At 43.1% G+C, this 233932-nt stretch overlaps 1 protein-coding gene and 3 non-coding genes across 15 annotated transcripts; all 4 read right to left on the bottom strand.

Moving 5' to 3' along the window:
- Window positions 1-11691: 11691 nt before the first annotated feature.
- PUM1 (pumilio RNA binding family member 1) lies at window positions 11692-149339 on the bottom strand. 12 transcript variants are annotated; one of them, XM_032389426.1, is made up of 22 exons: window positions 149067-149339; window positions 144374-144747; window positions 100162-100230; window positions 81193-81301; window positions 80041-80219; window positions 70892-71058; window positions 68588-68858; window positions 58307-58400; window positions 57003-57119; window positions 52683-52834; window positions 47897-48035; window positions 46225-46368; window positions 45012-45308; window positions 43692-43928; window positions 33738-34005; window positions 32051-32180; window positions 29117-29245; window positions 25664-25801; window positions 23320-23445; window positions 21789-21910; window positions 16758-16950; window positions 11692-13561 (listed from the first exon to the last, which is right to left on the bottom strand). In XM_032389426.1, exons 2-22 carry the CDS (start codon window positions 144734-144736, stop codon window positions 13430-13432), a joined length of 3576 nt encoding a protein of 1191 aa, XP_032245317.1. In that variant the 5' UTR covers window positions 144737-144747; window positions 149067-149339; the 3' UTR covers window positions 11692-13429. The 12 variants fall into 12 exon arrangements, with proteins under 12 accessions (XP_032245317.1, XP_032245354.1, XP_032245308.1 ...); XM_032389463.1 differs by having other exon boundaries at window positions 29111-29245; window positions 45012-45227; XM_032389417.1 differs by having other exon boundaries at window positions 29111-29245; window positions 81193-81298.
- Window positions 15841-15925, bottom strand: LOC116627022. The gene has a single exon (XR_004298395.1). It is a non-coding gene; the product is annotated as a small nucleolar RNA SNORD103/SNORD85 (small nucleolar RNA).
- LOC116627018 lies at window positions 28136-28220 on the bottom strand. The gene has a single exon (XR_004298393.1). It is a non-coding gene; the product is annotated as a small nucleolar RNA SNORD103/SNORD85 (small nucleolar RNA).
- On the bottom strand, window positions 47703-47780 carry LOC116627026. The gene has a single exon (XR_004298400.1). It is a non-coding gene; the product is annotated as a small nucleolar RNA SNORD103/SNORD85 (small nucleolar RNA).
- Window positions 149340-233932: the final 84593 nt, after the last annotated feature.

Raw genomic sequence — 233932 nt, 5'->3', positions numbered from 1 at the left:
CTTCCCACGCCGCAGCGCCCCCTCCCCGCCCCTTCCCCCCTCTCCGCGCCCCGGCCTTCGCCGGCCCCCCTGCAGTGGCTGCTGTGCGACCTGGGACCCGTGGGCTGCCTCTCTGAGCCTCGACCGCGAGGATGGGGATCCCGCAGGACGCTGCGCTCCTCTGAGGGCCGGCGGGAGCGCTGGAGGAAAAGGATCCCGCGTGGGAAGGCAGGAGGACCCGCCTGGCTCATTGGAGGGTCTGAGTAGATGGGTGACATTTGTGTGATCACTAGCAGCTTCCCCCTAAGGGTACCTTTCACGTGGCTCTTCCGGGACCCACCACCCCCCACCCCCAAGGCAGTGGACACAGTGGGCCAGAGGTCATCCAAGTCCAGGGGCTTTGGCATCTTCAGGACACCTCGGACCAAGCCTGGTCCTCTCTGGGCCTCCATGTCCCCTGCGCACCTGAGGGTTGCAGGCTTCTGCCCCTGTCACGGGATCTGCAGAGGAAAAGCTGGGCAGGCCTGCAGTGGGGCCATTCTCCCACCAGCTGGGCGGCCCCAGCTCTGACACTCCGAGAATGGAGACCCCTCCCCGCCTCCAGTGCAGCTGGCGTGAGAAGTGGTGTGCCCGGTGCTGGCCTGGCCTCTCTCTACTGCCTTCCCCCGCCGTCCAACATTCTCTGCGCTTTACTTTTTATTCAAGTCCCATCGCGAAGCACATGAGCTCCAGGAGGGCAGGGTGTGGGTCATCTGTTTCACCGCTGCGCCCCCCACACTAGCAGGGGCCCTGGCACATACTGGGAGCTCAAAATCAATTTATTTCAATGAATGTGTTTCCCATTCACCTGTGCTCACCTGGCCCCAGGTGTTGGGGGGGTGGGCAAGGTGAATATTGATTAAGCCCTCATCCCAGGCGGGCATGACCCCATGCGCTTTACGTGAGTTGTTTCATTTCACCCCACGAAGTAGGTGCTGTTAGTGCCCCCACTACCTAGATGGGAAACTGAGGCCCAGAGAGGGGAGGCCATTTGCTAATGATGGCAGGCTGGCAGTCTGCCCCTGTGTCTGGCACCCCGTCCCAGGCCTGCTATCAGGAAATAAGAACCAAATTGAGCTGAAACTGGGACAGTTCCCCCAAGGAAAAAGGGAACTGAAACCAGGACAAATGGAGCCAATAGGGAGAGGGCTGGGATTGGGCCCGGAGGAAAAGACTCTGGGGTGCCAGCCATGATTTGGGGTGTCAGGGGGACTGGGACTTGTCCTTCAGGGCCTGGTGAAAAGGTCCAGAAGACAAATCAGAAGATGCTCCCTTAGAGGGAGTGAGAGAGCCCAGTCCCTGAAGGGTACACAAGACCAGGCTAGCTGCCGTGTGGCAGAGGTCCTGGAAAGGAAGGGAGGGGAACCTTCCAACTCTGAGATGCAAAAATCCCTAGGAATTCTCAAGTCCCAGCCTCTGGGAATCATATTTCCGAAGTCTTGAAATTCTGGCCCACGGGCATCTTGGGGAGATGGGTCCAGAGGGGCTGACGGGGCCCAGGAGAGGGTTCCAGCTGAGACAGCACAGCTTGGAGGTGAAGCGCGCTGGCTCTGGGTTGGGCAGATCCCAGTTCTGCCAGTTAATGAGATGTGTGACACTGGAGGCTAGATCTGAGCCTTAGCTTCCCAGCTATGAGATGGAACTAATGACCACGCAGGGTTGGTGCACTCGTTCGTTCATTCTCCAAACCTCACTGGAGGGCCTCTGCGTGTCGGCGCAGTGCCAGGCACCAGGTCGTGCCCGCACGAGCTCTCCCCTGCCGTTGTACTTTGGGTTCAGCAAACCCAGTGGCTGGGATGGTGCTTATAAAGTAAGGCACCCGGTTAGAGGGCCAGTCACCTCCCAGAAGGGCTGCCACAGGCCAGGGAACAAACCGGTTCTGAGGAGCTTCCAAAGGACAGAGTTAGGGCCAGCAAGGCTAGGGTGAGAGTATGAGAAGCCAGTTTGGTGTAAGTTGGTGGGGGGTGGACTCACGAACAGCTGGAGCTGGCCACGCATGGCTACTCGGAGAGGTAGTGGATCCTGTGTCTTGGGAGGTATGCAAGGCTCTGAAAACTAGCTATCCGGGAGGCCACTGGGTCATCATGCACACGGTGGGCAGTGAGCATGGCTCATCTTCAGAGATTCCTGCCAGTTCTGAGACTTCTAGAAGCTGCAGCCCCTCTTCCAGGATCTCCGGGTGGTGGTGGGGGGGGTGGTCTTCAGGCTGGGCAGGCCAGGAGCGCCACCTGCTGCGCGTCGAAGGCGCTGGTGTCCGGCAGAAGTGAGCCAGGGTCTGGACCCCTGAGGGTCTCATCCTGCTCCTCACCCACCTGCTGGTGCTCTTCTCGGGGCTAACAGATGCTCCCCTTCATCGGCCCTCGTGCACGCAGGGCACCATACGATCACCTCCCCTGTGCCTACCTGTGCATTCCAGCTCCACCCCAGCGCCTGGGGTCTCCCTTCACCCGCCGTGACCCACGCAGGCATCTGGCCCACCGGGCCCCTCTGGGGAGCCTCGCTGACTTCCCTGGGCAGGGCTGGACAAGCCCCGTCTTTGCGCTCCCCACCTTGTTTTACTGGCTCCCCAGGAAGTGGGAGCACCTCGGTATCCCCAGTGGACAATGATCACAGAGCTCCAGCAGGGCTGAGTGCGGGCCCAGTGCTGCTCTGAGAAGTGCGCATGACATTATCCTCACAGAGAAGCTAGGAGACCTGCCCAAGGTCACACAGCTGGTGAATGAGAGCTGAGATCCTGACCCAGGCTCTTAACAATCACACTGTAAGGCCAAGTCCAGAGGTAGGTCAGGAAGCTTTGGGTGAATGAAAGAGTCAGTAAGGGGATTCCCACTGTCACGTGAACACAACCAACTCGCGGACATAGTGGGATGAGCCTGGATCCAGATCAGCCCCGGCAGGCACGCCTGACCTCCATACCTCACCACCGCATCCAGTCAGACGGTTCTCTGCCCTCAGCCTGGCCCCTGGGCTCCAAAAAGACAGCACAGGGGATGTGGGAGCCTCGGCCAACACCTTTGAGCTCAGTACCTGAGTCACCCTGTTGACAGTTGCATCTCCAAGCCTGGCATACAGTAGGTGCTCAATAATTGTTGCCTGACGCTACCCGCCCCCCAGAGGTTCGGCTCCACAGACTGGCTCATTGTCACCCATCATTGCCATGTAAGATGAGAACCAGGATCCACGGAGGGCTTCCTGCTCGCCAGGCACTGTTCTGAGCACCTGCTGGCAACGGTCTCCTTGGCTTGTCCCCACAGTCCTGTGATGTGGGGACAAGAAACACACTTGCCACCATGAGGACCAAAGAGCGAACACTTGGGAGCCCTTCCAACAAAGCCTGGCCCCCGGGGAGTATGATGCATGCATTTGATGTTCACGTTTTACACTTGGGGAGACGGGCTCTGAGAAGCTGGTGACAGGCCCCACGTGGCAGAAGCGGGCCTCCCGACAGCCCTCACAGTGCAGCCCCCCGTGGGCACAAGGCACTGCCCCTCCAGGCAGTCAGGGGCTGGGGGGAGAAGTCCCCGTGTCCCCCAGGCTGCCCTTCCTCCCCTGCTCTCCTGCACCTTCCTCACCACAACTTCCAGCCTTGGCTGGATTCAGGATGGAGGCCGGAGCCCGGGCTTGCTTCTGAGCAAGTCCTGAGGTGAGTGACCCCAAAATTCAGGAACTGAAACAGGATTCTAGCAAGAGCCCACAGAGAGAGCGTGGGACACTCACAGTCAGCTGCCCCAGCAAGTAAGAGGCCCACAGGGGTGAGCCTCAGCTTCTGCGGGAGTCCTCAGGTCTGGGAAGGGGCCAGAGCGAGTAGGTAGATGACTTGGCCTCCGTCCATGGGGGCCTTCATCTGGGGGGGGGGAGCCCCCACCCACCCAAGGGACCTGGCTGTGTGAGGGACAGGCCCATGCCATGAGCTTGCCCTGAGCCCCACGTGTGTGCTTAGGCAAGTCCTTTGAAGATGAGGAGTGGGTACACAAAAATAGACTCAAAATGGATGAAAGACCTAAATGTGAGACAGGAGTCCATCAAAATCCTAGAGGAGAACACACGCAGCAACCTCTTCGACCTCAGCCGCAGCAACTTCTTCCTAGAAACATCACCAAAGGCAAGGGAAGCAAGGGCAAAAATGAACTATTGGGACTTCATCAAGATAAAAAGCTTTTGCACAGCAAAAGAAACAGTCAACAAAACCAAAAGACAACCGACAGAATGGGAGAAGATATTTGCAAATGACGTATCAAATAAAGGGCTAGTATCCATAATCTATAAAGAACTTATCAAACTCAACACCCAAAGAACAAATGATCCAATCAAGAAATGGGCAGAAGACATGAACAGACATTTTTCCAAAGAAGACATCCAAATGGCCAACAGACACATGAAAAAGTGCTCAACATCACTCGGCATCAGGGAAATCCAAATCAAAACCTCAATGAGATACCACCTCACACCAGTCAGAATGGCTAAAATTAACAAGTCAGGAAACGACAGATGTTGGCGGGGATGCAGAGAAAGGGGAACCCTCCTACACTGTTGGTGGGAATGCAAGCTGGTGCAGCCACTCTGGAAAACGGTACGGAGGTTCCTCAAAAAGTTGAAAATAGAGATACCCTATGACCCAGCAATTGCACTACTGGGTATTTACCCCAAAGATACAAATGTAGGGATCCGAAGGGGTATGTGCACCCCAATGTTTATAGCAGCAATGTCCACAATAGCCAAACTATGGAAAGAGCCAAGATGTCCATCAACAGATGAATGGATAAAGAAGATGTGGTGTATATATACAATGGAATATTATGCAGCCATCAAAAGGAATGAGATCTTGCCATTTGCAACGACGTGGATGGAACTGGAGGGTATTATGCTGAGCGAAATAAGTCAATCAGAGAAAGACATGTATCATATGACCTCACTGATATGAGGAATTCTTAATCTCAGTAAAGAAACTGAGGGTTGCTGGAGTGGTGGGGGGTGGGAAGGGATGGGGTGGTGGGGTGATAGACATTGGGGAGGGTATGTGCTATGGTGAGCGCTGTGAATTGTGTAAGACTGATGAATCACAGACCTGTACCCCTGAAACAAATAATACACTTTGTGTTAGAAAAAAGAAGAAGATAGTAGGAAGGGAAAAATGAAGGGGGGGAAATCAGAGGGGGAGACGAACCATGAGAGACTATGGACTCTGAGAAACAAACTGAGGGTTCTAGAGGGGAGGAGGGTGGAGGGATGGGTTAGCCTAGTGATGGGTATTAAAGAGGGCACGTTCTGCATGGAGCACTGGGTGTTATGCACAAACAATGAATCATGGAACACTACATCAAAAACTAATGATATAATGTATGGTGATTCACATAACATAATAAAATAAAATTTAAAAAAAATAAAAAATAATTTTTTTAAAAAAAGGTGAGGGGTGGGTGACGCCCCCTGGGCACACAGCTGCCAGGAAGGGGGCAGGATTTGAACCCAGGCCTCTTCTAAGTCTGTGAGCTGGGGGTTCACAAACTGTGGAGTCCAGAGAGCTCCCTGAGGGCCCCTCAGGGCAGGTGTAGAGGAGCAGGGAGGAGTGAGGCAGATTTTGTTTGAGCTGAGTGACCGGGCTGGTCTTGCAGGCAAGGTGAGTGGAGGCCCAGAGACTCTGAGCAGAAACTCCTGTCTGGCCAGGTCTGGCCCAGGTGCCAGGCCAGCTGGTGGTGGCGGGGGTCAGGGGGTGCTGCCTGAGGGAAGAGGAGGGCTCTGGGACCTCAAGCTGGGTAGTGATATAGACAGGGGTGGGTCTCAGCTCTGTGGGCCTGAAGCTTACACAATTTGAGGGGACCACAAATACAAAATTAGGAACAAGGCTTTGGAAGGGGGCCATGCAGGCAAGGGGCCCTGAAGCTTCAGCTTCCTTAAGTTTACAACAACTTTGCCTCTAAGTTTTTGTGAGTGAGCAGGGCACTGGGCAAGGAAGCGATAACACCGCTCTACAGGGTTGGTTGCCACGGAAGCAATCTAGGAAGGCTTCACAGTGGTGGTGGTGGCAGCATTTCCCCTGATCTGTGGCAGGCAGGTCACACGAAGGCTGAGCCCTGCCCAGGAGGATGGCCTCTGAGGCCTTGAGCTCCAGCTCCAGGTGTGTGTGGATGAGGCCAAGAACATTCTAGGGGCTTGTTCACTGTAACCTAGAAAGAACAGAGCATGGGGCGGGGGGGTCGTGTTGCTCTCCCTACTGCACCCCCTTCCTCTGCCCATTTTATAAGTGAGAAAACTAAGGCCCAAAAAGAGGAAGTGACTGGCCCGGGGTCACAGAGTCAGTCTGTGCCAGAACCCCAGGCTGCTTCATTCCCTGCCCTGGGGGCTTTCTCTCACCCACTCCTTCCTCCTATTTGTGAAAACTCAGTGGGGTCAGACCTACTCTGCAACCAATGCCCTCATTCAAGCCCTTCCTTGCATGGGGTGGCCCACTCCTGCCAGGCCCAGGTCACAGGGCTAGGAAAGGGCTGCGGAGACAGGCCCAGGGGTGCATCTTCCCAGCAAGGGGAGGGAAGAGGACGGAGCTGCAGGGATGTGGAGGAAGGGGAGGGAGCGCGCGGGAGGGGCGGGAGGGGGAGGGCTCTGCCATTCCAGAAGCCATCCCACTAGCACACCCCCATTCTTGGGAACAAATTGCACATTTGGAGTCATTTTCCTGGAAGAAAAAAAAAAGCCTCTCTAAAAATATTTTTTCTTTCTCACCTCATCCTGGGGCTAGAGCAGCCCGGCTGGGTGACAGCCAAGGAAGGGGGTGCAGGAGAGTGACCTGGAGCGGGAGGGGGGCACGAGAAGGAGGACTGAGGGGGGCAAGGAGACCTCCCTCCCCCTGAGGCCATGGGATCTGAGCAAGCACCACTGTCACTGAGGTATTTGGTGGGTCTTGTGTTTCTCTGAGTGCTTTGAGGTTCACAGGGACTCCTTCCAAACCTCAGCCTCCAGTCCTGGAGCCCCTGCTCCCGGGCCAGGCGGGCACAGACTGGGAGCCAAGGGAGCTGGCGTCCCAGGGCGGGCGTGGGCAACGGACAAGCAACCACATTCACGTGGGACAGGTCCCTGCTCTGTCCCTCACCGCCTGTGTGGCCCCTCGCCCCGGGCCTCAGTCTCCTCACCCATACATGGATCAGGTCCCGGGGGGGTGGCCAGCTTCATTCCCAGCACCCCGCAGGTGGCCCCAGGACGGGCCTGGCAGAGGGCAGGAGCAGGGATGGACTCAGCAGCCCGGGTCAAATCCCGGGTCTGCCACCCCCTGCCCGGGGACCTCGGGCCACGTTCCCGCCATGGAAGTTAGAGTGAGTGACTGTCCCGCTCCAGGGTTTGAGGGAGGTGAACAGGGTAACGCAGGGCAGCGCCCCGCTCAGGGCCAGACCCACAGTCACCACCCGATTGGCCGCTGTTTTCCCGCCATTCCCTTTGTGGGGCGCTCCAGGCCTGAGGTCGGTGGGCTGGAGCGGGGCCTCCGCTGGGACTGAGAGACCGGGGCTGAGCCACCTCTGGAACGGGACAGCTGTGGCCTCCTGAGAACCCCTGGTCCAGCCCCACCGCAGAACGCGTCTGCACCCCGGCCTCCGCAAAGCGCCGGGAAGCTTCCCGGAGTCCTGGGGAGGGTGTGCAGGGGCCGGAGCCGGCTCTCAGAGGCCCGCACACATGGGGCAGCCTGTGCCCCCCGGGCCCTCTGATTTGCCAGGGACCGTCCTGCGCTACAGCAGTTTCGGGGGCTGTTGCCTATCGCTGCGTAACAAGTTACCCCGAAACACTGCAGCTTGAAACAGCGACCAGCCCTGACGGTCTCAGCCAGCTCCTGGGCGGCAGGAGTTCCGGAGCAGCCGAGCTGGGTGGGTCTGCCCTGGGCTCTCCCACGAGCCTGCAGTCCTGGAAGGCTCCGTGGGGGCTGGAGGCTCTGCCTGCAAGGTGGCAGGTGTGCCCCTCCCCACGGGGACCCCGCCATAGAGTGTCCTAGACAGCGAGCAAGCAATCCTCGAGAGAGAGCGCGCTGGCGCTGCAATGTCCTGTGTGACCTGGCCCGGAAGTCACACCCCAGGTCTCCACAATGTCCTCTCATGTCCCTGCGGCCCTATTCATCAGGGGGGAAAACACCAGGAGGCAGGGGCCCATTGCATGCGGGCTACTGAGCAGCGATAACTCGGTGCTTCTGCCTTCATGCTGGAAAGCGCCCCAGTTGGGAAGCTAAATTGAGTAGTCGCTCTAGTGAAGATTCCAAGGGCCCCAACATGGCAGGGAAAATCGGAGGCAATGATAATTAACAACAACTCCTACTTATGGCTTACTCTGTGCCCAGCCCTGTGCCGAGTGCCCAAAGGGAGGAATAAGATTCACAGAGGTTGCACGGGGCCAGTGGAGCTGGGATCATAAAAAGACAGAGGTTTTAGTTGTTTGAAAGTTTGGAGCAGAAGCCAGGGATGTGGCCCCATCAAGTGGCACCAGGGCCTCTGGTCATATTAACAGAGACATGGGGCTGCCCCCGTCAGCCCCACCCACCTGATCTCATACCATCCCCGTGAGGGTGGCAGGGCTGGGTTACCACTCCAGTGACAGTTGGCTCAGAGAAGTCAGTGATTTGGCAGAGGTAACCCAGTGAGTCAAAGGCAACGCTGGGGCCTGTGAGCGGGATTCACGTGACCATACCCTGCCATCCCAAGCCAGGGTGAGGTACTAGCCCTAAACCCAGGAGAAGCTGGGGACAGAGGGGAAGCTCCATCTTAGGGCAGATGCCGGACCTCCGGTCTCTGGGTGGGCCTCCACTCCTGAGCCCCTCAACCCAGGGGAAACCCTTCCCAGCCCTGACCTTGGAGGCGGGAGCCCTTTGGCCTCTAGAATGCTTTCTTTAGGTAGCAGCACCCTCTTGTGGCTACAGCTGGTAACTACATGAAGTCCCCAGCTTCCTCCCGCAAAATGCTTCCCTCTCCAGCGCCTCCCGCTTCTGAAACCCGACTCTGAGCGCGGGAAAGACAGAACACAGCTATTCCTGGGGCTAACGGAAGGTGGCAAGAGCAAGACGGCACGGATAGAGCCCTGGACTTGGGGTCGGGAAACTTCAGATAAAATCCTTACCTGGTTATTGACTCATTCGTTGTATGGCTGGGATCTCAAACTCCTCATCTGTATAATAGGCTGATAACGTCTACCCACCCTTAGCCCCCAAGGCTTTCATGAGGATCAAGGAATCACAAAAAGGGACGCGCTCTGTAAACCGTAAAGCACTGCGACCAGGTAAAAGACCATTATATAAACGGTGTTGGAGGGACTCCGGAAGGGAAACCCAAGAACGCAGCTATCTGGCTGGTGGCAGCCCGGGGTACCCCATCCTGGAGCAGAAGTGGTGGGCGGCCAAATGCGCAGGCGAACAGGAGCCCCGGAGAGAAACTCAATCCTGCAGAGGGAGGGGCCTGCCCCGGCCCCGCCCCCTCGTGATGCCGGAAAGACTTGCCTCAGATCCCAGACCTGTTCCCCTGCGGTGGGGCGACCCCATTCCTCACAGGACCGGGGTGAGGAACAGCTGGTTCACAGCAGGTGACTTTATACGTGACGGACAAGGGTGGTTGGCTTCACCAGCACCCGTGCGCAGACGCGGGATGAGTGAAGTCAAAGCTGAAACACGCCCTACCAGCCCTTCATTGCCCCGATGTGCCAGGCACGATGCTGAACTACATAATTTCACGTAATCCTCACAACCAACCTTTGATACAGAGCTTCTATTATTTCCCTCACTTTGCACAGATGGAAACTCGGCCTCAAGAGATGACACGCGGGACACCTGGGTGGCTCAGCCGTTAAGCATCTGCCTTCGGCTCAGGTCATGGTCCCAGGGTCCTGGGTTCGAGCCCCGCATCGGGCTCCCTGCTCCGCGGAAAGCCTGCTTCTCCCTCTGCCCCTGCTTGTGTTCCTTCTCTGTGTCTCTGTCAAAAAAATAAAATTTTGAAAAAAGAGAGAGAGATGACATGGGATAAAAGGGATTAAACCCCATGTTTGACCGTACCACCTCCCCAGGCCTCCAAGACACAGGCCTGAACACGGTGGTGGGGAGGGGGCTTCTCACGGTGCCAAGCTAGTACCTGGCTTGCTACCACGAAAAAGCACCAAGACAAAACATTTCACAAAATGCTAAGAGTAAAAGGAGAGAGAAGAGACACAGAGTGCGAACGTAAGTGGCCCGGGTGGAAAGGAAGAAAACCAACAAGTGAGCGAATGCCAGGTACGTGCCAGGCACGGGACACCCATCTAGCAACAGCTTGGGCTCACGCAGCGCCAGTGCTTCCGAGGGAAAGCAGGGCGCCAACAGCTCATGCCGCTCGCCCAAGGTCACCAAGGTGGCGGGTGGGCAAACGGCAGAGCGAGATCCGGGCCTCCTGCTTGGCCTGCTTCGCACGCCGCCCCTGCAAGTGGCTGGTAAACCCGCCACCACTTCCCAGCCATGACTTCCCAAGACATGAAGTGATATCCCCACCCATGTACGTATTAGCACCTTCAGTTTCCAGGGGGAAGTTTGGTTTAAGACGAAGTAACACCCCTAGGCCCAGTGAGTGGAGGGACCCGTATTTGAACCTGGTCCGATTCCAGAGCCATGACACTCAAGTGTCGCACAGGCAGTGACAGATGGCGATGCCCCTCTAGCTCTAGCGTGCAGTCTCTGGTGGGCCCATGAGGACTATCAGTGAGAGAAGCCTCGGGAAGGACCTGATTTCAGCTACTGCAGCACAATCATCGAAACCTGCCTTAGCTTAGCTTCCTTTCCCTCTCTTATCCCCAGGACCGCAGAGCCTGCTAGTGACAGTCCCTTACCTTCGGGAGGGGATCCGGCAAAGCTCCTTCTGCGACCGGCCTGGGGCTCCACTCGCAGACGTGAGGTAGCGCAGGCTCCCACCTGGCCTCCCTGGCTGAGCCTATCCCGTAGCTGCCAACACCGACCAGTCTTCGTGGGGCAAAGGTGGTCAAAGGATGAGCATTCCCAGACATAGGTGGCAGGCCCACCTCCGTGAGCTAGAGCCTCCTGTACTAAAAACTGGAAGGCGGCCCCAATCTGAGGGTGATGAGCAAGATGAGCAAGCTAGGCTCCTGGGCCAGCCTGGTTGGGCCGGACGAGGACAGCAGCAGCCCAAACTGAGGAAAGGGAGGGGGGCCTCGGGAGGGGAGGCTGAGACAGCCCAGACAGCAGTCCGAGATGCCTTAGGGGCCGCCCACCTCAGAAAAGGAGATGCCCCAGCACGTAACGGAGCTGGGAGACATCTGTAACCGACTGGATTCAAATCTAGACCCCAGGCTCACAATGCTGCAAAGGCAAGAGCAAATGAAGAGCATCAAACTGGGTCCCGCCGCAGGGCACTGGCTCTTTGAAGATGTTCCCTGTGACTGATGGGCAGACCCTGGGCCCAGGGAGGCAGATACTCTGACTTTTCAATAGAAGTTGGAAATCTGGACTAACAGTCTTGCTTTTGAAAGCACGACAAAGGCTAAAGCCAACATCTTTGGGTCAAAATGCACTCCAGAGCTATCAGTCTGCCACCCCAGCCATATTCCAATCCCACTCCCACCGTCCTGCAAACAGAAACCAAACAAGCAGGAAAAAAGGCATAAAGAAGGAATGGGCTGTCCTGGGGCACTAATGTTAAGGGGGAGAGGAGGCGTTAACACAGAAGCACAAACTCAGATTCCAAAGTTCTGTATTTTTCAAAATAAAGATCACACATTGTTTAGAGACAATCTACACAAGAGTTACAAAAAATAGTTGCCCAGGCATAAGCATACACAGGTTTGTTAATTATACACATATGGTTACAAGTGTGCTTGCAAAAAAGTTCATTGGAAATATACACAAGGCTCTGGAAATGTACACCGTGTAGTGTTACAATTCTATATTCAAACAAGGAAAATTGACAGTATGTTACATTCACTTACAAGTAGACAAAATGCAAAATACAGTTCATCTTCTGTACAAAAAGGAAGGGCAATTCACACTTTACAAGGTGAGGGGGCTCTGATTGTAAGGAAAGCTAGGGCGGGGCTGAACTTTGCACGTCCTTATGACTGTCACAAAATAAGCAAAACATTACTTTTTTAGGATTAAAAAAAAACACTAGTGTGAACTGAATCATCTTGAATAACATTTAGAAAGGATCTTGCTACTGTGGGACTAGGTGACAAATAAAACCAAGCTATTTTTTTCCTTTTTAAACATTTAACTAGGCTGTATAAAGAACATTTATTCCTTCAAAAGAAAAAAAATTTACTTCTGGTTGAAATTACAATTTACAATATACAACACTATATGCTACGACCATAAAAGGTGTGAATATACACTGAATGCACAGGGCTGGCTAATTCTCTTTTCTTACCAAAAAACGTGTTTATGTTGATTCAAACTTCTCCACATTTACATTACAGGTATACAAATGTACAATTGTACAATCCAAAGTATGTTCGACTACTAGGGTCCATTATAGATACAGATTAGACATCAAAACAAGAAAATACTACAAATTTGTATATATGCAAAGTCTACACCAAGTATACACTATATATTTATAGAAGCAAGACCAAAAGCAGAGTTGGATTTTTTTTTCTCATGCTAAATAATCAGATTTTGCCTTTCAATGTTAACAGACAAAAATCCAGTAGGCAGTAAACAAATACACCCGCCCGGCCTTGAAAGACAGCCTAGGAGCTCACATCTCCTCCTCCCAAAACAGACTACACATCTTCTTCAGCATAATAGTCTCCAAAAAAGGCAATTTTTCAAAGTTTCCTAAACTTAATGTCATAAACTGAAGCTTTTGCAATTCTAAAACAATTTTCATTTTATATATATATATGTATGTATATATATATATATATATATATATGTTTTATAAACAGTGTTAAATGCCAGTTTGGGTCATTTAACAAAATTCAAATTTCTCAGGTTTTTTTGTTTGTTTTTGTTTTTTACTAAAATGAGGAGGTGGGGAAGAGCTATTTGCAAAACTTGCCGGCAAGGCAAAATGGGTTAAAAACCTTTTTTTCTTTTTTTTTTTTTTTAAACTTTTTTTGTTAAACCAACCACCCTGAAAGTTTCCACACGTGTAATATAGATACAACATTGAACAAAATATGTGGCCTCCCATGTACATTGGTTACCTATGTACAAGTATCCTATACACCAGTAAAACAACAGGGCAATTAGTCAATTAAAAAAAATAATTAGTACATGTTATGCGTAATAAAATTAAACAAATTTACAAAGGCTTTTCCACTTGTGGATTTGATTCCTTTTTTTGGAGGAGCGGGTAATCCTGGAGCAACCATTTACCCATTTCAGCTTCTCTACTAGAACATTTCTGGTTGCTGGTTGGATTCGCCAGTGGGCCAGTGAGGTCAGTGGGAATGAGGGGACAGGGTGACTGCCTCAGATAATACCATTAGGGGGACCGCAGATGGGCCCTAAATCAACGCCATTCTTCATGTAGTACTTCTCCAGCTTGGCCAAAATGTGCTTGCCGTAGGTGTACTTGCGGAGAGTGGCGATGTGGGGCCGGATCTGGGGAGGAAGCACAGTGTGTGTTACTCTGGCCCGCGAGCCCACCGCTCCCAGGCCCCGCAGCGCGCACGCGAGTCCGCGAGGCAACACCTCCCCCGGGTTCTCGGTCAGAGAACAGTGACCGCGCTGAGCGCGCGAGGGACGAGCTCCTATTCTGAGCACGGGCACGAGGGCTCGGGAGGCGGCTGGCCACAGACCACTTCCGGGTCAGGACGCGGAACACGGGCGTCCTCACTGACAACCACACCGCCGCTGCATGGCACCCTCCGGGGCGAGCTTTCAGCCTCGCTGGCCCCCCTCGAGGCACCTCGGCTCCCCTCAGCAGTGCGGGGAGGGTTCTTTCTGGGCACCATGAGCCCTGAGCGCACCATGTGACCCTGTCGTCCAGTTCACAGAGGATCCCAGAAAACGACTGACAACAGTAAAAATGACTAGTGTGGGCGGGGTACTGTTCATTGAAGCCCCGCATGGCAGGTGTGATCGTCCCCATTTTACCGATGAGCCCCGAAGCACGGTGGCTAAGCAGCGCATCCAAGGCCAGACGGCTACTCGGGCGCGGGCGCAGGCGCCGGGTCCTGCAGCAAGGGCTCTGCTGCCCACCGCGCCCGCCTGTCCACTCACCCTCTGCACCCACGTCCGGCTCGTGTTCTGTTCTCCAGTCCCCAGACACGAGAGGTGCTTCCTCACTGGAGCCACCCTTTCTCTGCTGGGAGCTCATGGAGCTTTCCACGTGCCCTGGCTAGGGCGTGAAGCACGCCACCTCGACAATCCCTGGCTTAGCCGCCGACGGGTCCAACAGTGAAGGACCGTGCGTACCTGCTACCCCACCCTGACGTGCACTTGCACACTCACACCCACACCAGGGTACATGGACGCTCTCCACCTTGAGAGCTCCACGCAGGCCACTATTTTTGTCTGGTTGGCCAGGTCCTCAAAGCAAGGAAGGCTCGAGCAGCTCTAGAAACCACTGCTGCGCCACAGGACACAGACCCACAGCAGCTACTACGTTCTCACCTACGAGCCCGTGTGGGGAACCGTTAACAGCCCTGGGTTCAATTCTGAGCTGGGTGGCCCAGAGCACTCGCCTCAACAGCTCTGTAAAAAGAACATGCGATAATGCTACACTTTCATTTGGGTAGCAGTGAGGACGACAGACACGGCTGGTGTTTCTGGCATTAGAACGGGAGGTTCAGGACCCCCTGGGTTTTTGGTGGCTCGCCTTTTAGAAACATTAATGACATTCACATTCAATTCTTTCACCTCTCTGTCCCTGGGACTGGTGACTGCTAAGTCCAGCCGCTGAACTTGGATCCCTCTCCTTTCCCAGGCAAGAAACTAACGACCCTCATGCACAAGCACACACACTGTTGTTGAACTCCATTTTTTACTTGATTTGGTGGGAGGTGGAAAGGAATCAACCTGCTCCACGGTCTCCTCTTGCTGAAAAGGACACTGCCCAGCAGTGAAAGCTGGAAAACTCTCAGTTTTTTGGATCCGTGAGACTCTTCCTCTTTCCACTCCCTCTACCAGCCAACTGCCAAGCCCCATTCTGTCCACTTGTCTTCAATCCCAAAGCCATCACCACCTCTTGGCTTTAAAACCACCCATCCAGCCTCCTCACTGCCTCCTCTCCTGCTGCCTGGCCTCCTCTAAGTTACTCATCAGCCAGGAAAATCATGTGAAACGTAAATGTGACCTGGCACCACAGGCCTGCCCTACTGAATACGCCTGACTTTTTCAAATACACGGTCTTGTCTCCTGCTCCTAAGCCTTCATGCACCACGTTCCCTCTGCCTGGAAGGGTTCAGGGCTTTATTCAAATGTCACTCTCTGGGGGAGCCTTTTCTGTACCCCCACATTAGAAGAGAGCCTGACACATTCCCGCACAGCCCTCCCCCATATGTTCCCAGCACGACTGCAGCTACCCGTCAAGGTGCTGCCCTATTCACAGATACCGGAGCCCTGCTGAAAGGAGGGCTTGCTCTCCAGTCTTCCAGCTCTCCGGTTTCTCCAGCTTTCACTGCTGGGCTTGCTCTGAGGATGCACACGAGCATTTGACAAATGCAGGACTGAACGAATGGACAGGCTGAAAACTTCTATATGACTCCGACACGGCCTCGGCCTTCCGCAGCGTCCTGACCCGCGCATCCGCGAGCCTCACGGCTGGAAGGACTCTGGACTCCCCCAGCCTTCCACTGCCGCCGCCACCACCACTGCAGTGTTTCGCTGTGTCGTGCTGTGTTCCCAACTGGAGGCGGGGGTGAAGGAGGGGGCCCTCGTCTGGCTCAGAACTTGAGTCCGTAACAAAGATTCTCATTACCGAACTTTGTTCTCAGTGAGGGCAAGTGGCTCATCATCGCCAGACCGTGGCCAACCTCTCCCATGACAAGGGCCGAGGGAGCCCAGAGCCCAAAGGCTGGGGTTCAGGTCGAAGCAGCTGGGGCTTGCGGCCCTGCCCAGCACAAACACAGCTGCAGCGGGCCTGCCCGTGGGTGTGTCTTGCTTCCCGAGCCCAAGGAGGGGCTGCGTGGGGCTGGCTGGACCGGCTCTGCGACTGTTCCAGAAGCCATGGGCGGCTCTCGCTGTCAGCCCCACACACAGCACCTAACAGTTCAGATTTCTGTCCCTGTTCTCCTCACTCGTCCTCAGCCTGGACTTCCCTCCCGCAGAGCCTCCCGCGAAGCCGCGAGCACAGGGTCTCACGTGCTCACCAGCCCTTTCCACTGCTCTTCCCCCCCACCGGTGCTCTGTGGGCAGGGACCGATCTGCGTCGTGTCTGCACTGGTGCCTGGCACAGAGTGGGCACCAGGCCAGGCACCGGGCAGGCACTCTCTCAGTGAAAGTGGGGGGGGGGGGATGAATGAGAGGAAAGAGGAAAGGAAATAAGGCAAGCAGGCTGATTTGCGGGACTGAGAGCTGGCCTCCCAGGAGCGGAGAGGCAGAAGCCTGCCCTGAGGAGCACAGACGGAAATCCCCCACAAAGACCGGAGTTTAAGACTCTTTCACACCAGTGAGCTACTAAAACATGAAGACAACGGCCACTCTAGATAAAAGGAAACGAGCACAGCATGAGACCTAGTCCAGTGACAAACTCCACAAAAAGAAGCAAGCTGTCTACCTTCATTTGCATTTCAGAAATGTCAAGAACCTCAGGCCTTGCACCCTTTCTAAGTGAGATCTGCCCAACCTGGCCTACCTTATGCATGACGATCTTCCGCTGGGCTGGCTCTGCCACATCGATCATCTTCTGGACCACATAGTTGGCATACTGGTCCTTCATCATGGTGTATAAGGCACTGTGTGGACCGTCATTCATGGTGCATACCTCATCGATAAGCACAGCACGCTCCGTACGGGAGGCATGAGTGACACACTTCTCCACAACATTGCTGTAATGAGACAAATCCAGGGACAACTCTTAGAACAAAGACCTTGTTAGGCTGTGTTTGTTTGGTCTCTGTCCTGACTCACAGTCAGCAGCAAAAGAGAGCCTGACATTTTTGGAAGATCCATTCACCAACTGTCTGGCTCTATGAGTCTCCCCCTTTGCCATCTGTGGCTGCCAATGTGAACCGTGGCTGACACCAGGTCTCGGGGGGAGAGCAGGCCCAACCTTCTCACAGGTGAGGGTAACAAGCCCAGGTAAGCGAAGGGACTCACATATGAGGCTCACGTGACAGCTTAATAGCCGCCCTTGTTAATGATTATAATTTCAACACACAACCAAAATCCATGAATCGTCTCCTTTCTAAGTGTACGGAGGTCAGGAACAAGCCTTCCTTATGTCTCTATCTCTAGTGCCCACCACAAAGAGCGGCCCCCAGGAGAGGAGGCCGGGCACGCTCAGTCAAGGAGGGTGTAAGCAGGAACCACAGCACTCATTCAGCAGCCTGCTGCTGCCTCTTCAGAGTCTAAGAACAACAACAACCCTACGGGCCTGCCGGCATTTCTGAGCACTTCTCAAATACATCGCCTTGGGAAAGGAAGACAGGACTGTGGCTACACTAAATCCAGGGGGGCCAGAGAGGGCGATTTAATTACACACGGCTGTGCTAATGGGTCTTTACCATCTCGGGGTGATTAAGTCCGACACCACTATGCACCTGTGGCTCCGTGGGTATGAGGAGGTTGTGTGATGTCCAAGAATAATATGTATTCTCTGTATCGCTGGAGCTGGCAAGGAGGGCATCTGCTGGGTCGGTGTGCAGCTGAGGGCTTCGCAGAGAGTTTGTGACTGGGGGAAGAGCTGCTGTGGGCCACAGAACTCTCAGAGAGAAAAGGAACTTAAGAGTCCAGACCTAGCTAATGCAGGAAGCTCTTCTGTGACAGTCCTGAAAGATGGCCACTTAGCGTCTGCTTGGGAATTTCTCATCATCCGGAAATAATTACTTTCTAGGGCGACCTACCACATGGGCAAAGGGCTGTGAAACAGTCTTCTCTACATACTGAAGCAAAACATGCTCTCCCCTCAAATTTCACCCATTCGTCTTAATTTTGCCTTCAGGGACTGAAAAAGGACATGTATACCTATGTCAGGAGCACCTTTATGCAGGGACTCTTACTCCTTCCAGAGGCCAGCCCTCCGGATATCTGAATAGTCCAGGAACTATCACCAGAATAATTCCCTCCTCCACAAGTTCTTACACTGTAAGAGGATGCTGTTCCACAGAGCTCTCAGTATTAGCTCACTGTGCACACTGAGCTTTTATTTGGACAACATAATTCTCAGGGAGCCTGGGTGGCTCAGTTGGTTGGGCGTCCAGCTCTTGGTTTCAGCTCAGGTTGTGATCTTGGGGGTCGTGGGATCGGGCCCTGCGCTCGGCATGGAGTCTGCTTGGGATTCTCCCTCTCCCTCTGCTCCTCCCCATCCCAGTGCATGCATGCTTTCTCTTTCTCTCTCTCAAATAAATAAATAAATAAATAGGAAGGAAGGAAGGAAGGAAGGAAAAGAAAACAAAATTCTTAATAAAATTTTAAAAACTACCATCCTACCGGTCATTTCTTCAAACTTTAAGATACACAGTGTCTGGGGTGCCGGGGTGGCTCAGTCATTAAGCATCTGCCTTCGGCTCAGGTCATGATCCCAGGGTCCTGGAATCAAGCCCCACCTCGGGCTCCCTGCTCAGCAGGAAGCCTGCTTCTCCTTCTCCCACTCCCCCTGCTTGTGTTCCCTCTCTCACTGTCTCTCTGTCAAATAAATAAAATCTTAAAAAAAAAAAAAATACAGTGTCTGTCAAGTCTGGTGACCTAACCAATCAAGTCTAATTAAGACAACAGCCTCTCCCTTTGACACAGCATCGTAGAAAAACTTCTTTCCCCACCTTCCTTCTACAGCACTATCTAACTACTATACAGTACTGTTCTAGTGTGAGCTCAAAGTGTAGCACTGTGGAAGGGAATCTCCTAATAGCCATCGGCTTCTCCCTTATCAGAAAAGGGACTTAAGGTATTACTGATCCCGTTCAGAGAGGACAAAGCCTGTCATGATCTCCAAATGTTCAGGCAAAGAATTCATCAATTTTCAGGACTGCTTGGCTGGATTGTACCTTCATCCACTCCAGGCCTGCTTCCCCTAGAAACTAGTCAGGACTTCCTACTAAACTGGATTGGGGACAGGACACTCATTCTTCTGGGTACAGGACTCAATCCTCAACACTGACCTGTCTTCCAAGAAAGCAAGCAGGTAAATCAGCTACCACCATGGGATCCCACTTGGCCAAAGACTTCCACCTTAATACATGATCGAGAGTGTTGCAGTCTTTAAAGTTTATTCTAGGCATTCTGAAACTACAGTTCCCAGCCCATTTGTGGGTGGTGAGATCAACTTAGTAATTTGTGACCAGCTTTTTCTTTTAAAAAAAAAAAAAAAAATGAAACAGAACAGTAAGTATCAGAATTAATCATGGACAACACAGTTTCAGTTACACGTGTATGCATGTGTGTGTGTGTGCAAAGTCAATGAAACTTTTACTTTTTATTTTGGGTCACCATCAAAACTGTAAGTCACTAATCTATTTTATTTCTATTGATCTATGTCCAAATGTATCAGCTCTTTCCTGTGTTATCTCTAATCTGCTGTTGTTAAGGCCACACAGTGAATTCTATTTCAGAGGACTTATTTTTCTATTCTAGAATTTCCATTTTATTCTTTTTATAATAAAGCTTCTAATTCTCTACTAACATCTTTTCATTCATTACGATCATATCTTCCTTTACATCTTTGACTATAATTAAAATAGGTGCTTTATAATCATTCTCTGCTAACTCCAATATCAGGGAGGTCTGGAACTAGCTGGGGTTTTTTCTATTTTTTTCTTTTTTTTTTTTTTTTGACTATAGGCCATATTACATTTTCCTGCTTTCTAGACATAATGAATGATACACAATAGAAACTGAGTTCTGTTACATTCCCCCAAGGATATTACTTCCCCCACTCCTTTATTTAGTGCAAGTAACCTGGCTGAACTCAAAACTGCAAACCTCCCCTGCAAGAGGAATCTCAGTTCCTTCACCCTTAGCTGGGCTGCCTCAAGTTCGCCCTATGCAAATGTGGTTCAGGAGTCAAGCAGATTTTTGGGAAGTTTAAATGTGGGCCTCCGCGCCGCCCCCCTTCTCTTCCTTTCCAGGATTTCTGCCCTGTCGCTTTGTCACTCTCATTGACATGGCTGTCCCTAACTCTGCCTTCTGGGAACACTGGAGATTTTTTTATCCCAACTTTAGAAGCCCAGCATGGAGCAGAATGGGAACTGCCTACAGGCTAAAAGCCGATTAAAACTGGGAAGTTTCCTATCATTATAAAAAGTCATTAAGAGACTAGATCTTAATGGTGTTCTCAACACAAAAAAGAATAATGACATGATAAAGGTGTTAGCTAACGCTACTGTAGTCATCATACTGCAATATATAAATGTATCAAACCAACGTATTACACACGTCAAACCTACATAATGTCATTCGTCAATTATATCTCAATACAACTCAATACAAAAAGAAAAATCAAAAGGGGAGGCGGAGAGGGACAGGGAGATTTCCCCAGTGCAATTACCTCCTTCCAAGTATCAACAAGCCTCCCGTCCCCCAACCCCTTCTGGTATCTACCTACTCTTGGCCACTCTCTTAACGGCTTAATGCCTTCAGGAAGGTTTTTGGCATTTTATACACAATTTATAGTTGTTATCTGTGGGAGGATTAGGCCCAAAGTAGCTACTCAGTCATTACCAGACCACAAGTCTATTGTAATATTAATACTTATACCTAAGAATGAGATATTAAATACACTGAAAAAAAAAAAAGTAAACAGAGGACAGTGACCCAAGGAAGAATTCTAAGAGATTCTGCCCCTACTTCCCTGGTCCTGCCAAATGTCAAAAAAAAAGACAATACAAGGTCACAGAGACCCTGATGTGGTCAGCCTACTGAAACGCTGGATCTATGAGTTTTTATTTTATTTTTTTTAATTTATGGATCTATGGATTTATGGATCTATGAGTTTTTATTTTATTTATGGATCTATGAGTTATTATTATCTATATTTTTAATTCTTTTCTCTTTTCCATGCTGCAATGTTACAAAATTTCAAAACTTAGAGATGAACAATCAAGGCCATAGAGTCATACCTGCTTTGCAATCTATTCTAAAAAACAAAGAAAAATATTCCCAAAATACAAATTACTATATTGTGTGCTGTAGGGTACACATTCCACTTAGAAAGACCATACCGCTAATCCCTTGGAAAGGCCATCAATTTCTTCTCCAACCACTGCTAATAATCATAAGTCACCTAAAACATCTTTCCAAATCTGGAGATAACTAGCGCATTTTATTCTTGACCTGGCACAATACAAAGACTGGAAAAGAGACTCTAAGAATACTGTATACATAGAGATGGCATGCTAATTGTGGCACCAGAGAGGAAACTGAGTAAAGAACACCTCACAATTGCGAACCAGTAAGTGAATAAAATGTCCAGTTCACCAAAGTATAAGATTTAAGTTCTTCAGAAACATAATCCCCAGATTTCAAAGTGGGGAGTGAGGAGGCATTAAGGGACCTGCTTTATTTTATACTTTATAGTAGAACCATTTGACTTTTTAAGCTGTGCATACTTTGAGAAAAATAAACATTTAAAAAAAGAAGAGAATGAAAATTCTTTCTTTCTCTCTAGACTTGAAATACTATTTTATCATCTTTTCTGGAAAACGGAGTCCGTGTGATTCAAAGCACGCACCTTGCAAATTTGTGCTGACTCAATACAAGTACATTGCCTCGGATTTCTGCTACAATTTTACTTTTATCCTCAGGACGACCGTGCTCCAATACATGCTGGATTACATAATTTCCATATTGATCCTATTTGAGAAACAACAGAAATAAAATTTATGTAAAAATGAGTTCTGTGGATTACCTAAATCCTTATATCTAATCAACACCTACCTACCTTCCTATAGCACCACGATGGCTTACCTGAATACTAATGAACACTTAAGAATTTTAAAAATGGATAGGGAGTGATAATTTTTCCCTATGGTTACGAAAAAGGAACATATTACCAGATGATGGAATATTTCTCTCTATATTTATGCCCAAAGGTCTTTTTTGGGTTCTTCCTTCATAAGCTATGTCTAGACACAAAAGAGTAGGCCTCCTCTCGTTTAAAAACAACAACAACAAAGAAACAAAGAAAGGAAGGCGCAGGTGGGAATAAAGAGCTATTTTTCTGGGACACCTGGGTGGCTCAGTCGGTTAAGCGTCTGCCTTCGGCTCAGGTCATGATCCCAGGGTCCTGGGATCGAGCCCCGTGTCAGGCTCTCTGCTCAGTGGGGAGTCTGCTGCTCCCTCTGCCTCTGCCACTCCCCCTGCTTGTGCTCTCTCTCTCTCTCTGACAAATAAATAAAATCTTTAAAAAAAAAAAAAAAAAAAGAGCTATTTTTCTCTCAAACAGAAGTTTATCTCTAAGAAAAATGGGAAACACTGTTTATGTCCAACAAAACAGACAATACCTAATTAAATAACATCACAAGCATACAACAGATATATTCACTCATCTAAGGTTAAAGGTATTGGAGAGAATAAATGTGTACAAGGAGGCAAAAGTATTTATTTGTAAGATGGGAAAAATTAAGAATGTACAAATAATATTTTTAAAAACAAGTGCAAAGGCCAAATGTGTTTGCTTCTGGATGGTAGGATTATGGATGATTTCTTTTGTTGCTGCTTTCTGCACTTCCAATTTTTTTCTACAATGAGGATTTAATACACTTATAACCTCACACATCCCCCCAAAACAAACCACAAACTCCAACAAAAATGCTGCTTCAGTACAAAAATACTACACATAGGAAGTATTCTACTGGTTACTGTGATGGGGGAGAAATTTTTAGTGGCAGAAGCAAAAGAAAGTATCAAAGCTAAAAAGAAGTCACCTAATCCACTAAGTTCATTTGAAATGATGAAGTTGAGACCCAGAGAGATGAAGTGGCCCGCCTGAGGGGACGCGGCTGGCCAGGCTACCACAGAGGGACAGAAGGCTGGCAGGCAGCGCACTTCCCTCCAAGGCCGGGGCTCCCTTCATCACCCGTATTCAAAAAGCCCAAACCAGGATGGTAGAAACGAGAACTTGCCCCAAAGCTTCAGTGGGCATTTTAAACACATGAACACGAACTCTTCGGGAACGGATACCTGTGCTGAGAAAACACACAAGCTCTGGGCCTGCACGAGCCCACAGGTGTTTGCGGTTACTCTACTGGCAACTCCACTACCTGTACAAGCTGCTCTGTGTGCTGGTGAAGCTCCTCTAGGATAGGGAGTGTCTGGTCAGGGAGACAGTGCTCCAGGATCCTCTGAATCACTCGGCAGCCGTAAGGATGTGTGGACAAAGCAAAGACCTAGGGCAGACAACACAAACAACAAAGCCAAAAATGACAGTTGCCACTTTCCATGCCTCGGTGTCGCTCATACACATTATTCATCTTCCCAAAGACTCAGAGAGAGAGTGAGTAATGAGTATTCTCGGCATACGGAAGAGAACTCTGAAGCTCCCAGAAGTTTCTACAGTGTGCTTGCAGTCATACAGACAGGAACTGACAAAGCCAGGATATTATGTCCTAGTCTGACTCAAAAGCCCAAATTATAAATATGGCACATTTGAGTTCTCTCTACAAAGAACAAGGTGTGTATGTATGCGTATGTGTAAACCCGTTTCATAACTATACTAAGAATTTAGAGATGTACATAAATTCAGACCTGAAAAGGACTTTTCCAAGAAGCCTAGAACCGACAGAGAATTATTCGAGGTCATAAAAAACATAGTTTAGAGTCCACAGTGTCGAAGAACAGGGTTAAAAATAGAAAAAGAAATGGCTGGAATCAAATCCTAAATGCTTTCACCTAACCGTGCTGCAATCTTCTAAATTTAATTAGGGTGTTTTCCAGCAATAAGCAAGAAAAGCTTCCTCTTTTCTTGGGTCTGGAGAAGATAAGCACATGGGCTTCAGCTCTGGACCACCCAATCTCAGTTCTGGCCTTCCTAGCAAGAATGACATGGAGTAACCTGCACCTCAAGTCTGTTATTAAGAGTAATCACAGGGGGCACCTGGGTGGCTCATTCGGTTGAGCGTCCGACTCTTGGTTTCAGCTCAGGTCATGATCTCATAGGTCTGCTTGAAGACTGTCTCCCTCTGCCCCTCCCCCGTGCACTTACTCGCTCTCTCTCTCAAATAAATAAATAAATCTTTAAAAAAAGAATAATCACAGGAATAATAAGAACAGTAACAACAGCTCACACTTGCTAGATATTGACCAAGTGTCAGCACACTAAGTGCTTTTTATGTGGTTTTTAATGTGTAGCTGTATGTGTACAACAGTGTACTTCCACAGTATAAAGTACAGTTCTTCCCCATTTTATAAAAATGCTAAAAACTCGCAGTCTATAACGTATTAACTTATTTCACTCAATGTTATGTTTCAAGTATTTACTTATACTGTGGAGCTTCTGCTGGGCAAGTACCTGAGTTTGTTACTTTAATTTCTAACCCTCTGCTGACCGACATCTAGATTAGTTAGTCTTTCCTAGGAGAATAAGGCTGCTTTCAACATGTCGAAATATGTCTCCTAGTACCCACGTGTAGATGTTCCACCAGGTACACACCTAGGCTAGGAATGCTGGGTCACAGGAAATATAAATGTTAGACTTTGAAAGATGATGCAAAATGATTTTCCAAACGGCTGTGCTAATGTCTATTCCCACCAATAGTGACCGGATCCCACAATATTGCCAGGACACAGAGGCCGACCAGTGGGGAAACAGTGGTCTATAATCTGTGCCCTTATTCTGCATCTTCCTGATTACTAATGGAATTATTTTGTCTTATGTCTACTGGCAATTGGTGTTTCTTTTGTCTGTTAGTGCTTGTGGTCATTTTTGCACTAATTTGTACTCTACTTTTTGATTACAGGAGTTCTTTATATGTTCGTTATTAATTTTTGGTGATTTCGTCTTGAAAGTATTCTCTCCTCTTTGGCAGTTTAATCCTTTTACTTTCCTTGTTGTCTATTTTGATAAATGTAAGATCTTAAAGTAAACAGATCCACTTTTTTTTCATTAACTCAGAAAACCCAAACAACCCCCTAAGTTAACGCCTGCAATCTCCTCACTGCTTGCCATAATTGAGCAAACCCCAAAGCCTAAACAACTCTAAAATCCCATTTCAATCTAGGCTTAGCAGTACACGTGATTGCACCTAAAAATCTACTTGGTATCAAAAAAAAATTTCACAGACCCAAGAAGGAGGTGTGTGTTTTACTCTCTTTATTCCACATAGCTTAGGAGGGTGTGAGGATGATGTTTTAGGAAAGAGAAATTAATGATAATAGCTAATTAAGGGGGCAATTCTGGGAAAATGGTATAAGAAAATATCACCTCTGCTTGGAAGCTGGTGCTAAGAGCATAGAGGCTCTTACGACATACAGGTAGATAGGAGAAACTAGAAGCTATCTCTGGTGGTGTGGCCACGTGGGGACACCCCACAAATGCTACCCTGTTCTCTGCTCACGGTGGAAACACCCAAACACTTGTTTCCTTTGTTTCTTTCTTAAGTCACTTACCTGCCCCTTAAACGCATCAATGATAAACTGCAAAGACTGGGGCTGCACACACTCGATGCATTTCTGAACCACATGATTACCATTCTGGTCTTTCACACACTTCAGGACGTGGCCGTCTAGCTCCCGAACCATCTCGTTCTATTAGGAGACAAGGAAAGAAAGCACCACCAGAATCACAGCAAGCCAAACACCTGGAAAATGAACAGTCTCCTTACCCAACACAAAGCACAAGGCAGGGAATCTATGATGATGAAGTGGGAGCACACTGCCGTGGCACCGTGACAACAACACAGCAGCACCAAGTGAGGACTGCAGGGTTTCCATGGATTAGCAAATTTCCTGTAACAGCAACCCATCTTTAAAAAAAGTGCCCGGGGCACCTGGGTGGCTCAGTCGTTAAGCGTCCGCCTTCGGCTCAGGTCATGATCCCAGGGTCCTGGGATCGAGCCCCGCATCGGACTCCCTGCTCTGCGGGAAGCCCTCTTCTCCCTCTCCCACTGCCCCTGCTTGTGTTCCCTCTCTCGCTGTGTCTCTGTCAGAAAATAAATAAAATCTTAAAAAAAAAAAGTTCTCTAACTTACAAAAGACCTCAGATTTTTTAAAACTGCAGACATCTATAGAACCCTGTATGACATACACTGTCCTAGAGAATTTCACGTATAATCTATCATGTTCTAACATGACAACCCTGTAAGGTACATGTTATTAATAATGAGAAGAGTCAATCTACAGCTTACGATAGGCTAGGCATATCTGTAAGTGCTTAACATGTTATGACTCAGTGAATCCTCATAATAATCCTATGCACTGGACACTATTATAGATGAGGAAACCAAGGCACAGACAAATTATCTGACTTGCTAAAATCACAGACCTATACTGCCAAGATTCAAACCCAAGCAATCTGGTCCCTGTGTGGTAAAACAATGTGGGTCAGTAAAGCACCTGTCAGCCAGCTATATATTACCCTGCACACACCCTCCACCCACACGGATGAGGGAGACTGAGAGAGGGAGTAAGCAACCAACGGGATCAAGACTGTAGATGGCGACTGGCCCAGAATTCTACCCCAGGTCTGGAACTCCAGCGTGATCTTTCCCCAGGCCAGTGACAGCAAGGACAGCAGGAAGGGCTCAGGGAATACAGAAGGCCAGACACTGGAGTTGTGGGAGATTCAGAGTGTGAGCGAGTATGTGCACGCAGGGAGTGAGTGGAGGTGACAAGGGTACAGGAAGAGATGCTGAGATCCCTTCCTTAAAGCTGAATACCTGCACCAAGGCTGGGCCCTGGCACCTGCTGCCCAATCTCCTCGCTGTATCCAATCTCTGTCTATTTGTTCCCTTGTGCTGAGTATGTATTTATGGTGGAAACTACAAGCCACTCCATAATGGTGACGTTTATGAGAACAATGTCATAAATCTCTGAGATGTGGAATATGTCAAAGCAACTAAGAGATCATCCCATTAAAGAAATTCAAGATTACAATGCCAGGGACTAAACAAGCCAACGGCAACAGACTCAGGAAAGTTTCCTAAAGCAATTAATCAAATGTCAGGAAGAACATTTATTCTGGAAATATAATTATCGGAATGGTAAGTGGAGAATGATAGTATATATAAAGAGAAAGACTGGAACACTTTTAATCAAAATAAAGGGGAGGTGGCTTCCTTGCATATGTTCTGGAGCCCAAAGAGGTAAAAACTCCACTGGAGAGGAGTTAATTTCACCTAAAATAATAAACTTCCATCTAGAAAACAGTAAACTACCCACAAGAGGAAGAATCATACCAGGCCCAGAACAAGGTAGACAAAGAAACCAGACCAGAAAAGAACACACAGAAATATAGGATAGAAGAGCACACCGTGGGGGAGAGAGAAAGGAAGTGAAAACTACTACAGTGTAGCCATCCAATCAGAAAAGAGAAAACAGTAAAATCTGAAAAGATGGAGACTAAATCAACAATTTATCACAGTCATAAGAGGGCAAAGATTGAGAAACTGTAACATTCTTCCTGCTTTCTCTGAGCAAGTGAGCATTATAGTAAAAAAAAAAAAAAAAAAAAAAAAAAGGAGTAAGACACTTCCATGTTCAAAAGAAATGAGAAAATTTAAGAGGAAAAATTCAACCATGAAGTTTTCATCCATGAAAATTGCACGGAAAATTAAAACTGATAATGATCTGAACATTAGAAAAAAAAAAAAAGAGTAGCAGCTCTGCCCTGCTCCTAGCTCCTCACATACAACACCGCGTCATCACCGCCGCACCTGCAGTGCTGAGCGCTGCACGAACGCCACGGTCTCCGACACGGCCTCGGCCTTCCGCAGCGTCCTGACCCACGCATCCGCGAGCCTCACGGCTGGAAGGACTCTGGACTCCCCCAGCCTTCCACCGCCACCGCCACCACCACTGCAGTGTTTCGCTGTGTCGTGCTGTGTTCCCAACTGGAGGCGGGGGTGAAGGAGGGGGCCCTCGTCTGGCTCAGAACTTGAGTCCGTAACAAAGATTCTCATTACCGAACTTTGTTCTCAGTGAGGGCAAGTGGCTCATCATCGCCAGACCGTGGCCAACCTCTCCCATGACAAGGGCCGAGGGAGCCCAGAGCCCAAAGGCTGGGGTTCAGGTCAGAAGCAGCTGGGGCTCGCGGCCCTGCCCAGCACAAACACAGCTGCAGCGGGCCTGCCCGTGGGTGTGTCTTGCTTCCCGAGCCCAAGGAGGGGCTGCACGGGGTGGCTGGACCGGCTCTGCGACTGTTCCAGAAGCCATGGGCGGCTCTCGCTGTCAGCCCCACACACAGCACCTAACAGTTCAGATTTCTGTCCCTGTTCTCCTCACTCGTCCTCAGCCTGGACTTCCCTCCCGCAGAGCCTCCCGCGAAGCCGCGAGCACAGGGTCTCACGTGCTCACCAGCCCTTTCCACTGCTCTTCCCCCCCCCCCGGTGCTCTGTGGGCAGGGACCGATCTGCGTCGTGTCTGCGCTGGTGCCTGGCACAGAGTGGGCACCAGGCCAGGCACCAGGCAGGCACTCTCTCAGTGAAGGGTGGGGGAGGACGAATGAGTAAGGAAGAAGTGAAGGAAAATTGTAGGTGGGCTAGATCATCTAAGTTTGATTTGTTGGAGTGGTCAGTTCTAGCATTTTAACCTGCTTTAATTCTTGTCAAACAAAATACCCACCTGTAAAATTGCACCTACTAGACTGGTCAATGAGAGAAGTGTTTGAAACCAATGGCTTTAACATAAGACACCGGATCTATTGTAAATTTACACAATTAATTGCACAGTTCATGCTTGCCATGCACAGGAAGGCAGCCACAAGCACCAAAAAAAAAAAAAACAAAAACACACACACAACTGTACAAGAAAACTAAAGACTGACAAATTTACAGGGCTCACTACATGTACCATGGAGAAACATCGAACACCAAGAGAAAAGTTAAAGGGGAAACTTACAATTACCTGCTGGTCTGAGGGAATAAATTCAAGAGCTTTCTGGATAACACGGCAGCCATACATCTGCAGGGCCAATGACAGGACATGGCCTCGAATCCGTTCTGCCAAAGCCAGCTTCTGTTCAAGGCTGCCAAACTAGACATAATGTGTGGGTGAACACCATTACTTAGGTAGAAGGAAAGAAACCAGAGAAAGCAAAGCATCCATTATTCTGTATCAACCACTGGCATAACCTCTTTTAGCCCTGTCACCCTATGATTAATTAACTAAACTTTTTTGTTCAAAAACTCTTTGTTTTTTCAAGCCAAGAGTTCTCAGCCTCTGATTATGAGGAACCCATTTTAATGTTGAAAAACTTCTCACATACCCAACAGCAGCAGTTTCACTACTTATCTGCTAATTCCTCAAAGCTGCCATTAATTCACTAATACTATGAACCTATATTCCCATTAACTATAAGAGCATTTACATTTATTCTAAAAATAGTAATACATGTGGGAGACACTGTTTACTGGAACCTTAGGAAGTGTATGGGAAAGATTCAAGGACTTCCTAGAGCAAATCTATAGCGCTCAGGTATCTGAGGCCCATGGGTTAGAAAGTTCCTCTTTCATCCACATGAAATTAAACATATGGACATTCTGTTTTGAATTAGGGTTCTACATCACTCTAAGAACTGAAATTTTCTCTCTATATAGGGCAACAGAGTCCGGGGGGCCAAGTTAGCAGAATAATTTAGAGGTAAGGCTGCACAAATGTTAAAGCTCTTCCTAGAAGGATTTCCCATCCCTGGCTTTTTATTTTCATTTGAATGACATAATCATGAGACTGGAGGAGATTTTATATATAATCAGCTTCCCAAACCCACTCAGTTTCCACGCAAGGGAACTATGGACCAGGGATGCTGTGTGAGCCGGGGAAGTTCTCCAGCTTGTCCCCAGTCGTACAGCTATGACCCCTGCTCAGCCAGCCATCTCTGCCTGCACATGGACCTCTAGAGCTGGAGAGCCCTACATTCTTCTATCTGGAACAAGATGTGGTGAGAAGACATTCTAAAATCAAAAATATAAGTCATTTTATGTTGGTTTCTTATTTTTAATTGGGGATTTTTAATTTTAAGTGAAATTTAAGGGGAAGAAGCGTAGGATTAAAAGTCACTGGTTTGTTTTTGTTTTTTTTAAGATTTTTTAAATTTATTTGACGAGAGAGACACAGCGAGAGAGGGAACACAAGCAGGGGGAGTGAGAGAGGGAGAAGCAGGCTTCCCGCCGAGCAGAGAGCCCGATGCAGGACTCGATCCCAGGACCCTGGCATCATGACCTGAGCTGAAGGCAGACGCTCAACGACTGAACCACCCAGGCTCCCCTAAAAGTCACTGGTATTACTTTACCAATTCAATAGATGCATCTCAGAAACAAGAATCATCATAAATGGTTTTTCAGTTCTCTGAATTTTTAAAAACAGACCATATCTAGTACAGCACCCCCAGTTTTTGCTTATTCCCCAAACTGACTTTGACTGATAGTTGCCCCTCAAGTATTGGATCAATTTAAAAAGCACAAACATTCAAATTAAAGATACAATGGATTAACTCTAACCTTTCGCAAGGGCACATGGATTGTTTGCTACCAAATATTACAGTAATTTTACAGGGACCACAAAAAGGTTACTCTTTGTTACAAGAACCTAAAGTAATAGCAACAATTTTTACTGCTGTTAATACAGACCACAAAGATGACAGATGTGTTTATAAAACAAAGTTCCTTTAAAAGTCACTGCATTTTCATTTTGCTCAGAATTTAATCACAAAATCTCAGTAAATAAAAATGTTACAAATATGCTGGTTTCTTAGTGTATCACTAAGGAGTTAAGAGTCAAAGAAGTAGGGCACCTGGGTGGCTCAGATGGTTAAGCGTCTGCCTTTAGCTTAGGTCATGATCTCCAGGTTCTGGGATCAAGCCCCATACTGGGCTCCTTGCTCAGCAGGGAGCCCGCTTCTCCCTCTGCCTCTCCCCCTGCTTGTGCTCTGTCTCTCTCTCTCAAATCAATAAATAAAATCTTAAAAAAAAAAAAAGAGTCAAAGAAGTTCAGTCTTTGTGAGAAAAGGTAGGAATACAAAGGCTGTGAGTGAGCCTTTTCTATTTTTTAAATCTTCACACAAACTGAACAAAGTAAGATGTATAAACTGACAAATTTCTTCTGTCTGGAGCAGGTAATGTGCAGTCCCAGCATTTTCCCCTGTAACAGGTTCTTCATCTCAATGTCTCATTCCTTTCTGGATTTAGGACTTGGTTGGAATTGCTGATACCGGCCCACCAGGGTTACAACAGCATACCAAAAAATCCCTGCCTTTCCGACATTTTAGTTTAGTAGGGGAAACAGACATTAATCCAACAATCTCATTAATCCTTTCCAAAAGCAATGGTAACAAGAGTGGACGTTATTCATAATAACAGAAGTAAAAGAGGAAACCAAGGCTGAAGGATCACCTAAAAAGAAGCATTTAACAATCCTCATGACTGTAGTTCATGATGAAAAAGACTACAGTTGACATTCAAAGATAACTCTCCAGGAATCCTAAAAACCCATTTTTTAGAACACTTTATCGTGATCCTGCTAAAATTATCTTACGAGGATTATTTCCTCTAAAAATGACATGTTTAGTGAATCTATCATAACAATCAGAAATAATGTGCTGGATCCTAATGGGGACAGCGGTTCTCCAAACACATTCCTAAAATAGACTGGCACATCTGCTTGGGTATTTAAACGATATACTGCTGCTAATAACTTGGAGAAACATCTAAAAGCTCTTCAAAAAGACCACACACACTTCATTTTGAGGACTGGAATGAGATTGCCATTCTAAAAACAGCTAATGAAAATCAAAATGCTCCGGAGATTCTCTAACGTCAAAGAATAGAAAGAACAAAGGCTTACTTCAAAGAACTTCTGAATGACGTAATTTCCAAATACATCCACCATTAGCTGGTAAGCGGCCTGGAGGATTTCATTGAAGACAAGCTGGCGTTCAGCTGGTGTGGCTCGTTCCAGTTTCAGCTGAATGAATCTGAAGTACAAAGTAAAAATGGCAATCCTAGCATCTCAGGAAGACTTGGAAATCAATAAGGATTAGTTCAATTTATATAATGTATCCATTCTGAAATTGTGCGCATGTGCATGCACCCACATATATGGGCACACACACACACACACACATACACACACACACAAATAGCGTTATTTAAATGAGTTAGTCGAGCTCACTTCATTGAAATCTCTGAAAAGGAAAAAAATTATAGTGTGAAGTACCCCTAACTTCACTGAGCTTTTAAAAGTATATTTAAATTTTAGTATATTTCATTACAAACATACAAAACCGTATGTATGTGTGGGGATGAGGGGGAGACAAGCAGGGGGGCAGGGAAACGAGGGTGAAGGTAGGCATAACTCAGGGAGAACTCTACCTGATTTTCTCTTTTAGAAACCAGCCCTACATCAATGAACTCTGTGCTTACAGCCCTTCGCTGTCTCCTTTAGCTCATGGGCATATGAAGCAGTACTCATTCATGATATGGAAGAGCTGTGATTTATGACTGCAGGGTCTTCTGAAGTAGTACTCAAGTCTGCAATTTTCAGTTCAGGTAACTATATAAGAAAAAACATGCTGTCTCCCAATCTGGTCTATAGGATCCAAGTATGAGAAATCCTTGCCCAGTAGCAAGATGGCAAAACTGAAAGAGGAGATGGGTTCTTTAGAAGCTGTTTCAGTGGGCAGAGAGAGCAAGAAAGAGAAATGGAGACAAATAGGAAAGGATGGGTGATGTCACCATAATTAGGCTTTTTTCCCCCAGAACCAGGGTGGTCCCCTTCTGCGAAGGCCACTAAAACAGCCAAACGGGGAGGGATAAGCCAAAGCAGATTCTGTGTTTTAGAGCAGCCTCTTCTCTCTCACCTCTACGTAGACTCACTTCTACAGAGTGGAACGACACAGAAAAGTAGTGGAGCTATCTTATTCCTGAGCAAGCAGACACCCAAACTTACATGTGAATAATTTCTCTTTAACAGCAAGACTCTTGGGGTGCCTGGGTGGCTCAGTCAGTTGAGCATCTGCCTTCAGCTCAGGTCATGATCTCAGGGTCCTGGGATCGTGCTCCATGTTGGGCTCCCTGCTCAGCAGGGAGTCTACTTCTCCCTCTGCCCCTCCCCCCCACCCCACTTGTGCTCTCTCTCAAATAATAAAATCTTAAAAAAAAAAAAAAAAGAGCAAGACTCTTAATAGTGATTTAAGTAACAAAAGTGTACATACATCTTTGTGTTAGTGTTTCTGTTCCTTAAATTATAGACATTCTGTGAGGTTCCCATGAACTAGGAACACCACAATAAGATAAAAAGGTTTGTTTGAAACATGTGATCCAGATTACTAAAGGGCTCTTTTCAATCACCTGTGTATCTGATGACCCTCATATCCCCACATCCCTCTGAAATAAATAATAGGAAGCATACTAAGAGGCAAACTTTGTTTCAATTACTTCATGGCTATTTACTTAGTGTATACCTTATCTGAGGCATGGAATTTAAGGCATTAAGATTTCAGTTACCTTAAGTGCCAAAGCCAAGTCCTCACCTGGACCCATGCTGGTCTTGGGAAAACTCCATTATATGCCCAGCGATCTCCCGCAGTTGTAAATTGGGGTACCGGTTATTTCGGAAATCCTCCAGAAGCCTGCTCCTGCCAGAGGGCATGACATCAGACATTCCGTATCGCAACCGGGAGGAAGAAAACAGGGTGCTGCTGGGGCTGAAGAGGCTGGAGGCACTGCTCGCGCTGCGGTACTTGGCTTCAGCGCCTGGCGCAGCAGAGATGTATCTCCCACTGCCATTGGTGAGGCCTCCTGTTGGTTACAGAACAAGACAACTCAAGACTCATTCTTAAGGAATTCTGTTCAAGAGAGGGAAAAAGCATCTCACACATGAAAGCCTGCATCGTTTCTGATTTTGTTTCAATGCTATTGCTTTTGTGTTAAGATCTGATTCTATCAGTGCCACAGTTTTTATAAGGCCAACTCACCAAGACGGAAAGAAACTTCTGCACAAAGACTGAGAGGGGAAATGCTTGGACCCACTGATAGGGGACCGCTAGCAATAACGGAGCAATGGTTAACACAGCCCTTAGTAAGGAAAATGATGGGGAAAGTGCCTGCCCTGTGACCCAACATCTCAGCACCAGGAATCCGAAAACACACAATGCACAGAGACCGCAAGTCGTTTTCTGCTCTGAGCTCTGGGGAGATTCCTGCCATGAGTAGAATAATCCAATGCCCATCGGAAACCCTTCCTTAAAAAAGGAAAAAAAAAAAATCAAGAGTATCCAGATTGGTCTGTTTTATATAAAGAGCTTCCCAAAAAGCTTTGAAGGAATGGTTCTGCCACTAAACAGAAATCTGAAAAATCACTAAGGCACCCTAGGCTGAGGAAGAGACATAAGGAGTAGGAAAAAAGGACATATGCTTTGCAATGGAAGGTTTTCAAGATCTGCATCCGGAATGGGCAGCTCTTAACACCTTCTTTTGGGACAGAGCCTGAAATGATTGCAGTAGCAACAACTTTCATGCCACGGAGACTGATGACTGAATTGATGACAAGGGAATAATAATTGTGAATCTCTACACAGATAAAATAGAGGTAAGACCAAAAAGCTTATCAAAATGTAAAGCAGAGTAAAAACGTATCATGAGAATATATATTCAATATTCTTTCTTTTTTACAATGGTAGTTTTTTCTTAAGTTTACACTATAAAAAAAAACAAAACCCTTTCTGTGTGTTACTTTACCCCACTCCTTTTAAACAAAAAGGCAAAGTAGGTAAGAAAAACCAAAATAAACCACAAAGAGCACAGATGAACAACAACTCAGAATCCATGAGAAAAGTCACCCAGCATGAACTGTCCATTAACTTCATGAGAAGTAATGAATGTCTGCTCTGGAGTTTAATGGCAGCTACAAAAAGATACCCAGCTTGGATTTCTCCACAGAATTCTACGGCCCAGCTTCAAAGGTCTGGATCTCAATGAAAGTGATGGAACCAAAAGGAAATGGCTCAATGTTAACATTTGTGAAACATTTACTGAGCACTTGTCCTATGCCAGGCGCTATGCTAGAAGTATTCCATATACACTTTTACTGAATTCTCACTGGTATTTTGGAAAAGAAGTTTTAAATTACCATTTAAGTAACAGATAATTAAGGCCCAAAGAGGTGAAATGCTCACCCAAAGATACAAAACCCAAGATAACTGTGGCTAGAATCTGTGACACAACTCAACTCCAGAGTAAGTGCCTTTGCAACCAAATGAGACTCATTTTCAGACTCAGTTATATCAAGAAAGGGAGGAGGTTTATAAGAATAGAGAAGAGTAAGTAGCCATATGGCTGTTCTTTATTAAACCATTAGAAACAATTCTTTATTCCCTGGCCTGAGAAAGCAGAGAAATGGGCAAAGAGGTGAAAATCAAGTAAGTCAGCAGGTCCTGCAGAGTGTGGGAACAGCAAGGAACGTGCTTAAGAAGAAGGAATGGCACAAACACACACAGTTTTGAAAAGAAAGATATTTTAGGAATCTAGTCACTAATAAAGGCATTTAGGAAAAAGTAACAAATCAACGGAGAAACAGAACGAAACTCCTAAAAAAACCATCCTAATATGGATGACAAACATAAGGAAACCTGAACTGTAATTGACAAATTGCTTTATTAACTTAGAATGGGCAGCCCTGAGAGTTAAAACCCCCATATTGTGAGATTTACCTCCGAGATTGCAACCAGGTTCCACAATAAATACAAGAGAAAAATTTTCTCTGGCTTAAGTAAGGTGAAGGGAAAAGAAACCATTCTGAGACAGGCCAGAGCGCTCTGTTCTTCACCAAGTCTGCCCTCTGGGGAAACTAGTTAACCAGAGCACAACCTGCTGGGCTACCATCAGAGACCGACTGAGCTGGGGAAGGGAGATACACAACTCCAGCCTATTCAACCCATCCTGTCCCATCAAAAGGGGGAGGAAACAAATGAGAAGCCCTTGTGAAGCTGGAGGTCTGGAAGCACGGGCTCCCTAAAAGACCGAGCCCCAAAGATGGGACCACAGAGCACTGCCCCTCCCCGCACACCTCGCCAACACATGACTGAAAGCCTCTTTACAGCAGTTCTTTTTACCCGGCACATCACAGCTGGCTCTCACGAAACAATTACAAGGCACACCAACAGTCAGACAACACAATGTGAAGAGAAAGCAAGCATCGGAGACATACACGGCAGGGATATTCAAGTCATCAGACTGGGAACTGAACACAACTCTGGTGAATACGCTACAGGCTCTGACAGGAGAAAGGAGACAGCATCCAAGAACAGGTGGGCAATGTGAGCAGAGATGGAAGTCCTAAGAACTAAAAAGAAATGCCAGTGATAAAGACTTCTGTGACCAAAATGAAGAACTCTTTGATGGGCTTCTTAGTAAACAGGACTCACCTGAGGGAAGAATCCCTGGGCTAGAGGATGCATCAACAGAATCCCCAGAAACCAAAAAGGAAAAGAGAACAAAGACCAAGAAAAACAGAATCGAATACCCACGGGAAAAATCCTGCCTTCTTCACCTTTAAAGAAAAAACGGTCAAGGTCCCCAACATCTGACTCTATTTAACACAGGCAGAGGCAACACCGCTCACCAAAATGTTTACAGCAAGTTCTCCCCAGTCTACTCTCTAATACTAATACCACAGCCAGGTAGCCCTAAATTAAAATAAGCCCAAAATGAGTTGTCATCAGTGCATACTACTGAGTACAAAATAAGTTAATTTTCACATGGTTAATTTTACAGATGACAAGTCACTTTCAGAGAATCAGGTGAGCAATCACAAAATACTACATTACCTTTTAGAATGGAGAAGTAGGAAAGGCACACACATGACTAGTAAATAATCCAAAATTAGTACAAGTTACTGAACGATAAATTAGAAACATCTCTTGCAGTTCATGCAGGGGCAGAGAAAACCATTTTGTGTTTGAACTTTGCTTTTCTTAAAGGACTAAGTACATATAAGAACAGCAAGAATTAATTTCAAGAAGACAGGAATTCTATCATATAAAACTAAGTGCTTACATTTTTTTTGCCTTGGACAGATTATGAACTTTCAAGCTTATTTTTATTGTATTTCAACACTGTGGGAATTAACAAGCACAGTATACTTCTTCCAGGACACATGATAAGGCTGGTGGTTGTCAACCATGCACATTATATTACATCTGCTACTTCTTGATGCTTAGAGTTTAAAAATGGCACAATCTGGAGATTACGGAGAAAACCATAAGCATGAAGAAGCATTTCAGGAAATGGGGAGGAGATGGGTGTGGAATGGAGACATCTACAGGGAGGTAAGACACAAAACTATTAAGTAAGAATCAGACCTTTGGGAGACTCATCTCCACATCCCTTACTTTTTCTAGCTGAGGTAAGATGGAACTTATTAGAGACGAATGTTTTAGGTACAGGTGAGACCCTAAAGGCTTCACCTCACCTACAAATAAGCCACAAACGGGGACTGTAAGTCTAGTTGTTAATAATATTATCAATAGTAATATTAATAATTACAAAAGCAATACTTTTTAATTTAGAAGTGTAACACACACTTAAGACAAACTATTTTCAGCATCTGACTTGCTCGGGGTCATACAAAACTTATTTATATTACTAAACACACATATGCACATATGTACATTTATGTATGGGAGAGATGGAAGGGAGAGACTGAGAAGTGGGTGGGAGATTTTATTTCTTAAGACATTTCCACTCTAGGCCAACAAATGTGACAACTTAGAACAAATTCCTAGAAAGTCACAAATTACCAAAATTGACTCAAGAAGAAATGGAAAACCTGACCCCGTAAGATGTAAATAGAAATTGAGCTAGTAATTAAAAATCTTCCCATTAGTAAACACCCAGGCCAGAATAGTTTCACTGTTGAATTTTATCAAATTGTTTAAAGAAATAATACCAATACTCCACAAACTCTTCCAGAAAACAGAGAGGGGTGGTACATTTCCCAACCTATGCTATAAGGTCAATGTCACCATGATAACAAGTCAGACAAAGAAAGGAAAATGACAGAACCCTTCATGAATATAGATGCAAAACTCTTCAACAAAAATATTAACCGACTCCAACAGGACCAAGCAGAGTTTATCCCTGGAACGCAAGGGTGGATTAACAACCAAAAAATAATTAATGTTAACATACCATATTCACAGAATAAAAGATAAAAACCACACAATCATCAATAAACACATAAAAAGCACTGAACAAAATCCAAACCCCATTCATGGCAAAACTCTTAAACTTAGAATAGAAGCGAGCCTGATAAAGGGCATCTATGAAAAACCTACAATGATCATACTTTAAAAAAGTAAAAGAGTAATACTTTATCCTCAAGATCAGGAACAAGGCAAGGATGTGTGCTCTTGTCTATTGTATTTAACACTGTGCTGCAGCTTCTAGACAATTGACAAGAAAATGAAATAAAAGGCATCCAGATTGAAAAACGCTTTATTCACAAGTGACATGATCCTATATATAGAATATCCTGAGGAATCTACCCCTACCTATTGGGACTAATTAAGTAAGTATGGTGAATTTGCAGAATATAAGATCAATACACAAAAATCAACTGTATTTCTATAAGCAAGCAACAAACAATCCAAAACCAAACCAAGGATACAATTCCATTCATAACAGCGTAAGAAAAAGAAGACAGGTAGGAACAAATTTAACAAAAGGCGTGTAGGACCTGTACACCGAAAATTTAGATACTTTGCTGGGGAAAATGGTGCACGCTTAAAAAGATGAACTTCCACCTCAGGCAATAACACAAAATTAACTCAAAACGGATGATAAATTTAAATGTAAGAGTTAAAACAGTAAAATTTTTAGAACAAAACACATGGGAAAAATCTTTAAGAGCTTGAGCTGGGCAAAGATTTCTACACCAGAAAGCATGATACGCTGGACCTTATCAAAATTAAAAACTACTGCACTTCAAAAGATACTTTTAAAACATGAAAAGACGAGACGCCTGGGTAGCTCAGTCGGTTAAGCGTCTGCCTTTGGCTCAGGTCATGATCCCAGGGTCCTGGGATTGAGTCCCGTACTGGGCCCCTCACTCAGCGGGGAGCCTGCTTCTCTCACTGCCTGCCATTCCTCCTGCTTGTGCTCACGGGCACTCTCTCTCTCTCTCTCTCTGACAAATAAATAAATAAAAATCTAAAAAAAAAAAAAGATTGGTGTGGAGTATTAAAAAAAAAAGGAAGGAAGGAAGGAAGAAAAGACAAGCAAAAAACATGCAAAGCAGGTATCTAATGAAGGAGTTGTAGCCAGGAATATAAAAAGAACTCCTACAACTCAGTAATAAGACAAACAACCCAAATTTTAAAATGGGCAAAAAATATGAGCAGACATTTCACCAAAGATACATGAATAGTTAATAAGCACATGAAAACGATGGTCAACATCCTTAGTCATGAGGGAAATGGAAATTAAAACCACAATGACATACCATTTCAAGCCCGCTAGAACAGCTATATTAAATAAGGCAAGAACAACACTGGTAAAGATGCAGAGAAGTTAGAGCTCTCACTGCTGATGGGAATGTAAAATGGTGCACCAACTTGGAAAACACTTTGGCATTTTCTCAGTAAGTTTAACATAAAACTGAAACAAAATTCAGCAATTCTACTACTAGAGAAATAAAAAAATGTGCCCACAGTAACACTTGCAATGTTCATAGCAGCATGATTTCTAATAGCCAAAACCTATAACCAACAAAAATCTTCAACTGTGAATGGTTAGACAAAATGTGGTATGTCCATAAAGACGACGACAATTCAGCAAGAAAATGAAACAAACTACTGACACATATAAGATTATGAATGAAATCTCAAAAACGTGCAAATGTGGTGGGGGGTGGGGCTGGGGGGAGGGACACACCATGAGAAGGGAAAGAAGCCAAACGAAAGAGATCACATATTGTATGGTTCCATTTATATGAAATGTTCAGAAAAGGCAAATTTAAAAACAGAAAGTAGATCAGTGGCTGACTGGGGCTAAAGGTATGAATGCAGATTAATTGTAATTGGTCTTGAGAAATCTTACTGAAGGGATGAAAATATTCTAAAACTGATTTATGGTGATGGTTGTACAATTCAGAAAGTTACTAAAAATCACTGAACTGTAAGCCTGAAATGGGTAAATTTTATATGTAAAATATAACTCAATAAAGTTTTTCTTTAAAAAAAAAGAATTTTGGTCTTTAAACAACTGCTAATGGAAAAAACATTTAAGAGTCATAAGCAGGCACCAACAAGTGATTGTTGAATAAATAATGAGACACCAAAAAGTGTTGAATAAATAATAAGGGGAAAAAAAAACTAAGCTAACTAAGCAGGTCAGTGATCATTTGGAGAGTATCCTAACACATGTGTGACTTCGGGGAAGAAGTATGAAAATCGTATGATGGAGAAAAGATCCACACCGGTAAAACAAGAGAGATCTACAGGCTGGTATGTATGTTCAAATACCTGCTAGCTGTGTGGTATTACGAAAGGCACGAGACCATGCTGAGTTTAAGTTTCCCTGTAGAAGACAGTTACGAGAGAAGTGAACACAACGAATGCGCGCACAGCACGGCTCCCGGTCTGAGAACCAATGGCCAGGGTCAGCAGCACAGCACTATTAACAGCAGAAACCGTATCACGTGTGGCCCAATATATATCTGGCAAAGAAATGTTAAGTTTCCTGCACCAAAAATGGCTTCAGGACCTCTACATGAACCCTGTTAGAAACCAATTCCCATACCTATATTTTCTCTAGGTTAAGACTAAAGCACACAAGAACGCTTCTGTCAAGGAAACAGACTGAGCGAAGGCAAAGCTCTACTGATCAAGACACAGGGTTCCTGAGGAATGACATGTCTGACTCACACAGTACCCGCAGCCATGGAAGTCCCATGCAAACACAGGCAACTAAATTGCTTAAATGAGCTCAATTGTTTCTAAAAGAGAAGATACGTTAGAAAGAAAACCAGGCAGACAGCAAGAGTCATTAAATTGAGAAATCGCTTGCCCCAACAGTCATTTCCTCCTTCACAGGGGAAACAGGAATGAAGAAGGAAGTATACTTCATGACAATGTTGATCCACTGGGAAGAGGAAAGGTACCATGCATGCAAGTACTGATTCCAGCTCCATTTTCAAACCCCAAGAGCCACAGCATCTAGTTCAGGGGCTGACAAACTACAGCCCACAGGACAAATTTGGCCTACCACCTATTTTTGGAAATAAAGTTTGACTGCATGATAGCTACACGTCCATTTACATTTTGTCTGTGGCCGCTCCTGTACTTCACAGCAGAACTGAATACTTACTACAGAGACCATCTGACCTGCAAGCCTAAAATATTTACAACCTGGCTCTTGGACCACCACCACCCCACCCCTCACCCCCCACCCCCGCAAAAAAAAAGTTTGCAAGATTTAGTTGGCTTACTATGAATGTCAATATGAGCTGACATAGTTCAAATGTTTAAATCAAGGAATTAAAAGGGAAGACCTCTGGATTTGATAATGCACTGGTTTAAAAGATACCCTGGGCATATCACGCGACAGGACGTACAATGATGGTGTGGGCTTTGGAGCCAAACACATTTGATGCTAAATCTCTTCAGATAATGAGAAGACTTCGGCAAGGTATTTCAGGCAATTTCCTCACTCTTGTACCATGGGCAAAATACCTACACCTGCCAGAGTTATATGTACAGCACTCAAAACCATTAATAGTAGCAGATAATAACTACAATAAGTATTAGCTCCTTCCATCTACACACTAAACTGGGACTTTGATTTACCCCTTACAATTTGCATTAACCCTCAGTCTTTAAAGCCAAGCATTCTGTCACTAGGAAACACTGTTGTGCAATGTACCCCCCATTGCCTTATCCGTCCAACATGGATTTACCAATCTAGAATGGCGTGACAACTTCTCTAAAGTAACGTCCATATATAACCTGAGACAATGAGTTCCACAAGGACAGCTCTGACCGCGTGCGATTTCAGGATACACACACACTCACACAAATGTGTAGGTACATACACAGGTACGTATTTTTGCCTTAAAAACCACCTCTCCAACTCAGAGATAGCATTCTTGGTCCTAGAATAAGACCTCTACTATCCTATCCCCTTCAGGACTTCTTTGACTTTTATAAATCACTTCCCAGTCTTTGTCTTTCCAAATGAAAGCATACTATTCATGTTTAGTCCGTCCTCATCTTGGAGCCCATAAAGCCACTTATAATCTTGCTGGTTAAAAACTGAAAAGAGTCCATGTAAACTATGAGCTCTGGAAGATAACTGTGTGTCAATGTCGGTTCATCAACTGTAAAAGGTGCCGCTCCGGCTGGGGGTGTTGCTACTAGAAAAACCTGCTCATGTGAGGGCAGAGGGTACAGGAGTAATCTCTGTACTTTCCCCTCAAATTTGCTTTGAAGCTAAAACTGCTCTAAAAAAAAATAAGTAAACAGAGGATTAAAAATAAAAACCAAACATAATCTTCTGGGGAAAGTGGCCATACATGATGACTTTTCCTAGGACAGTTTAGGTCTGTCATCACAGAGTTCATTGTTAACAGCACTCCCATCTACTCTCAAATGTGTCCTACCGTGCACCGTAAGTTGTATGGTCACTCTACTTCAATGCCTCAACTCTCCTCATCTAAGAAATAAATCAGCACTTCAAAACGCAAACTCGGTAAGTATCTGAGGAAAGGAAGTATGCACCACCTTCCACCTCTTGAAGGACTTAGGAATTTGCCACCCGAAGTATTAATGTTAAGTTTCTTCTCATTCTTACAGCCTGCTGTTTACAATCCTCTTTTCCTTCCTCATTTTAGGATCTAGATGGTAACATTTTTAAATCCCCATACATAATAACAACCTAAACATAACAGTTGAGAAATACACATCTATACTCATTAGCATACTAGGTAGTTTATACCAAAAAAGAAAAAAAAATCAAGAATCTGGCAATTTTTTCAAATAAAACGTTTTATGTGGGAAAGTAAGATATTAGGCGTATATGGGGAGGGGGGGAGGGAGTCTGAAAAATAAGGCAAAATATTAATTGTGATATTTCGGTGGAGACACTAGATGAACACATTCTTTGTCTATGTCTCTGTGTTTTCCAGCTTTCCTGAAAATGAATCTGTACTGGATTTATAATGAAAGACTCCCACGTGTAGCCAAAGAACAAGATGTTCAGACTGAAGCTGAAGTGAATATATAGGGGATGCACCCAAACTTGAATAAATCCAAAACTGCTATGCTCTCTAGGTACAGCCTAAATAACATGAGGCACTTAAGGAAGGCACAGAACACCCAGGACACTCCTGGGATAAAGGGACTGTCCTTTGCTTACGCAAAGTACTTGTAATGTCATCAGTGGCAAGAGATTTCTAGAGTTCAAGGTGGTGTTAGAGTAATGGTTCTTACCCAGGTTTAAGCTTGAAGAGGATCCATGTGAAGAGAGGGAAGGAGGTGGTGTCTGTGAATGTCCTGGTCCCTGACTAGGGAGAGGCATGCCCACGGGTCCAGGAGAGGAGGAAAAGCTAAGGCCGTTATAAAAACTGTGTCCAATGGGGGTCAAGCTGCTCGATGTCCTCTTATAAAGGTCACTGCTGCCAGTCAGGGAGTCACGGCGGGAGCCACTGCCAGTGTTGGAGTTTGCAACTAAAATGGAATTAAAACAATGCAGATAAGAAAAGGCCTGTTCTTTGAAGAACAAGCCCAGTGACCTGTTCCTAACACTTTGATCCAGACTCCTTACCACCGCAAATTTGTCAGCAGAGACAGCCTAACTGTTCGTGTGGCAGTTCTAGGGGCAGGTAAAGTAATAAAGAGGACATGGCTCAGGTTAACATGAAGCTTTTGTTCAAACCATCACACGAATGCTAAATTTACCTTCCTTTGGTGTCACATATTATGGGGTGGGGATGGGGTAAAAAGCTCGGACGGCCACATAAGCTATGGAAAAGGTGAAAGAAAATGGGCTAGAAAGAATGCCTTTCATCAACCCAAAGGTTCTAGTAGAAAAATGGAATACAGAAAAAAGATTTGTAAATGGGGTATTTCCCCACTACACAAGACTTACATGTGAAAGCCTATCTTCTCAATGGGTTCAATCAAGAGTTATTGCTAGCTCCCAATTCCAATCTAAGATTCTCTCTCTCAAACATGCCCTTCTGTTCTGAGATCACATTGTTTTACAAACACTGCAATTATCCCACTGTTTTCCTAACTACTTTCCTGCTTTATCCTCCCATCGAAACATTAAAAATATCTTGGTCTAATGTCCTTCTTCCCACTTTTCCATAATATCCACCTTAATTCTTCTCAAAAGACTGGAGCAAACTCCTGACTCTGTAAGGCCTGCAGATTGAGGGGTACACTACCCTGTCGTCTTTGGTCAGTCCTCCTCCCTCAGTTTTTAACATTCACATTTCTACACTTCCCTCCAAGTTCTTCCCAATGCCTGCAAAAAACCTCCCCTGGTTTTCTGATCCCTGAAACAAATCAACTATGAGAGTATAAATAAGTAGCAATATGAGCATAAACCTGAAATCAGCCCCAACTGTAAAACTTGATTTTAACAGTCCGTCATCTCAAAGATATGTGGGACGGCCGAATTCCCACGGGGCTCGGTCCAGATCTGCCTGGGGTATCTGTCCAGGGTTCCATGCATCATCAGTGTTCCACAAAGATTGCAAAAACAACAAAAATTCAGTTTTAACAGCACTTAAGTCGGATTTCTACCTGCTGTTCCAAACCCTCCGAGGGCTGATCCCAGGGTGGCGCCGAGAGAACTGCTACTTCCGAATCCCAAGGATGTGTTGGCAGGCTGGGCAGAGCCCTGGGAGAAGAGGGAGCTGCTCTGTGAATTGCTGCTCAGAGAGTTGTTGCCATAGAAAGAGCTGGATGCCAGGCTGTTACTGGGCTGCTGCTGGGGCTGGGGCTGGGGCTGCTGGGTTCCTAAAGGGCGAAATGGTCCATTTGTTGTTCCAGCAAGACCACCGGCTGCTCCATTTGCTGAAGCTGCGGCCGCCGCAACAGCTACGAAGAAGAAAGCAAAGCATTGGGCTGGGAAAGGCGCTGGCCGCGTACCCCAGCCTCGGCGCTAGCCTTCCAGAAATGCTGTCACGCGCTCCTAGCTTCGCAAAGCAGACATGAGCTTTGTAAAGAACTACACGAATCTGCCTTTGAGCCCTCCATCTGAGGCTTCTATTTTCTACTTCTGCTTCCAATTTGAAGTCAAAATACCATGGAAGCCAAATTCACTATGGTGGTAGCTTTAAAGAGTCTGCAGTTTAAAATAGGTACAGATGTCAAATGTAGCCATTTTAAATACGACTACTTCCTAAAATCTCAAGTTCCACAAATATCAATGTTGAGGACTTTTCCAGAACCACTGTTGGCAATATACGCAAGCCCCTCGAATTCCTGAACATATTGCTCTCTTCTAGATGTTCCCACTATTGTTCTTAATTTATATTCCTAATATATATACACACATATAGAAAGCTTAAAATAAAAACCTATTCTGTCCCCCATCAAAATATATTGCTCTGCCCACTTCTCACTATCCCCTCCATCCCGCCCCCCTCCAAAAAACAAAAAACAACCACCCCCCCCCCAAAAAAAACCCACAAAAACAAATATTATCTTAAAATAATGTCAAGGATTTCTGTGAAATTAGCCTTGGACTTCTGCCAACGGTGCCATTTTGTGTGAGTAATCCAACTTCCTATGTTCACGGTGGAGCAGGTCCTTGCTGCTAACCAGCTGGTACATGGCTGTCAACAGAATCTATCGAGGTCACTTGCTGCTTCTGATTTTCTCTTTGAAATATTACAGGGCACAATTGCTATATTGAGAACTGTCAAATAAAGTACATTTCAACATATTGTAAGAACATCATCCATCGCCCCTTTTGGACTACTGACAGGAGTTCACGAAGACGGAAGCTCACCTGCTTGCGCGGCCGAGGAACTGATGATGACTGGGGCAGGAGCTACAAGCCGAACAGGAGCTCCCAGACCATTTCTCGCTCCTGCATTTACCACAAGGGCGCCCGTTTGGTCATAGTAAGCAGCAGGAGCCAAGACTGGGTAACCTGGGAATATTAAGCCACATACAAGTATATATGAAACTAACAGTGTTTCCTGGGTAGTTGCACATTGTCAAGTCACAGACTCTCAGCTGTGGGGACAGACAGACGTAGATGTCTCTCCTGGCTTCACCACCTAGATAGCTGTATGACCTTGTATCTCTGAGCATCCATTTCTTCAATGAGGATAATAATAATACCTGCCTCATAAAGTTCCTGTGACAATTAAAGGACGAATGTGACAGATCTAGCATGATATCTGGCACAATAGGGGGTAGTACTACTTACCATCCGCTAAGTGTTAGAAAGGGAACTCGGGGGGACACCTGGGTGGCTCAGTCGGTTAAGTGTCTGCCTTCGACTCAGGTCATGATCCCAAGGGTCCTGGGATCGAGCCCCACATCGGGCTCCTTGCTCAGTGGGGAGCCTGCTTCTCCCTCTGCCTCTGCCTGCCACTCCCCCTGCTTGTGCTTTCTCTCTCTCTCTCTCTCTCTGACAAATAAATAAATAAAATCTTTTAAAAAAATAAATAAAAGAAAGGGAACTCGGCAGGATAGTGAACACCCGTGCTCTTCAAAGTGCTAACCAAGGTTATCACCAGAAATCATACACTGACAATATTTTATGTTTTTTGACTAGAGAAGTAACGGAGGGTACAAATGATTACAACAATTACAGTACTTTCATACCTCACAACAGTGTAAGCACAAATATCCTGCAAGTTAGCAGGTAAAACCTAGACACACTTCAAATAATAGGATCTTCCACATCACCATATGAGATGGAATCTCCAAATCCTACTGAATAATAGGAGAAATTATAGGTGACTTCCCAATAAAACCTGAATGCTTAATAACTAATATAACAAATGATACATGTTAAAGTTACTCAGTGAATTCATAAATAGATCAATTAATTGGGCTACACTCCACGATCGGTAAGAACCCATACATTTATGCTGAGGTCTTACAAGGACCTGTTTCAAAGGAAGAAGCACAAATTACTTCCAACCCATGCAAAGAATAGGACCAGGTGACAGTGAGCCAAGAATAACATATATTCAAGATAAATATTAATCACGGGCAGGCAGCTATAAAGCACCTCTGCTGTTGGCTTGGGAGAAATCCTAGAAACGTGAGGGATCGCCCCATCAAGGAACACTAGGAACTTCCTAATAATACTGTTCAGAGACATCAGCATGAAGGCTAAGGCCCTGGAGTGATGCTAAAGTAGCCTGCCCACTCCTTTTATTATCCCTAATCCTAAGGGAGAGAACAGATCATCACAAAGGAATACAGCATACTCTAAGCAATGTGTGAGGAGATATATGTAAGACGAAGACTGGCTCAGAACAATTAGGTGCTCTCATCAGCGAACTACGGTCTAAGTGAGGGCAAGTGTATGTCATCTTTGCCAGTGCCCAAATAATGACGAGCCGACACAAGCTTAAAGCACTGCCTGTTCTCCTCTCAATCTCCCCCAACAAGCAGACTGTTTTTCCCTCCAAGTATTAGAAACAACAATGCAGCCTCACCTGGCATGCCTGCAGCCAGTCCTTGTCCAAAAGCAAGGGCAGAATTCACTGCTGCAGCTGCCACTAGTGGATCTGTTTGCTGTCCCTGCTGGTTCTGATTTGGGGTCAAAGGACGCTGGCTGGCTCCTCCACGGAGAACCTGGGAGACAGAAATAAGTCAACTACTTTCTTGTCACTGAAAATACCTAAGACCCACCGTGTGCTTAAGTTGGGCCAACTTTTAGAAACTGATAGTTATAACTGTTTTTCCTATAATGTTTTATATGACATTGCTGTTAGGATAAAAATTCAATTAGCAACATCTCATTTAGTGAAATCTCATTCTACCATTTTTAAACATTATTACACCTTTATAAGCAGCCAAAAGCATTAAAAAAAATGATGATTCATTAATCAAATACATAATGACTATCATCTGGCAGGTACGAGAGATAAAGCAATGAACTAGACAGAGCCCCTGCCCTCTTGAAGCTTTTATTCTAGTGAATGAGACAGACAATAAATGGCAACTCTATAAAATATCAGTGCTCTGACAAAAAGTGGGTGGAGGAGTCTGATGGAGTGGGGAGGGGAGTTCAGATAGGATGAACAAGGGTAATCTACCCACACAGATTAAAATATCTGTGTCTAAAGGGGGAAAAAAAAAACCACCAAAAGTCTGTATTTTCTTTATGGAATATAAGAGCACCTTCTCTACCTTATAACACTATTCCCATTCTACAAGGCCCAAATGGCCCCAAATGAGCTCCCCAGATTTGACTTAGGAGGCTTCTGACCTGTTTCTATTTCTCCTCTCATAAATTCCAAAATAGACCGCAATCTAAATGGAGATGAGTGTCAAGAACACTGCCTTTTTCAGTACAGAAGACCAGTTCTGTCACTGTGCTGAAGGATCCACTTTTTATGAATGAAACACGGTATCAAAATGGTGGTAATCATTCTTATTCTGAATGCTCTGAAGAATCTACTCCACATGATCTATATACTCCAGCAAGTAAAAATGCAAAACCCACAGACCAAGGCTAAAATTATAAAATGTGTTTTGCAGGTTTTCAAAGGCAAAGAAAGTTCTTATCAAATCACTTTCACTATCACTCTGCTTTTTATAAAAATTAGACATATGATCAGGAACCTGGGTACAGATTATTCTTGGTACCATTTGGTAAAAAATGTAAAAGAGAAACACCACTAACACTCAACTATTAAAGGAGCATAAGGGAAACACCACCATCCGTACTGGCAAAAAGAGTCGTGTAGACACTTGGTTGACTCCAAGTCTCTTATTTCCTTATCTGTAAAAGTAGTGAGAGTAATGGCTGATCTTGCAGATCTGTTGGGAATATGAGAATTAATGTCTGCAAGGCACAATACCTGGTACCCAGGAGACAATCAATAACCAAGAGCTAATTACTATCAAAATATTTGTTTGTGATCTAAAGAATCTAATGGACTTTAAAAGAGAAGGAGTGCTTCAATCCACATTGACAGAAGAGTCAAGGGAGGCTGCCCAGTTGAGTGTTTGCACCAAGACTTAGAAGATGCCTCACCAATGACCCAGAAGAGCTCTCACTCTAGGAATAAAGTAAACAGCGTGTACAGAGATACGGCAAATACTAACAGTTCAAGAACAACTAAAACATCAATGAAAGCATCATTTCCATAGGGTATTGTGAACCAGGTTTATGTATGGTTAGGAGTTGTGTAAAAGGTTGGGGGACAGGCGAAGGGACAAGGTGCCTGAAGAAAGAGGTAGTCCAGACTACTGGGCCCAGTTTTAATGAGAAGAGCAGCAGGTTTCCTTTTTGTCCACTGTCTAGAAATCTGTGTGGGACCCTGATGATTAATCAATGTTCTTAAGTCAGCTGCCAGTATTCATGTATTTTAATTTCATCAACAGCTATCAAGTCTGGATTTTATGGAAACAAATATGTACAATTTTACAAGTAACAGTTTAATATCGAATAAAATCAACAAAAACGACTGAAGATCGGTGTAAAACACTATTCTCAGAGTCTGCTTACTATCTACCTTTACAGTGCAAAAGCTGTTAAATTCAAATTTCTTTTCAAAGGTTACTGATTTACATACACAGCTTTTGAGATCTACCAATACTTAATATGCAAGTAGATGCTCAATGGGGAGATTTTAATTAATAATCATTCATCCTTCTATAGTTCACCATGCTCAGTAGAATTATCATCTACACAGTCTCCCCCAATCTAGAAAGTTCAGAAGCCATTCTAAACGCTTCTCTGTCAAAATGCCATATCTAACACCAAATCACCACCAAGTATGCCTACATGTGCTTGGCTTCAACCCAACACCCAAAGAGTTTTTCTTTAGCAAACATTTTGAAATAGAAAAGAACAAAATTTTTGTCAAATGTCAAAGGAACCTTCACAAAAAGGATGAAAAGGAATCAGAAGTAAGACGGAGTGCCTGGAACGTCACTGACTGTGCTCAAGGTTCCAGCAATTAGGTGTGGAACAGTTACCATGCCTAGAACGTAACAAATGTTCTGTTTTCTGAAAAAATGTCAAGGCCAAAAAGATCAAAAGCAAACTTTTTTTTAAAAAGGGCCTCTCATTTCAATGACTATGACAAAGGAGTTCACCAAGAAAATCATATTTTCCTAAAACAACTGAAACCAAAAACTGACAAAAACAACACTGGAACTAAAATATGGCTGCTTATTAAAAAGGAATGCCAGTAACCTTTTCTCAGTGGCATCTGTAATAGTGGATGACAGAAAACCCTGAAATGCAAAGGATTACAGTGCCCATTTTACAGCTAAGGATATAGCTTCTCTATATTCAGAGGTTCTCTATATTCTCTATATTCATGCAACACACCCCTAGGTGCAAAACCAGTCAGTAATAGAACAAAGACGAAATCTCCGGTTTTCTGTAACTCCAAACATCACCATATGGTCAGAAAATAACACAAGTTGTGAAATGACAGATTTGTGTTCAAATCTTAACAATTTAATATCTGTGTGACCCTGGGCACACAAATTCCATTTCCTCAATCTTATGAAGGCAAGTCATATAATTTATCAGAATTAGAAAATATAAAAGAAATTATAGGTAGAGCACTTAGCTTTAAACAAAAAGCTTTCGGGGCGCCTGGGTGGCTCAGACGGTTAAGCGTCTGCCTTCAGCTCAGGTCATCATGATCCCAGCGTCCTGGGATCGAGCCCCGCATCGGGCTCCCTGCTCAGCTGGAACCCTGCTTCTCCCTCTCCTACTCCCCCTGCTTGTGTTCCCTCTCTCTCTGTCAAATAAATAAAATTAAAAAAAAAAAAATCTTTATAACAAAAAGCTTTCAAGAAGAAGTATTTACTACTATTTTTCTTGTGCACTCTAGTAGAACTAATTTTAAAAACACAGCAATTACTTCTGTCTACCAAATCCATACTGGGCAGCCATTTAAACACAAAGATCATCACGCAACTAAATACTGACTATCCACAAAGAGTAAGCTTATTAAATATATTCACAAGGATCACCCATTATGTCAACAAATTATCTGCTAAATTCCCTTACATACCTGGGGGACAAGAGTTGTATCTACTGCAAAGAAAATCATGTATTAGCTTCCAAAAATTTATCTTACTATAAAATTACTGACCAAGGATAAATTGGCTAGAATTTCAAGACCTGTGTTTTTTCTATAATTTTGCAGAATCTAAAAAAATTAAACATACACTCTCTTAGTGGGACTAGTAAAAACCAAAGCGTTCTTGTTTGCATCACGTCACAAGTACATGGACGAGCATGGTGTCTTGCCTCTTTAATTTGACAATGTGTACCAAAGCCATTCATTTTATTTGCTTGAAAGACTCCACTTCTAGGAATTTATTCCATGGAAATAATCATACATTTATGTAAAGGCTATCAGTCATTTATAACATCAAAATGTTGCTAAATTAAATATCAAATAATAGTAAGCTGGTGAAAATAAAATATGGGATACTCTGACAGATTTAAAGATAGCCAGTAAATATTTCTAAAAAGCACTAAATAACATGGAAAACTATAAAAACTGTAGAAACTCAAAACCATTGGACAGCATAACCCCGATTTTATCAGAAACTGAAAAATAAAGCTAGAACGACAAATACCACCCATTAATTTTGTTTTATCCTGACATGAGGATTTTTTTCCTTTGAGTTTTCCAATTCACCATAATTTTCAGCAATAAACAGGTATTCTTCTAGTAAGAAGGAGAAAATGGCCTATTCAAAATAAAAGGGCATACTTAGTTTTGTAGTTCATTATTCTTTCCCAACTCATTAAAAAGCTCTAAATTAAAAGAGACGTAATAGGTTTAAAGATTTATATCCAGTTCAGCTGATGTTCTCAATAAGCAGTCTGGAGAACGAGCCTCCCCGTCCGTGGCAAGCTGCCTGCGGGAGAGGCAGAGGTGATCTGAGACCAGTGTTTGGAAAGCAGCGACGGCATCCCGTAGTTATGGCAGAAAAGTAGCTCTTACTAGCAGTATGAGTACTCGTTTGCCACTTGCTAACCATGTACCCTTAAGTGGATGATCCTCTACGTGCTTTGCCCCTACACAATCTCATGATCTTACCTAGGTATGCAGACCAAGAACCTGATCATAAAAGGCATTCGGTAAGCCCCGTTAAGTCTCAGCCTGAACTCAGGTAACACACACAGTGGGAACTCGCCGATCCACAGCATTTCTCTATCAGGAGCAGCATTACCTTTTAATGATACACGATTACTAAAATTCACACTTAGAGGGGGTAAATTCTGTTTACATTTACCTGCTGCTGGCCTTGCTGAGCCTGTGGGGTAGTCTGCTGATTCGCAGAATTAGTTGCTGCCGCGGCGGCAGCCGCTTGCTGCTGGAAAAGACTGGCAGGGTAGACTCCCCAGGGAGTGACTCCATAATACTGGTGAGGGACCACAGCCGGGCCTAAAAATAGCGAGAGAAAAGAAGACAAGTTTACACTAGTCAGAATCATCTCAGGGTTTCCGAAGGCTACATCGGACTCAGCAGATCCTACAGTAAAATAGTAAGGATATATTGATTCGTTCTAACTGATCATGAATTCTGTTTTTGAAAAATAGAACATATTTTTATATTTTTATGAAAGTCTTCTGAAGTCACTAATTTACTCCAGGCCTAGATGAAGAAGCTAGTGAAGGACAAAACACCAAAGATATCACAAAAGGGAGAATAACTGATTGAAGTTGGAAGGGATGGGTTTAAGAACAGAAGAACTGGCCTTGGCAGGAAGAAGGCAAAAGGCCTGTGCTTCCCCTGAGAAAGAAAGGACATGGGACAGACAGAAACACAGTTTGTTGTCTGAAGGGAAATAAATGGCAAGTCTGTGTGCATCAAGTGAAGGAAGAGAATAAAAGATTAAGCTGTGCCCTGCTCTCAATGGTAAGGATGGCACCTGAAATGACTGACAGGGACAGGGGCCCTGGTGCTTCATTAACTCCTGAAGCAGGAAAATCCATCAGTCTTCAACGACATAACCCAGACACTCCACCGAACCTCCACTGCTCAATTTCTAAGAGGCTTGGTTCTCCTATTTCTGTGTTGGAAGTCATTCAACACAACTACATTCAGACATTGATATATGAAATTTTGAATTTAAGTCAATGTTGAAAACAAACAAACAAAACCTTACAGACCTGCTGAGTGTCCTAAACAAAACCAAGCACTCTGCTTCAATCTCAATGATCTGTTCACCTTTGGCAACAGGCTCCCGCTACAGTGTCTGCCGTACGCAGTATGCAACACAGAGCTAACACAGCCATGCAGACCGCAGCCTGGGTGTGGCAGAAATCTACACCACAGAATTCTCTGAAGATGGCAGCAAGAAACACCAAGGCTTCATTTTGCCAACCAAGACAAGCTCCTCAGATCTGCTGAAACACATCCCCCAATCAAAAGTTTCTTGAAACACAGAGTTTAAAATATCTGCAACTTGACTGAATATAGATAGAGTTCCAAAGAGCTATTTCGAATGTGTCTATTCTGACATGGTAGCTAATCCTGCAGAAACATAGATTTCGGGGTGCCTGGGTGGCTCAGTCAGTTAAGCGTCTGCTTTCAGCTCAGGTCATGATCCCAGGGTCCTGGGATCGAGCCCTGCATCGGGCTCCTTGCTCAACAGGGAACCTGCTTCTCCCTCTGCCTGCCGCTACTCCCCCTGCTTGTGCTCTCTATCAAATAAATAAATAAAATCTTTAAAAAAAAAGAAACACAGATTTCATTAAGTCAAAATTAATTGGAACATATGTTTTGTTTCCCAGTTTTAAGCTTCTAAGATACAAGTAAGTCAAATTACATCACTGCCCAGTACTGCTCTGACATTTCTGATTTGGTATTTTCTGCCCCTGTGGGCCTATTAGCCAAGATCAAGCAGCTCTGTTTATAAGATTACCCACTGTGAAATACTACATCTGGATGTAAAATAAACATGCTGCTTAGAGAACCTAGGTTATAGTAGGAGCTATTTTTTTTATAATAAGCAAAGGGGTAAAAATCTTTTAACTCCTCAGAACCTGAAGGGCCTAAGAACCATACCTCCAAGTTAGAGAGTAGGGAGCCCCCAAACCCACCTGACTAGTGTTTACAAAGTAGGGTGGTCTTGGGCATTTACAGAAGAGAATGGAAGAGACAACAACACAATGGAGACTTAACCTATGCCCTAGTTTCCTCACCTGCGAATGGGTATGATAAGGGTGAGGATGTTGCCACATCGATGGGGAAAGGCTGGATTGTAACCTGCAATGACAATCTCAAGGCTCTGCCACATGTCAACAATAAAACCCTCAGCTGCACAGACTGCTGTTACCATAAATATTTATATAATCCTCTTCAATTTTCTCAACTAGCATTTCTACTACTTTCCCTGCTCACATGGCCTCTGACTGCAGTTAGGAAAATACCCCCCGGGATGCATGATCAATGGAGCTTGGCTCATCAGGATGCCTGCTCCAATTCCTTTGTGATGCACACCCCACAAGCATATGCAATTTCATAGTTTGGGTGGTTAACATTTCTGGTTCTGTGTGAAAGCCCTGAAGTCTTTTTCAGTCTGGCTCAGCTGATGGGTAGGTACAAAAAGCAACACTCTCGTCACCAAACTATGATTTCAGTGAGGACAAGTGTGTTGTCCCTAAGATAGTTGTTTTAAATAACATATAGTAAGTCAGCAGAGAAAAGAAAGAGAAAAGATAATTCAAGATAGTGTGGGCATTGTACACTATAGTGAAGTGCATGCATGGACTCTGAGATAGACCTGGTTCAAACCCCAACTCTGTAGTATTTAAGTAGTGTGACCTCGAAAAAAGACAGCTGAGTTCCAAATTCCTAATCTGTAAAATCAACATCCAGAGCACCTAGATGACTCTGTCGGTTAAGCATCCAACTCTTAGTTTCAGCTCAGGTTGTGATCTCAGGGTCATGGGATCGAGCCCCGCATCGGACTCCATGCTCAGCGTGAAGTCTGCTTGAGATTCCCCCCCTCCGCCCGCCGCTACCCCCGCTCACACACGTGCACTCTCGCTCTCGCTCTCTCTCTGAAATTAAATAAATAAAATCTTAAAAAAAATAAATCATCCAACAACTCATGAAAGAAAAGCACTCAGCACAATGCTTGGCAAATAGTTAATAAGGGCTGAATCAATATTAAAGATGGTTAGCAAAGATCATTCTGCCAGGAAGAGCTTTCTATCTCCCTCAAAGGCAAGGGGGACAGAGGAACTATACTACATACACTCCCATCACAACGCATGCCAAAATGTGAATAATGCTAAAGAAAATAGTAAGAAATTCTATACTGCATCTGAGTTCACAATGGCAAATCGCATGCTATATAACAGTAAGTAAAATCTTACAATAATAATATTTAATTATGATTAACATGACTTGGAGGGATCTGTTCCCAGAGAATTTTTACTTTGGAAGACACTGACTTTGTCCTAACGTTGAATTCAATCTACCAGACATGTGTGAGTCCATTATGGCGCCAGCAACTGTGCTCCAGAGTCAAGTAACAGAAAGGCCTGCTTTTGAAAGAGCTCAATCTCAAGGGGAAACAAACCACTCATGTATACATCCACAAGCAAATAAATACAAAGTAAAAGTAAGTAACAGAGAAAGAACAGGGGAGTCAGCAAAGGAAGGGTTTCTAGGTGGTGACAATGCCAGCTAAGGAGATCCCCAGGAGAAGAATGGGAAGAGTTTACTACGGAGGACTGAAGAGGCCTCAGCAGGTGTGGTGCCCGCAGCAAGCTCAAACCAGTTTAGCACTGCTAGAATGTATGGTGTGAGCCAGTGACAGCCAATCTGGAGGGGGAGAAAGTGGTATGCATGCAGAGACATCTATATACAAGTCATAGAGAGATCAGAGTGGGTCCCAATCCTCACTAATCCTCAGTATGCCATGGCAGCTCCTTAAAAATAGCGATCCAAGGAACAGCACACCACCACCCAATTAGGATGGAATAATCAGCCATGTCTGATCTATGGTTTGGGTGGATAAGACAGAAATTGGTGACGGGCTTCTTCACCGAGAAAACACCAAATGGCAGATGACACTGGTGCTGCGGGTTTATTAAAGATAATACAGCATGAGGAGGGAAAAAAAAGAGAGAAAGAAAAGAAACTGGTGATGGTTTAAAGCAGAAAGGTGAAAAGGTAAGATCCATGTTTAAAACAGTTTTCGAGAACACTGGAGGGGAGGGGTAAGGAAATTAGGAATACATAAGTGAGAACAGGTGCCAAAGCCTAGGTAAAGAGTATAAGGACCTGCACTGTGGCAGACTACAGGTAGTAGGAAGACCTAGGAAAGGGGATAAATTCCCCAACTATCTACAAGCAACTTGGTGGTTTCGTGGATCACAAATACCCATACAGGAGGCAGCTCATGAATTTGCCTTTGGATATGTTCGAGTCTGAGGTTACAGCTAAGGAGAGCTATCCAAACAGGGAGAGGACACTGGAAACCAGGAGAAAAATCTCCACCGGAGACCTGGATTCAGGACAGAGTACAAAGAATGCATGCCAGCCCCCACGACTTTTTAACAGGGGATAAAGTCCCGCATGCAGAAGAACACCTCACCTAGTGTCGCCGCTGCAGCCAGTCCAGCTGTGTAGGGGTCCGTCCCCGGGGGAGCAGCGCTGATGATGTATGGATTGGGGACAAACGCAGCGGGCGCTAAACCTGCTGAAAACACACCTGTCAGTAAAAACAAACCCAACTAGAACTGCAGCCCTACCAAATACCTACACAATTTGGCTACTCACTGCAGGTGAGGAAAAAAAGAAAAAAGACAAGACAGGATAGGTTGAGAGGAAAGAGGACTTTTAAAAAGATAAAATAATCCCTATACTAAAGATCAGGGTAACATTTATCTGTTGTCTTTCTTTTTGTCGTTTTGTTTTGTTTTGTTTTGTTTTTTGTTTATCTTTGCTAACAATTTAAACCGTGAGGCAGTTTTAAATTCAGCACAATTTCTCAAGGACTATTAAAATTATGGCAGGCTAAAATAAAGCAACTTAAAAGACTTTGTAATGGGATGGAAGGAAGAATTTATCTCCATTTAAAACAATTTTCCAAACAGTTTTTCTCAAAGAAAATGTATAGGTATTTATAAACACTAGCATCTTCAATTATAAATTAAACCAGACCTAGGCAAAAGCCATTATGCCTAGCCTTAATACATTTAGGTTGGAAGCACATCTTTTCTTCCACAGTATACCACAATCTATGATTAGCGATCTCCTTTCTATTGACCCGTATCATTTTGACACATCAAAAAAAAAAAAAAAAAAAATTCTACACGTACTTGTTTACACACACAGCACTTTGTTTCAAAGAGACCTTAAAAAGGTCCGGGGGGGGAAGGTCTAGGCAGTAAGACAAAATATGTACACCAAAATATTAACACGTGCTATAGGAAAAGGGCAAAGCTACTTTAAAAACCAGTAATTAAATGAGAATACTTTTTCAGATCCTCAATATATGCGGCCTGGAGAATGGATTTACACATACTACCTGCTACTTAGTAAGATGAGAAGTTGATACATTCACAGTCGAGGCAACCCTAACAAGAGCAAAACTATTCTTATGCCATCAATTTCATCCAACCTTACCAACAGAGTTGATGCTAGTCCCTACCGTAGTTACTTTAAATCCTACAACAGCGGAGGCAGACCAATACCGGGACACTAAGAAATCTTATGAACTGAAGTCTAGAAGGTTGCCAAAAATGAAGAATGTGGCAAAAGACAGCAGGACAAGAGGAAGAGGCCATCTACTCTGAGGGATCTGCCTGGACTTGATTATAACCACTCTGCGCTACCGGGTTTCGCGGCAGCTGGCGCGCTCAGCTCGGGGCATGCGCCGCACACTCACGCACTTACCGATGTGGGGCTGATGAGCCGCTGCCAGGGCGTACTGCTGCTGCTGGGCAGCTGTCAGCTGCTGGACAGCAAGGGCGCTAGGCCTTTGGAACAGCTGAAGTAGGAAAAAGACGTGATGAGGTTAGAGAAACTGTCTCGTGAAATAATTTTAAAACCTCTCTGAACAGAAATTTCTACAAACCCTTGTTCAGGAATGACATTTTTCAACAAAAATGTTCTCCTGCTCTACTCCATTCCCATTTTGATGGCACCGTGAAACTTCACAGTAGGGTTTTCCCTCTCCTTCTTTACCTCAAGTTGGTGCACCCGGTCCCCACGTGCTGCCCACTACCCTCCCAGGTTAGCCTGATGTCCCCTGAACCACAAGCAATCATACAAATGCTCTAACAGCCGTCAACAGGTCTGAGGGTCCTGCCTGATCCAAAGCACACTCAAAATTAAATCTACTACAAAATGAGCCACATCACATTAGCCCTAATGCTGTTACCTCTCTTCGGCTCTTTCGAGAACCCCACAAACACTTTGGAAAGGAAAATGAAAAGTTCATTTCGTTCTCTGGCTGCCTCTTCCAGGGAAATGATACTGGATACCTTCCTCAACTAGTGGCTTATCATAATGAATAAATTAGACAGCTGCCAACTTTTGGGAGCCCTCCAGTTTCCTAGGATACCTATTCTTTATGTGTAGGAACTCAAACAACAGAAATACAGCTGCTACTAAAAAAAACCTGGATTTTGAGCTCAGACCTAGCACACTTCTGAATTCACAAGACCAGGATAGGAATGCAAAGGTCCTGACACTAAGAATATGCTAAAATTCTATCTTAATACAAGGTCAATCATTCACTCATTCATCCTACAAATATTATGAAACCAGTAATACCTGCTAGGCACTGTGCAAGGGACTAGGGATGCAACACTGCATAAGATGGGGACACACTTTAGCATGAATAGTACTGGTGCAAAGAAAGGGGGTCCTCGATTGCCTTGACATGCCACCTTCCAGGGAGTCATACTGAAAACGTCTTCATTTGCTAAGGTCAGACAGAGAGCTTACTGAAGGCACCTCCCTAGAAAGTACCCTCAACCTCCCTACCTGCTCTTTCTACAGTTTTCAATAGCTCAGCTGCCATCACTGGAGGATCTTAAATGGATCTTAAATAACAGATTTCCTCATAAAGAGACCTGACTGTTTTAGACATTAAGACATAATGTCATCCCACCAATTCAGCTTAATTATCGTCAGAGCTGGACTTGTAATGCGATCTTAGGTGGTGGAGAGACTTTATACAAGTAGGCAGATTTTAAATAAAAAGAAAAAAAGGTGAATATTTCAAATATACTAACCAACGTCACCTGTTACCTCTCTTTGTAAATATTCATCTTTCTAAAAACCAGAGTAAAATTAGCCTTTGCCTTTACAGTATGAAAGGAAATCAAAGTAACCCTGTACAGATTTCAAAAATACTTTTAGAGTTTTATTTTCAAAGGTTATAGAAAAAAGAAACTTCATTATGATGCTGGTAAAAAGACAAGTACTCCTTTATGGGCAATGATTAAATATCAAGTCTTCAAAAGCAGTACTGGGATTTATAGACAAACCTATCAAAACAACTTTTTGGGGGCGCCTGGGTGGCTCAGATGGTTCAGCGTCTGCCTTCAGCTCAGGTCACGATCCCGGGGTCCTGGGATCGAGCCCCGCATCGGGCTCCTGGCTCGGCGAGGAGCCTGCTTCTCCCTCTCCCTCTGCCTCTCTCCCTGCTCATGCTTTCTCTCTCTCTCTCTGTATCTCTGTGTCTCAAATGAATAAATAAAATCTTTAAAAACAAAAAACAAAAAAAAACACCAACTTTTTGCTCCAGGAAGGGAGCCAATCAGTACTATTGGGTAACTGTGATCTTGTGATTTTTCCAAGTTGTTTTTCACGTGTCTGTCTTACCTAAAGGACAGTGTCCCACAGTATTCCTACCAACAGGAAGCAGCTCACCCAAGAGGGGCAGCCAGGAGGGAGAAAACATTACCGTAAAATAGTGGAAAGTTCTAAGTTTTTTCCAACGTTGTAAAAATACCTCATAGTTTCACTAGGTATCTACTGTGTCTTCAATGGGTCTCTGGAATTTTCCTAGCCTCAAACCTTTTGAAATATTTAACATCTCAGACACTGCTCATGCTAGCCTCTTCCCTCTACACTTCTTTGCCCTGCTACAAACAAAATAATTCATTCAACATTTTTTGAGCACCTATTAGCGAGGCGCTATGACATGGAACCAGGGAAATAAAGACGGTGTGTTCAGAATAGAACTCTTGAAGTGATCTTATTAACCAAAAACAGTACTCACTGTCATGCCATCCGACTTATCCCCACTTCACAGGTTTTTAACATGGCGTATAACTCCTTAAATATACGTGTACTACAGCCATATATATCCAGTGTGTGTTAATACCAACCATCCTGCACAACATTAGTTTGTGGTTCTTAGCACCACTTCACCACACTTTGAGAAGTAGAAACTATTACTTTTAACTAAAAACATACAGGTCCTACAAGAGCTCCCACATATTCTGTGTTTGAGAGTTGACTGATATCGCAGTGATTATGGTGAATAGAGAAGGAGCTGTTTTCTTGAGTGCATTTTGCAGTAAACAATTAACAAAAGTAAATTATCATCTACAGCAAGCAGATTTGATTATAGCATAGATTACAGCAATTCTGGCACATTCTCTTTATGTAAATGGTCCAATATTAACTGGAAATACAGGGTATTCAAAACAAAATTGGGTAATTGGCAAGTAATGGATTCCAAAGGATCCTGAAAAACTCATACAAATGCCATCTGCTGGGCAAAGCACTGAGCTCTGTTAACATTTTCATCATTTTCGAAAGCAAGCCAAAGGTAACTGAGAAACAATACTGTGAGATTTGGAGAGAACACTGGTTTTAAGGGTGGTATAATGATAAATGTGCCACTACTGATTACAATGTACTTGGGTTGAATTCTTAAGTTGTTCAAGAGACTGAATGCAAGGGAAAATATATCAACTATTTCAAGTTCATCGAGGTTCCTAATAAGAAACACTGAAGGTATAATCTGGGAACTACACAAGCAAGCTGATTTGACTCCCTTCTCTGTCACTACATGACTTTACAAAAGATAGCCTGCAGGGTTTTTATTCCAGAAAGGGGCAGTCAAAAACCCCCAGTATAGTGCTAAGTGATAAAGACAGCTACTAGTGTTACTACGTTATCAATAATACCTGTTGGCATAAAAACAGTTGCTGAATTTTCAGAATGTGGAGTAATACCTAAATATGGAGCTGATGTATGTGAAAGACTATCCCCCTCCCCCACCAAAATAAAATGTCCCACCAGCCATGGCTTCTGACCAATTTTTAAAGCTATATACACAGTGGACAGGGGATAAGAGCACAGACTCTGGGGCCAGAAAGCCTGGATTCATATCTTAGCTCCAACACAGACTACGTGACATGGGGCAAAGATAACCTCTCTGTGACTCACTCTCCTCCTCTCTCGACTAGGGACAATTAAGACATGTCTAACACATAAGGTTGCTGGAAGTATTAAAATTAACACACGTAAAACACATGCTAGGAACAGTCCTTCATGTGTGTTCTTTCTGATGAATGGGGGGAGTACCCCCATACAGACACGGCCCTTTTGTGAGTCACCTCTTACAACTCCTCCCCCAACAAGGCAGCTCAGGATGAGGAAAGCAGAGGGCAAAACTCCTTGCAGTGAATGTTAATGTTAAAAATCCCAATGAGTTCATGAGCACCAACTGCTGTCAACAGGGCACAAAGGTAATAGGGAAGGAAGAAAAACCTTTTTTGTTTTGTTGTGGAGGAATATGCTTGACCATATACTCCATGAAGAGAAAACCACAAATGGAACTGAATTTGCAGGTGAGACATCCCCACATTATCAAAAGGCTTTGTGTTTCTAGTACTAGGTCCCCAGGACAGAGCCCAGAGCTAGACACCAGAACACAGACGTTCCCACAGCTTGGAGTATATGACCTTCAATAACTTTCTTAGCTTCATGAGGTCTTAATTTTCTTATCTGTAAAAATGTAGTACCTGCCCTATCCCATGGGGATGTTGTAAGGGTTCACAGAGAAAAGATCTTCAAAACACTTAAGGTATTATTACATCTATGGTGGGACTATAATCTTTAAAAAAAAAAAAAGTTGATCATGGCAACCAGTCTTTAGTACATGAAATATGTGAAAGTCTGCTACTGTCTGAAGCTTCCAGATCAAAGCTCATTTTCAACCAGGTTATTTGAACAACGACCATGTCCTTCTAACCAAGTAATTAAGTACTTTTGAGGAAAATCATAAAATTTCACCGAAGTCAAAGAACAATAAAGGTAAGCTTCAACTGACCCAACCGCTAGCTAAAGTCAGCATTTTAACAGTGCCTATACATGACACTGATAAAATAATCTTCCTCTCACTTGTCAATTGAAAGGAAAGCCAAGAATATTAAAGACCTATATTAAAACTGCACAAACTTGGCTTCAGAAGAATGACATCTAATCACTACCACACTTTTAAAAGCATTGTGTGCCACTTCCTCTCCTATCTGTCTAGAGCTGTGAGGGAATGAATCTGTACTTCCATTATGATTTTTGGAGTACTGTTTCTTTGCTAAAATTCATGCTTAACAAGTGAGAGTTTTAGTACATCAGTATGCAATTTTGTACAACATGCTACATTAGGCTATTTTTAGATTAACTGAATTCTAAATAAACAGCATCAACAATTAACCTGATTAATCTATAAAGATGGAATCCTGGCTTTGATTTCTGCTACATATAATTGTAATATAATGAAATCTAGCAGTAACTTTATAAAATATATTTAGGGGAAATATAAATAATTGTATGGCTCTTCATTAAAATAAAGAAGATCACTCATGTACCATAAAACAAAATGGTTCACATTATTATGAACTGTGCACTGTTTCTAATGCTCACTGTTCACTGTCCAGAATTAAGAAGACAATGGAGGGAAAGTGAGGGAAAGAAGGAGAATACTCCAGAGATATCAATGAACATTTCAAAGCGCCCTAGATTACGGGTACTTAAACCCCAGATCTTCATACTTGGGATAGTAAAATTATCCTTATTTTCATGAAATTTAGCATGCCTTCAATTATGATTGTAGACAATAAACCACATTAACCTTAGCTATACACTTGTGACTTAATCACCAAGAGAAGTCACATATGGGGCGCCTGGGTGGCTTGGTTAAGCATCCAACTCTTGATTTCGGTTCAGGTTGTGATCTCAGAGTTGTGAGACCAGCCCTGCGTCTGGCTGCAGCGCTGGATGTGGAGCCCGCTTAAGATTCTCTCTCCCTCTTCCTCTGCTCCTCCCAGCCCCTCTCAAAAAGTCAGATACATTTTCATGTTCCTTTACAACTATTAGACATCCCAAAGTCATGTTTATCCTCATCATGATCACTAGGTACGCCTACTTCTGCTGCATGCATTGTTTGATAAAGCAGATACATATTCAATTTGTTAAATATTTCTGTAACTATTTCTGTATAACTGCTTCTTTTGTAAACTACTTATACTATACATCATTCACAAAATTCAGCCCATAGATCTCATCAAACTGCTAAGGGTTCATGGCACAAAAAAAGGAATCCTTGCTTTAAATAAATCTTAGGTTAAATTTATGATAAACAAGTAACTTAACTATCCAAAACCCAAAGTATCCCTAAGTACCATTATGTTTGTGATGAACTAAATGAAAATTACCTTTCCTGTATTTGCAGGCTGCTCTATACTATGTATCTCAATAGAAGTTGATACTAACAGTTTTATGAAACCAAATCAAAATCCTGATAAAAAGGAAATAGGACACAAGAAGGAATTATTTATTTTGTCAACTTCCAAACCAGATCCCATCATGAAATCACAAATAAAGCTACCTCATTAACTATAGCAAGTAACTCAAAACTTAAAAAAAGAGAGCGAGAGAGAAGGATAGCCTTTGATGCTCATTTAAGAAAGCCAATATAAAAAAGCAGAAATGTATAGAAAAACACGCACTACACTAGATCTGTGGTTTAATTCTCACAATCATTAATCATGTCTGGGACTCAAGCCTGGCTCTCAAGCCTCTGGGACCTAGACTCAACAGCCCAACGCAGCAAGCTGCATTTCACTCTAAGTGTGCCTTCTACTGTTGTCAGTCGATGACCACACCATGCTCATTTCTATCTCCACAACTCTATTCTCTTAACTGCAGCAATATACACTGCATCTGTCTTTCAAGGAAGGTCTATACAACCTTGGTCTCCATCAAGCCCTCCCCTGGCCTGACAGCATTCCTGACCAACCAATTCAGCACTTGGTTCCTCAACTGTCCCATTCAATTCCACGTCTGACGGCCTTACTATGAGCACCAGCTCTGTTCACTACCGGTAGAACCAGCTCTCTGGAAGGACACAATCATCAATAATTAACTGATTAATATGGGTAAGTAATGTCTACAGTTGCTACTGAACAAACAGCACAAAAAAACCAAACCATGGTAATTAAGTCATTCCTTCTGTCTTGTCACTGTCAATCAGGTAGCATGACAAAGTTGCTAAGACCCACAACCCTGCCTGTGCGACCTCAGAGGTCGCCGTTTCCCAACCTCACCCCCCACCTAGGATGACTACTACGTTATCTACCGAATGTGCACCTGTTAAGTTCTCATAGTAAGCCTTTAAGTTTTACTATTTCCTCTAGTGGAATTTTCACTCTTTTCCTGGTATAAACAAGTCTTACAGGGCGCCTGGGTGGCTGTCGTTAAGCGTCTGCCTTCGGCTCAGGTCATGATCCCAGGGTCCTGGGATCGAGCCCCGCATCGGGCTCCCTGCTCAGCGGGAAGCCTGCTTCTCCCTCTCCCACTCCCCTGCTTGTGTTCCCTCTCTCGCTGTGTCCTCTCTGTCAAATAAATAAATAAAATCTTTAAAAAAAAAAAAAAACAAGTCTTACAAGGCACAGCTCAAGATCTACCTCTTCCAAAAATCCTTCCTTCCCCAGAATAGAGTATGCTCTCCCTTGTCTAAGGTTCTAGGACATGGGCATGTCCTAGACTTGTCTTCAAGCATGTCCTTGCACTACCGAAATGACCAAATGAGTCACAATACCTAAACCGCGAGCTATGGGAGGGGGGAACCATAGTTCATTCATGAAATATATGCCAAGCTACAGGTGAGAACAAAAAATGCAAACACAAAGTTATAATCCACAGTCCACAAATCTGTGATCTCCCTGAAATTACCAACAAAATTGGATTTTGAACGAATTACATACTTTTTTTTGATCAGATGGCAACAGAGGGCTGTGACCCTAAAAAGGAGGTAATTTCCTGGATATTGTGCAGGTCTAGTTACAAACATGAGCACAAGCTTAGTGGGCTAGATCTAAAGGACTTGCATAGTAGAATACAAGCTAGGCCTCAAAGAATGGCCTCCAGACCTCTTAGAAGGCTAGTTCCAAATTTCAGTTTGGGGAAGTGTATTTAGTAATGGGGGATATTCTGAGATACTATAATAGGAATATGGAAAAAGCTTCCTGAAAACTTGGTCTGAAGACACAGAAGAACAAGACCCAGGGCTTACCCTCAAGGAGCTTACAATCTAGCAAGGACTCTTAAACAAGAAATTATACACAAGGCAGAAGATGGTGACTCCTTCTCTTAAGGGAAGTACAAAGCACTAGAGTTCAAAGGAGACAGATAATGCAACTCATGGAGATCAAGAAAGCTTAACAAGCATTGGATCTTCAAGAATGACAATCAATTAAAATAATAGAAAGGGAAAGGGGAATAAAACAATGTAGAGCAAAAGAGTAAGGAATATTGGAGGGATAAAAAGTAAGATCAAACACCAATTTCCAGTAGAAAAAGGATCCTACCATCTTAACAGCTACTCCCACCTCTATGCAGGAGCCATTGGGAGGTTAAGGGTCTTGAAAATACTTAGGAGTCTTGGCCCAATAGTTCCCGGGCATGCTATCAGGGAGCCCACTACATGACCATGTAAAACAATCTACTCAGAAAAGCAAGAATTATAGGCCCACGGGATAAAACAACAATGATAACATCACGTGATTGTGGTCTACCTATGTAACAATGCCCCTATGTTAACCACAACCAAGACATTCATGGGAAGCCAAAAACCAACAATAGTTTAACTTTCAAAATAATAACACTCAGCTTCAAAAATTACTGAAGTGGGATACGTGGTGAAGGCATCCCAGGCTTCATAAATCTGAGTGGGTGTTGTCTTTGATGTAATCATGTTAACTGCTTGTGAGTTTGCCAAAGGACACATCTGTTCAAGTTCTAATAATTATCCAGCCTCCCAAAACATTGGTAAAATTAGTTTGAAACGAGAGATCAATACATCAAAAAAAAATCCCAACTCTGATTATGAAGTAAAGAACAATTCAATGAAAGAGCATCAGATTTTTCTTCACAAAAGGTTGAAGACAAACACTTCTTAAATAACAAGCAAAGGGTTAGACTCGATTAGATGAGGAATGGGAAGCTAAGCACCAAAAATGGCCAGAGTTCTAGGGGCTGCTATGGAAGTTCAGACCACAGAAGACAAAGTAAAAGAAAGAATTCAGATAAAACTTCTTGATATAACCAGGTTAAGAATCCTGATTAGAAGTAGCCTACACTCCCTGAGTGTAAACAGAGATGTCACTTGAGCATGTGACTCTTGATCTCAGCTCAGGTCTTGATCTCAGGGTTGTGAGTTCAAGTCCCGCACTGGGCTCCACAATGAGTGTGGAGCCTACTTAAAAAAAAAAAAAAAGAAGAAGAAGAAGAAAAAGTAGCCTACACTCACGAACCTCAATTTAGACAGAGAATTACCACCACACTCCTATCCTAAGCTGAGCAAGCTGAAGTCTACTTGGTAACAGTGTCCCCTACATTTGCTGATGTGGCACAAAGTTGAAGTCTAATCTATCTTCAGCACCTGAGGTAATTTCTGGCTTCACTCAAAACTGCTGTTTTGAGGATTCACTTTGAAAGGGGGCAAAACAGTGAAAAAAGAGAAAAAGCACAAAAATCACCCTTTCAGAGAGATGGCACATCTATTGGGAACCACAGGGAGAGTAGCGGACACTTAAAATTTACTCTCTCTAGAAAAAGAGTTTGTTAATTAAACCTAATAGATCCACCTGATATGACCAGAGCACACATATCACATCATCCCTTAAAGGGATTTCCTTTTGTAAACTTTATTAATGTTATTATTACTGCTATTAATTCTTATTAATATTAAATGGTTAGCTTTATACATCAAAATTCATTTAAAATCAGCTATTTATAACAACAAAGGGATAGACCATAAGCCAATTTCCCCCATAGATGTAGAATTCCTAACTATCAAAATGAGATTTTAACCTTTCAAGCCTAGAGATAAGTTTATATTTATGTTCCAGTCCAAAACTAATGAATATCAGAAATTCATGGCCCATCAAAGTGCTTTCAGCCACAAGAGAGAGCTTGTGGTACCTGACAAGATGGGGAAGCTACTTCCCCCCTTTTATAATTCAGACAGCTGGTTTTTTACTTTAAAAAAATTAAACAGAAGGATCAGTAAACCCCAGAGTTAATCATGCCATGCCTTTAAAACCAGAAGGCACATATATAATGTCTTCCAAGGATTCATGAAGAAAAGAAAGAGCCACATAATTTCACTGTAGATTTTTACAGGAGTGATTCGTGTTTTTCCCCTAATTGTATTTTAACTCTTCAGAAAGGTAGCAGGTATGTTTGTTATCTATAGTTACTCACTTAATTAAAAGACATGACTAACAAGACGACCTCACACTGGACTCCTGCCAGCAGTAGGTAACAGAGTTTACTATTTTAAAAACAAAACCAACCAACAGCATCACAATCTTATTAATCTTCAGAGAGATCAATTTAGCATCCAAGAAGACTGTGTCACAAGCGGTGACACGACCTCACCCACTCCCCAGGCCCTGGGGTGACAGAGGAGCCAAAAGAAGCACATGTCGAGCAGAGTGATCTCTTGCCCATAATCTCAGCATGGGAATCCGCCTCTGGAGGGGAAGATACAGAGGCTTTGTATGCCCACATCACTGTCGGGTTAAGAAGGGCTGGCTACAGCCTAAAATAATGCCACCCTCCTCCCATCCCCCCGATTCTTAGTCACTTGAATCATGTGCTGGCTGGAGGAGAGTAAAGAGAGTGACAGAGAGACACACACAGTACCTGTTGTTGAGAATTGTAGTCAAAAAGTCCCACAGTTGCTGCTGCTGAGTCCACAGGTACCTGCGTGCCTGAATAATCAAACTGAAGAGGCTCCATGCCCACATGTTCCATGGGGTCCAAGGGGACACTCTGGGACTCCATGTTGGAGAAATCCTCCACAGGCTTGGCACCATTGGTGCTGGTCAGCTGGGCTAAGCCCTCAGAACCATTCTGGTTTGGACCCAGAAGATCCACTTCATTAGCAGAGTTCTGGCAATTACCAGGGGTACGGCTAAACAGAGAAAGTAAAGGGCATTAAACCTTATTTTGAGCGGGGAGGGACACTACAGCAACCCAAGTTTAAGGACGATGTCCTTGAACATAGTTTATCATCAACAGTACTTAAAACTATTTCTACAAAACAACCAGAGGCACTTTACGGGGCTTACATGTTATAGCCTATAAAACAACTCTTCTATTGCTTGCCTTCCCACCACAACCCACCCTGTAAATTCACATTAACTAGTATTAATTTACAATTCCTTTAACCAAAGGGCCCAGATTTGAGGAACAATGAACGAACTGGAAAACACTGCCTGTGGCAACCATGAAAACAAGATTCCCAAAATGCAGGTGGTAAATTACGCCGCCCCCGCCCCCCCCCCCGCCCCCCGCCCCAAGTAACACCTACTCTTTAAGCAGAGAGCCAATGGAAAAAGTAGTTTCTAGGGGGAAATTCCATATATGAGAATGATTCTATTTTTAAAAAAAATTTTTTATAGGTGAAAAAAATTTTAAGTATTATCTTGGTACTACTGGTCAGTGCTAAACCTGTCTCCCTTTTCCCCTTCTAAGAAACCAGAAGCAAACCATTACAAAACAGTACAAAATAAATTCATTATCTAGGATATGCCCCTGCTGAGGAGACAGCTCTAAGAATTAAAAGTAGTGTGAGAGTATCATTTATCATCCAAACTAGGATATTCCTAAGAGCAAAAAAGAGGCACTATGAATAAATATCCTAGGACACGGCAGAAACGAGTACTGTCTCGGGTGACCGGGGATATAGGATCACCCTATGTAAAAGGACTGCAGGACAGTATAATTCCAAATCAGACTAATATAGAACACTGTTACATTCTAGTAAGGGGAGCATAGCCTGTGGCTACATTCCGTGCCCTTCAGCCCTTTAAGCTGGTACAAGTTAAAGCTACTGCCATATTCCCTCTCACACACCTGCCCTACCATCTCCACCCAGCCAGAAGTCAACTACTACCAGACCCTACTACAGGCTGCCTGAGGTTCAGGATGGAAAGGCTATCTACTTCATCTGAAAGACCTTAGGTAAGTGGTTATTACTCTGTGCCTCAAATTTCCTCCAAAGACTGTAATTCTTTATACTCACAAGATTAACATAGTAAATTAGGAATACTAAACAACTGAATGTTGTTCTGCATACAATGATCCAAAATGAATTTTAATTTTGGCTTTGGTAGGTATCAGGATCAGAAATAGATGTGTGTGTGTTTAGACACACATATATTAGCTTTAGACTAACATTAAAATTATTCAAAATTAAATTCTCTATCTGTATATCACTGACCAAGGATTTTTACCTTTTTAGAATTATATACCATCACTAAAGGTTACCTACATAAATGAGGAATATTGCCAAGTGTAGAAGACAAATATGCAACATCATCTGAATAGTGTGTATATTAAATTATAGGGTAAAACCTGCAAATCAGTCATGACCAGAGATGGAATGAGAGGCATCCATGGAAGGGAGACGACTAAGAACAAGTCATATAAGCTGCATCTCTGGTTCTTCAAACTGAGGAAAATGATACTGACCCACCTACCTCCCAGGGAGTTTAGGAGTCTCAAATAAAATAATGCGTAAGTTCTCAACTGTTTCTCTCCACACCAACATGCCAGAGAGAGGGGACACGCTTCCATTAGTGACCATGGTTACTCCCAAGCTAGTGATTTGGGAGAAATTTAGGGAAAATCCCAAGGCACCCATCCCAGGTGACTTTGATATTTGAGAACCACTGAAATGATATTTATAGAATCATTCTGCAAATAATAGAGCCCTTTGCAAATGCAAAAGTCTATTGTTTTGGGAAAGCACCAGGCATTGACGGCTCTTAGAAGTTCTACCTTACCAGTAAACTTACAGTCTTTGTGGTATGGCCTGCACTGGACCCAATTCTTAAAAAGGACAGGTAAGGAAGGAAAAAAAACCTAAAATCCAAATAAAACTAAATCAAAACAAAAACCCATAGCCCCCATTCAAAAGTCAGAAGTGTAAAACATACAAACCTAAAATCTTTGACGTCTGTGTCAATCCCATTCTGCACTGGCAAACCATTGGTCTTGTCCATCACATCACCCTCCTCCTTCAAATCTCCTAGCTTATCTCCATCAAACGCACCCTTGTTCTTCTTGTCACCTTTGTCGTTTTCATCACTGTCTGCATCCCTTGGGCCCTGTTTAAAAAATAGCTTCAGCTTCACTAATCATCATCAACTAACAATAGCGGGCAACCACTGTGGACACGAGACTACACTAGATGCTAATTAAAACAGGGTAGTGTCCATGCCCTTTCAAGACATTACAATCTAATTAACAGACAACACAGAGGCAGGAACACTGCAGAAAGTCTTGCCAAATGGGGGAGACAGACATACAATTATGTTACAGAGTTTAGGACAGTCTTACCATACCCAAATGTCCCACCATCCCATTTTTTCCTTTCTACCCGAAGCCCAGCCACAACTTTACATCTCTTGGTCCCACTTCTCTACTTCCAAATCTAACACTATTCAATAGCACAACTCCTAGTAAGCTCCAGGTATGGCAGCTAACAGTATAGCTGGAAAGTGGTAAGCTTACAAAAAGAATTCCCTACTTCGCCATTGCCTGTGTAAACTCTCTTACTTCTGAGTACTGAGCTAAGTGTGGTCTGACATCATTCCAATTCAATTACCCTCCACTTTACCTTGGGACACATGCCCTGCCAATTTGTACCACCTACCATCACCCCAGCTCCGCTCTCCGTCTCAAGGCTTACTGCATCAATAATTCACCGATCATCCTTCACTTTAATTTTGTTCTAATCCTTCAGAACATGTTAAATCTGTGAAATTCTTTCAAGAGTACTCTAAGTGCTTATCTGTTGTTTTTCACTCTGAGCCTGCCCCATGCCAGATTATTTTGAGACTACAGGGAAGCCCCTTCAGCTGGATCGCTGATGCAGCGGACTTCATCTCTGAAAGACTAGACCTAAAGAATTATTTTGGTGCCAAGCACACCGATGCTTTCTCTTCTAAGGAAATGAAGTCTGTCCCCTCTTAGCAACATCCTAAATTAAGAACCCGACATATAAAGCAAATGTGCCTTGATTTCCAAAAGGAAAAGAAGATTTGGTAGAGTGACTTGACACGGGTCAGAGATCTTGGCAGAATCCTACCAAATGGTAAGTAACCTTTGCTTTTATAAAACTGGAGAGGGGCAACCTTGCTTGTCTTCCCCACTGACTTCTGGACCAAATTAAAGCTCCCGGCAAAAGGCAAGAACCAGAGAGAAAAAGATGAGAGCTACTTCACAACATTTCCAGTCACCACAACCAAATTTCACTGGGGCAGGAGAGGATCAGTAATGGATGCTGGAGCAGCAGACACTGGGTTGTGAATAGGCAGGCCCGGGAATGGGCAGTTCCTGGAGATCTCTGGCCCAAAAAGAGTAACTCATGAATCTTGACATTCTTAGAGCTTTCACCTGCCAGTTCAGAGCCCATTTTACTTTCAAAATCATTCTCTGTTCAAGACACAGAAAAAGACTTCATGGCTAATGTGAACCAAGGACCACGTACAAGAAGGAACAAAGAAAGGATACACAACTTCATTTCATGCGGCATCAAGAGGGTAAACTACAGTTTTGGCAGCCACTGAGATGTGACTTTCACAGTAGAATCTTCAAAGTGTAAGACTGTTACTGGTTCAAGAGGAGTGAATGACAGCCAATTAAGCACCACAGTGAGATCCAAAAGCAGAGATGGAAATATGATAGGATTCTAAAGACAGAAAGATCTTTAAAAACGTCCAGAAACAATACCTCCCTCCTACTGCAAAGGTAAAACTGACAAAAACCATGTATTCATTTTCATATCCCCAGCACTAAATACAGCGCTTGGCAGAAGTTCAAAAACTATGACAAAGTAAACTGAAATGACCAAAAAATCCTGAAAAACTGAACCACTAAAATTAGAAGGATCCTCCCATTGTCTTTATCATAGGAGTCCAGGAAGTAGTGACACGGTCTAGATAACAAACAACTCTGCCTGCATTAGCCACTATTAATGTCAGTAACAAAAGTATTAATTAGAAGGATCATCCCACTAACACACCTAAGTAATCCTCCATAAATCTACAAGTCGCTGGCTCAGAAGGAGCAGTCCAGCTCCAATTTCTCATCAGCACTTGCAAAGGTCTACCAGCAAAAATAGGAAGGAAATGGGATAAAGAAGCAGTAGGAAGTGTCACCAACAAGCAAGAAAGCTGGTGACGGGGGAGAGTCACTCGCCAAATCAACACTCTGCAGTATCTCTCCTCAGTGACCCTTTAAAAGGAGGCCTAACAGAGACAGCTCGGCCTGTCTCTGAAAACAGTCCCTGATACTTAACTTTCTTAATTATACTGCCAAGGGCTAGATTTTCAAAGGAATCCCTAGGATGGGCTGTTTTTCACCAATATTGTACAGTCTATTCATATAAAATATAGCTACCTGGTTTTCTGCTCTGCGTAGGCTATAAATTCCTCAGAATAGTAGGTTCCTTCTATTTGAAGGCGGGGGGCCCAAGGGAGACTTCCATTCCTTGATCTGGATGGTCACTGGGTATATTCATTTTGTAGAAACGCATGCAGATGAACATTTATGACTTAAACACTTTTCAGCACACAGGTCATATTTCAGTAAAAAGTTTACTTAAGAGAAAAAATTTCAGGAATTCAATAATAGCCCTAAATAAAAATGGTTGACAAGTCTGATTTTTAAGGATACCAAAAGCACAGTGGGAAGACTTTTTGTCAAAAGTCTGCCAGTAAAAGAGAACACAGGGTTCAAGATCATGAAAATGGTCTCTTAGAAATGTGAACACCCTAGAGAGAGAAGAACAGGGGTAGAAATGGGCTGGTACATTATGGGATTTTTATAAATATTTTTAATATTTAAGATAAGGGTAGGTATTCACAGCTATGTGGTCTTAAAGAAAGAACTAATCCAGATTGCACAGAATCTACACTCCATCTCAACTGCAGACACATACTGGCAGAGGACTTTGGACAGGTCATGAAATCCGAGTCTGAGTTCTCTCATCTACGCACAGGGGTAATTTTGTGATGGTATTTCTTCTGTAACATTATCCATGATATCAAGATTAAAACTCTTAAATGGCCCAATTAAGTGGTTTAACTCTAATAGAAGTATACAGCCAATCTGGCCCTCCAAAGGACACTCATTTTCACAGAGTAGTGGCTGTATGGTTAGTGTTGAACATCACAATCTTTTTAAAATTTACAAGTGTCTGGGCTCGCACCCAGAGATTCTGATTTAATTGGTCTGCAAAAGCTCCCACAAGTGTTATAAAAAGCTTCTCCTCCAGCAATTCTAATAAGCACTCACAAATGAGAACCACTGTAATTAAGTCCAACATAAGCATCATAAAGGCAGGGTTTTTGTTGGGCTTTTTTGTCACATATTCCCTAGTATGTAATAGTACTGAAAAAAGTCTATTAGCTAAATAAAAGAAAAAACAAAGAAGGATTAATAGCATCTTTTTATTGTGGGCTTCCTTTAAATGAATGTTAACCCAAACCTGTAGTACTCACATATAAGCTTCAATGAGTGCTCAAAACACACATAGCCAAGCCCAATTAAAATCTCAAGAGTGGGGCCAAGAACGGTTCTGAGAGGTCCCCTGTGTACACAGAGGCGCAAGACTAAGTTCCACTGCGAGATACCAAAGAACTGAGAGAAGAGCAGACAGAGAGAAGAACCTTCTATTGTGGAGATTAGAGTCCATCCATTTAGGGATCAGCTTCCTCAAAGGCCTCACATAACAGGAGGAATATTTCAGAGAGTATCTATTAATTCTGAATGAGTCAGAGAAATGAGAATTTAATTTCTCCTCTTACTGCAGTGATCTTACCCACAGAGCTCCATGGAACAAGTCATATTCGATAAGATTAGTAATTTTCCTCCCTTCTTTCTAAAAAGGAATATTTTGCATATTTGAAATTAGAATGAAGTTTGAATCCAGGCCCTACCACTTCCCTTCTAAGCCTCATTTTTCGCAGCTATAAACTCATAGGGACAACACTATCTACACCTCAAAGGACTGTTTCAAGGATTCAATAAGGCAATTCATAAAAGTGCAATTCTTTTTAAAAAAAAATTCTTAAAAGTACTTTATTCCATTTTCACATTTTTCCCTACTGCCTTTTTCAGATACATCCACCTTTCAATCTCCCAAAGCCTCAAAATTGCTAGTTACCTTATGTCTCTCCCCTTGGAAAAAAAACTTACAGCTCTGATCATCAGACCCTTTGTACCACTGATTTTCAGGAGATATGTGTGCAGAACTGAGCCACCACCAACTACATTTCATCAAATCATCAATTAATAACAATACCATCATTTTATGAAATGCTGACAATTAAACTATGATATACTACCATCTGAAAGATGCATCCCAATTTCAAAATGAACAAAGTGGGGAAGTGTATACTTTAGAAACAGTGGAACACAGAATATCCCAGGCACTGTGTACACGATCACCTAATTCCTGGTGTACAGAAAAGTAAGAAGAGTGGTCCCCTCTGCTGTGATAACCACCAGATCCAGAAGGGGGGAAAAAACAAAAAAATGTATCTTGACCATGCGGAATGGTATGTTATGACAGAGATGAAAACAAAACAAGTTTTCCAAAACTTGATTGGTGCTTTTTTAATTTTTTACCTAGTCAGTACTTAAAAGCTTGACAGGGCAAAGTAGAGCATGTAGAATTCTTGTTCAAGGGAAGTTCAAATCTGAAGTGGCTCTACCCTGTAGATGAAGTTTCTGAATGTGATCCATGGCCTCCTGGTAATTTAATCTTCCAAGAAAATTATGTATTTTTCAAACTTCAGTGTGCATGCAAATCACCCGAGGCTCCTGGCAATATACAGGTTTTGATTCAATAGATCTGGGGTTGAGTCAGAGATTCTAAACTGATAATATATAATAAGCTCCCATGCAGTGATAATGTTATTGGCCCATGGACTTTGTGGAGCAAGATTCTGTAAGGTTTACAAAGCATTTTCATATACAGAGCACCTGGGTGGCTCAGTCAGTTGAGCGTCTGCCTTCGGCTCAGGTCATGATCTCAGGGTCCTGGGATTGAGCCCCACATCGGGCTCCCTGCTCAGCGGTGAGTCTGCTTCTCCCTCTCCCTCTGTGATCCCTCTCGCTCTCACTCTCTCTCAAATAAATAAATAAAAATCTTAAAAAAAAAAAAAAAGGGCATTGTCATATATATTACACATCCATATAAATTAGGGTTTTTAATTACTCCATTTCACAGATGAGAAAACTACGGTCAGTTGAAATTCAAACCCCTGACTTCTAACTGCATTACACTGCACACAGTTTTTAAACAAAATCAATTAAGTAGCACTGGTTACCTAAAACAAATGCAGTGAGAAAAACAGTTATCAAGTTTTGTGACCCAAATGAATTGCTAGGAGTGTGTATGCCTCTTCCAGGTCAGAAAGCAGCCAGTCTCTATACAAGTAGAAAGGCCTGCCAAAGGTATTTTTTTCTAAAAATCTTTCCTATGCAAGGTTAAGGTGATCTTCACCTAAAATTGAAGCTTAAGTGGTCTTCCCTAGGCACCATAAACCTTCTCAGAAAGGTAGAAATTATGATCCACTCTTCTGACTGGCTAGACTTCAATCTATTTGAAGATCGACTGGTATTCCAAAAGGCAAACAGCAGCGTCCTTCGATGGTATATTTCACTCAGTGGCCTCACAATACAGTAGTCACATGTGGTTTTGTAACCACTCTGAACCATGCTTTATTGGGGGGGGGGGGCACGGAGGGGAGGCTGTCTTATTCCAGGAATAAATAAAATAAAGGATAGAAAAGAAAACTTTAGAATTGACAGACTCTGACTTAATTGGTATTCTGAGTTTTCCTATTATTCTGAAAACTGCTACCCTGAAGTTTTGGATTCATATGTAGAAAAGTACCAAAATCTTACAGTGGGTGCTAAGAACAAAATATTGCTCTAGGATTCTTATTGTCAGCTTGAAAGTAATCTCATCACAGAAGCCAAAAGTACTCAACTGAATCCATTTGCATGATCAAAATGAACTTAAGAAAGCTCAGGAAAGCTAGACAAAGAGTTAAATACCTTCATTCAAGCTGTAACCAAGAAACCACCTTACCGAAAGTGGAAATCACTGTAGAAGGAGTAGATTTAGTTCTAAACCACCTCTAACTGAAAAGTTATTAGTCAGAGTCTGGATTACCTGTTGTCAGTATCCAAGAACGGCCCCTAAAGCGCTTGCTTTGAGATCTACATTTATTACACCATCAGAGATGATGTTTTCAGCTCTTGGAATTAAAATGGAGCCTTTCCATGGTTTACTGGACGTACAGCCACCCAAAGTAAAAATACCTGAGTGCTCTGACCCATAAACAATCAATTGCCACTCTTAGAACAATTATCTACAAAGCAGCACATATTCTCTCTTCCCTGGCCTCTGAACTTTCAATGACAGACTGGATTTTTTTTTTAAAAAAAAAAGGAGGTTCACCTTTTCCAAGAAGATGCATGCATACCATGACCACCAACAAGTGATTCAGGTTTCCATGACCAGAACTTTGGTCAAATGTCATCCTAACCAACAGGCAGAGCAAAGCCAGGCCATAAAGCTGATAAAGTAGTTCACTGATCCTCAGGCCTCCAACCACCAGAAGATTGGATATGCAATGTGGTAGCCTGATGTCACCAATCAGTCCTCCTGGATCACCCTTTAGATGCAACTCAAGTCAAAATACACAACAGTATCTCATACCCACAATCTGCCTTCCGAGAAGTTGGAACACAGATTTAGAGAAGTTTCATTTATCTTCATGCAAACCTCAGAAGCCCAGTAAATTATCTGATTGGGAGAGTTCAATTTTCTGACCTCTTAATTTTCTGAGATCTTAAACTCCTCTAGTGACAATACTGTAAATAAGCTAAAAATTACCAGTCTCTCAGGACAACTAAGGATGAAAGCCACCTTTACAAAATCAAATACAAGACAATGAATGCAGAAGCTAATGCTCTGTCATAAGATTAACCGCCAAAGTGATTGCTTAAAAGAGAGAAGCAGGCAAAAATAATAATTCAGTCCCAGTGTTTTATCTTTCTCCTAATTCCAATTATTTTTCTGCCTGCTTACAAACTTTACAGTAACCCAGGCATGTGCCTCTTGGCTAATACCCAAGGATTAGAAACACATCACACGCATGACACAGAATTCATGGGAAGTGTCATACAGGTTTCAACTCACCACACCGACCACTTACCTACACACAATACTGACTTTTCTCCCATAGTAAATAACTAGAAGTTATACACAGAAATCAGCAGGCAGTACTTCCTCTAAGAAATCTGCGCTCATGAGATGGGGAAAGTGTGAGGACAGAAGAAGAGGTGAACAGGGGATATGGTGAAAGAAGAGGAGTAACACCATCCTTCCCATGGGACAACAAGGAAATGATCATTTTGCCCAAATCCATTCCTCACATCCACAGGGTAGATCTTATTGTTCCCAAGCAGTCTCTTGGGAAGGTTCAAATAAGAAGGCTTTTCCTAGCTGATCACAAGCCACTAAACCTGACCTATGTCTTTGCAGTGTCAAAAGACCCAGAAGCAATCAGGTCAGCTTTGGAATGACTGGTACTCAAGACTCAAGACAAAAGCCCCAGTTCAGTCCCTTGATCCTCCTAAGGGTCATTATAAAACAAAAAGATCCTTTTCTGGCTAAATTCCTCACACCAAATTTCTAGGTGTGAAGCTGGGAGAAATCCAAAACACCCTCTTAGAGAAGTTAATCTTTTCTGGTTTTCCTGCGCAATCAAAAGTTCCAGCCACATGGCAAATGTCAATGGCAGCCGAAGCATCATCTTTGGCATGCCTAGAAGAAAGCTAACTCCATGTGGATTCTGGTTACCTTAAACTTCACCTGTTCTCCTCATGCCAACCAAGTCAACATTCATTTAATGTCCACTAACATATGAAGGAATTGTACTTGACACTTGAGGAAGTTGTACCAAGAATGAACTCCTGTTACTCTAAAGAAGTTTCAGGCGGAATGAGGAAAACAGGAACAAGCCTCTGATACCTAGCAACAAACAGACACAGGACGATAAAAATACTGACAACAAATGCTCTAAGGTAACATAAGATAGTTATGGAGGCAAAATGATTAATATGATTTGGGGGAAAGAAGGCCTTTTATATGACTGCCAACAAAAAGGATTAGCTGAAAAAGACTTCACAGAGAAAGGACTTTGAAAAGGTACAAAGCAAGCCAAGTCAGGAGGAAAGGAGGGAAGACAGATTCAGGCTGCCTCTCATGACCTTCCTGGCTACCACATGGAATACAAAACCAGGCACAGACCACAAAATGAGGAAGACTCAAATGGAAATGCATCGTAAGACTTCACATCTATAGAGAGCTAATGACAAAGAAGCAGTTTTGAGAAAGAAAGCCTATCAAAGATGCTTGAGGAAGACTGTTTAAGACTTATAAGGGAAAAGGCTATGGACAGACAAGCTGCTTTGGCAGCACAACTGAGCATCGGAGAGTTCAAATGGTGATGAATAAAAAAAAAATAAAAATAAACCCCTGCAGGTCTGGAATTAACAGAACTTCGAATTTCCTAACAGGCAAGGTGTAAGAGGCAAAGCTATTCAAAGAGGGCTAAAGACCATACCATAATTAAACAAAGCGAAACAAGAATGATCCTACATACCCATACACTTTAAGGATTATTGGGAACTGGCAAATCACTGCTCTCAGATCTATTCCCTATTGACACCCCAGCTTTGGCTTTCTTATTTTAATTCCTTCTCTTTTTATGTTTTTTGTTTTAAACTAAAAATGTCTTCTGATAGACCAATGAACTGAGAACTAGATTTCAGTTCTACCTCACATTATCAATGTATCCCCCCAAAAACATCATGTCTTTGTTTTTTAAAAAGTTCAGTTTGCATCTCCTACTGTGTTTGCTGGCATCTAATTGAAATAAAAGTGTTTTTAAAATACACTGTTACTTAGTGCTGTGAATATCTAAGGAAACTAAACAGGCATGTTTTGCTTTAGGGGGGTAAAAAAAGAGAGATATAGGAACAAGTTCCTCGAGCCAACTTACAAATCCTCCTTTTCTTAGACAGGAATCGCCCGGGGATGAGCTCAACACATACTCCACCATGCTAACGCCTAGTCCCCCACTCTCCGACCGTGGGGACAGTACAGAATTGACCTCACTGTTCACATGGAAACTCTGACCAGGTCTTCTCTGCACCATGATTGGCTGGGAAACTGAATGATCTACAAAAAAGATACACAAGCATGATACAGTGCAGCCAGAGGCTCAAACAAATTATGAGTGATGTCTCATGGATAAACCAATGACTGGGAATCAGGAAGCCTGCCATGGTCAGGTGAGCCAAAACCTCCTATTGTGTTTTTCCCTAAGTATAAAATTCTACATAAACTAAGGAAAACGGAACACACTCCTCATATATCCAGACAGCAGAGCAATACAGCAGTTCACATAACTGGTTTATCTAGCTATAGTGGATAAACTGTTTACCCCTTTCAAGTAGCAGAATTTCTTATTAATATATTTTATTGGTAATATTACTAAAACAAAATGTGATGTTACTGCCCTTTTTAAAACCAACAACATAATTTGATATTTTCTGATGACTCACTGTCATCTGAGGTTCCATTTTTACATTGTGCTGTAACACAGCACAGCAGCTTCTAGGTTTTCGGTCTCCTTCCTCCCTAGCCTCGGTTCGTTCTTTCTGCTGTCAGTGTGTGCCTCTACAGGTTCTCCCCACCCCTCTTCAGGGTTAGTCTGTCAGAAGAGCATCTGTGCCCAGTGACTTCATTTGGCCCCAACCACATTTACAAATAGATCATCCCATACACAGTACACAGGGGAGCAAGGGGAGGAAAAAGAAACATGAACTTCAAATGGCAGGCATGGATTTTCTAATTCCAAGTATGCTGACAGCAGTACAGAACAAGAAGTTATAGCTGAAATTATGGTCGTTTCAAATAAGACCACTCCCCTGTGGCTAACACTTCAATAAAATATTGAAGATTTGATTTTGTGTTAATTATGTTTTAATAAATTACATCATATAAGCTCCTTCATGGCAATTATACTACAGGACAGGACATTGCTTGACATGCTTATGTCACTGATGTGAAATTCATGACTTGCCAATTGCTGAGGAAAGGAGCTCTAAGACAGGCATAAATCACAGTACAGATGCTAGAGCTAGATTACCTGATGTTCCCCAGGCACTGTCTCGCCATTGATCACCCAGGAATATTCCTTTTGGTCCATCTTTGCTGGATTCATCTGTTTCCCAAAACTTTTTACCTGGCAAGAGCTGCTGCAAATTAAAAATAATAGACGCTTTTAAAGAATTCATAAAGGATGAAAGTACAGCAGTCAACACTTTCTTTTAGACAAGGGTACTGCAGATGCTCACGTCCCTGAAGGTCTTTAATCACGGTGTTCTGACTAGACAGATTGTGCTCAGAGCACTACTCTGCATTTGGTAAAAGTCACAGAGAGGCCTAAGGCAAGGAGGGGCCACAGATCAACCCACCACAATAGAGGCTCGGCTTAAATATCTAGAATCATTCACTTATCTATGCCAAGATATTTACGGGGGGTGGGGGAGGAAAGGGAGTAATATTAGACCCATTAGCTAAAGGCTTGCTAAGAAGACTCCTTTTGAAAAAGAAAGTACCTACAACTACTAAAACACTACTTCTGCCTTCATGGGTACTAACTGGCCATACAAAGTTACTCAAGCTGGGGCATGAACTCAGACCCCAGCTACGGAATGCTAGAGGCAAAACTCACCTCCTTCACACACAGAGATTGTGTTAACCAAAAACACTTTCATTACCAGAAAGAAAAAACAAACAGAAAGCTTCCCAACCACAACATTAACCTATTGCAAGATTTTGGAAAGACAGAAGAGCTATTTCCCCATTACTGGAAGGGAAATAAAATCTCTTAACCTCAATTAATTTTAACAAAACTTAGTAATACCATTAAAGTGACTTCACATAACATTCCATGCTTCATAGAAATGTACACACCACTGGCCCTAAACCAATATGAGAACTTTAAACGAGCTATGACCAAAGAAATGCAAAGTACCCTTCAAGTAAAACCCAGTACAGTGTGCACAAGACCAAAGCACTAGTGACCACCAGGGTTACAAAGTGAAATTCCACTACACTTCCATCATTCTTCATTCCAGTCATCAGCTTTACTCACTAAAATGTCCCCCTCATTGCTTCTAAGTATGTTTTCATTTCAGCTACTACCAGACAAGAAATTCAGAAACTTTGAAACCATACTTAGTAACTGCTTGTGAGCATAAAAGAAGGCACCTGGAGAGCTGAATTTCTCAGAGGAACGGAATCAAAAACCAGAAAGCAAAGCATTTGCTCTCCTCCTTGACAGTAAAGGTTTACCTTTCCAACTTATACCCCAATGATAAGGGGGGAATAACTCAACTTTGCCCTCACGAAAATCACATCTTGGCTTTCCAAATCTGAATCGTGGGTTTCTCAGCATAATTTCAATCTAGCTCTATAAATCTATCTGGTAGGCCTGGGTTACAACCTGCTCAAAGCAGTGTCCCACACACTTTTCTCTTCAGCCCCTAATTTGTTATTTTCTAATCCAGTAAGATCATGACGAAAGACACATTCTGGTCTGACATTTAGTAAACATAGGTTTACTTGAAGATGAGCAGTTATAAGCAGTCAATTCCCAGGGTGCCTCTTGGATTCATTCTCTGAGGGAAACAAGGACAGAGCTGGTCTGTGAACTTGAGGGGATGAGGGCCAGGGGTAGGGAGAAAGGTGGGAGTGAGGGACAGCTAAGCAGTGGGGTCAGGAAGCAGCAGGGTCAGGAAGCAAAGGCCTAGACAACTTTGATGTGTCCTAGGACAAATTGCTGAACTGCCCCGAGCCTCATTCTCTCTGTACTGACGAAAGAAATAATTTTCAGTTTGTGATGATTAGAGATATTGTTGATGAGTGCCTAGCATGATGCCCACCACATAGTAGGTTCTCAATAAATGTATTCAGTGGCATCATACCAATGCAAAATAGCTGTAAATCACAGAAGGGACACTGAAAATTAATGTGAATTACTCAAGCACAATTCAAGAATTCTTGTTTTTAAACTTCTTTTTCTTCTTTTAGTCTCAAAAATGCCTTCTCACAAGATTACAAATATTTCCCTATTGGTTGTATCTTTTCCAACTAAAATTGTGATTTTTCTCCTGTATTTTGTAGGGAGTGTGAATAAACAGGACCAACTTCTCCTTTGTGTATAAGAAAGAATGTCGGCAGAAGGGACACCTCACTTGTTGATGAATTTTCATATAATAATGGATAGTCTCCATATAATAATGAAAAGAGAGCAAAGGAGATCAAAATACGTTCAATATGGCACTCATCTCTCTCCACACAAATTTGGAAATCTTTACTGAAAGCTCAAGGAAAAGCCTCTTCAAGTACTAGCCTCCATATGCAAATACAGTCTGTCTATAATTTGTCAAACTGCTTACTGGCTGAAGCAGCAGCCCTTGAACTCAAGACTTCAAAAATGACTTCTAGAGCCTTGTCATAACATGCAAAGCCAGCAAAAGCAGGTGAACATGTAAGCAAGGCTGGTTCTGGGCCAAATTCTCTCAAAAGGAAACAACAGCACAACAAACATGTAGAAAGGTGCTAAAAGGTGAAGATTCTACTTCAAAGTAGTAACCGATGCAACAAGTCTCAAAGGAATAAACACCAAAAACCTCAAGACCCTAGTCAGATACTAAAAGGCAACCCTATCTCCCACTATTAACCATCAGTATAAATGTAAATCCTACACAGAGGCTAGAAGCAGCCCCAAAAGTACTAGAACTCCACATGCTTTGGCAAAGTAGTAGTGAGGCGGTCCCATTAACTATTATCAATGAAAACAGCTTGGACTGAAGGGGCAAGTGTATAAGAGATAAAGAAAAAGGAGATGGGAGGAAGGTGCTATCATGACAATTCTGGAAAGGAGAAAGGTGGAACCTATGGGTTCCAAGAGTGCTCTGCGAATGGGAAGAAAATTTAAATACCAACACGAGGGACATGGGCAAAGACAGAAGCAAACTTAGCAAAGCTCTTCCGAGTCTCTGGATCTTTCACAGAACCTAGCATTTCTCACTTTCCTCTAAAACATACCCATCTCCACCCCTCACTTGTGTGGTAAGCAGCATCAGAAAGGACTCCTGCCTCCTGGTCCTCACGCCCTTACGTGATCCCCTTCCCTTTACGTGAGCTGGACCTCGTGACTTGCTCCTAAGGAGTAACACATGGTAGGAGTGATGGCACGTCACTTTCAAGATTACCTTACAAAAAACTACCTACCTGTCTTGTTTCTTTCTCTTGCCCTCTTGCTCTCGTCTCTCTTGCCCTCTTGCTTGCTCACTTTAATAAAGCTCGCTGCTATGTTGTGACCTGCCCTACAGAGAGACTCACATGGCAAAAAACCAAGAAAGGTCATGGGACATCAATTCATTAAGAACTGAGGCCCTCCGTCCAGCAACCTGTGAGGAACTTAATCCTGACATCAACCTTGTGAGTGAGGTGGGAAGCAGACCCTTCCCCAGCTGAACTCTGAGATCACTGCAGCCCCAGCTGGAATCCTGAGTGCAGCTTGTGAGGGACCCTGAAACGGGATCTTTCGAAGCCATGACTGGGTTGCTGACCTACAGAAACTATGAGGTATAAACAACTCTGTTGTTTTAAGCCACTAAATTTTGAGGTGATCTGCTAGGTAGCAACAGGAACTAATACAGTTATAAATATATTTGAATGGGTTGTTTTGATAGTCTACACAGTTCTTTACAAGTTTGTTTTTAAGAAGCATGTCTCATTCCATTTCGAGTATCTAAAATCCAAGTGCTTTTGAATTTGGAAAAAATTACATGCTTTCTATTTCATGTTCTCCCCTACTTTGTCTTATAGCCCTTCTGTATTAAAAAATGTATTAACTTACGCAAAATTAGATCGGCTTAGACATATTAAGCTTACCAAGAACTAGTAGCAATCACATATCCAAGTCAACTAAAGACATTAACTGTTCAAATCTGATCAGAGTAAAAGAAGCTGTATCTATTGAGTTATAAAATAAAACTAAGTGATGATGAGTATCCAATTGTTATTTCAAATTCAACAGCAACCCTCTGGAGGTAACATCTCTACAGTACTGGCTAAAACATACTTGTTCTCCAACCCACTGGCATCAACGCTGGGAGTTGCCAAACCTTCACTCAAGCCCCACCTAATCAAATTTAAATCCAACTATTATATTATATTCCTGCTTACCCCATCAAGAACTTGGAAATAAAAATTGTTCTCTGACAGGACAAAAAAGAACAGATCACAGCAGAGGTTTACAAAATTTACTTTAAAGAACGATTAAGCAATAAGAGGATTAAAAGATTTGACAATTCCAAAGGAAGATAACTGGAATTAGGAAGGAGTCCAACAAAAGCAAAAGAGACCCAGGGAGTCAGATATAAGTAGTACAACCCAGTTGGCATATTTAGGGAGAGGGCATATGATGCACAAACAAGCCTATCCTTATAAAAGCAATTAATGAATCAAGCTACATAGTAGCTTGATTACACTAGCCACTAAAAACATCCAAGTAACTTCCCAGGCTCAGACTCTGCTTAGCAAGCAAACTTCTTATGAGAACTTGGCTTCCTCCTATAGCCAAGCATGCTGATCACTGAACACAATTACCCTGTCCACTTGAGAGTTATTATTTCTCCTTATAAATTAGTAAACTGCATTTTGGTTTTCATACAGAATTCTCTTGTGGTTCTCCTTAGTGTAGGTCAATCCCATAATCTAATACCTCTGAATTAGTGATGGAAATCCCTTTCAAGACCTACAAACTGAGAACCAGGATTTGGGAAGTCCCAGCATCCTCCTCAGCCATACAACAGACCTCGTACTCTTCCCTGTCTTGTCCCATTAAATGGGATTCCTAGCTGCCCCAAACCCCCAAAAGTGTCAGTTCTCAAATCTTTGGGAAAAAAAACCACACACTGTTTATCCCAGTTTGAACCACAGGTTTATAAAAGAAAAAGACTTATAGAAAGTAAAGAAATCAGTAAGCTTATTCATGAGGCTTCTGGAGAACAAGAGAGAAATCAAGTACTAGTCTACAAGCAATGTCAGCCACTTGGAAAACCTCTAAATTTTGTTTGGAAACACCTTTTCTCTTTCATCATCTAACAAGAAAGAGACAATACCCAAAGCCGCACTTGCACAATCAATTATAACATTAGCCCCCACAAACAGCCCTTTAAACAGACGTGGAGACAATAAAGGTCTTATTTTAAGAAATAATATAGTAGTAAAACACACGCCAGTGCTCTGAAACCATTTTTAAAGACCAACCTGGTTTTAAATCCCAATTCAGAATTTAACCCCTCTTGGCTTCAGTTTTCTCACCTATAAAATGAACTGTAGTGAACATTAAATGAGATCTGTGTAAAAAAGCAATACAATGTTGAGCCCTGAACAACCACTCAAAAAATCAGCTGCTACCATGATTTAAGAACACTACTAATGACTAGTCAATGAAATGCTCCTAGGTACTCAGCTAGCAGATGTGAGCACAGCATCACCAGCCCACTTCAGTGTAAATCCCATAAAATTAAGAGCTCTAACAAAAGAGCCATGATTACAGCTTTGCAGAAACAAAGAGGCAAGATGATTATTAAGGACTGGAATTGTCTGACCACACAGTCACTAATATTTGCACAGGAAAGTATCAGTGAGGTTTCCTGATGTTCTCAACACTAAATGCACACTCCAACAAGTACTCTGTACTCAAGAGGAATAAAATACCAGGTAACTGCTTACACACTCAACAGAGGCTGCATAGAGCTGTCTCTCAGAGCAGAAATTAGGCTTCTAAAGGAGTACTATTCACAGGGATGCATGCTACAGCCCTGCAGGCACGATCAGGTTTGATCATGTTACCTGGCAATGCAAACTTCCAACACAAGCTCAGTTTCATCACTGGAATGTAACCAATGCAGGAGTCAAATACCTGGTATTTTAGCCAGGTAGTAAGATACAGTCCCCTCCCAAATTTCTTAATCTCTTAGTACATATTCTCATTACATTCTCATTGCATTAAAATAGAATTTGACATCAACTCAAAGAAAGGACCACTCAGAACTGACTGAAATAAAGTATAGTTGGTAACCACTGACAGTCACATGTTCTAGGCAGAGTTCTGATGTGTGACAATTGTATAATTTTCAGAAATCCCTTCTCAAAAGCTTAATGCCCTAGGGATTTACCTAATCCCACCCCCCATGCCATAAAGGGTTGTTGTGATATCAAGTGAGACAGTACACAAAGTGCTTTCATAAATACTACGAACTACACTCATTAAGTCATTAAAAAAGCTTTAACAAGAAACAGTTTAAATATAAAAGTATACATCAACATACTTTACAAGACTTTTTTTAAAAAAGGTACATACATTCACTGTTAGGACAATTCTTTGGGAAAGGGTTCAGAAAATAAATACATCAAGAGTCACATTCGTTCCTGAGAATTTATCTCAACAACAGCAAAAAGACAATTCAAAAGGAAAAAAAAACCTCTACATTCAAAGCCTAAGAGCAAAAACGTTGGGAGCAAGCTAAATGTTCACCAAGGTAGCTGTGGTACAACAATGGAAGCTCACCCAAAAGAGCCATGACGACTATATGTACTGTTTACAAAAAAATACTAACTTTTAAAAAAGTAAAATACAAAATTGCATGTGTAAAGACTACTTCTCCTTGTGTACCCTTCCCTTTTGGATCAAGACCGTAAAGAAAAACAAAAACTGAAATAGGTGTTTATTGGTGTGGTGGGATTATGAATGATTTGCTACAAAATATAATATACTTTTATGATTTAGAACTGACTTTCTACAAATAAAAATTGAGATTATAGTGGTATGGAATTCACTACAAATACGGCATTTTCTCTTAAGCACTCTTCACTTCAACCTAATTTCACAGTAACAAAAGTTAGTCGCAATTTTAAGGAGAGAGCTCACCATATGGTTCAAGTATTTCTAAGCAAGCAGATAATAACATCTAATCCACTCTGAAAACTGTAGCTTACATAAGGAGTGTTGAATGTGTTCAATGGTTTAATCACAAGCCAGTTATTTTTTTAATTAAAAATAAATATAGGGGTGCCTGGGTGGCTCAGTCGGTTAAGCATCTGCCTTCAGCTCAGGTCATGATCCCAGGGTCCTGGGATGGAGCCCCACATTGGGCTCCCTGCTCAGCGGGGAGTCTGCTTCTCCCTCTCCCTCTGCCCCTCTGCACCTCCCCCCCCACCACCAGTCGTGCTCTCTCTCTCGCTCACTCTCTCTCAAATAAGTAAATAAAATCTTTAAAAAAAAAAAAAAAAAAAGTAAATTTTCTCTTTCAGTTTCACTTAAGGAATAGGATCTTCTCAATTCAAACTTCCTGTTTATGTATCTACTAATTAAGGAAGTGCCCTGCATTCTTTTTAATCAGTTAGGCAATTCTTATATGTAAAGATTATTTTTAAATGTTAAAACATTTTTGCCCTCGGGGTGCCTGGGTGGCTCAGTTGGTTAAGCGGCTGCCTTCGGCTCAGGTCATGATCCCAGGGTCCTGGAATCGAGCCCCGCATCGGGCTCCCTGCTCAGCGGGGAGCCTGCTTCTCCCTCTCCCTCTGCCTGCCTCTCTGCGTACTTGTTCTATCTCTCTGTCAAATAAATAAATAAAATCTTTAAAAAAAAAAAAACATTTTTGCCCTCTCCATTACGTTCAAATCAAAAAAAAAAAAAAAACCTAAGAATCAATATTTGGTATAATTTTTTCACATTTTTCTACCAGGCAGATTCAGAACCTGGCACCTAGTAATTATTGCTTAAGCTGTTCATCTAGGTGTCAAGATGCTCACTACTGAAAACAAATTTCCACATTAATGTTCTCTTAAGTAAATATGTCTTGTGGTTAAAATTTAATGGACTCCTTTTAAAAAAAGAAAAGTTTAATATTTTGCATAATCATAATTATGTGGTATATAAAATTAACAGGTTTTTTGAAAAATATTTTCCAGCTATCAAGCACTTTTCCTAAGCACGGTCAATAGCTACATCTAACATCCTTTAGAAACACTCCCACCCCTAAGGATGAAATGACATAAATCACTCAGGCCTGGCCAATATGAGGTAAAATTTGACCTTCTCTCTCACATCTGGAAAACCACTACTGCTTTTCTGGCTACTGAAAAATTTCAAGAGTTTCAGCATCTGAAATGCTGATGTCAAAAAGTAAAGTATGACTTGAACAGGCCCTGAAATGCACAGCCTGTAGGAGCCACTACTAGAAATTAGAAATAAAAGTAGTAAAATACACACTTCACCCAAAGAGAAAACTAAAAAAAAAAACCTATCAGGAGTCAAAGTGATGTAGCTCTAAGGCTTTCATTTTAAGAGAAGCATACAGTGCTTCAGACTGTTAAACTTCACCACCTACTTCAGATGAAGAAAGGAACACTACACTGGCAACAGGACTGGTCAGGACTGCCATAGAGGAGGGGGAGAGTTCAGAGCGAGAAGAGTGGGAAGGACTCTCCACAAAGAGCAAAGACAGAAAGAAAGAAAAGCAGGTGGGACACATGCCCACCAAGAGGAAAGGAGTCTGGACAGCAGGACAGGGAAGCAGTAAGGAGAGGTAGAAAAGGCAATTAGTCCAGTGACCAGTGAGGCTTCGTGGGTCACCAAAGCACTGGGCTCTTAATCCAACAGGCAGCAACGGGAAGTAACATCATAAAAATTAAGTTCAGAAAATTAATCTGACACTCCTCCATAAAATGGGGTGAGGGCAACTTAAATGGATGCTGAGAAGCTAAGCAAAGAGGTCACTGCAGTAACTAGGCATGAAACAGTAAGAGAGGGGACCTGTGGTAATGGGGCAAGGAAGGTATAAATGGCTACTTTGATGCCTCTCTCAGCTTTCAAAGCATTAAAAAAAAACAAAACTGGGGCGCCTGGGTGGCTCAGTCAGTTAAGGGTCTGCTCAGGTCACAATCCTAGGGTCCTGGGATTGAGTCCCACATATGCAGCCTCCCTGCTCAACAGGGAGTCTGCTTCTCCTTCTCCCTCTGCCCCTCCCCCCACAACTCATGTTCTTTCTTGCATGCTCTGCTCTCTCTCAAATAAATAAATAAAAATAAAATAATAAAAAACAAAACTATGTAATTTCAAAAATGAGGATTCGCAGCCCACTATGCTGATCAAGAATGATGTAAGTATGCATAAGCAAGTCTATCACTGAAATTCTTTTAACCAGGAATCTACTCTGTAGAGTCAACTGAGTGCAAAGTCTAGATGAAAACAGGACCCCAGTATATACAAACATGGTATTCCGAGTTTAAGTTCACAAGTTAAAGTTTTTAGAATGCCCTGAAGATCCATGGTGGGTTGCTGGGGAACAGTTATGAGCAAAAAGACCAATTAAGTAGACATAAGAATTTGGTAAATCTAAAATTTTAGGACAACCACAGGTTAGACAGAATTGCAGTCAGTTCAACTGATGACTGAACTCCACAGTGCACCCTTCAAAGGAGCACAGCAGTTCTTGACCACACAGAGAACACAATCACTGTGAATGACTTCATGAGGGAAATGAAACACACACAAAACACTGGTCACACTTACATAAAAAAATTCAGAGATACCATTAGCACCTCAATCTCCATGTTCTTTTGTGATAAATTACCCTGGGGCAAGCTCCAAACCAAGCTGCACACCTTTTCACCAATCCAATGAAAGTAAAATTCTGTATACCTTCCCCGTTCAAATTATTGGAACAGGGCCAAGAGAGACTTCTTTTCTCTGCTCTCTTGTAAAACTTGATAGACTGACAGTAAAATATGTTCAGAAAATGAAGAAATGCCAGGGTGAACTAGGCTTTTCTGCAGGACAAAGAACAGATGTAAGGGAACAGAGGACTATGTTACCTTGGCTACCTATAGGTAGCTATCTATAGGTTACCTACAGATAAGGTCGTTTGTTTTCGTACATGTATAAACTATACGGTTTGACCTATAACATAACCACATTCATATGTTACACTAGGTCTAGACTTAATCATTATATAAGTGATTCCTGCAGTAGCACGTAAGAGCCCAATGTGCAAAAGATAAGCCTCCAGATCACTTAGGAAACCTGTAAAGTTCATGAATAAAACCATGAAAACATCCAGATTTGCTTCATGACCTACCCACCTCATATCCGCAAAGCAGGAAACAGCTCAACTAAGAGAAGAGAGAGTCCTTTGCCTCAAGATGGGAGAAAATACTTAAACCCACCCACACACCCAGTCAGCCTCCGGGCATTTTTAATTATTAAATTTGACAAGACAAAGATCTCAGTGTACCAGATATGGATAAGTTCCCTTTTCATGCACTCCAGGAGATGAAAATTTCATAGATATGACTACTATGTATACCAGGAAGACTGATACAGAAAATTACTTCCTCTACATGCTTTCCTATAATGAGAATCACAGACTGCATTAATCAATCAAGAGACAACGGATTAATTGGTTAATTCTGGTTCCTCATCAGCAAAATAATAGTGGAAGAGAGAATTACACACAATACTGTTTAATACACACTTGAACAAGAAATATAACAACAAAATAATTCCTCTTTTCTAACACTATTATGTCTGGTTGTGTATATATAATGAGGGTATTTCCATGTCTCAGCAGATGGCCCAGAGAAAGTGTCCCATTGATCTAGTTACAACTATATTAAACAAAAGATCCTCTATAATAAATCCCTTATGTCAGATTCAACTTGGATGGTAACAGCATTGCTGATTTACTATTCATCTTATGTACTCGTCTTAGCAAAAGTAATAATCAAATAGTTTGAAAATGTAAAAATATGCAGAGAAGGGTGAATGAATAGAGGCTTTTCAGTTTTGTTAGTTCTTCATCTTCCCCTTCACAACCCCATATCCCTCGGGATGGAAAAGTAATCTGAATAAAGAATACAGGCAATAAATATTTACTGAATTGAACTAAGGTCCCTTAAAGGGAGGGCAATATCAACTTCTGGAATAAAAGAGAAAATAAAGAGGAATCCATGCTTAGAAAAAAAGTATGTGTGTAAGATTCGTTCAACACCATATATTAGGCAGCCACTGTTTACAAAGTATGTTATTGGCTGAAGCCCCTGCCCTCAACAAACTTATGTGCAAGGAAATAGAAAACATTTACACAAATCACTACATATAAAATAAACTAGGGCCATAAGAATGACACAAATAACTTGCTACTTGAATTCCTCTCCATAGCTTTCTGGTTGGTTAGAGGAAGAAAGATTTTATAGAGGAGCTGTTCACTCTAGTTAGATTTTAAATAATGGGTAGACTCTGGACATGCAGAAATAAATAACAGAAAAACCCAAGATTTGGAGTGACAAAGATGTCAGTTCAACCTCTCTAATCCCTTTTTGCCTGGTCTATTAAAGGACATCATAACACGGGCGCCTGGGTGGCTCAGTTGGTTAAGCGACTGCCTTCGGCTCAGGTCATGATCCTGGAGTCCCTGGATCGAGTCCCGCATCGGGCTCCCTGCTCGGCAGGGAGTCTGCTTCTCCCTCTGACCCTCCCCCCTCTCATGTGCTGTCTCTCTCATTCTCTCTCTCTCAAATAAATAAATAAAATCTTTAAAAAAAAAAAAGGACATCATAACACTGCAGGACCCCTGTGAAAACTATAATGTATATAAAGTGGTTAGCAGAGCACCTGGAAAATCATATATGCTCAATATATTGCAGCTATTATTATTCCTGAACCTAACAAAATAGAACTTGGGAGTCAAATCCACATCTTGAATACTCATGACCTTAGCTGGAGTCACTTGACCTTGGTATTCATTTTCCTCATGTAAAAACCATGGTACAAATATCTCCCAAAAATCTGTTGGGACATTCACATAGGCAATGAAATCAATGCCAAAGTATCTTAAAAAGTGTTAATGCATTATTGTAGTTCTTTAGTTGGCTTACCCTCAAATAAAGCGTAGGGATGTGGATGAAAAGAATGAACACATTTTAGCTAAAGGAGGATAAAAGGGGAGAAATTTAATGAAGAGAGATTAAGTATGTGGATAAGTTATATCCTGCTGCAAAAGAACATGTTTTCCTGCATTCAAACATTGCAAGACAGCTCAACATATACAATGGTAGGTCTGTCTAGTCATCCCAATATAGGATAGAAGGCAGATATTGGAATGAGTGGGGTTCCAAACAGGTCTCAAAGTGACGAGACAGAATTAAGAACCAGGTTCCAAACGTCAGATGCATCCACATTCTCAAAGTTAGAAGACACTTTCTTCTATCTTGTTCTTCAAAATGCGCAATCCCAAAACTATTATGGATCCCAGGAACTTCCCCAAACAATATTCTTTAAAAGGTCCCTTCATCTCTAACACACAGTCACTAATCTAATACAAGAAAGTTATGAACTAAGATCTCATTCCTCCAGATCACCTGGTCTGGCTAGCTATGTTTTCTCTGAAGTAAACATTACAATAGCAAGATGCCAAAAATGCCAAACAACCAAATGGTATCAATACAAAGTTCAAGGAACTAGGCAGATTTACCATTCCTGTCCATACTCAAAGGTACATTTTGAGGAAAAAAGGATTCATTACACTGGTCAGGTGTTTTTACATTAATACATCAAAGGCTTTATTAATTTTTCTTCCCTTTTCTGCAAGAAAGGATGCATGATTTTGCTGGCAGACAATATATCTCCTTTCCAAAATTCAATCCATTTTGGAGTCAACTGAGTTACTCTTATGGGACTCTAGGTACAAGAAGCTGCCAGTGTAAGGTAGCCCTTCTTAGGCTGTAAATCCTAAAAGTACTTTTAGCCAGCCAAAAAGCCTCCAATTCCACAAGCCATTCTGTCTGCCATGATGGAAAGATGTGGAAAAGAACTTAACAGACTTGGTATCCACATCGGGTTTCCACTTGCCCTGATTTCAAAATTAGCACCCAGAAGCCCTTAGAGACAGACACTTCAGTGCCTTAGACAGGTGCAGACTGGTGAATGAGTCACTTAGAAAACCCAGTGAAAAGTTACAGAACCTCCACATCACAAGGGGGAACACAATCTAAAAAGACATCTTTTAGATGCTCTCTGGCATATCCTAGAAAAAGTAGAACTGTTCCTCTTTTCTATCTTTTTAAAGATAGAGAAATAAGGACAAACTCCAAAATCTTAGACTTGAAAGAGTTCTGGGAAACTAGTCCAATATCTTTGTCTTCAGATGGGAAAAAGCAAAGTCCAAAGAAGATGAACATCTAAGCCACGGCTGGACGGTGGCTTCAGAGTTCGGGTCCAAAGAGAGCTCTATCACCAAGGTATACCTTTCTTTGAGTGAGGATCTCTCCAGCTCTCCAAATCACTACCAAATCCCTCCCTCTAATAGCCATTCTGCTATTTTACACTTACAGAGAGAATGCCTATGTATTGTCTAATGAGAATCTGTAGCTTTATTTAAAATATATCTCACCTTATTCTACTTCCAGGAAACAAGATAGGATTCATTATGTCCCCACATACAAGAGTACTTGCCAGATCTCCTTCCTCAGGTTTACAAACTTGTCTATTCTAAATTTTTCTATCGCTTCAGTTTTCTAAAACAAAGATGAAGGGCCACATATCTACATTCCATTTATTCCTGAAATAATCACTACTATCTTAACGTCCCTGAAAGTGGTCAAGTTTCCTACACGTAAAACATTAAGGAATCTTAAACAGAAAAAGTCCTCAGTTTTTAAAAATTAGAAAACCAATTATGCAGCAGAAGGTGCCTTTTCTGCCAACAGCTCTGCCCTTGGCAAATCCATCCTTTTTTAGGACACAGAAAGTAGTAACGCTGCTGCCCTCCCCCAGGTGGAGCAAATAAGTCCTACAAGATCCTAAACCAAACCAATGTAGAAACCAAGTCCAGTAACCCAAGGTTAGTGAGCCTTCCTCAGTACTACAAAGATACACTCTTAAATATTCAACTAACAGGCTCATCTTTTCATATATAAATTTAAAAAGCTGCTCCAAAATGTGCCTTTAAATTTTCAGGACTACAACTTTAAGTTGAATGAAAGTGACCAGCAAGGAGACTAGCTAAAATATTTGGGGTTTTTTTGTTTTTTGTTTTTAAAGATTTTATTTATTTATTTGACAGAGAGAGACAGTGAGAGAGGGAACACAAGCAGGCGGAGTGGAAGAGGGAGAAGCAGGCTTCCCGCTGAGCAGGGAGCCCGAGCAGGGAGCCCGATGCGGGGCTCAATCCCAGGACCCTGGGATCGTGACCTAAGCCCGAAGGCAGGTGCTTAACGACTGAGCCACCCAGGCACCCCTAGCTAAAATATTTGAAAATAATTTCTGGCCCTACTCCTAAGACATTTTACTATCTCCTTTTTTATGTTGACTTTCAAGAATAAGAGGCAAGTAAAGCACTTGCATTTACTTGCATTTTGAGTCCTTCGGCTAAGAACAACTGTACTTCAGACAACTAGCAAGGTTTGAGATGTTTTAAGTAGCCACTTCTTAGCAAGATTTCAACTTTTTTAAAAAATGCTCTAAATTTTGCAAAGTGACACCAAGAGGCTAGTATTGGCTTTGATAAAAAAAATGTTAACAAGAGCCAAGCAGCACTAACTTTACCAGAGATCAATTACTCTGAATGGAACCAATTCTCTTTCAATTCTAAAGATTCACGCATTCTTGATATAGGTATTGTTTACCCTAATGAAGACTCACACAAGTGCAAGCACACATACACACCCACACCAATACACATGTAGTAAGTGTAGCAAAAATACACTGTGGCTGGCTGAAAAGTCAATGCAATTTACTTCAAATTTTAGTGTTCATATGGGTAAAGACTATATTTATACACATCCCCTCTCCCAGAGATGTTTCATTGCTTAAAGGGAAGTAAATTTAATGAAGTTAAACTAATTAGAAGCTGTGCTTATATTATAAAAGCTTATTAATTCTTCATTTCTCTTTTGCCGTTCTCCCCTGTAACACTGCAAAACAAAAACAAAAACAAAAACACGTTCTCAGGGAGCCTGGGTGGCTCAATCAGGTCCACAAGCATCTAACTTGGTTTCGGCTCAGGTCATGATCTCAGGGTCCTGGGATGGAGCCCCATGACCGGCTCGACGCTCATGGGGGAGTCCACTTGAGGATGCTCTCCCTCTCCCTAATAAGTAAATCTTAAAAAAAAAAAAAAATTCTCCCATCCTGCACCTCTGCAGATCCTAACTAAACCAGAAAATGTTTCCCAAGTCTTACACTTTAACTTCCATTCAAGTAATCACAAACTAGTCTGGCCGATATTAATCACTCCCTTCCCTAAATTCGAACCATATATAGGAAACACTATACATTCTTTTTGTTGTCATTCGTATTCACTGCCTCCTTGACTAGCTACAGAGTAGCTCCTTGAGTACAGAAACCTCACTCTATACTTAGTTTGTCTCCTTTGTGCCTAAACAGTAGGTTATGCTTCCAAAAAATAGGGGTACCAATGGGGTGCCTTGGTGGCTCAGTTAAGCATCTGACCCTTGATTTCAGTTCAGGTCATGATCTCAGGTTTGTCTCTCTCTCCCTCTGCTCCTCTCCCAGCTTCACGCCCACCCTCTCTCTCTCAAATAAATAAATGAGTAAAATCTTTTAAAAAATAAAATAAAATTTAAAAAGTACGGGCACCTGGCTGGCTCAGTCAGTAGAGCTTGTGACTCTAGATCTTCAGGGTCATGAGTTCCAGCCCCACACTGGGGGTAGAGTTTGCTTTAAAAAAAAATAACTTCCAGGGGCGCCTGGGTGGCTCAGCCATTAGGCGTCTGCCTTCGGCTCGGGTCGTGGTCCCAGGGTCCTGGGATCGAGCCCCGCATCAGACTCCCTGCTCTGCGGGAAGCCTGCTTCTCCCTCTCCCACTCCCCCTGCTTGTGCTCCCTCTCTTGCTGTGTCTCTCTCTGTCAAATAAATAAAATCTTTAAAAAATAAAAGATAAAAAAAAATAACTTCCAGGGTGCCTGGGTGGCTCACTTGGTTAAGCATCTGCCTTTGGTTCAGGTCATGATCCCAGGGTTCTGGGATCAAGCCCCGCATTGGACTCCCTGCTCTGCGGAGAGCCTGCTTCTCCCTCTCCCTCTGCCTGCCGCTCTGCCTACTTGTGCTCTCTATCTCTCTGTCAAATAAATAAATAAAATCTTTAAATAGATAAATATTAATTGAAAAAAGTAACTTCTGGGGCGCCTGGGTGGCTCAGTCGGTTAAGCATCTGCCTTCGACTCAGGTCATGATCTCTAGGTCCTGGGATCGAGCCCTGCATCAGGCTCCCAGCTCAGCGGCGAGTCTGCTTCTCTCCCCCTGCTTGTGCTCTTTCTATCTCTATCGCTCTCAAATAAATAAATAAAATCTTTTAAAAAATTAAATTAGGGGCACCTGGGTGGCTCAGTCGTTAAGTATCTGACTTCAGCTCAGGTCATGATCCCAGGGTCCTGGGATCAAGCCCTGCCATCAGGCTCCCTGCTCGGTGGGAGGCCTGCTTCTCCCTCTCCCACTCCCCCTGCTTGTGTTCCTGCTCTCACTATCACTCTCTGTCAAATAAATAAATAAAATATTTTTAAAAAATAAAGTCTATTTAAAAAAATAAATAATTAAAAATTAAAATTAATAATTAAAAATTTAAAAAAAATTTTAAATAACTTCAGTATCTGTATTTTGGGAGGGACGCATATTAGGCATTTTTTTAAATCCTCCCCCAAAACATCAATTTTTATACAGCTCACCAAGATGAGATTTTTACCATCAATCATTTTACAAGTATTGGCTTCATCTACTCTAAGGAAACATGCTTTGGAGAGGAAACCAGGTCAGAATCCCAAAATCCATCATATGTGATCTTGGGCAAATTAATTCATATATCTCAGCCTATTTCTTTATCTGGATAATAGATCCATCCTGATAGAGTTATTGATGAGACAATGCATGCAGACCCCCTTAGAACCTATGGAATACATGGTCAGCAAATGGTAGTTATTATTACTCTATGAATAAATAATGAGGAATGCAGAAGGAAGAGTAACACTGCATTACTGCTGGAATATACTTTGGTTATCTACATATGCCTACATCCAGGTCTGAGGAATTATATATGGATACCAAAAAAATAACATTTCTAACAAAAATAAGAAGAGTGAGGTTTGGAAACCTTGTGGGGGGAAAAGGCATTTTTGGAAGGGAAAAATGACTTTAAAATATTATTGTCATCATGTAAATAAAATCAACTTTCTACTCAATTTTGTTCACTATTCTTCAATTAGACTTAAGCCTTTAGAGATTATAAAGTATTGTGTACAAAACAGCAAACGGCATTCCTTTATTTTGTATAATTAATTTTTAAAATCTGGGATTAGATTTTTGGTAGAGTAGACCAGGCTAAAATCACAAGATAAACATGGTTTCCCCTCTATACTTAGTATCTGATTCATCTGTTAACTTTCTGTTCAAATTTCGCTCCAGGGCACCTGGGTGGCTCAGTTGGTTGGGCGACTGCCTTCGGCTCAGGTCATGATCCTGGAGTCCCTGGATTGAGTCCCGCATCAGGCTCCCTGCTGGGCGGGGAGTCTGCTTCTCCCTCTGACCCTCCCCCGTCTCATGTGCTCTCTCTCGTTCTCTCTCTCTCAAATAAATGAATAAAATCTTTAAAAAAAAAAAAAATTTTTTTGGTCCAAAAGCTAATTGAGAAAAATCTCTTCCCCAATAACCATATAAGGTTTATTGCTGAGCACTATTTTAATGATATTAGGCAGGTACAGGAGACATAAAGCCACCTACCTATCTTCTCTTAAAGCTCTAGGGGAAAAACAAGAACAGACCCAAAACCCATAATCTAAGATGATAGGACACTGGAACTCCAACCACAAGATGATTCAGAAAAGTTGGAAACAAAATCTTTTAACACAGGAAGCAAGACTCTCAAAACCAAAACCACCAAAAGAATTTAACTAATGCCTAACCACAAAGGCAGTCAATGAATATTTACTACAAATCACGAGAAGAATTACCTTAATTTTGAATCCTCAGAACCTAGCACAGTGCCTAGATTAAAGAATATTTGCTAAATCAAAGAAAAAATGTATTTAATGATTGGTATAAAAGAGAATCCAGAATACAGCTATTCTCCCTCCTTTAAAACATTAAAATAGATGTGGGAGCTATTAAATATTGGATATGCAAAAAATAAAACAGAAGAAAAAAACCTACAATTACTCTCCAGAACAAGAGAACCACAAGCATATGCCCCCAGCTTGAGAACCTAGCATACCTCTATTAATTCAAACTATATATATGTTCTACCTTATCACCAATACATTCTTATTGTCAACAACTAGAATCACCAGAAGTCAGTTGTACTTTATACTCCCATTTCTTTTAGAATTATGGCACTCTTCCCTATCCATGTTTGGGTGACAGTAAATTTTGTTCTTGCAAATTTTAAACATTATAAACAAACCAAAATTCTTGTTCTGTAATTCTGTGTAGGTAAGGGAGGACTGACTGAGGCCTTTACCTTCTGGAATTATTTCACCAGAAATCTAACAATTTCCTCTTCATAATGGAGCTCTAAACAACCTCCTCAGAAAATGGCACTACTCTAAAAATAGGTTATCAACATGTTCTGATTAGCGGCCAATCTAAGACTCCCTTCCACTGTAAAAAGAACCTAGCAACTGGATAATGAGACAAAAGTAAGGACATCTGATGTATATAAAATTATTTTGTAAAATTTAAAGCCTCAATTTACAACTGACTGGTTAATATAATCATCAATAATTTGTGCTCATGTTTTGGTTGCTTTGTTTTGTTTTTAAGACATTAGGGTAAGATTAACATTCTTCCTATAATGAGATCATTTTGGTAAAATTCTGCAATATCCCACTTCTATCATGAGGATGGCAACAAGGAAAAGCAAGCACATACTTCTGGAGACTAAATTCAGACACATTTGATGAAAGACAGCTCCAAACTTCCCTTAAAAACAGTCCCATTTTTCTGACACACCAGTTCACTTACCTCTCCCATCGCTCTTCCCTCCAGAGCAAGTGCTTGAAAATCATGATTCAGTTCATCCATAGAACGTACCTATCATTCAAAATAGAGAAGGGGAAAATTTCAAGTTAGCATCTTGAATTTCACATACACGTTAAACACAACTGAAAGGCTTTTCTATGTTTACTTTCAGATACTAACAAAGACAGTAACAATAATCAAGTGACTGACATTAAATATTCACTTACCTTTAATCATCAGGGTTCAAAGCCAATGACCTGTTTTCTCCCCTCCCATTCCTTTTTTTTTTTTCAAAACATGAAAAACACATAATCCAGAAAAAGGATATTCTATCACAAGAGAATTGTTAACTATTTTTCATACATTTTAATTTAATAAGTAAAGACCAATAATCTGAAGGGCAATGACATATGATGAGTGACCTGAATATGGCTACAGACTCAAAAGGCCACAGTGCTTGCCCCCAACTGCAAACAGCAAGTAGAAACCAGGGGACTCATTTGATCTGACCCAGCTATTCTTTGATAAACCTCAGGGAAAGGTACTACAAACTATATAACGGAGTGCCCCAACATTTCTCCATGTTGGAAGATTTCTGGGGGCTCCTGGGATCTCAACTCCAGTAGGAAAAAAACAGCACGTATCACAAGAATCCCTTCAAACTTCACCCATCATTAAATGTACTACCCACATCATAACAATCTTTCCAGACTTCAGTTAACTCATCTCTAAGGTCATTGCTACAAGATAAGGTTAGATCAAGGATGAAGTGTGAAAGAGTTCATTCAAAGCAATCATAATTCAAAAACCTGTGGTCCAATATTCTATTAGTGCTCTCAGTTATGAGAGGCAAGCCATCCCTGCTGCCTGAGGCTGGAGGACAGTCCCTTGTTTATTCAAGAGGAAGTCTCCTCTACCTACCGGAAAAAGATGGCAGCTGAGTGCCTGAAGCAGCAATCTCCCAAACCCCCTCATCTGACCATCACTACCTCCCGGGGTAGATATACAGCTGCCAGCAGTGGGTACACACAAAGAAGGAGGTGAGGCTAAGGCTAGGCAGGGAGAGGGATGAGTGCGGAGAGCATGACCTATACAGGTAAAAGAACCAATTCAAGGATTTTATTAACAGCTTCCTATTTATCACCCAATAATCTTAATTTGACTGAACTGAAACTACATAAAAATACAGTTGCACTGCTGTTTTAAATCATATATTTTCAAAATCCAGAGCTGATATATGCCACAAAATGACACATTGTGTCACTAAGACAAAACAGCTCTGGGATGCCTGCTAAAATGTAAATTTATAAAATTCAAAATGAAGCTAAAATTCAGCCCAATGAGAACAAAGAGACATAGAGACAAAGTTTTTTATTGTGGTAAAACCACTTCCAAGGGCCTTGAAACAGAAGCTATGAACACATTACAAGGTGTTTCCATTATTTAGGTAAACACACTGAATGAGCTCCTGACCTATAGGTAGTAAAGGTAAGAGGGGGGCCAGGGAGGGGATAAGGACAGGATATTAGCTGGAAAACTACAAATGTCAGATGAAATTATTTTGAACCTTCAGACCAGAGTTAACATTTACAAAGCATGTAAATCAAATGCATAAAAACTCTCTATCTAGCTCTTTCTGTGGAATCTAATCATATGTTTAACTAGAGCTAGGCATTTCTTGAAAATCCAAAAATCTACAAAGAACTTTAACCAAAAATGTTGGAAATTCTATTTATATTTCCCAAGGAAAAAGTAGGAGTAGTAAGGGAAGGTACAGAACATGCATATGCATATTCAGGTCATCATCACAAACGTGTCGTCACAGCTATCATTCCCATTTAAAAGATGAGAGGGGCGCCTGCAGTCAGTTAAGCATCTGTACTCTTGGTTTGGGTTCGGTCAGGATCTCAGGGTTGTGAGATGGAGTCCTGCATCAGGCTCCGTGCTCAGTGAGGAGTCTGCTCAAGAATTTTCTCTCTCTCCCTCTGTCCCTCCCCTCGCTCTTTAAATATATAAATAAAATCTTTTAAAAAAAAGGATGAGAAAACTAAGCCTCCGAGAAATGCCCTTCCAACTATTGTTAAGAGGGAAGAGCACTTACATGGCACTGCCAGAATCTAAATCCAGGTCTTCCAATTCATAATGCAATGTCCTTCCTATGTCACCATGCTGCCTCCAAGGCAGCCACAGGAAGCTACCACCCGCAGATCAAAGTGACCTCCCTTTCTGCTTGGGTTTTGAGGAGTATGCTCTCTTGGTCTTTTTGCCTTTGCTTTCCCCAGTCTCCTCCCCCCACCTTCAAAGTCAGCCCATCCTGCCCTTGGAGCAATTTGCATTCCTTTCTATATGATCTTCCCATCTATCACATCTCTCTCTCCCTCTCTCTCATTTCCTAATTTCCTAGCTTGCTCAGGTCTTTCTCCCTCTCTTCAACTCTCTTCTCCAGCCTTCCGTCTTTTCCGGGGGTCTCCCTCTGCCTCCCCTACAGGAGGAACACTCTTCCTCTTCCCTCTGTGTACTCCCTCCTAACTCCTGTAGACACTGGTGAGAAGGAGCCTCACTCTCCAAAGTTTGCAGTGCTAGTCCAGAAACTCCATTATAAACCAACTGCCCACAGGTGACTAGACCAGATAAACCAAACCATTCTCACAAAAATGTTTTTAACTAGTCAGGAACTTACTGTTTATTACAGGAGCTATACCTGGTATGGTCATCGACACCAGACCGACTCTGCACACAAATTCTTCCTAAGAAACAAAACTAATGACCAAAGGAAGATGGCTCAGGAATCCAGAGAAATCAAAGAACAGAAATACTTTAGGCAGGTAACAAAGAAGCCCTTTCTATCATAAAGGAGAAAAGGTGGCTGTAAATTATAATCAGAGTAAATGCTCCCATCACAACAGAACACTCTCTTCCACTTCTCGTGCTCTACCTTCCCTTTCTCTAGAATTTAATTTGAGTGCCAGGTTAATGTTAATTTCTAGCACTACTTACTAATTCCTTTTCCACTTTTGCTAAATGTAAGATGTCCTTCATTCCACCAACTGATCTTCCCTATCTCCTCTGGTTTCACCAATCTATTTCTACTTTTCCTCTTTGGGCTATTTGCCAGTAACATGTAACTTTCTCATAACCATCCAAAACTTTCTCAACACTGCTGCCCCTCCCCACAAAGGCATCTCCTGCTCCCTCTACTGAAGAGGCAAAGCAAGATAAGCACTTTACTGCCTGACCTACCTCTATATTCCTAGCTTCATCCCACCACAGGTATCATCAATACACATACCCTATGCTTCTGAGTTTCCCTTCCACTACCCAGATCCCAGAACTTTCTTCTGAAAGCCTCAACAGCTGCCTCCTCCTCTCAGGGATCCTGTCCTAACTAGAGCTATAAATGCAGCAAATTAAGTTGCATGTTTTACCACACAGGAAGTTATAAAATCAAAAGAGAAACCCAGAACTATATATCACACTTGGAAAATTAAAAATTAAGCAAAAGTAGCACCTTACAAATCTTTATTTTAAAATAATCACATTCTAAAGTACCTGCCCTTTCCGATGAGGGAGCAGAAGGCTCGCTGAGGACAAAGCATAAGCCTACACCCTGCAACCTCCCCACCCCCCCACTCCTGGGTGGGACATGTGTGACATTCTTCCAGGAAGCTCCCAACTGTCTTAATGTTAATACCTTGCTAGAGGGAAAAACAACCTTAACTTGACAATGGCATGGCCTCCGATATGTTGTATCTTTTTTTTTTTTAATATTTTGTTTATTTATTGAGAGAGAGCATGAGTACAAGCAGGGGGAGCGGCAAAAGCAGGCTCCCCACTGAGCAGGGAGCCTAATGCAGGTATCTTGTAGGTCGGTCCTCTTTAGCATATGAAAGTGTTTTTGAAACCTTCCTTTTCCTGGGGCGCCTGGGTGGCTCAGTCGTTAAGCGTCTGCCTTCGGCTCAGGTCATGAGGGATCGAGCCCCGCGTTGGGCTCCCTACTCCGCGGGAAGCCTGCTTCTCCCTCTCCCACTCCCCGCTTGTGTTCCCTCTCTCGCTGTGTCTCTCTCTGTCAAATAAATAAATAAAATCTTAAAAAAAAAAAAAAAAATGAGGGGCGCCTGGGTGGCTCAGTCGTTAAGCGTCTGCCTTCGGCTCAGGTCATGATCCCAGGGTGCTGGGATCGAGCCCCGCATCAGGCTCTCTGTTCAAAAGGGAGCCTGCTTCTCCCTCTCCCACTCTGCCAGCTTGTGTTCCCTCTCTCACTGTCTCTCTCTGTCAAATAAATAAATAAAACCTTAAAAAAAAAAAAAAAATGAAACCTTCCTTTTCCTTACTTCCCCCAACTCCCGAGTATATATATAATCACCACTCCTGAAGATCCCGGTGCAGCTCTTTCTGCCGACCGGTCCTGTCCCACTGCTTTAATAAACGACCATTTTGCATCAAAGACGTCTCAATAAGTCGTGGGCTCCGGACCTCACCCCACAGAACCTCACCTATATTCCAAAACCACTCATATGGCGCCTGAATGTGGGGCTTTGAGTCTTCACATCTGAACTCAGCTTCCGTGCAAACTTGGTGAATACTTTCTTTCCTCTTCCTTTACTCTCATTTCAGGGGCTCTTCAAGGAGTACAGTCTTACTGGAACACTTGCATGTCCATTGCTCAGGCTCCAATTCTCTAGCCCATGGCTACTTATGGGGAGGAGAAAGCCTGGCTAGAAGTTAGTACCTTAGCCGGGACGGTAATAAGACCCAGAAACTTGGGGCGCAGATGTGGCTCAGATGGTTAAGCATCTGCCTTCAGCTCAGGTTATGGTCTCAGGATCTCGGGGTCCTGGGATCCAGCCCCGCATTGGGGCTCCCTGCTCAGCGGGGAGTCTGCTTCTCCCTCTTCCTCTGCCTGCCCCTGCTCATGCTCTCTCTCTTCAAATAAATATTAAAAAAAAAAAAAAGACCCAGAAACTTGATGCCCCTCTCTTTATTCCTGTTCTTATACAAAGTTGTCTGTCTTGGGCACAGGACAGCCACCTAAGTGACTAGCACGGCTGCCAATCTTAAGATTCCCATGTGAGGTTTCCTCCTGATTGATCTACTGTGATCGCCTTCACATGCCTGGTCTAGCCACTTCTGGCCATGGGACCTCCACTAGGAGCTGGCTGAAACCAGTACCTGATGGTATTAAAACCCAAACGGGGACCGTTTCCTGGGGAAGTTGGCTCTGAGGACCACATGTGTTGGAATATCACTTAGAATCATGATGGACTTCTAGCTTTACTGTTTTCTGTCAATGTCCTCTACTAACTACTTAAGCTACAAAATTACATCGGTAATTTCCCCTTGTAAAACTTTTCTAGTGTTCTCCATGGGTGAAAAACAGCAGGTTCTTCAAGGCACGGTATTTCAGTCCATACGCCAGGCACCCATCTGTAGCCTAGGATGCACTGGGGAAGCAGAGCGGAGGGCAGGCCTCCCTCCTACAGGGGCCTTTTAACTGCTGCGGTGATCATAGTGACTTTGTTTAGGGACACCTCGGATCGCTTTTTTTTTTTTTAAGATTTTATTTATTTATTTGAGAGAGAGAATGAGAGACAGAGAGCATGAGAGGGAGGAGGGTCAGAGGGAGAAGCAGACTCCTCGCTGAGCAGGGAGCCCGATGCGGAACTCGATCCCGGGACTCCGAAGGCAGTCGCTTAACCAACTGAGCCACCCAGGTGCCCTCGGGTTGCTTTGACACCAGGAACCTATGACATACACATCCTGTGCGTGGGACGCCACCTGGTGGGGGGCGCGGTTTCTAGGTAATGGACATTCTCTTTTCTTCAGTTCCCAAGGATTCTCCCTTGGGATGCCTTTTTAACCCACTGGACACAATTCGGATTGCAAAACTTAGGGAAGGTCTGAGCTCCTGTAACACTGCATGGCCTCAGTGGGATCTATTCAGCCAGATCTCTGCAGGAAATAGGGCAAATGGACCTACGTGCTACCTTCATTGCTCATACTTAGGCCTTCATTGCTCTACACCAGGACCCTGACCTAAGGGCCTCTTGCAAAATGTGTTTGCCCAAATGTGTCGGCTTATAAACTCCCCGGACATATTGGGTGATAATTATCTAAACAGGCCTCCTTTGAGTAAACTCACACCATCCCAGACAAAGGGGACTCTTGACTATCTCTCTCACTGTTCTTCCTAATAGATGTGGGAGCTTCTCCCTCACTCATTTCCTGGGTTAATGGCTATAACTGGAGCCAAAACTCCCTTTGTTTCAGGGGAATTCCCTGTCTTCTCTGGCCCAACAAGGACTGCCTATTCCCCCTTATTAGCAGGAAAACGTGGCATCTGCTCCTCTGGAGCTGATGAAATCAAGAACTGGGAACCCTTTCTCTGCCTCCTGGCAACACTTTGCCTCTCCGGTCTCCCTCTCCCCCTCCTCCTCTCCACACCACCTTGGGTGTGGCCTGCATAACTGGCTTCTAGACTATCCTCAGTGCCTCAGGCACCATGGCTCCTCCCTTCACTGTCTAGGAGCAAGAATCAAGAGGGAGCAGAAGGCTAGCTGAGGACAAAGCATAAGCTGACACCCTGCAACCTCTCCCCCACCCGCCACTCCTGGGTGGGATATGTGTGACATTTCTTCCGGGAAGCTCTGAACTATCTTAATGTTAATACCTTGCTAGAGGGGAAAACAACCTTAACTTGACAATGGCAAGGCCTCGGGTATCTTGTAGATATCTTATAGGGTCGGCCCTCTTTAGCATATGAAAGTTCTTTTGAAACCTCCCTTTTCCTTACATAATCAGCCACTCCTCCAAACCCCGGGGCAGCAACTCTTTCTGCTCACATTCCGGTCCCTGTGCTTTAATAAACCATCCTTTTGCACCAAAGATGTCTCAAGAATTCTTGGTCGTCGGCTCCGGACCTCACCCCACCGAATTTCACCTATATTCCAAAACCCCATCAAGAAGAGCACCCCCTGGACTTAACACCACCCACTCCAGATTTCCCCACCAGGTAAAAAATTGGAAAATGGGGTGGGCCGAGGTAGAATATATTCAGTATTTAAACTAATTTTAAATTTGTTGGTTTAATTAATATAGACATGTCTTTAAAAAATCAACATTAAATGTAAAACTTAATCTCCTGAGGTTTGCTGAAGGTCAAATTCATGTTAACTATGTTGCAATTTGTTAGCAAAAAGATAACTTAAAATGATGGTTAATCTTGTCTGACTTAAAGTTTTCATGGGTAACTGTTAAGATAGCTTTCAAAGTCTTTGGTAACCTGAAACTTTAAAAGTTTTCCTTGGGGGCGCCTGGGTGGCTCAGTCGTTAAGCGTCGTCTGCCTTTAGCTCAGGTCATGATCCCAGGATCCTGGGATCAAGCCCCAGTTCGGACTCCCTGCTCAGCAAGAGGCCTGCTTCTCCCTCTCCCACTGCCTGCTTGTATTCCCTCTCTCGCTGTGTCTGTCAAATAAATAAAATCTTTAAAAAAAACAAAAGTGGGGCACCTGGGTGGCTCAGTCGGTTAAGCGTCTGCCTTCGGCTCAGGTCATCATCTCAGGCTCCTGGGATCGAGCCCCACATCGGGCTCCCTGCTCAGCGGGGAGCCTGCTCCTCCCTCTCCCTCTGTGCTCTCACTCCCTCTCTCTTTCAAATAAATAAATAAAATCTTTAAAAATAAATAAATAAATAAATAATAAAAAAACAAAAGTTTTGCTTGGATGATAAATGGAACTGAATTCGTTGGACATCTAGGTCTTTTCCAAATAGGATAAAAAGTGCTAAAGCATTAATTACTGAATATAGGTTTGCGCTTTTGACTTCTTATTGCAAAGAAACGAAGGATATTTGGGTCTGCTGGTAAACATGCTTTGTGCTTAACTGATTCAAAAATTTGCCATCTAAAATTTTGGTGTTAGAGCGCCTGGGTGGCTCAATTGTTAAGCGTCTGCCTTCAGCTCAGGTCATGATCCCAGGGTCCTGGGATCGAGCCCCACATAAGGCTTCCTGCTCAGCGGAAAGCCTACTTCTCCCTCTCCTGCTCACCCTGTTTGTGCTCTCTCTCTGTCAAATAAATAAAAATCTTCAAAAAAATGTTTAAAGTTTTGGTGTTAACAGTTCACAATCGGTTACTACTTAGTTTTCACTGGGGACTTAGATTTCTAGGAGTGCAAAATTCTGCTAAATGTAAAGAAAACTGATGGGAATAAGGGAAACAACTCTGTTATGTAGAAAAGTAGGAGATATATAAGAAAGATATAAGGAATAGGAATGCATTTTTGTTTACGGTAAAAGAAGGTAATTTTGTCCTAAATAAGATGCTTGTTTGGAAAGAAATGGCTTGGGACAAATTTTGAATGCAAAGGAAAGTTGCAGAAGATTTGTGATGGGAAATCTTTGGAAGGGAATTTTAGGTGTGGTCAGAACGAACATGAAAATAAAGGGATTTTTAAAAGTACAGTGGTGTAAGATTGAAATTCTATCTGTTCAAAAGACAAGTTTTCTTGGAATCTTTGATCGGCTCTTAATAAGAAAATGTAAAAGATTTTTTTCTCTTTTTGTCTGCCCAGAAAACCAGTCTCTATGTTTGGCCTTTATCAGGTCTTTGATGATCCCTAATCCTGTTTAGGCATGTGCTTTAAAACTTTCTAAGGTTTTAACAAACTTCCCCCAAATTTAAATCATGAACAGTCTAATTAGGCTTGTTTGGTATGTTACCTTATGGTATAAGATCATCATCTCTCAGTATTTTGATTATTGAAGTGTTCTGTGTCACAGCCTTGCCAGTTATACTGTAACCTCTCCCCAGATTTTTTTAACCATGTCCATTTCTGAGTTTTTGTCATTTATAGTTATTATTATTCTCTTGTAAAATGTTTCATCTTCAAGGAGATACATATAAAGGACTTTCAGGGACAAATACAGGTATTCAATATAAAATCCTAAAACTGAAATGGGTAAGAATTTCCAGAATGAACAAAAGCTGCATTTAAATTAAGCAAGAATTAGTAACATGGGACTAAATGAACTAAAAATTATCGTTTTGTGACTCTAGATGTTAACTCTTCTAGATTAAGGAAACTAATAAGATACCTATGACTTACAAGAGTATGAGAAAATATTCATTTGTAGACAAACTGAAGCATTTAACTTCTATCTGAACCCTCTGAAATTCAAAAGGTTTCAGTTCAGTATTCTTTCTTCCATGGCAATTATAGTCATTTGCATAAGTTCAATAACAATCTGTTTCTCCTTGTAACAGGACACACTTGGAAATGTTGGTTATTTTACCAAGGCTTACTGGACTGTCCTATTTGAGAAAGACATGCATAGACTCAGATATGACTGAACTGCTTTAAGGAACTAATAAGGGTGACTTTATGAAACCTGGAGCCATAAAGCCCCTTGGAAATGCTGGACTGATACCTTGCTTACAGAGTTCCCAACAGCCTCACCAGCTGAGTAAGGAATGTCACTTCCTGGCAGGTGCGGGAACCTCAGGATATATTGGGGACCTCAAGAAGAGGAATCTGCCCACATCTACAGGTATTACAGGCATGTCTGATGGCAAGTAGGTGGCTTGGCTTCTAGCCTGAGGCACTACTAAAAGTTCAACCTAGAGATTCCTTAGAAAAGTTCCAGCAAAGCAGATTCTAAAAAATCTGTATGATCATTCTTACTGAGCTTATGTAAATAATTAGGCCAGGTTTGTTAATTGGGACTTGTTTTGCAAACATTAGTCTTGATTTGGCTATCTCTGAAAATGAGGGTGTTTTTTTTTTATTCGGGGCGGGGGGGGGGGGGGCGGGCATGAGAAGCAGGCTCCCTGCAGAGCAGAGAGCCTGATGCAGGATTCGTCCCAAGACCCTGGGATCATGACCTGAGCTGAACGCAGACGCTTAACCAACTGAGCCACCCAGGCACCCCTTAGAGAGAAAAATTTGTTTTGATAACCCACCTCTGTGGATGTTAAATCCTAGTTGGATTGGGCTTAAATGCTGTTTGCTTGAGCCACCTCTATTGAGGTACAATTGCAAACAAAGGCTTTAGCTAAGCATACAACAGCCCTCCTGGTAAAAGGAGCCTCAAAGTTCACTATGGGACAGTCCCTGACTGTAACGACCTCAGTCTTAAGAGACCAAAAGCCACCAATAGATTATGGGAAGCCTACTTATTGAACACCAGACAATGCTTATAGATATGCCTGAAATATTTTAAACCCATCTACCCTTATGCCTGGAACTGACTATGTTCTATAGAGCATAACTGTTCAGAGGTTTTTATTCTAGTCATCCAGATTTAAGATACCCCTATTAAAAAATGCAGATGACAGTTGGTTTCCTGATGGCAATAGTTTCATGGAAAAAGGAATAATAAAAGCTGGGTATGCTATAGCACTCGTGCTTGGCAATTGCCAAAGTCTTAATATTCATACTGACTCCAAATATGCTTCCCTAGTCCTTCATGCCCATAGAGCAATTTTAAAGAGGGAATTATGGCTTGATAATCAAATATGACCCTGAAATTATTACACAAATTCTAAGGCTAGCCCTCCAAAACCAAATACCCCTTGATACCCTGACTGCACTTCAAAGAGGCCCAGTATTAGACGGCTGGCTCCTATGGTTATGTGACTCTTAAAATTCTGGCCATGGCTTCCCCCAGGTGCTGCTGTACTCTGGGTTTTGCCTGGATGCACGGAGGCATTATTAAAACCATTACCAACCCAGCTAACCTTCCAAATTTAAAACAATAGTGGACATGTTCTGTGTTACATTGATATGACCACCTAGCATCCATCTTTGTTCCCTTTTTGAGACTGGAGGATGTTTGGCACAGGGAAGCTCTAATACGTACATGGTCAAAGCCCTAAATGACACTGAAAATAGCATTTCTCTATTAAATACTAAAGGAATACAAATGTGTGAAGCAGTTTTACAAAACAGAATGGCATTAGATGTTTTTAAGTGTTGCACAAGGTAGAACTTGTACAATCATAAAAACAGAATGCTGTGTATACATTCCAGATTACCAGAGAAATACTTCTGGGTTTCTAACTGACATGAATACTCAAACTGGTGCTTTAAATAGATCTATCTCTCTCTCCATTCATGATTGGTTAAATTCCTGGCTTAGAGGAAGATTATGGTCAACTATTAAGGGTCATGTATCATGAGGAATTCTTAATCTCAGGAAACAAACTGAGGGTTGCTGGAGTGGTGGGGGGTGGGAGGGATGGGGTGGCTGGGTGACAGACATTGGGGAGGGTATGTGCTATATGGTGAGCACTGTGAATTGTATTAAGACTGCTGAATCACAGACCTGTACCTCTGAAACAAATACATTATATGTTAAAAAAAAATCTGTTAAGGGTCACTTTATTGGACTTCTCATTCTTCTAGCCATACTAATCATAATGTGTTGCCTTTTTCAGTATCTCTCCACTTAGTGCGAGATTCCGTCCCTACAATGACCTCACATCAACAGATGATTCTTACCACCCACAGAGAGATTTCCTGACTTCCTGTCAGCCTTAGATTCAGCTGCCTCCCCTTTCGTAACTCCCCTAGGTAGGGACATCTCTACGCCCCTATTCAGCAGGACATTACAGAAAATGAGACCTTCTGCCTTCAACAACCTTAGATTTAAGGGTAAAAATTGCTCAGGGAGGAAATGATGAGGGAGCAGAAGGGGCAAGCTGAAGACAAAGCATAATATGAACAACCTCTCCCACCCCACCCCCTCCTCCCCTCTGGGTGGGACGTGTGTGACATTCCTCCAGGAATCTCCCAACTGTTTTAATGTTAATACCTTGCTGGGGGAGAAACAAGCTTGACAATGGCTCTGGTGTCTTGTACGTCAGTCCTCTTTAGCATATGAAAGTTCTTTTGAAACCTCCCTTTTCTTTACTTACCCCAACACGGGGACAGGACCCATGCTTTAATAAACCACCATTTTGCACCACAGACGTCTCATTCTTTCTTGGTCGTAAGCTCTGGACCACCCCCCACCGAACCTCACATATATTCCAAAACCGCATCACTTCCCATCACCCCGAGAAGCCCTACTCATCCTTTCTTGGGGGGGGCGGTTGGTTGTCCAATTCAGCATTTCCATAATCAATGTATCAGAAGTACCTAGATCTGGGACACCTGGGTGGGCCCAGTGGGTTAAGCATCCAACTCTGATTTCGGTTCAGGTTGTTATCTCAAGGTCATGAGACTGAGCCCCCCCCCCCCCCCCCCCCCCCCCCCCCCCCCTCCCCCGGACCCCCCCCCCCCTTCCCAACCCATTCAAAACCCCCCCCCCCCCCCCCCCGCCGCAAAAAAAAATCAGTGGCTAAAGCCCATGTTCTTCCAGTTCTCAGTTTTTTAAAAGAAATCTCTATAAAGTTACCTTACACAAAGTTACCTTCCACAATTCCTTCATTCCTATCTCCTGATTCTCTTCCTACCTCACCATTTAGATGTTTGTCTCTTTTTTTGCCAGCCAACATTACAGTCATAGGGGGGTAAAAAAGAAACTTAGGCACAAATAACAATTTATCAGTTTTTCAAGCAGCTATTACTGAACATTAAAAAATCAAAGAGCAGAATGAAGCAGATACCATAGTAGGCCATGCAGTCCAGAATAAAAGACCTAAAAAAGAAGCAAGTTTTGATAGCCTTGTCGTTAGGTTCTTGGCCTTACTTTGCTAGCATTCCTGTCCCTTAACTGCTCAGTGTGTCTTTACAATGAATGTCCCTTTACTTGAATCAGCTTGACCAGTTATCTGGTGCTTGTACAGAAGAACCAAACTCAAACACAAGGGTATCACTGAGTTGATATTTATTGAATCACACTGGAAGTTTATATTTTAATAAAGAGTGAGAGCTATATAGTACACTTAGAAAAGTAAAATTCAACAAATCAATACTTGCTGAGTATTCTCGGTAATGGACACATTTCAAGACACCTGCCTAGAAAGGGGAAGTCATGATTCCCACCACCTCTGGCCACCAACTACGGCGAAAGTATTCCCCTAAATGGCCAAATCACTAGTACCTGGTGAGAAATGATAAACTGACCTACTCAGGTTCCTCTCTAAGCATTTGGACCAGATAGCTAGGAAGAGATAAAATGAAATTCATATCTGGCAGTTGGGACTATCATTTTCATTCGAGTATAACTGGGTGAATAAGCATAAAACAGTCAACATAAAGAGAATGTGTTGAAAAAAGGCAGAAACAACACTATGGAACCCCTATAGAAACAGAAATCCACCTAGTACCAAGAAGGTCCACATATTTCCTGCTTAGGGGGTCAGAGAATACCCAGTGTTCTTTCATTTAATGCCCTGAATTTTTGCTAGCTAGAATAGATTTCTATACCTTGAGACTAAAACTGCCTTTACTCAAATATTTGTTTCCTTAACTACTGAATCTAAGTTGTCAGGAGATTTTCTCCTCCACAACTACCTTTGTTCTCCTGGAAGATCTTTTGTTCTCCTGGAGGATCTCCTAGATCACGATGGCTCTGTTTCACTAACACATATCCAGAACAATATAAGCAAAAGAGCTGGTGTCAAGAACATTACCAGAAGGAGATACCAGTGAGACAAACACAAGCAATAGCAGGAGAAACTTGAGGGGCACCTGGCTGACTCAGTCAGTAGAGCAGGTGACTCTAGATCTTGGGGTTACATGTTTGAGCCTCATACTGGGTGTAGATTTTACTTAAAAAAATAAGATCTTGGGTCTGGGTGGCTCAGTTAAACATCTGCCTTCGGCTCAGGTCATGATCCTGGGGTGTTGGGATTGGTTCCCACATCGGGCTCCTTGCTCATCAGGGGGCCTGCTTCTCCCTCTGCCTGCTCTGCCTGCCGCTTCCCCTGCTTGTGCTCTCTCTCTCTCTCTCTGACAAATAAAATCCTTAAAAAAATAATGAAATAAAATAAAATCTTAAAAGGCAGGAGAAACTTGACAGAATACGTTAAAAGAATATGAGAATTAACCTAGTTTGAACTTAACCATAAAGAGAAAGGGGTACCTGGGTGGCTCTGGCTTAAGCGTTTGCCTTCAGCTCAGGTCATGATCTCAGGGTCCTGGGATCGACCCCCACCCCCCCCCCCCCCACGGAGAGCTCCCTGCTCAGCGGGGGATCTATTTCTCCCTATGCCACTCCCCCTGCTTATGCGGACGCTCTCTCTCTCACTCATTCAAATAAATCTTTAAAAACAAAATAATTAAGAGGAAAAAAAACTGTTCTACAGCATCTTCTGCACCCCTACTACCTGTATTATAAACAATTAAGAACTAATATTTACTGAGACTTATTTTGTGTCAGTCTGTGTCCTATAAATTCTTTATATGCTTTATGATGTCTTTAACAGTCCTAGTAATTTGAAAATGTAGGTACTCAGGGCGCCTGGGTGGCTCTGTTGGTTAAGTGTCAGACTCTTGGTTTCGGTTCAAGTCATGTTCTCAGGATCCTGAGATCAAGCCTGGAGTCAGGCTCCAAGCTGGATGTAGCTTGGAGCCTGCTTGAGATTCTCTCTCCCCTCTTCCTCTCCTCCCCCCTACCATTCTCAAGGAAGGAAGGAAATGCAGCTACTCTTATGCAGGTACCCACTTTGTTAAAAAAAAAAAAAAAAAAAAAAAAAAGGCAAAAAGTGATTACATTCCTAGGGGAGGGGGGGCCTACTCTTTTGGCCTAAGTGGATGCAAACCCTACTGCATGACCTTATTCATGAAGTTTCCATTCTTATTTTTTCACTGTCAATAACAACAGTAAATACCATACTGAGTTTCAAGGCACTCTACTGCAAAATAGACGTTATTCTTCCATTTTATGTATGAGGAAACCAAGGTTCAGTGAAGTAACTTGTGCAGTCAGACAGCAGATAAAGATCAGAAATGGAATTCAAATTCAGGTCTCTACCCTTACAACTTCTCTGTTCTCGTCAAAAGCAAGCACAAAAACACACGTGGGTTAAACAGTTGTTCCAGCAACTGATCACTGTACTATTATGATACTGTCTTCCATGATACATAAGGGGGAAATGAAGTCACCACAATAGCCAGGGTCAGAATGAACTTACATTTCTTTATTATCATTAAAGATTGCTACTATCATTAGCAATTAAAAGTAAAAACATCAGAGTTACAGATTACCTAATGTGCCTGTGGCATTCTGCTAAGATGATTAACAGACCCATGTAATAAACTACTATAATTAAGTTACCAAAATTGTTTTGTTACCAGACTACCAGAACATATACACCTCATGTAAATGTCAGCACTTCCTAGACATAAAACAATTTAGAAAGTAAAAGGATGAACATATATTTTCAAAATCACTTAATGATACTAGTGACCTTTAAACACAAAAACCTCACAACTGCTGGTTCTGCCATTCTTTTTCTTCTTTACTTCACCAATCATGTTCAAGCTGAAATCAATGAGGACTAGGCCATTTTAACTACAGAAAGAAACTGTTAAATTGTTATGGAAGAACCTAATTAAAAGTGTAAAACTTAAGATAATGATCCGGGCATCTGGCTGGCTCAGTCAGCAGACTCTTCATCTCAGGGTTGTGAGTTCGAGCTCCACACTGGGTATAGAGATTACTTAAAAATAGAAAATCTTGGGGCACCTGGGTGGCTCAGTCAGTTAAGCATCTGCCTTTGGCTCAGGTCATGGTCTCAGGGTCCTGGGATGGAGCCCCGCAGCAGGCTCCCTCTACTCAGCAGGGAGTCGGCTTCTCCCTCTCCCTCTGCCCCCTCACACCTAGGCTCTCTCTCACAATAAAAATGGAATGGAATGGAATGGAAAAGGGAAAAGGGAAAAGGAAAAAGGAAAGGAAAGGAAAGGAAAGGAAGAAAGAAAATCTTAAAAAGATAGTATTATCTCTGCCTGTCTATAAACTACAGCCAGATACCTGAATGGCATATTCCTGACCATCAAAAGAACAAACTTCAAAAACATGAAAGGGACTCCCATACAACTATATAGATTACATCAAAAAATGTTTATCTGCAAATAGAGCACACACCAAAAAGTGTTCATTAGCAGTAAAAAACTTCATTCTAAAATATCAATCTAAAGAGAGGACATATGGAAAAAATAAAAGATAAATGAAAAATACTCGTCCAAAAATTATTAAATCGGGTTGTGGCAAATCTGTAAATACCAGGATCTTTTCAAAAAAATGAAAATGTAAGGGGCGCCTGGGTGGCTCAGTCATTAAGCATCTGCCTTCGGCTCGGGTCATGATCCCAGGGTCCTAGGATCAAGCCCTGCATCGGGCTCCCTGCTCCTCGGGAGGCCTGCTTCTCCCTCTCCCACTCCCCCTGCTTGTGTTCCCTCTCTCGCTGTCTCTCTGTCAAATAAATAAAATCTTTAAAAAAAATAAATGAAAATTTAACATGTTTGCCATCACTGGAATCAGGAACAATCCTACTGGCAGAGTACTGGAATCTATGTAAAGTAATGTGAAAGTTATTTGTCCAAAAAAAGGCACACAACTGGCTTTTCCCAAGTTTTTGATAGAGATTACTTAAAAATAGAAAATCTTGGGGCACCTGATACTTTGGGGCACCCCAAAATATCAAATTTTCTGAGATCACTTTGTCATTCCTTGTGCTAACAGGTATGTAATAGTAGGCATAAAAGGTTTAGAAGTGTGTCAAGAACCGTAAGAGTTTGTCAAAGAAAAAAACTACGGGCCTACACAGTCACTGATAAGAATTTTCTATAAATTATAAAACAGTGAATACTTTTTTTTTTAAAGATTTTATTCATTTATTTGACAGAGACAGACACAGCGAGAGAGGGAACACAAGCAAGGGGAGTGGGAGGGAGAAGCAGGCTTCCCGCTGAGCAGGGAGCCCAATGCGGGGCTCGATGCGGGGCTCGATCCCAGGACCCTGGGATCATGACCTGAGCCGAAGGCAGACGCTTAAAGACTGAGCCACCCAGGTGCCCCAAAACAGTGAATACTTCTAAACAGATGTACAACTTACCACCAGTGAAAACTACCAATTTTGGGAAATAAGTTCAGAGGAGAAATTATCTGCTACAGGGTATGCCTACAGTGTTGGTCTCGGCGTAGGAGGAGTATTTAAAGACTACTTCTCGAGTTAATCTGCTCTCCCTTGTCGATGGATATAGACAGAAGTTCAACGACCATGATACCTATGTCTTATTGCTCTCTTAACTGTTGAAGTTAACAACCACTAAGTAGTAAAACTGCACTCTATCATAGTGCCATGGTAATTCACCTTATTCCCCTAAAAGTAACCCCCACAGTATTAAAAATACGACACGCATTACACACAATTATTTGTAATGTGAGAAATTACCCTTGGTCTTAGGAGTGATAAAAATAGCAGAAAGAGGACTTCTAGTGCGCAGCTTCTTTAAAATGGTTCTTATCCTGCTTAATACTTTGTCAGACTTTTTAGAGCTTTTCAAGAAAGAAATTTGACAATATGCATCAAGTTTCATAAATGGTCATGCCCTCTGATGCAGTAATTCCACTTCTAGGAATTTAGCCAAGGCAAATAATCAGAAATATGATCAAAGATTTGTTAACACAGGTCTTCAACCAGGCATTGTGAGGGCAAAAGTGGTAAAAAGGTTTTATGGGATGCCTGGGTGGTTCAGCCGGTACAGAGACCAACTCTTGGTTTAGGTTTGGGTCATGATCTCAGGGTCGTGAGATCAAGCCCCACACTGGGCTCCCTGCTCAGTGGGAGTCTCCTTGAGATTCTCACTCTCCCTCTGCTCCTCTCCCACGCACACGTGTGCGAGCGCTCTCTCTCTCTCAAATAGATCTTTTAAAAAGTTTAAATAAACCAGGAATCATTAAATATAGCATATATTCATTTACAGAATCTTACACAGCTATTTAAGACATTTTTAAAATTGCTAAACAGAAGAAAATGTTTATCTGTAAGGATTCTACAAATCTCCATACATAAAAAGTTACATATATATTTCCATATAGAGACATAAATAAAACAAGACTCAAAGATAATATACTCAAATGTTAATTTAAAATTTCTTTAGTTTCTATATTTTGTGTAACGCCTATGAAAAAAAATCAGAAAGAATCTTCTAAAAATGAATCTGACAGACATTTATGTCTTTAAAATATGAATACCTTTCAAACCAAGAATCCTCTTCTAAAAACATCTTAAATAACCAAAATCAGGGAAAGGTTCATAAGCCAAGGTGCTCACTGTGCAGTTACTTTTATCATTAAGAAAAAACAGTAAATACTCTAAATAAAAAGTTAGGGGTAGGAATAGCCACGAATAAATAAAAAGGTTCGTTATGGTATGTCCAGAAGCAGTTTCCACAGGGACAGCACTGTGAAAAAGAACAGAAACAGGAGGGCCTTTTATAACTGTTTTAACAACTAGTACTTATCGACTATGTAGGTAGCAATATGTATTATTTAATTCTCAAACTATGAAATAATTCTTTAAGATTTTATTATTTATTTATTTGAGAGAGAGAGAGAGTACAAGCCAGCAGAGCCGCAGGCGGAGGGAGAAGGAGAAGCAGGCTCCCCGCTGAGCCCGATGCGGGACTCGATCCCCGGACCCTGGAATCATGACCTGAGCTGAAGGCAGACGCTTAACCAACTGAGCCACCCAGGCACCCCAGCTATGTGAAATAATTCTTATTCATCCTCCATTCCCCACTTTTTTAATGGAGGAGGAAACTGAGGCAGAGAAAGGTGAAAAATTTGCCCAAAGTTACCCAGGCAGGCAGACTCCAGAGTCTGACTCTTACCAGTGTCCTAGACTGGGGGATCAAAATGTGTCTGGGGTACTCCAACTGTTTCAGCAACAAAGACAAAAGGACCCATCCAGATCCAACAAAGCTGCACTAGATGAAGTCTGCTAGAAACTCAAAAGTGGAGAAGGAGCTGTGCACATTACTCTGCCACCCAACTGTGTATCTGAAGATATAACAGCCACCCACACAGCCCATCTGTGGCCAGAACTCTAGGATTCTTCCTTCTCTGTCAATTCAAGGATGATCAAAAGGAAGTAAGTCACCATGAGACTATAGGGAGTTAACTACTTAACGAGGAAAAAGAAATCACATCCTGAAGATTTCTGAAAATGATTTATCTATTGGAAGAGGGAATGAACATACAAAGACAAAAATTCATAGCAAAATTAAAACCCACAAGGCAGTAAGTAGTAAGACAAATAATAATGCAAACAAATCTGAAAAGAACTCAATCTGGAGGAGAAGATCAAAGATTAAAAGATAAATGAAAAAAGTGGAAATCCAATGTCCATCAACTGATGAATGTATAAAAATTATATAGTGTATCATATAAAGGAATATTATTTGGCCATAAAAAGGAACTGATAACATGCATGAACCCTAAAAACATTAGGTAAGTGAAAGAAGTCAGACATAAAAAGCTACACATTATATGATTCCATTTATCTGAAACATCCATAATAAATAAATCTACAGAAAACAAGAGTAGATTAGTGTTTGCCAAGGACTTGGGAAAGGAAAAAATAGGCAACGACTACTAATGAGTACAAAGTTTCTTCTGGGAGTGCTAAAAATGTCCTATAGTTATATAGCTGATAGTTGCATAACACTGTGAATGTACTAAAAACCACCGAATTATAAATATAAGGACGAATTTTAAGGTATGTGAAAAACATCTCAATAAAGCTGTTATTTAAATAATAAGAGTTGGCAAACTTTTTCTTTAACAGGCCAAATAATACAGACTTTGTGGGCTACACAGGGTCTTTGTCATACATTCTTTGCTTTGTTTTTATTTTCAACTATTTAAAAATGTAAAAACCATTCTTAGCTCAAGGGCCATACACACACAGGCAGCAAGCAAGATCTAGCACAGAGGCCATAAGTTTGCCAAATCTGGTTTAAAAATAAATCATTAAGGGGCGCCTGGGTGGCTCAGTCCATTAAGCATCCAACTCTTGCTTTTGGCTCAGGTCATGATCTCAGGGTCGTGAGATCGAGCCCCTCCTAGGTGCCACGGCTCAACAGAGAGTCTGCTTGAGATTCTTCCCCCTGCCCCTCCCCCAACTCATGCTCACACCTGCTCTCTCTCTAAAATAATCTTTAAAAAAATAAAATAAAAAATAAATCATTAAGAATTTTTCCAAGTGGGCCCCTGGGTGGCTCAGTCGGTTAAGCGTCTGCCTTCAGCTCAGGTCATGATCCCAGGGTGCTGGGATCGAGTCCCAAGTCAGGCTCCCTGGTCAGCAGGGAGTCGGCTTCTCCCTCTGCCCCCCCCTCCCCCGCCATGCTAGATCTCTCTCACAAAAATAAAATCTTTAAAAAAAAAAAAAAAAAAAAAGAATTTTTCCAAGTGAATACGTACTAAGTTAATGTTGATCCATAAACTTAAAGATCTCTTCTCAAACTTATAAATGGAGTTCTGCAAATATTATTAGGATAAAGGGAACAGGGGAAATTTATCAAACAGAATTTAATGTTTTATTAATAATTAAGATCATATAAAAGTAAAACAAGAATAAAATCACATTAAAAAATAAAGAAACTGCTCACATGAAAGATGCTGAACATCATTAGCCATCAGGGAAATACAGATTCAGACCACAATGAGATATCATTACGTATCTAACAGTAACACCACCAAATGCTGGTAAGGGGACAGAAGAACTGCACTGTTCCAACATTGCTGGTAAGAATGCAAAATGGTACAGCCACTCTAGAGAACAATTTAGCAGTTTCTAAAAAACTGCACATGCAAGTATCACGTGACCCAGCAAGTGCACTCCTGGGCCTTTTTATCCCAGAGAAATGAAAACTTATGTTCACAGAAACACCTGAACATGAATGTTCATAGCAGCTTTATCTGTAGCAACTAAAAACCAGAATCTGCCCAGAATCTGCAGGACCCTCTGCAGAGTAAGAAAAGGCCAATCCCCAAAGCCTATATACTAGATTGATTCCATTCATATAACAATTCTGCAATAACAAAATTGCAAATTTTGAGAGTAAGATAGATTAGTGGATGGGGGGAGCTCTCCTACCCCTACCTCACAAAGGGAAGGTGGGTGTGGTTATAAGAAGGGCTACTCAAAGGTCTCTGTGGTTTTGAACTATTTGGTATTTGGTATTTTGACTACCATGGTAAATATACGAACCTACACAGGTGAAAAAATTATACTGAACTTAATACACACACACAGATGAGTCCAAAACTGGAAATACCTAAGATTGGGTGGATTTTTATATTATCTTAGCTGTGATGTCATATTACAGAACTGTTACATGCAAAATGTTATGGGGGGGCGGGAGGAGTAGAGCAAAGTATATAAAGGATTTCTCTGTATTATTTCTTACAATAGTATGTGAATCAACAATTAACTAAAAAAAAAGATAGTTCTTGAGGAAAAAATTAAAATAACCATATATATAACCAAAGGAACCTTCTCTCAATCTACAAAACTATGAAGATAAAAAGGTCTCACTCATATAGCACATAAAAATCACATCCTGAACAAATTGTCCTAATGTTGGAGTATTCCCTAAGTATCCCAGCAGGGGGAAAAAAATACCTTATCCTTGGTTCTCTAAAATACTATGTGCCAAAGACAATAAAATAATATATACTATCTATGGCCCAAAGATTTTTATGTCCTGACACAACTGTCTTAAACACAATACAGGGGCGCCTGGGTGGCTCAGTCAGTTAAGTGTCTACCTTCAGGTCAGATTATGATCCCAAGGTCCTGGGATCAAGCCCCGCATTGGGCTCCCTGCTCAGCGGGGAGTCTGCTTCCCCCTCACCCCTCTCCCCCTGCCTCTCTCCCCAGCTTGTACTCTCAAAAAAAAAAAAAAGGGAAAGAAACACAAATAGAAATGTAATAAAATATGCCACCCACATGCCATCTTTCAAGTAATGAGTGTACCAAGCATTCCAGCTGAGAATTAAAATTAAGCACACAAAATGGATAAAGTCACACAACCATTTAATGAAATACTACTGAGCAATAAAATGGACCAATGTATTGTTATATACAACACAGGTTCTCCAATGCATTATGCTAAGTGAAAAGAACCAGACTTAAAAGTTACATACATTTACAATATACAACATCTGGAAAAGGCAAAATTAGAGGGGAAAAAAAAAAGATTCATGATTACCAGAGGCTGGGAATGGAGTTAAGAACTATGAAGGGACTCCAGGGAATCTGCAGTTTTATATCCTGATTGTGGCGGTTACAAGAATATATCCATTTATCAAAACCTACAAAACTGTAAACTAATATATTTACTGTATGTAAGTTATATCTTAAAAATGGGAAAAAATAATTACACAAGAGGTAGAATAGCATTATAAAGGACTAACAGTATTTTTCCGCTTCTAAGGCTTAAGTGAAGAAAATAATTCAAACTACAATTGATAAACAAAAATACTCATTAGAGCACCACCTACAATGGTAAAAATTTAGAAGCCTAAATGATCAATATTAGGAAACACAGAAACGAATGAGACCCTTAAATAGAAAAGAATATTACATAACCTTAAAATCATCTATGGAAATATTCTACCATAAAATATTTTGATATGTTAGCCCAAAAAAGATAGAAAACTATTAATCACAGAAATGTTTTTATTTTTATCTCAACTTGTTCCAAAAAGGATTCAGAGTGACTTACAAAATCAAATAAATTCAACTAGTGAGAAAATTAAGGCAAAGGGGAAATGAGAAGAGCCTCATTTATAAAATAATGTAATTGAGTCCTAAATACTTGCTAGAAATGAGTCATAAGTTTAGCTCTAATCTCTCCAATGGTTAACCAAAACAGAGAAATAATCAGTAAAAATTCATACTGCCATCAGATTTAAAAAAAAAAAAAAGCAAACTTCAAGAAGCAATCATTCTTTTAATAGCACCAAAGAGATTTTTCTGTCTAAAAATATAATCATTTACATTTTTACAAGTTTTGAATAAAAAACCAGATGGTCCTATCACAAAAGGTAAACTAACAGGAGAATCTTGTAGAAGATTGAATTACAGTTAGTTGGTGGTTGGTTGGCTGGATTTGAGGTTTGCTTCTTGGGTGTTTTTATAATTTTTTAATCGTATGTACTTTCCAAAATACTTACAATAAGCATTTATGGATTTTAGAAATCAAAAGTAACTACAAGTTATATTGTATTAAATAGGATGTGAAAAGATTTTATTTGATTATTTATTTATCAGAGCGAGAGCAAGAGCGAGCGAGCGAGAGAGAGAGCACAGAAGGGGGAACAGCAGGCAGAGGGAGGAGCAGGCTCCCCGCTGAGCAAGGAGCCCGATGCAGGACTCAATCCCAACAGGACCGAAGGCAAAACACTTAACGGACTGCCATCCAGGCGTTATTTGATTTTTAAATCACTGTTTATGATGATACACAGAATGAAACTGGGCCATGGAAAAAGTCCTTAGTTTACCTGTAATATTGAGAAACATAATTATACTCGTCGCCAATAACAATGACCCTTGTTTTAACCTATCTGTTTTAACCTATTTATTTATTTATTTAAGTAATCTCTACACCCATCATGGGGCTTGAACTCACAATCTAAGATCAAGAGTCACAAGCTCTACTGACTGAGCCAGCCAGGTGCCCCTCTGCATGTATTTTTAGATGTAAGGAGAATAAATCTGGTGAGATAACCCAGAAGGTTTCATGAGTTGAACACTTCATTATCATTATTACAATACAAACAACTGGCACAAGAAATAGGAGCTTCCTGTATTTAACAAGTCTTTAGCCAGGAGGCCTACAAACTGTCTTCCTCCACTCAGCAACCTTGACATGAACCCTCACTATACCTTCTCATTGAGTAAATCTATCCAGGTAAGTCACAGCAACATAATTAAGAAGGCAGCTATCAGGGGCACCTGGGTGGTTCAGTCAGTTAAGCATCTGCCTGTGGCTCAGGTCCCAGGGTCCTGGGATGGAGTCCCACCGTGGCTCCCTGCTCTGTGGGGAGTCTGCTTCTCCTTCTCCTTGCCACTCCCCCTGGCTTAAGTTCTCTGTCAAATAAATAAATAAAATCTTTAAAAAAAAGGAAGAAGGGCAGCTACCAAGCACATCAAATGGCTCGTTCTGGACTTTATGATCCTAAAAGAGTCATAAATCCAAAACTGTATCTGTAGGAGAATATATTTTAATAGAGTTCCTACCTCCTTTGAATTAAAAAAAGAAAAAGATGTGCTAATCAAAATAATCTTTTAAGCACTGGCATGTATCAACTTATGTGGTTTGATTCTTTATGAAATTCCACCTGAGGGAGAGAAAATAAGAATTCCACCTGATATGATGCGAACAGTAAACCTTAATTTGTTCCTCTTTTGAGCAGTTACTATCTGTAGCTCATTACCCTACAGTTTGTATTACTGTGAGGTCATGATGCATCAAGTTTTCCATCCTGGGGTTGAGAGGAACTTAAGGTATAGCAAATTTATTAGGCTTTTAAACTTAAAAGACTATGGGTGCCACGGGTGCCACAGAGTAATGTTTGAAATTGGATTTAAAAATCAAAACACAAAGGTTTTTTTTTCCTCCCATTAAAGTTAATGTCTTTGAGGTAATTTTGATTTCTAAAAACAATAAACCTTGACAGCAAACATTTTGGAAAGTACAGAAATTACAAAATGGTTTAAAGGCTATTGAGAAAATTAAAGTGGACAGAGCTGCAATTTAAATAATGTTAATGGAAGGCCTCAATGAGAAGGTAACATTTAAGCAAAGGACTTAAAGGAGGTAAGGGAGCCACTTTTTTTTTTTTTTTAAAAGATTTTATTTTATTTATTTATTTATTTGACAGAGAGAGACACAGCGAGAGAGGGAACACAAGCAGGGGGAGTGGGAGAGGGAGAAGCAGGCTTCCCAGAGAGCAGGGAGCCCGATGCAGGGCTCGATCCCGGGACCCTGGGATCATGACCCGAGCCAAAGGCAGACACTTAATTGACTGAGCCACCCAGGCGCCCCAAGGGAGCCACTTTTACAGACATCTGTGGAGGAGCATTCATCCCTTCGGGATTGGGGCATACCTGTGATTCTACAAATAACAAGAATTGTTTTACTGTCATTCCAAATGCCATTAAAATACAATAATTAAAGTCTAGACCTAGGCAGAAAGCAGATCAGCAGTTGCTGCTGGGGGAATTCAAAGAGGCCCACAAAACTTTTGCAGAAGATGGGAATTATCATTATGATTATAGTGATCATTCCACAGGTTGAATACTGATATGTCAGTACTCATATTACACACTTAAAATGTGTGCATTTTATGTCAATTATACCTCAATAAAGATAATTAAAAAAAAAAAATTCTAGCCCTAGAGTAAGAATAAACATATCAATAAAACAAATGAGTCAAAACAGATCCACATATAGAAGGAGACCTAATTTACTGTAAAGGAGGTCTTTCAAATCAATAAATGGTGCTAGGATCACTAGTTACCAATGTGAGAAAAGTAAATCACATCACTGCTTCCTGCCTACACAATACACAGAAATAAACTCCAGATGAATTACAGATTAAAACATAAAAAGAGAACTACAAAAATAGTACAAGAAACGCAGGAGACTGGGTGAGGGATGACCTAAGTATATAAAGAAGTCAAAAGCAAAAGACCAACACTTTTGATTACATACATTTTAAAACTCTGCATTGCAAAAGACACAACAAAGTTAAAAGAGATATAAAAGCGGTCTTATAAATTTAGGAAAATAAGGGGCACCTGGGTGGCTCAGCCTGTAAGTGTCTGCCTTCGGCTCAGATCATGATCCCAGGGTCCTGGGATCAAGCCTCGCATCGGGCTCCCTGCTCCGTGGGAAGCCTGCTTCTCCCTCTCCCACTCCCCCTGCTTGTGTTCCTGCTCTCACTATCTCTCTGTCAAATAAATAAGTAAAATCTTTAAAAAAAAAAAAATTTAGAAAAATAATATATACACCAACAGAAAAAATAAACAATACTCATAAAATGTTGGTAGAACTTTAAACTGGGAGAACAATGTGGAAATCTGGAGAACAATGTGAAAATATGTATCAAAACTTTAAATGCATTCTTTTGTTTGATCTGTCAATTTCACCTCTGTAAATATATTCTAAAGAAATGATTGCAGAATACAAAATAAAACTACCACATTGTTTACTACAGCACCGTTTAGAATGTCAAAAGCCAAAAAAAAGTTCAGTGATCTGGGATAAGTCAGTCAAAATAAAGTATTGTAGTTCCATGCACCATGGCTCTTAAAGAATATACAAAGTTATTTACTAACCTGAAAGGATAGCCACAATGTATTAAGGGCAAAAAGACTATCATACAGTGTGTTCACACATACGTGCAGTGTAGTACATTTACAATGTTCCCATTTGGCTTAAAAGTACAACACATTCCTAAATCTGTGTTTATATACGCGAAGGAAACATCTAGAAGGAAATGACCTGTGCTATTAAGTATTTAACTCTGAAAAAGTTATTGAAAAGTTTTAGATCATAAAAAAATTTCCTTTTTAGACGGAAAATAGATTAGTGGTTGCTTAGGGCTAAGGGGATGGGAGAAGTAGACAGTGACTGGTATTGGGTACATAGTTTCTTTTTGGCAAAATGAAAATGTTCTAAAATTTGATTGTGGTGACAGTTGTACAACTCTATACTAAAAAACCACTGAATAGTACACCTTTTAAATGGGTGAATTGTATGGTATGTGAATTATATCTCAATAACTTTTTAAAATTCCACTTTAGAACAAAATTCGTAACCATAATACAGAATAAAAATTGTGCATTTTAAAATTCACAGTTGGGGGGCGCCTGGCTGGCTTAGTCAGTACAGCATGCAACTTGATCTCGGGGGTCATGATTTCAAACCCCACGCTGAGTGTAGAGATCACTTAAAAAATATTTAGGGGGCGCCTGGGTGGCTCAGTCGTTGAGCATCTGCCTTCGGCTCAGGTCATGATCCCAGGGTCCTGGGATCAAGCCCCACATTGGGCTCCCTGCTCGGCGGGAAGCCTGCTTCTCCCCCTCTTACTCCCCCTGCTTGTGTTCCTTCTCTTGCTGTGTTTCTCTCTCTGTCAAATAAATAGATAAAATCTAAAAAAAAAAAAAATTAAATAAAGATTTAAACAATAAATAAGATAAAAATAAAATTCACAGTTTGTACCTTATACCATGCCCAATAGAAAGCTCAAATCCAAACAGCACTTCTTAAGAAGCTTTAAGTAGGAAAAGTGAGTCACTAGTCTTAAAAGCAGTTAACCACTGACAATATATGGTTATATTACAACCTTAAGGTTAAATTACAACCTTAATCCTACGTTCGTAAGGATACTATCTTCTTGAACTATGCTGGCACATACTATTCACTTCAGAGAACAGGAATGAACCTTGTAAATGTATTAAGCTGAAAAAGTATGGCACTGTTTTCCAATTATGTGTTGTAACTGTGAACAGAAACAAAGTTTCAAAGTTTCACAAATTAAGGAGAGTAAACCTTGCTCCTCCAGGCCCTTATGGTTTCAAGAAATCTCGGGATGCCTGGGTGGCTCAGTCAGTTAAGCGTCTGCCTTTGGCTCAGGTCATGATCCCAGTGTCCTGGCATCGAGTCCCACATCGGCCTCCTTGCTCAGCAAGGGGCCTGCTTCTCCCTCTGCCTGCCTCTGTCTCTCTGATAAATAAATAAAATCTTTAAAAAATATATATATATATAAAAAAAGAAATCTCAAGGAAAAAAAAGGCAAAGCAAAAAAAGCATAAAAGCAGAGTTGATAAGAATTAATTTAAAAGTTCTTTAATGCAATCCTTCAATAAATGCTAACTGGCTCCTCATCTTCAGGCCCAAAAGCCTTTCAGTATTCAAGATCCCACATTCTGTTACAACTTACACCTTATCAATTCAAAATAACATCTTTTTTTTTTTTAAAGATTTTATTTATTTATTTGACAGAGAGAGAGAGACAGTGAGAGAGGGAACACAAGCAGGGGGAGTGGGAGAGGGAGAAGCAGGCTTCCCGCTGAGCAAGGAGCCCGATGTGGGGCTCGATCCCAGGACCCTGGGATCATGACCTGAGCCGAAGGCAGGCGCTTAACGACTGAGCCACCCAGGCGCCCCTCAAAATTACATCTTAATACCCTTCAAAATAAAATACTTCACTCAATAAAGCTCTTCAATATGCCCTGATAACATAATGTATTCATTCATCATTTATGAGGTATACACTATTTGTCAGGTGCTAGAGATAGAAGGCTGAAAGATTCTTCAAGAGGAACCATCACAGTAGTTCTGAACCAAAGTGCACATGAGATCACCAGGGAGTGCTTTTTTAAAAACGCATGAACTGGGGCGCCTGGGTGGCTCAGTTGGTTAAGCGACTGCCTTCGGCTCAGGTCATGATCCTGGAGTCCCTGGATCGAGTCCCGCATCGGGCTCCCTGCTCGGCAGGGAGCCTGCTTCTCCCTCTGACCCTCCCCCCTCTCATGTGCTCTCTCTCTCTCATTCTCTCTGTCTCAAATAAATAAATAAAATCTTTAAAAAAATAAAAAAAAATAATAAAAAATAAAAACGCATGAACTGCATCTCATCACTGGAGATTTTGATTCAGGAGGTCTGGACTTAAGCCCAAGAATGTGTTTACCGAAACAGCTTCCTAGCACCCAATGGTAAAAGAAAAAGTAAATACTCAACTCCAATATAGGGAGCTGAATGCTTCCGTAAGATGAGTATCAAATATGACAACAGCACCAAAAGGAACCTAACCTTCAAAAAAGAGAGGGGGAGCCCCTGGGTGGCACAGTTGCTTAAGCGTCCGACTCTTGGTTCTGGCTCAGGTCATGCTCTCAAGGTCGTGGGATCAAGCCCCATGTCGGGCTCTGCGCTCAGTGCAGAGTCTGCTAAAGATTCTCTCCCCCCCCCCCCATGCTTGCTCACTTTCTCTAAAAAAAAAAAAAAAAACTTAAAAAAAAAAAAAAAAAAAAGGAGGGAACAAAGGAGGTTTACCAGAGATGGAGATACTTTAGTTGAAACTTGAAAGATGAGAAAGTGGCTAGGTGGATGAGAAAGGAAGGGGGTTCCAGAGAAAAGTACATCAATAAAAAATGCCCAACCATGTTGAGGAATTACATACACTATAAAATCAGCATCTGTGTTCTGAAAATTACAAATACTTCGGTATAGCTGAGGTGGAGTACCAGTAAAGACTGGTAAGCTGGTTCAAAACATGAACGGCCTAAATTATGCTACGCTGAGGAGCCTGGAAGTTATTCTAAAAGCAACTGAAAAGCAAAAAAAAAACAAGATTTAGGCAAGGATGAGACATGAGATTTGTGTCTTCAGAAATATCAATTTGGCAGCAACACAGAAAAGAGCCGGGGGGGGGGGGGGGGACACAGAAAACCAATCAGAAGACTACTGTAAATGTCCTGGCAAGAAACATAACCCTACCAAATAAGGCAGTATGAATATAACCTGGGAACTACTGGAGGCTGGATGCAGGAAGCTAAGATTCCTAGGTTGCCCATAATGGGGATGGCATCCACAGAAATAGGATGTAGGGAATGATGGACACTAATGACTTCAGTTTTGAACAGCATCACAGCACTCCCTGAGCACCTATTATGCATCCATACTGGGCTCCTATAATTAGACATACAAACTAAACTCTTAACTGCTGTCCCTAAACTTTAATATATGCACAGCAGGTAGGGCTTAAAATGTATGATGTGTAAAAAGAGGCCTGTTATGATTTAAGGAAAAGTTGACTACTCCATGATGAAGAATGGCAGGTCTCCAGACTGGTCCGGTGATAAGAGCATGAGGTATCACCTTTCAACATGTATCATCTGAGACCATTAAACATGGTGTCTCATTTTTCTGACCCTGCATTTCCTCATTCATAAAATGGAAATGATAAAAACCAACAGTTACTGGGGATCCAAATCATATGTAAAACATGAGAATGGCTCTAGCATACCGCTTATGGAGAGTACCATAAGGAGCCTGGAAGTTATTCCAGATACAGAAAGGCAGTACTCAACGCTATAATAAAATCACCTCTAGATCTCACTGGATACACTCAATCTATCCTAGCAACCTCTGCTCAAAACACGAATGTATAAGCCAACTCACTTTCATTCAATACAGTAAACCAAGCTCTTTATTTTTTTTTGTATGCATTTTTGGTGTTTTTTTTTTAACAATTTATTTGTAAGTAAGCTCTACACCCAATGTGGGGCTCAAACTCAAGACCCAGAGATCGATCGAGCATCACATGCTCCACTGAATGAGCCAGGCAGGCGCCCCAATAAGCTCTTAATAGAAGGTATAAGGTTGGAGTGCCTGGGTGGCTCAGTTGGTTAAGTGTCGGCCTTCAGCTGAGGTCATGATCAGGAGTCTGCTTCTCCCTCTCCTTTTGCCCCTCTCCCTGCTTATGCGCTTGCTCGCTCGCTCGCTCTCTCTCATTAATTAATTAATTAATTAAATCTTTTAAAAAAAGGTATAGGGCGCCTGGGTGGCTCAGTCGTTAAGTGCCTGGCTTCGGCTCAGGTCAGGATCCTGGGATCGAGTCCCACATCGGGCTCCCTGCTCCGCGGGAAGCCTGCTTCTCCCTCTCCTACTCCCCCTGCTTGTGTTCCTGCTCTATGTCTCTCTCTGTCAAATAAATAAATAAAATCTTTAAAAAAATAAAAATAAAAATAAAAAAATTTAAAAAGGTATAAGGTTTATCTTTTTTGCCTTTTTAAACCTATAAAAATTTCACGGTTTGAAATTTGGAAAATACAAAACATACAAGACGAAACCAAATTACCCATAATCTCCCCACCCACCCAAATAAAGGGAGGATTTTGTCATATTCCTCCCAGTCATATTTTTCCCATGTACTCACTCTTAATGAACATACAGAGCTTAAAGCCCATTTTCTAGATAATAAATTAACAAAGGAACTGTATTTAATATAAAATTAGTCTCACCTGATTTGTGTCACCCACACACACCACAGCCCCATCTTAGAACTCATTACAATGTAGACACTCACTGAAATTCTCACCTGGAAGAAATTTTCTTTATAATTCCTTCATCACTTCATGAAACTAGGTTTCTTCATAGAAAGAACAATATATTAATTTCATTGGTTTGAATTTTACTAGGCTTCTGACCCCTATAAGTAGTATCTCCTTAATTTGGCCAACTGGGGAAAAAAAAACAATTTAAATAGATTCTTAGCAAATTAAAGAAATTTTTTAATTAACAGCAGGTATGGTGCTTTTAAATACATACGATAACTAGAATTAAGTTAATGAACTGTTTCCTTGTTAAAATCCTTAGGGAATTTCCTTTAACAGAAAAAAATTATTTCTCATTAGTGGATCAACTGACTGTATGTATATTCATGACATCTAAAGAGGAGAGTTCCCTGAAAACACCAGCTCTCTGTATTTCAAGCATTCCTCTTCCTAAGGTTGTAAACAAGTTTACTTATGCCATTAATTTGAAAACACTTACTTCACAGAGAAGAAAGTTACCATTAGTTCCAGTAAAACTTGTTGCTTAGAAAAATTCTAAATCTATAGTGTAAAGCTGTAAAAAAAAACTGACCCTCCCAACCTTATTTCTAAAAAGCCCTGGCACATATATGGCAAAAACTCTCAACAAAATGGGTATAGAGGTGGGGCGCCTGGGTGGCTCAGTTGGTTAAGCAACTGCCTTCGGCTCAGGTCATGATTCTGGAGTCCCGGGATCGAGTCCCACATCGGGCTCCCTGCTCAGCGGGGGGTCTGCTTCTCCCTCTGACCCTTCCCCTCTCATGCTCTGTCTCCCATTCTCTCTCTCAGATAAATAAATTAAAAAAAAAAAAAAAATGGGTATAGAGGAAATATACCACAACATGATAAAGGCCATATATGACAAACCCACAGCTAACATCATACTCAAGGGTGAAAACCTGAAAGCTTTTCCTCTATGATCAGGAACAAGACAAGAACTCCCATTCTCGCCACTTTATTCAACACAGAACTGGAAGTCCTAGCCATGGCAGACAAGAAAAAGAAATAAAAGGCATCCAAATTGTTAAGGAAGAAATAAACACTATTTGCAGAAGACATGATACTATTACAGAAAAGACCCTAAACACTCCACCAGGGCTCCTGGGTGGTTCAATTGGTTAAGCATCTGCCTTCGGCTCAGGTCATGATCCCAGGGTTCTGGGATGGAGCCCCAAGCTGGGTTCCTTGCTCAGCGGGGAGCCTGCTCCTGCTTCTCCCTCTCCCTCTCCCCGTGCTTGTGTTCCCTCTCTCTCTGTCTCTCTCTCTGTCAAATAAGTAAAATCTTAAAAAAAAAAAAAAAAAAAACTCCACCAAAAAAATCTATTAGAATAAATGAATTCAGTAAACTCACAGGATACAAAATTAATATACAGAAATCTGGTGCATTTCTATTCGAACTATGAGAAAGAGAAATTATGAAAACAATCTCATTTACAATTGCATCAAAAAGAATAAAACATCTAGAAATAAATTTAACCAAGAAGGTAAAAGACCTGTACTCTGAAAACCTGTAAGACGTTGATACAAGAAACTGAAGATGACACAAATAAATGAAAAAATATACCATGTTCACAGAATGGAAGAATTAATATTGTTAAAAATGTCCATATACAAAGCAATCTACAGATTCAATGCAATCCCCATCAAAATACTGAGTATTGGGGCGCCTGGGTGGCTCACTTGGTTAAGCGGCTGCTTTCAGCTCAGGTCATGATCCCAGGGTCCTGGGATCAAGCCCCACATCGGGCTCCCTGCTCAGCCGAGAGCCTGCTTCTCCCTCTTCCTCTGCTGCTCCCCCTGCTTGTGCTTGCTCTCTCCCTCTCTCTCTGTCAAGTAAATAAATAAAATCTTAAAAAAAAAAAAAAAAAATACTGAGTATTTTTCAGAGCTAGAATAATCCTAAATTTGTACAGAACCAAAAAAAAACAAAAACAAATAACAAAGAGCCCAAGCAATCTTGAGAAAGAAAACAAAGCTGGAGATATACTCCCAGATTTCAAACTATACTACAAAGCTATAATAATCAAAACAGTATAGCACTGGCACGAAAAAGACACACAGATCAACGGAGCAGAATAGAGAGCCAGAGACCGGTCAATTAATCTACAACAAAGGAGGCAAGAATATACAATGGGGAAAGAATATAATGGGGAAATAAACAAGACAGTCTCTTCAATAAATCGTGTTAAAAAAACTGGACAACTACATGCAAAACTATGAAACTCACTCTCTTACACCATACAGAAAAATAAACTCAAATGGACTGAAGACCTAAATGTAAAGCCTGAAACCATAAAACTCCTAAAGAAAAACAGAGGCAGTAAACTCTTGGACATGAGTCTCCGTAATATATTTTTGGATTTGTCTCCTCAGGCAAGGCCCATCAAACTCCTAAAGAAAAACAGAGGCAGTAAACTCTTGGACATGAGTCTCCGTAATATATTTCTGGATCTGTCTCCTCAGGCAAGGCCCAATAAATAAATAAAACTACATCAAACTAAAAAACTTTTTCACAGTGAAGGAAACCATCAACAAAATGAAAAGGCAACCTACTGAATGGAAGGAGATACTGCAAATGATGTACCTAATAAGGGGTTAATTTCAAAATATGTGAAGAAACCGTACAACTCAACACCAAAATATCAAATGATCTGAGTAAAAAATGCACAGAGGACCTGGATAGAGATTTTCCGAAGAAGACAAACAGATGGCCAATAGACACATGAAAAGATGCTCAACATAACTAATCATCAGAGAAATGCAAATCAAAACCAAAATGACATACCCCCTCACACCCATCAGAATGGCCAGTATCAAAAAGACAAGAGGGGCACCTGGGTGGCCCGGTCAGATAAGCATCTGCCTTTGGCCCAGGTCATGATCCCAGGGTCCTGGGATGGAGCCCCACATCAGGCTCTCTGCTCAACAGGGAGCCTGCTTCTCCCTTTCCCTCTGCCTGCCACTGCCCCTGCTTGTGCTCTCAATCTCTCTCTCTCTGCCAAATAAATAAATAAAATCTTAAAAAAAAAAAAAAAGACAAGAAATAGGTGGCTCAGTCAGTTAAGCATCTGCCTTCCGCTCAGGTCATGGTCCCGCTCCTTCTGCTCCTCCCTCCCCCCAGGCTCGTCCCCTCTTGCGCGGGCAGGCACACTCTCTCTCTCAAATAAATAAATAAAATCTTAAAAAAAAAAAAAAAAAGACAAGAAATAACAAGTGTTGTCAGGGATGTGGAGAAAAGGGAATCCTTGTGCACAGTTGGTGGGAATGTAAATCAGTACAGCCACTATGGAAAACAGTACGGACGTTCCTCAAAAAATTAAAACTAGAGGGGGCACCTGGGTGGCTTGTTCAGCAGAGCCTTCGGCTCCAGTCATCCTAGGGCCCTGGGACAGAGCCCTGCACCGGGCTCCCTGCTCAGCAGGAGTCTGCTTCTTCTCCCTCTGCCTCTCCCCCTCAACTCGTTCTCTCTCTCCCTCTCTCTCAAATAAATAAAATCTTTTAAAAAAAAATTAAAACTACAGGGGTGCCTGGCTAGCTCAGTTGGAAGAGCATGAGACTCTTGATCTCGAAGTCATGAGTTCGAGCCCCATGTTGGATGCAGAGATTACTTAAATAAACTTAAAAAAAAATAAAACTAGAAATACCATACAATCCAGCAATTCCACTTGTGGGTATTTATCCAAAGAAAATGAAAAAACTAATTCAGAAAGATATATACACCCCTACGTTCATTACAGCATTATTTATAATAGCCAAGATATGGAAACAGCCTAAGTGTCCACTGATAAATGAATGGATAAAGAAGATGTGGTATATATATACAATGGAATATTACTCAGCCACAAAAAAAGAATGAAATCTGGGGCACCTGGGTGGCTCAGTTGGTTAAGCATCACCTTCGGCTCAGGTCACGATCCCAGGGGCCTGGGATTAAGTCCCATGTCAGGCACTCTGTTCAGCGGGCAGCCTGCTTCTCCCTCTCCCTCTGCCCCCCCCCCCCAGCCTGCTTGTGCACGCGCACTCTCTCTCTCACTCTCTAATGAATAAATAAAATCTTAAGGAAAAAAAAAGGAAATCTTTGCATTTGTGACAACATGGATGGTCCTAGAGGATAGTATGTTAAATGAAATCATACAGAAAAAGACAAATACTGTATGATTTCACTTATATATGGAATCTAAAAAACACAACAAACAAAACAAAGCAGGTTCATAAATACAGAGAACTGATAGTTGCAGGGATGGGGGGCCTTCGGGGGATGGGCAAAAAGGTAAATTAAGAAGTACAAACTTAAGAAGTAAGTCATGGGGATGTACAGTGTAAAGATTATAATCAATAACAGTGTAATAAGTTTATATGATAACAAATGGTAACTAGACTTATCATGGTGATCATTTCATAATGTATGTGTCAACTCACTGTGTTGTACACCTGAACCTAAAATGTCAACTACACTTCAGTAAAAAAATTAAAATTTAAAAATAAAAAATACACAGAGTGCCTGGCTGGCTCAGTCAGTAAAGCATGCAACTCTTGACTTTTGATCTCGGGGTCATCAATTCGAGCCCCACACTGGGCCTAGAGCTTACATTAAAAAAAAAAATTAAGCCTACAGAAAAGTGCCACCAGACACCTGTGATTCAGATCCTGGGTTTCAATCAATTATTAAAAAGGTAAAACCAGGGGCGCCTGGGTGGCTCAGTCGTTAAGCGTCTGCCTTCGGCTCAGGTCATGATCCCAGGGTCCTGGGATCGAGCCCCGCATCCGGCTCCCTGCTCCGCGGGAAGCCTGCTTCTCCCTCTCCCACTCCCCCTGCTTGTGTTCCCTCTCTTGCTCTCTCTGTCAAAAAATAAATAAAAATCTTTTTAAAAAATAAATAAATAAAATGTTAAGAAAAAGTAAGTAAAAATTAAATAAACAAAAAATACAAAGCACTGCCACCAGGGAAGAATTTCCATTATGTTTATATTTATACATTAGAGACTTATATACCTTTAAAAATCTTTAGGTATCCAAAAGAAATGAAAGCTATCTCCAGACAAAAACTTGTACGTGAATGTTCATAGCAGTATTGTTCGTAATAGTCAAAAAGTGGAAACAACCCAAAGGTCCATCAATCAATAAACAGATAAATAAAATGTGGTGTATACCTATAAAAAGAAATGAGGTACTGATACATGCTATAACATGGAAGGACCTTTAAAACACGATGCTAAATGAAAGAAGCCAGTCACAAAGGACTACATATTAGAGGACTCCATTTAATGATGAAATGTCCAGAATAGACAAATCCACACAGAGTAGACTAGTGGTTGCCGAGGACTAGAAGGTGACTGCTACTGAGGCACCTGGGTGGCTCAGTTGGTTAAGCATCGGACTCTTCATTTCAGCTCAGGTCACGATCTCAGGGTTGTGAGATCGAGCCCCACATCGGGCTCCACGCTGAGCACAGAGTCGGCTTGGGAACCTCTCCCTCTGCTCCTCTCCTCGCTCATGCTCACTCATGCTCGCTCATGCTCTCTCTCTGTTTCACACTTTCTCTAGTCAGCTTAGGACACTCTCCCTCTCCCTCGGCTCCCTCTCCCATGCGTGCGCACTCTCTCTCTCAAAAAATAAATAAAACCTTTAAAAAAAAAAGTGAATGCTACTGGGTATATTTTTTGCACGGTGATTAAAATATTCTAAAACTGACTGTGATATGGCTGGACAACTCTGTGAATATACTAAAAATCACTGAATTGTACACTTTAAATGGATGAATTATATATCTATAAAGCAATTAAAAAAAAGTCTTTAGGCCCTCAATTTCCATAAACCTAAGAATTTTCCTGATGAAATTCATAAAAACACTAAGAAGGGTGCTTTAACCATAAAAGAGCACTTACTAAAGGAAATAGACAAATCCACATCTGCTAAATCTTCTGAAACCATTAAGAAGTCACTTTAAAATCAACAGTTCTCCAACATTACATGAAAAAAACACAGAAGAGCCTTCCTCTGAAAAAGGTGCAATAACTCTTCAACTGCAGGCTGTATCACCAATGCCATGTACATCCTTCAGGCCCAAGTTCTTTAGACAAATTTCCAAATATTAAGCTCCCAACCTAATACTGATCACTGACCATCACTCCTTACTACAGTGGTAGGCAGGGTGCAAACTACCAGAGCAGTCCAATGAGCAGAAGCCACTCTCTCATTACGTCTCCTTACTATATCCAGAAAATGAAGAAACTAAATGTAAAAAATAGAGCAAAGAGGTCCAGAAATCCGTCAACAACAACAACAAAAACTATTATTTACCCTATCCTCAGCACTAACTACTCTTCTAGCAGTGTGTGGTCTGTCAGTCCTATCTTTCTCTATGAATGTTAAGCCATTTCCCAAGGGTGGATAGATTCTAAGCAAGTGCTAGAACTTTTGTTTTTTAAGTATTTTTTTCCACAATATGCAGAAGCATAATTCTGTAATTGGGCTCAGCCTGTAGAAAGTATTCAGCAAATGCTGCTGCCTGAGAGAAAACAGACACATGCACAAAAGATGTGTGCCTCTTCTGCAAGTACAGAGAAGTGTGCTGAGAAACAGTATCATATTACTTTACTTACAAAGCACTTCAAACACGTCCATAACTGAAATCTAAAACACAGCTCTTCCTAAATAACTGTTTTTCTCTAAGAATCTCATAATAACAAATTTAAAAAAAAAAAAAGAATCTCATAATTCATCACATTTCCCTCTTCTTTGGCCACAGGGACTCCAAGAGCAAATTCTATAACCCACCCCCCCTTCTGGTACATATTTATAAATTCTAAATTTACTCCCTTCATTTTCCTGACATACCCTTATTTTCCCATTGTTACATCTCATTACCACCTATTCTATAATTTTTTTTTTCTAATTCCACACCAAACACCTTGTGAAACAAAACAAAGATGTATCATAAACCTCAGCAAGTTGCTATCTAGGGGGCACATACAATCAAGTACCACACACAGTATTAGAGAAGAGCATCTGACTAAATGCTATTTTTTTTTTTCCACACTGGAACCTAATTCTTAAAAATGGAAAACAGTTCGGGGCGCCTGGGTGGCTCAGTCGTTAAGCGCCTGCCTTTGGCTCAGGTCATGATCCCAGGGTCCTGGGATCAAGCCCCGCATCAGGCTCCCTGCTCCTCGGGAAGCCTGCTTCTCCCTCTCCCACTCCCCCTGCTTGTGTTCCCTCTCTCACTGTCTCTCTCTCTGAAATAAATAAATAAAATCTTTAAAAAAAAAAAAAATAGGAAAACAGTTCTAAAAGTTATAGTCAAAGAAAGCCTGCTGATGATCCTTTTGACCAAGTACATAACGTTAAGTCTTTGTGAACTCCAAATATAATGAAAAAGACTCCAGGAGTACTGGTGTAAAACAAAATATGAAAGCATGGACTACTCAGCTTTAGAGTATGATGTTAACCAAATGGCAATGGCCCAAATGCTGAAACATCTAAGCAATCTACCCAGGAAGATAAGAGGCTCATAGTCTAACACAATCATTCAGCAGGGACAATAGAAAAGAATCTCCAGGGAATGACAAGATTGTCAGTATGGGGAATACTTGGGCTCCCTCCCAGTTTAACACAGTATTTAATAATTACAAATGCAAGTATTAACTCACAGTCATTGGAGAGTAAGAACAGCCATATCAAGGGTGGGAGTCAAGATACCACTAAAAGATGACACCACCAAGCGAAAGAAAATGGGGGTACAAAGAGTCAAAAAGAAGGTTTATCCACTGACTTTTGCCTGGCTATCTAGAATTATCTCCCAATGGCTGTCAACCCTACGGTGGATACTGATCCATCCTAGAGCCAACAGACTACTAGCGAAAGTGAAAAAGATCTGTGAAGTTGTCCTCTAAATTTCCTTTCACCAAAACAGAGCTACCTACCTCTGCCCCTTAAAAACCAGTACAGAGGTCACACAGTTCAATTGGTCGACCCTAAAATTTTTTCCCTATTTCATCACTCACTTTATCTCACAGCAGTTTACAGAGAAAACAGATTTCACAATAAGAGAATAAAACAATCACAACAAGTCAAAGACTTGACCTTGGGTTTTGCATGACGAAACCTTTAACACTATTCAAAACAGAAGTTCTCAGGTTATAAAAATTACTGTTACAATAAATACACAAATGTTTTGTAGGCAAGATTTTTAAATGATACTATTAATACTATTTAAAATTTACTTAGATAGGAAGATGTGTTTTCTAGTATTTTATAATATCCTGATCCACATCCATTGTCTTGTTTACTATGGGTATGTTTTACAGGCCAAAAAAACAAAATTCATGAGACTTCTTTCCCTCACTCCCCTCCAAAGACTTCAATTCGGCCCAAAAATGAGGCTTTGAAGTTTCTAAGTATGGCAAATACAATAATCTTAAGTATTAAAAGAAGTGACACTTGGGGCACCTGGGTCAGTTAAGCATCTGCCTTCGGCTCAGGTCATGATCTTGGGGTTCTGGGATGAATGGGGGTCCCTGCTCGGAGGGGAATGTGTCTCTCCCTCAGCTCATGCTCTTTCTCTCTCGCTCTCAATCTCTCAAATACATAAAAAAATCTTTTAAAAAAATTTTTTTAATAAATAAAAATAACTTAAAGTTTAATTTTAAACTTAAATTTTAAATAAATTTTAAAATATTTAAAATTAAATTATTTTAAATTGTAAATAAAGCTTGCAAGATTTTTAAAGTAGTGCATATCACCTCAACACATGTTCTCAAGCTGTTGTTTAAGTTTTTATTTATTTTTTTTTTTAAAGATTTTATTTATTTATTTGACAGAGAGAGACACAGCGAGAGAGGGAACACAAGCAGGGGCAGTGGGAGAGGGAGAAGCAGGCCTCCCGCAGAGCAGGGAGCCCGATGCGGGGCTCAATCCCAGGACCCTGGGATCATGACCTGAGCCGAAGGCAGACGCTTAACGACTGAGCCACCCAGGTGCCCCTAAGTTTTTATTTAAAGAGCCTCATGCCGATTATCTGTCAAAGTTTATACTTTGAAACTAAAACTTAAATATTTAAAAAAAGGCATATATATGATACACACACACACACACACACATTTAGGCACAGCTTAAAGAGCTCACTATTAAAAGAGGGGAAAACTAAGACACTAAGAGAATTTCTACATCAGACAGGAAAATCCTAACTTTAAAAGGTGGGAAAAAACTGATTGTTCATAAACAAGAATAACGATGAGAGAAATGGCTATAAAGTACTTGGAACAATAAATAGCTTCCTTCCCTCCAACACTGCTGGGAGGCATCACAGCCTGTGATAGTCTTTACTTTACCAGTTCACTGCTAAAAGCATTCTGCCAATTTGGCCTTAAATTTTGTTCCATTATGTCAGAAGGCCTTAAAAAAAAAAAAGCTAAGGAAATAGGCCCACCAAACAGGAATTAATAGCCCAGGGGTTATGGCAAAATGTGCTGGCAAGCAGATCACTTTATATTGAGTCACTCTGTCTCAATATAGATAAGTTTCCCACAATTACTACGTAGAAAACACATGTAAATAAAAACAAATCTGGAAAAAAAATGCACTTTTGCACTACTGCTTCTGTGGAAAAAAGGCACTCTTGCAATTCTAGGAGAAAATTCAACATTATTTGTATTCTTCTCCTTATTATCAAGTTTATCATCTCTAAAATTCAAGCAAAATTATGGCCACTAATTCTCTGACCTCAGAGTGCTACTTTGTTGTTGTTGCAATCGCTTTGTTTGCTTTGGTTTAGTTTTTAAGGCTGGAACTATGGCGGCGGGGGGGGGGGGGCAGAAAAATAGAGAGAGAGCATGGGAACTGGAATCACAAAGACCTGATTTCAAAACCATATTCTACCTGGTAACTAAGCTTCAGTTTCTCATCTCTCAAAAAGGATATTACCTCCCCCATGACATTGTTCTGAGACTTAAATACAGGAAATATAGCCCAGTGCCTAAAATATAAATGCTTCTATCCCCATCAGTAGTTCCCATCTGACAGATCAAACACCTTTTTACTCCTCCAATTAGTAAGTGGCTGATGAGGGCAGTGATTCTCCGCTTAAAGATAAGCCCCTCCACTCACCTCTGCCTCACCTGCTGCCATGTGTTTCCCCGCAGGACAGCTGAGCTCTAAGATCTACCACTTTACCTGAGTACAAATCTGAAGAACTTATGGTCCTCCCTCATTCAATCAACACAAAAATTACAGACATCACCTGACAAAGGGGCATGAAAAACATAACAGTCTCTGCCCTGGAATAGTTCAAACCAAGATGAGATCAACACCAAAACCAGTAAATTATAATACACTATAATGACTACAGAAGAGGTAATCTGTGTGTGGCCTACATCTGCAACACAGCAACTACCCTGAGTTTCTCTAACGCTCTTCATTATATCATGTGTCTGGCCCAACAGAACTGTGCTGTGATGAGTGCCAATTCCAAGTTGGTTCACTGATTTAGGCCCCTATGTATGGAACAGGCTTTACCATTTAACAGTAACTCCAGTTTGCTAACTGACCCAGATAAAACTGCTCAACAAGTCAGAAGTAGTTCCTTATGATAAGGCTCAGCATAAGACACAGCCCAGACTAAGCCTTCAATAAACACTTGTTGACTTGCACAGTACAACCAGATTTTAGATCTTAGAGCTCTGCCAAAAACCGACCTGGAGTTTGATTTTCCCACCTCGCACAGGACAGGCGAGCACCTTGATTCTCCGTTAAGCTTTACCCAACAGCCTGTCATTAGAAATGCCAACACAAGATCTATAGTAGAGATTTTTCAAACCAATGTTTATGATTTCTAAACAATGTTTAGCCAAATAAGGCAAAGATTACAGGCCTTCCACATTTGCCCCTACACAGATACCATCCAAACCAAACACCTCCTCCTTAGGTCTCTCTCTGCATGTACAGCTGCCTACATCTCAAACTCAACATATACATTACCAAATTTAAATATCTTGTCCCCAAATCAGATACCCCTCTCTATTCCTTTTCCTCTATTACTTCATTTTCCCAGGGACCTAACATTTCTAATTCAGTCACCAAACTCTGTACTTCTCAGTCCCATAATTTCTTTTTCATTGCTCACACCAACCCTTACCCACTCTAATCTCTCACTGCCAACTCAATCTTCCCAAACACCACTGGATAAAAGCCACACATACACATTCAAAAACCCTGCAGCCTAGTGAATTAATAAATCTTAGTCTTGGCATTCAAGGCCCTTCTCTTTGTGACAATATCCTTTTCCTCCAATTTTATTTTAAAGCCAAAGGATTAGGGACTCATGTGTTTAATAGATTTCCTCTGAAGCTCTGTTATATGCCAAATTCTAGGGAATGGGATATTGAGGTGAATAAAATCTAATTCCCACCCCAAGACTCCTAGCAAATAGGAAAGAAATACAGTGCCTTAAAGATAAAAAGCGCCCTGGGGCACCTATGTGGCTCTGTCGGTTAAGCATCAGAATCCTGATTTCAGCTCAGGTCATGATCTCAAGGGTTGTGAGATCAAGCCCTGTGCTGGGCTCCATTCTCAGCAAGGAGTGTGCTTGAGATTCTTCCTCTCCCTCTCCCTCTGCCCCTGCCCCCACTTGTGCTCTAAATAAATAAATAAAATAAAATCTTTAAACAAACAAAAAAGACAGAATGTGCCCTAAGTGCATAAGAAGCCCCACAGGGGCACCTGGGTGGTGTCTGGCTCTTGGTTTCAACTCAGGTCATGATCTCAGGGTCATGAGATCAAGCCCCACATCGGGCTCTGCACTCAGCATGGAATCTGCTTAGGATTCGGTTCCCCTCTTCCTATGCACCCCCCAACTCTCTCACCTTCTCTAAAATAAATAAATCTTTACAAAAAAAAAAAAAGCCCTCTATATGTCTAACTTCTTAGTGTCCCTCACCTACCTACACATAGTAGGTTCTAATAAAGCAGCACTAACGTTGAGGATTGTTCCAATAAACTAAAGACATAATCAATGTGCTCAATAAATCTCGTGAATAAGAAGTAAATTCCACCTCTTCATTTCTACTATGGTAAAGAACCATGGCACACACGCTGCCTTTTTTGGAAGGGTCAGGGAAAGCACAACTGAGAATTCAAATCTGCAGATGTGCTCGTACCTAATTTATTTCTGAAACAGAACAGAAGCACCAAAGACCTAGTGAAAGATGTCCGTTCTTTCTGCTAGTCAGTACTCAGAACTCAGATATGGACAATATAAAATGAACGCTCTACAAATTCAACCTATATCCTATGTCAAAGAATAGCCTGATTAAAACATTCTAATCCTTTCGTCACTATGAGGAAGTTAGGAAACACAGATCAGGCAAAACTCTCTTCTCAGTAAAATATGCTGTGATTCCAGCTGTGGTTTTGGATTAGTAAAAGTAAGCATGTTAAAATTAACCAAACCCAACAAGTGCTTAGAACAAGAGGACAAAGATGGTTGAAACCTAAAAGCCACAACCACTCCTCTCTGATACAAAACATCAAATATACCAGTTCCATTTCAAATAAATTTCACTTGAGCAGCTAATTTGTTATCAACTTCCTAGTACCTTCAACTATAATATCTTAAAAAACAAAAGTCACCCACACCCAACAGGAAAGGCTTTGAAAATATGGATGCAGCCTATAAACAGCCCAAACAATTCTTAAAAGAATACATGGCAAAGGGAAAAAAGTATTCTTGGTTTAAAAAGTATGTATGAAGGGCGCCTGGGTGGCTCAGTCAGCCAAGCGTCTGCCTTCGGCTCAGGTCATGATCCCTAAGCAGGGAGCCTGCTTCTCCCTCTGCTTCTCCCCACTGCTCATGCTCTCTCTTGCCACCTCTCTCTCTCTAATAAAATCTTAAAAAAAAAAAAAGTATATGTGAAAATGTAGCACATGCCCATTAAAACAGTCTTTTCTTAAATGAATTGGTGGTTTACTATTTAGCACCAGAATGATAAATGACCCAGTAACAATATTACAACATTTATCCTTTAAAACAAATGACTCTTAAGTTTAGACCAAATGAAATTAGCAATTTAGGCTTTTAAAGACATTCATTGAAAGCACATATCCTAAGTGAACAGAGATTATAAAAGAGTTTCAAAGCTGAAATAGTGAACTTTTTTTTACCTGATGTTCTGCATGAATGTTATCCCCAGTAGGCCATCGATGTTTGCTATTATTATAGCCGCCTCCACCACTGCCTCCTCCCCCAAGCTGCTCACCATGCTGCCTCTGAAAGAAGTAGTCCACCATAGCGTCGTCTTGGGAACGGCCTGCAACTCCTATGGATCCTGGGACAGGGCTGGAGTGTGTCCCAGCTGCAAGAGCCTGATTTGCAGCTGGTTGTGGCTGCGCTTGCGACCCTGTTCCAGATGTCAAAACAACAGGCATGTTGGGATTAGCTGGTTCTTGAGGGTGATGTTTCAGGTGGGGGCTGAAAGAGTCCTGCCAAAGCACTGCTTTTCTCTTCAAGACACATGCAACGCTCATTCCACCAACACCTAAGGACAAAGAGGTTACAAATGTTTAAAATTTGCGTTTCTTAAAACATAACTTGATATATACCAAGACAAAAATATGAGCCCCATGTCTTTTGCAATACCACATCTACAACCAATTTCTACCAAGTAGCTAAGCGTTTTATAATATATACACAATTTTCCAAACTGAAACCTCTATTGTTAAGTTGCTGAATATGTGCAGGTGTGGAAATAAATGTAGTTGGCTGGTGGCAGGCAATATGACAAGGTACTGAGATCAGAATTCAATACAGCAACTTCAGGAAAGCTTATGTTGTTACCAAACCTAATAATACAGAATTGGACTTCAATCAAAGGCCCCTCTACCCAACTTATTTACACCTTAAGCCAATTTTGCAGATACTTCTGAAATGAACAAGAGCTCTATAAAATATCACTTTACAAGTCAAGCAGACATAAACCAATAAACCAAACAAAAATCCAAACTCCATATATAATTAGCAATGACTCACTGTCTAAAACTTGAAAAGATCCTTTAAAATGTACAAACATATTCATAGGATGCTCCTTGAAGAAACAGTAAGGCCCCCTGACCAAAAACAGCAACAGATGTTCTTAGCCTGAACCTTTTTAGCCGCTGGTGGGGGGTGGGGGGTGGGGGGGAGAGGTGGGGAGTGTCAAAATTCTTACGAATAATTTACAATTGTAATCACATCATTATTCCATTATAAACAGGATGAGACCAACCAAGTTCAAACAGTTTACTAGTGTAGAAAGCCTCACTGTAAAAAAAAGACACTTCAGTAACAATTGTGTGGCAAATATACTACAGACAGTATCTTATCAGTCCTACTTTACAAATGAAAATGCTTAGCTGGCTCAGACTGTGGAGCTTGCGACTCTTGATCTCGGGGTTGTGGGCTGGAGCTCCAAGTTGGATGTGAAGATTACTTAAAAAATAAAATCTTTAAAAAATAACAAACAAATCTGTTTTGCACCCAAGCTTAGTTCTTTCTATCAACCCCTTGCTACTCCCCTGCTACTCCCCAGTAAATCAACACAGATACTATTTCTCTCACTTGCACCACTACTCTTCTCTGGAACAAAGAATCTTCAAAATGTTACTATGAAACATTACTATTTAAATTTCTTAAAATCAAAAGCTACATTTGTACATAATATAGAACATCTGTCAGCCTGTGGGTGCTTTAAAAATTGCTACAAAGTAATTAATCAGTTACCTATTAGACTACACCTGTCTATACTCTCCGGAGTCTAATTTCAAGGCTATCAATTTAATAGTCCACTGCTACAAATGCCTTCTCTCTCTCTACCAAGCCCTACTGTAACATTTCAAAAACAGATTCATAAGATTTATGAGAAATCTATTAAGTTATTTCTTTACAGTATTAAGCCTCCTGATAAAGAATTGCTTCTCACAATTCATGTTCTGAAGCCAGAAGACACAATGGAATCTGTAATTTATTCAAAGCCTAATTTGGAAATGCCTAGTTTCAGTTAACAATTCCAATCCATCAGAATCTTACTAGAGTAGTGGGTACTCTAGCTTTCTAGACTACAGTTTCTGCTTTCATGAATAGAATCATGTTCTTGCTTAAGTACCAAAACCAAAAAGTCATAGCTGTGTTTACCATAGGCCTTTGCAAAGTGCCAAGCAGCCTAATAACCTCCCGTTTGATTTTCAAAAGAATTAATTGCCCTTTTTTATGGAGGTATAACTGACACATAACATTGTATTAGTTTTCATGAGTGCAACATAATGACTGGATATTTGTATACACTTGAAATGATCACAATAAGTCTATTTACCATCCATCACACCATACAGTCATTACCCTCTTATTACCAATAGTAGCCAGTCCCATTTTCTTCCACGAGGGAATATCAATGTAACAGTCTGTTCTAGAGCAAGCCAGGAATCCCAAAACCTAAGTTTTACCACTAACCCAGCAACCTCTCTGAGCCTGTTTCCCCACCTAGAACATAGAAAAAATGCTTTCTCTAGGACTCACAAGTTTTTTTTTTTTAAATCAAAATAAAATGATATAAAACTTTTTGGTAACTTTAAAGTCACCACGCTGAGACCCCAGGCATTCAGTTACCACCAGTTAAGGCAATGAAGCTCCAGTCCCTAAGAGGGTTCCTAAAATAGCAAATGCAATCTTCACTGAAATAAAAGATTTGCCACAATACTTATCTAACAAAGAATTTCCATATGAAAAAGGTTTACCTCTGAAACTCACAGAACACTACTACAGTCTAACCAAGGGGTTGGGGAGGGGAGAGGAGTTCCCATAAAAAAGTTCGAACAAAACAATTGGCTTTTGTAAAGCTATCTGGATGCCCTAAGACTTCCTGCTTTACCTAATGAGGCAAGGCAGTTTCTCAAACAAGAGAAAACCTGGCAGAAGGGACAGTTCTGAAAGTGAGCAAATACCTAAGCAATTAACATGTGTCTTGGGCAGTTGTGTAATATCTTGGCAACTACAGCACAAAAATTAAGAAATCAGTCACTTAAATTAAATCACAAAACATTTAAATTGCTGATGCCTTTTAGAGAACTCTCACAGCCCACTAAAAGGTTATGTGTAGCATTTGAAATGTGACTTTTTTTACAAATAGCAATTATAAAAATATTTTAAGCAACCAGAAATAAGTGCTGATTCTAGTTACTCTTCCAAAGTTTTCAAACTGTCCATCAAAGTGTTTGGTTTTTTTGGTTTTTTTCTGGAGTATCACTAATAGATTTTATTTCAAGCAAAGCAGCACGGTTTAATCTCTCCACCACTCACCTTTTTTTTTTTTTTTTTTAACTAAAATGCTTAGTTTAAAAGGTGTTTATTTTTTTGCCACACTGAAAGAAAAAAAACAAAAACAAAAACCTCTGTGGTCATAAATTTACTTTAAAGCAGTTCATCTCAAACCCAAACTAAACTTCAAACCCAACTTCAAAAAGCTGTGGCCCTGGACAAAATAAATTCAATTGTGGCTAAGGCGAAATACGAATTCAAAGTTCAAAATCCAGTGAGTATTTCCCAAAGATCCAGGTAAACAATCAACAGCCCCAAAGAGTGTTTTATAAAGTTAAAATTAGCAATGAGTCAAAATGTTTACTTTGTTTACGAAAAGTGCTTTGGGAGCCACGTATCTTGGCTTGTTTTGGTGAGTTTTTATGTGTTTCTTAAAACAAACAAAAAGCTAAAGCTACAAGCCTATTGTTTCAGAAGTAAGTGACTTTAAAACAGAACCCCAAAAAACCCTCCATAAACTCTCATTCTTAATCCCAGGAAGAATAGGAAGTGAACGGATTGGGTATCGACAACTAAAAACAGTGTTTTCTCAATTAGACAATGAAGAGTAACAATTCCTCAAGTTATGGGGAGGATAAAACCTTCCATAATGCGCTCGCTCTCTCTCTCTCTCTCTCTCTCGTGTGTGTGTGTGTGTACACGCGCGCGTCGGGGGGTATGGGGGGGCTCTAGTGGGGGGAAAAAGTTACAGGAGCTTATTTCTCACTTGACATGGGAGTGGTACTGACAAGTATAACAAACGATGTCTGTTTACCAAGAACGTCTGTGAGGACTAAAACTATGTGGTACTGCGTATCTGTTTTCCTACTACCGAGGGGTGAGCCCCTCTTTGAGTTAAGACAGACACTCACCAACACACGGAGGCTCAAAGAGGAAGAACCCACCAAAACCCAAGCTCTCACGGAAACAAAAGGCCACAAGCACCCAGGAGACTAAAAAGCGATCTGAAACTTCCTGATCGCCACTTCTCCACATTTAAGGCTCGCAAAGTTCCCCCATGGTGGGTCTCGCCTGTAGACAAGGGCCAAGGCTGTTCCTAAAGCGATTTATTGTTCCTCCTGCTTCGGCGCTGCCACGGAAGCTCAAGAAGTCGAAGAAATCCAGGGTGGCCCAGAATTACACTTCATGGCCACACAGAAGACTCGCGGCTTCGCAAACCCATCAAAAAAGCAACCCGAATGGCAACATCAATCTTCGGGGGCTCCAACGGGGCCGAGCAGAAATGTACAGGCACGTCTATGCCCTGGGCCCGGGCCTAAACCCTCGGCATTTTCCTCGCTTCGACCCCGCTCCCCACCCCCTCCCTCCTTTGATAACAATAGGGGCCTTGCTGCTGACTCCAAAACATGTACGAGGAACAGCGAGTGAAAAGCCTCAGCCAGGGCCCCGGGCGGCTTTTCTAAAGCCCTTCTCACCCCCACAACCGCTCTCAAACACCAATACAAAGGGACAATCTGCTCGCTGGGGGTCCGGAGCAGCGTTTGGGGCCGGCAGGGTGCGGATACTCACGGGCGGAGCGGTAGGATGAAGATGGATTTCAGCCCCCCGATCTTCTCTCTCCGGCGCTCTCGCTCCCCCTTACCTTTCACTCCGACAACATGGCGGCCCACTGGGGACGGGGCTGGCGCGGTGCATCCTGGGATAAGCTCTGGCCCCGGCTCCGGCGGTGGCAGCGGCATGTGCGGAGAAGGCAGGCGGCTCTGGAACAGGTTGCCTGGTTGCCATGCCAACCCAGGGCCTGTGTGAACTTGGGAAACTCGCAGGCAACACAACCGCTGCGCGCGCGAGTGCCCGCCCGCTAGGCGAGCGCGCGCCGTCGCGAGCAGAAGGCGGGGTCCCGCACCGGCACTGGAGCGCCCGCGGTGCTCGCGGGGCCCAGCCACGCGCGGCACGGAGCAGGGCCCGGGGGCCGGGCAGGGGCGCCTCGCCGGCGGGCTAGGAACGATACACGCAGCACCGCCCGCCCCCGCGCGCTCCCAGCTTCACCGCCAGATTGCACCAGCCTCCGGGGTTAAGGGACGCTTGCTTACTCGCTCGGCTCGGGCTGGACAGGTGCTGGCTTCTAACCCCTTGGCTGCAGCTTTCTGGCTCTGGGGCCTTATTTAATCTTCCTGCCTCCATCGCCCCATTTGGAGAACGAAGAGGAAAATGAGAACGGCTACTCAACAGAATTGCCGTGAAGATTAAGTTAAATAATGTGGCTTGTTATTCCTTTTAAAGATGTCCAGCGCTTGGTACAGTGCCTGTAAACGGAACCAATGCATAATTTTCAGGGTTCCGTGCAACGGGAAGGTGCGGAGCCCCTTGTTCAAAATTGTTAAGGAATTTCAAAACTGCTGTAGCAGAACAGTAAACTAAAACCAAAGACATAAAGCCGACCCTGTCTGTAAGCACTCAACCAGTGTTCGCCATTGTCATACTGCTCAGTTTCAAAGAGGAATAGAAATTTGGCCATCTGATGCAACTGACTTTTCAAATCAGTAGTATTTGATAAGATATTGCTATTCTATCTCCAATTAAGCCCAAGATGGATCTGAAAACTTAGGCAAACCCCAATAGTACATACAAAAGACCAGAAGGGGATATGGGGAGAAACTTTATAATAATTGGAGGAGGGAAAAACGTTTATAATGAATGAAAATCAATTAGTTATTTTTAAAATTGAAAGATATTTAAACATCTGTCAGGAAGAGATGCCACCAACAAAGTAGAACAAATGAGAAAATAAGCTTTAAAATATTGCGATATGCATGGTAGACAGATGGTTAATCTTCATGATAAATACAGAACGTCTCTAATCTATTTTTTTTTAAAAAAGAGTAATCCAAAATAAACAGACAAAATCACTAGTGGCCAATAAACACATAAAGATAACTAGCCTGGGGCTGATGGGAGGAGGAGTAGGGGAATGGGGAGGGACAGCTAGTGGGTATAGGTTTCTTTCCCGGGTGTTAAAAAGTTTTAAAGTTAGATTGTAATGATGGTTGCACAACTCTGAGAATACTGTGTGCTAAAAACCACTGAATGATGTACTTTCTATGGGGAAAGTTTATGGCATGTGAAATATATCTCAATGAAGCTGTAAAAAATGGGAATATAATAAAAGAAACAACTTTGAAATATATTTTCATCTATTAATACGCTGGCAAAAATATAAATGATTATTAACATCCTGTTGTGGCAAGTTTTGTGAGAAAATCGGCACTCTTGTTTAAGTTGTTTGAGTATATATTTTATTTTTTAAAAAGAATGTTATTTTTATTTTAAAAATTAAAAAATGAGATTTTCAGGGTGCCTGGGTGGCTCGTTGGTTAAGTGTCTGCCTTTGGCTCAGGTCATGATCCCAGGGTCCTGGGATCGAGCCCCGCATTGGGCTCCCTGCTCGGCGGGAGGCCTGCTTCTCCTTCTCCCACTCCCCCTGCTTGTGTTCCCTCTCTCGCTGTCTGTCAAATGAATAAATAAAATCTTTAAAAAAAAAAAAAAGTGAGATTTTCATTTCTGAAAAAGAAGGCAAGGCATGAAAGTTAGAGGTCCTGAGCTCTGCCACTTCCTGGCTATGTGGCCTTGGGCAGGTCCCTTCAGCCCCCTCATCTACAAAATAAGGATGTCAATACTCTTCTCACAGGGTGGTTACAACAGTTTAATGAACTAACATATACAAAGTGCCTGACACAGAATTAACACTCAATAAATGTAGCTGTTTTATTGTAGTTGTAGTCTTGTACTCATTTCTGAATCCCCAGAGACCAACATAGTGCAGGGCATATGGTCATTGCTCACTAAATTTTGTTAAATGAATGAATTCAACAGCCATTTGGAGTGTCAACTCTCAAATTCAACAACCCTAAAAGTAATATGTTGTGTTCAGAGATCCAGCTCTTAAGCCAGACAAGAAATTACTTAACCTAAGTCTCCATTTTCTCCCATGAAACATGAGGTTAATATAACAGCACTAAATGAAATAAAGCAGATAAAACATTTAGTCCCATGGGGCCAAGACACTGTGTGCTGAGTAGCCATAATAGAAAAGCATGTTAGAGGAAGAAACATAGTAGACATGACAAAATTACAAAGTTTCCAGAATCTTACCAGATTCTGTGCTCCATGATTTCATTCTAAGATCCATGACTAACTCCTTAGTTTTCAGCTTTAGCTTTTATTACTCAGCCGTAAAGATTCAAATATCCATGTAGCCACAGCCATGTGCTACCATGCCACACCCAGGCCCCTGCCCAGTCAAATGTTGCAATCTCAACAGAATACTAGCTACCCATCCCTGATTTCCCTTAATTGCCCTCAAAGGACCTGAGGCCCCTGTCCAGCCCCAAAACAACCCTAGCAGAGCATCACCTTCCAACAAATTCATGAGACAATGCTTACCTATGTGCCATGTACTATGCTAAGATTTTTATATTCATTATTTCATTTCAAACTCCCCAAATACCTGTGACATGGACAACATAATTATTCCCATTTTAAAAATGAGAAAATTGAGGCTCCTGGAGGTTAAGGAACCAGATTAGCATATACCCAAACGTGTCATCTAGGGCTATTTGCTGAGAGTTGTCTGGTCAGCAGGATGTCGAAATCATCCCCAAAACTTGGGACTCTCCACAATTCATCTGGTTAAACCTGTCTATAATAGATAATATAACCAATCTCTGGAAGCTTTCAAAAACCAAGTCTAGGGGTACCTGGGTAGCTCAGTCGGTTAAGCATCTGCCTTCGGCTCAGGTCATGATCTCCAGTCGGGCTCCCTGCTCAGCGGGGAGTCTGCTTCTCCCTCTCCCTCTGTCTCTCCCCCTGCTTCTGCTCTCTCTCTCTCAAATGAATAAATAAAATCTTTAAAAAAAACAAAAACAAAAAAACAAGTCTCATCAAGCTGGCCTTGGGTGAAGATTAGGGTAGATTTGAGAAGGGTACTTTGGTCTAATCAGTAGAAACCTAATCCATTCCTTTGTAACCTAATCAGAGAAAGACAGAGATCTCAAGACAGAAATATTTAGTGAAGGCCATTTAAGAAAGCCTTGGTTCAAGGATTTCAAACAGTTGCTTCTTCCTTCATAAGGTAGTGGTTCTCAAAGTATGGGCTGAGGCTCACTGGTGAGTCAGCCAACCTGGCCAAGCTGACAGCTGAGAACAAATTCCAGAATGAGCAAATGCTTTTCAATTCCACAGACCTTTATTCTCTCTCACAGCCAACTGCTATGGGCTAGTAAATGTTGCTATAATAGGGTATTTGTAAACTGAATATAAAGCATTCTTAAGCAGAGTTGGGATACTCTCGATTTTCAGGAAACATAATTTGTTAGCAGTGTTGGTTTGAGTTGCTTTTTTAAACTTGTGTTACACTTGTGTTTTTGTATATTTGTGGAATCTCCCTTAGGTGGCACTTCCTCTCATTGTTTTGGGGCTTGGGTAATGGTTACAACGTTAATATTTCCATTGTCATTTTGTTTCTTATCAAATCTTGGCTATCACAGCACTTTTTCCATAAGAAGGTAAGAGGGAGGGTTGGTTTGGGATTGCAGTATGAGTGACTAGGTAATTCTGACCAACTCTCCCACTGAGGAAAACTAGTAAAATTGGAAAAATCAAAAAATCTCTTCTTGAAATCATTGGAAAGTTAACAAGTTAGTGAATTACTGAGCCAGGATCTGGGAAGAAAGAAATTAAGGAATGTAAGACCCACATTTAGGACTACTATTCCAGGTGGGGCATTTCCTGAGAGGTAGCTAAGAAACAGAGTGGTGCTTTTAGCAGCCTTGGGGAGTTAGAAGGGCAGAGACTGCAGTCTAGAACCCACTGAGAGAGGAAGCACCTAGTAAATAACTATCACTTTGGATTGGGATCCCAAAGGACTCCACTTTAAAGACTTACTATATGAGAGAGAGTGCGCACACATGTGGGTGGGAAAGGGAGAGAGAGAGAATCTCAAGCAGACTCCCTGCTGAGCATGGAGCCCCATGCAGAGCTCGATCTCACGCCCCTGAGATCATGAGCCGAAATCAAGAGCCAGCCACCCAACCCACTGAGTCATCCAGGTACCCCGGTTTTTGTTTTTGTTTTTATTTTTTAAGATTTTATTTATTTATTTGACAGAGAGAGTGAGAAAGCACAAGCAGGGGGAGCAGCAGAGAGAGAAGCAGGCTTCCCACTGAGCAGGGAGCCTGACATGGGGCTTGATCCCAGGACTCTGGGATCATGACCTGAGCCAAATGCAGACACTTAACGACTGAGCCACCCAGGCACCACTCAAATAAATAAAATCTTTTTTTTTGTAAAGATTTTGTTTATTTATTTGACAGAGAGAGAGAGAGAGCAAGAGCAGGAACACAAGCAGGGGGAGTGGGAGAGGGAGAAGCAGGCTTCCTGTTGATCAGGGAGCCCAATGTGGGGCTCGATCCCAGGACCCTGAGATCATGCCCTGAGCCAAAGGCAGACGCTTAATGACTGAGCCACCCAGGTGCCCCAAATAAATAAAATCTTAAAAAAAAAAAAAGGAGTTGCATGCTGCACTGACTGAGCTAACCAGGTGCCCCAGAATTATAAGCTTATTAATCCCAGAACTAAAATTTTAGACAATATGACCATAAATAATCACAGAGGAATCCAATGGCACATGAAAAAGATACAAAAGTACGGACTTGTTAGGGAAAGATAAGGTATGAAGAGATTTTAGGAATTGATAGGAACTAAATAAACATGAGTATGGGTTTTAGGATAAAGACAATTACCAAAAAATAAAAATAGCATCTGCAACTTTTAAACCAACAGAAGAAAACATCACCCTGAAAATGGGAAAAAAAAAAAAAAGAAAACAAAAGGGTATCTGGCTGGCTCAGTCTGTTGAGCACACAACTCTTGATCTCCAGGTAATGAGTTGGAGCCCCACATTGGGTGTAGAGATTACTTAAAAAAAATAAAGAGAGAGAGAGAGAGAGAGCGCCTGGGTGGCTCAGTTGGTTGGGCAACTGCCTTTGGCTCAGGTCATGATCTTGGAGTCCCAGGATGGAGTCCTGCTTGGGGCTCCCTGCTCAGCGGGGAGTCTGCTTCTCCTCTGACCCTCCCCACTCTCATGCACTCTCTCTCTCTCTCTCAAATAAATAAATAAGTCTTTTAAAAAAAGAGTAATTCCAATAAGTATAAAAAGGTTAAACTTGCCAATAAAAGACAAGAATTCTATGATATGGATGAAATTATGAGAGACACACTTAAATATAAATACAAGCTAAATATGAACCTAAATGGTAAAGAAGTATTTTGCATATTGGTAAAAACATCAATAGATCATGAATTATAAATATCACAGACCTTTGTAAATCAACATCACAACCTCCAAATGTAGTAGTGTAACTGACAGAACAACAGGAAGAAATAGATAAATCAATCATGAAAATGAAAGATTTTAACATAACTTCCTTCAAAATACAAACAAAAAATAAGTAAAAATATAAAAAATCTGAACAACACAGTTTTTTTTAAAGATTTTATTTATTTATTTGACAGAGAGAGACACAGCGAGAAAGGGAACACAAGCAGGGGGAGTGGGAGAGGGAGAAGCAGGCCTCCCGCGGAGCAAGGAGCCCAATGCGGGGCTCGATCCCAGCACCCTGGGATCATGACCTGTGCTGAAGGCAGACGCTTAACGACTGAGCCACCCAGGCACCCCAGAAGTATATAATTTTAAATAGACTTTATTTACAATATATTTTTTGGAGATAGAATTGTTCCAAATGAGCAGACCAACCACTCCAGTTCAAGAAGTTAGAAAAAGTTATAGGACAAACCCAAAGGAAAAAGTAAGGAGAGCCATGTGGATCCTGTGAGAGAAAACTAAGGGTATACTAACACAAAAATCCAACTGCAAAAGAATTGTTGGCTCTTATACTCTGTGGAGAAGCCCATGGTCAATTGTATGATCTTGTTGGACTTTTTAAAAAATGATGGAAAATCACCAGACAGAACCGTCTATTCATAGGCTAATATTTGGATAAATACAATTAGTCAATGGACACAAGCAGAGTCTGCTTGTGACACTGAAAGTATATTGTCTGGAATGCATTATGATATTGTGAGGAAATAATGAGAACTGAAAAATTACCCAAGTACTTGACTTTTTCTTTTTCTCCTTATTTATTTATTTATTTTTTAAGATTTTATTTGCTTGTTTGACAGAGAGAGAGACAGCCAGAGAGGGAACACAAGCAGGGGGAGAGCGAGAGGGAGAAGCAGGCTTCCCACAGAGCAGGGAGCCCGATGCAGGGGTTCGATCCCAGGACCCTGGGATCATGACCTGAGCCAAAGGCAGACGCTTAATGACTGAGCCACCCAAGCACCCCCTTTTTATTTTTTAAAAATATTTATTTACTTATTTTAGAGAGAGAGAGAGAAAGCACAAGTGGGAAGGGCAGAGGGAGAGAGAATCCCAAGCAGACTCCGTGCCCAGCACGAAACCCTCACCAGGCCAGATCCCACCACCCCAAGATCACAACCCAAGTGGCAACCAAGAGTCAGATGCTCAACCGACTGCACCACCCAGGCGCCCCAATACTTGACTTTTTAAAATTAATTAATTTATTTATTTTAAAGATTTTATTTATTTAATCGTCAGAGAGAGAGAGCATAAGCAGGGGGAGTGGGAGAGGGAGAAGCCGGCTTCCTGCCGAGCAGGGAGCCTGATGAGGGACTTGATCCCAGAACCCCGGGATCATGACCTGATCCAAAGGCAGATGCTTAACTGACTAAACCACCCAGGTGTCCCAGTACTTGACTTTTTAAATGAATGTAATAACACGTGGGAACGCCAGTGTTTAGAAATACTTTGAACATGGGGCACCTGACTGGCTGAGTTGGTAAAGCGTGTGGCTCTTGATCTCAGAGTCGTGAGTTCAAGCCCCACGCTGGGTGTAGAGATTACTTAAAAAAATAGATAAAATTTAGGGGTGCCTGAGTGGCTCAGTCAGTTAAGAGTCTGCCTTTGGCTCAGGTCATGATCCCAGGGTCCTGGGATGGACCCCCACATCGGGCTCCTTGCTTAGAGGCAAGCCTGCTTCTCCCTCTTCCTCTGCCGGCCACTCCCCATGCCTGTTTTTTCTCTCTCTCTCTCTGTCAAATAAATAAATAAAATCTTTTTTTTTTTTTTTAAGAGTTTATTTATTTGCGAGAGAGAGAATGAGAGACAGAGAGCATGAGAGGGAGGAGGATCAGAGGGAGAAGCAGACTCCCTGCTGAGCAGGGAGCCCGAGGTGGGACTCAATCCCGGGACTCCAGGATCATGACCTGAGCCAAAGGCCGTCGCTCAACCAACTGAGCCACCCAGGCGCCCCAATAAATAAAATCTTTAAAAATAAATACATAGATAAAGAAAATGTAAAAATAAGTGCTTTGGGCATCTATTTGCTAATACATAGGCTTTTATGACCTATCTGTTCAGATGATAAAAAAGAAAGTGCATTACTTCTCCATGTGATCACACATTTTTTTTAAAGTAATCTCTACGTCCAATGTGGGACTAGAACTCACAGCCCTGAGATCAAAAGTCGCATGCTGTACCGACTGAGCCAGCCAGGGACAACTGATCACACATCTGATGACACATTTCTGAAACATTTAACTTTGTCAACACTCTCACACTGCTTTCTTGTGGTCATCAATTTGGAAGGATATAACGGGTGTCACCATCCACATGTGGCTACCATTTTCCAAGTATCTGATTACCATTCATTGCAGTCATGGCGGGAATAAAGTTGCTACCATGGAAGTAGACGAAACTTTCAAATCTTTCATTTGACCCAGCACCCAGCATCATTTTACCTGGCACGTAGCTGACTACATCGTATAGATAACTCTTGGGAAAACCTCACTTTGTATACCAAACTATATCTGGAGTGTGCGTGTATGTGTCACTTTATTTATATATTTTAGAGATTTTATTTATTTATTTGTCAGAGAGAGAGAGAGCCCAAGGAGGGGGAGCGGTACTCAGAGCAGGCAGAGGGAGAAGCAGGCTCCTTGCCAACCAAAGAGCCCGATGTGGGACTCAATCCCAGGACCCCAGGATCACGACCTGAGCCGAAGGCAGACGCTTAACTGACTGAGCCATGGAGGCGTCCCTATGTGTCACTTTTTAAAGGAATAAAATAATATACATGTACTGTAACAAAATTGAACATGCCTGGGAGTTAAAAATTCATCATGGACCAAAACTTTCCATAATTATGATAAATGTTTTGCCAAATTCAATATATTGGGCACCTGGGTGGCTCAGTTGGTTAAGCATCTGCCTTCCGCTCAGGTTGTGATCCTGGGGTCTTGGGATCAAGCCCCTCATCAGGCTCCCTGCTCGGCGGGGAGCCTGCTTCTTCCTCTCCTGCTCCCCCCTGCTCGTGCACTCTCTCTGTCAAGTGAATGAATGAAATCTTTAAAAAATAAATAAATAAATATAAAATTCAATACATCATGTCCGAGATAAATCAATTCCACAATCCATTTGTCTGATGTATTTGAGTTAACCCTTTACTTCTGGATTGTTCAAAAAGAAAAGGTAAATAACTCCATTTTTTGCATTTATTTATAAATTTTAGTTGTATTATGAAACTAGCAAGTTAAAGAGAAGTTTGAAAATACATTTCAGTGAAACACAATCTAACTTCCACTTCTATTTTATTTTATTGGAATGTATGAGTAACTTAAGTGGAGAGCAAAAAGATTCCTCTTGCAGCAATGTTGTCAAAACATTTAAAGAGAGTTCCCCATTTAGGATGAAATGATGTAATGTCTAGGATCTGATTCAAAATAATCTGGAGTGGGGGAAATAGACGAGAGTATAAATGAAACAAGATGGTATAGGAACTGATAATTGTTAAAACTGAACGAGTATATGAGAGTTTTATTATAGTATAGGAAGAATAAAAGACAAAGGACAGACAAGATTTTTAAAAAATCTTTACTGTAGAAAATTTCAAATATACATAATAAGTTTAAAACTAAAATTTATTCTTTGCCATTCTTGGTCTATTCTTATGTATACATTTCAGAATCAATTTATCAATCCAGTACTGATTTTGAATAAAAATCTGTTGAATCTTAGATCAACCTGTAGAGAATTGTCTTTTTCTGCCATTAAGTGTTCCTACTGTTAATATGGAGTAGCTCTCACTTTTTTAGGTTTTCGTTATCTTTTGGTACAGTTTTATAATTTTCTATGTACAGATCTTACACCTCGTTTGTTAGGTTTATTTCTGAGCGTGTCATAGTCTTGTTGCTATTTTAATGGCTTCTTCGTATAATTACATGATATGATTGTATAGAATTGCAATCAAGTTTGTATATGGACCTTATAATCACCTACCTTACTATACTCTTTTAATACTTTAATAACTTGTCTATAGATTATTCTGTGTTTTTTAATGAAAATAATCATATCGGGGCACCTGGGTGGCTTAGTCAGTTGAGCATCTGCCTTCAGCTCAGGAAATGATCCCAGAGTCCTGGGATTGAGCCCATTGCCAGGCTCCCTGCTCAGCAGGGAGTTTACTTCTCCCTCCCGCAGCCCCTCCCTCTGCCCGTGCTCTCTTGCTCTCAAATAAATAAATAAATCTTTATTAAAAAAAAGAAAAAATAATCCTATCATCTGAGTATAATGACAATCTCACTTCTTCCTTTTCAGTAGTTATGCCATGAATTTCTTATTATAATCTTATTGCTCTGGCTAGGACCTCCATCATATTGTTGAATAGAAATAATGATGGGGTGCTTGGGTGGCTCAGTCAGTTAAGCATCTGCCTTAGGCTCATGTTATGATCCCGGGGTTCTGGAATGGAGCCCTACATCAGGCTTCCTGCTCAGCAGGGAGCCTGCTTCTCCCTCTCCCTCTGCCGCCCCCGCCCCCTCCCAACTCGTGCTCTCTCGCTATCTCTCTCTCTCTCTCTCTCTCAAATAAATAAATAAATAAATAAAATCTTTTTTTTAAATAAAGATTTTATTTATTTTTTGACAGAGAGAGAGAGACAGAGAGAGGGGAAACACAAGCAGGGGGAGCGGGAGAGGGAGAAGCAGGCTTCCCGCTGAGCAAGGAGCCCGATGTGGGGCTCCATCCCAGGACCCTGGGATCAGGACCCCACCCGGAGGCAGACGCTTAACGACTGAACCACCCAGGCGCCCCTCAAATAAATAAATAAATAAAATCTTAAAAAAAAAAAAAGAAAGAACGATAGTTAAGGTTTTTTTTTTTTTTCAGGTTGTTTTTTTTTTTAAGATTTTATTTATTTAGTTGAGAGAGATAGCATGGGCAGGGGAGAGGGAGAGAGGGAGAGGCAAACTCCCCACTGAGTAGGTGCCCAACATAGGGCTTGATCCCAGGACCCTAGGATCATCACCTCAGCCAAAGGCAGATGCTTAACCACCTGAGCCACCCAAGTGCCCTGAATATCAGGTTTATAATTTTAAAGGGAATGCTTTTAAAGTTTCAAAACTTTAACAATTATTGTTAAGTTTTTTGCAGGTCTCTTTGGGTTACTATTCTATTTTTAATTTATGTTGGATTTTGTCAAATAATTTCTTGTATTTTTTGAAATGTTTATATGATTTTTTTCTCCTTTATTATTATTGTGAGTGACATCTAGAGATATTCTTTTTTTTTTTTTTTAATTTATTCATTTGAAAGAGAGCGAGACAGAGACAGAGAGAGCACAAGCAGGGGGAGAGGCAGAGGGAGAAGCAGGCTCCCTGCTGAGCCAGGAGCCCGACATGGGGCTCAATCCCAGGGCCTGGAGATCATGACCTGAGTCAAAGGCAGACGCTTAACCATCTGAGCCACCCAGATGCTCCCATCTAGAGATACTCTAACTTGGAGATACATTATTCCTGGCATAATCCCAAACTGGTCATGGCATATTGTTTCTTTTATTTCATTATTGGATATTATTCACTAATACTTTGTTTAGGATCTTTGCACCTGTATTCACAAGTGAAATGAGTCTATAATATCATTTCCCTGTTCTTCCTTTAGCTGGATTTGGCATCAAAGTTATATGGGCCTCATGTAATTGGCAGGAGGGGATAGTCCCTCTTTTTCCACACTCCAGAAGAGTTTGTATATGATGAGAATGATCTCTGCTTTGAAAGCTGACAGAATTTGCCTGTAAAACCATCAAGGCCTGGTGTTTTGTTTGTTAGATGTTGTTTACTGCTTCATTGTTTAAAAACTTTATTATGAAGTAATTACAGTCTCATAGGAAGTTGCAAAAATGTATTGGAATGTCCAGCGTAGGCTTCACCCAATTTTCCCCAAAGGTAATATCTTGCATAACTAAAGTACAATATCAAAACCAGAAATTGGCCTTGGTACAGCCCACACAGCTTATGCAGATTTCACCAGTTTTGCATGCGCTCATTCATGGGGTGGATGTGTGTACACTTTTATGCAGTTTTATTGCACATGTAGATTTGTGTAACTGTAATCAAGATATAGAATTGTTTTTATCATCACAAGGATTCCTCCTACTACCCCTTTATAGCCATAACCATCCCCTCCCTCATTTTTAATTCCCATCAACAATAAATCTGCTCTTCATCTCCATAATTTTGCTATATATATATTTTTAAAGATTTTATTTCTTTATTTTGACAGAGAGAGGGAATACAAGCAGGGGGAGTGGGAGAGGGAGAAGCAGGCTTCCCGCTGAGCAGAGAGCCCAACACGGGGCTCGATCTCAGGACCCTGGGATCATGACCTGAGCAAAAGGCAGACGCCTAATGACTGAGCCACCCAGGTGCCCCAATTCTGCTATTTCAATAGCACATGTTATAGGAACCCTTGGCTGGCTCAGTAGGTGAAGCACACGACTCTTGATCTCAGGGTTGTAGGTTTGAGCCCCATGCTGGGATTGCTTAAAAATAAAATCTGGGTGTTTTTTTTTTTTTTAAAGAATGTTATAGAAATGAAATCATACAGGATGTAATCTTTCAAGATTGGCTTTCTTCACTGAGCATAATTCCCTTGAGTTCTAGTTAAGTTGTTGTCTGTGTCAATAGTTTGTTCCTTTTCTTGCTGAACAAGTAGTATTCAGTGCTAGGGATGAACCACAGATGTAAGCATTGAAGGACATTTTGATTCTTTCCAGTTTTGGGCTCTTACAAATAAAGCTGCTATGAACAATCGTGTATAGGTGTTTTGTTTTGTGAACACTATTTTCATTTCTCTGTGATAAATGCTTAAGACTGTAATTTTAATAATTATAAGATTACTTGCCTTTTTGTTTTTTCTTGAGTCAATTATAGTTGTTATATTTTCTAGGAAGTTGTCCATTTCATACAAATTTGGAAATCTATTGGCATAAAATTTATGATAGTTTTGTTATTTATTTATTTTTTTTAAAGTAAGTTCTATGCCCAACATCAAGCTCGAACTCACAACCCTGAGATCAGGAATCGCATGCTCTACAGACTGAGCCACCCAGGCGCCCCTCTCTTATTATCTTTTAAATCTATCTTGGGGTGCCTGGGTGGCTCAGTCAGTTAAGCATTTGCCTTTGGCTCCAGTCATGATCTCGGGGTCCTGGGATCAAGCCCCCTCATCTGGCTCTCTACTCAGCAGGGAGTCAGCTTCTCCCTCTCCCTCTGTGCTCCCTCTCCATCTGTGCTCTCTCTCCTCTTGCTCTCTCTCAAATAAATAAATAAATAAAATCTTAAAAAAATAAATCTCTGTTTTCTGTTGTTATAACCCCTTTTTAATCTGTAATATTATTTATTTGTGTTTCTTTTTTTGTTCTCATTACATCTTACCAGAGATGTGTCTATTCCATTAGATTTAAAAAAATTTTTTTTCTTCCCCTTTTCCAGCTGGAACCACAGAGGGTACAGAAGAGGAGAAAAAGAAGGTTCTTGCTGTGCCAGAAACCCTTAATAAAGAGGGAAGGAATTTCATCAAGCTGAAAATCAAGCATCTGAGGAAGAAGTTTGACCAAAAGATGCTTTGAAAGACAAGGAGGAAGTTTCTCTCTACCAGGTACACCCTACTGGAAAATATAATTTAAAGATTTTATTTTATTTTTATTTTTTTAGAGCAAGAGAGAGAGCGAGCACATGTGGGTACATGTGTGCACACACAAGAGGGCAGGGAGGGGCAGAGGGAGAGGAAGAGAGAGAATCTTAAGCAGACTCCATGCCCAGCATGGAGCCTGAAGCAGGGCTCAATCTCACCACCCTGAGATCATGAAGTGAACCGAAATCAAGAATCTGACGCTTAAGCAACTAAGCCACCCAGGCACCCCTAATTTAAAAAAATAAGAAACATGTCATAATAGCAACAAAAACCTTAATGTGGGGCGCCTGGGTGGTTCAGTCAGTTAAGCGTCTGCCTTTGGCTCAGGTCATGATCCCGGGGTGCTGGGATCGAGTCCCGCATCGGGCTACTTGCTTAGCAGAGAGCCTGCTTCTCCCTCTGCCTGCCGCTCCCCCTGCTTGTGCTCTCTCTCTCTCTGACAAATAAATAAATAAAATCTTTAAAAATAAAAAAAGAAAAAGAAAATGCTGAGTAAAGAAGGGGACCAGCTGTACCAGATATTAAGACACACTACAAAACCTTTGGAATAAAATATATTGTAGCATTGCTCAAGAACACATTTTTGTTCATGAACAAATAGACCAATGGAATAAAAAGGAAACTTGGAGACAAACCCATGTAGATATGAATACTTAATGTACAAGAAAGTTAGCACCTCAATCAATGTAGAAGGGCTAGTTCATTTAGTAAGCGCAATTGGGAAAATTGGTTCACAATAAACATGACTACTTACTATTATTTTTTTTTTTAAGATTTTATTTATTTACTTGACAGAGCGAGAGAGCACAAGCAGGGGGAGTGGCAGGCAGAGGCAGAGGGAGAAGCAGGCTCCCTGCTGAGCAGGGAGCCCGATGAGGGGCTCGATCCCAGGACCCCAATGCGGGGCTCGATCCCAGGACCCCGGGATCATGACCTGAGCCGAAGGCAGTTACTTAACCAACTGAGCCACCCAGGCGCCCCAACTACTTACTATTATATACAAAGATAGACTCCAGATGAAGTAAAGACCTAACCATGAAAAGCAAAAGTCTCAAGTTAATAGGAAAACATATTTGTGACCCAGAAGTGGGTAAGTATTCTTTAAATAAAACTTAAATCTGGGGGCTCCTGGCTGGCTCAGTCGGTAGAGCATGCAGCTCTTGATCTGAGGGTTGTGAGTTCAAGCCCCATATTGGGTATAGAACTTACTTAAAAAAAAAATTAAGGGACTTCTGGCTGGCTCAGTTGCTGGAGTGTGTGACTCTTGATCCTGGAGTTATGACTTAGAGCCCCATGTTGGGTATAGAGATTAAAGATAAAAATCTTTTTTAAAAATTAAGGAAAAAAACCTACTTAAATCTGAAGGACAAACCATTTTGACCACATTAAAATTAAGGATTTCTGGGGTGCCTGGGTGGCTCAGTCGGTTGAGTGTCCGACTCTTGATTCTGGCCCAGGTCATGATCTCAGTGTCCTGAGTTCAATCCCCACATCAGGCTCCACACTCAGTGGGGAGTCTGTCTGAGATTCTTTCTCCCTCTCTCTCTGCACCTCCCTCGTCTTTCTAAAATAAAAAAAAAAAAAAAAAAAATTAAGGATTTCTTTTCAAAGCATGATACAATGGACAAAGTCATAAGAAAGAAGACAGAGTGGAAGAAGATATTTGCAATCATTAAAACCAATAATGACTAAAAAACAAGGAATTCTTGCAAATCAATATTGGCAAAGGATATATGAGCAGATAATTTGAAGAAAAGGAAAAGCAAAAGACTAACAAGCATATGAAGAGACACTCAAGCTTATTAGTCATCAGAAAAATGCAAATTACAACCATGGTGAGATACCACTTTATACTATTAGAGTAGCAAAAAGTAAAAAGCTAGATAATCCGAACGCTGTTAAGGAGAGAGACAGACATATAAGATCCCTCAGGCCCTGCAGCCATTTAGGGATCAATATATCTGAACTTGATCAGATTAAAGATGAACACCTCCTATGATGCAGCAATTCACCTCCTAACGTCCATTCCAAAGAAATGTTTGTAAGGGTCCTAACAGCAACGTGTATAAGGATGTCCATCAAGGCCTCGTTTGCGGCAGCAGAGACCATGAGGCAGCTGGTGGTCGTCACTGGGGCCTTGGAAGAATGAAATGGGGTGGATGCACTCAGTGAAGTGTTATGCTTCAGTACACATAGCACCATGAATAGATCTTTAAACCACTGTTACAGGGGCTCCCGGCTGGCTCAGTCACTAGAGCATGTGACTCTTGATCTCGGGGTCAGGAGTTTGAGCCCCACATTGGGGGCACAGTTCACTTAAAAAAAAAAATATATATATATATATATAATTTTTTAAAAGATTTTATTTATTTATTTATTTATTTGTCAGAGACAGAGAGAGAACAAGCAGGGGAGCAGGGGTCAGAGGGAGAAGCAAACTCCCCGCTGAGCAAGGAGCCCGATGCGGGGCTCAATCCCAGGACCCTGGGATCATGACCCGAGCTGAAGGCAGACGCTTAACCGACTGAGCCACCCAGGCATCCCGAAAAGAAAAATTTTTAAGAAACACAGTCCCGTTCTCATAAATTAAATTCAAACCCACAAAAATATTAGTATTAAAATAGAATTTATAATTTTACTTCATTATAATTCTAAGTATAATACATTTCATGATTATCCTTGAGGGGTGAGGAGAGTTAAGTGAATGGAAATGGGGAAAGAGAGATGTATTCAGGCAGGAGTGAAGAGACTGTATCATAAAGGGTTCAGAATGAAAGCAAAGAGGTGAGAACTGTGATGGAAAATTCTGGATGGGGAAAGCTCTGTTGTCAACTACATATTTGGATCCCTTTGAGGTAGGGAAGATGAGAGAACTCCATTTTATCTTATTTTATTTAATTAATTAATTTTTTAAAAGATTTATTTATTTGGGAGAGTGAGGGAGAGAGAGCGCACGCTTGCAGGGGAGGGAGGGGCAGAGGGAGAGGGAAAGAATCTCAAGCAGACTCCCCACTGGGTGCGGAGCCCGAGGTGGCTGGATCTCACAACCCTGAGATCAAGCCCTGAGCCAAAAGCAAGAGTTGGACACTTAAACCAACTGAGCCACCCAGGTGCCCCATCTTACTTTATTTTTTTATTTATTATTTATTTTTTTAAGTAATCTCTACACCCAACGTGGGGCTCTAATTCACAACCCCAAGATCAGAGTCTCATACTCTGCGGATTGAGCCAGGCAGGCACCCTGGGGCCCCATTTTAGAAAGGTTCGATCTCTGTTGTTTTTCTGTTGGGCCCCATTTACTCATGTTCCATATTTGCCTCTGAATAAGACAAAGAAACTATGTTCCCTTTCCAAGCAGGAGACAAGAAAGTTAATCATTCTCTGAGTTTTGTCCTAGGCCCCAAATACCTGATAATACTAAGAGAAGCCAGATCCCAAACCTGTTCCAGAGCATTAGTTTCAAACAAACCTCGGCTGATGCTGACTTTGATACCCCCTACCTTTGATGATTTATAAAATAGCACCTACTTTTCACCTGACACTCTCCTTTGATTGGACCCTACCCTGGATTCCTGAAGGAACACGTACCCTAGACCCCTTTCCTATATAAACCTCTCACTCGAAGCAACAAGGAGACCCATTCTCCTTTCCTTTCCGAGTCTCCCAGACACTCCGTCTGCCTTTCTCTACCTGTCACGCTATTCAGTAAATTCTGCTTTCACTTTCTCCAGCTCCCATTTGATTTCTATCCTGCACGAAGGCAAGGACCTTCCTCTCGGTCCTCAGACCCAGTGTGCAGCAACTTCAAAGATTTTCATATAAGCAGGTGAAAAATTTGACTCTATCTGTGCCTTTGGGTAGGATGACCTTATGCCAGTTTGCTGGTGAAAAGTCTCTACACACAAGATATCACAGAAAATCACCCCTTCTTTCACTCTGGGTTGAGATGATAAATGTCATGGTTACCATACCTTTGGAAACATCAGTGAATAAACAAAGATCTTTGCCCTCCGGGAGTTTACATTCTAGTCTGGAGAGAAAGACAAGAAACAATAAACATAATAAGCAAATTATGTAGTACATTAGACAGGGAAATTGCTAAAGAAAAAGGAAAAACAAAACAGAGATGAAGGTGAGCGGACTCACACCACCCCTCTCCCCGCAGAAATGTAGCTTTAACCAGTCAGTCAGGAATTTTCCACTGAGTGCCAGTGAGTTTTTCACAGAGCCATCTTCATTCCCTAAAAGAAGATGAGGTCATCTGCATGATGAGACCCCCGTCCTTCCCCCTAAGAGAAAGTGATCTTGCCTGGAATAATCCTCATTGTCTTAAAGTAAGCTGTAGGCCCAACATGGGGCTTGAACTCATGACTCTGAGATCAAGAGCCAGGGGCCCCAGGCACCCCAATCCTTTCTTTTCTTTTGCTTATAACTTTCTTGCCCCACCTTCCTTTCTACAAACACCTTCCATTTTGAGGGCTCCTGGCTGACTCAGTCGGTAGAGCATGTGGCTCTTGATCTCAGGGTCCTGAGTTCACTTGATCTCAGGGTCGTGAGTTCAAGCCCCACGTTGGGTGTGGAGCCTACTTTAAAACAAAAAACAAAAAAACCCTTTTATTTTGTACACCTCCTCCTTGAAGCACCCCTCTACTTGCTAGATAGGATGCTGCCTAATTCATGGGTCGTTTAGTAAAGCCAATTATATCTTCAAATAAAAAGAAAAGGTAAGAGGATTCACACGTGTCTCATGTTCCGGGTGGGGGAAAGCAGCAAGGATGGCAGCTTTGCAAGAGGGTGGTCAGGGTAGGTGGGCCTCATGGAGAAGGTGACACCTGAACAAACACTTGAGGGAAGTAAGGGAGTTGGCCAAGCTGACATCTGGGGGAAGTGCAGTCCCGGCAACCAGGATAGCTCTTGCAAAGGCACTGGGGTGGGAGCAGCAAGAACAAGGCGGGGAGACATAAGAGTAGAGAGGAGGAGTGACTGAAGGGGCTGGGCTGACTGTGGGACATAGAGGCCATTGCAAAGACTGAGATGAGGAGCCATTGCAGGATACTGAGCAGGGCCTCCACACGGCATGACTCATGCTTCTAAAAAAAATCACTCCGGCTGCTGTGTCAGGAATGACTGAGGGGGCAAGGCTGGAGGCACAGACCTCGTTGGAGGCTACTTATAATAGATGTGAACAAGGGATGATGGTGGCTCAAACGAAGTGGCATCAGAGGAGGTGGCAGAGGGTGGATTCTGGATATTTCTGAAGGTAGAAGTAATAGAATTTCTTAAACGGAAGAATGAAGAAGATGAAAGAAAAGGCAGGACTCAAGACAGTAGCCCACCAAGGGAGGGGTGGGATGCGTGGCAATGAGATGGTTCTAGAATGTCTGGGTGTAGGTAAGAAGGATTAAGGGGGGGGGTGCCTTGTCTGTAGAGAATTTTAAAATCATAATAAAATAGACTAGATGTTGTTCTGCTGTTTATTATCATCATGCACCACCGACTTTATTGAATTTTTAGTTTTTAAAAGATTTTATTTTTAAGTCATCTCTATACCCAACATGGGGCTCAAACTCACAGCTCCGAGATCAAGAGTCTCATGTCCCACCGACTGAGCTGGCCCCCACACACCACCAATTTCAAGCATGGTCCAAAAAGTTATAAAATACTCCCTCCCCACTATGGCAGGCTACGGCCACTCTCTCTCCCAACCCCCACCCCCAATCTTGGCATGTCACTTAGATGACTTGAGGATTAGAGGCCTGAGTACTAGACAGTTGTCCTCAATTTGGTTGGGGAAGACTATGGAACAAGGAAGTGGGTGGGGGAGAGATTAGGAGTTCAATTTTGAACACTTTACATTTGCGATAGCTATTCAATATTCAAGCAGATTTGAGCAGTTTGTTGTCTAGACAGATAAGGAAGTGTGGAGTTCAGGAAAGGGGTCTGGGCTAGAAATATGAATTTGGAAGTTGCCAGCACACAACTAGTATTCAAACCATGAGATTGGATGACCCGGGGGTGGAGGGTTTGGGGGTAGTGACAGTGGGTGGAGAAAGAGAATGAGATCAAACCCGGGTTCCTGGGGCACTGCTACACTGAGGTCTGGGAGAAGGGCAGGGTTCCACTGAGAGACAGAAGGAATGGAGGTGAATGATGTAGTGTCCTGAAACCAAGAAAAGAAAGTATATGAAGGAGGAATAAGACAGTCAAACTAGAGAAAGAAGGAGAATTAACCACTGAACTTAATGAAGCAGAGGTAAATGGTGACTTTGGCCAGAGCAGTGTCAGTGGAATGCTGGAGGCAAAAACCAGATTGGAGAAGAAGGGTTGACAGAGAACGAGAGAGGTCAGAGACAGTGGGTAGGTCAACTCTTCGGGGGAGACTGACTTCGAAGAAGATTAGACTGTTTGGGAGGTAGAGTGAAGAGGAGTTTCTTCTGGGGCTCCTGGGTGGCTCAGTCGTTATGCATCTGCCTTCGGCTCAGGTCAGGATCCCAGGGTCCTGGGATCGAGCCCCGCATTGGGCTCCCTGCTCAGCCAGGAGCCTGCTTCTCACTCTCCCACTCTCTCTGCTTGTGTTCCCTCTCTAGCTGTCTCTCTCTCTGTGTCAAATAAATAAATATATAAAATCTCTAAAAAAAAAAAAAAGAGGACTTTCTTCTAAGATGGGAGAAACAGCAGAATGTTTGTAAGCTGGTGGGAATGAGCCAGCAAAGAGCTAGAGTTGATGATGTAGGGGAGGGAGGAAGATGGCTGTCATTGAGTCTGGTGGCTCAGAGGAGAGATGATCGGCTTTAGACAGGAACAAAGAAAGTTCATCTGCTGTGGCCAGTGGGAAGGCATGTGTGTGGGTTCAGATTCTGAAATTTCCATTGTTTACTAGACCTTTCTTTTTTTTTTTTTAAAGATTTTATTTATTTATTTGGCTGAGAGATACACAGCGAGAGAGGGAACACAAGCAGGGGGAGCAGAAGAGGGAGAAGCAGGCTTCCCGTGGAGCAGGGAGCCCGATGCGGGGCTTGATCCCAGGACCCTGGGATCATGACCTGAGCCGAAGGCAGACGCTTAACGACTGAGCCACCCAGGTGCCCCTAGACCTTTCTTTTTTAAAGATTTTAAGTAGCCTCTACAGCCAACATAGGGCTCGAACCCACAACCCAGAGGTCAAGAGTCACATGCTCTACTGACTGAGCCAGCCAGGCACCCCAATCTTGGATTCTCTTTTCTTCATCAGTCTTTCCTTGAGTGATTCTATCCATGCAGCTCCAATTTATATACTAAATATGCTCAAATTCAAGGGTTTAGTACAGACTTCTCTCATAGCCACTAACTGTTTATAGACTCTCCTGCATGGATAGCCCACAGATATTGAAAACCTGGTTTGTCTGGACTCTCACCCATCATCTTGCTCCTTCTCTCCACAGCTACTATTTATCCCTATGTCTGTAAGTGACATCACTATTCACCCAGTTGCTCCCCCAAATTATACTAGACTTCTCTCTGTTTCATCCAATCAGCCCAGAAACCTCAGGTCACTGCACCTCCTCTTTCTCACATTCTTTCCTCCAATCCACTACTGAAAGTGTAGCAAGGATTACATGAGATAACCCATGTAAAGTATTGAGAACAGGGTCTGAAACATAGTAAGTCTACCTGTTTGTGTCTTCCATTAGGTCCAGAGGCCAGGGACCATGACTGGTCCATCTTCAAACGTCCAGAGTCTAGCATGAGGTCTGATAGGCTTATTGAATGAGTGAGTGAGTGAGTGAATGAATGAATGAGTGAGTGAGTGATCGAGAAGATGGTATAGGGAGAAAGACTAGAGAAGCAATAAAAGGGAACATCACTGTGGTCCTGAGGAAGGCAGGAAGAACCAGTCAAAAAGCTTTGAGAGGGAATATGCGAACCAAAATGGCGCTGCAGCTCAGAAAGGCAAGCAGGAGTAAGCTTGAGTAAGGACTAGGTTGTTGCTAGGGGCCAGTTCTTCAGGTCAGAGAAATAAGAGGAAAGAGGCTACACTGTAGGATAATTGGGGGTAACCTTCAAGGGGAGTGAGTCATTCCAGGCTCTATCTGTAGCCCTCCTCTTATCTCCCCTTCCACCCTCTCTTGGCAGTTGTGGTCATGGGGTTAGGATAAAATCATGCCCCTCATCTGAGATCAGTGTCCCTTCCCATGGCATTAATCACCATTCTCATCTTATCACTCTCATAGCAGAGCCTCTGGGTGTTGTTGTTAAGGTTGTACACTGCACAACACCACCTTATCTAAGGGAGTGTCCTTCAAGTGGTAGATAGCTTTGCTATTTAGAATTTTAAAGAATATCTCATTATAGGGGCACCTGGCTGGCTCAGTCAGTAAAGCATGTGACTCTTGATCTCAGGGTTGTAAGTTTGAGCCCCATGTTGGGTGTAGAGATTACTTAAAATCTTAAATTTTGCTGACTCCAAAGATTAGTGATTTGTATCATTAATGCAACAATATTTAAGCACATACTAAAATATCTTTTTCTAACAAAGTCACCATATGTCATTCCATTTTGACAATAATAAAAAAATTTTCTTGCACACACAAAAAAACCTTGTTGTTCTAATATCATCTAATATAAACAAGAGGTGCTTGACTCCTCTGCACAGTTGAAAATCCACATATAACTTTTGACTCCCCCAGAACATAACTACTAATACCCTACTGTTGACCGGAAGCCTTACTGATAACATAAACAGTATTATATGTTGTATGTATCATATACTGTTTTCTTACAGTAAGCTAGAGGAAAGAAAAAAATGAAAATGTTGTTTTTTTAAAAATTTTACTTTTAATAATTTCTACATCCAACATGGGGCTTGAACTCATGACCTTGAGATCAAGAGTCACATGCCTCACTGATTGAGCCAGCCAGGTACCCTAGTACTGTACTATATTTATCAAAAATAATCCATATATTACTGGACCCATAAAGTTCAAACCTGTGTTATTCAGGGCCAACTGTATTTTATCTTACAGTTCATACCATCTGCTACTATGTATCTATACCATGAGGTTATTACTGAGTTTCCAATTAAATTTATCAGAATTTTTATTGTGACAAACTTATGTAATAACTAGTATGAATCTACCATTAAAAATCTGCAAAGTAGGGGCACCTGGGTGGCTCAGTCGGTTAAAGCCTCTGACTCTTGGTTTTGGCTCAGGTCAAGATCTCCCAGTTATGGGCTTGAACCTGGTGCAGGACTCTGCTCAGCGTGGAGTCTGCTTGTCCCTCTCCCTCTGCCCCTCCCCTCCGCTCGTGCTCTCTCTCTCTCAAGTAAATAATTAAAATCTTAAAAAAAAAAAAAAAAAGAAGCAGCACATACACCACAAGCAGGGCAAAGCATTCCTTCTCCTCCTCCTCTTCCAGCAGGGACTCTAGAATATAGGGCCTGAACCCTTCCCTCAAGCCTCTCCGGTTCTGTTCCCCATCACACTCCAGATGCCATCTCGTACTGGGGAAAATTAGCCCTCGTGCCCCTCCTCCCTCACCCCCCAATCTGAGCTTCACTCTGCTATTCAGCCCTAACTGGCTAGGGAAAATGGGAGCAGAATTACCATGGGCTGGGGCACCTGGGTGGCTCAGTCGTTAAGCGTCTGCCTTCGGTTCAGGTCATGATCCCCGTATCCTGGGATTGAGCCCCACATCGGGCTCCCTGCTCAGCGGGGGGCCTGCTTCTCCCGCTCCCTCTGCCTGCCTGTCTGCCGACTTGTGACCTCTCTCTGTCAAATAAATAAATAAAATCTCTAAAATAAAGAAATAAAAGAATTACCATGGGCTAACAAACACCAGCTTCTCACTACTTGGGTAGAACTTCCAGCTGATGAGTTTACCAGGAGAACTAGTTTTTGAGGATGTTGAGACCTAGATGCCAAAGATGAGTTTAAGATCTGTAAAATGTGATTTTTTTTTTAATTTTCGTTTGTAATACTTGTGGTCGGGTGGTGTTGTAGAAATGTAATTATGGACAAAGAGAAACTGTACCTTTTTTTGCGATGGTGGCTGGCACCTTTGGTGATTTAGTGGCAAATACAATTCCCAGCAGCCTTTATTGATTGTACTAACTGGAAGGCTGCTGGGAGGTGGAGTCCATTTGGTTGATGAGCTCTGCCTGCCATTTTGGCACCTAATCTCACCCCTTAGGCTGGCTCAGGTCTCTCTCCTTCTCCAACTCTCAGTCCAAATAAAGCTGTTTTCCTGGAAAAAATAAAATAAATAAAATATATTGTGTGTCAACTGTACTTAAAAAAATTTTTTTTTTTTTTAAGTACAATGTGGGGCTGGAACTTTTGATCCCAAGATCAAGAATCTCGTGTTCTACCAACTGAGCCAGCTAGGTGCACCATAAAAAATTTTAAAAAATAGATAGATAGTTAGATAGATAGATGATAGATAATTTGCTTACAAAATGATCTAGGCACTCTCTTATGCATTTCGGTTCCAGTGGCCAAACTTAAGGACTCCTCCAGATGATTGGATTTCTGGAAAAATTAGAAAGATTGCTAGAAGAGAAGGAAACACATCAGAGGTACCAGTTTTAGCAAAATGTAGCACTAACACAACTTACAGGTTGTGAGTTTACCTTGGACTTCAACACTCTGTAACAGAAGGAATTTGAGAAATGCTGTAAAAGAGGACAAAACAAAAACAAACAAAACAAAACCCTCAAAGAATCCATTAAACTAAATGTACTTTCTGCCTGTCAGGTACCTGACCACATAACTTCACGTATTAAATGGGCAACTCTGGTGGAAATGATCTATCTCAGGTAAGAAATGTTAAATTTCCAGATAACATCACAGGTAGAAAGTTTTAGAAACTTAATATGCATACTTCTGGGGCACCTGGCTGGCTCAGTCGGTGGACATGGGACACTTGATCTTGAGGTTATAAGTTCAAGCCCCACTTTGGGTATAGAAGTTACTTTAAAATAAAATTTTGAAAAAAAATACTCATAGTTTTTCTAGAAAAAAAAATCACTAAATTTTGGTTACTTTATTCTACTCCAACGGATTCTATATTTTGTCTACATTGTAAAATCTTCAGGGATGGAAAAAATCAAATCAACACGAGAACGGGAATGCAAGCAAAGATTGGCAGTGTTGACTGCATATTCTAATAAACATGAAGTGAAATGCACACCAACCAAATTGAAATCGGATTCCAAAAATATATGATATCCATGTGAAAATGAGAAGAAAAACTGGGTGCTGTTTTTGAGCATATGATACTTATGATTCACTTTTTGGTGAGGGAATATCTAAGCTCGGCCAAGAAAGTTAATGAGTGTGATAATGAGAAATGTTCTTTATTTGGCAGGAATCACAGCAAAATTTGATACGATTATGCCAGAACAGTTATGCAAAATATAAACATTGACACAAAATAATATTACACATTGTTTAGGGAATAAAAGACAAAACTAATTAAAGTGAGAGATGCAATGAATAAGATCATGTTGAATAAAGAAATGTTAGACGTTACTCAATTATTTCAAATACAACTCCAGGAACAAGCTATGCAGAATACATAACAATTATTTTAGATTTGTTGATTTCCAAAATGCAGATATATCTATGTGTGAACACTTGGGGGATTTTGTTTAGCAGATGACTCGACTAGGGAAAGATTTTATATTCTCAGTAGACGACTTATAAAAACTGAATTGAGAAGAAGACAAAAATAACCCAGAGGGCCAGGAATATGACAATGCAACAAAAATGCATGGAAAACTATGATGGATTGTAATAAAAGAGCCTTGAAAAATAATTCTAGGGAAATCTACTTTATTTTGTCTTGTGCATTCTTTAAACTTGATAGTGAATGATGTGTTAAAAAATTCCTTTGATATCACTGAATTTTTTTTAAAAGACTTTATTTATTTATAGAGAGAGAGAGTACAAGCAGGGGCGACGGCAGTCAGAGGGAGAATCAGGTTCCCTGCTGAGCAAGGAGCCCAATGCGGGACTCGATCCCAGGACCCTGGGATCATGACCTGAGCTGAAGGCAGACGCCCAACCAACTGAGCCACCCAAGTGTCCCGACATCACTGAATTTTTAAAGAGTGTCTAGGAACTACACAGCAAAATTTCAGTTTTGATGAAATGTTGGAGTGTTTTGAACAAGTATTTTCTTTTTTTTTAAGATTTTATTTATTTAGGGGCGCCTGGGTGGCTCAGTTGGTTAAGCGACTGCCTTCGGCTCAGGTCATGATCCTGGAGTCCCTGGATCGAGTCCCGCATCGGGCTCCCTGCTCGGCGGGGAGCCTGCTTCTCCCTCTGACCCTCCCCCCTCTCATGTGCTCGCTCTCTCTCATTCTCTCTCTCTCAAATAAATAAAATCTTTAAAAAAAAAAAAAAATTAAAAAAAAAAAAGATTTTATTTATTTATTTATTTGAGAGAGAGAGTGCACGCACAAGAAGCGGGGGAGGAGTAGGGAGGGAGAAAGAATCTGAAACAGACTCCCTGCTGAGCACCGAAGACCGATGCAGGGCTTGATCTTATAACCCTGAGATCGTGATCTGAGCCAAAATCAAGAGTTGGATGCTTAACTGAGTCACCCAGGCACCCCTTGAACAAGTATTTTCAAACAGAAATTTTCAAATATTGAATGTCAATGTTGAATCCACAATGAGAAAGTCAAGTGGATGCCATCGTGTCACTAAAAACTTAAAAGGTAAGATACTTTTTAGGAATGGTTAATTATATTAATAAAGAGATAGATTCTAAAATGCAAAGTACACTCTAGCAAATTTCAACTTTTAAATGTATTAGCTAATATGACATGGCATTAGGGTGAAATCTTATAAGTCAATCAATCATACCAGAGCCAAAATTTAACACACATACTGCCCTTGAAAGCATTAAAAGAATTAAGATGCTCTTTAAGAGCTTCTTTCTGCTTGCTAGATGGGATGCTGCCCAATTCATGAATCACTTAATAAAGCCAATTAGATCTTCAAAAAAAAAATAAAAAGATGTTCTTTGTTTTAAAAAGAAAGCAAAAAAAAAAAAAAAACCCACAAGGAAGCAAGATTTATGAAAAATAGGTTACTGATGCCAAATTACAGAATTTCAATCTTGGTGCCCTTACTCATGTAAACAATGCTAAGAAAAGGGAGGAAGACTCATTTTATTGTGATTTCCAAGATCCAAAACTAAATTTCAAAATTATTTCATTTTATTTTGCTATATGGGACCCACTAGCAACATCCTTAAGAGAAATTTGTGATTCTGAAAGATCATGGCCTTTTAAAAGTATTCTAATCCAGACAACATATGAAATTGAAAGGATTATGATAAATATGGACCATTGCCACTCTGTAAAAGTTTACAATTGAAATCAACCGTATACATAGAAGGAAGTGATTTTTTTTTTAAGATTTTATTTTTTTAAAGTAATCTCTGCACCCAATGTGGGGCTCAAACTCACAACCCCGAAATCAAGAGTCGCAGGCTCCACCGCCTGAGCCAGCCAGATGCCCCAAGAAGGAAGTGATTTTGATGGGATATTAATGTATTAAGAACCAAAAATCTTGTTCTTCTCTAAAATCTAGTATGATTACTGTTGAAAAACTGCAATATATTTGCATCAATGATACGTTTCCATTATTTTATACCAACATTTGACTTGTATAATTTATACAGAATGATTGAATATTTGTCATAATTGTTATTATTGAGAAATAATTAACTAAATCCTACAATGTCTTAATGGAGGATGGGGCTACTTTTCTTTCTTTCTTTTTTTTATAAAGATTTTATTTACTTATTTGTCAGAGAGAGAGCACACAAGCAGCGGGGGGAGCGGCAGGCGGAGGGAGAAGCAGGCTCCCCGCTGAGCAAGGACCCTGATGTGGAACTCAATTCCAGGACCCTGGGGTCATGACCTGAGCTGAAGGTAGACGCATAACCGACTGAGCCACCCAGGCATCCCTGGGGCTACTTTTCTAATTCTTCATTCAGGGATCAGCAAAGTACAGCTTGAGGGCCTAATTCTCCCCCTGTTCCCTGTTTTTATACAATCCCCCTAAGTTAAAAATGGTTTTAATGTTGGAGCGCCGGGGTGGCTCAGTCGTTGGGCATCAGCTTTCAGCTCAGGTCATGATCCCGGGGTCCTGGGATCGAGCCCCGCATCGGGCTCCCTGCTCAGCGGGAAGCCTGCTTCTCTCTGTCCCACTCCCCCTGCTTGTGTTCCCTCTCTCGCTGTGTCTCTCTCTGTCAAACAAATAAATAACATCCTTAAAAAAAAAAAAAAAGAACGGTTTTAATGTTTTTAAATGGTTGAAAAAGAAATCCAAAGAAGAATACTATATCTTGACACATAAAGATGATATGAAGTTCACATTTCAGTGTCCCTACATAAAATTTTGTTGGAATACAGTTACGTCCATTTGTTTAAGTATTGTCTGTCTGTGGCTGCTTTTATGCTCCAAAAGCAGAGCTGAGTAGTTTCGACAGAGACCATATGACCTACAAAGCCTAAAATACATACCATCTGGCCCTTTACAGAAAATTATTGCCAACCCCAACTCTAAAAACCACCCTATGGGTTTAGGGCAGCCCCATAGAAACTTGAATCCAAGCAAAGGTCCCTCTGGATCTCTCAAACACCTAGCTGCCACCTGAGCATCTCACTTTGATGGCCCTCAGACATCTTGAATTCAGCATGGCTCCATACTTGCTCCTTCTGGCACCCTCATCAATCCAGTTGCTCAACCAGAGATTTGGAATTATTCTTGATTTCCCTCCATTTGAACTTCCTTGTTCCTCTATCCTATTAATCATCTCTTGTATCTTCTAAATTCATCCCTTCTCCACGCACCTCCTGCCACCACCATGGCTGAAGTCAGGGGAGTTTCCTGAAGGATGGCTGGACCGGTGTCCTTGGTGGGGCTCCTGGCCCCCTCTCTGGAGCCCTCTCACCCATCTTCCACCAAGTACCCAGAGTGGTCCTCCTAGAATACAATTCTGACCTCATCAGCCCCTCCATGGTGGAGAACTAGACCATGCGTCCATTCATGATCTCATCCTGTCATGGCGCCATCTTTCCTCAGGCCTCTCTCTGTGTGGGGATGATGAGATTGACAATCCTGGCAAATGGCCCCAAGGACCACCCCTTGCTGGGTATGTGTCCCACGCTGGGCCAGTCATGCTCCCTTTCCTGGGAATTTCCATCTTGAGTGAAGATGCCTAGATGCTGAATTAATCGACATGAGAAGCAGCTTTATAGGGTAGGGGTTTGGGTATGGGCTCTAAAGTCATACTGCTTAGATTTGAATTGCAGCTCCACTGCTCGTTCAGCTGTGACTTTGGGCGTGTCACATAACCCCCCTCACCTGTGCAACGGGGGTCAGAACAACAGGTCCTACTTATTGGGGCCAAACCACTTGAGGATTAATTAGGTTCATACACATGAAGGACTGAAGGACACTTTGTTGGGTCAGGGCGCCTGGGTGGCTCAGTCCATTAAGCATCTGACTCTTGATCTCAGCTCAGGTCCTGATCTCAGGGCCTTGAGTTCAAGCCCTGCAGCGTGGAGCCTACTTAAAAATAATAATAATTTTAAAAAAGAGAAAAAAAAGAGGTTCCTTTGTCTTTCTGAACATAGTTCCAGTGGAATTTTGTCTCTTTTAACCAAAGAACTCTAGCCAACACCGCCTGTGGCTTCCCATTGCCCCTGTGGACACAGGGCAGAAACTTTGTCCTAAGTGTCACCTCCCGCCACTACCCTTCTGAGCACCTCCCCCCTCCAGCTTCTGGTGTGTCCCAGAATTGGCCAAGCTCTCCCTTTGACCCCCAGGGCTCAGATCCCTGCTTCCTATTCAGGATGGTCCTTTAACCTCCCATTTACCAGTCCTCCCCCATCCTTTTGGAATCCACCTTTTTCAGTCCTCCTCATTCTGGTAAATAAAAACAGGTCATACCTATCCATTCCTGATAGGAGTCTGGGAAGGGGCAAGGCCCGGCACCCCCTCCACTCCCACCAGGTTTGGGGTCACTGTATAAGACTTGTGATAACCCCAAGACCAGATTTCTTTCTTTTTTTTTTTTTTTTAAGAATTTATTTATTTATTTGAGAGAGAGCAAGCTAGAGAGAGAGAGCACAAGCAGGGGGAGTGGGTGAGGGAGAGCAGGGAGCCCAATGCGGGGCTCGATCCCAGGACCCTGGGACCATGACCTGAGCCGAAGGCAGACGCTTAATGACTGAGCCACCCAGGTGCCCCCCCCAAGACCAGATTTCTTGACCAGATTTCCTCCCACTTTACTTTCCATAGTCTGCATTAAGAAAAAAGTTTTGTTTTGCATTTTCCAAATAAAAATGCTATTATAATATATAATATTCTTTTTTAAATGGTCCACACACATTTTAGATTTTGCTACAGGTCCTTCCTTCTCTCCTTTTCCCCCTTCTCTCCCCCTACATCCCTGGGGTGCCCATTGGTCATCTTCATTGTCTTACCTTCCCCCTGTCCCCAGCAGGCCTCAGAGAGCTCTTGGAAGGCCAGGAAGGCCACTTCTCACAGCCTGGCGAGGTGAGAGTCAGTTAATGTTTAATGAGTGAGTGAATGCGTATCTTTTAAAGGAAGATGGAGGAAAAAGGAGTCTATGCTCTACCCTCTGGGAGCCCTTCTGCTGAGTCAAGGGGCCCAGATGGAATCTCTGGTCAACTTATCATTTCCCAAAACCATTCCCACAACAGCAAAGGCACAAATTGACTCGGGTTCCTGCCCAGTCCTCAGCTCCAACCACCCACTTCCCAGAGCCATGCCCCGACTCTGTCCTCTCCATGCTGGAGGGGGGCGGGGAGTGAGGGGGTGCAGTGACAGGTTGCCGTGTCTTCCCCAGCCCGGGGGGTAAATAAACATCGCAGGTGCCCCGTAACCCAAAGAGAAGAAACCAACTGTTAACAAAAGGCTGGCTTGCTCTTGGTGCCGGAGTAGCTGTGTTTTCCATTTTGCGCTGTCGAGAACGTGTATTACCTTTCAAAGCAAAAGCAAAACCAGAATAAATATTGCTTTCTAGGTTGCCTTTTTGTGTATGTGTTTTGATTTTGTGGTTTATTATTCTTTATTTTCAGTTGAGTAGAAGCCAGACTCCTTTCCACAAGGCACACACAGACTCAGCACACATACAAACCCCAGGAATTAAATTATTATACAAAATTATAAGTAGGAAGAAGAGGGTGGGGGAGGGGTCCAGGTCCTGGAGAGGTCAGAGTGTGGACAAGCTTTTGGGTAGGAAGAGACCCGTTGACCAGGTGTCAGGCTACACCCCACCGAAGGTTCTACCCCCTCCACACACACCTAGTAGGGGGGAGATGGGGAGGGGCACAGGGAATGGGGGGTGTGGGGCCAGCCCGCGTAGGGGCAGCCCAGAGGAAGCCTTGGCTTTTTTGCCACATTCCCTCTGTGACCTCAGTTTTCGTAAAAAGAAATGATTTCACATCTGCTCTTTTTCTATAAACATCTAGAAATTCTCGATGCAAAACTGTTTTTGAAAGGTGATTTTCCAAACAACCTTCTGCGTGGCGCTCTCTCTCACTTATCTCGCCGTGCGGCCGCCACACGGGGTCCCCGGGGATGGGGCGGGAGGGGGGGGCCGGGCCAGGGCCTGTCCCGCGAGGGTGCCGCCGGGCCCGCTTGCACAGGCTGCCGTGTTGGCGGGGAAGGAGCAGCGAGCGGTGCTCTCAGACCCTCACCACTCCAGCCCCTCGCAGGCACTCGGACAAATTCACTTTACGCCCAGCATACAAATCCGGGGGCTTTGGGAGCGCGGAGGCCTTGCTTCTGGTTTTCCCAGGGCTGCCCCCTGCTGTGCTCCGCAGCTGAAGAAACACAGGAAGGAGCAAGAAGGGACCTTCTCCCGACTCCGCCTCCCCACTCCACCTCAGAGTCCAAGTGAGGCCTTGGTTCCCAAAATAGGGCCGAGTGGAAGGACCCAGCAGGCTCTGGAGCCGGGCCGAGGGATGTGGGCACGCATCCCCGCTGGCTTACCTCGATTTCTTCCTCTGCGGGATTGTGCCAGGCCCTGCTCTGGAAGTCTGATAGGGAGCACTTCACTTCATCCTGACCACAGCCCTGCGAGGGGAGTGCTATTCTTCTCTTCATTTCACTGACACACTTAAGGGGAAGAAAGTAACTAAGGCCCCACAGCCGGTGGGTGGCACAGGGGAGCCTGGAACACAAGCAGTGTGACAACCCTGAGCTCTCGGGGCCCCACACGGGAGGTGCCTTCACCAGCACCTGCCTCAGAGACTCCATGTTAGGGGTATAGGAGACGGGGAATGCGAAGTGCTTTCCACTGCACCTGCTCTGAGGATCCCCCCAGTAAACACCAGCCCCCCCCCACCAGGAACCCCCCAGTAAACACCAGCCCCCCTCGCCAGGACCCCCCCCAGTAAACACCAGCCCCCCCGCCTGGAACCCCCCAGTAAACACCAGCCCCCCCCACCAGGAACCCCCCCCCAGTAAACACCAGCCCCCTGCCTGGAACCCCCCAGTAAACACCAGCCCCCCCTGCCAAGAACCCCCCCAGTAAACACCAGCTCCCCACCCAGGAGCCCCCCCAGTAAACACCAGGCCCCCAGGAACCTCCCCAGTAAACACCAGCCCCCCGCCTGGAACCCCCCAGTAAACACCAGACCACTGCCATCCATCATCGTCAGGTGGCCTTCTGAACCAGTCCCAACCTTGGCCCCAGTTGCACAAACATGATAGAGTCTTTCTGTGCTTAAAACAAAAACAAAACAAAACAAAAAAAACAAAAACAAAGATACTGAATCTAAAAGAAGGAGAAGGAAGGGATGCCTGGCTAGCCCAGGAAGAAGAAGAACATATGACTCGATCTCAGGACCATGAGTTCGAGCCCCACACTGGGTGTAGAGATTACTGAAAAATAAACATCTTTAAAAAAAATAAAAGAGGAGTAAGAAGAGAAGGAGAAGAGCTAGTAAAGAAGGAGGGAAAGGAGAAGAGGAAAAAAACCAAAAACCCCAAATCCAGACTCTGGTTAGGCAGATTGCTGATTTTTTCTCTTTAGTGCTTTTTGTTCTAAAATAATACTTATGTCTCATTAACTTTTCTTTATTCTTCAATTATAATTCTAATATGTGCTCATGATAAACATTTCAAACAAAACCAAAAAGTCACAGCCGTTATAGAAAACAGTATGGAGATTCCTCAAAAGATTAAAAATAGAACTACTGTTATGATCCAGCAATCCCACTTCTGGGTATACATCCAGAGGAAATTAAATCAGGATTTCAAAGAGATATCCATACTCATTACATAGTATCCCATGGTGAAAAATTGTTTTTGTGCATCCTTTTTACTGAGGAACATTTATTTTGTTTGTCATCTTTTTTTTTTTTTAAGGTTTTATTTATTTATTTGACAGAGAGACAGACAGCGAGAGAGGGAACACAAGCAGGGGGAGTGGGAGAGGGAGAAGCAGGCTTCCCGCTGAGCAGGGAGCCTGATGCCGGCCTCGATCCCAGGACCCCAAGATCATGACCCCAGCCAAAGGCAGTCGTCCAACCGACTGAGCCACCCAGGCATCCCTGTTTGTCATCTTCTTTTCACCATTTCATATAATGCTTCGATGAATTTTTTCTTCTGAAGGTTTTATTTTTAAGTAATCTTTATTTTAATTTTAAGGGCTTAATTTTAAGCCTCCAACGTGGGACTTGAACACACAACCCCTAGATCAAGAGTTGCATGCTCTGCTGACCGAGCTCCTTCAATAAATATTTTTATAGGAATAGCTTTGTCCACTCTTGGAAGTATTTTTCTTTTTTCTTTTTTTTTAAATTTTAGTTAACATACAGCGTAATATTGGGATTTCTGGAGTGAAAGTATTTTCAACAAGAGATTCTCTGGAATATGGGGTGCCTGGGAGGCTGAGTCGGTTAAGCATCTGCCTTCAGCTCAGTATATGACCCCAGGGTCCTGGGATCGAGTCCTACCTCAGGCTCCCTCTGCAGCAGGAAGTCTGCTTCTCCCTCTGCCTCTGCCACTCCCCCTGCTTTTATTTTCTCTCTTGCTCTCTCTCTCTCTCTCAAATAAATAAAAACTTTTTTTTAAAGACATTCTCTGGAAAAGAATTTCCACACCTAGAGAAACATGAATGTAAAATTCATGCCTCCATTGAGTGAGTTAAATATTTATCAAAGGTCTACTGTGCTCTGCCTATACTCTTCTGGGTGCTGGGAATATAGCAGTGGGGATGGTAGATGAGGTCCTTGGACCCCCATGGATCTTATGTTCTTGGGGGGCGAGGGGAGAAGGAGAGAGCAAATAATTTAAGTGCTAATACATACAGTCAAACTGCTCTCCAAAGTAGTTGTCCAATTTCAGAACCATTATTAAAAAGGGTACACAGGGGCTGGCTCAGTCGGTAGAGCATGGGACTCTTGATCTTTGGGTTATGAGTTCGAGCCCCACAATGAGGGTAGAGTTTACATTAAAAAAAAAAAGGTACACAAATACACAGAGACACACCACCACCAACACAGGCTATAATTAACTTTCATGAAGTTTGTCAATCGGATAGATAAAAAAGATTGTATTCCTTTGTTGGATTTTTCATAAATAGGAGGAATTTTAAACATCTTTTTATGTTTCTCAGTCATTTCTTTTGTGAACTGTCTATATTCTTTGTCTTTCTGTTGCTTATTTATAGGTGCTCTGTGCTTATACTATGCATGTTATATTTGTTAGAAATATTTACCCCCAATCTGTCATTTGTCTTTTAACTTAGTTTTGGACTCTTGCAGTACTTATGTTTAGATTTTTTTTCTCCATCAAATTAATCAGTCTTTTACATCATAGCTTCTGGTTCTATGTTTAGGAGGGATCACCTTTCTCAACCCTGCATTGTAAACTCATTCACATATTTTCTTCCTGAACTTTGTTGGTTGTAGGTGTAACATTTAAATCTCAAGGGAGCTGGACTCCATCTGGATGACAATCCAGCCTCTCTCAGGGAACTGTCCCTCCCCAACCGTGAGCGACCTGTGGGTCCTTAAATCTTATGGCCTTGTCTTCCCTGCGACAGAGGTTGACATATACTGAGCCATCCTCAAACAAAGAACTCTTTTCCTTATAATCCGGCAAAAAACCATTGCTGCTGTGGGAAAGTACCTTTCCAGTCTGCCCTCCGGCAAAGCTCTACTAATCCATAAAACCTACCCTTTGTTCTGTGTGCCCGCCTCCCCCAGTGTGTCCGTCACCCCTAACTGGCAATTAGAGGCTCACACTCCCCGCCTGGCCTTGTCACCTACACACAGCACTCTGTTCCCACCCCAGCAGATGCCTCCCACCCTCACCCAGTGCGAATCATACTGGGAACTTCTTCAGGGCTCAAATCCCCCATACAAGTTCTTATAGCCAGGACCTTGTAGACAGTAGATGCTCCCTAAATGTTTGTTGAATAAATAAACATGAAAGCAAGTGAATTGAGTGCTTACTATATGTACTCAGCTTGCATATATATATATGACATATTCATCTATACATATTTTTCTACTTACAAAATAATACACGATTATTATAAAATATTTACAATTATAGAAGTCTACGAAACATGTCTCCCATAATTCTGCCCCTTAGTGATAACCACTGAGAACAATTTGACATACAAATCTTAATTTGGGGGTGCCTGGCTGGCTCATCTGGTGGAGCGTGTGGCTCTTGATCTTGCGGTTGTGAGTTCAAGCCCCATGTTGGGTGTAGAGATTATTTAAAAATAAAATCTTTAAAAGAACCCCAAATGTTACCCTATGACCCAGCAATTGCACTACTGGGTATTTACCCCAAATATACAAATGTAGTGATCCGAAGGGGCACAGGCACCCCAATGTTTATAGCAGCAATGCCCACAATAGCCAAACTATGGAAAGAGCCTAGATGTCCATCAACAGATGAATGGATAAAGAAGATATGGTATATATATATATACAATGGAATATTATGCAGCCATCAAAAAATGAAACCTTGCCATCTGCAATGACGTGGATGGAACTAGAGGGTATAATGCTAAGCGAAATAAGTCAATCAGAGAAGGACAAGTATCATATGATCTCACTGATATGAGGAATTTGAGAAACAAGACAAAGGATCATAGGGGAAGGGAGGGAAAAATGAAACAAAATGAAACCAGAGAGGGAGACAAACCACAAGAGACTCTTAATCTCAGGAAACAAACTGAGGGTTGCTGGAGGGGAGGGGGGTGGGAGGGATGGGGTGGCTGGGTGATGGACGTTGGGGAGGGTATGTGTTGTGGTGAGCACTGGGTGTTGTGTAAGACTGTTGAATCACAGACCTGTACCCCTGAAACAAATAATACATTATATATTAATAAAAAAAAAAGAACCCCAAATGTTAATTTGAATTCTTACAACAGCTGTGCAAGATAGGTTTTATTATCCCAATTTTCCAGTTGAGGACACTGAGGCCCAGAGGGGTAAAGCAACTTAACTGGGGTGGCAGACATGCTAAGTGGTTGAGCCAGGAGACTCTTGTGGGATTGAATGGAATAATGGGTGCCAAGCAGCCAGCAATGCTTGGGATACTGACATCTACTAGAAGTAGGAGGGTCCCTGATCGTCTTTCATGGGCTCACTACTTCTGATCTTCTAGAGGTTCCAACATTCTGGGGTTTGGTGCATAACCCAGGATCACACATGGTGTTCTCTGGAAGAACCAGGCCCTGGATAACCTAATCCCCGACAGAGGAGGTTGCAGACTCAGACAGGGTCTGAGACAGAGTGTGATGGCAGGATGCACCTAGACAAGCTCCAGGAGACTGGAGCCCTAATCCTGGCTCTGCCACATATTTGCTGTGTGAACTTGGGCAAGTCGCTTTACCTCTCTAAGTTTCTCCTTTGTGTTTATAAAACAGAGATCATCAAATCTGCCCTCACTGAGTCATTAGAGGGTTGTCGGGGGTGATGGGCATGAAACTGGAAGTGTTGGGGTGGTCTTCTGCTCCTAAAGCCCTTTGCACGTCCTTCTTTCTTTGTACTTATCATTCTGCATTGGAGATATCTTTTTCCCAATCCGGCACCCTTGAGATGAGAAAGGGAAGCAGTCATAGATAAACATATATATAAGGGACAAGTCCTACATGTGCCTTAGGTTTGTTACACAATGAGGTGGTTAAGTTTGCAAACTCCAGAAGTGAACTGCCTTGGTTCAAATTCCAGCTCCACCACTGAAGAATTATGTGAATTTAGGGGGCGCCTGGCTGGCTAGAGCACATGACTCTTGATCTAGGGGTTGTGAGTTTGAGCCCCATGCTGGGTATAGAGATTACCTAAAAAAAATAAAATCTTTTTAAAAAAATTATGTGAATTTGGGCAAGTTATTTAAACTCTCTGGGGGCGCCTGGGTGGCTCAGTTAGTTAAGCATCTGCCTTCAACTCGGGGCATGATCCCTGGGTCCTGGGATCGAGTCCCACATCGGGCTCCTTGCTCAGCAGGAAGCCTGCTTCTCCCTCTCCCTCTGCCTGCCGCTCCCCCTGCTTGTGCTCTCTCTCTCTCTCTGACAAGTAAATAAATAAAATCTTCAAAAAAAAAAAAAAAAAAGAAGAAACAACTCTCTGGGATTCTTTGTTTCCTTGTCTGTAAAACAAGGATAAAGACAGCGTATCCCTCATCAACAGACATCCCTGTTGATGTGAAGATTAACTGAGCCATTACACCTAATACAATGAATAGGAGTCAGCAAACTACAGTCCATGGGCCAAATCTGGCCTGCTGCCTATTTCAATTTTTTTTAAGATTTATTTATTTAGAAAGAGAGAGAGAGCACAAGTTGGGTGAGGGTCAGAGGGAGAAGCAGACTTCCTGCTGAGCAGGGAGCTCAATGTGGGACTCGATCCTGGGACTCCAGGATCATGACCCGAGTCCTTTGACGCTTAAAGACTGAGCCACCCAGGCGCCCTGCTGCTTATTTTTACACAACTTACGAGCTGAATGTGGTTTTTACATTTTTAATATCATCAAAAAATTAGTGGAAATTTGTTTTTCTCTCTTGTCATAAACATACCTACATGATAGCCTCAATTTTGGCTCTTTGCCTACAAATAATAAAATGTTTACTATCTGGCCCTTTACAGAAAAAGTTTGCCAACCCCTGGTTTAGTACAATTCCTTACCCTTACAAAGAGCTCAATGAATGTTAACTATTTATTACAATGGTAAGAGATCAGTAGTTTTATCTCTATTTTTACAGATGGTGAAATTGAAGTCAGAAATGACAAGTGAGGGGCACCTGGTGGGCTCAGTTGGTGGAATATGTGACTCTCGATCTCAGGGTTGTGAGTTTGATCCCCATGTCGGGTATGGAGATTACTTTAAAAAAAGGAAAGAAAGAAAGAAATGAGAAGTGACACTAGCCATTCCTGTGATTCTTTAGCATTGTTCTGGGGTGTTTGAGACTTCGTGGCAGTGCCCCATGTGGGAGACCACCCATACAGGTGTCTCTTCACTCATCGCCCACACCACACACTCCTTGGGTACCATGTTGGAAAAAACCCAGAGGCTTCCTGGCCTCAGCACAGGAGGTAAGATGCAGATTCCCTTCACTGTAGATTTCTCCCCAACCATTCTGGGGATTCTAGCAACCCAGCACCATCCACCCATCACACATTCATAAAACAAATATTTATGGAGAAGCTCTGGGCTTCCCTGTTTCCCTGCTGGGGCTGAGGGTGGGACAGGTAGATAGCTGGGGAGCTCCTGCGCACAGCTCAGGATGGGACAGAAAGCTCCGCGGGAGGATGTGGGGGTCAGGCTGAGCATGGCTGCAGAGGCAGGAGACATGGCCGGCACGCTGACCCTGGAACAGAGGTCTACGTGTCCGTGAAATTGAAGGCTCCCTCCCCATGAACTGGGCATCGTAAATCTGTACTGGTTTAAAAGTTCAGGGTTTGGAGTCAGGCCGACCTGGATTTGAATCCCAGCTCCAGTCACTATCTCTGTGGCTTTGGGCCAACCACTTCCTGTCCCTGGGTTTGGAGGAACTTAACAACTATCCAGGCTGAAACTTTCGTTTTGCCATTGAGAGACTGTTGCGGCTTAAGTCGTGTCCCCCTAAAATTCATATGTGGATGCCTTAACCCCCAGCACCTCAAAATGTGTCTTTATTTGGACACAGCATCTTTACAAAAATAATCAAGTTAAAATGAGATCATTAGTATGGGCCCTAATCCAATAGGACTAGTCGGGGAAATCTGGAGACAGACACACACACAGGTAGAACAGCATATGATGATGAAGGAAGAGATTGGGGTGCTGATTCTACAAGCCAAATATCACCAAAGATTGCCTGCAAACCACCAGAAGCTAGGGGAGAGGCATGGAATAGATTTTTTCTCATAGCACAAAGAATGAATAAGGAAGGAAATGAAATAATAATTACTACTATTAATAATAATATTAATCTTTAAAAAATTTTTTTTAAGTAATCTCTATCCCCAATGTGAGGCTCTTTCACTTCTTCATTCATTTCTGGAGTGTAGATCTGTTTTTTTGCAACATGAAGTTGAGACCAAGCATGGTAGAGCCACAAAAATAGAGGAAACCTATTTTCCTGACAACAGAATGACATAGAAACCCTGGACCACCACTCAGACACAGTTGCTTGGGGCGTAATTGCATTTGCAGCTAACCCGATCGTAATAAATGTAGCTTGTTTTGTAGTCTGTCTCTCCCAGTGGACTTTAAGTTCCATGAAGGCAAGTACCATCAGCCCTGACTGCCCTGTCCACCTTTGTATTATGAACATCTAGCACAGTGCCCAGCACAGAGTTAGTGTTCAATAGTCAGCTGAATGACTAAATGAGGAAATTGAGGGCCAGAGCAGCTGATTAACTTGCCCAAGGTCATACTGTGTACCTGATAGGAGGCAATTTGAGTCCAGGTCTATCTGCCTCAAGGGTCTGTGCCCCCCTAAAACTCTACTCCATTGACCAGGCTAATTCTCAAGGGCAGCCTTACTTCCCATTTCTCTACTCTTTTTTTAAGATTTTTTAGGGGGGTGCCTGGATGGCTCAGTCAGTTAAGCAGCTGACTCTTGATTTCAGCTCAGGTCATGGTCTCAGGGTCCTGGGATCGATCACCAATCATCGTGTCCACCTCCACACTCAGCGGGGAGTCTGTTCCCTCTCTCTCTGCCCCTCCCCCTGTTTTTCTCTCAGAAAAATAAATAAATCTTAAAAAAAATGTTTTTATTTATTTTATTTTTATTTTTTTTAAAGATTTTATTTATTTATTTGACAGAGAGAGAGAGACAGCGAGAGAGGGAACACAAGTAGGGGGAGGGGGAGAGGGAGAAACAGGCTTCCTGCTGAGCAGGGAGCCCGATGCAGGGTTCGATCCCAGGACCCTGGGATCATGACCTAAGCCAAAGGCAGACGCCTAACCGACTGAGCCACCCAGGCGCCCCATAAAAAAAAAAAAAAGATTTTAAAGTAATCTCTACACCCACTGTGGGGCTGGAACTTACAACCCTGAGATCAGGAGTCACATACTCCACTGACTGAGCCAGCCAGGTGCCCCAAGCTAAGGGATCCTGAGTTTGATTTTTATTCTAAGGGGAACAGGAAGCCTTGAACAGATTTAAGGATTTAAGAGCTATATTTCTTTTTTTTTTAAAGATTTTATTTATTTATTTGACAGAGAGATAGACAGAAAAGCACAAGCAGAGGGAGTGGCAGAGGGAGAGGGAGAAGCAGGCTCTGCACTGAGCAGGGAACCGGATGCGGGACTCGATCCCAGGACCCTGAGACCATGACGTGAGCCGAAGGCAGACACTTAACCATCTGAGCCACCCAGGCGCCCAAGAGCTATATTTCAAAAGGATCACTCTTGCTGCACAGACAACCTCATCTATAAAATGGAAAAGTAATATCAGTGAAATACAATTATGTTCATAAATTACTTAGCATGATGCCTAGTAGTAAATACACAGTAAAATTGTCACCAGCAGAAGTAACAAAAGTGTCCCATAAATCAGATGTGATTAAAAACCTACGGGATTAAATCAGAAGTAACAAATGTGGCCTTAAAGCCTGTTTCCTTTGGCCAGAACAATGTTTTAAATTTTTAAAAATTGGTTATCAGGGCATTTGTGTGGCTCAGTCTGTTAAGCGTCGACTCTTGATTTTGGCTCCGGTCATGATCTCAGGGCCCTGGAATCGAGCCCTGCGTCATCTCCTTTAGATTCTCTCTCCCCATAGGGGGCACCTGGGTGGCTCAGTCAGTTAAGCGTCTGCCTTGGGCTCAGGTCAGGATCCCAGGGTCCTGGGATAGAGCCCCAAATCAAAAGATTCTCTCTCTCCCTCTCCATCTGCCCCTCCCCCTGCTTGTGCACTCTCTCTCACTCAAATAAATAAATAAAATCTTAAAAAAAGAAAAGAAATGCACACCAAACAAGATTTGCTAGGCAGTTGAAGAAAGCCTCTATGGGAAAGAGTGAAAGAGGAATACCAAGAGAAACAAGGAGGAAAAAAAGTCTTGGAGGTAGCAAAGGTACTTCAGGGGACCCTAGTTAGTATCCTTAGAGAAATTTGAAGTTATTATAATCCCTTCAACAACAACAGCACACTTTAAAAAAATAAACAGAGGACAGGAAAGACTTCTTGAAATTAATTATATGATTGCTTAAGTTTTTCCTTTTTAGTGCAGTTAAATGATTTTAAACAAAAGGTGACAAAATTCCACAGAATGTAGAGCTAAGAAGACGGGCAGAAAATTTAAGAGCTAACCCAAGAATAAATAGAAAAGTTGGAACACCGATCATCAAGAAGAGATTGGAAAGTGATGAAAGCTCTATTATTTTTCTAAAAGGGGTGAGGCCAAATTTTCGATAAGGACAGGATATTTAAGTGGACTCTATGTCCCATAAATATTTATTAATTACAAAGAGAAAAATGGGGACTTTGCAGTGAAGGCACTTGGAGGACACCAACTTAACCAAATGTTCAAGAGTAGCATCCCCATGACTGGGACAAGCTGACAGTTTACCAGGATCTTATGCACCAAGAAGGACACAGCTCACTTTTGTTGTATTCCTGCTAAATGCACAACTTGGATCTAATCACAAGGAAACATCAGACAAACCCATATGACGGGCATTCTACAAGATAATTGGCCTGGACTCTTCCAAAATGCCAAGTCAGAGGAACTATTCCCCAGATTAAAAGAGATTGAAGACAGGACAATTAAATGCAATTTGTGATCTTGGAATTAGAATCCTGGACCTGAAAAAAATAGCTCTAAGGAGCATTATTGCAACAATTGATAAACTTTGAATATGGATTGTATATTAAGCAATAGTCATGCACTAATACTAAATGTTCTGATTTTTTATAAATGTACTGTGGTTATATAAGAGAATGTTCTTGTTTTATATACACAGAGAGAAAGGGAGACAGGGAGAGAAAGATGAGAGAATTATGTAGGGCAAAATGTAAATATTTATTGAATCTGAAATCCTTGTATGGTTCTTATGACTTTTCTGTAAGCCTAAGATTATATCAAAATAAATTTTAAAATCATTAAAAAAATACCAGATCAGATGCTTTTCATAGCTCAATTTTCTCTAATCGTCAAAAATCAGGTATATCTAATGCTATTTTATTTCTTTTTTTAAAAGATTTCTTTATTTGAGAGAGAGAGAGTGTGTATGTGCACGAGTTGGGGGGAAGGGGGAGAGGGGGCTGAGCAGGGAGCCCCACACAGGCCTCAATCCCAGGACCCTGAGATCACGACCTGAGCCAAAATCAAGTCAGAGGCTTAACTGACGGAGACACCCAGATGCCTCCTCATTAATTCCTTTAAATATGGATTTAAAAACTCTTTGAACATTATTTTTTAAAAGCCCACAACTCCCTTACCAAAATTCAACAGCAACTATCATTCTAAGTGGTTGAACCCTAAAACCCTTTCCATCAAAATTGGCAAAAGAAATGGATTTCTGCTTGCATGCTATTATTCAATATTGTTTTCAGAGGTTTTATCATTCGGTTCGACAAGAAAATGAAGTAACCAGTATAAATATTGGAAAAGAAAGGATAAAATTATTATTTTTTAAAGATTTTATTTATTTATTTGATAGAGAGAGAGAGAGAGATAGCGAGAGCAGGAACACAAGCAGGGGGAGTGGGAGAGGGAGAAGCAGGCTTCCCGTGGAGCAGGGAGCCGGATGTGGGACTCGATCCCAGACCCCTGGGATCATGACCTGAGCCGAGGGCAGACGCTTAATGACTGAGCCACCCAGGCGCCCCAAGAAAGGATAAAATTATTATCTCCAGATCCCACGAGGCTTTCACCCTACTTCTCTGGTCCCCTTGCCGCAGAACGTCTCAAAATAATTATCCAGCCTTATTGTCTCCACATTTTCTTCTTTCATTTTCCTTAAATCTGCTCCAGTCAGGCTTTTGGTCCCACTCCTCCATTGAAACAAGGTCACTTGATGACCTTCCTGCTGCCAAGTGCCATGGTCAATCTCAGCTCCCTTTTACTTGTCCGAATAGCTGCTCCTGATCCGGCTGGCCACTTCCTCCGCCCAGAAACCTTTTCTTATTTTTACTTTATTTTTTAAGATTTTATTTATTTATTTGAGAGAGTGAGAGATAGCAAGAGAGAGAGCCAAGGAAGGGGGAGAGGGAGAAGCAGGCTGCCCACTGAGCAGGGAGCCCGATGTGGGACTCCATCCCAGGACCCTGAGATCATGACCTGAGCCGAAGGCAGATGCTTAACCCACTGAGCCACCCAGGTGCCCCCAGAAACCTTTTCTTTTGAATTCAGTTGAATTCTAGAATATCAGTCTCTTGGTCCTCCTACCTCCCTGGTTTCTCTTCCTCTGTATTCTTTGCAGAATCTTTCCTACTTTTCCAACCTCTAAATGTTAGAGTTCCCCAGGACACAGTCCTTGGACCTCTCTTATCTACATTCTCCTCCTAGGTGAGTTCATCCAATTCCATGGCTTTAAATTTTGTTTCTATCCTGACAACCCCAGATTTGGATCACTAGCTCCGACCTCTCCCCTGACCTCCAGACAAGGAAATCCACTGCCAGCTAACCTCTTCCACTTGGTGGCCCAAATAAGCATCTCAAACACAACTTCATCAAAATGGAAACTTGATTTTCCCAGCAAAGCCTCCATTCATCTAGTTGTTCGGGCCAAAAATATTGTGTCCTCCTGGATTCTTCTCTTTCTCTCACGTGTCACCTCTTCAATCCATCAGCAATGATGTCAGCCCTGCCTTCAAAATACATCCCTAATTTGAACACTTCCTACACCCCACAGTCACCAAGCTGGTCCAAGCCACCATCATCTCTCTCTGGATTGTTCAGTTTGGCTCCTAACTGCTTCTGCCCTTGCCCTGTGTGGTCTACTCGCCAACTCAGCAGCTAGAGTGATACTTTTAAAACTTGTAACTTCTCTACTTAACTCTTTATCCCCAAAACACATCAAGCTCACCTCAGGACCTTTACCTCCATCAAAAATATTCTTCCAGCAATTCACCTGATTCAAGTCACTACTCAAATGTCACCTGATCAGAGTGGTCTTCCCTAATCAATGTATTTAAACTAGCCCTTCTAGGGGCGCCTGGCTGGCTCAGTCAGTGGAGCCTGAGACTCCTGATCTCGGGGTTAGTTTTGGGGCTCTAAGTTCAAGCCCTGTATTGGGTGTAGAGATTACTTAAAAAAATAAAATATTTAAATAGATAAATAAAAATAAAATAGCCCTTGTAGTCACTCTCTATCCCAAAGCCTGCCTGACTTTTATTATAACAGTTACCATCCCCTGATACATTTTATATTTATTTGTGTGTGATTATTTACCTCTCTCCACTAGAATATTAGCTCTGTAAGGACAAGAACTTTTTTTTTTAAAGTAAGATCTACTACACCCAACGTGGGGCTTGAACTCACGCCCCAAGATCAAGAGTCACATGCTCCATTGACTGAGCCAGCCGGGCGCCCCAGGACAAGGACTTTTATGTTTGTTTATTAATGGTATCCCAGTGCCTAGAACCCTTGACCCATTGTAGCTGTTCAATAAATATTTGTTGAATTAATGAATGCTGAGTGGGGGCACCTGGGTGGCTCAGGCGTTAAGCATCTGCCTTCGGCTCACATCATGATCCCAGGGTCCTGGGATCGAGCCCTGCATCGGCCCTACTCAGCAGGAAGCCTGCTTCTCCCTCTCTCACTCACCCTGCTTGTGTTCTTTCTCTCGCTGTGTCTCTCTCTGTCAAATGAATAAATAAAATCTTAAAAAAAAAAAAAAAAAGAATGCTGAATGATATATTTATTCTCTTAAGGAAAACCCAGTAAACTCCAGGTATTAAAAAACAAACAAAATAAAAAACAAAGAGAAACACCAAACTACCTGCAGTAGGTAGTTTCCTTCTCCTTAAGAAGATATGTCTACCTTCTGGGACCCATGAATGTGACCTTATTTGGAAAAAGAGTCTTTGCAGATGTAATTAAGTTAAAGATGTTGATGGGGGGGCACCTGGATGGCTCAGTCGGTTAAGCATCTGCCTTTGGCTCAGGACATGATCCCAGCATCCTGGGATCGAGTCCTGCATCGGGCTCCTTGCTCATTGGGGAGCCTGCTTCTCCCTCTGCCTGCCACTCCCCCTGCTTGTGCTCTCTCTTTCTCTCACTCTCTCTCTGGCAAATAAATAAATAAAATCTTTAAAAAAAAAAAAAGATGTTGATGGGGCGCCTGGCTGGCTCAGTCCGTAGAACATGTGACTCTTGATCTTGGGGTCGTGAGTTCAAGCCCTATGTTGGGTGTAGAGATTACTTAAAAATAAGATTTTTAGGGGCACCTGGGTGGCTCAGTTGTTAAGCGTCTGCCTTGAGTTCAGGTCATGATCCCAGGGTCCTAGGATCGAGCCCCGCATCTTGCTCCCTGCTCAGTGGGAAGCCTGCTTCTCCCTCTCCCACTGCCCCTGCTTGTGTTCCCTCTCTTGCTGTGTCTCTCTGTCAAATAAATAGATAAAATTTTTTTAAAAAAATAAAATTTTTTTAAAAGGATGTAGAGACTAGATCATCCTGTATTATCTATGTAGTCTCTAAATATAATGCCCTTTTAAGAGAAACACAATACAGAGATGGACAGAGAAGAGAAGGCCATATGAAGACAGAGGCAGAGATTGGACTTAGCCACAAGCCAAGGAAAACCTGGAGCCATCAGAAGCTGGAAGAGGCAAGGAAGGACCCTTCCTTACAGAGCGCAGCCCTGCCACCTTGATTTTGGACTTCTGGCCTCTGCACCTGTGAGAGAGAAGATGTCTGTTGCTTTAAGCCACCAAGTTTACCATAATTTGTTGTCAGATTAGGAAAACTAATTTGGCAAGGAGGATGACAACAAGACAAATATGACTAAATCAAGAGTTTTTCTTTGTGTTTACAATAAACAATTAGAAAAAATATTTTAGGAAAGCCACACAATTAAAAAAAGTTACTGCACCTAATTGTAGAAAAGTATAAAATCTTATAGAATGATATAAAACAAGAGCTAAACACAGAGGGAAACATGCAATTATTTCAGACTTCATGCAGAGGAATAACATTTGAGACCAGCCAAGAAAATTGTAAAGGAGAAAAATAAAGATGGGGTCTTGCCATACCAGCCGATAGCAGTGAGCAAATATTATAATATTGTAACAATAAATATATTAAATATGATAAAATTAAAAGCAATAAATGGAATCCAGGGGTGCCTGGCTGGCTCATTCAGTAGAGCATGCAACTCCTGATCTCAGGGTTGTGAGTTCGAGCCCCAGGTTGAGTATAGATAGTATTTACAAATAAAATCTTAAAAAAAAGGAAAAGGGGGCACCTGGGTAGCTCAGATGGCTAAGCGTCTGCCTTCGGCTCAGGTCATGATCCCAGGGTCCTGGGATGGAGCCCCGCATCAGGCTCCCTGCTTAGCAGAGAGCCTGCTTCTCCTTCTCCCTCTACTGTTCCTCCTGCTTGTGCTCTCTCGCTCTCTCTGTCAAATAAATAAATAAAATCTTAAAAAAAAAAAAATAAAGTCCTTTAAAAAAAGAAAAAAGAAACAGAATCCAGAAATAGACTCATATGTATGTATACACACACATATATATAAACACACACCTGCAAATAGGCATGTATAACAAATGGCAAAGGTGGTATTTAATTTCAGATAAAAAAGGTGGTCATGTATTAAATGATGCTAGCACAACTGGTATTGGTCTACTCTAGGAAATAATGAAGCTGGCTTACTCCCCTCTTATATCTTATTAAATCCTTATTATAGGAATTCCAGGGACACCCAGGTGGCACAGTTGGTTGAGCGTCCAACTCTTGGTTTTGGCTCAGGTTGTGATCTCAGGGTTGTGAGATAGAGCCCCGTCCCCCCTGTCGGGTTCTGCACTCAGCATGGAGTCTGCTTAGGACTCTTTCTCTCTCTCCCTCTGCACCTCCCCCCCCCCCCCCACAGTCTCCTCTCTAAATAAATAAGTAAAATCTTTTTTAAAAAGTGAATTCCAGACAGGTTAAAGATTTAAATATGAAAATAAGGGTGTCTGCTTGGCTCAGTCAGTTAAGTGCCTTCAGCTCAGGTCATGATCCCTGGGGTCTGGGTTGGAGTGGGGCTCCTTGTTCAGTGGGGAGTCTGCTCCTCCCTCTCCTTCTGCCCCTCCCCACTTGTGCTCTCTCTTGCTCACTGTCTCTCTCAAATAAATAAATAAAATACTTAAAATATATATAAAAATATATATGAAAATTGGGGCTCCTGGGTGGCTCAGTCGGTTGGGCGTCTGCCTTTGGCTCCAGTCATGATCTCAGGGTCCTGGGATCAAGCCCTGCATTGGGCTCCCTGCTCAGTGGAGTGTCTGCTTCTCCCTCTCCTTCTGTGATTTCTCTCACTTTTGTTCTCTCTCAAGTAAATAATAAAATCTTTAAGAGAAAAAATATATATATGAAAATAAAACAAAAATTTTAGAAGAAAAACTAGAAGAATATGTGAATGACTCTGAGTTCAGGGAGATAATTTTATGCAAGATAGGAAGTAAAGAAGTTTTAAATAAAAGATAGATGTATTTGTCCCATAAAAATTTTAAAAGCAAAAACAAAGCCAAAGGACAAATGTCTAACCAATAAAATTACCTGTAACACAGATGACAGATAAAAGAGCTTCCATAGTTTGATTACATACGGAGCTCTTATAACTTGATAAGAAAAAGGCAAACTCTCTAAAACAAGTTGGCAGAGAATGTGAACAAGCAATTTATAAGAGAGGGACTCCAAATGGCCAATAAGTATATGAAAAGATGTTCATCCTCCTTAGTAATCAAATCAAATAAATAAATTAGGCTCTCTGCTAATCTAAATAACAATAAAATACTATATTTTGTCTCTCACCTGGTGAAATTAAAGACAATGATAACCATGGTTCTTAGCAAGGCTGTGAGAATGTGAATTTTAAATTAAAATTTACAATTTAAACTTGTCCATTTGGAAAAGTATTCGATAGAATTGAAGGCATAGTAAAAGGACAGATGCATAAGAATGTTAATCACAATATTGTTTGGAGAGTCAAAAAAAAAACAAAACAGAACGCAATCTGCAAAGAACCCGAATGCCCATGGGTAGGAGAATGGTCGAGTCTGTGGTGGCCCATCACCACTATGGAATATCTGGCAGCTATTAAAAGAAAAAATGAGGTAATTCCATTCATGACTGGTAAGATCCTCCATGTCAAATTGTCAGGTGAGAGAAAGAAATTGCACGGAAACGTACATAACACGATCCTATTATGGACAAAAAACCATGATAAAGTGTGTGTATATATATAATAACTATATGAGCGCGAGGAGTGATGTAGAAGGATATACATTATCATGTTCACAAGGTTCAAACTGATTACCTTTGGGCGGGGGTGCTTGGAAGGAGAGGAGGAGAGAAGAGGTTAAAAAAAGTCAAAAAAAAAAGTTTTAAGTCCGTGAAACAAGGACAGTAATATGGTTGTTCTTAAACAAGTACGATAAATACATTAGTGGCAAAAATTAGAGGGAACAATCTCACTGTTAGCTTCAGGGTTTGGATTAAATTAATAATGGGATGGAAATAGCTCCAGAAGAATACATGATAACCATTGGACAACGATGCTGCACTTGTACATTTCTATGACGAATATGTCCGGTAAAAACAGAGGCTGCAAATGCACATACATAGTGAGATCTCTTCTATGTGTGTATTTGAATATAAACGAAAGGCAGCCTGAATGGGCGAGAAAGTTCTCAGCAATATCTGCGCTTGTGAGATCTGGGGGCGGCGGTCCCTTTTCCCCATGCTGGCCTTAATTTCATTTACGTGCATTTTCTAATTTTTCTTTTCTTTTCAAGATTTTATTTATTTATTTGACAGAGAGAGAGCACAAGCAGGGGAAGTGGCAGGCAGAGGAAGAAGGAAAAGTAGGCTCCCCGCTCGGGACTCGATCCCAGGACCCCGGATCATGACCTGAGCCGAAGGCAGACGCTTAACCCACTGAGCCAGCCAGGCACCCCTCAAATTTTTCTAAATTAACTTCAGATCTGAGGGGGATAAAGAGAATTGAGTTCAGAAGAACAGCGTCTAATGACAAGGAATTCCAGAAAGAGAATAGAAGACATGTTAGTCCTACAGAAATGGTCTAAAAACACTGACCCTCAAAGGGAAGGGGTCTCAGGGTCTCCAGCTGGTCATTCCCACAATGCAAATTTCCTTCCTTCCTTCCTTCTGTCTCCGTCGAGACTCCAGTTGGAGAAGCAGCCCTTGTCAGGGTACAAAGTGTGCCCCCCCCCACACACACACACATGGAGAGAGACAGACAGGCAGAGAGACAGACAGGCAAAGAGACAGGGAGCAAACCAGCCTTACATTATATACCTAATAGGGGTCACTCCCAGAATCCTTGCCTAGACAACTCAGCCCCTGGGTGACTTTCTGTGTCCTTCCAGGGTGAGAAGCAAGCAGTCATTTTAAAATAACAGCTTCTCTTGCCAAACCAAAAATTAAGGCCTGTCTCACCAGGCAGCCTTCTACATTATTAATGGCTAAGAGACCGTTAAAACCTGCCTGGTCCTGCCCATCTCTGCCTGGGCCCTATGGCCTAGAAGAGTCAGATTTTTTTTTTTTAAGATTTTATTTATTTATTTGACAGAGAGAGAGAGAGAGAGAGAGAGCACAAGTAGGCAGAGAGGCAGGCAGAGGGAGAGGGAGAAGCAGGCTCTCCACAGAGCAGGGAGCCCGACGTGGGGCTCGATCCCAGGACTCTGGGATCATGACCTGAGCTGAAGGCAGACGCTTAACCGACTGAGCCACCCAGGCACCCCATATGGCCTAGAAGATTCAGAAAGTCCCAAGTAGATGTGCTATCAGGATCCTAACTCCATATGCCTTGGCTTGCTCCTCCCCTCATTTTCAGGGGATCAACCCGAAACTCAAGGGTGAGCAATGAGCTCAAGGATCACCCACCTAGTGGACTGCCAGACTCAGCTCTGATGCTGGTCTCCTGGGCCTTTTCCACTCTGCTGTTTAGGAGGGCTGATCTGACAGTGGACGATTCTGCACAGGCAAGGGCGATCGGCCTGACAGGTGTCACCAGCAGCATGCTATTCAGTGTCCACCAACTGGCCCCAGGGTGAAAAGACAGCTTGGATCTACAGCGTTTGCCGATTTCCTTGGTGTGAACCCTCTTACTGTGGCTGATTTCGTGCTGGTTTCCAACTCTGCATCAGCTGGCTTCAATGGTCTGCTCTCAAGTGAGCCGACCGCAGCATACCTTCCCGACGGCCTGCAGACCCAGGGTTCTGGTACCTTCTAGGTCAAGTCTGGCCTCTGTCCCACCTCAGCAGTCCCCTGTTATTAAAAAAAAAAAAAAAAAAAAAATGTTACTTGTAAGGCATTATGTGGAGGCAATGTGAGCAGAATGGGACAGAAACTTGGGAGTCTCATAGCCTGGCTTCCCAACGGCAGTCCCACCACTTAGGACCAGTGCTACTAATTAAGCCACCTGACCGACCTGGGCCTCAGTTGCCTCACCTGTAAAACTGGGCTATTGATACCTGACCAGGTTGTTGTGAGACATAAATGAGGTAATATTCGTGAAGTACTTGACAATGAGTCGATAAATCTGACTTCCTTTTATGCATTACCACGAGTAGTTGCTTATGCTATAACACAATTTGCAAAAATCAGAACACCAAACTCCTCCTGTGCTTTATTATCAGGAATGCACCGGTTGCTTGGGATGGAGGTGGGGGAGATTAACAGAGGAGAGCTGAAGGACCTTTGAAGGGTGATGAAAATATTCTTTATCTTGAAAAGGGTGGGTTACCTGGTGCATGCCTTTGTCAGAACCCACCTGACTGCATACTTATGACCTGAGGATTTCATTCTATGGAAATTTAACTCTATTAAGAATTGAAGGGCTGCCTGGGTGGCTCAGTCGGTTGAGCATCCAGCTCTTGATTTTGGCTCAGGTCGTGATTTTGGGGTCGTGGGATCGAGCCCTGCATCGGGCTCTGCACTCAGTGTGGAGTCCGCTTGCCCCTCTCCTTCTGCTCCTCCCCCTGCTCTGTCTCTCTCTCAAATAAATAAATAAAATCTTAAAAAAAAAGAAATGAAAAAAAGTGGGGACAGGGCATGATTATGATTACAACGGACTTTCAAAAGCATACAAATTAACAAGTGGACATGAGGAAGATCTAGGTGAGCAGCTTCACTGGGCCAGGCCAAAACCCTCCTCTTACCCTACCCCAGAGATGGCCCTAATCTCTCTCTCCATCATGGAGGTGTCCAGGCAGCTGTTGATCACAGAGACCAGGAGGGCCCTGGGTTTAGGCAAGAGTACTACTCTGTTGTGGGCCATCATTACAACCCCAGCCTCCATCTCTCTATCCGGTCACTGCTCCAAGGCCACACACCCAGGGAACCAGAAGTCAGTGTTCAGTCAAGACTTTCATTGTGGGACACCTGGGTGGCTCAGTTGGTTAAGCATCTGCCTTCAGCTCAGGTCATGATCCGGGGGTCCTGGGATCGAGCCCCACATCAGGCTCCCTGCTCAGGGGGAGTCTGCTTCTCCCTCTCCCTCTGACCATACCCCCTGCTTGTACTTTTGCTATCTCTCTCTAATAAAAAATCTTAAAAAAAAAAAAAAAAGACTTTCATTGTGCATGGGATACTCAACCCAGGCGGTGTGACTCAGCTGAAAAACCTCACCCCATAGAGCTGGATGTTGGACCAAGTTTATCCGACAGAGATAGTCATCAATCTGAGCATGCCTTTGAAAGACCATGGAGCAACGCCTTCCTACTTCCTGGGTTCCTAGAGCCAGTGCCCTGAGTCCCGTGTCAAATCCAACTCTCCCCAACCCACTGGCATCTGTGATCTGACCAGACACTGTTACCAAGAGACCAAAGGCTTAGGAAGCCCAAAGGAAACCTGTCCTGCAGTCCTCAACATTAACAGAAAAAAAGAAAAAAAAGGATGTGAGAAACATTCTCCTGATAAGAAACCAATAAGATCTGGCCTTATTCATATCCTTTCCTACAAAAAAGCAAGCAAACAAAAGTGCCACGAAGAAGATAGAAAGCAGCAGTTATTTCAAGATGAAAAATGAGTAATTAGTAAAATGAGCAGAACTTCCCTTTCCTGTCATTCAGAAGACACTTGGCCTAAGACCCTAGCCGATATAAATTCTTTCTGATCGTGTTCCCATTTCATTTCCACAGATTTTAATCTGGATACCAAAAGATGAACAAAAGGGTTCAATATTAAGATTTAGCTTTTAAAGAGCACACTTAGCATGACGAGCACTGAGGAAGGTATAGAATTGGTGAATCACTATATTGTACGCCTGAGACTAATATAACACCATATGTTAACTCTACTGGAATTAAAATGAAAAAGCTGAATAAAATTTTAAAAAAAGATTTAGCTTTTAAAACAGTCTAAAGTGGTTTACTTAGTTATCTCCTGTGAATGAACAATTAACATAGAAATGTCTAAACATCTAATTATACTGAACTTAAAAAAATGTTTACAGTAAAGAATAATAGAGCAATCGGTTGTTACCTCTTTTTATCCGTAAGGGTAATGTGTTTATAGTGTTTCCCTGCTTTTCTGGGAAAGTAATAAAAAATTACATGCTACTAATTTGGGAAAGTACCCCAACAAGAGTTTTTGTGTGGACTCCTGTCAAAAACCCACATTTCCTACCCTAGGACACAGTCTGTGATGCTCTGTTATCTATAAAATGCAATTCTGAGTAAAAATAACCTGATTTGCAGATTGGATATTGCAGAATATAAATTCCCTACTGCCTTTAAATAAGAAACATGTAAACAAGTTCGCTACACGTACTGAATTTATTCCATTGGTGAACACATTTCAGTTTATCTGTTTCAAAAATAACTCGAGATTGAGTTTTGGATACCCAAATCTGCTATAAAAATCCATCAAGTGACATTTAGGAAAACATTATTTTTAAATGGCTTGCTTTTATTTTTGTTTTGAAAGCACATGTGTGGGGCACCTGGGTGGCTCAGTTGTTAGGCGTCTGCCTCCGGCTCGGGTCATGATCCCAGGATCCTGGGATCGAGCCCCGCGTAGGGCTCCCTGCTCAGCGGGAAGCCTGCTTCTCCCTCTCCCAGTCCCTCTGCTTGTGTTCCCTCTCTCGCTATGTCTCTCTCTGTCAAATAAATAAATAAAATCTTTAAAAAAAGAAAAGAAAAGAAAGCACATGTGTGTTGAGAGCTGTGATTTATTCTAGAAATTGACACCATGGTCTGAATGTTTGAATAAGCACCAAAGTTGCTTGAATTTTCTCCAGGGGCAAGCTAAATTAGATCTTGTGTTATCAGAGGTTACTCAGCTTGAGAAATGTGTGTGTTGTGATTGACCTCCAGTTTTTCTTTCTGCCCCAAAATGCCTTGATGGGGAACAAACCAAAGGACAATAAAAAGGGCAAAAGATAGCCGTGGCCCCGTGGACCGCCAATGTTCTCTGTCATCAGGAAGCAGAAGGACGGCAGGCATATCTGGGGGAAAAAAAATCTCCAGACACAAATTGCAGTCATCATGAGTAAACAGGAATAGCAATAAAAGACTTTACATGGCAAAGGTCACAGGTTAAGAAGGTCTTGGAAAGTAATTCAGCGACAGAGGGATCTTTGTTCCTACTGGAAGCAGGTGGTACTGGCCACAGCTTTCAGGGCCCTCCAACCTCCGGGCTACTGAGTGTAGTCTGAATGGCCATTTTGTAATCATTATGGTGCTGGAGTCCCAAGTGAGGCAAAGGGGGTTGCCTGCTTGTGCCAGGCATGGGGCGGGTGCGGAGCAGCGTATCAGAGACCGACAGGCACATTTCACCTTCACTTCGCTTTGGGCTAAATCCAATAAACATTCACAAACTGAATGTTATTACTCGCCTTTGAAAAAAATGGTTCCGCCTCCTAATATTTTACTCAAGGCACTTAAAAGACAAATGTTAGCCAATCGTTCTTGAAATGTTTTGGTGAGAAATTTTTTTTCCATACTTCAATTTTTTAAAAAAAGATTATTTATTATTTTAGACAGAGAGAGTGAGCGGAGGAGGGGAAGGGTAGAGGGGGAGGGAGAGAGAGAATCTCAAGTGGACTTCATGCTGAGCGCACAGAGACTGAGGCTGGGTTTGATCTCACGACCCTGAGATTGTGACCTGAGCTGAAATCAAGAGTCTGATGCTTAACTGACTGAGCCACCCAGGTACCTCTCCATATTAAAAAAAAAAAAAAATTTATATTCAATATCCAGCTTTTCAAAATGGATAAGACTTTTAAAAGAAGTACAATTACATTTTACCTTTAACATTTGTTAGTGAAAAAGTTTTTATTTTATATGGCTACATTTTTTTAAAAGATTTTTATTTATTTATTTTTCAGAGAGAACGAGTGAGCGAGCACAAGCAGGGGAAGAGGCAGGCAGAGCAGGCAGAGGGAGAGGGAGAAGCAAGCTCCCAGCTGAGCAAGGAGCCCGATGTGGGACAAGATCCCAGGGCCCTGGGATCATGACCTGAGCCAAAGGCAGACGCCACCCAGGTGTCCCGATATTGCTACATTTTAATATTAATATCATGTGCTTTTCAAAATTGTTGTGAAGTGTTTAGACACCTCACTGGTGTCTAAAGCATTCTTTATTGCCTATTATAACACAACCAAATGTCGGGGGGTGGGGGGAAATGAAGATACTACTAAGAAACTGACCCAAAAGGAAAAGAGAGGAGGGAAAAGAGAGAGAAATTAAGACATTTGGAGGTTAGACTGAGAGCATCTAACCAGCATTCCAGGAGTGGAGAATGGGGCAAATGGCAAAGAGACCGCACTGGAAGAAACAAGGGGTGAGGATTTTTCCAGAGTAGAAGAAAGATATCGGTCTCCAGGTTGAAAGTACCCAAGTACTGAGCAGCTTCAATAAAACTAAGCCCTCAAACTGATAGCAGTGGGCAGCTCTGAAATGGTTGGGATTGGCGTGATGCTCAAAGCAGATTTTAGCCTTAGCAGTAATGCATACATTTTTAATAAGGAGATTGGATTTGTGTGTTTCATATGCAATCAGGAACTATTTTTAAAAGAACCTAACCAGACTCAAATGTTGAGTTTCTAACTGGGAAGCCAATCAGTTGGAAGGCGGGGAGAGGTCTTCGGTGAGTAGCCACTTGGATCACCACAGAGGATCTCTGCCCTGGAGATGCCAATGCTGGGGTGGAGACAGAACCCCAGAAAAGTACACTGTGGAAGGTCTCGAAATAGATGGAGATGGAGACATCAGTTTCCGGCAGCTCCTGTTCATGATGTGCTGATAATGTCAGGTGCTCACGAGCAGTAGCGGATCTCAATCTCATGCTAATCATGCAGGCTGGACTATCATTGTGTCCACCTTATGGATAAAGAATCTAAGGCTTAGAAAGAGGAAGGGGGTTGCTTGAGGATAGAGTCATATGCTAGCATTCACACTAGCTAACATTTATTGAATGCTCACTACAAAGCAGGCACTAAGAACTTGTTATAGGCATGTATTAAACTCAGTTAATCCTCCCAAGAACCCTGTAAGGCAGTACTAGCTTGTCCCATTCTACAGATGAAGAAACTGAAGCCCAGATGTGTCAAAACCCAGGTATGTTAAACAAGTCAGTGGTAGAGCTAGGATATAAATTCCATCTGAACAGAGCTTATGCCCTTAATTTCATAATATTTTGCCTCTGGGGTGAGGAGAGAGAAGAAGCTAGGAAGTAATCTGTATTTGAGGATGAGGAGTTCAGGATGGAGCAGGGCAGGACACTTATTATTATGATTGTTATTTTTAAGTGAGCTCCATGCCCAATGTAGGACTTGAACTCACGACCCTGAGATCAAGAGTCGTGCGCTCCACTGGCTGAGGCAGCCAGGCGCCCCAGGGCAGGACACTTTTGAACAGATCTGAAGGGTGAGTAGGATTTGGCAGGGGAGAGCTAGGAGGAAGGGCATCCTGGCAGAAGACAAAGGGGGGGGGGCGGTGTCAGGAGTGGAGTGTGGAGCAGGAGGGAGGCGTCCCATTGAGGGGAGGGTCTCCGATGGTCTCCTAAGTGCCTGAGCTTTAATCTCAGAGTGTGAAGAAGTAACCCATCTGCTGTGCCCTCAGTTTCTTTCTCTGGTTTATGGAGATGATAAAAGGATCTACCTCGCGGGTCTCTTGGGAGGATTCAGCAAGATAATATGCTGAAAACATGTGCACGGTGCCTGGCATCGCCTAAGTCCCAATACATGTCAGTTCTAATGATTAATTACTACACCAGAAAGTATGGTTGCCCTTTACGTTTCTGTACGATGCACAAGACTTTGTTTCAAGTGACGGGAACTCAGGTCAGACAAATGTGTTTTGTTGTGTTTTGTTTTGGAAGACCTCACACTGCCACAGAAAGCATAAGGGTCTAGCTTGCACTAGTTTCAGGGACAGCCAGATCCAAGGGCTGTGACTCAGCCAAATCTCACCTCTGCTTCTCTCTGCCTGGACTCTAGTCTCTTAAACATCTCCTGGGCTCATGGCAGCCAGCAGCTATGGAAGCTTCCATCTTTACCTCCCAGCAGGAAATCAGTAATGACTTTTGAGCTCTGTTTTCATAATTTTGGAGGTGGTTCTGATATAACACGGCCACGGAGGAAGGGGCCTCTAAGACTAAGGAGCACCCACTCGAAACACATGGTATATGCGAAGGAAGGAGGGACAGAACCATTTCCCAGAAGAGTGACATGTACTTCCAGACAGACCAAATGAGTTTACCCACACTTCACTCACTCTCAAAAAAAGTATACCCTTGGGGTACCTGAGTGGCTCAGTCATTAAGCGTCTGCCTTCAGCTCAGGTCATGATCCCAGGGTCCTGGGATCGAGCCCCGCATCGGGCTCCCTGCTCTGTGGGAGGCCTGCTTCTCCCTCTCCCACTGCCCCTGCTTGTGTTCCCTCTCTCGCGGTGTCTCTCTCTGTCAAATAAATAAATAAATAAAATCTTTAAAAAAAAAAAAGTACACCCTTGCACATATTGCTTTTTGCACCATAACAGAATCAATGTCCTTTGTATAGCAAGTTTTACACCATAACCAGACTCTCTGTGTGTGCATGCCTGTGGAAAACTTGTTTTTCTCTCTGCAATCTTGTAACATCTTCTCTTTGTCCCTATTGTTCTGAAATTTCCTGCCAATGTAACATGGCATAGGCCAATTTTCATCTACTTTTCTGGGAATTTAGTGGGCCTCACTATGGTAACCAGTGTTCTTTGGAGTTCTTGAATTGTTTTCTTGGAGGATTTCCTCCCCTCTGTTTCCTCTGTTCTTTCTGGAACTCATGAAATGGAGATAGTAGACCTCCTAGATTGGCCCTCTAAGTTTCTGATAATTTCTCAGTTATTTTCCATCTCTGTTCTTTTGTACTTTCTGTGACATTCCCATACCAGGATTTACAGCTCTTCTGTTCTAATCTTCCTGGATGTTATCATAATTTTAATTCCAAGAGCTGTGTTCTATGTGCGTAAGACATCATTTGACACAGAAGAAAGGTTTGAATTTTTTTTTTTAAAGCATCTCCTCATGCAAAATACAGAACAAAGTTCCTTTTATGAGATTGGTTTTCACAGTATCAGGTCCAGCTCAAGAAGGTAGTTTCAACTCCAAACAATTAGTAGCTAAAACCAAGACGCCTTTGTGCAATTGCCAAAGCACTGGTTTTCCTGGCTTGCGTGTAACTAGTCAACACCGCATCTTGGACCAAAGGAAACATCACATTTGGAAGCGCTGGAAATGAGAAAGGTGTTACTTTAGACTAACACCATGCCGCTGGTGGGCACATTGACAGTAAAGCTTTCCCTGTAGACTGATGACCCTATAGATCTTACTAACTATTGTATTTATGTGGTATCAATTAGAATCCCGAAAGAGAAATGTCTGGAAGAACTTCCAAAATTCCAAGACAATCTGCTGGGATGAAACACTCAATGTGGTAACAAATATTTTGAAACACATGAGATATTTTGGAAACAATGTGTAAGTCTGGGTACTGATGGTATAGGGTATCAAGAATTCCCTCTGGGAGGGGCACGTGGCTGGCTCAGGCCAAGAAGCATGTGACTCTTGATTTCAGGGTCGTGAGTTCAAGTCCCACATTGGGGGCAGAGATTACTTAAGTAAATAAAACTTAAAAAAAAAATCCCTCTGAGAAACATGAGGCAGGTGATATTTGTCTTACTCTGAGAAAAGCTTTTCTGTGTAAGCATGTAGAAGTTTGCCTATAGATCTGAATTCCATGTTAAATGAAGATATTGAAGGGGCATCTGGGTGGCTCAGTCGGTTAAGTGTCTGCCTTCGGCTCAGGTCATGATCCCAGAGTCCTGGAATGGAGCCCCATGTTGGGCTCCCTTCTCAGCGGGGAGCTTGCTTCTCCCTCTCCCCCTGCTTGTGCTCTCTCTCTCAAATAAATAAATAAAATCTTTTTTAAAAATGAAGTTATTGAAAATGATGAGTCTGGGGTGCCTGGCTGGCTCAGTCAGTGCAGCATGTGACTCTTGATCTCCAAGTTGTTGAGTTCAAGCCCCACGTTGGGCATGGAGCCTATTTAAAAAAAATAAAAATAAAGAAAATAAAATAAAGAAAAAGAATATGATGAATCTAAGTAATCCAAACCACTACAATCCCTTCTATTTTGGATTAGAATATCACTTCCAATATTTCACATCAAAGTACATAGGCTTCCAAGATATAAATTTTATGGCTCAAATAAAGACTTTTTGTGAATAATTCTTACTGCTCAGATTTGTTGAAGGTTACTATTGTCCTTGTAAAAGGTTTTATTCTTTTGACCTCTTTTTGACCAAAAATTTCAAAGAGGACATGAAAATAGTTAACTGGTACTTAAAACGTTCATAAATTCGAGCAAAATTCAACTTTGGGAGGCAGAGGTTGAAAATGGTGTGTCGGTGGTATGAAAACCAGGAGAGGGATCTGAGGTCTACTCATCCAACACAGCATTTCAGCAAGGCTCCAGTGCCTGGCCCCCTGTCGTGGAGACCAGAGCCCCTCGGCTCTACCGTCCCCGGAGCTTTGGGGTCTGCTTCTCTGTGGTGCCCTTGCTGGTGTAGATTCAGCTCAATCGACTTTCCTCTCCTTTTTGTCAGAAGGGACACAGACTAAGTGTGTATACAGTCTGCCACACTTACCTGGGAGTAGACAGTGCTTTTTCAAACTCTTTTGCACTTTTTTAAGCCAGAGAATCTGGTTTCAGAGGGAAGCTACTTGGAAGTCCAATATATTAAAGAGAAAAAGTACAGTTGCTTTGGTTGGAGTAGGAATGAGATGCTCTTCACATTGGATGCTCTCTATGTTGGAGTCCAATGAATGGGCAGCAATCATAAGATTTTTCTAAGCCAGGCCCTGCACTAGCTCCTGAGGATGCGGATGTGGACAACGAAGTCTCTGCCCTCGGGGAGCTCAGGGTCCAGTGGTAGAGACAGACACGTATATGAAGAATTACAAGGTTTCAGGTCGCTGAAATGAGAAATGGCGGGGCGCATCAGGAGGGGATTATCTCTCAGTTGATGGAAACCCACTCAAACTGGCTTATGCAGAAAGGGTGGGAGTAGGGTTTTTTAAAGAATGATCAGAGTGCAGGTTATGGGTTCCCAGGGCCAGATTTGCGGGCAAGAGGCTCTGGACCCAGAAAGCAGCAAAGCCACCCGTCGTCTGCAGTGGCCCTCTGGCGGTCACTTGGGCCCTTTCTGGGGGCTCTGCCAGTCCCCCACGGGAGTCAGCCTTAGCTCTCGTTTCCGACACCTCTCTGCAATCTATGGCAAGTTCTGCTGGCTTTACCCTCAAAATACATCCAGAATCTGACCCTTCCCACCAACTCCACTGCTATCCCCTAGGTCCAAGCCACTGCCACCTTGGGCCTGGAACCTTGCCGTGGCCTCCTAAGGGGACCCCAGATTCTGCCCCTGTGGCTTCTCGGCCTGAATCTCCCACTCCTGTCCCCTTCCCCATGTTGCTGCTGCCACAGTTTCCCCCTCAGGGCCTTAGCTCTAACCATTGCCTCTCCCTGGATTGTTCTCTCACCCCACCCCCACCCCCGCCACGTGACAGCATCCTGTCTTCCTTCAGATCTTTTTTTTTTTTTTTTAAGTAGGCTCCACACCCAGCATGGAGCCCAACACGGGCCTTGAACTCTCGACCCTAAGGTCAAGACCTGAGCTGAGATCAAGAGTGCTTAACCTACTGAGCCACCCAGGAGCTCCATCTTCCTTCAGATCTTTACTATTTCAGTACCTGCCCTCTCCTGCCCCTACACTTCCTACCCCACTTCCTAGCTTTCGTTCTTTTTCCTCCTTAGCTCCTACCACCACTTATTATTTTTCTTATATCCCTTATGGTCTCTTCCCTACTAAAATGTACCCTCTAAGAGAGCAGGGATTTTGGCTTTCGTGTTTCATAGATGCATCCCGAGCACACGGAATAGTGCCTGACACACTGTTGTTGCTTGGTGAATATTTATTTATTTTAATTTATTTATTTTTATGTAATCTCTACACCCAACATGGGGCTCGAACTCAGGACCCTGAGATCAAGAGTTGCACGCTCTTCTGACTGAGCCGGCCAGGCGCCCCCTTTAGTGAATATTTATTGAGTCAATGAAAGTCTGGTCTCTCCTTTCTCTCTGTAGTCTCCCTTCTCTTCCTCCTCCTCCTCTTTATCCTCCTCCTTTTCTTCCCCCTTCTCCTCCTTCCTTTCCTCCTCCTTCTTGCTTTCCTCAGCATCTGGTGGTAAATTGCGGGGTCAGTTCTGGAGCTCTGTGATAAATTCCAAATTCTCAGCCCAAGGACTCCGACTGACCTAGTTTGAGCCAAGTTTTCAGCCCGGGACCCATCAGCTCTGGCCTCTGGGATGCATATATCTATATACACACACTTCTCCGTGGTACGGGTCAGTTCCCAGAGAATCAGAGCTGGACAGATGGCCCCAAAAGGCGCTGTGAATGTGAAGAAGCAACCTAAAATTTATCTGGACAGTGGTAGCAGCCACCCAGATTTTCTTAAACCAGAAACAAAACAGAACAATAAAGTCCTTTGTATTTTTGGTTCCCTTTTACATTTGTGACAAAAATGCCAGTCAAGTTTCCTGCCACATTCAACTTCCCCTTTTGACTTAAGCTGGCTTGGCTCTCACAGTCCCTCCTAGGGCGGTCCTGGCCAGCAAGGAATGGCTAGGATGGATCCCTGGCCTGAGGGACCCCAGTCTTTTTGTTGGGTCGAGCCAAAGAAGACTCTTTCCCAAGGACTTGAGCACAGGGACCCAAAGGCCACGGGCAGCTGGTGGTGGGCTCGAGGGTGGAAAGGTCCTGGTGTAGAGTCGGGACTGCAGTTGGCTGAGGGCATGCTGTGGGGAGGCCAAAGTGAGGAAGAACAGCAACTAACCGAGAGCAGTAGCCTTTGGTCTGCAGACAGGAGAAGCAAGGAGGCCCCTGAGCACAGCGGAGACAAGAGACAGGGCTGCCTCAGAGAGAGGGAAACAGAGAGAAGCTCTCCGACAGCTTTTCACTTCTTCCTTCCACTCACTCAACAACCCCTGAGCCTCTCGTCCTTGCTTGGAGCTGTGCCGGTCACTAGTGATGTGGGCAAACGAGACAGAAGGGAGTTTTTCCTTGTGGAGCTTGTACTCCAGTCAGGGAGAAAACCATGAAACAGAGTCATAGGGATAATTAATTCATTCATTAGCAGCCTAATGACCAATGTGCATTAATGACAAGATGAATTAATTCTTTACAAGGGCTCCATAGGTAAAACAGAATGTAGGATAAAGACTTAGGGCCCGAGATGTCACCCAGTCTGGGGCCTAGGGGAAGGCTTTTCTGCTGGGACCTCAAAGATAAATGGGAGTTAGCTGGGCAAAGAGGAAGGGAGGAAAATATTCTAGAAAGAAGAAATGGGCTGTGCAAAGGCCCTGAGGCAATAAAGAGTATATGGCACATTCAAGAAAACCAGGGCAGTCCAGCGTGGAGCGGGAATGGGCAGGCAGTGGTGGGTGGGGCCAAGTCAGGCGTTTGGATTTTATTCCAAGGGCTGTGGGAAGCTTTACTTCAAGGGCTCTAAGCAGGAGAGCAGCTTCATGTCACAGGCAATTTAGGAAGGTCACCCTGGAGGCTGGACTAGATGGGCTGACATGGAAAAACATTCAAGATGGATTCTTAAAGAAAAAAGGCAGGTTGCCAAATGAAACATGCAGAACTATCCCAGCTATGAGAAAACAAGCAGACAAAATACAAGTCTGAGTGAAAACACACAGTCGAAGTTCTGAAAGGACACATATATAATCAATCAATAGCATAATTTGCCTTCTCAGGGAGCCACAGACTTGGGATTTGTGAAATTAAACATTGTTGTGGGCTCAGTTTTATTTGAATTTTACAGGGATAGTAAATGTCTGTATTACTTAATTAAATAAGTGACCAAATAAATAAATAAACGTCATTTTAATAAAAGCAAACAAATAGGTTGTTTTTTCCAGAAGCAGAGCCCAAGGTGAAGATTCTTGTACAGGTGATATATTAAGAAAGGCCCCCCAGGAGAAGCTGGTAAGGGAGTGTGGGAAGCAGGACGGGGATGGGGAAAAGAGCAAACAAAGATGTGGTTTCAGTAAAATCCCAAAGCCGGTAGCCTCTGCCTGATCCCTGTGGGCACTGGGAATGCTGGAGTCGAGGTACAACCTCTGTGTCGTCTTGCCCTGAAGCAATGAAGCTGGGCTTTCCTTTCTATTCTGATCAGTCACTGGCCAAACACGCCCATAGTGGGCGTGGGAATGGGGCCAGGGCAGGAACTTAAACTCCGGGGTACTTCCAGCTCTCCTGAGGGCAAAGTGGCTCCGGTAGCTTAGTCCAGTCTGCACATTCTGCAGACAGCTCCCTCCCCCTGGTGGGGGGGGGAGGGCGGATAGAGCGGGGAGGGAAGCATTGGAAGCCGAATCACCATCATGGAAACCAGGGGAGGTGCACATAGAAATGATAAAAGGGGGGCGCCTGGGTGGCTCAGTAGTTAAGCGTCTGCCTTCGGCTCAGGTCATGATCTCAGGGTCCTGGGATCGAGCCCTTCATCGGGCTCTCTGCTCAGCAAGGAATCTGCTTCTCCCTCTCCCTCTGTCCCTCTGCACCTCCCCCCCACCGCTCGTGCTCTCTCTCTTGCTCGCTCGCTCTCAAATAAATGAATAAAATCTTAAAAAAAAAAAAACAACCTAATATAACACTGTGTGTTAACTAACTGGAATTAAAAGAAAAACTTAAAAACAAAAATAAAAACAAACACAAAGGGCATACTGTGTATATCATTTTTCACTTTCCTCATTTCACACCTTGGAAACGGTGCCATGGCATTACACTGAGATGTTCTTCATTCTTTTCAGTGACTACATAGTATTACGTTACATGGAATGACCTAACTTTAAGCATTTCCTTACTAAGGGACATTTAAATTGCATCTAGTCTTTACTACAACAAACAAAACTGCAATGAGTATTCTTCGCTTATATCTTTGTGTACATGAACAAGTATATCTCAAAGTCAGATTTATAGAAATGTTTGATCCAAGGTTATACAGAGTTAAAAATTTTTTTTTCCTGGGGCACCTGGGTGGCTCAGTTGGTTGGACATCTCCGTCAGCTTAGGTCGTGGTCCTGGAGTCCTGGGATCGAGTCCTGCATCGGGCTCCCTGCTCAGAGGGGAGTCTGCTTCTCCCTCTCCCTCTGCCTGCCGCTCCCCCTGCTTGTACTCTCTCTCTGACAAATATATAAATAAAATCTTTACAAAAATTTTTTTTCCTAAAGATTTTTAACTTTGGGACACCTAGGTGGTTCAGTCGGTTGTGTCTGCCTTCGGCTCAGGTTCTGATCCCAGGGTTTTGGGATCAAGTGCCGCATTAGGCTCCTTGCTCAGCGGGGAGCCTGCTTCTCCCTCTCCCTGCCGCTCCCCCTGCTTGTGCTCTCTCTCTGACAAATAAATAAATAAAATCTTTAAAAAAAAGATTTTTAATTTTTTTAAGTAATCTCTCCATCCAATATGGGTCTTGAACTCACAACCACGACATCAAAAGTCCCACGCTCTGACCAAACCAGCCAGGTGCCCCCCAAAATTTTTAAATAGATATTTGCCAATAGCCTTCCCTAGGCCTGGTACTGAGTTACACTCCCACCAAAAATTATGAAAATCCTGACAGCTTATTTAACTCAGGTGAGGGCATCTTCTGTAGAAGTCTTTTACGTCTCTTTGATTGGTGCTTCTGTCCTCCCCGGCATTGAAGCAAAAAGAAGATTATAGTTTATGAAAAGGAAAAGAAAGAATTTTAGGTATAAGATGATTCACAGGAAGTAACAAGTTTGTTTAAACAACAATAACAAAAGACCACCGCAGTGTGGTAAGTGGACAGAGAGAGACACCAGGGCTGGGGCTGAATTGGGAGATGGTTGGAGGGGTCTTGCAGTTCTCTCAAATCTTTTCACAAACGCCTTTGTATTTGATCGAGGTTGAATGGAACTCAGTTTCTCATAAACAAATAGCCTCCACCAGGTCCCTATCAAAGACCTTGCTCTCCCTGGATGCGAGGGCCATCTGACATTGGCCTTCCTCGAACACATCACCTAATCAGAGCAGCATTCCAAGATGGAAACAGAAGGGAGCTCTTTGTAGTTGAGGGCCCACCAGGCCCTTGACATCTATCACCTGCATCGGTCCGTGGTGGCTTGCTCAGCCCCCTCCTCCCGAATCCATTCCACACCCAGAGGATGTGTCTGAGCCAATCATGGTAAGTCCTTCCCTTAGACAGGGATGGCTCAAGACTGGTCGTGAGACCCAATTCCGTCCAACGGGACCCGAGAGGGCTCTGCTGGAGAGCGTCTGGGAAACGTTTTCTCCAGAGAGAGCCACAGACTGGTATGGACTCTCCTCATTCCCTGAACCCTGTGGCGCTCGGGTGTGAGCACTAGGAACTGCAGCTCTGTCTTTCTACCGGCCTGAGGATAAAGCCGACCCTGAGACTGGCAGGGCAGAGAAAGCGCCAGAGCCCGCATCCTGGGCAGCACTGTGGAGTCATCATCGTCGGCCAGCCCAGAAGCTCTCCCCTACCTCTGGACCTTGTTTGATGGGAAATGATAAGCATCCTTGTTGCTCCAACCAGTTTCCGTTGGGATTCCTGTTCTGGGCCACAGCTGCACTGGAGCCGATTCAGGCCGGTGTCCTCAACTGTCCCTCACTGCAGTCTTCACGGGTATGCTGCTGAATCCGGATCCATGTGTGCAATGCACTTTCCATGCTTTTCCTGAGCACACCTACTGCTAGCCTCATGTCTGGCAGACAGATGGCTGAGAGGTCCAGCAACCCCAGCTGAGGCCCGGGAGAGACGTGTCTTGACTGTAACATGCAAGACCTTGGCTTTCTGAGTATGAAAGAGCACGGTGAAGGCAGGAAATCATTCTTCTCAAACAGTGAAACGGTACTAAAAGCCCTTGACCCGGCAGGATCCTTGTGAGCACTGGGCACACATCATGCAATATCCAAGTTCCGTGCTCCTCTTGCACTAGAATGACTTCTTTTCATCCTGTCCAGGTTGCTATCAAAAAATTCAAGACTGAATCACTGCCACATAACAATGCTGTGAGCTAATGATGGAGGCTCGAAGAGCTCAGTGTCAGACCTTGGACTTGAACTCAGGCCTGTTTGCCTCCAAAATCTGGCCTCGTTTCAACACAAATTCCCAGGTTCAACAGCATAAAGTCATAACGGAATGGCCAGAGCTTTCTGAAGTAGATTTGTTGTACTGGCCTGCCAGCACTCCTTCCTTATCCTTTTGGGGAATAAAAACCTCCTTCTTAATTTTTGTTTTGTTTTTTTTAAGTATTTTTATTTATTTATTTTTGCACGCACGCACACACACAACAAAAAGAAAGAGAGAGAGCACGCAAGCAGGAGCATGGGGTAGAAGCAGAGGGAGAAAGAGAAGCAGGCTCCTCGCTGAGCAAAGGGCCCGATGTGGGACTCGATCCCAGGACCCCAGGATCATGACCTGAGCCAAAGGCAGATACTTAATGGAGTGAGCCACCCAGGCATCCCTGATCTCAGTTTCTGCCTCTTTTAAGAGGATCAGTCCTATCATACATTATAGTTCCCAATACTGACACATGTGCTTTTTGAGTCTCTCACATACATGAAGATGCTCTACGTATAACTCGGTCAATACTGAGAACTTGCTTGAGAACTTGAAGATCCCTCTCATTTTGCATAAGTACCATGTAAAGAGATAAGTGGGATTCTGATCCCTTCAGGGCTCTTTTGGAGCACAAGGTCTCATGCCACACCATGGAAATAAAAGGCCTTGGGTTCTCCTTTAGGGTAGAGCAAAAGGAATTGAGGGCCAGTCAGAAAGATGATATTAGGCCTGGGTGGGTATAGTTTATAACCTGTGGCCAGTAGGGTTAATTGCCCAGGCTTTGGGGTTAGTGACTTGGTCTGAACCCCACCTCTATCACTTCAACTCTATATGGCCCTGGGCAACTCACTCTCCCTCTCTAAGCTCCCATTTTCTCAACTGCAAAATTGGGCTAATAGTGGCAATCCTAAAGATTTCTTTTGAAGATTAATAAAATAATACACATAGCTATGACTCATCTTACTTCCAAGTGGCAGAATCCCAAATCAAACTATCTTTAATCATAAAAAAGAATTCATTGGCTCATATAACTGGAAAGTCCAGGAGGAAGACTTGCTTCAGGTATAGCTGGATCTAGTGGCTCAAATATTGTCATCAGAAACAACCCTGTAGGGACACCTGGGTGGCTCAGTCGTTGGGCGTCTGCCTTCAGCTCAGGTCGTGATCCCAGAGTCCTGGGATCAAGCCCCGTATCGGGCTCCCTGCTCGGCGGGAAGCCTGCTTCTCCCTCTGCCACTCCCCCTGCTTGTGTCCCCTCTCTCTGTGTGTTTCTCTCTGTCAAATGAATGAATAAAATTTAAAAAAAAAAAAAGCAAAGAAAAAAGAAACAACCCTGTAGACTCTTTCTTTTGCTCTGACTCCATTGCCAAAAAGCCACGCTAAATCACTTACTTTTCACCACAGCTACTACCCCAGTCCAAAGTCTGTGGTTTCTAGCTCGATGCCTCCTAACTGTCTCCCTTCTTCCTATGCCCCTGCTCCTCATTCCCAGCGTCATCTCCACAGAATGATCTTTTAAAAATGTGAATCAAATCATATGACTCCAATAGCTTCTCAGTGTGAAATCCAAATCCCTGTCCATGGCCCACCTGGCCCCTCAAGCTCTGGCCTCTGTCTGACCCAGTGAAGGGTCCTCCTCTTTCACGCCACTGCGCTGGCCTTCTCGTTTTTCCTCACCCCTAGGCCTCCCTTGATCTCATCTCTCACAGCTTTCCAGCCCCACAGTTCCAAGTCCAGTAGAAAGGAGAGAGCCCACTTGCCCACCAGTTTGAACACGAGTCCAGGGCTGGCTTTCATTGGCCCAAATTGCATGGTGGGCATATCCCTGAACCAATCACTGTTGCCAAGGAGCTGAGACGCTTTGCTGGGTTAGGCTCAAGTCACCTGCCCACCTGGAGCCAATGGAAGTGCGGGCTGAGTGGAAGACAATTTCCCCGAGAAAACCTGAGGTCCTGTTACCTTGAGGGTGAAATAATGCTGGGCAACAAAAATAGCATGTATAGGGGCGCCTGGGTGGCTCAGTCGTTAAGCGTCTGCCTTCGGCTCAGATCATGACCCCCAGGATCCTGGGATCGAGCCCTGCATTGGGCTCTGTGCTCGGTGGGAAACCTGCTTCTCCCTCTCCCACTCCCCCTGCTTGTGTTCCCTCTCTCGCTGTGTCTCTCTGTCAAATAAATAAATACAATCTTTAAAAAAAAATAGCATGTGTAGTTTTTGGTTTGCACAGTGTCTGACACGTAAGAAGTGATGGGAAAAAAAGAAAAGATCCAGCTTGCACTGCCTGCTAGAACCCCCAGGGGTCTCCTTCATCAACATTCACTCAGTTCACAAAATTTTATTGATATCACTTAATTCCAGGCTTCCTCCAAAGGGACTCTGCTACCCTCTTGAATCAAAATGAGATAATGTAATAGGTTATATGTCTTGTCTAGAACAGTGCCTGGCATTCAATCCACAATATTTATTGGGCTTTTATTAGCACTGGAGAGGAGCTCAGATCACAGCTGTGAACACCACAGGTGATCCCTCTCCTCCTGGGGCTTGTACGTTCTAGTGGAAAAAAGATAGTCAAAAAGAACAATTTGAATGGAGACAAAAGCCATTCATAAGACTGATATCTTGTAGGGAGAAAAATCGAGTGACCTGGGCCTCTTTTTTACTGAATAGCCTTTTGTACCTTTGCAATTGTATACTTGTATTAATCACTTTTTAAAAAAAACATTGATCTTATTTTTAAAAGTAATGCCATAAAAAGATGTACTATATCCATTACATGACTAAAGTAAAAAGTTTGGCAATGCCAAATGCTCAGGAGGATGGGGAACAACAGAACTTCTCACACACTGATGGTGAAAATGTAAAATGCTACAACCACTTTAGAGGACTATTTTGCAGTTTCTTACAAGATTAAATCTATGATCCAGCAATTCCACTCCTTTATCCAAGATAAATAAAAACTCAGGGCCACAAAAAAAATTGTATAAGAATATTATACAAATTTGGGGTTAATAACAACCCCAAACTGAAAACAATGCGACTGTCTATCAACAGGGGGGAAAAAAGGATACACAAGTTATGGTGTAGTTATATAATGAAATACTACTCATCAGTTTCAATCAACTTTTAAAAATTACTGATACACCAATATGGATGACTCTCAAAGAAAGAGAAGGAGGAAGAGGAGAGGAGAAAGGATATGGATGAATCTCAAGAAGATTATACTGAATGAAATAAGCCAGATTCAAAAAAACATAGTCTAGGGGCGCCTCGGTGGTTCAGTTAGTTAAGCTCTGACTCTTGATCTCAGCTCAGATCTTGATCTCAGGGTCCTGAGTTCAAGCCCTGCATTTGGGGCTCCACCCTGGGCAGGGAGTCTACTTTAAAAAAAGAAGAAAAAACACAACAGATTGTATGCTTTAATTTACATTGTTCTAGAACAGGTAAAACTTACCTAGTGTGAGAGAAGTGAGTACAGTGGTTGCCTGGGGTGGGGTGTGGGATTCATTGGGAAGGAACTCCAGAGAACTTTCTGTGGGGCTGGAGATGTTCTGTCTGGAAAGAGATGTGGGTTACAGGGGTGTTTTCATTTCTCAAAACTCGTGGTACTGTATGTGTAAGTTCTGTCTGTGCATTTCATCAAAGGTAAACTATAACTCATTTTTTTAAAAAAGTATTTGAATAGGGGAAGTTACCGTATACTAGGGAAATGTGCGACAGGATGACTCCATGCGGGCGTGGGTGTACCCTAGAGATCAGGGAGGGCCCCCACTAACAAAGAGAGATTTGAAAGGCCCTAAGGGGATGACAAATTGTCCCTGCGAAGTAGGATGAGGGAGGGGCTAACTCAACACACAAATGTTAGCTTTTTATCAGTGGAGACCTTCCAAAAGCAAGTCTCTAACGTTCACTTTGTGCCTTCAGTTTTAAAGTACTGTTTTCGCATTTAATCTCACAGGGACCCTTCCAAATCTGGCATTCTGGCTCCCACATTACAAGTGAGGAAACGGAGGTTCAGGGAGGTCGAAGGACTTACGGAAGACCAACAACTAGGACGTGGCAGGAGCCAGGTTTCAGGGCGGCTGACTTGGTGTCAGTTTCCCGAAACATAACCTGAAACAGTAACCGCAGACTCTCCAGGTTGGGAGGGCTGGAGCAAAGGAACGTCCTGGGGAACAAAAGAAGGGCTGGGCCGGCGCACTCGCACCTCCCGGGGCGCCAGCCTCCAGGTCTCCAGGGAGAGTGGGGTGGGGGCGGGGGCGCCAAAGGCCGGCTCCACTGCGCTGAGTCAGCGGCTCCGGGGACCCTGGCGGGCGGCTCCGGAACAAAGAGAGTCCGCGTGGGGCTGGGGGGCAGGGGGCAGGCGGCAGGCGGGCTGCGGAGCCGGGGCAGTGGGGGCGGGGCCCGACCGCGGAGAGTCGGCTGGGAGCGGCGGCGCCCACGCGGAGTGGGGCGGGGCCTGCGCCGGAGAGAATGGGGGCAGAGGGGCGGGGCCTGCGCCGGGGGAGGGGGAGTGGGGGCGGGGCCCAACCCCGGGGAGAGGGGCGGGGCCTGTGCGGGAGAGAGTGGGGCCAGAGGGGGACCGGCCCCGGGCCCGGCAGGGCGGGGAGCCGCGGGGTCGCGCAGCCAGAAACCGGGCTGCTGGAGAGGGCCGAGCGGTGGGCTCCCGCCCGCCCCGAGTGCGCGCAGGCCCGAGGCTCTGCCGCTCGGGGCTGGGTCCTGGACCGAGCCCTTCTCCTGCGTGGTCCTGCCTGTTTCCTCTTCTGGGAATTGACAAGACCGGTCTTGTTTTGCCGGGTGTTGAAGAGTGGGTTGAGAGAACGGAAGTGAGGAGGAGTCTCCTTAACAGACAGCTCCTTCACAGACGTCTGTTTTGTACTTGCTAGGAAGAACTGTCTTAATAGCTGTATTAACACTTCACTCACACATTTCCATTTATTGTACGAAACAATCCATGAAAAAGGTAATATTATCATCCCCATTTTACAGCTGAGAAAACAAGCTCAGAAGAGCTTGTGTGGCATGCCCACATGAAGACAACAAGTAAGTGGCAAGAAGCAGGACTTCAGCCTTGGGTCTCACTTGGCGTTTTTGGAGTCTTTCTCACCCTAAAGCCCATGCTCTTAAGTAGCATGCATGCATTCATTCTTTCATTCATTCAGAGCTATTTACTGATCACCTCTGTGCTAGGTCATCTGTTGGGTGTAAGGAATACAGGGAATAAGTTACAGTCCCCACACAAATGAAGCTTACAATGTAGTTGGAAGACAGTGAGCAATTAATGACAATAATTACTCAATTAAAATTGTGATATGTACTTTAGTGGACAAGTATAGGGAACTACAGGAACGGTGTTTCCTGAACGATGAGTGCCTATCATGTGCCAGGTTCTATCCTAAAGCCTTTATGAGGGGCGCCTGGGTGGTTCAGGTGGTTAGGCAACTGCCTTCGGCTCAGATCCTGATCCTGGAGTCCCAGGATCGAGTCCCGCATCGGGCTCCCTGCTCAGCAGGGAGTCTGCTTCTCCCTCTGACCCTCCCCCCTCTCATGCTCGCTCTCTCTATCTCATTCTCTCTCTCAAATAAATAAATAAAATCTTTTTAAAAAAAATAAAGCCTTTATTATTTGACTTGGGTTTCCTGCCCACTTAAGATCTCAATCAGATTTATTTCAACATTGTGTTAACCAAATTTCTAGCAGTTGCCAATGACAGGAACCTACCAAAAACTAAAGCAAAGAAGGGGGTGAGGGAGAAAAGAATTACTGACAATCTCTAGAAATACAGGAGTTTGGGGTATGGCTAGATCCTAAAGGCTCAAGAGAGGTTTTCAGGGCTCCCTCTGTCTCAGCATCCCTCAATTCTTTCCATGCAGTCCAGAAAGATGGCTATAGGGCGCCTGGGTGGCTCAGTCGTTAAGCGTCTGCCTTTGGCTCAGATTGTGATCCCAGCGTCCCGGGATCGAGTCCCACATCGGGCTCCTTGCTTAGTGGGGAGTCTAGTTCTCCCTCTCCCTCTGCCCCTGCTTGTGTCCCCTCTCTCGCTGTGTCCCTATCTGTCAAATAAATAAAATCTTAAAGAAAGAAAGAAAGAAAGAAAGAAAGAAAGAAAGAAAGAAAGAAAGAAAGATGGCTATAGAACAGCTCTAGGTTTCATTGACTTGACAGCTCTCAGTCCCAAAAGAGAAAGCATACTTTCCAGTGGCTTCAGCGTAAGAAAAGCAGTCTTGGGACTGTTTCCCCCTAAACTCCCTGAAGTTGTCCTAAACCCTTGCAAAAGCTGAATCCCAAAACCAGGTCTGTCTGAATGTCTCACTGTCTCCTATCTAAAGATACAGCATTAACTACTTTTCTTTTATAACAACCACTGAACTTAATGTCTGTACCATTTGGCTCCAAATTAAGCATTGTTTTGTCACATTCTGGGTTATGGCAACATTCACAGGTATTGACCCGGCTCCTCTCCATCCCGGATTGGGGGATAGCTACATGGATATCCAACTTATTCATTCAACAAATATTTGCTGAGCTTTTGATGTGCTACATAAAACCATCTGGTAAGCAGAACAGACCCCAGTCTTGCCCTCATGGGAACTTACTGGCTGGTGGAGAGACTGCTAACAGACACTAAACACAAATGAGTATATAATTATACTTGTGAGTAGTGCTATGAAGAACAGTAGTGTGCCCTAAAAGCTTCCAAGCAGGGGCCCTGGCCTGGTCTGGAAGGTAAGGGACGATCTCCTCAGAGGAATGTTTGATGTGAGATCTGAAGGATGAATAGTTTATTTATTTAAATTATTTTTTTAAAAACTGACATTTTTATTTATTTATTTTTAAATATTTTATTTATTTATTTGAGAGAGAGAGCACAAGGTGGGTGGTGGGCAGAGGAAGAAGGTGAAGCAGACTCCCTCCTGAGCAGGGAGCCTGATGCCGGGCTCGATTCCAAGACCATGACCTGAGCAGAAGGCAGACACTTAACCAACTGAGTCACCCAGGTGCCCCCAAAAGTAACATTTTTTTAAGTTTATTATTATTTTTAAGTAATCTCTAACACCCAATGTGGGGCTCAAACTCCTGGCCCCCCCCAACCCTGAGATCAAGAGTTGCCTTCTCTTCCGACTGAGCCATCCAGGCACCCCTGAAGGATGAATAGTTTAATTAGGCAAAATAGGAGAAAGAGCATTTTGGATGAAGGAACCTGAATATGCAAAAGTCCTGGGGTGGAAAAGAGCATGGTATATTCAAGGACTTGAAAAAAGTTTGGTGCATGCAAGCAAGAATGAAGGACTGGCATGAGATGAGGCTGAAGGTCTGGTGGATTTTCCCAAAGCTCAGTCTGAGAAAAGGGGGGGGGGGTGCTCAGAGGCTAATAAGGAGAGTGCTACATTTTTTTGTGTGTAAATTAAATGAGGTGATGTATGTATGAAAGGGCATAACAGTGCTTAGCACACAGCAGACCCTCAAATGGTAGCTTCTAATATTGTTCCCTGAAGTGTAAGTTCCTAGAGGTCAGGGACTGTACCTGTTTCCTCTCTGTGTCTACAGGTCCACGATAGAGGGAGAGGGCTCAGCAAATGTTTGTGAACCAAACTGGAAAGGGGGGCATTCAATCTGTGTCTCAGAAAAGGAGGAATAAAAAGGGCGCTTCTGGCCAAGTGAGGGTCCAGGCTAAAGGCAGGAGGCAGGAACAGACTTAACTGATTTGGGGAAAGGGGAAGAGACTTCCAGGCTGGTAGCAAGTGGAGAAGGTTTGCACCATAATGGTCATTGGTTGGCTGCCTCCCTAGTATCCATCCCCTGCCTGATGTTTATTTGGAGAGCCACTGTTCCCCTCCCACGTAGTGTCACGAGGATGGGTCTAAACCCTCAGCATCAGGGATGAAGGAAGCATATGATCTAGCTTGGCCAAGTTTTTTTTTTTTTTTTTTAACTATTTATTATTTATTTGAGAGAGACAGAGAGCGTGTGCACACACTCGAGCGGGGGGAGGGGCAGAGGGAGGAGAGAGAGAATCTCAAGCCGTCTCCCCACTGAGGGCACAGCCAGACGCAGGGCTCCAAAGTCGCTCAGTCCCGAAATCACGCCCTGAGTTAAAACTGAGAGTCCCACTCTTAACCAGCTGAGCCACCCAGGCGCCCCCTGGCTTGGCCCATCTTTAGATCACTTTCTCGTGGCTGTGATGATTGGCGCATGCATGGTCACATGACATCCACCAGTCCAATCAGAATGGGTTTCAGAAGTGAGGACAGCCTCCTTATGCCTGGCTGGCTCAGTTGGTGCAGCCTGCCACTCCTGATCTCCAGGTTGCGAGTTTGAGCCCCACCTTGGGTGTAGACATTACTTATAAATACATGCATACATACATACATACATACATAAAGTAAGTAAGTAAGTTAATAAGGACATCCCAGTGAGGTTGGGGGCGGTAACATCCATTCACAATAGGACCTGAGAGCTGAGCCAGTCCAGAGGCCTTGCCACTGCAGGATGAAGATAAAAACTGATCCCTGGTGACATCACTTGAGAACCTGCGGCCAGGCCCATTCCTGGGCTGTTGTGTTATGAGGCCAATAACTTTGTGCTTCCCCTGGTGGGCATTAGGCTTTCTGCCACTTGGTTCTTGAGGTTGGAACATTGGTGAAACCCATCTGGGAAGGGCCTGGATGTGAGTCCATCCTGCCTTTTTTTTTTTTTTTTTTTTAAAGATTTTATTTGGGGCACCCGGGTGGCTCAGTCGGTTGGGCATCTGCCTTCGGCTTGGGTCATGGTTTCGGGGTCCTGGGATTGAGCCCTGTGTCGGGCTCCCTGCTCAGTGGGGAATCTGCTTCTCCCTCTCCCTCTGCCTGCCGCTCCCCCTGCTTGTGCTCTCTCTCTGTGTCAAATATATAAATAAAATCTTTTTAAAAATTACAAAAAAGAAGATTTTAATTATTTGAGAGAGCCAGCGCACACGCACATGCACACACACGGGGGCGGGGGGGGAGGCTGAGGGAAAGGCAGACTCCCTACTGAGCAGGGAGCTGATCCCAGGACCCTGAGATCATGACCTGAGCAGAAAGCAGACGCTTAGCCTACTGAGCCAGCCAGGCGCCCCTATCCTGTCTTTTCAGTGAGGCGATGACTTAGCCCCATGCTGTGTCTTCTTGGAAGAGCAAGACGGTCATAGGCATGTGGAGGGAGAAGACAAGGGCCCTCAGTGCAGACTGAGCAGCAGGAGAGGAACAGGCAGCCAAGGTGTGAGGGCCCTACCACTGCAGGGAACTTTTATGACACTTTTACCAAGAATGGCCCAGGTCCCTGCATCACTACAAGGAGCCGCTCACCCACAGGGAGCATTCATATGGGGGCTGCTCTGTGAGAAAGAGAAAGCCCCTGCACGGTTGGGTCTCTCTGTAAGAGCAGGCTGGCCTTACACCAATTAGTTCACTCTCCCTGAGGCCTAGGGAGCTCCTTCTCCACCTTTGAGGCTCAGCTCAAACGTCGCCTCACCATGAAGTCTTCTCTGAACTCACCCAGAAGAACGATCAGCTCTCCTTGCTATGTGCATTAAAAAGAAAACCACAGGCCCAAAATGATGTCACTTGGGCCTGTGCAAGTCCAGGCCAGGACTTAATATCCAATCTAATGGCCATTTCGACCTCCCCTGGAAATGTAAGTCTTAACTGGTCAGTCAGGAATTTTCTTTTCTTTTCTTTATTTTATTCATTTATTTGACAGAGAGAGAGAGAGCAGGAACACAAGCAGAGGGAGTGGGGGAGGGAGAAGCAGGCTTCCCACCGAGCAGGGAGCCCGACGTGGGGCTCCATCCCAGGACCCGGGGATCATGACCTGAGCCGAAGGCAGACGCTTAACGACTGAGCCACCCAGGCGCCCCAGAAATTTTCTGATAAGCAACAGAGAGGTCATCTGTCACATGGGTCCTCTCCATTCCCCAGAAGATGAGGTTATCTGCATGACCCTTCCCCCCTAAGGGAAAATGACTTTGCCTGGAATAATCCTTTCTTTTCTTTTGATCATAACTTTCTTGTCCCTTCCTCTTTCCTATAAAAACCTTCCATTTTGTACACTGTGGAGCTACTTTCCACTTGCGAGATGGGATGCTGCCTGATTCATGAATCATTTAATAAAGCCAATCAGATCTTCAAGTGTACTTGTTTGAATTTTTTAAAGCTTATTTATTTAAGTCATCTTTACACCCCAAATGGGGCCCCAACTCATGACCAAGATCAAGAGTTGCCTGCTCTTCTGACTGAGCCAGCCAGGCACCCCTGAATTTTGTTTTTTCACCTGTGTTTCAAGGTTGTACTCCTAAGTCCCTCCTATAGGCTTCTGTTACAACCCCCACCAGATTCCAGCATGCTCTGGTGAGGTACAGGGGCCCTCCCCCATCGGATTGTGACCCTGCAAGGGACTGTGAACCCAGGTTGTAATGGATCACTTGATTCCTCCGTTCATACCCTATGACAGTCCGTAGTGCTTGAACTTTGCAAAACCCTGGGACATACGGGGGGGTGATGAAATTAGGGCTCTCGAGGTCAGCTGACAATCTGAGCTGCTGTTCATTCTTAGTGAGTGCAGCTCATGGAAGCATCTCCATCCTAGTCTCCTGTCTCTGGAACACATTTTGTTAAACCAGATTTAGAATTCATCCTCTTGCTCTGATTTCCACAAATCCCCCTCACACAGGTCTTAGCACAGGTAGCGGACTTTACAGAAGATTTGATGGACGTGGGGGGAGGGTTTTAATATATAAAGTTGATCCCTGTTCACTTCTTTATCTCGGCAACTTTTGAGTTTGCTTCACAGGACTTATCACAATTTGCAATTATTTTATTTCTGTGTCTTTTAACTTTTTTTCTCAGTTAGTTTGCTTCCTCCACTAGTTCCGGAGCACGGACTGATCTTGCCTGCCGTCATGTTTGCAGTGCTCAGCACTGGAAGGTGTGAGGTAGGCAGCTGTTGAATGAATGAATGACTGTGAAATCAGACATCCGTCTTGAATGTTCATCCTCCACTGGGAAACCCCCTCGAAGTTTCTCAGGCCTTCTCCCTGTCCCCTTTCTCACCTTTTTTTTTTTTTTTTGGAACCAATTTGTCCCATAAGGCCTCCAAAATTCTCACCCAGTCATGCAGAACATGTTCCATTCTCTCCAGCCCCTACTTCCAGACCCGTCTGTGAATCTAACAGGAATTCAGAAGAAACCAGAGGCCACGCCTTAGGACACAGCTGTGGGCTGAAACGTCCCCTTTCCTCTGCCATTACACTTTCATCACCATCACCCTCTCCAGGGCTTGGCACAGGAGGGACTGAGGCTGCCTGTGTCCTATTAAACTCAGGGGAATGGAGACTTCAGGTGGTGTGGCCAATGAAAGTGGTCACAGACTTTGCCAAGCTTCCTAGCGAAAGGTAGGGCCAGGGGCACCTGGGTGGCTCAGTCGGTTGGGCATCTGACTCTTGGTTTCAGCTCAGGTCATGATCTCAGGGTCCTGGGATCAAGCCTCACATCAGGCTCTGTACTCAGTGGGGAGTCTGCTTGAAGATTCTCTCCCTCTGCCGCCCCCCGCTCACACACACACTCTCCCTCTCTCTCCGGAATAAATAAATAAATCTTAAAAAAAAAAAAAAAGTAGGGCCAGTGGTTCCTGCTCTTGAGTCTGAGCTGGCCAGTGGCTGCTTTGACCAATGGATTGTGCTGGAAGTGACACTGTGCCAGTTGCAAACCCAGCTTTTTTTTTTTTTTTTTAAGTAATCTCTACGCCCAACATGGGGCTCGAACTCATGACCCTGAAATCAAGAGTCACACGCTCTACCGACTGAACCAGCCAGCTGCCCCCCAAACCCAGCTTTTTAAAATTTAATTTAATTTTTTTTTAAAGGTTTTATTTATGTATTTGACAGAGAGAGACACAGCGAGAGAGGGAACACAGCAGGGGGAGTGGAAGAGGGAGAAGCAGGCTTCCCACGGAGCAGGGAGCCTGATGCGGGGCTTGATCCCAGGACCCTGAGATCATGACCTGAGCTGAAGGCAGACGCTTAATGACTGAGCCACCCAGGTGCCCCTGCTTTTTTTTTTTTTTTTTTTTTTTAAAGATTTTGTTTATTTATTTGACAGAGAGGGAACACAAGCAGGGGGAGTGGGAGAGGGAGAAGCAGCCTTCCTGCCGAGCAGGGAGCCCGATGCGGGGCTCGATCCCAGGACCCTGGGACCGTGACCTGAGCCGAAGGCAGCCGCTCAACGACTGAGCCACCCAGGCGCCCCCAAACCTAGCTTTTAAGAGGACTGGCAGTATCCTCCTTGGTCTCTTGGGGCTCTCAAGTTCCCATGTAAAACTCCAGTGATCCTTCTGGAGAGACCATGTGGGAAGAATCAGGCTACGCAGAGCGTGTCCAGCTGGGCTCCATTTTATTCCTGATGCCACCAAGGCACCAGGCATGTGAGTGAAGCCTCATGGGTGTCTTAGACCCTCAGGTCCAACGAGCCACCCACTAAATATTGCCAAGTGACCCCAGTTGATGCCATCTGGAGCAGAATAACCCAGCTGAGCCCTGCCTAAATTCCTGCCCCACAAAACTGCGAGATACATTGGAATGTTTCAAGCCACCGTGCTTGGGGCTGGTTTGTTATGCAGCAATAGCTAATTGGAACAGAGAACAAGACCCTGGGGGAGCCAGCCCGAGGATGCTGGCTGGGCAGCCACCAGGATGTAGGAGGGCAGGTGAGTGATATTTTGGTGGGAAAAGGAAAGCAATGAGAGCCTCGTTTGCACCCTGGCAGGGCTGTGGCTGGACAGGCAGACGCTGGCCACCCCATCTCTCCCTGGCTGGCCTAAGCTGAGACAGTCCTTAGTGGTCCCCATGGCACTGGCCTCACAATGGAAGTGTTGATGTATCTCACACTGATGACACGGGACCAAAAGGGCACATATATATTGAGCACCTACTGTGTGCCAGGCCCAGTGATGCATGGTTTCTTACAAACCCAGCACAATCCAGAGAGATCAAGAGACAGAGACAGAGAGGGAGAGAAAGAAAGAGAGGGAGAGAGACACACACAAATGCTGGATCTGCATTTCAAATATGTAAAACTGAAGCTTGGAGGGGGAGACAGAGCTGGGATCGGAGCCTGGGCTCCAGTTCTAGAACTGTGGCCTGGCCAAGTCAGAAGGATTAGAGGGCCTGGAATATGTCACGGTGGTGGTGGTGGTGACCGCAGCTCCCGGCGGGGCTGAGTGGGGGCGCCCAGCACATGTGCACAAACCCTGGAGGAGGGGCCGCGGCGCCCCCTGCCAGGATACCTGGCTGGGAGAAAGGAGGATGAGTGACGTGGGGCCCCCAGGGCCCTTAAAACCCAGGGAATCAGGCCAACTGTTCTCACCATGCCGGTGGAGAGCATGGAGTGCTGCATGAGGCAGGCAGAGAAGCAGGGTCTCTGCAGGGGGGAGAAGAAGGACTTTTAAGACGGGGAGTGGCCAGGTCAGGGAGATGGCATTTTGCCTCACTGTGCCTCAGTTTCCTCGTTTATAAAAAGGAAATAACCAGAGCACCTACCCTGCCCTTCCTTCCTTCCTTTCTTCCGTCCTTCCTTCTTTCCCCTTCCTTCCTTCCTTCCAATTCCTTCCCTCACTTACTCAACAAACACCTACCGAGAGCAGACAGGACCAGGCCTAGGACCAAAGCTACGGTGTGACCCCAGCAGTAGTTCCAGCCTGGCCAATCCTTGCAGGCAACAGGGGCTGGGGAGATGATCATCGCAGGGCCTGGAACCGTTTATTCCTTTCCAGGGGCTCTGTTTTCACCTCTAGGCAATGGGAGTGCTCATCACAGTGGAGGCTTGGAGAGACCTCACAGGGCCACAGGGCTCCTGGGCAAGGCTGCAGGAAGGTGAGCAGATCCCGGCTAGAGAGAAGGCAGAAGGAAATGGTGGCTGGTTCTCAGGGCCAAGTTCTGTGACAGCGAGAGAGGGCCCTTTGCCCATCGCCATCCTGGGAGGGCAGGCAGGGGCTGCAGAGGTGGAGGGAGGAAGGCAGGGGCTGAGAGCTGCCCCAGGCCAGAGAGGCCTCTGTAAGCCCCTGGGGAGGCAGAGCTGAGAGTCCTGTCCCTCCAGACTGCTCCAGGTGTGATCCGGCAAGGAGGCCTCAGGCCACCCACAAATACAATGAGTTCTTGCCCTGGGGAGCCCTTACCCTTACCCACCCGGGCCTGAAGACACACATCATTAGGGTCGTTTTACAGAGAGAAATACGGAGACTCAGAGCAGCAGGCCGACCTGCCTGAAGGGATCCATTAAACAGACAAGAACTCACCAGCCGGGTCACTCCCAGGGCTCTACCTCATCCCCGCTCCTTCCAGCTCCCCACTGACTTCCTCCCAACCCCAGCTCCCCATCTACCCCCTTCCTGGGGCCCTGAAACCTCCCATCCCCATCCATGGTGATCTTTCAGAAGGGGCGGGGTGCCAGGGGAGGGCAAGATGCGGAGGTTCCCAGATGAGTGGGATGCTACTAGGTCACACGCTGGCTCTAGGCAGGCGGAGAGGGCCCATTCCAGCGCCGGAACACGCCTCCCTCCTGCGGTCCTCCTAGAGCCCCGCCCGCTGCTCTTAGAGCCCTCGCAGAGCCGCCCGCTGCTCTTAGAGCCCTCCTAGAGCCCTGCCCGGGGAGGCGTGTTTCAAGTGAGGGATTATAAGACTTGGCCAAGTTTGCCCAGGTAGCCCGTGGCAGAGCTAGGACCCAAAGTTCAGAATCCGTGATCTTTCCTGGGCCAAGACCAAGAGAGGAGACGGGGAGGGAGGTCGCTGGCCCGGCAGCAGGAAGCCCAGGAATGCAGGGAGACCCGGACTCCGGGGGCCCTGCGCGAGGAGGGGGCTGACACGCAGGGAGGGGTGGTCTCTTCGTTTCCGGGTCTGGAGGGGCGCACATGCCGCGCCAGCCAGCAGGCGTCGCTGTGACAGCCGTGCTCACCTGTGTTCTGATAGCAGGGGCAGAGTGGGCTACTCAAGGACAAGACGAAGGCTGTGAAAACAGGGGCTGTACCTCTGCTAGAGGTGATGGGGAGGATGCACGATGTCGCTTGTGAAAAGTGCCCAGCAGGCTCAACAAACGGGCTTGTCTTCCCACTTTACCACCTGTGCAATCTTACTCCATTTTTCTGTGCCTCAGTCTCCTCATCTCTAAAATGGGAATGCAGCAGCTGCTTCACAGGGTTGCTGTGGGGATGAAGAGTGTTATGGAAGTCTGGCACATTGTAAGAACTCGGTGAGTGTTTAATGTTGATTGTGTTCCTCCTCATCAGTAGCAACCCACCCTGTTGCCCCCACCTCCCGCCCCCGGGGCTTTATTTCCCACCTGGCTCACAAATCCCCCAGTCACACTGAGGGCAGGAGACCAAGGAGGTGGACGGAGATGCATACAGGGTGTGTTCACCAAGAGGGTGGGAGAATTTGGAAGTCGGTGTCCTTGGCAGGTGCTCCCGAATTTCTGACACACCGAAACTGTGTGAGATAATGTTTGTTGATTTAAGCTGCTAATTTGGGGATAACTTGCTAGGCAGCAATAGAAAACTAAGAGAGTTCACCCCCCGCCCCTCCAGTCCTAGAGCAGTGGTTCTCAACCCTGGCTGGGCACCAAAATTCCCCACAAGGCAATACATGTCCACGGTTAGAGAATGAGCCTGGGGTCAGAGTGGCTGGATTTAAACACCTATCTCACCACTTACTAGCTGTGTAACTTTGGGTATGTGACTTAACCTCTCCCAGCTTGGGGGGCTCCACCTATAAATGATGGTAATAGAACTTGCCTTCTTGGGATTGTTACAAAGACTGAACATGTATGAAAACATGTTCTGCCTAGAGGGTAAGCTGTGAGAGAGCTAAGGCCTTGCTGGTCTTGTTTGTTGCTGTAGCTTCAGTGTCTAGAATGGTGCTTGGAACATAGTAGGTGCCCAGTTAATAGTCCTTGACAGAGAGGAATCAGTAAACTGAGACAACTCAAAAATGTTAGTTCGGATGAGCCGCTTGGCTTCCCAACTTCAGCCCTCTCTGCTGGCTCCATGGAATGTTCTTCGACTCCAAATGGGGAAGAGCCCCAGGACTCAGGCTTCAACCTTCTCCCGTCTGCATTCATTCCTTGGTGACTTCATCCGTTTTCATGACTTGAAACATTATCTCGAAACCAATGATTCCAAACTTTCTGTATCAGCCCAGAACTCTCCTCCTTGACATCTCCACTTGAACATCTAATGGACATCTTAGACTTTCCTGTCCAACACCAAAATGCTGAAGTCCACCCCCAAACCTTCTCCTGTTGTGGTCATCCCATCTCAAGGGCAGCTCCAGCCGCTACTTGCTCAGGCCACAAACCTTGGGGTCCTGTTTGACCCCTCTTTCACTCACCTCCCCCATCCAGTCCATCAGCAAATCTGTTGGTCCTACCCTCAAAACGTATTGAAATCCAGTCATTTCTCACCCTCTCTACTGCAGCCACCTTGACTGAACCCCCAGCATCTCTCACTTGGATTGCCTCGATGGCATCTGACCTGGTCTCCGTTCCAGCTCCTGACTTCCTAGTCTATTCATCACACAGTATCCAAAGGAATCCTCCCAGCTCTGTGCTCTATTACTCCAGTGGTTTCCCATCTCACTCAGATTAAATGCTAAAACCCTGATGATATCCTTCAAGGTCAATAGAATCAGACATGCCACCTCCCACCCCCTCCTTCTGTGACTTCATCTTCTACCACTCTCCCCTTTCCATGCTTTGAACCACGCTGGCTTCCTTGCTTCCCTCCAATCTTCAGGCATGCTCCCGTCTCAGGGCCTTTGCACTTGCTCTTCCCTTTGCTTTCTAACCTAACCTTCTTCAGGTCTTTTTTTTCTCTTCCCTACCATTTTGCTCTGTGACACTTCTCTGATATACCATATATTTACTGGTTTATTTATGTAGGTCTCCTCCCAACAGATACCCTCCCCAGAGCAGGGATTACCGTTTGCTTTGTTCACTGCTATATCTCCAATTCCTGGAACATAGTAGGTGCTTCATAAATATTTGAAGGATGAATTCAGATGCTTGGGTCCCAGTGAATTAGAACCTGGGATGCAAGTGGAGTCCAGAAATCTGTGTTTTAAAAAAGGCATCCTGAGTACAGTTAGGGTTGAGAAGCCCTGTTCCAGAATGTCTGCAGTTTGAAGCCCAGGAAGATCAAAGTCCAGCCCTCTCATTTCACGCAGGAAGTCACCAAGGCCAGAGGTGGAGAAGCTGCCCCGGGTGGGTGCGGGGCACAGGAAGAACTAGAATGTAGGTCCCGGATGCCCAGCACAGGGCTCTCTCTGCAGCTCCAGCCTGCCCGGGCCTGCCCAGTCCGATTCCAGGGCGAACTTTGCGGGGAAGTGCTGAGTCACTGGAACAGAGGCTCAGGGCAGGGTGTGGTCCCCAGCTCAGGTGGCAGTGGGACAACTTGGAGCTGCCCTCGCCTCCTCCTCTAGGCGACTGAGGCTAAGGGAGGGGAAGGCAGGGCTTGGACCTGCCTTTGCCCAAACTAACCTAGGGGTGAAGTTATGTCGATGTTTAAATTCAGGAGTAGATCACAGCCTTTGAAATGACTAACGCACTAGTCTACGGCCATACCACCCTGAACGCGCCCGATCTCGTCTAAAATGACTAACGCACACACACACACACACACACACACACACACACACACACCCCCCACACACACACACGCCGTAAGATTGTCAGTAACAAAATCCAGCTTAGGGGAGAGAGCCTTAAAGGCTAGCTCTGGTACGAGGAAGCTGGCAGGTATAATTCGGTGGGACCTCCAAGACATTGGAGTAGGGGGAGTTCCAAAAATGTCTGAATGCCTCTTTATCCAGGTCTAGGATTTCCCAAACCTGGATCACAGGGGGCACTTGCAAAAAAATGCAGTTTTCCTGTCACTGCCTAGGAGATGTTGGGTTCAGTACATTCTGGCTCAGGATCAGGAATTCGGATGTTAAGGGATTCTTATGCTCTGGAAACTAGAGAAACAGTGCCCTGGTGCAGCAGCCTGTGGAGTAGTGAATCCTGTAAGGCAATGGGGTCTTGGTGTCAGCCACCCCCCCAATTCCTAATCTGTTTAGAAACTGCAAGATCCAATTCCAATGCATTAAAGAAAACACTCGTGTGTGTATAAGTCCCAGTAGACTCTTGCGCTTGTCAAATGTACCTTGGGGAATTCATATTCTAGTTTTAAAGAACGCTTTGGGTCCCTTTGTGATTCAGCAGTTACTGGAAGATGGCCTGTCCTACCTGGATTATTCTAGTGTGTGGAGGTTGCTGGGAGGTGGCCCCAGGATGGCAGGAGCTGGGGGATCTTTACTGGGCTTTGTAGGAAGACCAGCTCAACTGGTTCCAGAGTCATGAATTTGGACCTAGGTACGCCTGCCTCCTGCAGTTCATGCTGATCATTACCCTCCCAAGTTTACACATAGAGCTCATTGTCACACATGGATCCCCAAGAACACACATCTACATCTACAGAGGGTTGTGAGAAATCTGAGGTCTCTTCCAGATGAAACACTGCTTCCTGCCTTCTTCCTCCACCCCACGCTTCCAGCCCTGCCCGTTCTTGCTAAAGGACAGCTCTAATGTTTCTTAAATTCCACATGTGAGAGAAAGCATATGGTATTTGTCTTTCTTTGACTTATTTCGCTCAGCATTATACTCTCTAGCTCCATCTGTGTTGTTGCAAATGACAAGATTTCATTCTTTTTTATGGCTGAATAGTGTTTCATTGTATATAGACTCCACATCCTCTTTATTCATTCATCAGTTGATGGACATTTGGGCTCTTTCCATAATTTGGCTATTATGGACATTGCTGCTTAAAACTTCAAATTAGCATTTTTGTATCCTTTGGGTAAATACCTAGTAGTGCAACTGCTGGGTCATAGGGTAGTTCTTTTTTAACTTTTGGAAGAACCCCCATACTGTTTTCCAGAGTGGCTGCACGAGCTTGCATTCCCACCAACAGTGTAAAAAGAATTCCCCT

Source organism: Phoca vitulina, unplaced genomic scaffold (genome assembly GCF_004348235.1).
Source record: "Phoca vitulina isolate PV1807 unplaced genomic scaffold, GSC_HSeal_1.0 scaffold2, whole genome shotgun sequence".
In the NCBI taxonomy this organism is placed as follows: Eukaryota; Metazoa; Chordata; class Mammalia; order Carnivora; family Phocidae; genus Phoca; species Phoca vitulina.
Note: the sequence above shows the minus strand (reverse complement) of the source record. Positions and strands in the feature narration are given on the sequence as shown.

Excerpts from the sequence above, each read along its gene's own strand:
- PUM1 (XM_032389408.1), bottom strand. The coding sequence starts at position 144,736 with ATGAGCGTTGCATGTGTCTTGAAGAGAAAAGCAGTGCTTTGGCAGGAC. Across the intron at positions 80,220-81,192 it reads CAGTGCCTGGGGAACATCAG|ATCATTCAGTTTCCCAGCCA; the intron begins GTAATCTAGCTC and ends TCTTTTTTGTAG. Across the intron at positions 29,246-32,050 it reads TCATTCAGAAGTTCTTTGAA|TTTGGCAGCCTTGAACAGAA; the intron begins GTAAGCCTTTGT and ends CATTATGTCTAG.